Below are 281548 nucleotides of genomic sequence, written 5' to 3'. Positions count from 1 at the left end.
GAACTACTAGTTTTCAAAGGATAACATCTTTTCAGCAGAAGTCGCTTTTCTTCAAAGGAAAAAATGCCTTTTGCTTTGTGAACTTTCATTTTTATATATACACATATAACAAACATTTATTTTACACCCACCATGTCTGTGGCATGATGTGTGTGTGTAGAAAGGTCAAATGAAAACAACTGCCCTCAGAGTGTTGGAAGAGATGCTGTCTGAAGGTGGCTGCTCCCAACCACTCTGCAGTTTGAAGGGGGATTGTAACATGCCCTATGGAAGCAGGCAGCAAGGGCTGTTCTCCCACTGGGCAGTGCTGCAGCAGGAGCAGACACTATGCCAGCATCTGACACAGGAATGGAAGTTGTGAGAATGATCTGGCAGCAAGGAGACTGCAGATAAGATGATAAGATCAGCTGCAAGCTCAGGCAGATAATGAGAAAGACACAGACGGCCTGGAATGGCCTGGATATCCACTGTAATGATCCCAGTCCCATCTTTCCCTCCACATGTTCCTTGGAACAACTCCCTCTTATCCTAGGGAAAGCTGCATCTTTTCACAAAGTGCCTTCTTCTGTGTGCTAGGACAATGGAAATGGATCACAGCTCTTGCTGGAATTAGTCCTAAGGTGGGAACTCAGCCATTCTGGAGCACAGATGGGGTCAGGTCAGGTTTTCCCCTACAAACAGGAGAAGCCATGTGGTTTTCGTATAATTTGGAACGTTTTCTTACAGAATGAAGATTGATTAGATGCCTGGAGTTCCCCAGAAACAATGTTGATAGTGTTAGCAGCCTGCACACCACAAGAACCCATTCATAAAAAAAAAATCCTCATTTTTAAATTTATTTTTTTTAACTTTATGTTCTTGGAAAAAGAAGCTTATTGAGTAACTATCAGAGTTCCTCTTTCATCACCTTGTCATAAATCCCATAGGCTCTGAATTCCTTTAACAATCTCTCAGTTAAATTGTGACCTGCCTATTCTAATAAATAAACCTTTTTTTCCTTCTCCCCCCAAAAAGCTGGAAACATCCAAGGAGTTGCTCCCCCTTGCCCTTGCCCTGAGTTCTACTAATTGAGACATCAAAGCAGATGGAAAATCAAGGTTGTGCCTGTACAATCCCTGGGCATTAACCTTTCTCTTTAGACCATTTTCAAACAGGGCAATTAACTTCTGCCAACACAGATCTCCCTCTGAAGTTTCAGCCATACATTCTTCTATCACTGTTTATGAGAAGGATGAAACAGCTGCTGCCTTTCACCCTGAGGTGGCTTTTTCTTGGTGAAGTGTTCCTGGGTGTATTTTGTGCAAACTGACATCCCAACCCAGTTCCAAACCAAAGCCATGCTGCCACTATAAGGTGTGGAGGCTTTTTTATCATCTTCACAAACGCACTGACAGGTAAATTTGATACTGCAAACTGTCAAGGTTGCAGATGGTATTGCTGTAAAAGGTAAATTAAAGAAAAAACTGTCTAAAATTCATAGACCATGAGAGTGCACTTAAAAAATCATCCCTGGGAAGATAGGAAGAAGTGTCACCTTAACTCCATTGGATTAGGGCTTTGCTCTCTTATGGAGCCCTGAAGATAATTTAAACATTTCAAAGAAACACAGGAACATCTGCACGAGGACTGTTCTGTGCCCTGCATTTTTCCCATCCTAAACTAAATCAGAAAGCTCCACTATGGAGCAATGTCTAATTCACACTGTGCCCCACGGATGTAAACATTTCACTGACATCCTGAGAAAAGATAATGCCAGGCCTTCCAAGGGCCCCCAAGGATCTGCAGCATTTTTGTAGCTGGTTGGATAGGGTAATATATGTGTACCCATGTTATATGGAGCAAACAGGATGCATAAATGAATGTTGCCCTCGGGCAAGAACAAATCAGGTGGTGCTTGTTTTCTCCCTAATTTGCTGGCATCGTTGTTCTGCTGGTAAGCAACCCCAGCAAAGCCCCCTGGCACATTTTCACTCATATTTAGTTCAGGCCTCTGAACACTTAACATTCAGAAGAGAGACTGAAATGGGACCAGGCTTCAATGAAAAGCTGGCCCCTAACATACACACACACATGTAAGTCCTCTATGCAGTGAACACATGATTGTGCTTAGGACAATATGCTGCTCCCAAAAAGGGTTTGCAGGTTTCCTTGTAGAGGGGGTGGTGGCAAAGTGCCAGCAACAGAGACGGCTCATAAGCCCTATTTCTCTACAGTTTCTGCCTCTCCCTGTCAGACAGGACAGTCCCATTAAGCCAGATGCAAAATACAGCCTTAGAAAAACTGAATGTATCATGTCCCTGGGTGTCCCAGAGTACCCGGATTAAACAGTGTAGATTCAGGGAATATCAATGGTACAGGGCAGAAATATGCATCTTCCCCTCTTGAGGTGCTGAATTACTTCACATCCTTGGGCAATGCAGAGTGGAGGTGTGACATTCTGCCAGCCCAGAATGCGTCCCTGATGTCCTTCAGCAGGGGTAATTCACTGTAAGCCACAGGACATCTAAGCACATCCTCATTCAGCCAAGCATTTTTGCTGTGTGCTTCAGTTCTTCAGTGACTCGTGGGGAATGAGTGCATGATGCTCCCTGCAATGTGTGACCACACAAGCATCTGGAACCTGGCTCCTGCTTTTACAATTAGCCTGTTTGTCCAGTGGATGATTAGCAGTGACCCCCACTTTGGGCAGGAGTCCCCCAAAACCACGCTCTGTCAGGACCCCGATTCCACTGTAGGTGGAATGTGAGCCAACCACATGCCAGGGGGTTGGCTCACATTCCACCTACAGTGACCCCCACCCACTGCTGACATCCAGCAAATTTTGCAGGGTATCCAAATCCTGGAGAAATAGCCTGGCCACCATACTCAGCTTGGGAGGCACAGATGAACACTAGAGCTTCTCTCCAAAGCTTCCTGGCAGGCTCTGACTTGAAGGAGACAGAGGAAAAGAAGAAATTTGAAAACACCCTTTCCCCTTTCAGAGCAGTGAGCTGGAAATCAGTCTGCCTGCCAGCTCTTGCGGTGTAGTTGCCAGGCAGTAGTACTGCTCTGCAGGCCAGGATCAACAAACTACACATTTGTATTCTCACCAGGGCCAGCATTATTACTGCCACAACTTAACACCCTTAAACAGAGACTGCCGCAGCTGTGAGAGCTGTCTTGAGAATCAGGAGAATCACAGCGACCAGTTGATGAAGGACCCACAGAAAAGAGTGGTGGCTATAAACCTCAAGGAGAGGGCAAACTCCTTCCTGTTGTGGACAGAAAACAAAGTATCTGATACCCAGATGGACAGAAGAAGGATGTAGGAAGGAAGTGGACCAACTAGCTGAAGATGGAGCACTTTGGATGGACTTCCTGGTGGTTTGACCACAGCCACCAACATTGCTCCAGCAGGATGCTGTCACTAGCACTGTGGGAATTAGAACTGACATCCACCACAGTCTGTTGGCACCAGCAAGCCCACTGCCACCTGACCAAGGGCCTCTAACTTTCTCCATCTCTCTCTCTCAAGTGGCCACTCACAACCTCAGCTAGTGACCTCTTACTTGTGTTCAGCCAAGGGTTCATCAGCCAGCAAGCAGTACCAGACAAAAGGAAACTCTTGTGGTGGTAGAAATAAAATTGAGATGCTGGAAAAATTTTGCTTTTTCCACACAGATCTGACTCAGGTCATTGTAGAGAGCTGGAGTGAGCTCCAGGTGAAAGGGTTTAGACATGGTAATTACAGCATGAGATTCCCTGTCAGTATTTCAAAGTGATCCCTTCATGGTGCTTAGCATTGGTCAGGGTGAATGGGAGGATAGAGATTAATTGTTACTAAGGGTTTTCTTCTCACTCTGGATTCCTGTGAACGTCTCATATCATGGACAAGAGACAAACAAGGAAAAGTGTAAATTCTGTGCTTTGACCAATTTTTCTTCCCTTCTAGCACAGCCCCTTTTGCTGGCCCTCAAAACTACTGCTGCAGACAAACTGCACCATGGAGTGACCTCTCAATTTCCTGGGACTGAGGATGACAATCGTACATATTCCAGGAACTATTACTGCTGCAAATCTTCTTGAAGAGAAAACCAGATCATCCCTTGAGACAACACCTTCCATCTAAACCTTCCAGGGTTGATGCTTCACAGGAAAATTCTCCATCAAGAGACCTTAACTCTGAGCTTGTGGAACACCATCTTCTCTCTTGTTTATTTCAACAAACAGCTAAAGATTCTCTGGCCAGAGAGGAGACCAAATCACCTCATCACCTCTCTGACAAGCTCATACCAATGTACCGTCATGGTGACTGAAAAGCTGTGGATGGCTCCAAATCAGGATTTATTTTTAGGTTTCCAGACTGTGCATGCTTTTGCCAAAAAAGCCTGGTCCAAAGTTTATTCAAGTCCATGATAAAAATGTCTAATGGCGTGAATGACCTTTGGATCAGCTCCAAACACTGTGCACTGATATTAGCACTGGGGCTGGCTGGGGATTCCCTTTGGGAAGGCTGCCCAGTAAAGAGGCAGTTTTCACAAAATTGAAATTTTCAAGGAGAAAAACATCCTGATTATGAACCTTCTTTCCTTTCACAATAAAGAAATAAAAATACACTTTCTCTTTTTTTTTTTTTTCAATTAAGAAAAACCAAGAAGAAGTATTTTCTTCAGGGCCAGTTGGAACAAAATCAGAAACTGTGTTTTGGTTTGAATGTGTTCAATAAACCATTAAAACCTCATTTTCCTATAAGTACACAGTCTCACTTGGCTGTGGTTTACATGTCTCATCTTTCCTGCAGGCTGTTTCCTCGAGGATTCCATCTGCCATGATGCAGAGACTCTTAAGGTTGGTGAGACATGACAGCAGCTACACATTGTTCCCTGAAAAATACAGGTATTAAGTTACTGCATGAGAGCTGCTAGAAGGAAATACAATTCAAGGCTGATGTTCAGCATTGAGTGGAGTTAACACAAAGCTTTTAGGGTTAATAGAACAAACTAAAGCAAAACACATCAATTTTGCATACCAAAACTTTTGATCAAAAAATGTCAGGGCAAAACTTATTTCCCTCTGCAAAGCAAGATGTTTTGAAATTTTATTCCATGAAAAATTTGGAAACACTGGTGTTTCTTGACAGCCAGAGGGAAAAAACAAAGGTTTCAAGGGAGCAAATCTCTCTTTCACAGCACTGCAGTTAATAAGAAAGCAAGAAAGGTGAGGAAGGAAGGAAGCTGTGAGAAGCTTACTGCTCTGTAGCTCAAAAGTCCTGCAGAAATGAGCACCAAACATCCATGCTCCCTAAGCAACTGTACGCCTTCCAGGATCCCTTCACAGTATAACATGCAATGCACCAAGGAGGAGAGATTAAACAATCCCCAGCTGATGAGAGAGAGTTTTGAGTAGCCATTTTCCTGGATGCCTCAGCTCACCAGGGCAAGAACACATCTCTAGGGCTTTGTAGACTCTCTCAGATCTAACCTGAGCTTCACTGCACCACTGCCTTAGCTGGAGTTGTTCATGGTTCAAGTAAGGGAGGCCAGAATTCATTCCTGTCTCACTTGCCACCCAGCTGACAGGTGGTGTGAAAGTGAAGTGGCATGTGGAGAGAGCACAGGGAAAATCACCTTTTGATTTCATTGAAGGTGGTCCTCAAACCAGGTCATGCCTGAGAGAACTGGCAGGGAAAATAAGGAGAGGCTGGGCTGCAGCTGTCTGTGTTGGGGCAGTCTCCAGTTCAGAAGAATATTTGCCTTTCTCTTGCTGCCAATTTTAGAGCCTTTATAAATACCACACCTAAATAAAATGGAATAAAATAAATGATCCTCTTCAAGCACCCCACGCCCTTTAATCACCCTCCCTAAGAATGTCCAAAGGCTGCAGGGATGCATGAGGGCAGGAATTATTGTTAAAAATAACCAGTCTAGGGAGGAAAGCAATTTATGCTGGGTCTGGAGCAAGGATGAGGTTCCATTTCCTTCTGAGAATCAAGTGAACAATGTCAACCCAGAGCCTGCTGTGCAGTCATCAGTGACTTCCACAGCACAACTTGGAACCTGCAGCAGCACACACAGCCAGGACATGGGGTGGGGCAGCAGCCAAGCTGTTCCCTGTCATTTTTCCAGTGACAATATTTCATAAGCATCCCAACCTCGCTGGTGAAACTGTCCCTTGATGTGCAGGGTTTTGTTTTGTCATGAAGCACAAAACTTAATTTTCTGATTATTTGGCAGGATGCCTTTGGTCTGTGAATGCTCCCGGGCCCCAGCACAGATTGAGAGCTATTCCCTGGGGTCTTATGATCACAGACAGATATTGGCCAATTCCCAAAAGGTCCAGATATTTAGCCGCCTTTTCTGAACAAGGCTTGAGCAGAGATGAAATGCAAGACTAAAGATGCAGCACTAATTAGCTCTGAACCAAGTGTAGTTCAAAACACAGCTCTTAAAGAAGATAATGACACTCACCTTTGAACAGGACCATGCGATCTATAAATGTCAGGTCTGGAATATACACTACAGTGTGGTATTTATAGAGCCTTTTTACTATTGCTATTATTATTGTTATTATTTTCCTTTTTACCTGGGGACTGAATGTTTGGGGACTGTGGCAGGAGAGGTCTGTACATCTGGAAAGCGTCAGATTTAACGCCCAAAGTCATCAGCCCAGGTCAGCTAAAAGTACATGTTTGCTTCCAGCAGCAGCTGTGCAAACTCCTGTTGCCTTGGTTGTGCAGGGCTTATGTAAAGATTCCTCAAAGACAGTGCCCTCTTTGTGAGCCCATAGCTCTGCTGATCCCTGGCAATTCCAACCCCAGTTTCAAAAAGAAATGGGCCTAAAATGGCACTCCCACCGCAAACAGATGTATTTCAGCCTCTGTCTAAGGCAGCATTCATTTCATCATGAAGAGGAAAACATCATAATTTAGGGTCACACGTCTCCTGGCTGTCAGTCAGGCACTGCCAGCTATTTTTACAGCATCCCAGGGTGTTGTGGCAGTCTAGAGAACAAGTGACACACCTTTCCAAAGGCTGTTCAGAACGATACCATTCGATGAGAAACTCTGAGCTCCAACAGCTTTGGGTTTGCCTGATTTTTTTTCCCCTTGAACAGACTTGAAATAAAATCTCTCTGTGTGTATTGCACATTGATTTTCTTTGCTTCCCATTGCTTCATGGACTAGCTCTGCACACTGCAAAATCCACAGTGCAGGTTCAGCGTTAGAACTTTTTTCATGGTGCTGTGGCATGTGGGTGGAGCAGATGTACCATGAGAATGAACTCTCTCACAGCAGTGGCCAACAGCTGAACAAAACTATACCTACTGTAAGAGAAGCCAAATTTCACTCATTGACTTCTGGAGCTGCCACTTGCTTCTGTTTTACATTGAGATTGAAACTGGCCAATTTTTTTAACCTAATAAACAAAACTGTAATTAAAAACAATCCAGTAAAACTACCGGGCACTGAAAGAGGCACAGAGAGCATAGCGAAAACAGTTCCAAGCATCCCTGCCTTATAGCCAAATATTGTATCTGCAATGCAAACAAAACACCTCCATATTTACAGTTTGGTGGGAGTTTTGATCAGCTTTAGGGCTCAGACCACTGCTAATTAAAGTCACCAAAAGTCTTCACATTTAATGAGTTCTGAGACAAGATTGGAACATACAGCATTCTACCAAGAATTCAAAGTGGAAAAAACCCCAACTGTGGTAAAACTCTTACTTTGGTATTTCAGAAAGTTGAATGCCTGAAGGGACTATGCTGCTCTTACTGTGCAGTTTCAGCCTCCATGGATAAAAAGCCCTGCTGAGCTCTCCTGACAGTGCCAGAGTTCCTCACGCGGAAAAGTCCGCTGGCAGGTTTCATTATGATAATTGTGCGACAGTTAATAGGACACCGTGGAGAAAGTGGGCAAGAAAACACAAGGGAGCAAAATTCAGATGATCAATCATCCTTTTCCCTGACACTGTCTTTACGTGGGTTGTTTTCACCGGGAATATACACCTAATAATTGCCCAGATTCCTTGTTTTTTCAACATCATTTCTATGGCAAATGCCATTAGTTACTGTACCGTGGTGATTTAAAGCTGAAAACGTACTGTGACCGGAGTCAAAAGACAGATTAACTTATCTGCTTTAACAAGGAGTTGCTTGAAGTCTTAGAGGAAACACTGTATGAACTTACATTTCATAAAGCCAGTAATTGCTTTTCCTGTTACTTTTCTATGAGAGAAATACAAAAGGAAATGGGAGCTGGGTGCATAATGGGAACTGGGTTGCAGTGCTTTAAGTCTGCAGGCCATCAATTCAAGGTAATTTAGCTGATGACTCCAGTGGTCTCAGCCCAGCTGTCAGGGGACAGGTGACCACACTTGGCCATCCACCAATGCTGAAACCTTGATGGCAATTCAGTGAATGCACAGAGCTTTGACTGCCCAAGGCTGAATCCTGTGCTGGGGGAGTTTGGCTCAGCCCCATCTGCTGAGCAGCTGGATACAGCATGGGCAGACACTGACGAGAGGTATGCAGGTCAGTCTCTCTGAGCACCACACAGAGGTCACACTTTCTCTGCCTCTGATCTCAGAAATCTGAGTGAATCCTCTGGGTGGATTCCCAGTGATACATGTTTACTCCTAGATAGCCCCAGAGGAGGGTTGTATGTGAGTGATCTGCTATGAGCCTGCTGATGAGGATAAACAAGTGGGAAACTTTTCAGCAAACGACCTCCAACAACAAATTTACTGACTTACAGCACCTATGGACTGATATCCTTCAGAAAGGCTCCATTCTCAGCTCCCACTCTTTCACTAGGAGAGATGCCCAGGTTAGTTTTCAGGGCAATATTAGCTTAGATGTGGGAACCACAGACTTTTAACTTGAAAAGTTAGGACAGTGAGTTCTGACTTTTCCCCCACCATTTGTGGACTTTCAGCAGCAATGCAGCTCCTCTACAGTGAATTTAAGCTGACTAGAATTGCTTTTCTTGGTTTCCTTCCACAAGTGACAGGTTGACAGCTACTGCTCTTGGAAGAAGACGGCCTTCCAATCCTCAGGTCACCATATGGTGCCAAATAATTTCTTTCATGTCATACCTGATTTAGAGCAGGAGGAAATAGAACTAAGAGACCATCTCCCCCATTGTCCATCACATATCACTGCGTCATGCCCTGTTTTCAACGTGCCCCATCTCAACAGGCAATTTGAGAGCTGTGGTTGTCCTTCCAAGCTTTATAAATGTGCTAAATGGAGTGGATAGTTGGAGAAGAAATGTGCCGTTGACTGTTAGACATTACAGGAGGGAATAATGTGTCATAAATCAAAGAGACACAGCACTATCACAACAGGCTAGCCAAGAATATGAACTATAAGAGTTCTTATAATGACACCTATTTGTTGAGTCAAGAATTTCATCTCTAAGCTATTCAGTGAGGCTTTACATCTCTGCCCTGGTCCTGTGTTCTATTACAAGAAAAATCTGAAAAAAAATCTGTGTTTTATTTTCTTGGGGAGAGTTATCCTCTGTTATCCATGCTTCTTCCATTTAAAAAAAATCTGGTAATTTTAAACTGTGAAATACTTGCTTTTTCACAGAGTTTTAAATTCTTCAGAATACCTTTTGGTGTGCTCTTGTTTTTCTTTAACCATGCTTAGAACAGAAACATCCTTCCCACTGTGATATTTTCCCTTGCTTTCACAAGAGCAAGCAGGCTAGAAAAGCAGAAGTAGGAAGCACAGTGTATGTCTAAAAATCAGGGAGAGTAAACAAACCAGCAGAGAGCCACCTCGTTCCCACTCTAAATAGAAGACTCTGTGAAGGAAACACATTAGATGACTTACCAGACTGTATTCCTCCACTTCGTGTTTCTTCTCCTGCTCCCCCTGCATCTTCTGCAGGCTTCCACTGTGGGTCAATGTCCACAGCAGGGAAGGCAAGAACTACACAGTCTGCCTCCTTTCTTCCTAGCACAGCACTTGGTCCAAATGAACAAAACAAGACTTCATTTGGATCCAAAAGAAATCACCTGCCCTCCAGGTGGGGTGTTAATCCAGCCCTGCATTCCCTTTTTGGCAACAGACTTCACAGTACCCTCACAGCCTTTAACACCAAGAGGTGCAAGTACAGTTAATCTCTGAATATTTTACTTGCACCATAAAACAAGGCACCAATCTTATTCCCATTCTGCAGTTGGACCCAGAGGCATGGTGGACTTGAGCCAAGAGGGGTCTGGAACATCCTGCCACTGCCTCCTGAACAGGCAGCCCATTTGGCTTCCACTAGCACCGGGCAAAGCCCTAGTCCTTCATTTTTGATGCCTTATTCTAATCCTGCCACAGTCCCTCCACACGCCAGCTTGGTGCTAGAACAGGCCTGCTGGGGTTGCAGAGCATTCCCTGCAAGCGGGCAGAAGGGCCATGTAAAAATCAAATCCACATGACTGTAGTTACAGGCAACCAAAGAGAGGGTTGCTCTTCCAAGAAAAACTTTTCCATGTAAAAGAATTCTTAATCTCCCCTTTGACTGTCATTGTTGAAATGATGGCTTCACAGGCTTGAAATTTAAGACCCTATCGGCGTCTTTTCTGTTTGCTGTGATTTATGAATGGTTTCGCTGTTGATTATCCTCCAAGATTACAGCACAGCAGCCCTGACAGACAAGCAGAGGAAATTTCACAGGATAACAGGCAGCTCCTTCTCCAGGGCAGTAAGGCAGGGTGCTCTGTTTTGATTCAAGTATGTAACAATATCAGTGAATGCTGACTGGACACCACAGGCAATTGAATACTCATCATGTGGCACCCTACTCAAAGGCAAGCAGGGTCAGCAGAAGTCTTGATAATTTTTCTGTGCTTCAGAGCCTTTGCTCATTCTGTAATACATCAGTTCGGGGTTTTTGTCTGGATTGTGGCACAAACGACACACTGCAGTCAAATGGGAGAAGGCAACATTTTCATACAGCCCTGTGCATGTTCTTCAAAGACCATCCTTCTTTCCTGCAGTCACAAAGTCTACTGCCTTGTCTGGGAGATATACCGTCTTTGTTCAAGTCCAGGCTATTCAAAGGAAATTTGCTTCCTTTGATTTATTGCCAAGAACAGGCACTCCTGACCCCAGAGAAGGAGATTTTTGTGCTTTTCATTCCGATTTCCTGCCAGACAGTTTGTTCCAAGTCACTGCTAGGAGGGCTGTTTGTCTGGTGAGGGTAGCAGGGCCAGAGCAGGTGCAGCCATCACTTGAGGGGGCTGTGGCCTTCACTGGAGCAGACAGCCAAGACTTGGGAGTCGAGGTTGAAAAAATTTCTGATGTAGGGGCTGCCTAAAAATAAATGAGTAGACCTCTCAGGAGGTGATTTTATCTCTTGATAAATGGCCTCTCCTTTTCAGGCAGAAAGGTTCCTTTGATTTGAACTCTGCCATACTGCCCTGCAAAATTAATCATTATTGGCATGTGGTTTCCAGGTCCAGCACTGTAGATGTGCTTCCTGCTCTTTGTATCACATCTGGACCTGTGCAGTGAGCAGTGGTTTGCCGCCCTCGAGCTTTGAATCATTTTGGACTGAGGTGAACAGCTTTGCAATGTGCCAGGCAAGTGTGGTCTGGGCCTGATGTACCTGGGTCCTGCTCTGTGGTCATATTCCCTTCAGTGATGCTGCTTGCTTTGGTGCCTCCCAACACTATTGTCAGGAACACATGGCAGAGAGGGAAGGCTGTGCTTCTTTGGAGGGAACCAGAGAGCACAGTTACATCCAACCATGGCCTGAGCCATTTTTACTGGGACTAGTTACACTGTGGGTGTTCTGAAGGATCGGGTTCGACACTGAACCAGAATGGACATTCCTAGCATTCTTCCCATTTTGCCACCCAGCCTGCTTCAGAAAAAGTCCTGATGTAGGTGTTTGTATCCTGTCTCTTTCTTCCCTCACTGTATTTGTCTTTCAAGCCTGGCAGCAGTGGAAGGAAACTTAGCACGTGATGCTGACACTCTGCCATGTCTGTGGGACGGCAGATTCCTAAAGTACTCAAATCTAGCTAAGAGAATAGCTAGGAAAACAGAAGGCAGAAGAATCATAAAAACATGGAGAGGCCTGAATCCCAGTGGATTTGAGGAAGGATACCAGCTTTTATCCAGAAGCAGGGCTGCTCACATGAGGAAGGCTGTCTGGGTTCTTACCCCCACTGTCCACACAGTCCCTCTCTTATGACCTCCCATGTGTTTCAGAAGTGGGCCTATTATTTTGCATTTTATAACAAATAGATCAATGGGGGAAAAAAAGTTGGAGACGCTCTGAGAAATGTGTGCTTCAAAAAGCCCTCTAATTGGTATTGTCAGGACTGCACCTCTGCCTAAGAGTGAATATTAACAGATTCAGTCCTGCTGGAACATTCCCTAGTTTTCTGCTACTTGACTCCCTACTCCTTATTTACACTTGTTTTACACTCAAATTCCTGGCTAGGCAGGGTTTTTCCTTGGGCATTAGTGCTGGCAGTGGAGGCCACTGTCCCCCAGCCCATGCCTTCACACACTGCTACCCTTGTACCACTGTGCTTGCACCTGTTTGTCTCTACTCAGCTGCTTCAGAAAACTCCCCTCCAGACTTTTCCTTCCTCCGTGTTCCACCATACACACAAGGGCCCAGTTTCCCTTTTCCCAAGCCAAGACACAGGAATGTACCAGTCCCTAGTGATTCCTTCCAGCAAATTAAGAAGTGCTGAACTAAGGAGGGTTTCAGTAAAGCAACATGGCCTCAAGTGAAAAATTTGTTGTTTTTCTCCTTCGATAGGGCACTGTGCAATATTTACATCCTGTTTCACCAGGCCTAATTCTACTACACCATATATACACCTGTGTCTGCACACTGTATCCTTCACTGAGTTTCCATTCAGGCTGATTTTCACTGGCCAAGAGAAGGATACTGTGACTCCAGGAGGATTCTGACCAAAGTCTGAGTAATTTCCATCACAACCATCAGGACAGGAGCATTTCTTACCATCTGCCTGCCCTGTGCTTTACACAAGGGAGCTCCAACTTGGGTGAGCAACCCAATAATAACTTTAAACATATTAATAATCATAATCATAACAACAATAATACCACCATGGCACACATATGTGCAGCAGAACAACAACAACAACAGCTATAAAAACAATACCAACATAATACCTGCCCTGCAGAACTAGCAGCAGTTTTGCCCATCGTAAATGAAGTCAACATCCCTACCAGTGCTTGGGGATGCTCTGCAGTGCTGAGTGCTTCAGCTGCTTTGAGCTCAGCAACACCTGAACCATGAACAACCTGAGCTGAACATGTTGTACTGAAATCTACCTTTAAAAACATACGTTATTTAGCTCCAGGAAAGATTGGATAGCAGTTCCTCAAAACAAGAATCAGAAAAACGAGTCTCCCCTCGACTGCTCCCCAAAATAAAATAAGGCTTTCTAGGACTAAATGACAGTGCACTCACCCCTGCCCAGTGTCTCTTTGTCCTGTTCCTTTTTCCTTCGAGGAGGAAAGCAGCTCTGAAGACACTCCTCCTTGCACACACAGTCTTGAGCCAGTTCAGGCGAGGGGCAGGCGAACTGGGCTGCAGGGGTACTGCTGGGCTGAATGCCTGACTTCACAGTGTTAACTGGCCAGAGAATCCTATTACATGATAGGTAGCAAGCCAGGGACTAATTTATGGAAATTTTGACCTTCAGTCCCCTTTGACATTTTCAGATCAGCCGTAGCCTGTGTGAGACATGAGAGCCCTTATAGTAAGGGGCTCTAAATCAGCCTGTGCAGCTGCTGGAGCCGACGAGCGGGTCAGAGGTAAGAATTCACTGAGGTTCGTGTGTGGGCTGCTCGGTGCCTGTTTGACATTTACAAATCAGTGACATTCCTCTGCACAGCTCAGTGCATACAAATCGCTTCAGTCACTCTGAGGAGGGCCCCTCATTTCAGTCAAAGGTGGGTCTGGGCATCCTTGGCCTTTCCTTTTGACTTGAGCAAGAACACATCTAAACAAAACCAGCTTTACCACCCTCCAGTGGGATCTGCTCCCTCAGGAGGATGCAGTAGGGGCACTTTTAGGTTCAACCCAACCTCTAGGTGCTTTGTGCCATCTTCATAGTTTGGGTGTGAAGCCTTTTTCACTAGGTACCAGACCCCCCACATTTTCATTAGTTGCCACAACAAACATAGTGTTTGTCCATTTTGTAGCACAAACAGACACAGTCTCATTCCACTGGGTGCTGGGCCAATAACTCGGACCAAGAGAAGGCCTGTTAGGTTTCAACAGTTTTCCATGGAAACCTATTTGCCATGAATAAAGCTCCACCAGGCTGAGCCACATATGAGTGGGCTTGCCCCAGATTTCTCAGTCTAGACTCTATGTAGAGAGAAAACATGATGAGAAAAACACAATCAAGGCTGTGGACAAGGTAACATTAGCCTCAGTCGGTTATTGTGCAACAAATGACCATATTGGCTTCAGCCAGCCTGACCTGTTTAACCCCTGCTGCTCCTCTGAATCCCGAGGGTTAATATGGATTCTCTATTCTTCTCCATCCTGGCAGTGCCTCTGGCACACGCTGCTCCTGCTGGCTAGAAGCTGTGCTGGGATTTAGGATGCCCTTCCATGGGGTTTATGGTGGCTTTGACCACACGATGGCTGGGACAGGGAGGCTGGTTGCTTGGTTGCGGGGCAGAATCTGTGGAGCCAAAGAAAGAGGCGTGAGGGAGCAAGAGGCGTGAGGGCTGCTGTGAGGGGATATGGCAGGTTATTCACCTTGCTAGCCAAGACTGCCATGGTGACCTGCTGCCTTGGTGAAGCTGCTCTTTGCCACCTCAAAGTGAAGAGGGGTGATAGCTCTCAAAGAACCTCTTCCCTCATGCCCACAAGCCACACTACTAAGGAGAAACGCCGATTTGGAGGTGCGGTGGTGCAAGAAGGATGAAAATCAGAACTGAGGGGGAAAGCAGATATGAGGGAAAAATTGTTCAGCAAGGAGGGAATGAGCGGACAGAAGCTGTGGCCCTGTGATGGTGTGGTGTACCTGGTGAGGCCCCTTTCCCAGCCTTGGAGCGTGCAGAGATCGAAGAGGGACAAAAATCAGAACGGAAGGGAAAATGGGACACAACTGAGAGAAAACTCGGAGAGCAGTGAGGGAATGAGCGGAGGGCAGCCGCAGCCCATGGGGAGGTGTGTGGAGAGAGCGCCTTCCCGCCGGCCGGGCGCGAGGCTCGTCCCGTCCCCTCATGAAGGAGAGGAAGAGCGGGCGGCGCCCAACGCGCTCCGTGCCTGGGAAGCGCCCGAGAACGCGCGGCCGGGACAGAGCTGGGGGGCCGGGGGAAGGGGAGGGCGCTCCCCGGCTCCCTCCCACCCTCTCCGGATAAATGAGACGCCGGGAGGCGGCGGGCGGCGCAGCCTGTGGACGAGCGCGGCGCATCCCTGTCCCGTCCCCATCCCGTCCCCCGCCGCGCCCAGCGCTCCCTGCCGGCGGGGCTGCCCCGGGCACTGCCGCGCGTACTCGGCCGCGTCCCCGCGGGGCTGGGCGGGGGGATCGGGCTTCGCTTCCCTTCCCTTCCCCGGGAACGCCTGAGGGCGGGGGCGGCCGGGCGGGCAGGGCCAGGGCCGGTGGAGGGGAGGCGGCCGGGACACCCCGGTCTGGCTGATGCTGGCGCTGCCCCGCGCAGCACAGGGTTCCGGCAGGCTGGTAGCGGCGGTCGGGACTCAGGAGGGGCCCCCCGGGCTCCCTTCCCCTTCCCTCCCTCCGCGGCGGGCGGCGCAGGAGGATTTTCTCCCGCCGCGGCCCCCTCGCTGTCCCCCAGACATGGTAGGTCACCTCCAGCTGCAAGGGATGGACGAGAGCCTGAAGGAGAAGAGCCGGGAAGGCTTGCTGGACAGCCCGGACTCGGGGCTGCCCCCCAGCCCCAGTCCCCCCTTCTACTCCCTGTCGCCCGGTGAGGGCCGAGCAGGGGGCAGCGGCGGTGCGGACCCCCCGGCCCCGGGCCACCGGCGAGAGGCCAAGGACGGCAAAGTGGTAAGAGCCAAAGCCGGGCACCGGGCTCTGTCCCCTCCGGGCCCCGCGGGGGAAAGGCTGGTTTGGCTGGGCGAACTCTAATAACGGTGTGGCAGTGAAACCCAAGTCTGAACCAGGCTCCCCTGCCCACCTTCGGAACAGAAAAGCGTAGCTGCTTCTCAGTGACACTGCTCTGCCTGGTAGGTACAGGTTGGAGCTGCATCCATCCGGACCGGGGCGCCTGGCTCCCAGCCATCAGTACGCCCTGGCATCCCACATCTGGTTTGTGAGGAGCGCGGAGCCACGTTTGCCGGAGCCCTGGCTGAGAGAACGACAAAAGTGCCCGTTAGCTGGGGCAGGGTAGGGATGTGTGTCCGGGGAATTAGTGAGGGACAGGGTCTGGAGAGGGCTGTGTGCCGCTGCCCTTTGCTTTTGGGGGCTTTTGGCATGAGCCTGCGTGAAAGGTTTGTCCGGTGGCGGCCGAGCAGAGCCAGGGGTAGTGGTTTGTAAGTTCAGACAGCTGGCAGAGCAGTGCAGGTTTCGGTCAGCCTGTTGCAGTGCCAGTGAAGCGGCTGAATGTGGAGTAGGATTTGGGTAGATTTATTATGACTATTATTATGTTTTATTTGTTTATTTCTATCCCTGAGCTATAAAACCTGTTTTTAAAACACAGCGTTCAGAGCATAGGCAATGGTGGTGGAGGTTTTTAAAGGATGATGAAAGTTCTTCCCCAGGGCTCTTTAAAATTTTTTTAAACATGTATAAAAGATGTTTGTAGGTGTATTCAGCGTGGTTAATTGGCTTTTATATGGAATGAAAACTGCAGCACAGATCTTTCCATGAGACAAATTTATCTACCTATGGTTTAGTGACAATTCAAGGACTTCTTTTCCCACAGAGATATTTTGCAGTGACTCCTCACACCCTCGTGCACTTTATCAAGTTCTAAGGCAGTTTGACCATATCACTGAAAACTGCCTTTTACTCCTGAACATGCCAAAACCTTCCCCATGAACAGTGACTCCTCACAGTGGAGAGGGTGTGAGGTGTTATTATGGAAAGTCAAATCTCAAACCTGCTAATGGCATGGTTCCTAATATGGAGCGTTACCTGCAGATGCCTGGGCGTGTGTGCCATCTCGATGGGACTGTTTATGTACAAAATTACCCACACACCTCTGATTTGGCAGGATCAGGCTGTTGCTACGTGTCTGTAAAATAAAATGTGGGAGGTAGGTGAGTGAAGGCTGCTGGACCAGAAAACAGCAGGGGTGGAGGTGTCTGCAAAACGCTGTAATGGGGATGTGACAGTCTCCATTCCAGCAATATGACAGTTGGCCACCACTCCACCCAAGAGAGCCCTTAGATATTGAAGAAGAAAGAACATGAGAAAATTTATTTCAGTTCATGGGCTGTTAGGATTGAGAGTTTCAGTGCGTGACTCCTGCAGGGAAAAAAGTTATTCCTGTGATCTGTATAAGGTAAAATAAAGTTTTCCAATTATTTTGATCATGAATGAACATTTTAGACACTTCAGAAAAGCTCACACTGTAGATGTTTCCAAATTTTGTATCACTTTGCAAGGGTAGCCTTGGGCTCTTGCTTAGAGAACGGGTTCGACACATTGGGGGTGTTTCCATGCTTTTAGCAGGTACAGAAGGTTGCAGGGATCCAAATTCTGAAAACCAGGTGGACTGTATTATTTGGAGTGGTGCTGAGCTCTGCTCTTTAACTCTGTTTGGTCCACTGCAAAATAGTGGAGTAAATAGGAATTTTCACTCTATTTGACTACAAAGCATTTCACTTCCTCTCATTTCCACCATGCAAATACTGTACTTGCAGCTGTTATTAAAGCAGGAAAAATATGGAGACCATTGCTTGCTTCATGCTTCTAAATTGCAGTGTCTAATTAGCTTTAATTTTGCCGTTTAACAAGGGCTTGCAGATCTACGAGCAGTTATGCAATCCATGAATGTGCTTCTGTTTAAGTCTACTCCTCTGCTGTTCATCAAAGCATGCAGAATTGGCAAATCAATAATTGCAGCTATTTGCACACCAAGAAATGCTTTTTTTAAATCGCCTGTTATATTAGTGTTTGTTTTGCTTATAAACGTGACCGAGCTGGGAACACAGCCTGCACTCTTTGTGTTGGAATCCTATAAAACCATATATAAGCTCAATCACCAACAGCCAAACTTCTAGTACGTACAGTTACAATAAATCGCTGTCAGGTGAAGGAAACAACATTCCAGATCTGTGTGAAGTATTTCATACTATTCTTTGCTGCAGATCTATCAAACCACCAGCCTGAACCCAGTTGTGTTCTTTTGCAGTCAGCTATTTTGCTCCAACTTCACAAATCTGTTACAGAGTTTTTCTGCTTTGGGACATCCGTTCTCATGCAGACTAAAAGGAGGTTGCATGCCTTTATCGAAGACTTTCTTGTGTGTAAAATCTGTGCTCTCTCTGCTCTGTGTTATTAACTGTGACTCTGAAAAAGTAAACTCTCTGCTCTTTAATAAGCACAACTTTGTTTCAAAGACAATGCACCATTTATTCACATTTAACCAGCCAATTTGGGAACAGCTTTGGGATCCAAGAAAATATGAAAGGCAATTTAGGGCCAGAGTCATAAATACCACAAGTTCAACACCATTTAGGGGCCTTTTTTTTTTTTGTATTTTACTTGTAGTGCAGGAGAAGTTGGCTTTTATTTCTTCAAATAAAGTCCTTGTAGGGAATTTGTCAAGTGTTTTGTGCTTAAGTGCAAATATCCTAAGGAAAATAGAAGGTGACTTTTACCTAGTTCTGCCTTTTAAATCTGAAACATTATTAAATTGATTCTTATGACTTGGGTTACTGAATTCTCTAGGCTGTGCCTGTAAAGCTGGGCCAAAAGGAACAGAAGTACAACAAAATAAATCCCTAATAACATGCACAAAGAAGCAGTTGCTGAAAGCATAGGCAACAAAATAACATGAAAGTACCCATATCTGCTTAGAGTTTTCCCTGTTGTTCTTGCCATGGGATTTAGATTTAGGCTAGAAGAACTGCTTTTGGACTGTGCTGAAATAAGTGTTTTGCATTCATCACACAACTCCTAAAGGATATCAGGGGACATCAGGATCACATTCATCTGCAGAGCTATCAATTGTACTTTTTTTGAAGCAGCAGATTTTATGTTCCTTCCCAACAGTGAAAGGAACTTTTGCTGCTGCAAGTGAGTTCCTTTTTCTTTCAAAGACTTAAGTATTTGTGCATTCAACCTGCCTCACTGAGCACTGACTTCTGTGGGATTATAGCCCAGTAAATCAGCTGTAGGGATGTAGGGAATTTCTACTTACATTCAGGAGCAAGAGTGATTCAGAATCTCTTGTGTGGTGGGAGAAGATTCCAGCTTCATCTCAAGTATGAAGGAGACCTTACCCCTTGGCACAGCCTTCACAGACAGCAGCAGGGTCCCAGCAATGCGGTCCAAGTCAGCGTGTGTGCTAACCCTGTTGGATTAATGGCTCATATTAAAAAAAACCAAAAACCCCTGACCATCTCTTCCTGAAATGCAGCATTTTGAAGACCCCTTGGTCACAGAGCCAGCATCTCATCCTGCACTGAAAGTGCTCCAGCGACGGGGCAGTGTCTTGTAGGGACTGAGTGGGGAATGTGGCCATCAAAGGCTTTCCACATGTAACCTCCAGACCTGCCAACACCCACAGTGAAAGCACACGTGAGAAGGAGGCCCAGCACCCTGACCTGAGCCAGCTTGCAGCCCGCACACGAGGCAGGGGACATGACTCTCCAAGGCTGTGTAGGTCCCAGCAGCTCTGGGAAAGCCCCAGGCTGGTGTGGGGATCGAGGCACCCATCTGGCACCACAGCAGGGTTTGCCTCAGGGCTTGTTGGCAGCCTGGCATCCTGACCCACTTCTGAGCCACTCCCATGGGGGTGGGTCCTGCAGGAATTCCCCTGGCAGGGGTTGGTGGTGGCTTCAGTTCCACGCCTGTGTCCTCTTCTGGCAAAGGTTCATCCCACCTGGCTGTTCCCTGTCCCTCAGCCCCATACAGTTCTAGATATGCACCCACTCCTCTTCCTCCTTGGTGAAGGACAGGGAATGGCTCTGGGCCTCACTTGATGTGCCTCACCTGATCTGACAGATGTCCCTTTTGGGCAGATCAGGGAAGCAGGCATCAGGGTCTCCTCATCTGCTCTGAAAAGTGTGGCTCTGATGAAAGACATTGAGGGTGATGTCTTCTAGCTGTTGAATTTCCATTGTGTCCCAGTGTAACCCTGTGGACAATAAGCAAAGCAGTACACATTTCCCACTTGAAATAAAAGAGGGAGATAAGCAGGAAGGATGTAATTCTTTGAAATAATAAAGCCCTGCTTTCTACCTGAGGTTTGCATTTACTGTTATCACCTCCCAATATAATCTCATCCGGCTTCAGTATAAATTACTCGTAATGTGCAATACGTGTAGATATTGGGAAAATAAATGGTCTGTTAAACAAATATTGCTTATCTTCTAGAGCGGAGAATGTAGATGTGTGTCAAATAACTCAGCCAGATCTTTCATTATAGCTGTAAATAACAGCTGAGTAAAGTGACATTTTCATGGACCTGACATGTTACCATAGTGGGAAAATATGGTGAGAGATTTGCTTATGCCCTAGCTAAGTTAGGAGCTGGGAATTTGGGAAGCTGTATCCTGTTTGTAGCCCTGACACTTGGAGAGCTGTTTCCCCTTACAGTCCCTAGAGATCTAATGCCACATCTTAGTGCCTTCCATATAATGACCATAGCAAAAGGAGTCAGTCAGTTCTGGTTCTTTGTGCTCTCTGGGGAAAGCTTTTGGGGGTTTATTTATTTCAAGTCACGTTAATTTCCTTTCCTCTTCCTTGCTTTGCTGCCTGGAATTTGGAAGCTAAAGAACAGTCAATGCTGTCATTGAGCTGTAGATTGAATTCCGTTCAGCAACCAATTTTATCTGTGTTTATCTATCTGCTACTTGCAAAAAGCAGAGTTTAGCTGCCCAGGCCGTTACATGCCTGAAAGGCATCAGAGTTAAGGCAGAGGGAAAAATGCAGCCAAACAAGAAAGCTCTTCAACTTTTTAATAATGCTGTAACTCTTTGCTGGTTGAAACAAATTATGTACTGGAAAATAAATAAAAATAATAGCACATTTACTGCTTAATTTTCACCTTGGATCTGTTTTGTACACATGGGAGTCACTTTTTTAATCTCTCCAATATCTTTCATTTTTTCTTCTCAACCTTTCTTGCCTATCAGACTCCTGTCCCTGCATAAATATGACAGGGCTGTGGTGGCTTTTGTGGAGCTGCATTTGGTAAGTACCAGCATAACTCCAGTTACTGGGGACAGATGAATCAGGTCCTCACTGCAGCCTTCCAGCAAAGCAACCCTTGGATAGACAGGCCTTGACTGTGGATCGCTTGTGGACAGCCTGGTCTAAAGTGATGTGGTCTTCACCTATTCACCATCAGTGACCTCCAGGAGTGTGCAGCAAGCTCTGCTTCCTGCCAGCCTATCCATAGTGCAGAGTAATACAGAAACCCACCTTATTTGTGGAGTGTCTGGTGATCACCAAGAGATTCCTAGAAATGAGCCAGGGAAGATGATTTTCTCAAGGGAGCTCAGCAGTCCAATGGTCCTCTTCTTTCAACCATTCCTTTGCAGAAGGAAAAAGAAATGAGTCACTATTTTTTTGACAGGCAGAACATTTTTGTTTTGTTTTTGTTCCTTAAAGCAGGTTGGAAGGAGTTGGTGTCAAGCTCTTGCCAAAAGCCAGCTTTTGACATGTGCCAAGCATATAATATTTAAGCCCCAAAGACAAGCCTTTTGGAAAGCTTACGTTCCCTGTTCCTTGCTTCCCAGGTCCAGGTGACTTGCAGGAGCCGACATTTCAGGTCGTCACTGGAGGGAAAACAAAATGTCACCTGAAGTGCCTTTCAGTGGCTGCCATGTGAAACCTGTGGTTGCTGTTTAGTGACCCCTTCATGCCATGCATTATCAATTGCTGTTTGGTGAGCAGCCTGCAGGGTCTTGCAGATCTCTATCTTTAGGCAGTGCTTTGTAAGTTATTTACACCTTCCACGTGCAGACTCCCAGGTTACTTCAAGGTTTCTGACCTGCAGCAGCTCACGGTGCAACTCAAAGAGAGGTATGAGTCTGTAATGGTCTCGACAGGCAGTAGAAATCCTGGCATTGGCCTGCCAATGTCCACAGTTGTTCCAGTTTTCTAAATTAGCCAAACCTGCCAGTCTGAAGTTGGTGCTCATCTACAGCGAATGAAATATCTTTTTTTCCACCCTTCCCTGCTCAGAGCAAGGTTAACTGTAATCCCCAATGGAAATAGTCTCATCACCACTCCATCCAGAACTAACCTGGAGAACACTTAATCCTTCTCTCACCAAGTTCAGTGGCAACTTTTTGACTCTGATTGATGTCAGTCATGCATGCCAGCGCCCCCGTTTCTCTGTGCACACTGCTATTGTTTCTGCAGAGTGTTCGTGTTTCCTGTTCCCTGCTGTGGGACTTGTGCTTTCCACAGACGGCGATTGCCGCCGTGCCCACGCTCTGACCGAGCAGCACCCCCGGCACTCAGCGGGCTGCAAGGCTGTTCCCATGCACACGCTGGGGGCCAGATGCCCCAGCAATGTTCCTGCTAAGCCACAGGAAGGGCTTTGTCTCCTGCATCCTGGGGATGTTCAGAGCACACTTAGTGTCAGCATTTGTTAGCACGAAGTGTGAAGGCTCGTTTGCCTGGAAGCACTTCTTTGAGACTGCTTCTTTAAAGGAGGGACATGTATCCCCAGCCTCGTTTCCTTCACCAGTTCAAGCAATCTGCATTACTCTGCAGGTGAACCCCCAAAGGGCAGCCTGCCTGCTGTTCACGAAGCTCATGAGCCATGTGCAAATGGTGTTTGACTCCTGCATCCAAATGAACCTCTTCTTATGTACAAAATATCTTTAGAAAGAGCTCTGGCCATGTGCAGACTGTTGCAAGCTGGATATCTGCACCCTTGTGAACTGAGGCTTGTCTGATGTAAACAATTCACATTTCAGAAGCAAAGAGCTTTATTTACGACCAGAAAGGCTGCCCTTGCCCTCCCCTGTCAAGAGTGTTGAAAGCAATTCAGGAATGAACTTTGCCTTTTGGCCAGTGTTTGGTAGGGAGGGTGAACATATATATATATTTTTTTCTTTTTTCCCCCCATACCTATGCAAATACTGTTCTATTTTGACAATGGAACAGAAATAAATCAAAAAGAGGGGTTGGCCATTTTACTTTATAGTATAACTTTACACAGTAGTAAAGTGCATGGATATTTCAGTGTGAAAAGAAGAAACAGCTTTGTGGCTTTGGGACACAGAATTGAAGGGCTTGGCAAATTCAGATGGAGCAGGGACATTTTTTGCCTTAGCCTGAGGCAGAAAGCCCAAACCAGTAGAGAAAAGCAGACCTCAGCTAGTGGGAGCTGATGCTGTTGAGTGGACTCGGCAGAGCTTGGCAGTTAACACCAACTTGAGGGACAATCTGGGGAGTGTTTGGGGGGCTGTATGTTGTACAGGGCAGGGCACAGGCTGCAGAAACTCTCCAGCAGTGCTGCCAGTAGAACCAGGTCACAGCTCCAGTGATCCTCCTGTGCCACCACACCAGATGATGCTGGGGGAGGTGGAACAGAGTTATGGGAAGAGCAAGACAACACAAGAGCTGTATCCTCTGCTACTGTCAGTGCATTCTGTGAGTCTTGAGATAATCTTACTGAGTTACATGGATGAAATACGGCTGTGATTTTTGCACGTATGGCCTCTATGTGGTGGAAAGGGGAAAAACTCTGTGTTCAGCCATCTACAGACCCTGCACAGAGGCTGCCAGCCATCTCCTTTAAAGAGATCATGTGTCCCTGTGTGTCATAAATATCTGCTGACAGAAAAGTAGTGGCAGAGACTGAAACCTGCAGTGACATTTTTCCAGGAGGGCAGGATTAGGCTTAATTAGCTGCTGGGTTTGGTCCAGGCACCAGACACAGGATCCCTATACGTGGGAACTGGCGTTTCGGAGCACTCCAGTATAGAGAAGTGGGATTACTCATTTCTGTGGTGGGCAGAGGAGCCTAGGCTGGGCTGTGACAATTTGTCAGAGTAAGTAACTTGAGGGTGCAATTAGTCTTAAAAATCCAGTTTTTGGTGTCATGGATTGGAGCCACTCCATTCATTAAAAAGTCCTGGCTTGAAAAAGGCTTCCTGCATAGCAGAGGCCACAAGGTGCCCCAGTGTCTCACCCCACCCTCAGTTTTATGGTTCACAAGAATGTCCTTTGGAGCACAAGAGCCATTTTTGGCACAGAGACTTCAGGAACAGCAAGTCTGTCACTTCCTCTGCTGGATTGTTGCAAGGGATACATGACTTTATGTACATATTTGTATGTAAATCTATAAATATATATATATGTCTCACCTAAGTAGACCTACCTCCTAAGTCAGCGGCCTTTGGCCATATCTCTCTTAGGTCAGACATGGAGCACTTCTCCATGCTGACACATATTGGGTGGTTTTGAGACTTGTTAATTCCTAATGGCAATATCAGGGCTAAAGAAAACTCAAACCCAATTGCAATTCCTATGAGAAACAAGAAAGGAAGAAGGAAAGGCAGGGCTAAATTTCAACAAACAGATACTGCAGCACGGAGTGGCAGAGATGTGGGCACAGTCACGTACCTGGGAGGTGTGCTGGGGCAGAGGGAGGTGTTGGTAAGTGAGGACAGTCCAGGTGTTGTGTTAGGCTGCTCAGCTGCCAGCCACAGCATGTTATGAACTGTGCCAACTCTATCTGTTGTGTCCAAACACTAGCTGTGCTCTCCTTCCCTGCAGATGCCTTACCTGCTCCTGAACCCGTCCATGTCAGAGATCAGGCCTCGAATGTACCCTGTGTTTTTTGGAGAAAGCATTGAGGTCAGCCCCGAGCCCGTGCAGGAAATCAGGTACAGATGGGATTGGGTGGGTAGATGGGGATTTCTGTCTTTTTTCTGGTGCTTCTGCCAAATATTTAAATGTGTTTACAAATGGCAGTCATGGTTATTTTGATGGAAAGGGAAGGACAGGTGGGAGGGTAATTTCTGAATTAAAGACACTGACAGCAGCAGAGGGAGAGGGGAGGAGGCAAGAACTGGAGGGAGGCTTTAACATAAGGCAGCTTTCTTTCCAAGGCCAGCTCAAATCCAAGGCTATGAGAGAAAACCATTACCATCTGTGGGCTAGATGGCCTCCACTAAGTAATGTGATGGTCTTCATACTGTTCCCAGATGACTTGTATCTTCAGAGGAAGCAACACCCTTATAATTGGCACCTGTTTTTGTTAGCTCTTGCAGCAGAGAAACCAGCATCAGAGCAGCTTGATGAGCTAAATGAGCTCCTCCTTGCGAGGAGATGGTCCCTCAAGCCAGTGATGGAGATGTTCTGCCCTCCTGTGGGGCTGGTGCTGCTGCTGATAGATACATGTTGGTCTTTGCTCTTCTTTTGCTCTTTTGCTGGTGTGAAATACACCCTGCAAACAGCATGGAGCAGTTATAGGTTGGGGCAGGGACAGTGGGAGGACTGTAAGCCCAATTCCTACCCCCTCAACCAATGCAAATGTCTCTCTGGAAATGCACCCCAGTAAATCTCTGCTGGCTGAGGAACTGCCAGCAGGCATGTTTTTATGGTGATTACATCGGAGTCTTGTTTTATGTGTGCTGAATGACTTGCTTACACCCTGGCTGTACAAAATACATTACAGCAGCTCAGATTACACGCGGTGCACAATCAGTCAGCCCCCCTCTGGGTGGAGGTAATGACAAGCACACACCCAGCTTTTAATCTTTTTTACGTGGAGCTGCACATTCCTTGGCTGCTGATTGCTGGAGGAACGTTTGGGGAACAGGGAAAAGCAGTGGAAGTCCTGCTGTTCCCCATGGCTAGGGATTTTAGGAAAAGCCCCTTTTGTGGCTTGGTGTCCGCAAATCCTTCTTCTGGATGGCTAAAGAAAAACAGCAGGGCAGTGTCATCCTACCTTTTGTGGTTCTTCATCTGTTGGCAGTTCAGGTGGCCAATTCCTCTGAGACCAGTGGCTTGAGTGTTGGGCAGCCATAGCCCGCAATATCCCTTTGCTTTACCTGCTCTTTCAGCATTACTTGGATTTTCTGTAGGCTGCAACAAGCAACCTCACCCCTCCCAGCACTCAAATTTTAGTTGGTTTGGGCATTTTTGTGCAATGATGGCAAGGCAATATAACAAAAAAAGAGGAACAGCCTTGACAGCTCAGCAAGTCAGGGTGTTTGTTTGCCTCCAGTGTAGCTCTCAGGGCTGAGCTGAGGCCCCAGTGGGACCCATGGAGAAAACCAGAGGAAGAAGAGTGTTGCCTGGAGCCTGTGCAACAAGGTGGTTTCTGCCCTGGTATGACCATGGTCCCCTGTGCACAAACACAGCAGAAATGCTGAGATGGATTCACAGCAAGGTGGGGTTCCAACAAGATTCCCCAGCAGGACAGAGTCCTCCTGCCTTTGGGTTGTAAAGTTGGCGTCTACCCCAGTGTCTGTGCAGTAAGAGGTGATAAATGCTACCAGCTTCAAAGGGTTAGAGAAGTGTCCTGCCCATCTTACCTCCTTTGCTGCCTGGGCTGTGCTCCTGATACCTTGCTGTCCTCTGTAGGTGCAATTCTGAGGTGAAGTACGACTCAGAGAAGCACTATCGGGATGACATCTTCTACGGCCCCATCCCCACCGTCACCACCTACAGCGAGACAATCATCGCTGCTCCCAATTGCACCTGGCGGAACTACAAGTCCCAGCTGATCTTCGAGCCCCGCCAGAAGCCGGTGAGGTTTCAGAGCACGACCATCATTTTTCCCAAGCGTGCCAAGAACATTTACCGGACCACCCTCAACTACAGCTTGGGTTGTGCCAAGCGCTGGTTTGCTTCCAGCGTGCAGCTGGAACTCTGCGAGGAAACCAACGCGTGCGTCATGTACAGCGAGACCCTCTGATCCGCCCCGCCGCTGGCAACCGCGCGACCCCCGGGAGGCCACAGCCTTCGCTGGGTCCCTGGCTGGGCCTTCCTTGATGGCAACTGAATATTAATGGCTGGAGAACCACCTCGTCTTGGGCAAGGCTGAACTGGCTGGGAGGAGGCTTGCAGGGCACAGGATGGTTTTGATCAGTGAGAGGCTGGCTTGTATTTTGCGACGTTCCTGACATTCATGATCTGGATTTTGTTTTTGTCTTTTTTTTTTTTTACCCTGAGCATATCTATTTTTGGCTTGTGTTTAGATGAAATCAAGATGACAAAGGACCCTGTTACTCATAGCAGAGTGATGCCTTATGAGCTCTGTAGGTCTTGTCTAGCACATAGGTGAGAGTCACTGCAAGCTTCAGAGCTATTTTGGTCTCTGCAAAAGGAAGACCAACTGCAGAGTCAGCGTCTGGTCAGCCCAGCACACACCAGGCCAGATCTCTTTTAGAGCTGAAATGCAGAGGAGGTGGTTATTTGTATCAGTACATCACAGCTTGCCCCAGCAGCTCATCTGAGTGAGAGATGCCATATTACAGCACTGCAGTCACCCCACTTCCTGGGAGGAGTGGGGACTGTCACCCCAAGAAAAAGAGGATTTAAACAGGTCCTCCCAGCTCTTGCCAGCAGCTGGATGTTTGTATACTGTAGCAAGGCACAGCACAACCAGGAGATGGGAGGAAGGCCTGCCCTGATGCACAGACACATCTTCTGTGAGCCCAGCCGGGAGTAAGCAGGGGAAATTGAGGAAACTGAACAGCTGAAAGGCTAGTTTCTAAAAGTGACCGAGTGATTTAGGAGCCCAGTGCCCTTTTATCAAAAGTATTGTCAGACCAAGTGTGTCATGCTGTTCACTGCCTCTAACACCCAGTTTAAGGGATCTGTATGCACTTGCAGCCCTTCTGAGTTTCAGGGTGTGGCTGTATTGCAGAGAGGAGCGTAGGGCAGGAAGATGCTCTGTGGCTTCAAAGAAGCCAGGGCAGGGTTAACTCACCCTCTCAATAGTTTCCGTACTTGTGGCATGGGCAGCTTTGCTGAATGTGGAGAAGCAGCCAAACTTTCTCAGTGTAGAGCTTGAAGGATTGAAGAGCCCAAATCCATCCAGGTTTTCCTTAATCAGCCAGGCTGTAGCACTAAAAACAGGTACTTCAAAAACAGCTTAGCTGTCTCCGCAAAAGGACCAAGAAACAATGAGCAGGAGTCAGTGGAGCCCTCCTAAGGTAAACCATTCCCCACTCATGAATCCCATCTCCTGGTATATTTTCATTTTGGTATATTGCTGAAAATCTGCAAGAGCTTGGATTCCCACAAACATAAAACTTTTGAAAATAGCATGGAATTGTCTCCAAAAATCTTACCAAGAATTCTTGCATGCTGCTCAGACTTAGAAATAACCACATAGCTCCGGAAATTAATTTCCAGCTTTCTCTCTTCTAAACTTTCCATTTTGCTCCTGACTTGCTGTGAATGTTATGGAGTTATTTCAGAACTCAACTGAGCAGCCAAGTCAGAAAGCCTATTAACAATGTCAACAAGACGTAGCTGATTGCCCAGAACAGTTGACGCACAAACCCACAGAGATTTAAAAAATAAAAAAAATCTGAAAAACTTGAAAAAATAATAAAATTAGTGACTTACAAAGATACTTTTTCCATCAGTTTCAAAAAGCAATTGGTAAATGTGACCAGAACTGTGACCTTTATGAAACAGAGATCTCTTGTTTAAAATGTAGCACAGTTTTTCCACCAGAGGTAAATATAAAGTCTTTATATACAAACTTAAATCCTGACAGCTGAAGCATCATTAGTGCTGAAAGATGTGTGTTATAGCAGTGCTGAACTTTGCCTCTCTACTGGGAATTAGGACTTGGTAGGGAGAAGCCTCTCAAAGGATTTCCAAGGCTTCCACCTACTGTTGAATTCTTTACAGCAACACAAACAAGGATTATATTTGTTATTGGTCAGATTTTGCTGTCACTGTCTGTCACCGTCAAAGCCTGGAAAAGCAGCATCTGCCTCCAAAGGGATTATTTTGCCTGAAGCAACCCATCTCCCCAGGGTTCCAGCAAACAGGAGTGCCGTGGAGCTGGTTTAGCCAGCAGGGAGTTGGTGCTTGGATGAATGTGTTCCCAGTGCAGTCAGGTTGGTGATGTGCTTAATTGCAAGTTCATCTTGAGGTCTGTCCTGTTGGCCAAGTGCTGCTGAATGAGAGCTCATAGAGCTTTGGGAGCAGGGGAAATACCCTCTGTCTTCCTGGGGACACGTGAAGGCTCTGGAGGTCTCACTGTGTGCATCCCTCAGAGTCTGTGCAAAGGGGGGCACTTTTCCAAGCTGGTAATCCTGGTCCAAAAGCAAGGCCAGTACTCACACCCAGAATATCCCTGCATGATGACAGATTGGACTGCAGGCACCTCTGCTGAGCAGGGAGACAGCCTGACCTCAGAGCTGAGGGGATGCCAGAGCCTCCCTGTTGTGACCACACATGAGGCTTTGCTCCTTTTAAGTAGCTGGATTATTTTTCTGCTTCAAGCATAAAGCTGCAGTTCTTGCTCACACTGGTCTTTGAGCAGGACAAGTTTTCCCCAGAAAAATCCCTTTCATCATGACTGGCTGCAGGCTTCTGCCCACTCTGTCCACTGCTAGTTCTGTTTCCTAAATATTGGCTGCAACAGTAAAAAAAAAAAGAATTCAAGGAAAGCCAGAAACACTAGCGTGCAAATACAAATCCAGCAGAGAGACTGAACCTCAACCTGGACTTTTACCACACAGGAACAGAGGCTGCTGAGGCAAAGTCTCACAGGTGGATGTGACCCACGGGAGGGTGCAGCAGAGGGCTGCATCCTTGGCACTGGAGGGTCCCACACACCCAGCCCAGGCCTCTTTGAAGCTTCATGCTTTGTTTTCTCTGCAAATACACTAGAAGTGACCTAACTTGCTCCTGCTCCTTTGAGTTTAAGCAGCTTTTCTGGTCTTGCATGTTAGGGGAAAGAAAAAAAGATAGGGAGCAGCTTGGGTTTCTAGGCTGCTGAACACATTTTGAGCTGTGTAGCCATGGTGGCTATGGTGGGACTATCACCCTGGACTGCATCCAAACTGAGACATTGCCAAGTGCCTGAGATCTGGAAAAAATGTTGAAAAATCCCTTCTTATATGGTATCTCCCATGGGCCCATCACAAGCTGCTTTTCTTCTCAGCAAAAGCTGGCATTGGAAAGGGACTTTGTTTTTCTTGAGGTCAAGGAAACCACAGAGGGTCAAGTCTTCATCCTTTTGTGGGCACAGATCCCAACCTGCCTGCCCACCCTGCCTGCCCACCCTGCTGCTCCCATCCCTGTGGCTGGGTTAGGCAGTGGTAGAAAAGCCAAAGTTCATCTTACTCATGACTGGGAAAAGTGATGACTTTTTCTGTTTTGCCTAAGCACCAGAAACTGAATTGTGTTTTTGTGTTGCCAATGAAGAATCACTCTGGGCAGCCAAGAAGTGCCTTGTGCCATACCTGTAGTATGTTTGTACATCCAACAGGAATGGTGGGGAGTCTCTCTCCCCTTCAGCCCCTTCATTCCTGTGATTCTTTTGTCCCTGAATGCAACAGGGCATGCTCATTGCTGGTCTGCCTGCATTGCTGTCATTGCATTTGGGGCCAAAAAGATGAAACCAAATATTGAACTTTCAGAAGCTGCGGAATATGTTGCACAAACCGCAGAGAACAAGTTTGACCAAAAGTTTACTGCTTGTCTTTATTTTTTTCCTTTTTCTATTTTTTTCTTCCTAAGCCAGCTCTAATTTTCTCAATGTGAAATACAGACATATTTGCACCCTGGGTGCACACTTTCTGGGACTGATGAAATGGTGTTTGGGTGTTGATAGCAGTGTTTGAGTGAGCTGCTGGTCAGAGAAGTGAATGCTATTTACTATTTATGTTGAGTGTGTCTTTGAAAAAAATGGGAAAGGTCACCAGAAAGCTAATGAGCAAAAAAGACTTTGTAGAGCAAATGGAAGACTAAAGACTGTGTGAGTTTGATCTAGAGGTGAGTGGTTCTGTGTGTGAACGCTGTGAGCTAGGGTGTTTAGCCATTGTAGTTTTAATCTGCCTCTTTTCCTGTAGGAAGAGGCATCTTTGCCTTTTTTAGAGCTGAAACAAAATCATATCAATCCTCTGTCACAGTCATTCAGTCCTGCTGAAGTCTGTGAGCATCAGCATTCCCCAGGCTCATGAGGTACTTTCTGTGTGTATCAATCAAACATGCACAGAGCTGTGCCTCTGTGGAGACGGGGGAGTGCTTTATAGGGGATGATGGATCTTCTTGTGGGATATTCAGATTTTTATTGCCAGATAAAGTCAGATCCCTGAGGATCACCTGATCACTCACAAACTGATCTGCTCTGAACATCTCCCCTAAAGCTCTATAACCATTGGATTTTATAAGTCTTGGGAGGCAGTAATTCTTTTTCAGATACTGTAATGGCCATCAAAATGAGCAAAGTATCCTACCATGTGAATCGTGACCTGAGGATGGAGTTGAAAGGTGTCTGAAGGTTAGAGAAGGAAGAAGAGAACTTATAAGTGGTGGAAATGCATAAGGATGTGTCATATTTTTATTTTTATAAGTCTGATTCTCTAAGTGCTTGTAAAGTACTTTACTGTTGTATATGTGGTGATGCAGTAGCTCACAATATCCTTTTATTTTTGTATATTCCTTCCTCCACCATAATCCCTTTCTGTTCAACTCATAGAGAGTAATTTAAGACAAAATTTATATATCATAATAAAATGTTCAAACCCTCATGGTGATATATGCAGAGTTTCCTTCCCTTCCTTATTCCTTTATTTGGTGCCTAATGTCCCTTTCCCGTCTGGAGGGAGCATTTCTGGTGCATTCACCCTTATTTGTGGATTTCAGCCCTGTGCCCAGGGAAAGCTGAAAAGCTGAGGAAGAACTCACAGAGGCAATTTTACCTTTCAGGATTTCCCTGGCTGGCAGTTTGATGATTTCTTCACTCTAAATTACACTCTTCTGCTTCACCTTGTTCTACCCAGCTACGAAGCCTTACTGTTCAATCTAGACAATTCCTCTCCCAGCTTTTCCATGGCCTTCAAGGGCAGGAAGAACCAACCCAATGCTTCTTTCACATGCAGGGATCCACATCCTAGTGCAGTATTGGGATTGTCCTATGTCCTGGCTTCCCAAATCACAACGGTGGATGAGCTGCACCAGGGCTAAAACCCTGCCTGGCCATGAAGTGCATTTTAAAGCCATTGGTATAAATGCCTCAGGCTCACCAGCCAGCCATTAGCAGAGCACTCCTTTGTCTTCCAAGACCCAAGATGTCTGCAGGGAGAATTTGACACTAATCCTTATGGAAAAATCGTTGGATTTATAGGGATGAAGTCAATAGGCTTGGATGAAAACAGCTGTAAAACTCCAAGGAATGGAAAGGAGAAGCAAAGCCATGTTATGCAAGAAGCTTGCTTCAGCTGCAGGGTAAGTGCCCGTGTCCTCATCCCAAGCTTTTTGACACAAATCATGGCTGAACTGCTCCTAGGATGAAGGATGGGAGACAAGCTCATGCCTGAGAACCTGAGGAAACACAACAGCATGGAGAAGGCAGGGGCTGTGCAGGCTGGGTGAGTGCACTGGCTGACACCCAAATGCCAGATGAAGGACATGTGCATCCACTCCTGCTATTTAAATAAAACCATAAAATGTGAGTGCTGTCCAATGAAGATTCCTGAGGTGGCAGCTAAATCCTCAGCAGCAAAAGCAGTATTAGATGCAGGATATGTGTTTTGGCAAGTGTGCTCAGATGAGCTAACCCCTAAGCTAGTGGCTTTTACTGTGCTAGTTGGATGTTGTAAATTTAAGCAGATGATGCTTGGTATAAGGGTTGCTCCTGGGATATTTCAGAGAGTAATTGCACATATCTCTGAGGGATTACAAGGTGCTGAAGTTATAATGGATGGACTTTGAATTTAAACTAGATGCCTTTAGGAACAGAAGGAAGGGTTTAGGCTGGTTTTACAGACAGCAAGAATGCTGAGTATAGAATGCCAGAAGCCTCACCTAAAAGAATTTGCTGATTATGGGCAGCTACAAATTAAATAATAATAAAACCCCACATGCTGGGATCCCTATTCCACTCAACAAAACGGAGCTGTAAGGAAACAATAGATGCCTTCATCAGATTTTACTCCACAGCTATTTACAGTCAACAAACAATGGCAAGATTTGCCAGAGAAACAGCCTTACCTGATCCTGGAGCAGTAAAAACATCCCCCTGCTGCCAAACCATCAGCTTCAAACTACCATGTGCAAGACCTTGGCTAGGTCTCTGCTCTCCATCAGCAAATGGCAATGTCACAGCCTGGACCTGCAGAAGTCACTTTGGAAGTTCTAGGCAATGACAAGCAGCTGGAGGTCATATTGTCCTCAAAGATGTAATGAATTTGTTGCAATGCAAAGGAATCACCAGCAGCATGCCTGGAGTGACAGCTACCTACAGCAACTCTGTCTCTTCTAGCACAGGACACTGAACTGTCAATCCATTTCTGTGGATGGAATGGGAGACTGTCACAGCAGATAAATCTGTCCCCTGAGCAGCTGACCCCGTGGCTTCACAACTATCTCCCCCAGGAGCCATTCCAGGATGGCTGAACCCACCTGGGATGCTTTAGGTGCAGCTCTGTGACCTCGTGTCCTGTGTTGCATGTTCACTGCCTCAGGGGGCACCTTGGCTTCAGCAGCTGAGCCCCCAGGGTGGCTGCTTGGTCTGGTGGCAAGATGGTGACTTCCCAGGCTGGCACTGGCAGCTGCCCTCAGTGGTGTCTGCCCAGCCATGCTGAGCTGTGGATCTCGTGCTAAATTCCATCCCATTGTTTGCAGGAGAGATTCCCACCACAGATACAGCCCCTGCAAATACTCCATAGCCTGGCAGGAAAGGGGCTTGGCCATGCAGGTTAGCCACCACACTGCCCATCCCCTGCTCTCCTGCCTCTTTCTAAATCCCCTGGTCTGGTGGCACTGGAGAGGAGCAAGGACCTGCCCCAGGACTGCCAAAGCACTGAGTCTCCTCCTGGCAACAAGCCCAGCCACAGCAGGGAAATTAATGCAGGAATGGCTTGTTCTCAAGTAGGGTAGAGGGTCCTGGAATTGGTTTTTTGGGGTGTAAGGAGGGAGTTTTATGAGCTCTATTTTCTGCTTCTAATAATGATATTGGATCTAAACAGTTCCACGCCTTGGAGTCCAAGACAGATGGGGAGTTCACATCTACAAGGATGAAAATGCTCATCGTGCCAAGCCTTTGATTCTCGTCGTATCCTTCCTACCCTACAAACAGGCGGACAGCACATTTCTAGCATAAAAATATCCTCCTCTCCAGCTAACCACCTCCAGATTCCTTTCCTGAGCCTGGTGGTTAGACATTTCTATATACATAAACATTCAGATCATCTCCCCGAGGTTCTTCCTGTCTCACAAGCAAATCCTGAGACCAGTGGCTATTTGCAGCTCCTTGAAATACAAACGGGATCAAGGCTCCTTCCAAGTTGACTGCTGTGGTTGGGGCTCTCCATGCACCTCCCCAGGGCTCCTGGCTGCACCCTCCCATCGCAGGACACAGAGCTGCCCATCACCTCCTTCTCTGGAGAGCAAACTGCTCCAAACACCCTGTGCGTGGCTGCTGCTGACAGTGCCAAGGGGCTGTGTAGACCAGGAAACATTTTGGGCTGGGATGCAGCATGGGAGTGCCTGAGTTTATGCACACTTGCAGAAGGAGGGTGCAAAACCACGCCAACACCCACACAAAGCAGTGGAGGAATGAACAACAGACTCACACACGTGTGCAAACTGCATTCTCTTTGATGGAGGGTTGTAGAAACATTACCTTCCCCTGGGGCTTCGCAGTGAAAGAACCTGATTATTCATGAACCAGCCAGAATCATCAATCCCTCATTTATCATTTTCAACATAAATAACAAGGGCAAGAGAGGAACACACCAGCAATAAACTAGTTATAGATGTAGTGTTGAAATCTGCCCGTATCCTTTAAATATGCCCCACTCACTGATAACAAACAGGGATCCAGCCGACTCCTCGCCTGATTCCTGAGCGTTGGATTACAAAGGACACAAGCCAACACTCAGCTTTATGCGAGTGAAAGTCCATTTGGCGCTTGCGTGGGCGGCCAGCTAGGAAATGGCAGCAAATTTAAAAAAACCCACATTTGTCTTGCTGACAAATGCCTCCAGGAAATAAAAGCCTTTGTATTCTTCTTTGACCTCTTCCACTCACAGATGGGTTTTGCTGTGCTTCCGACAGTGATTTTTATTTAGCGCCTGCACTTCCCAGATATTCATTTTATCTGCTGACGAGCACAGCTTGGAGAAGCCACGATGCACATCACATTATGGGCATGTTGTGGCCAAGTAGGATGGCCTTGGAGGGGCAGAGCTGGGATTTTAACTGCAGGTCCAGCTGCTAATGAGGCATTATGGGGTGGCAGCAACTCTTGGGGCATCCCTGGCTGTTTGAGCACCAGCTTTACCCTGAGATATACATTGACCCAGAGGAGAGAGCGCCCAGAGCCATGCAGGTCCCTCACTAGCACCTGGGAGAGGGGCTGAGCATCCTTCCAGCTCCAGTTCTGAGCCTGTTTTCCAAGCGGAGTGAAGGTGGAGTGGAGCAGGGAATGGTGCAGCAGCCATTGAGGCTCAGGGTGCTTTGCTCAGCACAGCTCTGCTCTGCCTCTGGCTCTGCCCTGAGCTCTGCAGACTGGGCCCTTCCTGAGTCCTCTGGGACTCATGAGTGTTCTGGCAGCACCAGCCCTGTGTGTGAGCCCAGCAAGGGCTGAGGCCCACCGTTCATGAGCCACGTGTTCCAAAAGCCTCCAGGCTTGGCACTGGCCACAGGGACCCTTTGGAGCCTAGCTCTGTTAATGGGCAGCCCAGCTCAGCACTTTCTGGGAAAGCTTCCTTTGCCCTCCCCCTGCCGCTCACTTCACTCCTCCAAGGGTCTCTCCTCTATATGCACTCTGAAAGAAAGTGGGGAGGGAAATCTCAGTATGTTTAAACACTGCCTAATGGTGAAAAATAACATCTGGAGAACAGCCTTGCCCCTCACACAAAGTCCTCCACCTCCACATCTCCCAACAGGGAACCATTCCAGAAGGAACCCATCAGCTCAACTTTGGGACCAACTCTCCCTGCTTGGGGACAGCAGCCACTGACCAGGGGACCTGGAGAAGTGTGTGGCTGGCTAAAGCCCCACTCACTGCTGGGAGGTTTTAGAGAGTAAGGGAAAAGGCTGCTCAGCAGCCTCAGCTCAGCAAGGGGTGATCTCTTGGCCATGCCTGTGCCTCCCATGCTGCCCCATTTCCCCCGTTCCCCCAGGAAACAGGGGCACAGGAGAAACCTGCTTCATTCCAGCCTGTTTCCACAGACGTTCTTCCAGCCAACATTAACACACTCTGCTTTACTTCCCAGCACGGCCTGGGGCAGAAAGCAACATCTGAACCTAATAAAAAAGGCTGCCCTCGCCCTCAAAGAGACCCAAGAGCAACCTCTCCTATTTGGTTTCCAACCTCTGCTATTTGGTTTCTCCTTCACCAGTGGATGGAGGAGGCAGATCCAGCTCAGGGGTGCTGGCTGGCCTGAAGGGGAGCAGGATGTTCTGGCAGCCCATGTAGACTGGTAGCTTAAAAATGAGTCCCCTGGGGTGGAGTCAGATGGGTTTCAGTGCTAAGGAGCCAGTTGTGATTTCTCACTGTAGTATAGAGCTGGGGTATAAGGACTTGTTCTTCCCTTGAACAAAATGGTGCTCTTTTTCAGTTCCAAAAACATGAAAGCTGGAGATGGCTCTAAGCCAGGGCCCAGGATTAACATCCACATGGGGGAAAGCTCTGCTTTGGTCCAACTGGAATGCAGATCCAGAGCTGGCACCCATCTTCAGGCACACACCAACTGGGTTCCTCGCATCTGACCTCTGGCAGCTGCTTTGCTTTCTGGAAAGGGCTCAGGGCGAAACAGCAGCAGAAAATACTCCTGGGTCTTGGGCAGAGCTGAATCAGGATTTCACAGCTGAAGTCCGGACTTTTGCAAACAAACACCCAAGTCAGTGGAATCCAAACCTCTTCAGAATCCCTGTCTCACTGGAGCTGATTTGGGGCCTGTCAGGCCACACCTGCTGACAGCTGTGCTGAGCAGTTCGAGGACAGTGTTGAATTAGGATGGAGCAACCTCCTGTAAGGTGCTGCTCTGCTTTTTGCTCTTCATTAAACCTTCCCTTCCTCCTGTGCCATTGGAGGCAGGAGAGGAATCCCCAGGAATTCCTGGCTCTGCCCCTCTCCCGCAGGCACATTTTCCACAAATACTGACCTGCAGCCTTATGGAACAACTGCCCATGGCTGAGACCTCAGACTTCAACTTCCCCAGGGTTCCTGCTGGCTCCATGGGTTTCCTTAGCATCTGCCTGGGGGTGCTGGGGCTGCCATGGCAATTAATAATGACTAACCTAGATGCCCCATCCTTAGCATGGCCAGTGTGGTCTGTGTCTCCAATGCCCTGACCTTACCTCAGCAAATGCTGCAACAGTTTTCTCCAAGCTGAACATGCATCTAGTCATCAAAGAGATTGCAAATGACTAATAAATATGAAAAGAAGTCAGGGAGCAGCAAAAATTTCTGGACCAAGATCAATCTTTACTGACAACTGCTGCTTTTCCTAAGCAAAAGTACCCTGCAGAGTTTAAAACAGCATCCGACTTCAAAGCAGAGAGCTCTCCAGATGGAGCTTACCACCCCTGCAACACCCTGTGCTTCGTCAGGTTCCATCCATTTACAGAGGGACAGTCAGATTGTTTCCAAAGAGGGGAAACACTCTGGCCTCTTCAAACCCAGGGACTCGGGCGATGTGTGACCCACACACTCCCCACGATGCTAGTGGTGAAACTGATCTCTGGGCTGGCCTCCTGAGCACCCAGGCAGTCCTTTCTGCCTGTTCTCCTTTTACAAGGGCCAACAAGAGGAAAGCCTCACCTGTCAGCTGTGTCTGCAGCTGAGATGAATGCAGTGCCTCCTTGGTGGGATCCAGACTGCCTTCCACACGGGAAAGCAGGATCCAGAAAGTGCTGTGTTTGCAGCACAAGGATTTCACCTTTCAACCTAGATTTCCAGTCTGGGGCATGCAGGCAGATGCTGTGCATTTCACAGGGGTGGCTTTGGTCACCCTGGTGCCACCACAGGAAGGGACCTGCAGCCCTGCAGGGTGTGGCAATGTCCCATGGGCAGGTGGCTGCCAAGGCTTCACCTCCCCAAGCCCCCCTGCATCCCTGCTAGTGGATTTCTCCACAGCTGGAGAACTGTGTGTCCATGGATTTCATTTCAGTAGTACTTCTGCAAAGCTGGCTGGTTGGTTGGTTTGTTTGTTTGTTTGTGCTGCAGGCCTCCAGCCCCTCTGAGCAATTGCCCTTCCATAAAGCCAACACCAATCTCGGATCACTCCAGATACAACTGCTCCAACCTCCCGTCAGTGGCCAGTGATTTATTACACTCTGCTGCCTGGAGTCCTGACAAATACTTTTTCATAATTTGCAGGAGGCCAAAAAATGAGAGGATAAATAAACCTGACAATTAATTCAGCTCTTACTCACACACACACACTCATTCTTGAGTGTCTTATGAACTCAATTCTTCCCAGATGGCACAGAAGCTAGGCAGAGCTCAGCCAGCCTGGACACCTCTGCCCCACACCCTTCAGGGTCCCAGTGCTGATAAGAGCCAGGCATCCCACCAAAAGCTGCTCTATTTTCCTTCCAAGTTACTCGCCAGCCTACCCTGTCTCATCTCCTGCCAAGATCAGCTCTTTAGCCCTCTGCACCATTATCACAGAGCATATATAATTTCACGGCAAATCACAAGAACTGATGAATGACTATTTGGATTGCAATTGTCAGGGGAGTGTAAAATGCTTCCTGCCCTACGGAGCCCAGGAATAGTTACCAGCTCTTGTGGCCAAAGGCTCAGCTGGGGAGCCATTGCTCTGCTGGGGCTGCTGTGTGAGGGCTGTGGGCTACCATCATGGGAGGGCACAGGGCTGGGTGCTACCAGCACAGGGGTATGGGATTCTGGTGTGATTTGTACCCTTTTTGAAAAAAAATCTTGCCCAGCTCCTTGCTGGGTACCCCAGCTGCATCCCACTGCCCTTCATCACCCACAGGGCACCTGCAGCCTCAGGTGCACCCAGTGCAGTGTCCTGGGGTGCACAACAAGGACAGCCTCCACCTCGTGCCCTTTTCTCCCTGCTCCTGTAACTCACCCTGGCCTAGCTAAAAAAAAAAAACCCAAACCAACAAAACTTCTTAATTCTTTCCAAAAGCAAAAAGTACTCTGTAATCCTCACTAAACACCGATTCATCAACAGTATGCACCTTCTCACTCTCTGTCCAGGGCAAAGGCATCAGGGACATCTTTTATCTTCCCTTTCCCCTCAAAAACTCCTATCTGCCACCCAAAATACGTGTGAGTCTGGACTGCTGACATATTTTTATTGCTGGTTTTCAAAGCCATCTGCTTTTGTCCCATTCCATTTTCATCTCTTTATGTAAGAGCTTTGTGAGTAGACCTAAAGTTTTCCATCATTAAATTCTAAGTGTTGGCCTTGAATTTAGAGTTTTCCCACCTTCTGTTTCTTCAGTATCAGTGTGAATTATTGACCAGGGAGAAGGCTGTCAGCCCTTGTCAGCATTTAAACCCTGATGTGAGAGGTTGAACAGCCCAGCTCCTGTTTGTACTGGTTATTAACTTACTCTAATTGCCTTCAGAGTGGCAAAAGCCTTTCCATCAAGGTTTTTCAACAAAATCACTGGTCTCAAGAGATCTTTAGGCAGATTTTTAAGAGCCAGCAGTATCTGCCTAGTGCATCGCCATGGCAGCTGGTTCTGGAGAAGCTCATGGAGACTGGAGGAGGCAGATTTGGTCAGTGTGGGTAAATTCCTGGAGGGATTTCAGAAGCTGTCTCAGCAATCCAGATGATCTTGGGTGATCCCTCAGCAGCATGGAGAAAGAAACCTTTTGGATATCCCCTGGGCAGATAAACCAGTCAGGCAGTGCTGGCAGAAGGCAGCTGAAATTCTCATTGCTGTGCTCAAGAAAACACTTGTGTAAAATCCATTTTTGAGCCCCAGGAAAGGCAGCAGAAGGCCCCCAAATCAGCTAATAGCCATTCAATAGACTAAATTCCATACAGGCATCAATTAGTCCTCATGCACAGCCACCCCCCTGGGCTCAGTGACCCCCACTTGTCACTCCACATCTCACACACACCAGCCAGCAGTGTGAAGAGCTCCCCAGCCCATGGCATCAGTGTGGGAGGAGGACTTGGGTACTGCCAGCCAAAGTCAACCACAACCCCTGGGACAGGTGTTGGAGGTAAAGCAATTTAGACCCACAAATCTATACCAAGGCTTCTGTTTCACTTCTTAATTAGCCTTGTTAGCCACCCGAAAAATATCCTACAGCCCTGGGTCAATGAGACAAAGGTCTAGGGGTGCTCACTGTGCCATCAGGACACATGGAAAAACACTTGCTGCCACCACCCCTTTGTCCCCTCATTCCGTTTGACCTTGGTCACCCCATCAATGCCAGCACAGGGGTCCCTTAACCCCCCACCCCTTGCCTGCAGCCACCTCAGCTGCTCTGGGAGCAGCTCACCCTGCCCAGGCTCACACACCCCACAGGCAGGAGCTACTTTCTGCTGCCAAATAAGTTTTGGGTTGAGTTGGTTTGTTTGCTTTTTTATTATTTAACCAGCATGGCAGTGGTCACCCACTGTGCCCCCACTGCTCGCTGTGAGCACGCCGAGCACAGAAATAGTGAACAAACTCGTCACCTTTAGCAGAAGAACCCCTCCCCTCTGGAGCAAGCTGTGGAATTATTTACACCTGGTGCTCTCTGTACAGCCCCAGCTGTTGAACATCTCCCTCCACAGCAGCTGTGCACAGGCTGGGTACACACAAATATTTCACCCCCAGTACAGTTCAAGCAATAAATTGTCCAGTGATTTGTTTGCGTTTGTACAAGTTACAGAGTTGGTGAACACGAAGTTTAAACTTGGGGTTTTGGAATAGTTTAATGGGAGTTTGTCCTGGATTGCACAACTGCAGCTGACAGCATGAGGAGGTGCCATCAGACTTTGCTGTGAGATTTTGGGGTGCTTGGGGTATCTCAGTGGGGAGAACAGGGCCAGAGCGGGAAGCACCACAACCTATAGGTGCAGCAGCTCCTCCTTTCCCAAAACCACACACCCCTGAGTCCATGTCTGAGGAGGTGAAGAGCAGAGCCATCCCTCTGTAGCCTCATGGTCTGGGGGGATACCCACCAAACCACCCTGGGCCTCCTGCCTACACTGCCAGCTCATTGATTTGACACCAATTAATTAACCCATGGCAGGAGGATGCTCCTTTGCTCCTGCACCTCAGCAAGGGGGCTCTGAGATCCCCAGTGGGAGCTGCTGCTGCTCCCTGTGCTCCTTCCATCCCTGTCCCTGCTGTTGCCAGGAGGGTCTGGGTGGGGATGGTGTGTGTGGGGAGACCCAGCAATGGAGACAAGAAGAGAGAGTGCCAAAAGCAAGCAGTGCTGTAGCCAGCTGTGGGGCTGAGCTCTCCACAAGGGGGGTTCCCCAAGGGTGGGATCCCACTGCAGCAAAACCCACCTGTCCTGGCTTCAGCTGGCCTCATGCATGCCTGGGCTGTTCCCCCAGGCTGGGGCAGGCAAGATGGGGACATGTGGCATAGCCAGGGCCTGCACAGAGCTGGGAACATCAGCAATGTTGTCATGTTCCCCTGTTCAGAAACAATCCCAGAGCACCCCACTGAGCAGGGCTGTGAGGCTGCAGCATCTCGGTGCCACCAATATCTCCCCAGCACCTTCACGTCCTCCCAGCCCAAAGCACTGTCCCCTCCTGCACACACTGCCCTGCCCAGCAGCTGGTGGGTGACATCTGCCCCACCATCCCTCCAGCAGCACTGAGCCATAACCCTGCAAGTGCTGAAACCACCTCACCAATACCTTACAACTCTTCTGCCATGCTCACGGAAAAGCTTTGGGTGTTGCTGAGCTTTGGGCTCCTGGCCAGCCCTGGGACAGCCTTGCACACACGGGAAACAGTGGAACTGGGAGGACAAGAGGAACATGGCTTCAGGGTGGGCACTGAGGGGTGGGACAGGCTCTTCTCTCTCCATGCCATGCTGCTGGTGAATGCTGCCCTGCACCTCCTGGCTGGAGCCCCTGGCCTTTCCTGATGTCCCAACATGGGGCTGCAGGGTTGGCATGGACTGCCCATGTGCTGAGGGACCCAAATGCCACCCCAGTACCTCCATCCCTGGTGTGCTGCAGTACCCCTGGTGAGATCAGCTGTGGCAAAGCCCCAAAGGCAGCAGCAGCTCCATCCCCCTTCTCTTGCCCCTCTGGCTGTTTCTCAGCCCTCGCTGGGTCACTGGCAGGGTCTGTGATGCTGCTCTGCCAGCTCTGCTGCCACCTTCCACCGGCACCCGGCGCCTTCCTCGACATCTGCAGACACCAAGCAGCACACAGTATTGCTACTGTGCCAAGTGGGAACTTTATTCTTTGTTGTGGTTGGGGTTATTTTTTATATTTTTTCCGAATCAGTTAAGGAGGCGGCTTTGAAGATGGGTCAGATTTGGATAATTCTTTTTTTTCCCAGTAAAATCTGCAACATTTTAATAGCGTTTTGCTCAGACATCAGCTCTGTGAGTTTGTACAGCTCAGAGCCACGGAGACACCAGCAGCAAAAACCTGGGAACGGAAAGACTTTCCACATCGCTTGTGCATTGTCTCGGATTTTTTTTTCTTAAAAAAAAAAAAAAAAAAGCACAACAAAAAAGACAACAAACATTGATGAACATTTAAAAACCTGTACATTGTAAAAAAACAAAACAAAAAAAAAAACCCAACAGAAAAAAAAAATAAACCAAACCCCAAACAAACAACAAACACCATCATTCTCTTGCTTTGAAATCAGAATCAACCTGGGAACGTTGCAGGGGGAAAAGAAAGATCCATGGGGAAGGTGACGGTGCCGGCTGAGCCCGCAGGGCTGCTGAAGGCTGCGGGGCTGGGGCTCCTCTAGCGTATAGAATGCAAAGCATTTAATACATTTTTTTTTTTTTTTTGCCATTTGTTTTCCCCCCAGAGCAAGAAAGCAGAAGTGAATGAAAAAAAGTCTAATATTTTGTTCTTTAACCATGTAACTGCAGATATGAGCCAACATCATGGAATGAAAAAAATAATGCAAAGTAGAGCATTCGTGTGTATCACAAAAATACAATAAAAACTTTTTTTTAACTTTTTTTTCCTTTTTTTTTTTTTAAAGTTTCCTGTGAACTCCCTGCCACGCTGGCCTCCTGCCCACTCTGCCCCTGCCCTGGCCAGCTCGGAGGGCTCTGGAGAATCAACGTCTACAACCAGCAAAGGTGTGTGTAACGGGGGGCCCTGCAACCATGGCAAGATTTTGTTTGGTTTTTTTTTTTTAAACTAAGTACATACATTCTCCTGACTCCCAGATAACTTTGATGGATCATTGTTACCTTTGTTTTTTTAAACCCTTCCATACAATGGACAAATGCATCAAAGCCTGCATGTAAGAACAGAACCTCTTTTACAGCATGTAATACTGTGTTTTGTTTAAGTCCTTCCTTGCGTAAAATATTGACATAGTTCACTGAAGGTATCAAAAATATACCCTGTAGACCAATACAATTTACAATTGCCTTTTCTCACCATTCAGAAAACAATGCACTTAAAGCAACCGAGCCCCTTGGTGGGCAGCGCGTGAGCCAGCCCGGGGACGTCCCTGCCCGCTCCGAGTGACCCGGCATTGCTTCCATCCACGGGACCAGGATTTTTTGTGGGGTTCTTTTTTAAGAAACAGCTCTTCACTCCCTCCCCTGCCCGCTCTTCCCAGCCACATTCGAAGCGTGTCGTCGCGGGGCTGATACGTCTTGTTGACACGGGAACGCCGGGCAGCCAGTCCTCGGATCAGCCAGGGAACCAACCCGGGGCATTCTGTCCCGTTCCACTTCTCAACCATTTGGGTTTTTTTTCATCTTTTCTTTAACCCGCTCAAGGTTTTGCGATTCTGAGGCACATCCCCATGGCCGGGTCCGGGGGAGCATCCCACCGCCCGCTGCCAACTCCGCAGGAGCATCCTGCAGCCCTCGCTCGATGCCGCGGGAAGGAGCCAGCAGAGCGTCCGAGCGTCCGGCCCCGGGATGGCCACATGGATGGCCACAGTCCCTCTCGAGCGCGGGGGTCACTGTCCAGCACGGCTGCCAAGATCGAAGATGGATTCCTTGGGTTTTGTCTCGTTAAGGCTTTTTTCTTTTCTTTACCAGACCGAAGAGGATGCAGAAATTTCCAGATGTTGAGAAAGAAAAAAAAAAATAACCCGAACAAAATTTTAAAAAAGCCAAACCCATCATCCCCCCCAAAACTGGGTGGTTGGGAGGGAAGGGGAAAAAAAAAAGGAAAAGGGAAAAATGAAATAGCTCTGCTCCTGCATCTTCGCTCGTGAGAGCCGGCGGGGCCGAGGCGGTGGGCACTCGCCCCGGGCGAACCGCTCGCTCCCCGCGCCCCGGGTTTGGTCGCCGTCTCCCTGCCCCTGGCTCCTCTCATTCACTGTCCGAAAGGGTTTCGTACTGGGAGCAGAGCAGGGGCTTGGGCTCCTCGTCCCAGGCGTGGTGCTGGCTGCCGGGGGTGCCCTGCGGCAGCGGGGCGGTGGGGGCTGCCGTCACCACCCCGCTGGGGAGCCGCATGGTGAGCGGGTTGTAGGGGAACGGCGTCGAACCTGCGCGGAGGAGGAAGCAGAGAGTCAGCACCGGGGGGGTGGCCGTTCCCCTGTTCCCCCTGCGAGGGTGGCACGGCCACTTGGGCACCTGTCCCCTCGAGCCCTACCTGCGGACGACGGCCTGTCCTCCCAGACGCGGTTGGTGAGGGGAGTCCTGCGGTTGCAGTCGCCCTCCGAGTGCACCGAGGAGACGGAGGGCGGCCGCTCGCCCGAGGACAGACCCGGCGCCGGGGACTTGGCCTTGCGGCTGTTGGGTCTGGCAGCGATCTTTGGCTTCCCCCCTCCTCCTGCAAAGAGAAGCACCCGCTCGTCACCCGGCTCTAGTGACAGGAGGCAGGGGGTCGGGCAGGGGGTGCAGGTTGCCAGCGCTTCCCTTTGAGGAGCTTTGCACAAACGGCTGGTGGCAGGAGAAAAGCTCACCGCAGGCTGATGGCAGCACGGCGGGGAATGGCGATGGGGCAGGCGGGCACAGTGGCTGCAGGAGGTTTCTACCCCTCCTGGGCTGCTCTGCTTTGCGGGTTGATGCCACCAACTGTCCCGTGGAGGGACCTGGGGCAGGAGCAGCTGTGTGGCTTTGGCCATTTCTCTGCAGGATCTGTTCCTGAGCTGGCCCATGGCTCAGCCCACAAATGTGGCTCATGGAATGGAGCTCCGTGTGCTGCCCCACATGTGCAGGCAGTTGGCAGGGACCCCCCAGGAGCTGTGTGGGTGCTGGAGCCCTCAGCACATTCCCCATTCCCATGGTCTACATGGCCAGGATGATCTTCCATCCCTCCTTACAGCAGAATCCCTGGGGATGTTTAGCCAGGTTTAAAAGGTTTGAAGCCAAAAGGGCCTCTGTCAGGCAGGTGACCCCAGATAAACCAGGAGGAGTTCTCCAGAGGGGAGGGATAGATAGGCTCTGCATCCCACCCTGCCTGTCCAGGCAGCCTCCACCGTGCATGGGGAGGCACAGCTGGAAGAAGCTGCTGGTTTCATGCAGGCGCCAGAAAAGCTTTTCTGCAAAAAGCTTTAGAGTGCCTGGTGTTAGGTGACCCAGAGGGGTGTGAGCTGACCTGGAGGAAGGTGCATGTGTGCACCCAGGATCTGCTCCTGAGCTGGGGGCTCAGTGCCTGCACCCCGAGGCTGATCCCTGGCTCTGTGCAAGGCACTCGCACGAGGCACTCTGCCCTTGGCAGGCATGTGGGGGACAAATGTTCCCCCCATTCATCCATCCATCCCTGGTCCCCCTCCTCCCTCCCTAACTGGGGATCTGCACTGCCATCCTCTCATCTCTGCACGAGTCTCCCTAAAGCTGAGCAGGCCCCAGCAGGGCCCACAGGGCAGCTCAGCCCCAGCTCTCCTCTCCTGTCATCCCCCATGTATCACTTTTAGCTCCCTCAGGATCTCCTTCTTACTCTAGGTGCTCCCAGATCCCATCGAACCTGCCACCCCATCCCAGGTTGGATTCTGCCCTGACATCCCCAGAGACTGGAGTGGGGAGGGAAATGCCACCCTGTCCTGTGTCCTCCACACCAGCCCTTCTCAGCACCTTCTCCTGTTTGGGAGCAGCGATCCCACCTGGGGTTTACAGACAGTTGGGGCTGGCTATTTAAGTTTATGCCTTTGATTTTTTGGGTGGGGGAGTTTTCCACCCCCATAAACCTTTCCATTGTGTAAAAAAAATATATAGGAAAAGGAGATATTAAAAACCAACAAACAGGGAAAGGAGCACGTCAGTGTTTTAGAGAAAGCAACAGCACCTTTGGAGACTATTAAATTAACATCAAACAGGATTAATCAGCAGATCCACAAAGCTCAAAGCTGGGGCAGGGAGGGAGGGGAGAAAAGAAAACCAAAATGAACAAAATGGGGAGGGGAGGAATAAATACTCCCGTAAATGGGGAAATCAAAAGGCTGAGAATTAATAACACAGAGAGAGTGAAGGTGGAGAGGGCTGCAGACCTGGCAAGGAGCGCACGTCCTCGTTTCGTCCATCAGCAGGAGTTATGGGCATAGCAGCGGGCAGGCTTGCACTGGCATTCAGAGAGTTAAAAGCATTGGCACTGAGAGGTGAGCGCTCTTCCCACTGCTCGTCATATTTACCCATTAGGGCTTTCCTAATTATTGCCTCCAACCCCATGTTGGTACTGGAATTCTCTTGGACCGACTGGCTCCTACAACTGATTAGCCCTGGGAGATACGGGAGAGGGAGGAGAAAGGGGATGGGAAATGGGGGGGGAGCCAAATGAGAAGAAAGATGGGGGGGACGGGGAAAGGGGGAGAAAGGAGACAAGGGAGAAGGGAAGAAACAAACAGTCAGCACATTCTCGCAAAGCAACAAACTTTGTCATCTTGTTCTTTAAAGCGCTGCGATGCACCCGTCCTCCTCCTCCTCCTCCTCCTCCTCCCGCTCCATCCCGCCCAGGGGCTCGGCGGTGGGACGGATGGGACTCACTCGGGGATCTGGGTTTTGGGAGGGTCCCCCGGGGCCAGGGGCTTGGGGACAAGGGTTTGTTGCTGAGCCGCAGGGAGCATCTCCAAGGAGCAGGGGCTGTGCTCCCAACCCAGCCAGGCTCAGCATGGGGGCAGGAGGAGAGTCATTTGGATGTGGGGTCTATAGGCACACATAGCAGAAGTTAGTGTGCCAGGAATTTGGAAGCCAGGGCAGTTTCCCATAAAGGAAATCAGGGGAGGAAGAAGGAATACCCCACAAAAACACTTGATGAGAAAGAGGTGCCTGGATTTGGCCCTGGGGTGAGAGGATGCAGGCAGCCCCCAGGGCTGCCTATGTGGGGAGAGGGGAGCATCCTGTCGTCCCTCCTTGCGCTCTCTGCAAGCCCCCTGCCCCCTGCCCAGCCCCCCTTTTCCCCCAGGCCAGGTTCCCGTGGGGACCAGAGCCCCCGTGGCTGCGGGACAGGATGCAGAGGCGAAGTGTCCGCGTGGTGTGAGTCTCAAGCCATGCAGTTATGGAGCAGCACCGCACAGGGACCAGAGGCTCAGCCACGCCACCGCCATTCCCGGGGTGGCAGTTACAGGGAACAAGCAAGGGCAAAATACAGACACAAAACTGCCAGGCCCCCCAGCTGACCCCATCCTGGGGTATGTGCTCTGGGATCGCTGCCCCTCTGCTTGGAAAGGGACAGATCCCAGGTTCTCGTAAACCTGGTTTGAACACCTGTCTTGCTGTAAAAACAGGCCGCGTCTTTGCTGGTCCCCTCTAGCTAAACCTGACCCTCAAATCCTGTCTGCCAGGGTCCCTCAGGTCCCACCTGGCTGCCCCTGCTCATCCCAGCAGCTGATGCCAGCTCACTCCTTCTCCCAAACTCATTTCCACTGGTGACCACTCCTAAACCACTGTCCCTCCCGCCACACCAAGCTCCTGCCCACAGCACCTCCTGCCCTTGGTGGAGGAAAGCTGCTGTTCTCCTACTTTAACAACTTGAAGGCATTCCTGCTGTAGGAGAGCATTAATCCGTAATCAATTAAGTACCAATTAGTATTCCTCAGCGGGGATTCACTCCATTCATTTGTGAGCCCACCCGGACATGTCGCAATAGCATGACAGCCTTCCTGCTGTTGTGCCCCCTCAGGCTGGTTGTGGGCCTGAGCACCCCTCCAGCTCCCAGGAAACACCTCCTCCTGCCCCTGCACCCCTCCAGCTCCCAGCAAACACCTCCTCCTGCCCCTGCATCCCTACAGCTCCTTTCTGCTCCTCAGCATCACCGCTTTGCCCAACACAAGGGTGCTGCTCTTGCCCCAGAGTTTGCTTTTCAACAGGCTCCTGCATCCTGCCCAGCCTGCAGTGACACAGACCCCACTGCCCACCCCTTGCCACTGACCTCCCACCCACCCACAGGTGACCACAAGGTCCCACCAAGAGCAGGGTGGTCTTTCCAGGAGTGAGGTCCACCTTGCTAAGATGGTTTAACCCTCTGAAGGCACCAGATGGCCAATCCTTGCTTGACCTTTAACCCCTCCTCAAATTCTGCCAGGCTTTCCAAGGAACTACACTGTCCTCTCTCCAACCCAACAGCAGGGAGTTGTGTGTCCTGAGGCTTCTGCCTCCCAGCAAATGTTCTACTTGGTCTTAGGGGAAAACAAAAAGAGGAGATGCTTCAATCTACCAAGCCTTCTGCTCTCCATGGCTGTAAGCCCTATGGGGAACGAGGTACAGGTATGTGGGGAGTTACCTGCTCCGGTAATCGCTGGCATGTTGAAAATCTCTGTCCCAGGCTGCCCAACATCTGGAGAAAAACAAAGAAGCTCTTCAGTACAGAGAGCAGGTGAGTGGTAAGGGAGGATCTGCCATGGCAGCCATGACAAGATTCCCATCTCTCTCACAGCACTCCCCACAGCAGCCTAGCTCCCCCAGCAAGCACCTTCACCAGGTGAGAAAGGGCAAAAAAGGCAAGCCCAGAAAGCCAGGGCAAGGTCTTTGTGCTCAGTGCTGGCCTCCCTCTCCTCCTCCCTCCTGCTCTAGGGATTACAAGCTCCATGAAGCCAAACCCTCTCTCCTGCCAATGGGATTTTCAAAGGCTCAATGCCCCTTATCCATGGAGCAGGTCTGGGCAATGGAGAGGGCGAGGAGGAGGAGAAGAAATGTTAAATCAATATTTTCCCTCTTAGCTGAGCTGTTTGACTTGGATATTGCTTTCCTTAGAATAACAGAAATTCTCATCAAATAAGAGGTGTATCAAATTTCTATATATTTTTTCTTGATAAGGGAAAGTGTGGAAGGTCACGGGGTTCAGCCACAATGTCCCCAAAGGGGCATAACAATACTGTTGGCTCATGGTAACATCATCCAGGAGACGAGACAGCTCGGTCCCTCTTATCCGATGCAGCTGTTGTAAGATGGATTCAAATTGAATTAGTATTGACTGTATAATGCTGGGCTAAATTAAATTATGATCCTATCTACTCTATTAGCGGTTAATGAATGAACGGGCTGAATTTCTAATCTGAGCCAGCCTGGTTAGTTTTACAGAGCTGCACCAATATTGATGTAGGGCTTAAAGTAAGGCTGGGGGGAGATGCATCTCAAGGAGGAAGGATTCAGCTTGGCTGGCCAGTCATTAAAATATCAATTGCTCTTAAGTCTCCTCCATGCTCAGCTCATTATTTCCTTCCTACTGAGGTTATCTGGTGCAGGGGGATTGACAGCCTCAGAGCACAGAGACTGGGGTGGGAAATCTCCCACTGCCTCCACAGAGGCACACAGTCACTGCTGGCACCATTACAGCTCATCCTAGCAAACATTTGGACCTTGTACTTCATAGAATCACAGGTTTGCTCGTCCTCCAGTTTTTTCCTCCCGATGCCCTGCATTTGCCTCCCCACAGGTTCTTACTGTACTCCGTCTCGTTTTTGTTGGTTGTGCTGAGCTTCTTGATGATCTCCTGTTTCTTGGACTTCACCATGGCAGAGTTGCTCTCGGTCAGCTTGCTGAAGAAAGCTGGACGCTGAGTGTTGTTTCCTGGGGACTTGGACCCCATCCTGCAGAGCAAAACACCATTGGAAACCTCTGCAATGTCCACTGCACAAAATCCTTCCTAAAGAGCCTCTTCCCTCAGTGTAACTGCTCAGGATCAGCCTGGGAGCTCCAGCATCACCAACCTCTCTCCCCATCCCAACCATAAACGTACCCTGTGGCATTGAAAAGCACCCTGGGATGGGACACTGCTTTTGGCAGCAAGGAAAGCAGCCATGTGTGGGGACATCCCCCTCCCCAGGTGCCCCAGTGCCAGCTCCCAGGCTGTACCTCTGGTCCATGGGCTCTCCCTCGCGGAACAGGACGGGGTACGGGGCGCTCTTGGCGTGTTCCGCTTCTCCCACGCCGTCTGGTGGAGACACCGGCTCGATACAGCTGTCCGGCCCTCCGGCCGCCGCCTTGCCCTGCTCTGGGGACCTGGGCAGCAACAGGGAGATGTCATCAGGTCACTGGGACAGGCCTGTCACTGCGCAGCAGCTCGGGCTTAGGAGTGGGACAAGGACTGCTGGTGCTTTTCAGCATGGACTGGAGGGGGAGCGTGGTTTGGGTAGGCAGAGCTGAGCCCTGGGCTCGATCCCCTGACAGTGGGAGAGCTGAGCCACCCCAAACACAGCAGCCCAGGGGGACCTCTGGGTGGCAGGGACACATGGATCCCTGTGGAGGGCTGTGACATTGACCTTTTGGGGATGCTGCTTTTGATTCTCAGTATTTGTGAACACGGCAGAAGCAGAACCACCACCTCCCATCCTTCTTGTCAGGGCCACACAGGAGCTGGGTTGCTGCAGGAGGGGGCCTGGAGCTGGGGCAGCTTGGAGAGGACCAATACTGGCCCCTGATGCCTGCCCGTGGCCAGACTCCTCACAGCGAGTTCTGGGAATTTACGTCTTTATTCTTTCTGTGGTTTCTCTTTTTCCCCCAGTTTTTTTATCACTGGGTGGTCAGGACTGGGCTCTTTTCCTTCATGTTATAAAGCCAATTCTAGGACCAGGCAGAACTGGGAAGAGTAATCCTATTTACTGACAAGGAACCACCAGTTTGGAAGCACCACCCATTCCTGGATACATTTGGGTGGGTGTTTGGGTGGGAAGACAGACCCATTTTTTAATTCCATGCAACAGCAATCAGACCTGCCTTGTAGCAGCATGGGGATTTGAAAGTGACTTTAACACAAATACAGGTGGTGCCCGAAATGAACAATTACAGTTGTCGGGGCTCATGTGTCTAATAAACTGTGAAAGATGAAGATAAAATTAACTCTGAACCAACGAAAAACATGTTGCTTCAGGTTTTTTGGAATCATCTGTGGTCAGGGACTGAGAACAGTGACAGGACAAGAGCCAACAGACACACACAAAACACATGGAATTCCATCCCAACACATGAACACCCTTTTTTTCCTGTGAGTGAGCTGAAATGCTGTGACAGGTTGGCCAGAAAGGTGATGTCTCCATCACTGGAGATACTCAGAACCCAACTGGCCATGAGCCAGGACAAACTGCTCAAGAGGACAGTGCTGGGCTGGATGATCTTGAGAGATCCCTTCCCACCCAAATAACCCTGTGACACCAGATCGGGAAGGGAATTAAGCATGGACTCTAAGGGGGTCTAAAGGGCCCAAGCCCCCCTGTGCCAGCTCGGGTTGGACTCTGAGCTCACCGTTTGCCCCCCTCGTTCTGCGGGGAGATGCGTGAGGCTGCCGAGTGCTCCTGCTGCTGCAGGTAAGCCTCGCTGGGGGTGCGGCGCAGGTCCAGCACGGGGCACGCCGCCCCGGGGAACGAATACACCGGGGCCTGGATGTGGGAGTTGAGCTGCTGCGGGTGGTGGCGCGTGTAGTCCTGCGTGATGACCTCCTGGAGGAGAAACCCCAGTCAGAAATGGAGCTGGTTTGCACCTTTGCTTTGCTGGGCCCAACTAAGAGGGTGAGTAGGAGGGATATGGGCTGGTTTGTCCCTGTGGATGGAATTTGTGCCTCCTGCCCCCAACAGCTCTTGCAGTGGGCTTCTTGGGGACACAAACAGCCAGGCTGAACACCCCCTGCTTTTCAGCCCCCAGCTAGAGGAGCTGAGGTCTTCAACATCACTCCCAGCCCATCCCCACCAGACATGTTTCACTGAGCTCTTCCCTCCTCCCTAGAGCCCCGGCAGGAAGGTGAAGGAGGTGAAAATGAGGTTAGTTAGTTACGCTGATGTGCTGGGCTAGCGTGACCACGCGCTGGTTCATGCCCTTGATGCTCTGGCTGGACTGCAGTGGCTGGCACTGGGGGCCGTCAGGCTGCCGCAGGTGCTGCAGGTGGGTGGCTTCAGGAGCTGAGGCCTTCAGCGAGCCTGGGGGGCACCAAGAAGAGAGGGGGAATGAGATGACATCTGTGTCCCCTGCCTTGAATGCCATCCCAGCACCGGAGCACAGCCAGCCTGGGCTCTCCCCCTGTTCTCACCTTGCTGCTTCTGCCTCAGGTCATGCTCCCCATGCCCCTTCTCTGTGTCCTGCAGCAGCTTGGCTCCTTTCTCATGGGACAGGCTGGGTGAGCTCACGGGACTCACTGCTTCCATCCGCTCAGGGCTGTAGCCTCCGTGAAAGCCTGAGGAAATGGAAGGGAGTTAAAACCAGGAGCTCACTTAGCTTTTCCCTGGCACTGCTGCATCATTGCTTGTCCATAACTAATCCCAGTGCTTTTGTGTCTTACACAAGATTCCTGTTAGGTGGCTCTTGTGGTCTAATCTGGAAACAGCTGCTGAGCACGGCTGGGCTGAGTGATCTCAGGACAGCCATGTCCACAGTGCCCACCTTGGGCAGCATCCAGCACTAGGACCCTGAGTGAGGTCACCCTGAGCACAGGGATCCCGATCCAAGCTGAGACACACAAAGCCCTCTGAGACCCTGCAGCTCATGAGCAGGGAGGTGCTTGTCTGATGGCCAGCAGGCTTGTCACACTCACAATCTCAGTTCTCTGCTTCGCTTGTTTGATTTATTACCCACAACTGTTCCTTACAGACTGCCTGGGAATTTCTAAGGATGGGGAAATTGAAATTAGCAAATGGCTTTTGTCTGTAAAAAGCAATACCAGGAACTGGACAACATTTGCAAAACAGAACTTGGCAATGGGAAAAACTAAAAGAGGGTGGAAGAACGGAAGATCCTTAAAACACACAAAATTAAAAAGGTCTGGAATAACACAACCAGGAAGCAGAGAGACAAGCACACTTGGGGAGCTGATGGAGTCAGTAGCCAAAATGTGCAACTAAAATTAGGAAATAATGAAATAAAAAGGGTGTCAGGCCACAGCTCTCTCACCTCTGCCCTCCAACTTCTTACCATTGCTAGCAGAGCTGTTACTCAGCGAGTCTCTTTCTCGCTGCCCCTTATCATGACACATTTGGCGCATGATAGTCACATCTATCAAGTTGGCTGCTGTCGTGGTGCTCTTACCGAGTGCTCGGAGCTCCTGTTCCTGCATGGCAAACCGTTTACTCTGACTCTTTTCTCTACTGTGCTGCTCAGAGCCTGAGGCTGCGTGCTGCTGGTCCAGAGGGTGGTGGTGCTGCTGGCTTTTCCCCTGTCCTCTGCCGTAGTGATGAGAAGAACCAGAGGCAGGCAAAGGTCTCGATTCCATGGCTTTAATGGGCGAAGGCGACTGTTCGAGGTTGGCCCCACTGGGCAGCTTTGAGGTGTAGACGTTGTTGTCAGTCTGGGCTCGTTCTGTCTTGGCTTCCCTCACCCTCGAGGCCTCTTTCTGCAGGACGGCCGGGTCCAGCGGGGCTGCGTAGCCGTCGGCCGCGCTGAGCGAGGAGCGCAGGGTGGAGGCCGAGGGGAAGGCGGCAGAGCGGATCGGTGACGTGGTAGTGGTGGAGGAGGATCTGGAAGGAAATGAAGACAAGGCCAAGATGAGAGAAGCACATGGAGAAAGGGAATGCTGTTACACCAGAGCCTCAGCATCCAGCTTTGCCTGGCTGAGCTCTTTCCATGTAGGGACAGTGAGGAGGGCTGGGATGGAGCCTCCACCACAGTAACTGGCCACAGGGTAGTGGGCCTGAATGCATTGACTGGAGAACATAAAACCCATGGACAGGTCCTAGAGACCTTAATAACTCCACCACCAGGCAATCTTCAGCAAGAGGAGCAATACCTGTATTTGGGCACAGACATGCTCCTGCTTTTTTTCCTGGTAGCAGGAAAAGCCATGAGGAAAAGCAAAAGAATTGGGGCACCAAAATCTGCCTTGCCCCATCACAACTTCCCTCTCCTGTTCCCATTGGGACTGAAGGGAAAATAAATTTCCTTCCTTCCTCTCCGAGGTGCTCATTAATTAAAGTGCTGGTGCACTTCAGGCAAGCATTGGAAACCACGGTGGGGAGAGCATACCGTAGGACGGAAGGGGTGGGGGTCTCCGAGGAGATGATCTTCATGCTCGTGTTGTGGAGCACGCTGGGGCGCTGCTGGATGGTCTCGTGGGTGCGGGGTGACACGGGAGAGTGCTGGTGGCTGTGAGAGTGGGAGGACGAACGGCTGCTGGACTGCTCTGTACCTGGGGAGGGCACAAGGAAGGGCTTCTTTAGCTCTTTGTCCAATAATTCTAGCTCCAGCCAGCACTGGCCCCAAGGTGTGGTGCTGGACTCGTCCCCAGCCTACCTGGTCTCCAGATGGGCGCGTGCTCCACCGTGGTGGAGGCTAGGATGGATTTTTCACGCTCCCTCTCTCGTTCCCGCTCCCGTTCCCGTTCAGACACCGATGATCCTGACTGTTTGGTCATGTGCGTGGGCCCTCCTGAAACCCAAGCAAAAGGCAGTGAGAGGGCTGCAGACACAGCAATTCCCCCTGGGAATGCTGCCTGCTCTTCACATCGCTGTGTCTGCAGAGCAGATAAGGAATGGCTCCATCCAAGGTCACCTGGAGCAGGACAGACGAGGGCAACCAGTGAGACAAAACCCAGACAAATCATGGAATAGCTGTCCTGGCGCCATCTCCAGGGTATGACCTTCCACAGAGCTGTGTGCTTTGGGGAAGAAGGGGGAAAAGCAAAAAAGCCCTCAACAAGCAGGAAGAGAGTGAGTCAGTTGACTGGTCCCTGAGACAGAATTAATTTGCAGTCTCTCCATCTGCCCAGGCATGCTGAGCCCATGGCCTTGGATTGGTTATGGGCATCCTGCTCAACAATTTTCCCATTGGGAAAGCAACCTGCAGCATTACCTGGGGAGAGCGGGGAGCTGCTGTGGCGGCTGCCAAAGGTCTGGGGGGGTCCAGGGATGTAGGTGATGCGGTCCATGGTGGTGGCAGAGGTGCCAGGGGTAGGGGGCACGAGGACGGGCAGGTGTGGCACTTGGGACAGGTCGATGATGCCTGGAGAGAGAAGCAAGAGCACTGTCAGGATAACGCTGAGCTGCTGCAGCTTGGCCACGCTGGAGCTGGCAGTGCCAGCCTGACCCAGCCTCCTTCTCCCAAACTGCTCCCAAACCCCTGGACAGCATGCTGGGAGGACCTGCTGCATAGTTGAGGGCGAGGGAGGGCTCTCGGGGTGACAGCCCGCGCAGCATGTCCGCCCGCTGCGCCATGGCCGTGGCTGCGGCGTTGTGGTGCATCTGCTGCGACGTGATGTAGTCGTTGATGATGGTCTGGCGGTTCTCCATGGCGGCCGTGTCCGGGTAGCCCCGGATGAGGTACGGGGGGTACAGGTGTGGGTACGTGGGGCTCGGAGCCAGGTGCCTTGGCAGGTAGTAAGCAGCAGCTGGGAGAGAAAAGGAGGCAGATGTGAAGCCCCAGAGACCTCAGGCTTTTGGAGCATGAGAAGGCAAATAACAGACTGTGCCTTCACCAAAGGTACCTGCTTCCAGTTGGATTCCCCTGGGGATGGCAGCGGGGTCGAAAGGCAGCGGGATGTGTCCTCGGTACAGATCGACGCCACTCACGCCGCGGAGCAGGTGCTCGTATGGGGAGATGGGGTGGTGGTGGTCGGGCACGGGGGCGTGAGGAGACTTGGAGTTGGTGAGCTCTCTCGATGTGGGGGTGATCTTCCTGTCCTGGGACACTGGCTTCCCAGCAGTGATGCTCCCTGCAGAGAGCAGAGGGAAATGAGTCAGAGACTGAGTGCTGAGGCCAAGCCATGTCCCCAGTGGATGCCTGCAGCCAAGCATGTCCCACAGGGACAACTGGAGGTACCCTGAACTCGAGGGACCTTTCCCTCCTCCCTGCACTGCCATGCCCTGTTACACCACCAAGGCTGAGGCAGGCCAAGTCCCAGTCATGCCCTGGGAGAGAGGCCTTTCCCAAATCATCCCTCCACCCCAGTGCATCCATGCTGGGCAATCTGTGCATTCACCCTGGCCTGCACAGGGTGGTGCAGCCTTGTTGCCATGCTCTTCAGCACAAGGAGGTCACTGCTGGTGTTAGTGAGAAGTGTGAAAATCTCCCACCCAGTGTCCCAAGCACTGCTTTCCTGCCCACCTATGGAAAAAAGCGTGCTGTGGGCCACTGCTGGGACAGGGAAGACACCTTAAAAACACCACTGGCTTCACCAGCCACAGCCCAAGTCTCCCTTTGGTTACCCTGGTGCAGGTGAGGTGCCCTCACTTCAACAGTGTGAGCACCCCCAGGATGGACACTAAGCCCCAGCTGTCCCTGGCAGCCACCCCAGTGCTGTGAGTCAGCCGTGGGCGTGGGGTGCTGAGAAGAACAGGTTCAACAGGCACCTGCTGGGAACCACTCAGGCAGGTGGGGTCAGCAGCCACCTCTCGCACACCTCACCCGCTCCGTTGTTAGAAATCCTACCATCAAATAAAAGGTTTGCCAAGTACCTTCGTGCTGCCGTGGTGTGGACTCCCGCGTGGAGACTGGAGACCCTCTGTGCAAGTGGCTGCTGAACGCTGTGCTGTGCCCTGCCTGGTGGTCCTCATAGCCCAGGGCACTTTGGTGGGGCTTGCCTGGCTCAGGTACAATCACAGGAGCCCCTCTGGCGATGGAGCCACCCGAGTTTGTCACAGGGCTTGGCCTGTTTTTCAGGCTCTCTTCGTAAGCTCTCTCCAGATTCCTCGGGTCTTGGATGACATCCAGAGAATGCACAGAGTGAAAAGTCCTGCCGGGACTGCCAATGATGGACCTCACATCATGCTTTTTGGTACTCGAGGAGGAAGAGCCGCTGTCATACTTCATTGGGGTGCCCTGGGGACAGGAGGCAGAGGGGACATCAAAGGGATGTAGAACAGAAGGAGCCCAGTGACTGCATCCCACCGAGTTTCAACCCAACTCAGGATGCCTCATGCAGTGGGTCAATACACAGAGTTTCCTTGCTCAAACAGCCAACAGCCATGGGCAAAGCAGAGATAACCACTCGGCACAGGGCAGGGCGGAGGGCCCATCTTGCATGCCTTGTTGTGCTCCAACAAGATGATGATGAGTCACTGCTGAAGGCTGGCTGTGCCCATCACGCCTCTCTCCTACACACACTGGGAAATGGGATAGGACTGCAAGGTGCCATGGGAACCCTGCAAATATTTGGAGACCAACAGGAGATAGCATGCCATGTTTCATCCTAACTACTGGCCCTGCTGGGTTGCCACTTGCCCATGAAGGGAGGAGACCAAGTTTATGAGCATCCAGAGTCACAAGTGCTGAGAGCACCAAGTTGACTCTGTCCTTGAAAAAGAGGCAAATGCGTCCCCTTTTGTTGACACATGTAGATGGACCACTGCTTCTTAACATGCCAAGGGCTCCATGGGCTTTGTATTTATCTGCTGGGAAGGATTATAGGCCAGTTTGGATTGGAAGGGATCCCTTCAAAGGATGGGACAAGACAACCTCTACCCAAGCAGAGTGTCAGTTCTTACCAGTGATGCAACCCAAAGCTGTCTCTGCTCTCCCTTTACCTTGGGAATGGCTCCCAGGATCTGTACAAGGACAGGAGTCTGAGCAGGACTGATCTCATCCACTGCTCACTCCATACTCACCTGTGTTATGGAACCTTCCTTCAGAGGTCTCGTCAGAGAGATGTCTGGTGTTCGCCTCAGCTCCTCCCGGGGAATCTCATGGATTGATCTTCCTGCTTCTTTCACCGTGGCTACCAGGTCTTCATGGGCTGATTTCATTTTCAGAGGAGTAAGGCCCTCGTGAGATCTGACCTTGTAGGCATCAGATAAGTCCCTTGGTGGAGTGTTTTCCCTCTTGAGCTGTTTGGCTTCTCTTCTGAGGTAGTCCTCATGGGCCTCCACATAGGACCGAGGTATTCCTGCAACCCCCAAGCAGAAAATGGATGCAGAGAGTGATTCCCCAGACAGACAGACAATGGACTCCCATTCCCTGGGGGGATGCTCACTTCAAGGGCGTCTCCAGTTAACACATGTAACTCGAGGACTGGTACCCAAGTGAGCCCACAGAGCAGCTATACTGCTAATGCAGCTGGTCCACCTCACATCTACCAGCACTGTCTGGACCCATTTCACACTAAGTTCATCCTGCTTCATGCAAATCACTGATGATTTTGTTCCTGACTTTAGGCTGGATTTAGGTTGGTAGAAGCTGAGCAAGACTAAAAATCTCTCTGAGCACAAAGCAGAGCCTGCAAAGATCTGCAGCTGGACCTTGATCCTTGATGTGACCATCTTTACTTCCTCCCGTCCTACCCCAACAATGAGAACAAGGAGCCTATCACAGATGTGAGATGCTTCCCCCTATCACCTCTGTCCATGCCCATCTTGTGCTTTCAGGCTTTACCTTGTGTAATTGAGCCCCGCATGTGATGCTGCTCCTTTAGGTTATGGGGACTGTGTCGGTCTGGAGGGATTGCTCGACCCATGAGACCTAGAACAGATGCAAGAGGGAAAGTTGGGCTGTGACACAGCAATTAATTTACAATGAATACATCACAGTGTGACCAGGGACACCTGGGGCAACAAGGAAAAACACCAACAATGTCTAAATTATTAATTTTTCCCTTTTTTAAAAAAATGTGCTTCTGTTTTTTGTATTCCTGAAGCTGGTCTGTCAGGACAGGCACTCAAGGCAAATGGGCCAATCTACATTCCTTGTTTTCCCATGCTAGTCAGATGCTGTCCTGTTGAGATACCAGCCAAGCACTGCCAGAACACAGGCACAGGAAGATGCATCATGTAGACAGGAGACAAGATGAGGTCTCCACGGGTCACTAACATAACACAGGTGAAAGGTTTCATCCAGACCCACCTTCAATGCTGGTAGATAAGCTATCACGTGCTGATAAGCCCCGGCTGATCCTCCCCTCCATCATATCGTAGGTCCTCTTAGTTCCTGTGGTCTCATGGGAAGCTCCCGAGCTTCTGCTGTCTTCTTTGGGACACTGAGAAGCAGCAACTCCACCTGGGGGAAGGACACACCGAGAGACACCACCATGAGCATGGAGAGTCAGCAGGGGCCAAGAGAGGGTGTTTACTGCTGTTTGTGTGTGTTGCTGAGGGGTCAGATCCCATCCCAGCATCAGCCACCACTACGCAGTGCCAGAAACATGCACGGGATCAGCTTCCAGGAAATTCAGCTGCTGTTTTCTCCCCTCCCTGCCTGCCTCAGACTCCAGATCTGTGCCTCCTGCTTGGGCAGGAGCATCCACCCTGTCATGTCCCATTCCCTCCCTCCCTGGTGGGGTCATCCTGTGGGCAGCAGGACAGCCTGGAGCCGGTGGGAGCAGCTGTGGTTCCATTGAACTTGGCCTTTTGGGTCTGGGGAGCTTTGTTTTTTTCCCCTGTTTGTTTTGATTTCTGCTAGACACCTACTGTTTGGGATCTTGGCCAGCCTTAACATTTGCCGAGACACTCCCTGGGTGAGAAAATCAGGGAAAAGGGAGGAGAAACAAAGATGAGAAGGATTCCTTTGAAACAGCACTGAGCACACATAGGAGCTGGGAGAGATGGTGCAAAGTCCCATGCAGGACTGATGGAGAAAGCACTAAAGGGAGGAGAGACCACTGACTACCCCCTGATCCAAACCTGGAGCAGGTTCCCTGCAAACAGGCAGTGGACATCTGCCCTGAGCTACAGCCCTGCTGCCAGCACAGCCCTGCCTCTGCCAGGCACCATCACACCCACCCTGGGCCATGGGCACCCAGCATGCGCAGCGAGCTGTGAATTCAGCAGCTTCTGATCCAGCTGAACGCCTCGGGTTTATGCCATGAGCTCCAAACAGGATGCCAGCTAGGAGATGAAATGCCTCTGCCCATCATCCCAAGCCAGGCTGCCCTTGCCAAGGATCACCAGTGCCCCGATCCTCCTCTTCGTGGGCAGAGAAGGTGGTTGTACAATTAGAGAAAGCAGGGAAGTTAAAAACATTCATTCTATTGTGGACAATCAGGAACAAAACTCCTCCTCGGCAAAACCAGTAATTAATAAAATGGGATTATTACAACTTCACACCCACTGTTGGTTTCCGCAATCAGCACCCACTCAATCCACAAAGTGTTTGGGGCTGTGTGTGGGGAAACAAGAGGGGGTCCGTGCCTGAGCCTTTGCTTCATCTCCATTTGACAGGAGAAATCCGGGGGTGACATTCAGAATCCGCCAAGCACCACGCGGGCGATGTGCCTGCACCCTGTCATCACAGCACATCTGCTGCCACCAGCCCTCCTGCAGGAGGGGACGTGCTCCCAGGCACCCTTTGTACCACCGGGAAGCAGGGGGAGGGCGTGAGGGAGAAGAGAGACTAAACAGAAAGAAAACCATTCCAAACCCACGTCCCTCGCCTTGCAGCAGCCATCAGCAATCATATGCAGGATGAGAATAACCAATCTAGCACAATTCAGCTCACACATGCTACAGGATCTCGTCTCATTACAGCTCTTTTATTTTAAGCACCCTCATGACACTAAAGAATTTGCAATTTTTTTTCTGCTTGCCAAAATTCATAATCACCAACAGTTTCAGTTTTCTTATTTAATTTTTTTTTTTAACTCCTCTGCTCCTGGGCTGCTCAGCCTCGCGAGGCTGTATGGGGGGAAGGACAGAGGCAGGGCTGGAGAGGCTGCAGCAGCTTGTGGATCACTTGGGATGTGCTAAATGCTATCAAGCATGTAAAAGGCTGCTGGGGAGAGGAAGGAATTAATTCCTCATCCGTGTCCATGGGGGGTAGCATGAGATGTGACGGACACAGGCTGCAGCCAAGGAAACTCGGGCTGCCACAAATAACAAGGAAGAGTTTGGTCTGCAGCTCTCCTTCATGGCATGGAGCAGAATCCCAGCTCCCTCACTGCTGGGAGCCCTCCCCATCTCTCCCTGATGGTGCCATTTTTGAGATCAGCCTCGTTTGACCCCCAGCCCAGGCAGAGGTGATTAAAATAGCTTCTTGCACAAACAAGTCCTGAAACACTTCCTGCGTCCTGCCTGGTCCAAGCCTTGCCAACTGTCCCAAAGGGCATCCAGACACAAGTCATCCACGGTGACACTTCTTATCTGGGCTAGAGTTGACAGTGGGCCCGGGGGGACATGCTATGAGCCAGCTTCCATGTGGCAGGCGAGAGGCACAGCACAGAGCCCTATCTTGAAAGGGCCCTGTGATCCCAGGATGCACACAAAGGTGACATCAGCTGGAGCCTGAGAGTTGTCCCCACGGCCTGACCTGAACAGAGGTGCCCAACTCAGCACACCGTGAAAGGCAAGGAAAGTTGTTTCCAGCCTCACTGGAGAGGAACATCTGCTTATCTCCAACGGGAGGCACTGGGACACGCAGAGCAGCTTTGATGGCCAGTGCTGTGATGGGCTGAGCAGGCGCAGAGGAGGCAGGAGCAGCTGGTGACCACCTGCTGGTACCACTAAGGCAGTGAGACACCGCCGGCGTTTACCGAGGAAAGGCGTTCCTGTGCTGTGGGGGTGCAGCAGCAGCCAACACATCCCTAGACAGGCTCCTTGTGGCATGCAGGAATGGCTTCACCACCTCCAACAGCTCTAGCAAAGCTCACCAGATACTGAGGATGGCTCCAGGATTCCTGCAGGGCAGCCCTATGCTGGAAAAGCCTCACAGTGCCCAAGTCAATGCAGGTGAGAATCTGATGTACAAATAAACCTTTATGCCAAATGGCCTGACTTGCCTCCATCTTGCAGGTCCACCTTGGCCCAAGAATTTGGGGATGCTCTCATGTTTTCAATCAGCACAGGATACTAGGGAAGACGGTAATACCTTCCCATCTGGTCCTCTCCTCTTCCCTGTTTCCCAAAGCCAGCCAAAAGCATTGCAACCCTGCCTGCCAGCAAACTGTCTCTAAGGCAAGATAACCACATGGGACACAGGACACCAGGGTGGGAAGAGAGAAACACTGCAAGCAAAGACATGAGGCTGGCCCGTTGTACTTTGTCAGCCTTTCCTCAAATAGCTCCCAAGTCCCAGCCACAGTGGCACAAACCCCTGGCATCTGCCCTAAAAAGGCAGAGGATTAGGACTTACCCTCGTAGGACAGCACGTGGCCTTTCTTCCCTTCATAGATGACATGTCCTTTGGGCACGGCATCCTCCCTCGCCTTCTCTGCTCTGCTGGGGCTGTCTTCTCCGATTATCCTGGTAATGGTTCCTTTGTACAGCACTTCTGCCGGGGTGCCCTTGGAAAGCCACCAAGATCCATATTTAACAGTGTCACAACCAATTAAGCAAGCGCCGCGCAGGGACAGGCTGTTCCTCGCGGGAAGCTGAGCGCAGGGAGCACAGCCGGCCTCCGCTTCCTGGCGCAGCCAACAGCGAGGGACTCGCGGCTTAATTATTGATGAGAATGATAACGAGGAGCGGTAAAAAGGTACGTGATCTGTGTGAGGCTGCTGGGAAGATGCCTGGGATGAGGCAGTTCAGCAGTTCTCATCCTGCGTGTTTTGGAGTAAGCTACCTGGCCTGCTCCCCCTCCCCAGGTTTGGGGAACAGGGCTGTTGCTCTCCTGGGGACACCTTAGTGACAGCAGGCACTGCTCCAGTGTTAGCTTTTTCCCTGCAGCCTATTTCCCCAGCTTGGCACAGGAGCCACGGAGATGTCCTGCCCACCCAGGCACATCTGCTGGCAGCAGCATGACCTTCAGCAAGCTGCCTGCGTGCAGGAGCTGGCGGCTGGCAGCGCGCCCAGGCGAGATGGCAGGCGACAACGAAACCGGTCCCGGAGCAGGTCGGGGAGCAGAGCCTGCCTTAGCTCTCCAACAGGAACAGCATCGGGCTCCCCACACAAATCATGTGAACTGAAACCTCTCCTCCACCACAGGCACACACAGACACAGCTCACAGCACCTGCCCCCCGAATCCCCTTCAAGGCACAAAGAACTGGATGTTCCTGAAGAGTTGTTGGTGATTAACACCCTTCTGCCATTGTGACCTGTCGATGCCAACTGGGAACAGTCACCACGGGGTGACAGTCCCCCTTCTCCACCTCTGGGATGGCACAGTGATGCTGGCAGAGTGACAGTCCTGACTGACACCTGTCTACTCTGCTCATTTAACCCCAGCAAGCCCGGGGTCTGATGCCTGGGGGAAGCCTCGGGGACATGATGCCCCCATCAGCTTTGCTGCTACTCCCAGGTTGTACCATTCTTTCCCCAACCCTGCTGGGGATGCCCCTGCTCTTTACCAAGCCCTCAGAGTACCAGCTGTCCCCAACACCCAGGACATGCCAGCACCTGGGTTCAGTGCTCTGGTCATTCACCCTTGCAGTAGACCCAGGCACTGCTAATGGCTCTCCCAGCCCCAGGTAAGTCACCTCCCTTCCACAGACGTGCTCCAAGGGGATGTGAAAGCAAGCGATGACAGATGGCTTCAGAGCAGAGAGCATATATTCAAGATCTGCTTCCTGTGAACTGGATGACTAATCTGAGATCAAGTATCAGCTCTGGTACCAGGAGCTGCTGCCAGAACAGGGGGCTCCTTCTCTCCAGCAGGAGCAGAGGGATGCAGGCTGCTGGGCCAGCAGGAGAGCCAGGCAATGCCCTGGGTCCAGGCTTGGGACCTTAATCCCAAGCCAAACAAAGAGATCTGGATGGATTCATTAGCTGGCTGGATTCACTAGCTGGATGTAAAACTATGTCTCAACAAACTCTGCCTGTCTTCTGAACTGGCACATGGTGCTCAAGGTCCTTCACTTCCACCCATTGCTGCCCATAGCTGCTGCAGGAGCATCTGAGCGGATGGAGCTCTGATGGGTTATTTTCAGTCCCTGAGCACCCACTCCTGGCAGTTGTTGGACACAGGGCACCAGGCAAGCTAAGCCTTTGCTCTGGGCCAGGATTCGGGATCAGGTCCCCAGTGCCAAAGCAAACGTAGCCATCCTCCTTGAAGAAGGCAGGCAAAAACTGGAGCCTGAGTGTCTTTAAATACCTGAATGATGGCCAGATAAAATCCCCACGAGAAACAGATATTTTTTTTTAATGCTCTCTGCTCTGTTACCAGATGAGCAATAACTCACACTGCAAGAAACTATCGCCCGCTTGCCAGCTGCTCTTCTGAAGATGGATGGTGGAGATTAAGGCCAAAGTATCTTCCTGCTGAAGAGCCTTTGGGCAGGACCCCCAGCACAGCACACTCAGCCCTGGCAGAAGCCCTCACTACCTTAGGTGCCCTTCACAGCCTCCTCCCTCCTCCACCTGGCCTGGGCCCTTCACCTATAACTCTTTTGCTCAGCTCCACTTCCTTGCCCTGGCAAGATGATTTTCCCAAAGTCATTTACAGCTGCTTTTGCCTCTGTTCTTGATAAGTACAAAAAGCAAAGCAGGGTTTAAACGTGTTAAAGGCTGCATTGCTGTTTGTTGGGCTCTGCTCTTCTGCAGTCTCCACTCATGCCATCCTGAGTGGAGGCTGTTTGCAGACCCCTCTGAGGGGCTCCATGGGGTGGGAGCATCACAGAGCTGCTCCACAGGCCTGTGCTGCACAGCCAGAGAATCCCACAAACCCCCAGTGCCTGTGTCCAGCACCACAACCTGCAGCTGCCAGCAGCCAGGAAGCAAAACTCGTGGGAGACAAGGGACTTACATGTGTGATGGACCCTCGGTAGGTGATGGGTGACTCTGGAGGGGGTCTGGACGTGGGTGTTCCTTTGGTGATGCTTCCTCCCGAGGCAGAGCTGAGGGAAGTACCTGTAGGACACACAGCCTGTGAGCTGGGGCTGGATTTGCACAAAACCTATGCAGGATTTGACCCAGTCCCTAGCAAGCTGGGGTACTGGGGGGGATACACTCCAAGAGATGTTGCTGTTCAATCCCATGCCTTGCAGAACTGGAGGTAAAAGATAAATATTTTGAGGCTATCAGCTCCCTGCTGTCTTTGTGGAGGGGCTGGGCAGATTTATGAGCCTGGGAGAAAGCACAGCCTGGCTCAGCTTCTCCTGATGTGATCAGAGCAGATCTGTGGTGAGATAGAGCTCAGGGTGGCTTCAGTTCATTCACACAGATCTGTCCTGGGCTGGAGCCAGCCCACCACACTCAGGCTCCTGACTGCCTCGCTGGGGGGTTCATAAACCAGAGTTTGCGCTAAAAAGTGACACCTTTACATTTATTTTCTTCTGCCTGGCTAATGGGAAAGAAACCCGTGAGGGCTGTATTTAACCAAAATGGGGCCCTTGTCCAGCTGCAGCAGCAACAGAGAAGAGCATGAAAATACCAATTAATGTAATTTAAACAGGTCTTGCTTTGTTCTTAAGCAACAGATTTTCAGGTGCCCCTTTAACACAAAACCTTCACCAGAATCAATGCCTGAGGCTGTGACTTGGGGTGCAGAGAAAAGGGACAAAGAGACCCCTTTGGCTGGGCACAGCTTCAGAAATCAAACCTGAGATCACTGGGCAGCTGCAGCCAGTGTGACATTCACCAGGCTTGGCAGTGCCAGCATCCCTCCCTTCCCACAGCTGGGGCACGTGCCTCCCACTCCAGGTCCTCACCCCGCAGGATGGAGCCCTCCTGGGATGGCTGCAGAACCAGACTTTCTGGCTGGCTGGCCTGGCTTCTAGGAGAAAGTTGTTCCTGCTTTACTCCAGGAAAAGGCACTGGAAAACATTAACCATGTATCAGTACAGGTGCAGGACGTGGGGCCACAGCCATGAGGTGGCACCTTCTCGGCACCTTTCCCATTCCCAGCTGTTTGGGATGGACTTCCCCAGGGTGGTGACTACTCAAATGCCATTGAGAAAAGCCAGATCTTTTGCCCTGGCAAAGGCACTGCCCCACACCAGGACTGGAGCTGACACTGAAAACCCTGTGCTGGTTTACAGCAGGACCTACACACAGTGGGAAACAGAGCTCATATCCCTCCTCCCCAGGCTTGATCCCTCACCCATTCCCTCCTGCTGTTAAGAAAAGCTTCCAAATCTGCAGACTAAACACTTTCTTTTTTCACTTCAGGCCATTTACTCTTTATCCTACCAGCCTGGGGAGCAACAATATATTTCCTTCCTTCGATCACAGTATTAGCTGGAGGGTATTTATAGGCTGGGAAACGTCCCTGACCGAGTTGTTGCTTTCCTATACTGCACAAATTTAGCTCCCTGTGTCTCTGCTCTCCTGATGGACTAATCCTTTCATCCTCTTAGTAGTTCTCTCTGTGCTCCCTTGCTGTGTCCTGTGCTGCTGGCAAGCTCTCTCCCTGCTGCTCTCTGAGCATGTGAGAAACAACTCGCCTCTCAATTCCTTACCCAGTTTCTTGGGATCCATGGTTAGTGGCAGGCCCATGGTGATGGAACCGATGGGGACCTTGGTGTGCTCGGGGCTGTAGGGTGTGTGGAGCTGGATGGGCATTCCCTGTGGGGCAAGAGGAGAGGTCAAGAGCAACCTGTGAGTTACCTGTGAGGTGTCTCCACCTCTCACACCCATCAATACCCTACCTGGGAAATGGATCCGACGGATCTCTCCAGCACGGAGGGGTGCTTGGTGGAGGAGATGAGGGGAGGAGGGTTGGAGATGCTGGCTAGTCTCTGCAGCCCTGAGCGAGAGCTCTCATGCAGGTTTAGTGGGATGGGGTGTCCTGTGAGGAAAACACAAATGTTAGTGAGACCCAGGGCAGGCAGAGCAGCTGCAGCCATCAGAGAGCAAAGGGGCACGGGAGAGAGCAGGGGCTGGACACAGTGACCTGGTCAGCTGTGAGCCTGCACCAGGCTCCAAGTCACATGGTCATTTTGGAAAGGACTGGAATAGTTTAAATTACTGCCTTGTCCCCTCTGCAGCCAGAGGATGAGCTGCACCCAATCCATCTGCCCTCCAGCCAGAGAAGACAGCACAGCGAGGGATAAAACCCACCTGACTTTGCACCAACACTGCTCTGTGACAAACCACATCCCTAAACCAGCCCCAGCCAGAGGTGGGAGACACAGCTGACCACCCTAGGACATTTAAATAGCCCAACCTGTGATACAGGCTGCAAGCACAGCCCCTGTGCTCAGTCCCAGGTCAGGCAGAGGAGGTACATGCCATGCAGCCAGTGGGTTTTACTTGCCTGGTGGGTTATACTGGAACAAGTGGGGCTCCGCCTGGGGAGAAGTTTTGATCACATCCCGGGGGTAGGACAGGACAGGGGGCCAGCAGGAGGCAGCCATTGACTCTGCGCTCAGCTTCTGAGCCTCTGCGATGGCTGAGAAATGCACGGACTTTTCTGCAAGGGACACACAAAGAAACCGTGTGGTCAGTGGCCAACATGGGTGAGAGGTCCCTGTGAGCATGGCAGGGAAGCCAGAGCCAGCTCCAAGCACAGGAAATGGCTTCAGTTCAGTCTGACCTGGCCATGAGGTGAGGGCTGAACTCCCCAAACCAAACTAACAGGAAAAAGCTCAGTGTGACTGTCTGGATTTGACAGCATTTATTTCACTCAGATGTTTAAAGTGTGGTTCTGTGTTGGTGGCTCTGCTGGTGCTCACTGTCAGCAGGGAGCTCTGTGGACCTGGTGCCATCCCACCTCACCCAGGAGAGATGGCATTTGGCATGCAGCCGGGTGCAGAGTCCAGCTCCCTGCCAGGGCTTGGCCACAAGTGAATTGTTCCTGGGCAGCTCCTGCCTGTGCACAGAGCTCCACATCATCCCAGCATGGCAGGGCTGGACGATTAATGATGCTGTGCCAACTCCAGCTCTGAGGGTAAAGCCAAGAAGCAGCAATTTCTGGTGCATGGGGGACATCCAGAGGGCACAAGCTCGCTGGTGACTACACTGTGGGGTGCAGCTGGGCAGAGAGTGCCTGCAGAGCCCCAGGCCACTGCCAGGACCACTGCCATGCCAGCACAGCAGGGACAGGCTCAGCCCCACATCACATGGAGATGTGAAAGCTCAGCCGCTCTCAAAGGATGGCTCCTGGCTGGAAATCATTTGTAGGCTGTGGGAAGGGGTGAGAAATAACAGCATCAGTTTGTCAGACAGCGAGGGAATAACACACTGATGTTCTCTGAACACCTGGGACAAGCACGCTGCATGAGACTGTCAAAGGCAAACGAAAATGGAGATTGGCTCTGTGGAACAACCAAATCAGGGAAATGAGGGAAGCTCACTGGTCCTCTGTGAGGTACAGGGGCTGAGGGCAGGAAAGCTTCCTGAAATTACCTGGTTCAGGGCATCCTGGAAACCAGGCTGGATCCATTGTGGCTATAAAAAAGGCTGATGGGAGCCCAAGAAGAGCTTAATGATGGAGGAGCTGTGCTGGGAATACCTGAACCCTGCCATGTGCTGAAAGATGCTGAGGAAAAGAGAGGCTTCATCTGCACCAGCTCTATGCCAAGTGCATCCTCATGCTTGGCTAAGCAGATGGATGAGACAGCCTTTTCTGGATGGATTAGAGGCAGGTTTGGTAGGATTTGCTTGTAATCAATAAACACTTCATTTTGCACTGCCCTTCTTCCCCAGATCCACCTGTGTAACATTCGCATTGACCAGAAATTAGAAACTGGGCAGTAAACAATAGCAATCACAAATGAACCCAGCCTTTAACCATCAATTTTTGATAAAAATAGATGCCTGAATCCTGCTAAGCCTAATAATAGGGCAAGTAGATTATCAGAGGCCCAATTTAATGAGGCTTTACTGCATTATCGTTATTAATGCTCAGTGTACTCAGAAGCTGGGAGATTATTCTTGTCTGCTTCGGTGAGAGAAGAAATCCATTCTGGGCACACAGAAGTGTGCAGGCACTCACACCTCTGCAGCCTAGTGGAGCCAGACCCTGGCTGGGGCCTCTTCTCTCCCCACGTGGGATCCCAAAGAGGATCCCTTCATCCTGCCAATAGAGGAGAATCCAGGCACATCCTCCACTCTGATGATCCCTGGCATTTCCACACTCCTCAATCATCTCCCTTTCAGCTCGGCCCCATTCAGCTCTGCTTGTGTGGGGGCAATCAGTGCTGGGATGTCCCAGCTGAAGATGCTCCCTGACGCCAAGGCACTGTCAGCCAAGGCTGTGTGCACCCTGGATGGCTCTCGGAGAGCCTCATCCTCCTCCCCTCCCCGTGGGAGCTGTCCCCTCCCCTGCGAGCCTCTCCAGCCTGTGAAATGTGGCCAGTTCCTAATTGCCCCTGCATTAGAGGGTGGCTATAACTCAGCCAGCTTTTGATAAAATAGCACTTACACGGGGAAGAGAGAGTTCCTATTACCGTTTATCAAGTCCCTGGAATGGGAGCGAAGGAGTCAGAGTTTATATGATCCGTCATCCAAATTAATGCTCTTGGCTCCCCATCGCCTACAAAGGCCAAATGAAACACAACTAAATCAACACAAAACATACCGCTGGCGCTCCAACCGCCCAGCGATAACCAGAGATATGCCCGACGGCAACTCGGCAACGGGGAAAGGGATCCGTCTGCCTGTCGGTGAGATCCAGGCAGGGCTGCCTGCCTCTGCCCAGCCTGTGATTAGCAGCTCCTCTTGGAAGGCAGGGAAGGGAAGGCAGTGCTCAGGAAGGTATGGCTGGCTGGCCACCCTCCAAGCCGATAGAGCCCCAGCCAGCGGCTGCGAGGCAGCCAACGCCTCGGCCAGGATGCGTGCAAGACTTGGCTTTGAAGCGGCTCCAGAGCGGTGTGAAGGATGTTGATCTCCGGAGCCGTTGTAGGAGTTCAAGCTCTCTTATCGAGCTGGGGAGGAACAGGAGTACCTGCTCTGGTGGAGTCAGCCCCTTGCTGAGAGGTGGCACAGGGCTGCTCCCCAGAGCAGCTCTGCAGGCTGTGCTGGACTCTGCCTTTTAATTCCAAGCCATGTGGCAGCATGATGTCTGCAGGCTGGATGCTTGCCACTTCACTGGGATGCCTCGGAGAGCAGGGGAGGGAAGGGATCCACACAGATTTGCCAGGACTATCTGGCTATCTCCCTTCTAACCCCTGACCCACAGCCAGGATGTGTTCCAAGAGGCAAAGACAGCACTGGGACGGTGCCTGAGTCCATACTTGTACTGAAATCAGGGCTTTGGGGGAGTTGATTTCTCCCCTCGAGGTGACTCATCACAAACCTGCTGGTTTTCAAAAGGGAAATGCATTCCCATCATGACCAGAGCAGACCAGCCTATGTCTCCCTGGGATCCACATGTATTCCAGACCCACTGTGGCACCAAGCACAGATGCAGAGCCACACAGGACTTGGAGAGCACACAGCTGGAGCCCAAGACCTGCTGAGACATTCGCAGGGATATAGGGATGCATAATTAGTTTCATTAACATGAAAGATTCAGAGCTTTACAGAAGAGAGAATAAAGTGCTTCACATCATTAGTGCTTTGCAGAGAACAAAGCAACAAAAGATCCACCTGGATAACAGATCCTTGTATTTGATAACGGTGCCAGTGGGTTGCAGAGTGGCATGGTTGACTCCAACCCCTAAACCCTGCTTTGCATCTTACACACACTGATCTGCCTCATCTCCTCATCCTCCTGTGGCCAGGAGGAAGCTGGAGCTGCAGCTCTGGGACACGGGTGATGCAGAGCTCTGGGCTGGAATGCTGGCCATGGCACCCAGCTCACAAGGAAGCTGAGCAGTGCAGCATCAGATCTGCACAGGATTACGGCACAGGAGATCAAACCTGATTACCTGCCACAGCAGGGGGAAGAGCCAGAGGGAAACTGTTCCACCTGGGCAAACAGGAGCACAGCAGGATAAGATCATCTGGAAATGGGACTTCACGGGTGGCAACAGCACGACTTAGGGGAAACTCCCTTTCTTTCAAGGTGAGCAGTCACCTTCCTTGCTTATATGCAAAACATCATGAAGGTGTGATGCACACATGGTGCTATTTACTGTTTGAAAAAGCTGTGGCCAAGTGCCAGCAACCAACTCTTCTTGCAAGCACATCCTTCTGTCCAGAGGGACATGACAGCTTGAGGAATAACTACCTGGGCCTGGACACTGGAGAGCAGGCTGCTACAGTCCTGGCTGCCGGAGGATGAACTAGTGCAGTGATTTTCCAGCAAAGATCACAGCCCAAGTTCAGTGCCTCCTCGGTACAGTCCTATCCACCCTCCTCTTCCATGCACAAGCAAGTGAATTTTGCAGCTGCACCCATTCCTGTGCAGGATCCAGCACTGGTGGACATTGTACCCACCCAAGCCCAACTTCCCTGCTCCTGACTGTGCCACTGGTGACAGCATCTCATCTTCCTTAACAACTGAGCCACAGGCTGGCTATGGGGGGAGGGACACAGACCTTGAACTGGAACAGACTCTAACACTCAGATTAAAAACACATTTAGAGGATGGTCTCATCAGGACTTCCCGTCTCTCCTTAACCTTGATCCCCAGGTGCTCAAGCTAATAATGTTTCAGATGCTCTACGGTGGGAACCTCTGAATTGCTCATTAGGCAGCCAAACCACATCAGAGCTATTCCGGGGAGAAAGCACTGGGATTCTTTACAGGAACCTTTGGACTCCAAGTCACAGTATTAGCATTGATTTTAAATGAAATAATGGTCCCTGCTGTGCATTAAAAGCATTCTTTATAGAAAGCCAGCAAGGTAGAAAAGAGCCATTGTACCCAGAGCCTTGGCATGCCTCCAGGCCCCTCTGCTCTCTGGTGAATGGCAGGCACTAATAAAGGCAATCTTCACCTCCTTGGCGCTCCACAGTGCCCGGTGTTTGCTGTGGGCTCAATGAGACATGATGTACTGTCTAATGAACATGGGAAATTAGCCATGCCTCTCTCGTCCTGCCTCAAGATGCTATTAAAGAGCTTTCAGGGGTCGAAACAAGCTTTCACCTAAGAGGGGGAAAGCTGCTGGCTGCGCACAGCTGCACAGCCCGGGCGGATAAACACGCAGCGACACGCACACAGCCCTACCTTCCTTGTCACCAACAGCGGGGCTCCGGCTCTTCCCCCTGGGACTGCTGCTGGGCTGCTGCTGCTCCTTCTCAGCCTGCTGCTGCTGGGATTGGGAGAGCTTGCTCGGGGCCATGTCCTCGCGGGCAGACTCGTGGGCTTTTGTGATCTGCTGCTGGTACAGAGCCAAGGCGTGGGGAGGCACCTGAGGCTTCGTGCTTCCACTCTGCAGTATCCCCTCTGAGAAACCTTCGGAAATCTGCAAAGTGGTAAGAATTGACACTCATCAGGTGCTGCTGACATCCATAATGATCTTGAAGACATCAGGAGTTGTGAGAAGCCTCTGCCCCACACTATCACAGCAAGCCTTACCAGAGACCAAACAGGGCTTCAAAGCTCACTAGCCACAGAGGATTAAAAAAGCCCTCGACAAAGAGTATCAGCTCTGTGCTGGTGATACTAGAGGAAAGAGTCAGACTTGTTCAAAACCTCTGATCTGTAGTTATGTACTTGTAGCTTTTGCCAGAAGTTACATTAGTGCAGCCACATCTTAAGTGGCAATATGGGAAACTGGAAGAGCATCAGGAATGGGTGCTCCCTGAGCATGGAAAACCCAAAGCAGGGATTTCCTCCCTGCCCACCCTGTGTCACTGCTCCTCCGGTGCTGACCCTGGAGATAACAGGATGCTTCTTCTCACAGCCCAACCCACTGAACCAGTACTTTCAATACATGGCTACCAGGTAGCCAAAAAGGGGGACCCAATAAAACTTCTGGGTGAGGAAGGTGATATCCTTCAGCACGAGATGAAATGCAGGGCTGGGAAGGTGCACTCTCTCTTTTTAAAGCAATGGGAGGCAAGCAGTCATGTGGCAATGAGAAGCTTTTTCTGTCCAGACCTCCCACGATTTTCTGATAAAAGAACTCAAGAGACATCCAAACGCTGCTGGCAGAGTTGCTCCAGCAGCTGGGAACATGCTCTACACAAGGGAGCACCTTGGCTGGCTGGGGCTCACACCGCCCAGGCACAGCTCCCTGTGGACCAGAGGCCATCCCCAGGGATGAGCACATCCTTGCAACCCTGACGCACACCACAGAGCCCAGTGGGAGAACATGCACGAGGTACAGGCTGTGCTCCCAGCCCTCCCCAGTGGGTACTCACAATGGGAGGGATGGCAGCAGCTCTCTGCTTCAGCTGTTTCAGGTCCAGTGGCTTCTGCGGCGAGGAGTTGAGCCTGGTGTCACTGGGGGTGTTGAGCAGGCTGGGCCGGGGGGACAGCAACCTGGAACCAAAACATGCACGTCAGCCATGCCCAGGCTCTATGGCCCACAGCTCCCCCACATCCTGCACCCCTGTTTTGTGCTGCCAAACCTAGAGGACATCCTCTGCATCAGACAGGAGTGTGCTGGATCGCTGCTCACTGCTGGCAATCTGGGCTCAGAGACAACCCCCACGGGACTACGTGCTCATACAAGACCCTTATGTCTGGCTCAAGAGGCTCTTGAGCCCACTTTCCCTCATCCCTGCGCTATTTCTAGCAAACCTGCTGTTGTCTGGAATAAACCTGAAGGAGAACAGACTCCAGAGCTGGGCATTATGGAGAAAGGTGACCAGTTCAGGTTTCATCTGGACATCATGCTATCCCCTCCAGAGCTCACATGAAGTACTTGTCTGGCGCTGGGGATCAGCCTCACACTCTTCTTCAAGGACTGTCTTTTATCAAGGTGCTAAAGCCAGGGCAAGCCACCACGTGCAGGCAACTGGGGCACTTGGGTCACTTGAAAGATGAGAGGCTGGATTTGGATGGGATTTGGTACTCAGCAGCTGTGCAGCCCTGCACCCTCACCACTTGCTCTTCCCCTTGGCAGTTCGGGCTGCCTGGTAGACACTCAGCCAGCCGTGCAGAGCCCCTGTGCATGGTGGGCATCCCACAGTGCCACCACAATGGGGTGGGATGGAGGTGTGCAAAGCCCATGGGTCAGACCCTCCGTGTGTCCAGCTCCTGAGCTTATGCTGAGATCCCAGGAACAATGTCTGTCCGGGCCATCTCTGCCTTCTCTCCCTCCTGACTCCAATTTGTTGAAGCTGGTTCATAGTTTTCAAGCTTTACAGCTTGATTTGTTTACTTTAGCTGTTATTTCAGTGCTCTCTTCAGCCTATAAATTTCAAGGTCATTCCATGCTCACCCTTGGATGAATAAACAAGCGTGGCGGGGCCATGTGTGGGGGATAAACTCATGGTGCTGGGACTGCCCCAGCCCCAGCTCTGCACAGTGCCTGGCATCACAGGGGAAGGGGATCCACCTCCACACTGGGACCACGGTTAGGCATCCAGGGGAGACCAACCAAGGGGAAGCAAATTTGAACTGCTCCTCAAATAATCCCAGTGATGTCTGCCTGTGGAGCCACATAGGTGTTGTGAAGCCACACTCCTGGAAGGGTGCAATGCTCCAAAGTCTGCTGAGACACAGGGCTGGGGACAAGGACACCCAGCACTTGTTCCCGAGACCTTCACGACAGGCTGAGCTATGGAACTGCAACCCCAGCAGCTGCTTCGTGCACTCATTGGTGTTTGAAGAGGTACATTTAAGCACTCTTAAAGTCCCTTTAAGCACCCTCAAGATCTTCAGGTTTCCTGAAGCCCTCCAGGATCCTGATGCTTCGGAAGCCAAATACAGTATTAAATTCATCAATATGCAAATTGCCTAATTTATTACGTCCCTCCCAGCAGATCTTGCGCCAGACAATGGGATGTCTGTTGGGTGCTTTGCTCTGGAAATCACCATATGAACAACTCTCGGCATCTCTTATCCACCTGCTGCCAACCCAGTGCCTCCCCAACCCAACCACCAGTGCCTTAAGATGGCTGATGGCATTGGGAAGGATGGGAAAACAGAGCAGGAAGGGGTCAGCAGCCTCACAGCTGAGCCTCAGCAGTGTGGAAACGTCCCCTCCCAGGCACAAAGCTTTGGTACCAGGACACCTCATTTCCCATACTATTTCTCCTGCCACCGACAGGGATGGGGACTAGTTTTACTTCCAGATGATCCAACATACTGACACAGGGCCCAGCCAAACATGACTCCAACATGGTGCTGGCCTGGCATAGTCCCTGCACCTATGGCTGAGCCAGCAATGGGACGTGCAGGACAGGGATGGTCGGTGCAGGTGTCTCCTGTCCGTGCTGCAGGTCTGCAGTGGCAGCTGTGCATGGCCTCCCTCACATGTCCCCATCTGGCGTGACCTCCTGCTGAACCACATCCTGGCTGTGCTTGCAGCAGCCCTCCTGCAGCACTCGCTGCATGGAACCACAGACAACCAGCTGCCTCCTTCAGCTTGGATGAGTTAAGGCTGCGCCTCCTCAATCCTGGACATGTCTTTGCTAGTGTGAACTGCAGGAGGACCAAAAAAAGGCTGCCCCTACTCTGAACTCCTTCCTTTCTCACCATGGGGACACCCCAGCCACCCTCTGTCCCCTTCTGGGAGATGCCGGGGACAGCTTGATGCTTTCACAAGCGCAGGGAAGAGCTCCCACGCCCCGCTGGTGCTGGGTGGGTGGGCGAGCATCGGGTGATGCGGTGACGGGGCGGCTCACGCGGCAGCCTGGTCCTGCTCAGCGCGAGTCACGCTGCGGCAGCGCGGCTGCAGGAACGCCTGCGGGCCAGCAGCCCTCGGCCCACGGGGAAGGCAAGGGAGCAAAGCTATGGCCGGGAAGGGCACCGACTCCCCAGTGGGAACACGGCGGTGCCAAAGGCTCTGAGCCAGCTGAGGATCAACCCTGTGGGTGCTCCTGGGTTTGGAAGCACTCGGTGCCAGCGTCAGCTGCAGCCTTCCCATGCCAGCAGGCTCTGCTATCGCCCGCGCCTCATCACCACACCGGATAAGAGGAGTGGCCCGGGAGCTGCGGGACGCCTGTTTAATGTTTAATATTCCTGGAAGCTGGTAACTGTTTGACAAGAGAGATAGGAGCTGACTCAGCGAGGAGCCGGGATGGAAAAGTCGTTCCCAAGACGACTTGCTCCTTTGCTGCTGGGAAGTCAGTACAAGCCACTGCTTTCGGTTGGGTTAATGTTAAACTGGAGGAGGACAGCCCTGCTGGCCTCACTCTCCCTTACTGGGAGGTTTTCTCCTGTCTGGGAAGGAGGGGAGGATGGGGAGGGGTGGTGCTGGACTCTGGCCATTGCTGGAGAGAAGCACCAGAGCCAAGAGGCCTCAGCCCTGCCATGGGACCAGGGCCAGCAGCACCCGCACCACCCCTTGGCATGGCCAGCACTGCTTCCAGCTGCTCAGCAGAGAGAGGGGCTGCACCCAGAGGATGCTCCCACACCAGCAGCACTCATCCACTGGCTCCTTAATCAATCACAGCGGAAGCACAGAGGCCGTTTGGAGTGGTGGGATGCACAACAGCTCCCTCCAACTTCATCCTACCGCTTTGCTTGGTTGTTTTTTCAATAACCCCATCCACAATGCTGCATAGAGCCTGCCCAGCCTGGCAGCACCCACCTTGCTGCCAAACTGCTCCCTGTGAGCACACAGAAGGGATGTGGTTTGCATGACACTGGATGCAGGATGCTGGATGTGGGATGCTGTGCCAGGTTGTACACAGGAGTTCTGCTTGGCCCAGGAGCCACCAGAAAACTCAGTGCTACAAAGATGTGCGCGTTCATATGTATTCTTTAAAACCAGAAAACCCTCTCTTCATTTGTGATGCTCTTGGGTGGGGAGGGCTCAGTGGGAAAAGCTGGGAGGGGAGCAGGATGTTTCTCCATGGAGAAGGCCAGTGTTTCTCCTCCCTGTCCCAAGAGCCATTCATGAACGGTCGGAGGTGTGCTTGGCTGCCAGGCTTAGGGGTGGGTGGGGGGCTCAAGACTGCAGTAGCTCACGTGAAGATGCACTGGCATGATCCCAGAAAAGCTCACATAGACCACATTATTCTCCTGCCTTTATAGCCAGGATGTAAAATTTGCCCCTACAGATCCGAGCAACATCTCTGCCAAAGGAGCAACTCGCCCCCTCTCTGCAGTGGGAACACATCCCTGACGTGACTTTTCTCCTGCCAGTGCCAACTCAGACAGAAACCATTCCCAACCCCAGATGCTGGCAAACCAGCACAACTCCACCGTCCCTGAGGGCACATCCCGCTCCATTGCGTCACCCAGATGGGCAGCTGCCACCAGCAGATGCAGTGGCTCTGCACCCAACATCTGCCCACGGCCATGTCCCAGAAGCACCCGTACGTTGGGACATCACACTCTCTATTGTGCCACAGCCCCTTTGGATGCAATAGCCAAAGGGCTGGGGGCACATGGGGACACAGCCGGGAAGTCCCTTTGCCTGCAGGAGCGCCTGAGCAGTGATATTCCCAAGGAGGAGCTCACAAAGACACCCAAGGCCACTGTGACACACAATGGAAAAGCTCATCTGGCCCTTGGGTCATGCCCTTGCCGCCCTCTCTCCTCGCTCCTACCTGCTCTTGTCCACAGCATCCTGCTCATCCATCTCGTCCGCGCTGCAGGTCGCGCTGGAGTCGCTGTCAGGGTTCACCCCGGGGCCTTTACTGCCCTTATGGCTCTCCTTCTTCTCGGCCTTGGGCGTCCCCTCCGTCCCCGCTGTCCCCGCGCTGCTGATGCTGCTTTCCACCTTCTTGTCATTCCCCTTGTCCTTCTCCTGGCTCTCTTCGCTCTCCTCCTTCTTCACCTCGCTCTTGCAGGGCTCCTCGCTCACCTTCTCCTCCGGCTCCTCCGTTTTCACCACGTCCACCACCAGGTCCTCCGGCACCTTCTCCTCGGTGCTGGGTGGCTCGGCAGCTGTCTCCGGCGGGGGGCTGGCAGCAGGAGCAGGGTTGGCAGGGGGAGCAGAGGGAGCCTCGGGGGGTGTTGGAGCTTCTTCCCACTTGACTGCCGGTTCTGTGCCGGCGTCACCTCCCGGCCCGGGTGGTGCCTTGGCCCCGTTTTCGCCTCCTTCTTTGGCTTCGGGCCTTGGCGAGGGAATGCTCTCGGTGTCGGAGCTGTTATTTACTGCAGCTGAGAAATGGGAAGAAATAAAAATAAGGATCAGCCTGAGATTCTTGCTTCCCATATCGCTGCCTCCACCCCCTCCCTTGGGAAGAGAACGCCCTCGTTCCTCTGAGGGGGAGATGATCCCGGGGCTGGGAGAACTGTGCTGGGATCCCCAGATCCAGAGCCTACTAAGCAAAGGGCTGTTCTGGGGGCCTCTCTGCTTGCCCAGCACGGCTGTTAACCCCCACCCAAACACAAAACCACACGCCCAAAAGCCTGGAGACTGAGTGACTGGGAAGTTGGATTTTAAGGGAAAACCCTGGCTGCTGGCTGGATTTGCAGGATAAGATCTGCTCCCTTCTCGCCCTCTCACCCATGCATGGCACATGATCAGCTCTGCTGCCCCAGACCAGGCACCTCGTTGGCACCCTGCTCGCTGACTTACGTCGCCTGTGTCCCTGGCTCTGCCACCCCTGGGGCAGCTGGGATCATCCCAAAACACTACACGTGTTTGTTGTTATTTAAGCCACCAGTGGCAGAGGAAAGGAGGTCAGGGTCAGCGAAAGCAAAGCGCTGGCAGTGCTGCAGGACAGGTTAATTATTACATGGGAAGGATCATTCCCAGATCTGCCACCAGCGGCTTGATGTGAGCTGGAAGCACAAGCGTCTGTGCACCGCTCCGAGTCAGGTGCTGCCAAGAGATTGTTTCTACAGCTGGGGAGAGGATCCCTCCCTCCAAGCCTCTGCCGGACAAACATGGCCAGGGCCAGAAACACCAGGAGATTTCCACAGTCCCATCCCAGCATGTCCCCACCGGGCAGGGCTCTCACACTCATGCCCCAAAGGCATCCTCACACGCATTCCTTGACTTGCCTCTCTCCAGAGCAGCACAGCCAGCTTTCAAACGCTGGTGAGATGAGTGCCACAGAGGGACTGTGTGCTAAGCTGTATTATCAGAGCACATCCATCTTTCCTCAGAGCAAAATTGTGCCACACTCATCAGGAATCTCAGCCTTCTCCAATCTCACATGCAAACATGAAATGAGGTGTCCCATCACCCACCCAGGACAAGGTTCACAGTGTGTTTGGCAACACTTTTCCCGACTGCCACTTGATGCTACCCTGAATGCCGTGCTGAGATATCCAATGAGCTTGGCTCATCCCAAGCTCAGCCAAGCTCTAGACTCCCTTGCATTCCCTCCAGATGTTGAATCCATAGTCTACACCATAAATCCCACACCAAGCCTTTCCCCCTGACCCTGGATTGGCCACATTGCCCCTGCAACTCCATGGTATTGTCTGAGCATCCCCAAATGTCACCCTGGAGCCAGCAGTCATCTCCTGCATAACACCACCCTAGCACTTCCATGCCCATTACATTTCACCCCCGTGCTCACACTTTTCCACAGCTCTGTAGGACACCCCAGCAGCAGAACAAGAGCCGATGCTTGGAGAGTAAGGCTCGGAAGCATGTCAAGAGATCCGTCTCTAATCTCAAAATCATGTTGTTTCCTCTCAGGCACTCTTACAAAGAGCAATAACTACCTTTTACTTTGCTCCTGTGAGTCACGTATCACCTCGCACAAAGATTTACCTGGAATCTGCCTTGTAATGAGTCACTCACAAGGACGATTTGAAAAGATTTCCCATTTCAAGTCCCATTAGCCTGGGTGCTAAGGCCAGGAACCAGTGTGGTGCCATAGCGCTGGTTAAGTTATTAAATTACTTTGACAGAAGTCAAATGGGCTATTGTTGGAAAATTGTGCCCATTTTCTCTAAACTCCAAACTGCCGCGCTTTTGAAGCGATAAATAGCTGAAAATTGTCACTTTCAAGTTGTTTCCTTTCTTTGGTATGGCTGGGAAGGAGGAAAACACTGCCTTAAAAGGGAAAGGAGGAGGAAAAGCCCCACCAAGATGCATCAGCCTTGGCAAAAACGGCTTCCCCTGCCTTTTTGCCCCCTATTCCCTAGGCTCTGGGAACTTCACTGCCCAGGACAGCAGCAATGCCCTGATGGGAAGGGTGCACACAGACCTTGGTGGGTTATCTCTCCTTGAGCCCATGATAAGCTCTGTGAGAACCCACAGTGGTGGCTGCCCAAGAGCACACAGGGACCCTCCTTTGGAGGAAAACACCAAGAAATGTGATTTACAAGGAGCCCTGGGAAGCTATGTGCTCTTGGAGAGCACGCTGATGGAAATCAGAAACCAAAAGGCTCCCAAAAATAGCCATCAGACAGACACGGGAGGAGGGCAGTGATCCAGGGCACTCCTTGCAAGCGTGAAATCCAGAGGCATCCAAAATGCCACGAGTGCCTTGTGCTGTGAGACACTGTCACCTCGGTGTGACTTTGGGGTGACAGACCCCTTGTGAGTGCTGGCATTTGCAGCCCCGGAGAGGCCGTGCGAGGTGCCTCTGCCGCCATCGGGCAGCAAAGCCAGCAGAGCTGAGCACGTTCCCCTGCCACAGCCCTCATCTGCCTCACCTTCCGCCTCCTCTGCCATCTCCTCCTCGTTGCCACTTGTCCCAGACACCTCCATCTCCTCGTCCTCAGCTGCGGGAGGGAAGGCGGCTTCTTCGTTCTGAACAGCGGCGCCTTTTTTCTTCTTCCTCTTGGCGTTCCTTTCTTTCTCCTAAGGAAAAAGAAGAAAGGAAGAGGATGGTGAGAGGCAAAGCCCATGGCAAGTTACAGGGAAGTAGAGAGCACTGGTCTTGCCCAAAGGGTGAAGAGGGGTGCTCACACTGCCAGGGACCCCCTGCCCTGGGTAAACTCTCTGAGCACCAGTCTTGGGGACCAGACTCGCCTGTTGGAAGCCTGGCAGTGTGGTGTCAGCTGGCCAAAAACTTTTGACCGCTGTGCAACGGCCAGCCTGGCTCCACATGGAGCTCCAGCCTCAGCCAGCAGCGAGTCCTTCAGGGGAAGAATGGCACAGATACATGGACAAGGGACAAGCATGCAGAGGTCACCAGTGCAGGGCGGGCAAGAGCCTGGTGGTCACATGTCTGCTCACAACACACGTGTGACGCGCCAGTCCTGAGCATTTCCAGGCTCTACCTCCAGCTACACAAACACGTGTGGCCGCGACTTGACGCTCATCTGCAGATAACGAAGCTGATGCCCCAGATACAGCCCAGCCAACATTTTCATGCACCAGCTTTCATGTCCCCTTTGGCAGGTGCTGCCAAAGAACTTTGACTCCCATGCCAGGGCAGCTGTCACTGATGGACAGTGGGCACGCTCTGTGCAGCACAGCATCCCAAAGGTGACTGCCCGGTGTCCTGGCTTGCCCTGAGACAGCCCTGGCCTCCCTTGCTGGAGCACGTGCCACAGCCACGAGGGTGTGGACAGCTGCTCCCTCCCGCAGACCTAAAGGAAAAGTCTCGGCTTTGCTATTGTTTCCTGCTCTTGTTGCTTGAGTAAATATTACCAGTAGGAACAGGCTCATCATCTCCGGCTCTCCCTGCAAACCCCACATGAGTGACGTGTGTAGGACGTTTATTTACATGGATGAAAAGATAAAGCCGTGGTGGAAACGTTAACTTTGCTGCTGGATCTCTGTGCTGGGAAGAGCTGGTCCCCTCTTCCCCCACCCCCAACTTTTCAATCCTTTAGAAAACTTCCAGATAAAACAAACAAATACAACTGCTTTTTGCTTGGAAACGCTGCTTGCTCAAAATCTATTTTTATCAAACTGGGCAGGAGAGAGGGAAAAAAGGCACTTGAGAATGGGCCCTGTGCAGGCGTGGAGAGGCAGTGGGAACAATGCCAGGCTCCGTGGTTGCCTTGCCCCATGCTGGCCCTGTCGGTGATGCCCTGGTGCTGCCAGTGTTTGCGCCTCTGCCACGGCAGCGATTCAGCACCGCACGTTTCTGTGTGAAGCAGCAGTTCCCCATCACGCTAATGCAGTGACAAAGCGCCGACGTTACTATGGCAAAGACTTCTCTGCCTCTTACTCACGGGTCCGTGACTCAGCCGCGGGCAGGAGCAGGCTCTTCACTGGGAATTAGCTGGGAACCAGCCTCTGCCTCAGCACCCTACTTGGCCAGAGCCCGGGGCTGGCAGCTGCTGGCAGAGCAGAGCAGTGAGCAGCCCCAGGGACACTGTGTGTCCCTCTCCTGGCAGACCTCACTGCTGGTATTTAGGGAAAATTATGTGGAATACAGGCAGCAGATCCTGGCTGCATCTAGAGACATGTTCAAGGCCACCACTGTCTCTTATCACACCTACAGCTCCAGATTCCTTGTGCAATCTCGCTGCCAGCACCGTGCCCAGGAAGGGTTCTCTACTTGCCACCAGCTATTTTTTCAGAAGTATCCACAGCTCGGTGCCACTCAGGTGTTCTGACTTGCCAAAACCACCGAGGAGATATGCTGTGCACAGCAAGGACACAGAATCCTGCACGAGGGGTCACTCCATGCCTCCTCGTCCAAAATGTTTTTCTGGGCCATCCTGACAAACTCGGCCTCTCCCTGATGCACTCACCACCTGATGTGGCAGCAACAACACAAACAGCTCCCAAACCCTACTACAAACAGCTCCCAAACCCTCCTACTACGGAGCCACCCTGATGGGAACCTCCCATCAGCCTCAGCCTGTCCTAATAGCAGGACCAAGGCAAGTCAGACACATTCATTCCCCAGAAGCAGAGGCCACCTGACTGCACTCCTGAAGCAGTTCTGCTGTGCACAGCCAGCATCATCCAAAAAAGCAAGGAATTACAGAAATATTGCTCAAAGGAGGTCCACAGGACTTGGTCTCCAAGCAGGACCAGCCCCAGCCCTGGGGATAACTGGCCCCTCTTCCCTGTACAAGCCAAAACAAGCCCCAGCAGTCAGCAGACCAAAGGGACAATCACATTGCAGACTGATCCCAGTGAAGACAGTGCCTAATCTCCAGCCACTAAGAGAAGGAGCAGCTCCGAGGACACCATGTATCCCAATGCCCTGCTTTCCTTAAATGCCAAGATTAGTGAGTGCAGTGTGCAGAAGGTCAAGGCTAAGTGACGCTGATGCCTGGGACACATCCGAGCGGCGCAGCAGCGAAACCAAGCCAAAACACACAGCAAGGCAGATAAAGTGAAGCCTCAAGGTGGCCTGACCCGGCCCCAGCAGTAACAGGCTGCCTCTCCCAGGGTGTAGCCGGGTCTGCTTCCCATCCCACAGCAGTCACTGCCACTGGCACAGCCCCACAGCTCCTCAGAGCCACCTGCACACTGCTGAAACACAGTGTCACACCTACCTGGAAGAGGAGGCTACAATGTTAATGAGCCCCATTTGGGAAATGAATGAGATCTGCTAATTAAGTTTACTCTCATTTAGCACGAGGAGGAAAAGCAGAGCCGCTGCATTTCCCTGCACATGATCAGCAATAGCTGGTGGTGGTGAGGTCAGGGAATAATATGCAGATGTCATGGCAAAACTAAGCGATGCCATGCTGCTCCACCACGTGCTTCCTCCGCAGAGGTCATGGCTGATACTGGGTATAGGATGAGATTTGGAGGCTTGGTTTGCTTGGGAATATATTTAGGAGTCAGGAAGGAAGGTCTATGGCAATTTAATCTCAGTTGTTCTTTTATTTTATTCAGCTTTCTGGCATCTGCTGTTGCCACAAAACAATAGAGTACAATAAATAACAGCTGAATGTTCATTGTTCTTCTCCACGACCGAATCCCACAGCCTCCAATGCACGAAAAATAAAATGATGATGCTGATATAAACTGCAAGTGAGAGTGAGCAATTAGACTGGAGAAGTCTAGCGGCTGCCTTGGAGGGACGGATGCAGGGAAAAATGTAGTTCTGCAGAAAAACACTTCCGTGATATAATTTCTGCAACATTAGGGAGCAGAGTAAATTAATACACACCGGCTCCACTGCCAGCAAAGCTGTATGATCTTATTTCAGATTCTCCCCAGTAATGAACAATGATATCTTTCTAATGTAACTTTTTATATTCAGAGGGCTTGATGCACATTTCACGGAATATTTCATTCCAGCCTTTATATGGGTCTGGGGGTCTTTTATATAGTTTGTTTGCTTTGTTTCTAAAAACAATTCGGTGAAACATGGGAACACAGGAGTGTCTCTGTGCATAGAGAATTAATAAAAAAGAATCGCCGATGTCTTCTCTTTCTCTCATTCCTATAGACTGACTAGGATATTAAATTCCTGGGTGAGTCATTGAATGTTTTCCTGTCTTTCTTTTTACTCTTGCTGTAATAGCTTGCTTGGAAAGATTCCTGCATTGAACATTGTCCTTTGCATTTTCAAAGCACCCCTTGGGGGTTTAGCCATGTGAATTCTATTAGCCAGAAACTGGGAACCCCAGGATACTCTACAAATGAAATAATTATAATCTTTAGTGGCTCTTAGCAGTCCAAGCTATCTCCAGAACACCAAACAAGCCCCACTGCATTCACACCCTGCACCACATGGCAGGAAAGAAACAGCATTAGCTCCTTCTGAAGGGGAAACTGAGGCACGGAAAGATGTGCGCATCTGCTCGCGGCGCTGAAGACAACCTGTTTCAGTGCCAGCATTTCCTCACATTATTCTAAATCCCTGATTTTCTCTGGGGGAAACCAAAGCAGTATACTGCAGGTAACTGCAGGATCTGCAAGGCACAGACCGTGCCGTCCAGCCAGGCTCTCTGCTCGCTGGGGTGGAACAGCACAGTCTCACCAAAGTATTTGCACAGCCACTTGAATTTGCATCCTGGCCAACACACCACAGCCCCGCTCCTCCTCCTGCTGCTTATCTCCTGGGGTACCAGCCATGCTCCAGACACCCAGGCATCTCCCACGCAGCGGCTCTGCCTCATCCCGACCTCCCAGAGACAGACGGGTGGACAACCCTTTCCCGTGCCACTCCGCAGTCCCCATAGCTTTAACCCAAGATGATAAAGGCCCTCTTGGCTGTGGGAAGCATGCAAGCACTTGCTAGGAAATATCCACAGTGCCCAACGCAGGCTGGGACAGGGCTCTCACCATTTTCAGTTTGTGCTGCTGTAGGATCTCGTCCAGGTTCTGCCTCTTCTTGTAGTTGAAGTAGAAGTTTTTGCACTGCGACACAGTCTTGGAGCCAACCATCCTGGCAATGGCCGACCAGTTCCGCCCATGCTCAAGGAGACCTGTGGTTGAAAGAGGGAGAGAAGAGAAAGGTTTAACACCAGATGAGCTTGCACAAGGGCAGCACTATCCACGCAGGATGGGAAATCTCTTCTGTGCAAGCCAAACTTCACAGGAACAATATGGTCACTAGCACCTGTCTGAATGGCTTCTAGGCAAGGGGATGACCTATGAGAGCCTGTTTTACTTTCCAAATGGAAAAAAGGCACTATGCTGACTGTCTCTGGAATAAAATATATCCCACAGCCATGTCTTGGCCAGCCACTGGGCAGTCACGAGGACGAGCTGTGCTCCCTTTCCTTGGGATAGCTGCAGCAGGTGTTGGCATGCCCAAGAGAACTTGGGACAGCTGCTCTCAGTCCCTACCACGAAGCAAAGGCACTTCCCACCTTCCAGTGCCCCAATGATGATTTCAAGAGGGGTGGCAAGGCAGTTCAGGGGATTGGAGCACACAGCCCTGTCAGGGAAGGTGTGGGAAGCCTGGGCAGGTAAGCAGCAGCCCAGCAGGGAAGCCCAGGTGATGTCCCTGGCTGAGAAGAGACGTGCCAGGGGATTAGTGCTGATCACAGGCTCATGAGCAAAAGCAGCTTCCCAGGTCAGGCATCATGCCAAGGGCTGGCAATCCTGGCCAGATGGTGCCACCCGAGCATGGGGCTCCTGCCAGCACTGGGGCAAACCCAGCAGGGTGGAGGAAGATGAGGAGGAGGAAGGAGACAGTCAGCACTCCATGTCCTTGCTGTCTCTGCAGGGGTATCTAGGCACCCCTGGTCCTGCAGACAGAGGTAAGAGTTACAGCCACAGCCCAGGGATGGCTGCAGTGGCACCCTGGTTCCTCCACCCCAGGTTGTTGGAGGTGACCTGCAAAAGGATCATCCAGGCTTTCTGGGAAGTAACACCTCGCTGCCTGCAATTATTCCTGGTGTATGGCTGGTCCTTCATGCAATGTCTCATGGCGCTGGAGCTGCCACCAGCCTGTGGGACACTGCTGGCCCAGCTTGTTCTTGACTGCCCATGTGATGCCAGCATCAGGCCAACAGCTCCCTAGCCCTTCCCTGCACCTTGTGAGGGCACAGGATGCAGGCTGTAAGCCCAGGGGCACTGTAATGCCACAGAAAGGTAACTTCAAGATGAAAACCAGCAGGGAATGAACCTAACAACATCTTTCTCATTTGCTGGGATATTTTCTGCCCAGAAGCCACCAACCACAGAGCCCTGTGTGGCTGGGAGTAGGCACTGACCATACCCAAGCCCCTCCCTGGCTGCTCTGACACCACGGGGCTTGGGACCATGCTGAGTCCCAAGTGGGGCTCCTGGCATGGCTCTGTTTGTGCCTGGGAACACGGCAGCTGTGCCCCAGCCCTGCTGCCAGCCTCCTGCCAAGCTGCTGCCATGTGTCAGCCCGGCCCTGAAGTGCCAGCCCAACCCCTGCTTCAGCCCAACAGCAAACCCCGCGGGAAGGGCTGATCTCAGCACAGCCACACGCAGCAGAGCCCGAGGGATGCACCTCCAGCCAAGATCTGTTCTGTGAGTCCGTGCAAGGGGAGGGCACAGCGTGGGGGCTGAGGGCATGGCTGCATGGAATAGATGGCACCAGGCACCCCCAGAGGGACGAAATCCCCCTTCCTGCTTCCCAGGAGAAAACCAGCAGCACCCAGCACAGCAGGAGTTAACATCCAGCTGGTGCCTGTATCCTGCCCGTCCCAGCACCAGGCTTATCAAATTGCATGTATGAGGCATCACAAGCAGTGAGCACCAGAAAGGCCCTGGCAAGCCGAGAAACAAGTTTCAGCTTTAACTCTGCAACTCCCAGCCTTGCTCAGCCAAACCCACGACCTCTGTCACCCTGCTGGCGGGCTGGGACTTCTTAAAAAAATAATAGATTAAAAAAATCACATCTGGCCACCAATCATGAGGCAACGAGTGGGGCAGGAATCCTCCCCCTGCCGTTGCTGAATGCCGCAGGGGAAAACAGGACAGTCCCCAGTGTCACAACCCATCCCCTCTGACACAACCCACTGCTGCCGTCCAAAGCAAACAAGCAGCTCTGTCCCTCTGCTCGTCACTGCACTGGTGGCCCAGCACCAAGTGTGACAGCCGGGGCCAAGGCTGACTGTGTGCCCCAGGCAAAGCTGAAACGAAGACACTGGCAGCGGCGTGGATGTGCCATGAGCATGGGCGCTTTGGCGGGAAAGACGCCAGGAAGCAGGACCTGGCATGGCAGAGCTGGGGCTGGGGGATGATGGATGTAAGTGTGAGCGGTCCCCAGCGTGGTGTGACCTTTACCAGCCACAGGCACTGCCAGCTCCTGGCTGTCCTTCCCCCTGGCCAGGCTGGCTGTGCCCCTGCCCGCCCGGACACTGCTGAAGGAGCCTGCAGCTGACCGGGCAGGTGGCTGTGACCGTGCTGGGCTCGGCAGGGGGAGGAGGAGGCTGCCTGCAGCCCCTGCCCGCGGGACCGGCAGGGAGCCCCGCCACTCTTTACGCGAAACCAGAGCAGAGCAGCAACACCTGCTTCCCACGCTGTAGTTATCTGCACACACGGGAGGGACCAGCCGAGACACCCGCGGACGTGCCGGTAAGCTCCCGGCTCGCCAGGCACCCCATCTCCACGAGCTCCTTCAGCAGAGCCACCCCCAGAGCCTGTCCCCCCTGCCCTGCACTCCCCGGCACTCCAGCCCGCCTCGGCAGCACGCGGCCCTTCGTTCCGCATCGCAACTGAAACTGTGACTAACCGAGTTATCAGATCCTCAGGAAGGCTGAGCTCCTCGGCTCGGGGCGGGGGCTCCGGACGCAGGGTCTGCCGCAGGCACGCAGCCACACACAACCTTGAGGTTAACCCCATCCTTCGGACCCCAACACCCGACTTACGTGCTCCGGCGGGCAGGGAGCACACCTGGGGTGTGCAGCGGGTGGGCTGGGAAGGACGCGGCTGTCAGGGCACTTCTTCAAAGCCCCCCCGGGCACGGCAGCCCGCGGCAAAGCGCTGCGAGTGCTCCGCTCACACCCTCCCCACGCATTTCGCTTTCGCTCCCTCGCAGCAGCCGGAGACAGAGAAGAAAGCAAAGCCGGTTCCTTAAATCCTGGGGGCGAGAGGATTTCAGAGCCATGGGCGGCCGGGAGCGGCGAGCAAGCGGGCACCGAGGCTGGAAACCAGGTCACAGGCGGCAGACTCCTGACCCCGATGGCAGAAGTTGGTGGGAACACATGCTCCGGCCCCAGCGCTCTTCCCTTTGGAGCAAACAGCGTTCTCCGCTCTCCTCCTGCTCGCTCGCCGGAGCGTTCCAGCCGGCTGCAGCCGCGGTTGTTAAGGTGGATGGAAGCGCCGCCAGTATTTTCTCCCCTACCTCATCTCCTTGCTCAGCAGCTCGGGGCTATGGGGAGACTGTGCAGTTTCAGGAGATGCCCGATGTTGCCAAGAAATAATAATAATTAAAAAAAAAAAAAAAAAAAGGCAGGAGAAAAGCGAAGGGGCGGGAGCACGGCAGTTCCGCTCCTGCCAGCCCGGGGACGGGGAGCCGGTGCCGTCGGTATGTGGCGGAGCAGCGAGCAAGCTCTAATCTGTTCCTCTGGCTGACCCGGGGCTCGTTGCATCTGAATGTGACCTCTAGACAGAGCATTAATAACGAACGTGGCGCTGACCCAAGCTGACAAGGGGTGCGGCGCTTGGCACCCGCTCCCGCCCTCCCTCGCTCACTTTCTGTCTCCCTCGCTCTCGGCTGAATGTCAGCGGCAGGGGGAGGGATCCAGGAAAACAAAGCTTGGCTAATAGTTTTCTCCGCTCTCAAGTGAATCAAAGGCGCTTTTCTTTGGGGACGTGCGCGCCGGCGAGCCCAGTGCCGCACCGACAGGGTGCCGCGGCGCCCCAGGACACCTCGGCCCTGCAGCTGCTGCCCTGGCACAGGAGGGATGGCGAGAGGTTTGGCACCAGCCTCGCCATGGGCGGACCGGGGCCTCTGCTCCCGAACAGCAAGTGGAGGCTGGAAGGAAGAGGAGCTCGGAGAGCGGGGTACTGAGCTCAGCATCTCGGGGAACAGAGAAGAAACCCGGAGGGGCAGCGCGGCGGGCGAGGGCTATCGGATCGCAGCCCCTCGGCGCTCTGCAGCTGGGGGTTCTTACCAGAGACATTCCAAAGCTCTCTGGCGCGGCCGCCCAGCTCCACCCTGGGCTTGGTGAGGGCGGAGAGAGCCCGTAAAAGGGTCCCTTAATGGGAACTCGCATGGATTAACAGATCGAGGTTAAAGGGGAAGAACTAAGTGATACCATTCCCTACGCCCGACATTACCTGGTACGATCCTTCAGTACCTCTTGCGCCCACACACCCCCTTGGGAGCGGGGATGGAGACAGTTCTGTCTATGGCACAGCCAAAATGTGCCGCAATCCTATTCCGGAGAAAGACCAGCCCTGTGGAGTCAGCGACACCACCCAAGGCATCCCGAAAGCGTGGTCTGCATCGCTTTCCCGCACTAACCTCGGGGTGGTTTGCAGAGGCACAGAGAAGGTGAGTAACTTCTCTAGGGCCACGGATCAGTGGGTGGCAGAGCCAGGTGCATGCCAGCTCCTGGTGCTGTGCCAAGGGAAGCAGTGGGGATGGTGCGTGGGGGGTGAGCCCACATCCCCGCGGGCTCTGGGGTGCTGCCGGAGGGACCATGGCGCAGGCAGCTGGCTCGGTGTGCTCTCGCTATCGCGGTGGGCGATGCCCTTCCTTCCTTCCTTGGTGAGTGATGCCCTTCCTTCCCTCAGGTGATGCTGGCACCAGCCTGCTGTGCTCTCCGTGGACCTCTCTTTTGGTGACTGGGCACAAGCACCCCTCTGATGTGACCCACGGCTACAAGGGAGACTGCAGCTGAACTCCCCAACACCTTTCACACACACCATGCCACTTCTCTGGAGGGAGGCAGCATCACCAAACAAGGTGTGGGTACCTGACCAGCAAGGAGTTGGGCCTCCTGACCAGCTCAGCTCTAGTGCAGTGTCTCCTCCCTGCTGGCCCTGGCTGGGGACCCTCAGCTCCCAGGTCTCCCCTTCGAAACAGATGGTTCCTGGACCACTGCATCCACCTGCTGCAAAACCTGACTGAGCCCTGTGCTCTGATCACAGACTTCCCTGGCTTTACTACTCCTACTGCAGCCTTTCTTTTTTGCTGTGTCCTGTCCTTTGACAGCAGGGGAGAGGAAGTTGCCCTCAGGATGCCTGCTCCTGGGAATGTGCCATCCCCTCTGGTCCAGCATGTCAGTGAGTACACATAGATCAGCCACTGCTGGCAGGCCCAGCTCTCTTCCTTCACCTGGTTCAGATACTATTCCCGCTCCCTTATTGTTGAAAAAATAATACTCAAAATTAAAATGTAGGCAGCAAATTATAGTAATTACCCAGCAGTTCCTCCTGACAGGCCTTTTGTATTCCATTCACTGACACTCACTAAGCAAATCCTTGCAGTTCGCTCCTACACACTCGAGAAACATTCAGCCAACAGTGGCAGAAAGTGCAGCTCTGGGGGCACGGTGGGCACTGGGACCATGGGCACAGTGCCAGGGGTAACACCTTGGCTGAAGGGCAGCCAAGCCCCAGCCTGGGACAGCAGGGATGGGACTGCAGTCAGCCACAGCCTCACTCCAGGGCAAGTGTGGCTAATTTACGCCTTGGACACAGTTGTGCCCTCATGGCACCAATCTGCCCCATCCCAGTAATTTCCAGCATGTCACTTTGTACGGACTTCATGACAAACACCAGGCACATCTGGCACTCTGGCTGTAGACACTGGGATAGCCAGGTTGGGCTCTCCTTGCTCTGAGCTTCCCTTGCATCCAGCCTGAATAGAGGACACCTGAGTGGGAGACCCCAAGGTACATCCCACCCCAAGGCCAGCCAGAAGGACAACGTGCAGTGATGTCCATGGGCTGCAAACCAGTTTCTCCAGCCCACTTTTACTGCTATCAGCAGGTTTTTACAGTTGTAAATATTTGTGACGAGAGAAGGGAAGGCTCCAACACGAGCACAGGGGAGACGAAAGGAGGAAGATATGGAGCTGCTGGCTCCCCAGCATCACCCAGCCAGCCCCTGCATTCCAAAGGTGATGTAAGGTGTCTGATTTTATTTTAGTTTCATGAACAGAATGGGACTGGAGAAAAAATGGTTCAGGTCAGTCCAAAACTCAGATGAATTGTTGGCAGCACTGAAAATACACATTCGAAAGAGTGCTTTCGGTATCCAAGGGAATATTTTGTATCTACCCAAAAGGAACTACACGGAAGTCTTCACGGGTTATTTAACTCTCTGTCATCAGTATTTTACATTCGTGCCCAGCCCTCCTCTGTCTCATCACACTGACTCTATCCTGTGGCCTCTCTGTGTCCTCAGCACAGGAAAAGGCATAAAGAGCCCCAGGTTGGCTGTGCCCTGAGGACAGGGAGCACAAAGTCTGGGCAAGGCACGGGAGGACCTCAGCCAGAACCTGCCACTTCCACCTGCCTCTTTTCAAAGAACAAAACCACTTGTTAGACACCGGGGGAAAACCCCGAGCTGGGCGAGAACAGATACCAGACTTTAAAGACTAACAAAGGTCATGTCGAAACCTCCCGGTTCATCGAGTTCAGCTCCAGCGCTATCGCGGCTGCTCTGCAGCAGCGGCGCTGCTGGTGACGCTTGGTGGAGGGGCTGGGGGACAATAAACCCACCCACTGCCCCAGGCTGGTGCTCACCCGCTGCTCGCAAACTCCCTTCCAGCCTACCTTGAACTCCTGCCTGTGTGGGCTCATCCAGCAGGTCCCCCAAAGGCAGGAACTGCCTAAACATTGCCTTTTAAGGAGCAGCCCCATCCCGGTGCCGAGTGCCTCTGCACCCTGCATGGCAGCAAAGCAGTGGGTGCTGCCTGGTTCCCGGCTTGGGAAGGGAAGGGGGAAATCCTCGAGCAACTCCAGTTGAATCAAAACCTCCCGCTGTAAGGATCACAGCCACGGCGCAAGGAGATAATATCAGAAAAACACATTCCCCCATCGTTATACCAATCTCTGCACATTTTGACAGACTACTGAATCGAAGTTTATTGCATAATGAAAGTGTCATTAAGCAAGAACTTTCCTCTTGCTGGGTTTTTGTTCCCCTATTTAAGTTTAGTAACACGGTACTCCCCTTCACTGTCTCCCCTGGCAGACACAATCCTGCCTTCTCCTGACTGGAAACTCCCTGTGCAGCTCTGTGACTGTGGAGGAGAGCAGGCGACTCTGGTGTCTCCCTGTCCCAGGGCTGTTTTCTCTCACTTCCCTGAACACAAACGACATGGAGTTTCATGCCACACGCAAGAAACCCAGGGGTGGACAGCAAGGCTGGGCTGATCTCCTGGTTGGCAAGTGCTAGGAGCAGAGGTCACCGTACCTATCTGCCGAAGTACCCCAGGGTGGTAGGGCTGACTTTCCCTGGCACTCACATCTTGTTCAATTCCCTAAACCATCTACCTACAGGCTCTGACTGGTGCCAGTACAGAGCAGGGTGGCTTGGGTGGCTGAGTCCTTATGGTGAGGAGGACGGTGCCTGTGTCTCTGAACCCAGCCTGAGAAGGCCATCACCCCTCTGCCCCTGCCCTGCTGTACTGGCAGCAGGCTCTGCCACCACCTCCTCCAGCCTCTGAGGCTACCTCCGGAGTTTCACAGTTGCTGTGAGTCGGAAACCCCCACCACGCAGGTCCCTGGAAATGCCAGACAGAGCCAGTTCAAAGCATTAAAGCGGCTGCTTCCTGGCAGAGGGGACTTTGGCTTTTCTGCAGAAGTCTGGTGTTGCAATCTCAGTTTCCCAGGTTGTAACGAAGGGAGAAACAATCAGCCATTGGGCTTTGCACCAGCAAATCTCCCTGCCTCCTCCTGGCCCCTGGGCTGGAATAGTGCTGCATGCTCCCACGCTTCATCCTTCCTTCACACAGGCTTTGGCAGCTGGTGTTAAGACTCCTTAAGTGCACCTCCAGAATCCAGCATGAAACAACAAGAGGCACTTTTTATCAACCAGATGCTGATCTCCAAAACAAAGCAGTGCTCGGAAAAGATCCCTCCAACGACCCTCCCCTGCCAGCATCTGCTCGCCCCATTACCTGGCCCCAGGCCAGTTTGCTTGATTAAAGTCTATCTATTAAGTTTTGTGACTACAGAGAGCCCCGTTCAGCAACACTCAGGATTGGCACTGCATTGTAAAGAGGGCTGGAACAGCTTAAAGGCGAGCGAGCCAAACACTTTGGGATATTCACAGGCAAAGTAATCCAAGTCCACAGCTCCCATCGGCACCTGGGCAGCCGGCACTCCAGAACATGTAATCACCATCCCAGCAGCAGGTGCATTTTCCAAGCTGAGCCGAACCTGCTAACACGCCTATTTGCCTTTGCCATCCCGGAACGGCACTCATTTCCATTTTAATTTCCCATTTACAATCCTCTCTGGGCCAGGAGAGTCGGCAGCAACGCAAGCGGGATGCACGGGCTGGGGATGTGAGCTCGACAGCCCATCAACAGGACGTGACTTTGGCAAAAAATTAAAGCAGTGAAAGAGCTGGCGCAGGAGCGGCACGAGGAGGGGAAGTGGCAAGAAGGGCTGTGCTACACTCAGCACTTTTTAAAAACGGTCTCAGCAAAGGCTCTGAATCAGCTCCAGGATGTAAAGTCACCCCACGCTGCCCGCAGCCTTGGCTCTCGAGAGCTCCCCAACACGTGCCTGTGGAGTGTTGGGGTTCACTGTCCCCTCCCTAAATCCCAGAGCTGTGAACACAGGCAAACACCCTCTGTGTGCCTGGAACAGATCACACCAAAGCCCTAAAGCTCCAAAGAGTGGGGTGAAACTACATCCCATGCTACAGGCACCAGCAGCTCCAACACTGCAATAGACAAAGCATCTTCCCCATTTCCTACAGCCAACTCCTGCCTCATGGGACATGCGAGGCTCCAGCCACAGCCCAGATATCCCTGGTGTTGCCACAGTTCCTGGGGCCAGAGAAGCTGAGCACGCTCCCTGCACCACCACCTGCTTTCCCCACATCCTCCTTGAGGCTTGCTGGGAACAAACCAACAGCAGGACAGGCAGGATCTGGCCCTGCAGCTCAGAACTCACCACACTGCACTGATTCCAGCAGTCAGGTGCTGTCCATCCCCAACTGCTGGGTTAGCTCCAGCACAGCCAGTAAGAAAATGAGTGTCTCACCTTTTTTAGCCGTCTCCATCTCCTCTTCAGTCCAGCGAGAGCTTTCATTCATTTCCAGGGAAGCTGGGAAGGAAGAAGGAAAGAGAGCAGTCAGCTGTGAGCAGGACCCAGCAAGCCCAGCGAGCTCAGAGGAGATGTTCCAACACCCAAACCCTGTCCCATGCCCTGTTCCCTGGACGCATGACAAAACCCCGTGCAGTGCAGAGGTGCCTCTGCAAGAAAGGCTGTCATGGTGCGAGCTTGTGAGGCTTTTCCACACCACAGTACCCCATGCACAACATCCCCTCGGGATGCACCTCAGTGATTCCAAACCTCCACCTCGGGCCTGGAAGCAAAGCCAGATGGCTTGAGGGTGGCAGCAGACTCCCTGGTGATTTGGTGCCACGCACCCTGGCCCAACAACAGGTACCTAAGATGGAGCCGGCTGTGGCTGTGTGCTTTGGAGGAGGCAGACGCAGGGTGGGACCGTCAGAGACGGAGAAACAGCGTCACCTCAGTGGTGACTTTGGCCGACTGCATCTGTCAAGGGTGTTGGCCGTGAGTGACCGCGGGTTCCCTCTGTGCCATCACTGGGCTCTTGGACAACACCTCCGGGCCACTTCCAGCAACAGGGGGGCTTGTCTGGAGCAGTGCCCATTGAAGGGGATGTGCTGCTCCGGCCAGGAGAGGCTGACAGGGGTGTCAGCATCTGATGCTACCCCTCTCCCCCACTCCAAGCAGGTGCTGGGGACATCGAGGTCCTGCATAAAACCTTCACTATGCACCAGTCCTGCTGGCAGCCTGGCACAGAGCAAACCCTACAATAACAAACCGGGGTGTGAGTCAGAGACAAAAAACAACTCGGTAAGGAAACAGATTTCCGGCTCAGGCTGCCAAGGGGTTATTACTCTAAACAACAGGCAAAGCATTATTTCAACAGTGATGAGAGATGTTTTGACAGTGTCCTTTCAAAATGGAAAACAGGCTGATAGGTTTGGGATAAAGAATACAGGCGAGGAGAGAAGGAAGGATCTTCCAAGAAGCTCTACACGAAGCTGAGACCCTGTGGGAGGACAGCATTGGCTCTGATGCCCACAGCATTGGGCAGAGGAATCTCCTTCAAGCTGGCTGAGCACGACTGCAGGTGTCACCTCCCGGAAGACAGCGCAGGTCACTGCCTCCCCCAGAACCCCTGGGACAGCAGCCAAGAGGGAGGGAAATCGATACCTCACCACTTCCCCCTGGCTGCAGGCAGAGCCAGGGCCACAACGCTCATTTACGTAAAAGAGAGTGTCCCCAACGCTGTGCAGGCCCTTGGCTCAGCTGGTGATGGCTGTTATTGTATGGTAAAGAAATGTCCCAGAAACGGCCCGTTTGGTTTGATTAATGGCATCGACTGAGGTTGTGCAGTTATGAAACAGATGCCTATGGGGAGCTCCAGCACGCTGCAGTTAAACCACAATACGGTTTTGTGTTGTTTTTTAATGTTCAATTGGTATTTAAAATGCAATAACTTTCTTAGCCAACCTAAATTAAAGCGCTATTGGAGAGACATAAAGTGAAATCAATTGCTCAGATATGTCACTGGAATTGATCCATTCCTTTTTCCCAATTTAACATGGTCTAAAGGCTTTCCTCTGCGTTCGCAGTGAAGTTTATCAAGGACTCTGAGATACGAGGATAAAAAAATCCCATCTGAGTTACTGGCATTATCTGCTGCTTCTCTGCAGCACTGCTGAACAAGTTGGAGGGAGAGAGCAGGGCTCCGTTGTGCTGGGGACTATTTATATCGCCTGTATGAAAACAGAGCGCTCGCAATCAAGGCTTCAGCCAGTTGTCAGCAGAGAACAGGGAGGCGAAACACCTCCGCGTGATTTATAGCACATGGAACAGCACAAGCAAGAAACTGCAGAGCAAGGAAACCGAGAGGAGTCACCCTGCTTTTATTTTTACCTGCCTTAGGTAGCGCAGCAATAATTTTGTGCTTTGACAGAGTAGAAAATATAGGAAAATCAGCCAAATTCCTCGATGCATTGGTTTCTGTAAATCAATACATGAGCCCACTGCCTGGGGTGGCAACTACTGATGCTGCAGATGCCAAGGCAGATGTGTCCAATGTGGGGCTGTGGATGCTGCCATGAATTCCCATCTAGCCTGAGGCCACCATGGTAGCATGGCATGGCTATTGCTGACTACTGCATGTGGCAGTGGGCTGGTGCAGTGCCTGGATGCCACGGCACAGGCAGTACCCTTTGCTGCATCAGGCCTGGATGGAAATGGACCAGCCCAATGCCCAAGGCCAAGGAAGAGCAGATCTCACAGGCTGCAGCTGCTCAGGCGCCACATATTTTTGAAAACAGAGCAGGTAGGAGAAGTGGCAGAGACCCAGGTAAGCCTGGGAGGGCAGAGCAGGGTCCTGTGCAGAGGTCGAGGGGACTCGGAAGCCTGAGCAGCCACAAAAGAAACCAACTCTGGGTGCAGGAGGGACACAAGCCTTGCAAAGCACTGCTAAAGCTGATGGCGTCCCTTTTTTGTCTGTTGCAACACTTTCCCTCAGAGACCATGAAACACACTAACACTCAGCCAGGGGAGGCCAGGCTTGCAAATGCCCCCACTTATCCTTGTGAACCACGCTGAGTAATTCATGCGATAGAGAGCAACATCACTGCTACTCCCCAGAAAGAAGATTTCACAAAGAGAACCCCTCTTACTGCGAGCAGGGAGCAGAGCAGGGTGATGTCCCATCCCAGCTCAATGGACACCCCAAAAGCCCAGCCCAGGGCAGGGTCCCCCTGTCCCCTGCCACCTACCCAGCTCGGCGCTCTGCTGTGGCGTGGCTGCCTCCTCGTTGTTGGCTTCGTTGGCCATGGAGCGGGTGATGCGGCCCTTGCGCCGGCCCTGGCTGTTGGCGGTTTTGCGACCCTTGGAGGTGACAGTTTCTTTCTCATCATTGTCTTCTCCAGATGTGTCGTCATTCTTGTCCCTGCAAAAACAGGGGGAGAAGAGAAAAACGTTGTTTGGTTGGTCTGATTTTCAGGTCAAGCAATTATTGCTCTGCATGTGTTTGGGGATTTATTTTTTCTTTTTGGTTGTTTTTTTAGGGGGGCAGGTCTGCAGTTTTTTTGCAGACGCAGGCTCTTTTCCTGGCTGGAATTGGCAGTAGGGTGATTTGTGGTGGGGTTTTCTTTCTGCAGCTGGCTGCAGCTCCACCACCAAGTGCACGCAGAGACCTGACGGAGACAGGTTTAATACCAGACCATTCAAATTCATCCCTGCCTCCTCCTCATTTATCTTCCTGAAAGGGACCTGCTGGTAAATGTCTTTGCAGCCTAGATATAATGAAGCCAGATGTTCTTTTAAACCAAGTATTAAGCCCATTACAGATAGCGAGCGGTCTGCGTGCCAACCTTTCCCTGCCACGGCACTGATGCTCGGCGTGAGGGAGGCAGGGCTGGCTGGAGCTCTTCATCTGGGAGCACTCACGTTGACATCAATAACACTAAAGGTGAAGTGCCGCGCTCCGCTGCGCCCGGATTGCTCCTCCAGCTCCCAGAGGCTCTCGTAACAACAAAACAAGCTGGAGGATCACAGAGGCTTTGCAGATTGATTGGGCTGATATAAAAAAATCCCATATTGAATTGCTTTCCCAGTTTGGGGATAGCAGGGAAGAGGAATGAGGAGGAGGATCTGCCTTTCCTTCCCTGCAGAGGAGGTGAGGTGGGCACACACAGTCCTACACAGGGTCAGGCAGCCCTGGACTATGCTGCATCCCCACTACTGCAGCCCCAGCCCAAAGCTCTCACTGGAGCCAGGCAGGGAGGGTCGTCCTTACTTTGTCAGTTCTTCTTTGTCATTTTCTGTTTCCTGCTTGTCTTCCTCCTTCTCTCCCTCCTTCTCTTTTTCTTTCTCTTTTTCATCTTTCTCTTCTTGGCTGCTCCGGGGCATTTGCTGCTGCTGCAAAACAAAGGACGTCCAATGAACCAAGCCCTCGGCGCTGAGGCAGACACAGGGCAGCACCTGGGCCAACCCAAACAACTGCTGTGAAACAATGCTGGGGGCAAGTGGCCAAGAGGAAAGAGCTGCAGGCACAGGGTGCAGGCAGGGCACTGGTGGAGGCCAGAGGGGCCAAAAGCTTTCCAAGGAGATCAGAGGTAGTTCAGGATTAGGCATTGCAGCTGCACTCTGGCTCCTATTCCAGGCAGTGGGACAGCCTCAGCTGCCCCTGGGATCAGGCAACAAGCAAGGATCTGATGTGGGGGTAAGGCAGAGAAGTGAGAACTACCCTCCTGTTCTGGCTTAGCCACCTGGGTGGTGATTTGCAGCCAGTGGATGCATTTTGCTGAAGCGTGAAGGAGACAGGGCACCAGTGACACCCCGAGGCTCGGCAGTACCAACACTTCTGATCTTTTTCCCAAGCATCTGACACAGCCCATGGGGAATGTTTGTAGCTCTGTATCTCTGAGTAGGAAGGTGCCCAGCTCCTTGCCCACTCCGTGCCACGAGCCCAACCACCCCAATGCTGCTGCTACTGCTCAGACCGAAGGCATCATGGTACCCCAGGGAGGGACACAGTGATTATTATAGTTCTGGATTTTGTTTCAACAGCTGCAGGAAGGAGGTTGCTGGGAAGGCCTGGTTCCCCTGACCTCCCTTCCCTCTGGCGACCAGCAAACGAGAGGCATTGCACAGAGAAGTAGAAATTAGAGACGGAAATGATTTATTAAACCATCCTGCTCCTGGCTAATGGAAGGCTGCTTGCTTCAGGAAACCCACCCGGGCTCACCCAGCCCCTGCCCAGCCTGCAGGGCTTCCACCACCTCTTGGGAAAGGGTTTGGTGATGTAATGGTGGGGGAAACTGCCTTAAAATGGATTTATGAGCAGAAAGTGGCTGGTCTGGCCGGCATGCAGCCATACAGCAACTACAGATGAGGTGTCCTCACATCCCTGGAGCCAGTGGAACTGGCCTGTCCCCAGTCTGCAGGACTGGGAGGCTGCTTCAAATATGAGCATCCCACAGCAGCAGTGCTGGGTGTGAGTGGAGCTCTCTGCCCCCACGGGCTGGTACCAAAATCAGAAGTGTGGAGCTGTCAAATGAAGCAATTTAACAAGAAAACTGCTGATTCTTTCAGGCCCTGGTTCAACACAAGTCCTTGAAACCCAAGCACAGCCATCACTGAAACCCCACAGACTTTCAGTTCCTCCTTGAACAGGAGGAGGCAGCTGTGCCATCAGAATCCTGGCATGGTTGGCCAGCCCCTGGAACACCTCTGCACACATGCAGAACACAACTGTAATGCATCAGCTCACACTCCTGTTGCTCTGGGAATTGCTCAGTGGGATGCAAGGCTGGGAAGTCCCAGGGGAGAGGGAGTCAGGGAACAGTTGGGATGAGCTCTCAGTTGCTTACGATTTTCCAAAGTCCACAGATCCCTAACGCTTGGGGAACAGGCTGTATAATGCAGCAAGTGGCCAAGGGAAGTGTGGCCTTGGAGGCTCACATTGCAACACAGATGCTTCCCTGCAGAGGCATCTATGAAGCTTTGGCACGATGAGGATGGGCAAACCCCACTGGCCTGGCCTCAGCCGGCCAACTGAATATCCCTCTCCTCCTGAACGTTTTAAGCCCAGCCTGGTCGGACATCAAATTAAGGTCTCTCCCAGTGGAGAGGCACATCTCGATCCAAGGATGCCCTCTAGTGATTGCCCTGCTCCGGCCACAGCCCAGTGCCCGATGCCTGGAGCGAGAGCCAGGTGGGATAAGCACCCAGCATCCAGCAGGACACACAGGACAGGTTTCACCTGTCAGCCAGGTGAAATACATAAAATGGGTAGCATCATCACCACCAGGCCATGGTGGGAAAACTGACTCAGCTCCACCCAAGGCTGCACTCATGTCTTCATCTGAGGAAAGGCTCCCAGCCAAATGCTGATCTGAACCCTGGCAAGCCCACAGTGATGGCTTATCTCCTGTACTAGAGCTTGGCTGCATAGCAGGGCACCCGCCAACACCCCAGGAAATGCCCCTGCTCATGAATTCTCCCTTACATCCCACCTGGGGGTACATGCTGGGCACTGAGCACCCAGCCCTGGGTGGGGAACAGACACCCCAGGGTCCTGAATGAAGCCATTTCAGAGCTCAGCTACAAATGGCACACACAGATGGGACCATGCCCTGGTGATCGACCATGGCAGCTGCCCCAGCCCATCCACACTGTGTACCCTACCCCAAACCTTGGACAGGCACTGGAACCAGACCATGGCATGGCACAATGGAGGGAAGGCACCGCCGGGAACCCGCAAGCCGGCCGGTCCCCTCCCGGCGCGCTGCCCCCGCGGTGTGTGGGGAGGCTATTCTTAGTGCTGGACACGGACCAGCTCTGGATGATTCAAGGGACGGGACGCCATCCCAAAGCGTGACGGGCCAGGAAATGCTTCCCCAATTACCAGCTGATGTTTCCTTCTGATTCACACCGCCCCGGCTAGAGGTGGACTGGCAGGTGGGTCAACCCTTAGCGGGCATGCCAAAGGCCAGCACCAAAACTGCTCAGCTCCCGGCAAGCTTAAAACCTCTCTCCACCTACATCCCTGCCGTGCTGGGGATGAGGCACTCCACGTCCCAGAGGTAAACCAGGTACGTGCTCCCCACCTTGCACAAGAGGGCCAAGGGACGTGCCCGAGGCCAGGGAAGATGCCTGTGGCAGAGGGCAGGGCTGTCCCTCCCTCCCAGGTCACAGGCTCTAACCCTGGACCGCCCTTCCTCCTCCTCAGCATCGCTGCTGCTTGTTTTTGCTGCCGACGCATCCTGTTTATTTAAAAAGGCCCCAGGACAAAATCGGACGCGGGACGCGCGAGCAAGAGGCCGACTCTGCCCCGGGTCCAGGGGGACAGGCAGCCTCCTCCGCTGCGGCCCGAGCAGCTCCGTAATTACAAACACCTGCTCACCTCTGCCCCAAAGTCCCTCTGGCCCCGGAGCAGCTGGAGAGGCGCAGAGCGCTGCCAGCTCTCCCGGGAACACGGCGTTCCCGAGGCCGGGGCTCACCGCAGGCACACATGCTCCCGCAGCAGCGCCCGGCTCCCGGCACGGCTCGCCCAGCCCGGCCAGCTTCACCGGGCACGGCACCGGGACGGCAGCGACAATACGGCTTCGTCTCCAGGCGCACTTTGGGGGACGCTTCCAGGTAGGACCCGGACACGGCGACGCTGACCCTGCTGAGAACGGACCAACTTGCTGCGCGTCCTGACAGCGGGACTTGCCGGGAGAAAGCCCTGGCGAGGAAGAGGTGCAGCTCCTCCCACTCTGTTTACTTCCTCTGCCGAGGCACTGCCTGCCTCTGGAAGCAGGACGGGAGGGCAGGAGGAGGTGGGGAAGCGGCTCCCCACCTTTGCCCTCCCCAGCCCCGCCGGAGACGCCTGAGCCTGTGGCAGGGAGACGGTGAAAGCAGCCGGAAAGCCCTTGGCAGCCGGCAGCGCGCCCCTCGCCTCCGAAGCGCCCCGCTCGCACGCTCCCCGGGAGCTGCGGACCCTCATCTCCCCCAAATCACTCACCTCCCCGCTCCCCGGCTCCCGCGAGCGGCCGGTCCCCGACAGCCCCATCGCCAGCTCCCGGCCCCTGCTCACCGCCCAGCCATCCGGGCGCGCTGTGCCTTACGTTCTCCGGCTCTGAAGGCTTCCTGACGATTTGCATAGTTAAGCCGTAAACTAACCACAACATTCCTCTTATGATTTTGCAATCTGCTGGAATAACGTGGTCGCTCTAAGTCGAGCGATGAATCATCATCTATAAACCACAGCTCTCGTCACCGGGGCTCTCAGTGCTGGCTGCTGCCTGCGTGATTAATCCGCCAGGATGCCAAGCTTAACCTACAGTGCAGGGCTATTTATTTTCCAAACTTGCGAGCCTCCAGAAAATGACGGCTGCTGCCTTCCCTGTCCCCTTTGTGGCGAGATGTGCCAGGCTGTGGCAGGGGACCAGGAAAAGGGGACCTCCCTCATTGCCCACAGGACATCCCAGCGTTAACCACTGGACCGTGCACCTTGCAACTGAGGAATCCACACCCTCCCCTGGTCCCCCCTCACTCCTTGTGCCACAGTACTCTCAAAACATGCACCAAAACACCACTTTTGCCAGCAGGGATGAGCTCATCGCTGGCAGCCCAGCTCCTGCATCAGAATTACCAGCTCCTGCCACCACAACTACACCACTTGCTGCTGGATATGCTAGTGGGGAACCAGGTTATGGTGGTGACACTGTGAGAGAGCCTGTCCCCGAGCCCAAGGGCCACTGGGAATGGCATCTCCTATCTCCCACACCAGGTTTCAAGGCCAGATTTGGCAGCACAGGGGATGCTGTGTGGCTGTGTGAACAGTAGATGCATCACCTCCCCTGCCATCATTACAGTGCCCTGGACTCTTACAGGACATGAACACGCCATGGAAACCACTGGCTCCTGTTTGTTCCTTAAATCAGGAAGGAGCAAGCCTGTACACCCTGGTGCAGAGGGAGCTGTGCATGCCAGGCTGAGCTGCAAGACACATGCTTTTGGTGCCACTCAAGCTCATTCCCAGCTACTGCAGGCAGCGAGCTCTGGGTTTTTGTTTGAAGGCGGCTTTGCACCCTCGCCACAGTCTCGCTGCGGCAGCGCAGGGACATGTGCCAACCCTCTCCCCAGCATGTCACACCAAAGTCTGTCTTGACAGGGACTTTGGAGGGAGCTGCATCCCACCAGTGTGAACCCCATACCCTCTGGGAGCACCCACTCGGCTGTGCCGCCTCTCCCACGTGCAGGGCACCAGCTCTTCACTTCTCCAGCGTGTGACTTCAGATCAATGGCATTTATGATGTTCTCCGGGGCACTCAGCTGCGGAGCAGGCTCAGGCCGAGGTCATTGCACGCAATCAGGGAGTTGCAAATTAAAACCAGCTCGAGATAAGCTGAAGACAAAAGGCCAACGCTATGCTGGCCAGGAATGCCTGGGCTTTGCTTTGCTGCCTCTCCAGGAGCCCCAGCACAGCTGCCATGGCCATGGGCACCCAGAGGTGCCTGCTGGCATCACCCTGAACATCCCACAGGGTCCAGAACTGGCACCATGGGGCAGGATGCTCCATGCTCTGTGCAGAACAGCCAGCAGGACTTGGCACTTTGCTCTCACCCCCTCTCCCCAGCCCCAAAGATTCTGTGCAGGGCATCTTTGCCAGGAACAGGGATGGCACCACGCAGCTGTAGCTCAAGAGCATCTTCTCTCTACCACCTACATCCATCTTTCCACCTGCTTTCAAGCTCTTCCTCTGGCAGGTCACACCAGAGAGAGCCAGGGCAGGGACTTGGCCCCAGAGCACCAACCTCCCCTTTGGCCACCATGCTGCCCAGGCACCCGAAGTGCCCATGGAACTTCCTTCTTCGCCAATGCTGCAGCAGAGGCAGAAGCACCCACCTCTGAGGTTTGATATTGCACAGCCACTACCAACACTGCTCCCCACATGTCCCTACCATCCCTGGAGGCAGACTGGATACAGAGCACAGGGAGGATGGCTCAGAAATACATATGTGTGTCATGTAACTGACTCCCAGGGCCTGGAGCCTCTGCTCCAATGCTCTGGAATGCCTCAGGACTCGCTGCCACCCACCGCCATGCAGCCTGGCTTCTCACGACCGCGCGCGGCACCCTCCACTCATGGGAGAAACCACAAAGCAAAACAAGCTGCTGCCAAAACAACAAGGGGAGGAAGAGGAATGTCTGCCGGCAACTCGGCTTTGATTGCTTGTGTCCCAGGGCTGGGTTTGATGCTGTTGGCTGTGGAAGCAAGTCATAAAAATCAAAGGGCCAGGCTCAGATTTCATAAGGATGATAGTGAGCATGGGGATCACTTGGTCCAGCCCAAACTGTGACAGCTCTGAGCTGAGCTGCTCCTCCACCAGCAAACAACCAACTCTGCAGCACACAGTCATCACATGGCAGCGATGGAGAACACTGAGGCTGTGCCCAGCGTCCCAGGAGACGTGGACAGGCCCTGTGCCCACTCACCAGCACAGCTCCCGGGCACCACAGGCCACAAAACACAGCCAGTGCCAGCAGCAAGGTGCTGGCAGCTGCAAGCAGACTGCCCTGCCATGCCATGGGAAGCCCTGTGCCATCTCCCAGGCTGAGGGTCCTGGGGGCATGCAGCATGTCAGGGGTGAGGAGAGGGGCTGGCTGTAGGACTGGAGTGATGCTGGACCCTGCATGGCTTGCCAGACCACAGGACAAGCATGCCTGGGTGCACTGACCCGAGTGTGGGCTCATCTCGGGCAGCACTGGGAGCCTGCTGGGCACAGGAACTGTTCAGGCAGGACACTGTGTGGCTCAGCCCAGCACAGCTGCCTTCCCACTGCTCGCTCTGTGGTATCAGTGAAGCACTGAAGTGATTTTTACAGGACCCTGCTCTTCCTTGAACCACTGAGGGCTTTTCCATAAGAGGAAATGTTTCTTTTCTGGGTCGCTGCTGAGTTTTTTAAAAAGTGATTTGATTGCTTGCGAAGGGAAAAATGACCCGAGGGGAAGAGAGCGTAACGTTTGGAAGCAGTGGAGATGAGCCCCCGCTCTGTCCCAGGCAGGGAACACGTGTTTTCTCTTCCCTGTGGTTTGCTTTACCCTGCTCCCCCCTGCTCAGAGCCCCCCGGCCACACGCTGACCCCTCTCCAAGCCCTGCCAACAGAGGAAGGTGCCAGGTCAGCAGTTTGTGGGATGCAGAGCAGCATCCACACACGCCACGAACAACCAGGGGCTAAGCAAGCCCTGTATCCTTGTGGAAGCAGATTTCTGGGATTTTCAGCTGTGCCTGCTTTAGAAAGCAACTTAGCAATGACGTGACCTATTTCCCATCCATTCCTAGTCAAACTTGGATCACAACAACAGATGAAACAACTCATCCCAAAATCCAATTGCTTCTATGTCCTGCAACGAAGATGCTGCAGGTCCCTTGCTGGGATCAGCAGTGCCCAGCCTGGATCCCAAACCCTGTTCAGAGGAGTACTCACGTGGGCAGTGGCGTGGTGGAGCACTCTCTGCAAGGATACATCGACCTGCTGCTGGAGAAACACGAGTCCGAACTTGGGGGCCAACTGGAATGGGGGGCTCACCTCACTGAAGTGATTGGTTAGTTATTGCTACCTGCAGATTCAATCAAGCAGCATGGAAGAGCCTGGCTGTGAGGGCCAAAGGGTCCACCAGCAAGTGGTCCATCAGCAGCCTGTGCCACTGCTACCTCAGAGGACAGTGGCTGCGTGTCCCTGCCTGCTAGTGCCTGTCCCTGGTCTGAGCCCACAGGTCTCCCTGCTGTCCCTGCATTGTCAGCAGCCCACAGGACCACATGGGGACCTGGGGACCAAGCAGCCATCCTCCTGTGGCAACGCATCCTCTGATTCTTTTCCCAAATATGGCCATGTCGTTCTCATTTAATCACCCCCAAAACTGCAGCTGGGATTGCAGGAATGCAAGTTTCCATTGTGTTTGCCCAACTGTGCTGCCTGGAGGGGTGGCAGGGCTGCAGGAAAGCTGCTGCACCCTTGTGATGGGAGGAACAGGCACGATGGACCTTATGGGCACACCTGGGGGACCAGTGGGAGTCCAGACTGAAATAACAGGTGCCAAGGGAGGGTTATAGAATTGATCTCAGCTCAGCATCACTGTCTCACACCTCACCCACCTCCTGCACAGACATCCCGACATAAAGCTCACTGGTGACTGCAGGCTTAAAGAGTGACAGCCTGCACTGAGCACCTAAGGGACAAACACTCTGTGAGATGTTTCCTCCTGTGAGGCTGCACTTGAGCAGGACCAGGACCAGGGTCTAAACCAAGTTCAACTTCTCATCAGTCCTACAGCCTCAGCCTGATTTCCTGGGCCATCAGCAGCCCTGTCACACTGCAGATTTGCCCAGAAAATGAGCCAAATTAAAGACTTTTATATCCCAGCAATGACATCCCAGTGGCAAAAGATGAACCCATGCCCCAATACTGACATCCCTGGCATCATTCTCAACCAGGCAAACTCCATCACAGACTGCCCCTGCTCATCTGTAGATAATTTCAGAGCTGTTTTAGATACAGCACTTCAGTCAGCACAGCTTTAAATGCCTGCAGAATAATTTCTTGGTATTTGTGGCACAAAGTTTACTGGCCACATCCAGAGCTGTGTCTGTATGATGCGCTGCATGATTAAACAAGGACTTTGTGACAAGTATTTCCCTGAGTCTGGAAGAGAAGTTGTCAAACCCTTTGTCACTAACGAGGAGCTGCTCCCCACACTGATGAAGATCAAATGCTTCCCAGAAACAAGTATCATTGCTCTCATTAGCTGCTGTGGTTACCCGAGTGGGGGCACTTGCACAATCTGCAGTCAGAACAGTTTGTTGAGCTCTGGATCTGATCCTTGGGGAGCGAGGGGAGGCACTGGCACAGCAAGGCTGGAGTGTGGTGGGAGATCTGCTCCTGGGGTGCAGGAGTGCAGGGATCCCTGGAGTTGTGGGCAGGCATACCTGGAATCCCAAACCCTGCCAGCCCCTGCCAGTGTGACAGAATGCTGGTGGCCAGGGAAACCTGTTTGGCCAGGTTTTTCTTGATGCTCTAGGACCCATGAGATACCAAGCCTGGCCAGATCCTGCTGGGATGGTGCTTCTGCCAAAAAAGTAAGCGGGCTGTTTATAAAAGTCTGGGCTGGGGCTGTTTATCCACGTTGGTGAGGGGAATGGTTTGTGTTTGGGGAGGGCGGGACAGCCGGCGGGACGGATAATTCGATTTGGGTTTTGGCAGGGGACAGGGAAGAGGGTGGGCCTGGGAAAGGCTGTGGGGCCTGGCGGGGACGGCGCTGGCTGCCCGGCCAGGTCACCCCGTGTGTCCCACCCTGCCGGCACGGCTCTGGCACCACTCTAGGCGGAGGAAGGGGGGTCTGGGCGGCTCCAGTCCCCCGGAGCGAGTCCTCGAAAGTGTCAGCGCTAACACACAGCCCTTTGGCCAGGGAATACGTGAGCACTGTCTGACAGCAGTCCGAGGGGGCTGGCGTGACGCTGCGTCCGGCGGCTGTGTCCCTCCACCATGACTTCATCCCCTTGAGTCATCCCAGGGCGGGCAGCAGCTCCTCCAGCCGCCCATCATCCCACTGCCGACAGACTGACCCATCATCCCACTGCCGACAGACTGACCCATCATCCATAGCTTTGCCTGCTGGGATGGCCCCCCACCTGCCCATCCCAGCAGTGCGTGGGAGACAATGGCTTTTTTCCCCAAAGAATTTGCTGGCAGAAAGCGTATCTGGCACACTGTGGCTGCTCCACCACTACAAGGGCAATGTTACTCCAAAATCAATGCAAATTTACTCTGGAATAAAAACCTCACACTCCAAATGGAATAATTATGTTGAAGTAGAGTCACTTTCCTTCCAGCCTGGTTTCAGCCCAACACTTGTGCTCCCACAGCCCAGCAAAACAGCTTCCCAAAGAATGAAGCACATGGTACTTCAATTTTGGTGCCCCTGCTATAGAATTCAGGGGGTTCACAGAGAGACACTGAAATATCCTGAAGACTGACTGCCACAGACCTCAAGTTGTATGGACACATCCACACGAGGGTCTGTCATTGCAAGCTCATGCAAATTTATGCTTATTACTGTACACTGACTATTGGATCAGACTGCTTTACCATGGCACAAATTCTTTTTTTCAGTGAGAAATGACAATGAGGAAGCTATTTCTCTTCTCATCAATTCCCCCCTCGCAGGGTTACATTGCCTTTTCAAACACAAACACAGATGATTATTTTAGAAAGATCTTAATCTCAGGAGCCCCAGTATTATGCATCATGGCCCATTGGATGTGGGTACCTTCCACTGAGCAGAGCTGTGGAAGGCAGCGTGCCGGGAGCATCCTGCCTCGGAGTGGGTGGCTGCTCCATTTTCTGACAAACTGGAAGTGGAATCATGTGAAGCCCCTGCTCTTGGCAGCAGATTTTCAGCAGTAAGTAGCAGCTTTATGAGGAATATCCTTTGCCAGGGGACCATCAGCCAGGGAGCAGTGGGATTCTTATTTTTTAATGGACTTTTAATAAGTAGGCCACAAAGATAGTCTTGACACAGAGTAGCTTTTTTCTCTGTGTAATTATCTCCCTTCCCTCTCAAGCTCCTGCAGCCTCCACAAGCAAATAAGAGGACCAACCTCTCCGTGAGAAAAGGAGCAAGAAACCAGCACAGGGCCACTTGAAATACTCTTTGTAGCAGCTCTCATCCGCTCCTCTCCTCTGATACAAAAGCCAACCTCTCCTCCCCTGCTCTAAATTAATTAAATCTCAGCTTTTGGTGTTGCACTACTTGAACCCTTAGCAGCAGGAAAATATGTGCTTGGAGCATGGGCAGTGCTGGGAACAGGATGCCATCCATGCCTCCCAATGCTGCAGGAAGGATTGTGTCTCCTCCCTGCACATTGCCCATCCCTGTGCTGTCCCACTGTGTCTGAGGTCCTTCATCCTGTCACCGTCTCTAGTTGGTGACACTAGGCAGGTGATGGCAGAGCTGCCAGTGCCAGGTCAGCCTAATGCTCCTCAGTCACAGTCCCCACTCCTCACAAGGCCACATGGAAAACAGGATAAGGGACCTGTACAGGGTTCCAAATAATCCAGGACCCTGTGGGAACAAGCATGGAACAAGCAAGGTGCTGGCTGAGCCTCTGGGACATGTTACTCCCAAATGAGCATGCAGCACGGGCAGAATTTGAGATGCTCCTGAGAGCACTAAGTAAGCAAAATGCCCCCAGGAGCATCCCTCCATCCCAGCCCTCCAGGTTTGCCAGTATCTGACCTCTCCCATGATGGGCTGTGCAGTCCCACACTGACCCAGACTGGAAGCAGATCCCATCAGCACCACACCCAGGGGAGACCCTGGCTCCGTGAAGAGGTGCAAGAGAGATGCTTCACTGCTCCCACCAGCTTCTGGCAGGATTTTTAACAACATATTTGTCCCTTTATTACCTTAAAATGCCACCCTAAAACGAATCTCTCTCCAGCAGAGCCTTCCTCTGCAGCACAGACCCAGCCCCTCAGCAGCATGCCCTTCCCCAGCCTGCAGGCAGGCTCTTCCAGTATTCCCCTCATGCAATCTCATGGGAAATAGATGCAAATACTAGAGGTATCACAGCACAGAGTGTGAGTTTCAAACCTCCCCAAGATCTCTGTGGGAGAGCTGCTCCAGGCTGAATGCAGCAGCTGCTGTTCTGCACCTCTCTCCTCCTGTGAATCATGCAGCCAGTCCTTGGCACTAAAAGCTTGTCTGAACATCCCACCTTCCACCTGAGCATCCAACAGTAATGGAAAATATTCACTGTGTCGCTTCCTCCCAGACCCAGGGGGGCTCTTCTTTCAAAATCAATGATGTTCTGGCTAAGGTCTGCTCCAGGGAGGGTGCAAATCCTTCCCTTTGGTGCGATTCCTACTTGAAAAAACACTCCAGCTTTTTCCTACATTTGATGAAGCAAGTCCCTGCTTCTAAAGGCTGGCACTGAAAGAGGCTCCAAAGGGCAGCACACATCTCCACTGCTCAGGCTGGTTCATGTGGAAAGCATCGTGGGAAATTCTGCAGCTAGCGATGCTTTGGATAATTTTAAAACCCAAAACACAAACAGTCCCTGCTGGGTGCAGGATGGGCAGGTCTGCGGCTGCTGGGGTAGGTAGGCAGATACAGAGCAAAGCCTCTCACTCTCCACACTTGCTCAATTTAACATTGAAACCAGAATGAGCTGTGCTAAATGTCTCCACCGCTAACAAGAAACAAATGTGGCCTCATGTTCTAGTTGCTGTGATCTAACAAAACAGACCATGGTAAACACTATAAAAATGTACTGGAGGGAACCACCCTGTGTTTGCTGGGAGAGGGACTGGATAATCTAATAGGGCTTTATCCATCTCTAATGTCTCTGAAAAAAAGAAGGGAAAATTGGGCCCCGTCCATGACATTCGTCATGTGCTAGCTATTCTGATGTCTTAATGCTGCAGAAATCAAATTGGAGTGAGGCTACCTATCTGCTTCCCAATCAGGATCTAGGCCCAAGTGCTGCTTTTTATGGCCATGCAGCGTGAAGATCTGCTGATGTCAGTGGTGTCACGGGCCAGGCCAGTTTTTCCATCCTTATCCCCACATTATCTGGGGAGATTGTCCCTTTGTGGCCACCTCACTCTCCTCATGACGTGAACAATCACTCACTTCATGGACCTGGGGATCCACCAGCAGGACTTGCCTCTGGCTGAAAGCATTTGTGGGGATAAAGCACCTGCCCAAAAGGTTAGCACTTTTCTGTGCTCCTGGGTTATCATGGTATCAGCAGCAACAATGCAAAGGTCATGTCTAGATTTGCATCTTGGCCATGGTAATGGTTGACTCAGTCACCTAACCCCAGGCACCTCGTGGTGCAAAGGGTTAAGGGTCTCTGCTAGCTTCAGTGCCAGATCTGCCAGCTCCACAGGAGACCCGATGGGGATCTTGGACATTCTTTGGCACTTCAAATGGATTGATATGCATCTGCTCAGGTGTCACCAGAAGTCACTCCCACCCAAGTCATTTTCCTCCCACAGCTTTGCCTATAGGAAGAGCCTTGGGGAGGCTCTGCAAAGCAGGAGCCCCACCCAGCTCGCAGGAGCCCTGTCACAATTGGCACCTCAGCTGCCATCTCCAGAGGGAAGAGAGACACAGATCCCACTTGGTTCTTGCCCAGAGCCCAGGCTGCATGGGCAACCCCATGCTACTGCCACACAGCCAGCTTTTCCACAGTCACTCCATCCCCTTTTTTAAGCATCTTGGATTTGTTTGCTTTTTTTAAAGACACTGTGATCTTGGCGTGGGGATGGACAAACACCAACTGCCACTAAACAGCTGAAAAGCTACACAGAGCACAACCACAGCCCCATCACAGCCTGCAAGCACGATCTCTATGTGGGGAGGGGGAAAGAGCAGCATTTGGGGGGCTCAGAGAAAAGTAATGCAGCTCCTTGCTTAGCCTGAAGGACGACACTTCCACGCGCTCCTCCAGCTCTTACCTGGCTCTTCCCGCGCCGCCGGTAATTCCTTCTCACGAGGTTCTTGTAATTCTCATTCTTCTTGGTCAGGTAGTAATAGAGGACGCAGTCAGCCACCGTCTGCAATGACACAGGAAAGTCAGGCAATGGAAGGTCCTGTCCTCCTGTTGGGGCACAGGCTTCAGGAGCAGTGGTCAGAACTGGTCATCACCAGATCTCCTGCTGCTCCTGAAGTCCTGCAGCCCAACAGCTTCCCCACACCTTGCTCCCTAAGGTTTCCAGAGGAGCTGGAACAGGGGGGCAATGCACGGTGTCCTAGTAAAAAGGCTTAGCTCTTCCAAAGGAGAGCCCAGGCAGTTCTGCAGGTGTGCAGAGACAGAAATGGGGTGCTGAGCAGAGATCACCCCGTGTTGGAAGCAAAGCAGGGGGAAGGGCTGACCCCAGATGACCGTGGCAACCGGAGGCAGAAGAGGGAGCTGCCTGTCACCCTCTGTTGCAGCTCCAGGAGGCACAACCTGCCACGCGACTGTCAGCTGGTGTTACTTCCAGCTGCTAAGCTCGCTGGCTCGAGTGTGCACGACTTTGTTGTGGACAAATTGAGATCCCAGCGCTCAGAAGCTGCCATCCCAACTCCAGTGGTTGGCTCCACAAGCACCATCACAGACTGGACACGTTAGGAAAACAAGGAGCCACAGCCAGGACCTATCCTGTTCCTGAACAGCAATAAGTGTGCCATGCTGGGAGAAGTCTCTTTGCTGAACAGGATGGGAATCTGAACACTGGCCTTGGGCTACACCTGCACATACAGGATCAGTGGCTTCATGAAGAGAAATTATCCCACAGACCCATCATGCTGCAAGTCCTGAAGAGCTTGGGCAGCTGTGTGTGCCCGAGGGTGCCCGGGGGCTGTGCTCACCCCATCCCTCTGCAAGGAGTGGAACCATTTGCAAAAACAGATTGCAACTTTTAAAGTGTTAATTGGATCTCTTTCTAATCTAGCTCTGATTATACACACACACGCGAACACAAAAACTTACAGTCATCTGTTCCAAGGGCTAAGATCACTATTTTTTTATAATGCAATTTTAAAATCTATTAATTCATTACATTGAGCCATAGTTTGCAACTCTTTCCAACAGGATAATGGATGTGTTCTGTATCATAATTACAGCCTGATTTACAAACGAGTACAAATAAAATTAGAAGACATTTTACAGCTTGGAACACAGACTGGATTGTGAGCATCATCCAAGTCCCACCACTTTCGGCTTTATTGAGCGTGAAAGGCTGAGGAGCCTGGAATCTTAGAGTAGCAGCAGCAGCATGAGGTGCCTGCTGGCCTTCCTTGCTGCTTTGGACAGCCTTATTTACGAGGAATCAGAGAATAATTTAGGCTGGAAGTGACCTTTGCAGGCCACCCCCTGAGAGCAGAGTGGTTCCCCCAGAGGGAGTGGACACTGCGTAGATGAAACTCTGCATGAGGTGGGCAGAGGATGCAAATAACTAAAAGGATCAGAGAAGCAGGAGCTTTCAAATGTTTCTTGTTAAAGAGAGCATCTGAGTGATGGACATAGCTGTCTTTGCAGGCTGGATCTGTACAGGATCTGCCCATATGGCCTGTCCCATGGATGGTACGTGGCCTTGCTCAGAATGGGACCAGAGACTCACTCCTCCCTTCAGGTCTTTTTCTTAAACCTTTCTTCCATCAGCCCACTTAACAGCGAAAACAAAAATTCCAAGCAGCACAACACAGAGGTCTGGGAAAGGTCAGGCAGTTCCTGTGAGCAATTATTCCTAAACACCAAGGGTGCTTCCGGGACATGCACCCCAACTGCTGGATAAAATGGGACTTAGTCCACCCTCAAGAACCTCTCTCTCCCTGAGCAAAGAGACCCCTGTGCTTTGTGCTGGGCAGCTGGGTGCCCACCCTGTGTGTGACAGCCTGGCTGGTGCAAAATGCCTCCGGGAGATGCTGGGAAGCAGCTCCCCAGGCAGATCACGGGGTGGGCTGCGCCGCCCACGCGCCAGGCTGGCTGCATTCACACCTCTCGCGGCTCTGAGCTCCCTGTCTCCCCGCAGCTGACTCAATCCCTCATCTCTGCAGGGAGCCAGGAGGCGTCTGGACCATGCCTGGGGCTTGGAGCCACCACCACCACCCACAGGTGCCCAGCATCTGCTAGCAGCTCCAGCACCATGAGCCAAGTGATGGAGGAGAGGCAGCATGGTTCAGGCTGCAGCCAGGCAGGGAGGCTTACCTTCCTGTCCAGAAAGGATGCGATCAGGCCGAAGTTCTTCGGATGCTGCATGAACCTGCAGAGTGAAAGGGAGAGGGTTAGTGTGGGTGCTGGCTCTGACCCCCTCACAGCTGGGCTGCCATGCCCTGCGCACCCAGAGCAGCAAGTCCAGCTCCCAGAGGGACTTTGGGCTTTGAGAAAATATTTGTCTGCTGCTCAGCTTCCCAGAAAGACAGGAACTTTAAATTTAGCCCAGTGTGAGCTTCGAAGTGCAAATGTTCATCACGGGGTGGGAGAGGGAAGGAGGGCTGGCAGTGCCTGACAGCTGCCCATCACCCTGCTCAATCCCATGGCCACTCAAGCCTGTGCCAACAGGACAGGACAGGGCAGCTGCACACCTGGCCAAGGCCTCAGGATGTGGCAAGGAAAGGGCGAGAAATTGCCATCACACCCCACACCATGGCTGTGGGTGGCCCTGGCGCTGAGTAGGACCCCAAGCCCTGCTGGGCTGTTGGGAGCAGCTGCAAAGGACAGGAAGGGAAACCCAAACCCCGGGAGGAAGCACAGAGCTGCCACATTGCTGAGTTGCTCAACAGATCCCCAGAGGCACACAAGGAACACTGCCTCATGCCCAGCAAGTGGAGGAGCTGTCAGCAGGCTCATCTCTGGCTCTGGCAGCCTGGGAGGGTACACTGCCCGCTCAGGGGAAGCTGTCCCCAGCAGCTGAGATGTCTCTCCCAGCAAAACCCTGTGCCTAGCTGGTGTGGAAGTACTGAGGGCCAGAAAATCCTTGGCAGGAGGGGCTGCTGCTGGCAGCACAGTTAACTAGTGCACTGCCAAAGCACAGGGAGCCCACTGAGCAGTGACTCTGTGCCAGGAGAGGTGGCCACCAGCATGGGCTCTGCCCTGGGGAGCTGAGCAGCCAGGGCAAGCCACGTACAGCACGTGCACCTCTGCCAGCTCCCAGGAGCTGACAGCTCTGTGTCCTGGGGAAATGGATCAGAGGCAAAAGGTGGGAGAGCTGTGTGGGTGTAATGTGGCAGGATATGGTGAAGAGCTCTGTGTCTCCAGCCCTGCCAGTGATTCCCCTGGGGCAACTGGCTGAGCTCTCTCCTGCTTTTGCTGCTCTCTACCTGTGCCAAACTCAGAGTCAAGGCACTGAGCTGAACTCACTGAACTCCGGCCGTGGCAGAAGGACATGGGTGTTGTCACCCACATATTGGTGCCATTCTTGATGCAGGACCCTCATACGGTTTGGGTGGCACTGCAAGATCCCTGTCACCATAACTGGTCACCAGAACAATAAAAGAAACCAGAAATGCCTGGGGGGGGGGGAAGGAAAAAAGCAAAGCAGACAAGCTGCTCAGACAACCCAGGATGAGGGCACAGAGCCAGAACTGGCTCCTCACTCTGCACAAAGCACAAACCAAGGGCTGACCACAGGATGGGGTTTTCAAGGCCGTGTTATCAGGGATGCTAACACACTGTCAGTGGTAATGCAGATAACAATCCACTCTTTTTCATGGGCCAGGCCATCTCCCCATAACGAGAGATGGTTGCTGCACCCTCACACCGCCCAGCACAACACAGCCTCAATGCCTGAGCAGCACCCTGCTCCTTCACCAGTAAACCACAGCTTCCCTGGGAGTAGGCCAGCTATGGGGTCTCAACAGAGACCTGAAATCCTGCCCAGAAGCAAATCAAATCAGGTTCTTCCTCGTGGTTATGTTCTGACAGCTAAAATAGTTCAGACCTTGTCAGCCTTGCAGTGCCTGCCTGTTTACTCCAAGAGCTCTTGCCAACAGGGCTGAACAAAAGGTTGAACCAGGTTTTCCTGGTCTCAGGAGGAGGCCAGCTCTAGGTCACGATCACGGATGACACAACTCTGGTTCACCTGAAAAACCCAGGCCAGCAGCTGTGGCACAGCAGGCGGCTTGGCTACCAGCACACCAGGATGGGGGAGAGCTGGGGCAGGACTCCCTACACCCTCCTTTCAGCTCCTGAGTACCAATCTCTCAAAATGAGCTTTGTGGGAGCCCTGAAACCCTGCTGTATTTATGCCTTGAGCTCCACAGTGATGACACAGAATCCACCGAGCACTGCAGGATGCACACACTGGGTGTGGATTCTTCCAGCCCCATTAGCCAGGCACAGCCCTGCCATTAAAGACCAAGTAATTAGCCTTTGCGTCATTTGTGGCAAGCCTCGCTGTTTGGAGTGGCACATTTTTAAGGCTAATTAGCAATGAGGATTCTCCTCTATCAAAGGTTTGGAGCCTGTTTGCTTGTTTTGTTCTTTTTCGGTACATCTTGGCAATTAATTATTTCAGCTGCAAACAGGAGTAGTCACGAGCAGGGAGAGGAGGAGGGATCCTGGACAGAGAGAGGCTTTCAGGCATGCTGGTAATCCATGGAGCCATCTCCTCATTGTCCAGAGGCCAAACTAAGTGGTGATGCTGCTGCTCAGGACAAGGTGGCCCTGGTGCATCCATGTACCTCAGGTCTACAGCAGGGACCACCAGTAGAGCTCATCTGTTGGAAGCTGAACTCCAGCTCTGTTTTTACAGACACTTGCAGCACTCTGGGGGCACCAAGGATACTCCAGTTCTCCATGCAAACACACCTGGGTCCCTGCTGGGCTTTGGGATACAGGGGAGTCTGGATGAGACCAAGCTGAGCACCCACATCCTGTCTGACAGCACAGTGGTATCCAGAGAAGGGATCAGCAACTTCCCAGGTATCTCACTTGATAGAGCAAAGCTGTTCTCAAGCACTGCTTGCAAACAGGAGAAAGCACCACAGCCAGAGCCTGCACGTGTCTGATGTGGGAATGCAGCCATGGAAACAGCAGCCGGTGGCAAATCCTGCAGACAGCAGGACGCAGCACTGAGGGACAGGCACCAGCTGGAAGCTGCAGCCTGAGGGGGTCTACATAAGGGGCTTGGATGTTGACAGCCCCAAAAATCCCCCTGGACAAACAGTGCCCAAAGGACAGCATGTAAACCCAGAAAGGCGATGTGTATGGAGTGTTGGGTTTCACTGGCATTATCTTTAAACTGGCTGATACCACAGGGAATGGAAAAGCAGAAGAACTTCCATTCTCACCCTGCCACGAGCAGCAGCTTTCCACAGCCCAGCACAGAGGCAGGAACACCCCAACCATACAGCAAGGCCTGACGTTTCTGTGCAGGAGCATCACCCTGTGCTCAGGCTCAAGGTAATACAGCAACTATGGATGTGCCCATGGGGGACAAGACAAGCCCTTGGGAAATCCATGCCTCAGTGTGCTGGGGCTCCAGCTGAAACCCTGCACAGATCCTGCCCCAAAGCCCGCACAGAGAGAGGTGTGTGGGCTGCACTCACTTTTCCCGGAAGGTCTCCTTCTCCTGCTCGCTCCACATGTTCATCACCTGCCGGTCCTTGTAGACCTTCATGGGGTCATCCATGAGGCCGTTCATGTTGATGAATTTAATGCGCTGCTGGTCAGCATCGTAGAGCATGGGCGGGATGACGGCGAGCTGGCGCATCTGCTTCTCCAGGTTCTTTGGGGAAAGCAGAGAGAACAGTTGGTCAGCACCACGGGCCCGCGGGGACTGCAGGGGACAGATGTTCGAGAGGAAAAGGACAGGCGGAGGAACAGGAGAATTCAAAAGCAAGCACTAGACAGCTTTATTGCCAGAGTAATTGTAAATTAAACGCTGAAAGAGGCTATCGCTGTCAGCCAGGAAACAATTAATCTTTCATTTTGGGATAAAAGGCTTCAGGATCCTGTGTGGAAATGTCTGACTTAAGCAAAACAGCTCCTGGGCCTGATGAGAAACAAGTCAAAGCACAGGGAATGCTGTCCCCTTCCCAGCCATCAAACCCACAAGACACATGAGGGTTCAGCCCCCCACCCAAATTGTGAGGGAAGTGGGTCAGCCAGCTTTGCAAAACTTCCTGAAAGGGTGGGCAGAGGGAGACACCACGTTTCCATTCCCCAAGAAACCTAAATTGTTCCAGGAGGTTTCAAATGTCACCCTAACGGGGCTGTCATTCCTTACTGCAACACCTTGGGACATCATCTGATGCCTTTACTCCATCCTATGGAGCACAAAGTTCATCCAAAGTCCCAGCTGCACACCAGGACAGGACAGACTGGGCACACTGGTTTCCTCAAGTGTTTGCAACAGAGAGGCCAATGTGGTGTCTCATTTGTGCTGTCTTCTGCTAAAATGCTGGGCCTGTCCCTTGGCTGAGCTGCTGGTGATCCCCTGGCACAGGTCCACCCTGTGGAGATGAAGGGATGCTCTGGCCACCCCCTTTCAATTGCACCATCACTGAGTCCTCCCTGTCACCTGGATGTCACTGCTCAGACAAACTCCAACCCTTGACCCAGGAAGGCCAGGTCTCAAGTGCTGCTGTTTTAATTTACAGCTAGATGGTGGTTCCTGGGAGAGCAGTAATAGCCCACCCTTCCAAGAAGCTGCTGACCCAGCCTGCCAAGAGTTGCTCTGCTTCCCTGCTGCACCTGATCAGACCCAACTTCCTCCTCCTAAAATACAGCTCTGTGCAGACATGGACATTTCAACACATGTCATCACCTTCCTCATCCTCTCTAGTGTACCTCCCATTTAGAAACCAGCTGCTCCAGATGCCTCCTCATGGTGGGAGGTCAGGGACAGCTCACAGCTGAAGCATCAACCTGGGTAACTGCAGACTGCCCCTGGTGACAGGAGAAGTCCCTGTGCAGAACAGGCAGGCAGCTGGTGGGAGCACTGCCCTCAGCTGAGGGCACAGGGCTTCTCGGGGTGCCCAGTGCTGCCACTACACCCCACTAGTCACACCCCTCTCCTCTCCAGCACTGTGCTGGGGTGGAGAGCTGGCCCTGCTGCCAGAGATGCTCCCCAGCTCTCACCTCCCTGCTCCTTCCAACCCTGTGGAAAAGCTGGAAGCTCTTAAGGTGTCCTCTGAGACAAGCAAAGCAGTAATCTGGGGCTCAGCAGGCGGCTGTTGGGGTGGAGTTTAGCAGCACACTGTGCAGGAGGATGGAGGAGATCAGCTAACACTCCACTTGGCCAGGACCTCTGCAGAGCTGTGAAATCTCCCTTTGCTTCCAAGATCCATGTCCTCTACACTGTCACCTTAACAGGCTAAGAGCAAAGTGCTTGGGATCCCGAAGAGGGATCAGCTGTGACTTGCAGGCAGCAAACATCCCAGCTATTGCTGGGCAATGGCTGCTCTCCCCTCCCAAACATGATCCATTCACTGCAGCTTGTCTCCGTGCCAAGAGAGTGGAACCCTTGTGAAACCAGATCCAAACGAAGCCGAGGTCACGGGGATGTTTCAAGATGAATGGAGCACTCCCAGAAGATGTGGGCCAACTGGCTCATGTACAAACCATTCATTCCATAGGATTCCCCTGTGTCAAGCCACACAGCCCATTCAAAACAAAATGAAACAGAAAAACCCCTCCACCCAGCAGTCTGGGCGCTGGCTCCCTTCCCTTCCCATCTTCACTTCCACTATAAACCACAGCCAGGAGGTGTTTGTGGGGTGCTACCCAGGAAGAGCAGCATGCTGGGGTTTCAGGTCCCTAAGAGACAGCCAAATGCTGATAAACCCAACCTGCTGGCCACCAGCTCCATGTTTTGCTCTGGCAGAACCATTGCACAGCTCCATTACATTTCTCACATGGCTGGGAAGATGCTGATGCATATCAAATAAACCTCCTACTCTGGATCCTGTCCAGAAAGTGGGTTAGGCATCATGGCAACCTCCTTGGCCTCAGCATGACATAAAGTTAGTGAGATTTGGCATAGGATTTCACTGTGTGACCTGGCAGTCCTGTCCTGTCTTCCTCAGAGAAGACAGAGCGAGGGGTGAAGAGGAGGAAAGAAGAGAAGCTGCTCTCACCTCTTGTTCCGAGAGCCCGTCGATGATTTCCGACACCTCGTGCTCACTGCGGGCAGCTGACATGGAGAGCCCGCCACTGCCCCTCTGTCCTACCCTGCTGGGAAAGGGCAGTGACACACTCAGGCACTGATGCTCCATTTCATAAGCAGCAAACCACATTCAATACCATTTTGACCTCCATAACAGCCACATCCCAACATTCCCCCCTACCACAGTGTGGGAATGGCACCTGTGTTTAAGGCTCGCTGGTCGAGAGCCTCAAACCACCTTCCTTACCTGTGCCAACCTCCTGGATTGCTAGAACACAAGGACATTTCATGGCCAACCACACTCTCCCCCACATTTTCTCCTGTTCATCCCACCACAGCAATGGCACAAAGGTGCGGGTGTTAGCACCAAACCATTAGCACTGTGCCACCACAGCTGGTTTGCAAACACTGTGGGAAGTTTCAAATCAAGCACATCCATTGACATCTTTCCCTTCCAGTAACAGACACACGTCTCAAGGAATTACAACATTTCTTATTAAGCAGGTAAAAAATTAGAACATTTCTCAGTACCATTTCTCCCTTTCTCTTTAAGACAAAATAAAGCCATAAGTTAGGAAGTTTGGACCCACCCAATTGTTAGTGGGGCACAAGGATGGGATGCTGGCAGAAGGGTTTAGGTTTTGTGCGTATCAGGTGACCCCAGGCAAGATGCCAGGGCTGAAATGGGAAGGACAGGGAGTTTGCTGCAAAATGGGTGGAGTTCATGAAACTGTGTCTCCTCCTGGCAGAAAACAACATGACCTCAATTGCACTTCCAACGAGGAGAGGAAAACGGACAGGGAGAGACAGCAGACATCCCTTTCAGCAAGACATTTTGCTCCCTTCACATTGTCTGTGGTCATTCCAATAACCTCTGCAGATGTTTCTACTCCCTGCCCCTGCTCCCATCATGTATTAAATCATCAACATGACCAAATGCACCTGCAAGTCTTGTACATCTCAATTTGGGCACACCAGCAAGGCAGGAATTAGTGCTGTCCCAGCCAGCTGGCCGGCACAAGGGAGCTACCCCTGGCTCCGATGTGGCCAGCTGGGAGATCAGCAGGAGAGGTGAGACAGACAGTCACATTCCTGACATTTTTCCTCCTTTTGGCTCTGTGCTGAGCCACCCTGGGGAAAAAGCAGCAAGACTCATGTCTGCTGGCTTCTGCCTTGGACGAGAGAGGGAGAAAAGGGACAGAGAGCCATCCCAGCCCGCTCCTCCCACAAACAAATCCCACGCCCATTCCCGAAGAAAAAAGAAAGGCTGTCTGATACCAGCTCAGCCCCTTCCTACCGCTTCTCCTCTAACCTCTGCATGCGCTCTTGCAGTTCACGCTGCTTCCGGATCTCCGGGAATTGCTTCTCATAGTATTCCCGCACTTTGCTCTCCTTGGCACGGCGCCGGGGGTTATTTTCAATGCGCTCCACTTTTTTTTCCCAGGCCTCCATCAGCTGGTCATAGCGCTGGCAAAACTTCTGTTCCTGAAAGGGCAGAGGGAGAGAGCTCAGAGACGTGCCTGGGAAGGGCAACTCCTCCAGGCCTGGCCCTCGATGGCTGCTCAGGCTGAGCATGAGTCATGTTGCTTAAAGAAATACAATTTATTAGGACATGGACATGCTCCAGGGCCTGAGACCAACCCAAGAGTGAATTCTCAAAACAGGCCATCAGGTACCCTCAGGCTCTTCCCTTCCAGACCCAACATGTTTGCTGGAACCAGGACTCTTGCTCAGCGTGGCTTTGCCTACCCCTCACATCTGCTTGAGCATCCTCTGGCCCACTGGGTGCAATGGTAACATTGAATTATGATTTAAAACACAAATAAGTCTCCTCCCATTACTCCCCTAATGTCTTCTCCCTTCTCCAGCCACACTCTTGCTGGAGAACACCCATGGACAGGGAAGGTCCATGCTGGGAAGATGCCAGTCTGGTCCTGACAGTGGCAGCAGTGATGGTGCCCAGCCCCAGCTGAGAGTAGCTGGGTGACCAGAGGGGTTTTAAGGTTTCACTTTGAGTCAGACAAGTGCCTTCCAAGCCTCAAATCAGGAAGTGAAAGCAGATGTTGCTCTAATGGCAAACCCCAGGTCACTCCTAACCCTGCTTTCCAGAATGGGTAGCTCTGCACCAGCACACTCAGCACTCCACTGGCACTGCAGCACAGACACAGGGAATCCAGATTTCAAAGAAATAAAGTCATCTCTTGCCACCACCGCCCTATGACCGTAAGTCTGAGGCTGCAGGATTTCCCAGATGCACTTTCTTCTCGTCCTGTTTGCCCTTGGCCACAATGAAAAATTGTGAGAAGTCAAAAAACCCCAAGCCAATGGAAACACACAGCAACCCACAGCCAGTGTCACACCAATCCTGGCACGTGGGTTTTGTTCAGCCATCCTGGACCTGGCAATAATCCAAGAACAGCAACACATCTTTGATCTCCATGGCCTTTTGAAGGCACCTCAACAATAATGTGAGGCAGACAAAGCACCTCAAGCCCTAGAGCTGAGCCAGATTAACACTCTCCCCTGCAAATAAATCAATTCCCCCTTGCATGCCTGGAGCCAGAGACTGTCCTGCCCTGCAAGGATGCACAGGAGGTGCTTTGGTTTCATCAGGAGCTGAAGGAAGTTACCACAACATAAAACGAGGAACAAGAACAGAAATTAAAAGTCCCTAGAAGCCCACATGGAGAATCTCACACTTTGGGCGAGGAGCTACAGGTAACACCAACAGCCTGCGGCAGCTTGGCAAAATCACAGCTGCTGCGTTTTCACCTCTCCCAAAGCAATGCCATCAGCCCCCTGAAAACGAGAGCTCCCACCCTGCCAGCAGATCTGCTACATCCTCCTGCTTTCGGAGCATCACATTTGGGAAAAAGCTAAAAATACCCCATGAAGTTTATGAAGCCTCAGCACCAGGAGGCAGCCGGTGCCCGGTGCTGCCAGCCTGCGGCACGGCTGGGGGAGAGCCCAGCACGAGGGCTCGGTCTGGTGAGAAGCCTGGAGGCTTTGAAGGGTTTGTCATTCCCTTCCCCATTGTGGGAATGAGCCAGTGCTGGGTGCCACATTGCCACCGCCCCAGCAGAGCCACCTGGCACAGCCCTGGCTGCTTCAGAGCCAGCAGGGAGGCTCTTTTTCCTCCTTTTCTTCCACTCCTTGGAGCAACTTGACAAAAGCTTTATCCAGAATTCCTCTTTTAAGGAACTGGCATTTGCAGATGGAAAAAGCAACATCAACGTCATGCTGCTGATTCCCCAGCAGCTCACACCCTGGCAGCAGAACAGCAGTACCAAAGCTTGCCCCTCACACAGCTCTGCCCTCCAGAGCACAGCTTCATCATGGGCTGCTGAGCACTTCCTTAATGCCCCTTCTCACCACACAAACTTCAAACCCCACTGCAGCAGGGCTGGGCTGCAGCATCCCCATCCAATGCTTTTTGCTCCAGCTGGGACACGCACTCCCTGCCATCTCCTGCATCCTTCAAAAGCCAAGATTACAGACACCTCTCAGCACTGTGAACTCCTCAGATCTTCACAGCTCCACTGCCAGGAGAAGCTCCTGGTCAGGCACTTCAGGAACAGAAGCATCTATTCCTTCTCCAGGCTCCCTCTGAGCAGCCCCAAGCAAGTGTGTCCATTCCTGAGCAGCCATCTGTGCTGGCTTTTAGCATCAGTGTCCCCTCTGCTCCCCTTCCCGGCTGGGCTCAGCAGCCCATCAGCCTCTCAATCACACCAGTAAGTGACAGCGAGCCAAATCGGACCTGACATGCATATCTAAAAATGGATGAATAGTAATGCCGCCGTAGCAGCTGAAGGCAGTTTGGAGGCTGTGCCAAGCCCGAGCCCTCCTGCAGCCCACGCTCTCGCAGCTCCAGGGAACGGAGCAGCTCTTTGGAGGGGAGGAGAAGAGTGAAGGTGACAGGAGGAACCAGTCCAATTCCTATGCAAGCCCTGTGGTTTTCTTCCCTTGGCTGATGGAGACAAACCTCTCACACCCAGAACGGCTCCGTTCACCATCCCCTCTCCGCATCATCACCCCGATGGCAATTAAATGTCTTCTGCTGTGTTGACCTCGGTGGAGACAGGAGGAAGCCCTGCAGATCCTCTGGGATGAGGCTCTTGGGGCTGAACCCTGCGGCGACCGAGCTCTGACCCTGCTCCAGCCAGCCCCGGGCAGCAACAATACCCCAGAAAGTAAGAGAGCCAGAAAGAAACGCTGGCACGTAGATGGGCTTTGCTAAAAATAGGGTCTGCTACAAAATAGGCAGAAAAATAGCTAAGCATACCCATTTTGCAAACAGAATCAGCAAATGTATTCACTTTGCAAATTCAGCAACCGTATGTTGCCTATTTTGTAGAATAGGCAAAATGCTTCCCTAAACTGAAAAATCCCCTTTCAAGGACACTGAATAAACTGGCTGGCAGAAATTCACCTATTTTGCATGACAGGCGACTTTACTGCAAGTCGTATTTTAGGAACTGTGCTCTTGCAGCCTAATTAAACCTTTTCCCCCAGCTCCTTGATATTCACACAGAGCAACTCACTCTAGGTTTAGCACAGTAACCAGCCATTTCCACCAGAAAGCAGTTCCCGGGCACTTCCCTCCTGTTTCCAACAAAACCACATGATGCTTTGCAATGCCTTTTTTGAGGAAGGGAATATTGACCCACTTTCCACCATGCAGAAGCCCTCAGCTCCAGCAGGGGAGGTGCCCAGAGCAGCACCCGACTGCCATGCCACATCCTGGTGGAGGTGGAAGACCTGTAGCCTTCTTCCTTGCCCTGGAAGAAGCTTTATCATGGACAAGTCTACATTAATATGTATTTGGACACAAATGGGAGACACAACCATTCCTCTTGAACGCAAGATCTGTGGCTTTTGGAATACTGGTAGAAAACAGGAGCAAAAGACAAAGCGTGAGAAGAAAAGGAACATGTCTTTATACAATATAATAAGAAAATAATGTGATATCTGGCTCAGAAATGTCTGTATTGGAAGCTACTTTTAAAGGTGCAGCCTTCAAACCATTTCCCAGGCTTGTTTTTTTTAATTTTTCCAGCAATTCCTCCCAGTTTTGGCACTTCTGTCCAAAACCAGCCCCAAAGACACTGAAAAAACCTGCACCACTGCCAATGCAAGACACTAACACTGGCTCCTGAGCCTGCCCCAGAACAGAGACACCGAGTCAGGAAATATTTTTACAGTATTTACATCTTCCTCACAGAATGTGAAGCCCTATGAGCTGAATCACCCATCACTGAAAGACTGCAAAATCCACCTTCCTGGTGGGAGCCATTGGCTGTTCTGGCATTTCCTCCTCTGGGCTGGCTTTGCCTTCCAGCTCCTGCCAGGAACGACTGCAACTATCAGCGCCAAAAATGTACAAATTCTGTGAAACCCACTTGAACTTTCTCCTCTGTTTAGTGGGGACTTTGCAACAAACACCTCTGAAGCCTCATAATCACCCCTGCCTTGCCTCTTACCCAACCAAGACCTGTCTCCTTAAAGGTCACTGAAATTCTCTCGCAGGCAACGCTGCCTAGAAACAAACTGGCGCAAAGCTTGGATTTTGTTTTAAACCACAAATTCCTAGAACATTGCTCTGTGGTCAGCTGGAAGGAGTGAGAGCAGCCTCCAGACCATTTATCGGAAGCAGAGTCAGCTTGTTTCACACCTCTCTTAGGGTTCAATTACTCACAAAATAGACATTTATGCTGTGAATAGGCTTTCTGAGATCAATGATGGGCTCTGCTGTGATTAAGCCAGCCCCACGTGTTTGCTCTGTGGGAGGCACTTGCCCAGGGAGGTGCTGCCTGCAGCAGGTTGGGGACCTCTCCTTCACATGTTATTTTAAGCAGGAGAGATTCCACAGTAATACAACAGGCAAAGCGCAGAGTACCAGCACCTCTCTGCTGGAAATCATCCTTTTCTTTCTCACATAATAAATTACGCTGTTTTATACATATAAAATAAGGTCTAAGGGAATCACTTACCCACTGTTTGCGCGCATGATTTCTCCTCTTAAAGTACAAAATTAACTTTTTCCGCATTGCCTGGTTTCTGTAAAGAGAGGAAAAAAATTATGAGATCTGATTAACGAGGCGGCTAAAATACACAGCCTGGCTTTCCCCACTCCCAAAGGAGTGTGCAGCACAATTTTCACCTTAACTTGGAATTGCATCAACTTCAGAACAGCAAATGCTCTTATCTGGGACCTCGAGCCACCTTAGAGAAAGACCAACAAACCCTCTGAGACGAGAACTTCACCCACATCTGCTGGTAAACCAGGACTAAAGTTGAGAACTAAATTAATTAAGTCCCACTGCAAACCTTCCCCATGTTCTGAGCACCACATGTGGGCAGATGCTCAGCTCTGCATCTACCAATGGGTCAGGTTGTTCCTTCATTAATTTCTCATGTTGATCTGCAAAACCCCAGTGGGTTCCCGAGAGCTGGGGGGCTCAGGCCAAGCTCTGCATGGCACAGGGTGGCATCCCCTGAGCAGAGACCACCCTGGGCACCCCAGGTCAGCAGTGATGGGGATGTTGGCACACATATGCTCACCCCTGGGGTCTGAGGCCCTGATAAGGAGGCAGGATCACAGCAGGGCTTGCAGCACTTATCTCCTGACCTCTTGCTTCCTTGGAGCTGTGCCTAGCAAAGCTGCAAACAACCAGCCAGGAGAGTTCAGCCACTTGCAGAATTAGGACCTCAAGGGAGAATCCAGCCACCACAACCCCAACCACCCCAGCGTCTGCCCAGACATCCCCCCCTTTCTTCTTCTTTCTACTTTCTAAAGGCAGCGTGAAATAACTGCTCAAAGAGAAGCAGAGCAGGAGCTGAAAAGGCTGCAGGAGCTCCCAGAGCCACATGAGCCCCAGAGCTGAGCTCCTGTGGTTGTTCCTGTTGCTAATATTCACAGCAATAAAATCTCTAGGTAAAAGGTAGAGACCAGGGGCAAAGGAGTTTCCTTAAGTCTTTTATCCCGATTAAAGGCAGAGCTGCAGTGTGTAATTACTGATCAGGAGCTTAGCAGTCTCATGTAGGCATGTTCTGTGGGATTTAGCTGAATGAAGAGACACCCTTGCTGCTTCCTCATTCCCCTCCTGCGTGGCTAGCAGGGGGGGGAAAAACCACCTTCCTCTCCTTGCAAATCCCTCAGCGTAACTAGCAGTGAATGGGATTGTTTGGGAAGGGGAAGAGGGGCCAGCTCACTTAGACAGAGAACTGGGGACAGCCCTGGCTACGTTTAGGAATGGAGAACATTGCAGAAAACATCAACAGTTTTCCCTTTTTAAACTCTCTTCTTGCTACACCACTCAACCATGCACCAGCACTCACAGCAACAACAGTGATCCCACAGCAAGTGGTGCCCTGGGAGCCACAGGTCCCTCCAGCACTGTTTGCCAGCCCCAGCTCCTCCCTTGCTCCTGCATCCCTTCACATCACTCATGGTGAGCTCTTCTCAGTGGCCCCAATACCCTGTGGTGCCTCAGTGGGCAGCAAACCCTCCTGCAGGGACCTCGTCAGACACATTTCTTTCCAAGGCTTCAGCTCTGCGTGAGCAAGCTCCGTGGGGTCACTGCGCTCAACACAAACATCCCTGTTGGTTGTTTGTTTATTCCAATTCTAATGGAAACTCTAACACAAGGAAACCCTCAGGGTGATGCTAATGACGAGTGTGTGTGGGATGGTCCCCAACAAGGGGTCACGGATTGTCCCTTGGGGCCAGCCCAGCTAAATCAGCCCCTGCCCTCCCCAATGTCAGCCTGGGTGTCACCCAGGAGCAACGCAGGGCTCTGACACACTGCTGCTGGATCTGCTGCACAAGTTCTTGGAAAACAGGAGAGTAAATGAAGGAAATTAGCAGCTCTTACGCAGCGGATGGGTTGCCTTGAGTTGTGCATCATGGCTGACCTTGAAAGTGCAAATACAGGCAAAGGCTTAATGGCTCTGCAGCTGCAAAAATCAGGAATGCCTTGAAAGTCAGTGTATGTTTACCACCACCAAGGCTGAAGTAATCAAAGAGTGAAAGGATTAAAACAACAACAAACCCCCTCATGCCCTGAATGTTTTTGCCACTTTATCTTTTTTGTTTTGTTTTGTTTTTGCATAAGGTCAACCTTTCAAAGGTTAATACAATCTTGGTAAATATAAATAGGCTTCACAGTTTATCTTGCTACATGTACCGCTGTTACTTAGAAACCGTTCGAAGCGAGGTTAATTCGGGCCACATGTCTCCCAAGCACACGCTGTGCTCCCTGGGCAAATCACAGAGCTGAGCACAACCGCTGAGCACAGGCGGGGAAGGTGAGGGTTGTCTGCTGAGAATAGAGCATGGAAATAACCACCGTGGAGTGGCACATGGCAAAGGCTGCCCGTGCAAGGTGCCAGCCCTCCTCCCTTCTCCTCCTCCCCAGCATGAGTCCTGAGGTTTTCTGGGGCGCAAGAAAAGCTCGGGGATGGAGATCTGAACCGCACAGGGGTGAAGGAATCAGGCAACTCCCAGGCACGAGGAATGGGCGCTGCTTAGATAAAGCAACAGTGACTCTTGTGGGCAGTTTAAAGTATTGCTGGGCTGGCATGTCACACCATGCTGGGTGGGGAGGACATGTGAGCTCCCTGCCCTGTCCTCGGTAGTGTCTCTAAGGATGGGGCAGGCTGGGACAGACACAGTACCCCCCAGCTTCTGGCGAGCTGGTGGTTGGAGGCTGCCAGATAGAACATCTCCATTCTTGTGGTCAACGACTCATCTACGGGATGGAGCCCATCTCCATTCCTGACTTCCCTGTGGCCCTGAGCCCCAGAGCTCCCTGGTGTACCCATGGATAAGGACCTTCCTTCTGGTGGGTCCTCAGCTTTACAGAGCATCTCCCACCACCAGCTACCATTTCCCATGTGCCTGCCTCAGTTCAGCCTCAGTGCCTCCCTCTGAGGGCAGCTCCTCCACGATAAGGACATGACATGCAGTTACATTCTCTGGGACAAAGGCTATTCCAGGCCTTTGGTCACCAGAGGAGCTTCTCTTGCACTTTCTCTGCTCCTCTGCAGAGAGATCAGCCAGTGTGTGTCACACATCACAGCCTTCTCCAGAGAGACACTGACTGAGTGAGCTTCTGCAGGCACCAGGCATGGAGTTGCCTCCAGGAAGCAGGATTCAAACACTGTCTATAATTTTGAGTGTGAGTCTGCAAGAGCTTTTTATCCTTGCATAACTCATCCTCTTCTCCCCCCTTTCCCTGCCCGGTGAGCCCCACATAGGAGCACAGCTCTCGGAGTCAGTCTCCAAACCACCCAGTGAAACCCATCTCCCACTCGGAGCAAAGCAAAGCAAACCCCGTGGGAGCAGCTGCTTCCACCTTCACTGGCTTGGCCCAAGGTTGCTTTTGTTTTATGGCTTTCACAATGGAGCCAGTCAAGGAGAGAACCTGTAACTCTGACTTTTGAGTCACTTGGCCCAGGTCCACATGAATGGCTTGGCTCCGGTCCTTCCGGAGGCTGCGATATTGAAGGATGTGTGTGCATGCATGCGTGTCGCTGCTGCTGTGTACCCACGTGTGGGCACTGCCAAAACCCTGGGATAAAGCTCCCAAAGGATACAAAGAGCTGATGCACTGTGGCACACCTGGCCAAGCCTGGGGAGACCTTCAGCCGGTGCAAGATGAGATGAAAGGAAGTCTGCTATTTGAGCAAAACTAATCAGGGGTATTTAATTACACAGGAACGTCTTTCATCAGCCAGAGCAAACAAAGTAGGGACCAAACTGCAAAGAGCGATGGGAAGGAGGCAGCGAGCAGCTGGCAAAGCCATTGTACAGCAAGATGGATCACACAGGCAAGGGTAGGAAACCCAGGAAGCTCCTGGCAACTCCAGCAAAACTAAGCACAGGGAGATCAGAGATCTGCAAACCAGGAGACCTGAGGAGTACAGCAAGAACGCTCCAAGGTGAAACCATCCTAGAGGCAACGGAGACCAAAACAGTTCTGTCCTCCCCTCTGCTGTGCCTGCTCCTGTGCATGGCTGGTGCCAGGATCCCAAGCTGCTGCTCAGGGTAGGCACTGATTCCCTCCAGCCACAGGAATCCTGCAGTGAGGGCAGGGAGCAGCTCACCCTGCTCACGGGTCACTGCACTCATTCCCTTGCCTGCTCTGAAACGGCTGGAGCACATAGCTCCAGCTGCTAACACACTGTAACCTACTGACCCCAAGGCAGGGCACGCTTCTGGAAAGCCAGCTGTTCAGAGCAGTTCCTTGCAATATTTAGAAACATTTTCTGGGGAAGAAAAGCAAAGCAGATCTTTAGCTTTTTACCCCAGAGCCCTTAGGCACAGAGATGGACTAAACCCCCACCACCATCAGTGACTCTGAGAGTGAATGAAGCAGCAGAGGTTCAAAACTCTGGATGTACAGTCAGGCAGGCTGTTCATGCCCAGAAACACCTCTGCCTTGCCCTGAAGCCCAAGTGCTGCAAGACAGTCCCCCCAGAACTGGCTTTTTACTGGCAAGAGGAAGAAGCAGAAGGTAGCAGTGTGTGTCTCCATCATTTAGTAATTCATCACTAGGTAATCTGCTGCCTTGGTGCATGCCAATAGAGAATAAAAGAGATGAGAAACCTTGAATGGGATGAGCAGGGAGCTGCTAGGTGAATTTCTAATGAGGAAAATGTCTACAAGCACTAATAAAAAGACCTGAAAGAGAATGCATTAGTAATGACAGGGTTTGAAAGAACATTTGTGTTACATGTCAGGCTTCAACTATGAATTTAGAGGCAATCCAGTGCTACTAAATCCCCTAAACAGCAAGTAATGAAAAGATGACTTAAATTTCCCAATGTGACAAGTGATTTTGAAAGCCACAGTTGTGAGATTTTCAGAAGAAAGCTGTTCTGCTCTTTTGGGGGGGCTTTTAGAAAACAAAAAGAGATTCGGAAGCCCTGAAATCTCTCTGAAAATCCTGACTTCAGCTTTTGATTCTACAGAGGCAAATTTCCTGCCCTCTCCCCAAGAAGCTCTCAGCTGCAGACTCCAACCCAGATGTGGAAATATTAACAGTGTACTCAGCTCTGCTGCTGCTGGATCTAGACACGTGAGAAAACCCAAATCACACCAAGCTCTCCATTTGTTTTAACTGTACATTCAGAGCCTGGTTCTCCAACACCTCCCTAAGCATCTTGAGGGGATGAAGCCTGGTTTCACCCCAACATTCCTGAATTTCAGTGTAAAGCAAGGAGATGCTCTTGAAGGGGAGGTTTAAAGCAAACCCAGAGAACAGCACCTTGTGTACACTTACCCTGAGCTATTCACTTTGCTTTTTGTCTGCTTTTTCAAGGCTTAGGAAAGCCTCACATTTTGCTTTCAAATACAAATCTCACAGAATATGATTGCAAGATGACTTCTTCGGGAAAGGGGGGAGGAGAGTCCTGCTGGCTGTTTTTCATGGCTGACCGAGCAGGAATCTCCCGCCACACAGACGAAGGCCCCCTTGGAGAATATCTCTTCAGACAGACAGCAGGTAATTGATCCTGCTCATGTGAACAACATCTTGTCATTTTTCAAACACTTGGAGGAAAGAAGGTTAATATCTCTGGAGCCAGAGTCTGGGGAATAAGCAGCCTCTGCTGTGGCAGGGTGGGAAGGGCAGCTCTCATCCTTGTACAACCAGCTGGCAAAGCACTGAAATAAAAACCTTGACTAGAGGCACTGGTGCTTCACTGATGCGCCAGTACGTGTCTTCTGCATTTGTTGTATTTCATCAAAATGTAGAAAAAGGGTCTTTGTAGCCTCCTGAACCGATGCAGAATCGCTTGAGTGGTCTGCAGTTGTGTTTAGGGCTGTGATGCATCTTGAAGGAACTTCTCACTTGGTTGCAAAGCCAAAAAATTCTCGCCTTGAAAAACAGCAAGGGCCAAGCCAGCCACAGGGGCAAAGCTCACCCCATCCCTGTGAAACGAGGGCACTAAATGCCACCTTGGCCTCTTCTTTCTCGATGAGTGGCAGAGCCCTTCTCTCCAACAAAGCAGATATTTCAAAGAGAAAGGACACGGTCCCATCAAAGGTAGGTCAAGTCTTTGGAACAAACCACTCAAGGGTGCCTTGGATCCCGCGGCAGATGTAGCATACAAAATTAACCATGTTTGCTCGAAGCCTGCACTCACAGGTGAACCAAAGGGACCGTGCAGACGAGTAACAGAGCACAGCCAGGCAGCTAAATAGGACTTAAAAGCTTTTGAAGCTGCAAACAGTGGAATGAACTGGGGCATGAAATTAATTTTAACTGTACTGAATAGGAGACAGGCCATAAAACTCCATGAAAATAAGAGACCGGTAACATTTTAGTAAGAGTAGAAATTCTCCCGGTAACTCCCCAGTCAGCTCTATTAGCATACGTGACTCATCCCAACTGAAAAGCAAAGCAAACAAGAAGGGAGGATTAAATGAGTGTTGCAAGGCAGAGTATAGCTGTGGAGAAATCGAGGAATCCTGGCTTTCTGATATTCAAATGCCTTCTCACTGACTCTTGCAAACCTTCAACTGAGAAAAAATATTCACACTAGGAAATGTCTGAAAAAAAAAAACGCTATCAAAGGTATTTGTGACAGTAACAGCCTGGCCATCTTGTGCCCAGGTATGAGGCTCCAAACCAGCTGCACATGGGAGTAGTTTCCATTTGGCACAACTCAGCCAGGATGCCGTGAGGATTTGTGGACAGAATCACAACCCAGATGATTTTCCAGCAATCTGCCAAAAGGCTTTTTCATCATGGCTAAATCTGCATAGGGTGAAGCTGTTCTGGAGAATCTGCATCCAATTACACCTTGGCAAAATATAACCTGTGGTGTCCTGGCAGCTGTCCTGGTGCTCTAATGCATCTGGCTGGTGTTTCCCTGCACCCTGAGGATTTACTCCATCTTCCATGGAAACAGCCACCTTCAGGCTATAGAGCAGAAGCTGCTCTTCTGGAGCAGAAAGGCACAAACATATTAAGAACACGGAAAAGGCAAAAAAAAAAATCTTCAAATTCAGCTTATGGAAAAGTTGTAGATCAGATGTGAACATCTCAGCATAACTTGGTCAAAACACAGAATACCTTTTGCTCTTGCTCAAAGGACCCTGAATTATTTGCTTGGAAGAATCACCAAAATCTTGATTTCCTATCTGTCCCCCAGGCATCAAAACGTCCTTTAATGTGCAGCAGGGACACAGACATGGGAGAAAAGACACACCAATTTCTCTGCATGTCCACCAACAAGTAGCAAAGTGCAGACCAGACCCAAGGACCTCCAAAACAGACCCACAGCCAAAAGCAGCCAACATCTGCAGCCCAGATCACTCAGGGGCCTTTCGCTGACCTAGATCTGTAACTGTGCTGGGCTGGCACCAATAACCAGCTGAAGGCAGCTAATTGCCAGGTTTCTGGAAGGAGGAGATGGAGGCTTTTCATTAAAATGTGTGGTTTCCTTCCCGTATTTTTTCAGCATTAATCACAGTGAACATTAACCCCAAGCCTGCCTGTTCTAACCTCTGCTTGGTCCGTCACTGCCACCGCCACAGCCACATGGGGACTGTCACTGTCTGGGGTGGGGATAACCCTGCAGACACCTACAGAGGCAGGGATGGAGGAGAACACCTGCTCTGATGGCTGGTTTGATGGATCTTCACCTCTTAGCAACAGTTTTACTCCTGACCTGCGCAGTCAGCTCCCTCCTGTTTGCGCCCGTCTTTCAGGCAGCAACCCAGGACAGGAAATAGTTTAAATCACAGGAAAATGTGATCACAAACCCACAAATATTGGCAGGGGAATGGAGAGTGGGTGAAGCATCTGAATCTACTTTTAACTCGTTCTTTTAAGGACAACACTAGCGATCAGCTTGAAATTGCCACCTTCAGCACCAGCACTGGGATGGCTGTGGGGCCTTCAAGGCAAGAGAAGGTCCCCAAGAGCTGGTGACTTCCACACACCATCAGAGCCAGGGCTGAGACACAACCAGCAATGCAGAGAGCACGTCCTTGGGCCACCACCTGCTGCCACACAGGATGGTTTATCAATCACAAGCCCCCCTGAAGTGACAGGGACCCCCTGAGCCCCGTGGGAACCGAGGGTCTGGGGGTGACACTGGGTTTGGATGTTTGCAGAGAGTGCATTGCTGGGATGGCACAGGAAGCTTTGGGTGGAGCAGGAATGGAGCAGGGCCTGGCAGCAAGCAGTGGGGTCACGTCACCAAACCCTCCTCCCCACAGCCCTTGGGGACAGAGAGCCCCTAAACACTGCCACCTCCTACCATGCTCCCCTAGAGCAAAGGTACGGGAACTCATCCCTTTTAAACCCCCGGGATCAATTAACATACCGCTGAAAAGCAAGAGATTATTAACTTTTGTTAATAGATTATTAAAGATGATTATCACCAGCTGACCGAGCTGGTACCAAAATAGACACGCTGCAGGCAGCTCAGAGCAATCATCAGTTCATTCAAGGCAGATAAAAAGTTTCAGATCTGGTTTGACTATTTAAATTTCCAACAATAATCACAATTATCGCTATTCTCATTATCTGTTATATTTCTTCTATGTTCAGGAAGTCACTGTGGTTATTAAACACATGCTGATGATTAAATCATGTATTGAGGTGATAAGTCAAATTAGATGATTGCTAAGTCTCAGTAAGTATCTTTGAAATAACCAGTTGTTATTAGACATTCAAGAGGTCCTTCATGAAAATCTAATTGTAATTGCAACTTTTCATTTTACCTCATCTTTCTTGCATGCAAACACACACACACACACACACACACACACTGGCAGCTGATTTGGGTGGGGATCAGAAATCAGTACGGGTGAAACACAGAAGAAAGCACTCAAGGTAAGTGTTCTCTGGAAAAACATCAAGGGACCAGCCAGGACCCACATCCACCCCGAAAAAATCAAACAGCACCTTCAGCATACACCTTAAACTACAGCTCCCGACTGCTGGGCTCCTGGAGCTGCTCCTGGAACTGGTTTGTGCTTCAGGCACCCAGAGCAGCTCTAATAGGATGCTCACAATTCCTCGGCAGCTTTAATCGGGTTCTGGGAGCAAGCTGGCACCCCTCCTGCTCCAGCCTATTGCCCAACGTGACATTTAAAATAGCTTTATTGCCACATACTTACATTTTAATGTTTTCATGGTACTGCCTGGTGTCTGAAGGCTGGTTGTATAACGGCTGAAATAAAGAAGAAAAATGAAGGCATAAATGGTACGGCCTGACATTTAGAAACTTAAACCCATCAGGAGCGTGGTGGCCTCGCAGTGGATCCCCAGCCAGGCGCTGTCCCCGTGTCCCCAGCCCTGCTCCCGGCCGTACTGGAGGCTGCTGGCTCCCGGCAGTGCCGCTCGAGTCCCGGTGCATCCCGGCTCAGCCCGTGGGAGGGCAGGCAGCGCTCAGCTCAGCGAGCTGCCTCCCGACAAGCAATTGGCGACGGCGTCCAGATAAACACGGCACGGCGAGTACGTGGCTGTTATTCACCGATTAAAAAACGCACTGCGCCTCGGAACATATGACACGGGGGAGGCGAGGGGAAAGCGGGGCTTGGGGAGCGGGGAGAGACAGTCTGTGAGCTGCAAGTTGTTATGTCTACGCGGCAAAAGCCTGCCTGAGCCCTGCCAGGGAGCTGAGCGCAGGCAACTGAAGCAGGACAAGTGTTTGCCCTCCGGGTTGCCAGCATTGCCGAGGGTGGGTTGGCACTCACGCTTGTCACCACAGTCCCCCAGCACCCCTGAGTACAGCGAGGCTCATCTGTCCCTCAGGAGGGGCGACTGGGCTCCTGCAGACAAGTGTTTTCCCCAGGGTTGCTCTGCCCCCAACACTGTCAGTGGGGATATGGCAGGGATCTCCATGGGGAGTCGGGAGAATTGGATCCATTCCTAGTCACTGCCCCTGCTACCTCTCCCTTCCCAGGGATTTACCCTTGGGAACCTGGAGGGTCCCACCTCTGGAAGGAAGAGATGCCACAGAGACCAGGCTCAGTCCCACCCATTGTAAGTAACAGCTCAGCACACACTCCAGCGGCTACCACCAGTTGTGTCCATATCTGCAGGCTGACAGGGTGCTCAGGATGAAGCCCTTCAACACTTCAGCTGCTGTGAACATGTCCAAGACTGGGATAACCAGAAATTTGCCATGGCCCAACCACCACAAGCAACTGAGCACCTAATGAGCACAGCTCAGGTGTGACCACAGAAACGTCACCAAGTACTCAAGCAATTCATCCACAAAGCTTCCCCAAACCAACTGTGAGCATCTAACATCTGTGGCCAAACACGGGCAGAGGGACGTGATTGCCTAGTGCTGGCTGTAGGATATCCTGACCATGGATCCACACACCAGCTCATCCTTCTGTGGTCATTAGGGCTGAGCCTGTGCTCTGGGTCTATCCAATTTTATCACAGATTAAACAGAGGAAAAGAGCAAAACATCTGCTGAACATCTGCTCAACCAGGTGAGCAGCACTGGAGGCAACAGGACCTGTACACAGAGATGGGTCCTTTTCCCCTCCAGTTTCACTGAGGTGTTACTCCCACCTCCTCTGTAGTATCTCCCTATCACCATCACAGGTGCTTGGCACAAAAGCTTGTTTTTCCACACAGCCTGTCTCTACTGCTCTGTAAAACACAAACACTGCCTCCCCGCTCTGCTGCCACACACCAGGACAGCCACATCAATCCACACACAACGGAGGCTGTGTGTAGCTCTCCCTACCCCACACAGCCAGCCCATCACCACTGCACCAGCAGGTCATCAGCTTCTCTTTCCAGCTGCCCTTGGACATGTCCCTCATCGCTGTGAAAGCACACGTAATCCCCAGGCGGAAGGGGCACACAGAGGCATGTAATCCCCAGGCACAGGGAGATGAACCATCGTGTTCCAGGAGGGATGCAGGGCTGACAGCAGCGTCCAGGTGTCTGTTACCTGGTGAGGGGGGGATTGATGGCTGTGAGCCTGCCAGGAGGCACCTGCCAGAGACAACTGGCCACCCTCTGCCAGCAGAGCCAGGCCAGATGAGAGGGATGAGCAGGTTTTGTGAAGAAGACATTCTCAGTGGTATCCCTTCCCCAGGAGTGTTTCTATCATGAATCCTCTCAGATCTGCTGGTTTGACTCCAGGCTCGGAGCTGGCTGTGCACTTCATGCTTGGAAAGCTCAGAGGAACACAGACATCCGTCTCATCACGTAGCTCGAGAGCGGCAGGTCTGCACCCCAGAGAGAAGAAATAGAGCTGCAGCTCCAGAGCATCACAGCCACAGTCACCCTGCAAAGGCTCAACTGGAACAACCTCTGGGAGGCCTTGACCAGCGACCATCTCTTGGAAGAGGACTGCAGGATCTGGAAATACTGAGAAATAAATGTCTCTCTTCCCTCTTTATTTGTAAAAATCAAAGCAAAGAAGCTCACATGTGGCAGGTCACAGAGACCTTCCTCCTGGGAGAGGCAGTGAAATTAGTATTTTGTTTTGGACCAGGATTAGAAAATGCTCACATGCACACAGACATCACAGATGCCCTGATGCCAACCAGCTCACCAAAAGCTAATGATTCCTCTCCACTACAACCTATCTATGATATGAACACTTAGAGTCTTAGCTAGCAAACCTAAGTGTTAGCAGACAAGCACTGAACACATCACTTTATAAGAAATGCTCAAACAGACAGAAATAAGAAATTCTGGCACCCAAATCCAAGATCCACATGATATCAGCATCTCAGATTTCTACCTGCACAATAGCCTCAGCACCCTAACTTGGCCCATGCAGTGGAGGAAGCCAGGAGATAAGTTCTACTTACCTACACAGAACTTATAGATTAAACACTTAAAGAAACTTTATTCTCATCAGGACAGGGACTGAAAAACAGCATCTTCCCTCAGAGCCATCCACAACTCCAAATTCCACCTCTCCCAGTAAGTAAGCAGAAGTAAAGCTCACAGGTTAGATAGGTAAGGTGATGTTCAAAACACCCCCAGTGTTTCTCCAGGGTTAGGAATATGTAATGCATTTCTCTGGGGGATTTTAGACATTTTAGAAAAACATAATTGTAATGCAAAGCTATTATTGGAAAAGCCCTGGATTTACTGAAAGCTCTTTAGAAATAAAACGGAATGAAAGGTCTCAACTGCTTTCTGGACACTGTGAGGTTCAGACTATGCATCTCAGAAACATTTCTCCCTGGGGAAAACTTGGGGACATTTTTAAAATGGTACCACTACACTGCAGAGATGAAATGAGCAGAGTCCTGGTTTACTGAGTCACAACCTCCTCCAGACCCAGAGCAGAGCACCAGCTTCCCAGGACCTGAACTGGATCCCTGCTTCCTGGGAATCCCTGAGCCTCCTGCTCCAAACTGCCAGCAGCACCCAGTGCTGGTGCCATGAGTGACCAATTTTCACTACAACCTCTAACCTCGCCCCAGGAGCCCAGGCACACTGCCCACAGCTGAGCCAATGTGCATCCAGCACCATCACTGCTCCAAAGGCACCAACCAGAGCTCTCTGAGCAACCAGAACAGGACATCTGAGCAGAGCTGACACTAACACACAACCCTGTTGGTCACAGCCCTCACTGTGTGGTGTCAACACCCAGAGACAAAGCATCAACAAAGTGAAAAAAGGAAAAAAAAGAGGGAAAAAAACCAAACAGGGGAGTAGGAAGGAAAGGAAACGCAACGTCTTTCAGATGAGGAAGCAGCAACCCTGGCACTGCCAATCTTCAGAGCAGAAAGAGCAAAGGGTTTGTTTGACCCTGGTGACTCAGAGGAGTAATAATGAGTGTTACCTCCCCAACAAGGAAGTGGGCTCTGTCACGTGTGACCTCTCCCTTATGCACAGGGGAAGACAGCAATTAGCACCACCTCCACAAGGCAAGTGCAAATTACAGCTGTCGAAGCCTGTGAGCTGCCTGCTCCCATCTCATGCAGACGGCTCCCTCCACTGCATCCCACGGCTGCTGCAAAGCAGGAGATTGTGTCAGACTGGCTCTGATCCTTCCAGCAGCATCACTGCCAAAGCACCTTTTCCAGGTACCCTTCTCCAGGACTCAGCCCCCAGGGGGTTGTTTCCAGCTGCCCCTCCAGCAATCACTCCTTTGACTTACAGATGGATTTTTCCAGATGACGGAGCAGCCCAAAATTGACAATTTGTTCTAAGCTGTTTTCTCAGCTTCCCTGCGCATGAGGGAGACTGAAATAGGAAGTGTGCAAGTCCTGATACCTGCAGGTTGTCGCAGCTGCAGTGGGGCTGTGCTCACAGAGCACCCTCCAGCACCCTCCTCCATTTTCAGTGGGTGGGACAGAGGAGAATCCAACACCCATCCCTCCACACAGCTCCTCAAGGCTGGCTGACCAGGCAGCCACCATGTCTGCCACCAGCAGATGAAGCCATCATCACCTCAAGTGGAGGCAGACTGTGCCAGAGCCCCCTCCACCCTCCAGCTCCACTGCAGCGTGTGAGGAAGGAGCCAAAGGGTTAAGCCTCTCCGAGGAGGGCTCTGTGTATGTGTCTGCCTGCGTTTCAGTACTCATCTCAGTCACTTTGCTTCCTGCCCTGGTGCTGTGCCAGCAAGAGGTCTGGGCCAGCAGCACACTTCCTTCTGACAGACACACACACACACAGAGGGTGCAGCGATCCTCACCACCCAGGAACCTCTCCAAACCTGGCCCAGCTCCCGCTCCCCACAGCCAGAAGTAACACTCACCAGCTCCACCTCGGGACCCAGTCCTTCCAGGATCCGGTGGGCAGCCTCCGCCTTCTTCTGCAGGGAGGAAAAGGGAGAGGAAGGAGAAAAGTTATTTGTGCCATCGGTTACAAGTCGCGGCTCTCTGCTCCAGCTCTCCCCTCTGCTTAAACCACTCCTCAGACCTCCACAGAGCAGTCACAAATCCCATCCCTGCCTGAAAGTGGGTGGAAAGGCTCAGCTCAGCCTCTGGACCTGCAGGAAAAACCCGTGGGCGAAGGGCTCCGGCACTCGGGTTATCATGACTTTAATGCATCCGAGCTCTGCCCAGGAAGTGACCCAAATTCCTGACCCCTCTGGGTGCCAGGCAGGGGGATCGTGGCTGTTACCTCTGCGTGGCTGCCCTGCGAGGAGGAGGGCGGGCAAACCGGCACACACGCAGAGATGCCCTTTCTAGGATTCATCGCTTCACGAGCATGTGATCATTAGAGCTGCCCTTGGCTCCTCGTCGTGCTCTCACTTCCCTCCCCTCCCTGCCGCAGAGGAGCCCTTCCTCGTCCCCTCCCACCCCTGGCTAGGGTACCTAGTGTTTATTAAAGGCAAAAAAACCACCCAGGAACACGTGTCAGGGGCTGTGCAGTGCTTACTAATTAAACAGGCCTGAAAAAAAGACATGGGTTGGCTGTAGCAGGAGTCTAAATAAAAGATGACATTTTCAGTAAACAGCACTTCCTCGCAAAGCCAGGCTGTTCAGGGGGGTTACTGACAGTCCGATAAATCCAGATCGCTGCACGCTGCCGACACCGCGGGCTGAGCTGCTAAAGCCAAATACCTGACAGCGATGGGGATGAGGAGATGGATTTTCAGAGGTTCAGATAAAATAGGTAGTTTTAGCTATTTTGGGGTAAGGGAGAGAGAAAATCCCCAGCTGCCTAAAATAAGGAGTTGAGCCCCAGGCCTGGGGAGCAGGGGTGGGCTGGGGTGTGGGCTCCTGGCAGAATTAGTGGGGCTTGGCAAACCCTGGGCAAAGTTCCCCCAGGGCAGGGAAGGGATTTCAGCTCCAGGGGTCTGGCTCACGTATCTCTCCAGCACCAGGCACCTCTCTGAGATGGCTCAGGGCAGGATGAGTTTCCCAAGGACTCAGTAGAGGGATGTCTCACCAAAGGCTGGCACACAAGCCCTGCTGCTTGCCCCTGCATCCACCCCCACGGAGGGTTTCCAAAAGTTTCATCTATCCCCCTACGCTCGCAGGTCCTCAAAAGCACTGCTGGCAGCTCTAGGTGTGCAGGCTCCTCACTGGGGCCTTGTGCACCCACACAGTCTGATCTGCCAGCAAGCACTCTGACTGAGTCACCCTGAGCAGCTCCTGCAGTCACCCTGCCCATGGTGGGGCTCAGGGCCCTGAAAAACTGCCCCAGCCAAATAGTCAGCATCAGTTTACCTAAATTTTTTTTATGCATTCCTGGGACAAAAAGCAACAAACCAATTAATTGCAGTCAGCATAATTATGGGTAGAAGGTTGCAACCTCACTCAAGGCAGACAGTCTCACCATGTGCCTGTTCTGGGCACCAGTGCTGGTGGAAGATGCTCTGGCAGCAGGGATGGCACAGCAAGGGATCAGTGATGCTGCAGGCCCGTGTGTACAATGAGATTAACTTCGAGAAAAAGCTGAGTATGTTCAGCTGCTGCATTTGCCATGTTTAGACAACTTAATGAGACGAGCCAGAGGCAAACCACCATAGGCAGAACATGTGGCGAATCAAGAAGAATGACATAATTTGTCTTGCATTAACCAACTGCAATATACACGTCTCCAGAACGAAAGATCAGGAGCAGAAGCTATTCCGAGCACGTCATATCTTCGTACGTACACAAAGAAATGCCTCTATCTTGAAAGCTGCCCAATTAACACTTGACACCCACTGTAATTGCTGATGCTCCTTGCTGCCTTTATCAGATCATAGCAGAACCATAATGAGCTGTCTGAAAGGCCTGGCAGACCGAGGTGAGAGCTGGCGGCAGGATTGGGAAGAACATAAAACACCCAGCAGAACGTTCCCACCACACTAGGGCTCATCTGTAAGGACAGACACACACAGGGAGATGTGCTCCTGCCTGGGGACCCAGCAAGCCAGAAGCCTGACTGGAGAATTGAGGCAAACCTCAAACTGTTCAGGTACAAAGGCAGCCCCCCCGGCCCTCCTGCAGCAGTGGGACATTTGCTGAAGACTATCAATAGTTCTGATAAATCTTTTCCCTTCCAAAGGCACAGCCACCTAGGACTTGGTTCCAATACTGATTTTCAGAAGTATGTTTAGTGATGGACCCTGCAGAAGAAAACCACAGGGTTCATCCTACACCTCCTGAATGACCCCACCATACCTGCATTTCTGTTATTTAGCAAAAGAAATGTATCAAGGCAGGGATTGAGACAGATGAAGATCCTCACCAGTTGTACAGTCTCACTGCAGCTCCACAGCAAGCAGGCAAAGACCCCTTTTGTTGATCTGGTACAGAATCCTGAAACATTGCTCCAGCACTGGTGCAGTGGTGCTCATGGAGGTACCTCCAAGTGCATTTTTAGAGGGATCAAGGTGCCTCAAGAAGAATGTCTGAACCACAAACACTCTAACTTTGGGGCCCACAGATGTGTCAGGCAGCAACATTTGCCCCTACAGAATGTCTCTCCCCCTGGGCAGGGGCACAGGCAGGGGCACAGGCAGGCAGATCATGCTCTTACCCAGGCTCATGCTCCTCCAAGGGGCCTGGAGCTAAAGAGATCTTCGGCAACAGCAAAAACCTCCCTGCAGACTACAAAAATCTTCGTTCTCGCCTGAAGAGCGTTTGGCTTCCAAAGCAAACTCCAGCCCCTTGCTTTTCCTTTGAAGAAACTTAAAATAGGCTTGGGAGGGGAAAGCAGGCAGGAGAGCAACTTTCCGGCCATGTGAGCTCCCGTGGGGATGACGAGCCAACCCCACGAGGCAGCAGAGCAACCAAAACCAGAGAAGGGAGAGTCTGGGATTTTGCGTGGGCTCTTCTTAAAGCGAAGTTTAAAAATGGAAGAGAAGGAAACACAGGAGTTATTTTGAGAAAGCGGATCTGAAATTAGGAGGCGGCACTTTCTTGGACTGGCTCCAGCCATGGTTCCATGCAGCACAAAGCTGCTGCAGCTGAACTGTGCTCCCAGGGTTATTTATAGCATCCCGTAGGCAGCAGTGCTGGGGAATGGGAGGGTTTTTATTTGGGACAAGGCATGTCCTGCACAGAGATATGCAAAGCCCTTCCAGAGACAGGAGACTGTGCTGGAAAAAGTTCCCATCCTGGCACCACAACATCCGCGGGACAGGAGGGGCTGTGGGAGCAGCGTGGCAAAGAGGCAGGCTGGAGTGGGATTTTCTTTAAAACAAAATTCAGAAGAAGTGTGGCTGAAGTCAGCAGAAATCATGGAAACCCTCAGGCAAGACACCTCTCTGCATGCTGCACAAAGTAAGCAGTACAGCCAAAATGTGCTGGGACCAAACCACGACCTGGCAATGCCCGTTCCATAGGGAAAGATTTTCACTCCTACAACCACAAGTATTATTTTTTTCTCTCCTTTAAACCTCAGCATGCTCTCTCCTTGAACCCAAAAGCCCTGAGCACCAGGGAAGGTTGGTCAGCCTCAATGGCACGAGCCCAGCCCCTCTCACCTGGCCAGGGGCTGATGTTCTCCAGAGGTGCCCATGGGATGCAGCAGCCCTGCATGCTGCCCCACCTCCCTGAGATCAGCTGGAGCCATCTCCCCACCTCAGAGTGACAGCAGTGACAGAGCCCCATCCCCAAGGCTTGGGCCAGCACATGATGCAGTGGGGGTTACAAATGACTCATCACAATTAGCCAGAAAACAGAGGAAACTGGTGACGGTGTGGGCCGGGTGTTCACACCAGTCCCCACATACCCCAGAGTGTGACAGGACAACTCATTTCAGTTATTTGCTGTTCTCTGGCTTTGGCTAATCACTGCCAGACAGTTTCAGTCCTTGGCTTGCTCATACCCCATCCATGGCCATGGGGGAACCCCTGGACACAGCTGGGTTTCCACTTGCACACTCATCCCGCTCTGTTGGCTGCAAGGCTATTCTGTCCCTCAAAGGCACACAGAGGCTGAAGGGATGTACCAGCAAGGCTTTGCCACTGCAAACCATGGCTGAACATTCCACCACTGCAAAACTGTCAGAAGTGTTGGCATTGCACAGAAAACTTCCAGAAATCCATGTTCTAGCACTGCAGCAGTTACAGGAATGCTCCAGTCACCCAATGCAAGGAGCCAGAGCTGTGTTTCAGGGTCTGCATTCCTCCCTCCAGCAGATCTGGGATCTCTGCAATTCTCATCACTACTTCTAAGACCTGAAAACGCAGGACCTTATCTGGTCTGGGTTAATCACAGACAAATCTTCTAAGTCAATATATTTACTGGGAACTCCAGATCCTGAAGCAGACACCAGGACCATTAAAAAGCCAAAACAAATGAAAAATTCCTTAAAATCCAAGAAAATAATTAAAATATTCTCAATGACTCCAGGGTAATTGTTTAAATTTTATCTTTTTGGAAATCTTGCTATCATGCAGAAAATGTCAATAGCATCTGAATTCTGGCCTTTCCAGTTTCCCTCTGGACTATCCAAAAGCCCATTTTGCATCACCAAGCCCAGATGAGGCAGAATAAAAGTTATTAGAAACAAAAGCAAAACAAACAAGGCCCTTTCATCAGCCAAATACGAAACGCCCCCATGCCAACTACCACGTAAACTAGAATTTGAAAAAAGCCCTGTAGATTAAATGCTCAAAAGCACTTTCACTGATAAGGTCTTATTTACTGTGCCAGCTCCATGCTGACGAGGCAGGCCTGATTCTTCCCTTTCTCATGTAGATCAGGAGTTCATAGAAAATCAGAGTTCTACAGACATCAAATCCCTGTAGGATCTGAGTCACTCTCAGTGTCTGTGAGTAGTTAACGGCAAGATTATACTTTGCAATGCTAAAAGCCTTCATTTATTTATTCTCTTATTTATGGATGGGGCATTAATGCTTTATGAAGGTATTTGAGGGTAAACGGATAGCTGGGAACACGCTCTGCACAGACACAACAGCAGCAGGGGGTGGAAAAAGTTCCAAACAATCCTTTGAATTCCAATTTTACAGCATAATGCCAGATTTATAGATAGATAGCTGTGCCCTTTTGAAGGAACAAGCATCAAGACAGAAAACGAATTAAAATTTAATCTTATTGATTTCCACCAGCTCAATCTCAAGAGCAAGACAGACGCTGCTGCTGCTGCTTCCACTGCCTGCACTGCATCAAACCCAGTTTTTCAGAGGGCTGACAGCAGAGCAGGGATGGGCTTGGTGGCTGCTGGCACCCACAGGGGTGACGTGGGGGACTGGTCCCAGCCCTGGCCACGCTGTGGTGGGTCACAGCATGAGGTGTCCCCTCCCTGGCACGGCGAAGTCACGCCATGTCCTGACGCGACCTCTGCCTGTGCGATAAATGAGCGCAATGTTTCAGAGGAAGCTGACGTGTGCTCGTTTGCAGGGACACGAGGATGGGAGCTGCTTTCTGTCTGCTGCTCTCCAGTGCACGGCAGGTCCTCAGGAGCCTCCAGCCACCCACAGAGGGCTCACAGAGGGCTGGAGATGGGCACCTGTGGGCTCCACATCGCCACAACGGTCAGGGAGATGCCACAGGCGCCTCTGCGTGCATATGGGGACTTTGGGCACACAGGTGACTTGGAGGAGAATTCACCCAGCCAAGCCATAGTGGGCTGCTGGATAGCAGCTTCCTCTGGGACACAGTGCCACTCAGCCAGCCCTGTATGCCAGGAAAGGCACAGAGCATTGCTGCTCTCCACCCTGTGCTTAGCAAGGCACTTGGAAATTTCCGTTTAAAGCACAAAAACATCTTCAAGCCCAGGTATGTGCAATCGATTTCAAGGGAAGGCAGATGCAAGGAATCCCGTGAACGGCCCAGTGGAATACAGCTACAGCTAAAAATACACACAGATGATCTGTCCTGGTTATGGGGATTTGAGGTGGAAGAAAGCTAAATTCTGTTGATACAATAACACATCCCAGAGGTGCAAATTAAAGCCCTCAAGGAGGCTGTGTCACACAGCCACCACCTCTGAGGCGCCAGACCCAGCAGAGATCAGCTTTCCTCTGCAGGGGAGACACTAAAATCGCTCACAGGGTTTAATTTAGGAGATCCCCAATGCCTCCATCACTGTCAGCCTCTGGAGCAACCAAGGCATCCATCCCAGCCTGATTTCTCCAGGTAGCTCTGTGTCACCCTGCAGAAGAGACCCCGAGCACCCTGCAGCCAAATTGGGCCCCTCAGCTTCCCACAGCACTTTTCAAATGCTCTTGGCAATTTCAGCCCCCATAACTGTTTCCAACCATCATTTTGTTTCTTCAAGGACTGAACACACTTTTGAAAACAGGACTCAAATGCTTCTGACAATGCTGCCCACTGGCTGTTCTCAGGTTAGTCCATGGACAGTACTAAAAACATTAACTCCCATTCTCATAAATCCTTTCAGAAATGGTGCAGTTGGCACTCACAGTTGAAATTTTGGCTCGGATACACAAATGTGTGTTTTTCTGTGTTAACAGGCAAAGATTTCCCAAAAAGTACATTTTTGAGTGCAACTTCACAACTCATCTTTGGAGACATGATAAAAAGGCTCTGGTCAGCACACAGCAGGGGAGGAGGCACCTGGATCTTGAATATCAACTGCTCCTCTACAGTCCAAGTCCCCAAAAAGCTGCCCAAGTGCAACCACAGCCTCATAGTCCAGGATTTGACTGCAGTCAAGAGCAGCTTCTCTCCACTCTTTCCCAGCAGAATCTGTACAGTCACCTTTTTTCTCTGGAAATCAATTACATGTCCAGCAGAGTGTAGCAAGAAGGGATTACAGGTCACATTTTCCATAATTATCCTCTCTGACACCGAGGAACTTTTCAAATCACACACGTTAAGTAGGTCACAAGAGGGAACAGCAACGTGATGGGCATTTAGCATCAGCAAACCTGAATTTGGAGAAAATCGGATACAGTCCAGCGCCGCCCTCATCCCAACCCCTCATCCATACGCAGCGCAGTGGTGAGAAAAATATATAGACTTCCCTGATGAACCATAAGCTAAAATTAGAAACCATTCACGCCTGCAAAGCCACAGCTATCGCCAAAAGGAAAGTAGGTCACAGAATGGCTGGCTAACTTGATTTTCCGGCGTTTCTAGCTGCTCTGTCCTCACGTAACCTCTCGTCTCCCATGGACCGTTTTTGGTCTCTCCTTTGTTCAGGGTACAAGTGCTGGCAGTGTGTGGCTCCGGCACGGCCTGGCAGGAGCGGTGGGAACGGGCAAGGCAGCACTGAGTGCTCGGTGAAGCACAGAGCTGTGGTTCACGAAACACTAAGCCAGAGCCAGGCAGAAGCCCCTCCACGAAGCTGCCGCCTCCCACCTGCTCTGCGATTGGCACAAGGGCTGGCTTTCTGCCCCTTCCACAACATTGCTCTTTAAAGATCATTTCAGGCTTTGCCAGCACTTCTGGGGTGCTTTCCTTTCTCGCCTCCTCCTGAGGCCTGAATATCCTCCTTTTATTTGCATTTCTTACCGTGCACTGCCTCCCTCAAGCAAGCCACAAGCCAAGTGATGCGAGTAAATCCGGCTTTCCTTCCCTTTGTGCATGGGCTGGAGCCCTGGCTCAGCCATTACCGACGCTTTTCCCACAACTAGACCTCAAGGCATCAACTTCACTGCTTTTCCACGGCACAGAAGAAGCAGAAAGCCTTAAAATTTGGCTCAGTGACCTTCCCCACTCTAGATCAATACAGTTCTATCTGGCTGGAAGCCCTTTGTTCCTACTAGCTCACCTTGGCATTAAGTGTAAAGCTGCAGGTCAGCACAGGAGTGTCTGGGGTTCTCCCACATTCACAGACAGCTGGATTCACCTGGAGGATCTGCTGCCATCAAACCCACCCTATACCTGACCATCAGCCTTTTCCACCACAATCTCAACCAATGCTAGTCCCAAGTCCCTTCCTCTTCCAGCTTTCCTTCTGCTGGCTCCAAAGGAAGAGCAGTCATCACTAAAATGCATCCCAGTAATGTTCAGTATGTGAGAAGCTGAAAGCTGAGCCCGTGAATATTCTTTAGAAGGGCAATTACATTCTGATTCCCACCCTGTTACTGCAGCCTCGACAAAGACAACCCTCAGCACTCCCTTCCCCTTGCAGCCCCCAGCTCAGCCTCTCCCTGCTGTGGTTCTGGAAAGAGTTCTTCCATCCCCCAGCCTCACCCATCACAGCTGGCACTGATTCTGTCAACTCTCTGCTGCCCACAGATAGATCCTGTCTTCTCCAAAGGAGGAACCTCCCTGCAGCCTGCTCTGGTTTCTATCAAGCCAAAGGGAAGGTTGGTTGGAGTCTCCAGCCCACAGGCAGGCTTGCTCACACGCTACCCACAAGGGGACTTTACAAGAACAGGGAAGAATCATCATTTGCCCATCCCTGGGATAATTCAGACATGAACACGGAACCAGATTTGAAATTATACAAACATTTGGTGTCCAAGGTGACCTTTGCTTGCTGATCACCCTGGAATGAGTGCATCTATCACAAAGGTTAATAGTGAAACTCCTGGCACCGAGCTGGCTGAGGATTAGCCTAATGCTGGCAAAGGGATGCCACCAGCTCTGAGCACTGTGTGTGACAGTGTCCCAGGTGTTACAGCTGTGGACTTGCAAGGAGAAATGTAGAACTCCACGCTTGACCTCCACAATCTCTGCCATCACCCATGGGAAAAGGGCTTGGAGAGCAGGGAATAGGAATAAAAATGTTTGAGAGTTCATTTTTTTGAGTCTCCCCCCTTGCACAGGAAGCACAAACCATCTAGCCCAATCCCCCAGAGAGGGCACTTGGTGGTGAGAATGGCTTTGAGGAACACTCAGCACCTGTCCCCAAAGCCCAGTGTCCCCAAAGCCATCACCAGCTGGCACTTGCTAATGCTTCAAACACGACCTCAGCCTTCACCCACTCACACAACAGACTGTGCCAGCGCTGGGTTTCCTACTGCTCAGGGAGAGAAGCAGATGGAAAAAGGAGAACCAGGAAAATTGCACTGCCTGGGAGAGCAGGGTAGGCGATTTTTTTTTCTTTTTAGGAGTCAGGCACCTGGATTTCTGCAGCTCCCAGTGAAATCGCAGGCCTCGCAATTCAAAATAATTAGCGACTGGTAGTTTTCCTTTTATGCAAAATCATCCTTTTTATCCAACACCTAAATGAAAATGAATGTGCTTGATTATCTACCAAAGGGCCCAATTTCTGAGCATCGCTCCGATGCACACAGCAAAATTCATCTCTCCTCGGGCTGCTATTACAGGCAGTGGCTGATAAATGAGCGGTCAGGCAGAGATCCAGAGCCAGGGATGCCAGCCTGACCTTTGTTAATGCTATTTACAGCATCAAATATCCACAAATCCAGCCATGGCTGCATCCACATCCTTTCTGCTCCAGCCTGGGGGGCTCAGAGCAGCCAGGAGAGCTTGTAGCTGGCCTACCAGTATTAGAGCACCACGGATGTCACCCTCCATCCACACAGCCCACCCACCACACCAAAGCCCACCCTTTGAGGCAGCTTTCAACCAGGTTCACTCCTGGGGGAGAGGATGAAGCAAACTATTTAACAGAGAGGAGTCTGAAGCATCTCTTGAACACTTCATCTCTAAGGCTGATCACAGGAAACCCCCCAGGCAGGTTCTTCAGAAGACATTAGTGCTCATCCCCAAGGCAGAGCAAAGTACTCATGGCTCAGTTCTCTGTGGTCACCATCCTGACAGGGCTCCATCTATCCCACTCCCACAGCCTCCACCCCAGAGGTAACACCCAGGAAAATCCCCCACCTGGTCCTCCCAACCTGCCCATCCCTGGCCAGGTGACACAGCACGATCACACGTTTGCACTTCCATTATTTCCAGACTCACCCTGTTCTCGTCGTAGATGATCTGCACCAAGCTGCGATGTTTGGACTCGATAGGAGGGGGAGAGATGGGTTTTTCAGGCTCTGGTGGTTTGGCTGCTTCTTCCTCCAACTGTTGCTGTGGAAGGAGAGGGGGGAGGAGGAGGGTGAGTCACAGCAAGAAACGCAGCCGTCCCTGTCCACACGAGACTCTCTGTGGTGCCGTGACCGAGGTAGAAAGCACCATGGTAGGAGACTTCCTGCGAGACACGGGCAGGCTGGGGCTGGGGAGGGACGGGGAGAGGGAGGAGAGCTCACAGCAGCCCTGCCACGCAAGCGCAGCGCTGGCCTGCCCCAGGCACCGGTCCTGTGCTCGTGGGTCGGTGTGTTTTAGGCATGGAGGATGAGGACCTGCCTCAAAGAAGCCTCCTGGAATTGGCCTGAGGCTAGAAGTAATGATTTTACTGGGAACACGAAAATGAAACCACAGCTCCAGCCCGGCTCTCTGCTGCTACCTGCCTCCGGAGCTGCTGCTGCCTGCAGGGAGGGGTGGAGGAGCCAGGGGTGACCAGCAAGGGTGCTCTCCACCTTCAGCTTCACCTCCTGATGGAATGGTTACAGGACATGCCTTGGGATGACTGCTCTCAATTAAATGACTCTTGCACCAGCCGCCCCTGCACTTTGGAATATCACCGCGGTCAGCAGGTAAACCTGAAGTTCCACCTGCACCTCGTCTTTCCCAACACTGCGAGGCAGGAGGAGACATCCCAGCCCTTCCTGCACGTTTGAGGAACTGCTCAGCTGAAAGAGGAAATCACAGATTCCTCCAGACTCCTCCTGGGGCCAGCCTGTGAGCAGGGAGAGCGCAGCCGTGCTCGGCAGCTGCGGGGCAGCACAGGCACAGGAGAGGGAGCGGCTGTCAAAAAACGCTAAGGATTTTTTCCCTGCTTGGCTCTGAATCTCCAAATCTTTGTACTTTTTTTCCTGCAGCTAAAGCATCCCCTGTTGAAGCATGAGGAAAATCGAGTGAGTCTTGTACTAGGAAACAAATGCACCTGGGACTTGGCTTGCACCAGAGGTGAGCACAAGGCTGATTTCCCAGAGACAGTGGTGGCTGGTGACCTGAGGAGAAGGTGGGCTGCCTTTCCTCCTACACATCATCTCAGCTCCTGCTGATGACACTTTTAGCACATCAGGGCAGTAGGATGCAGCCCAAGAAAGCACTTAAGCACCCAGACAGGTCTAATGGCTTGGCTGAGAAAACTCACACTCCTAAAATCGTGTTTCAGTGGATGAAACACCCCATGCTGTGGACTCCACCTCCCCACAGGTGGATACCTCTCCCCATAGAGGGAAAAGCAGAAGTATAGGGAGCACTGAGATAGAGCCAAAAAACCTCAGATACACCTTCTCCTGGGGAAAATACTTGTGTTTAAAAAAAAAAGTCAAAGCATCCGAAACTTGGCTATCTTGTTCTGGAAAGCCACAAAAATTCTGCCAAGTGGTTGGGTGTGTAGCAAGGGATTTCAGACAAGAGGGTTTGATGGCCTATCAGGAAACGAAAGTTTGCCGCTAAGTGGAGGCTCATTATAAACAGCTCATTAGAAGAAAAAATACAAATCTAATTATAGCTGAAATACAGTAGAGAATTAAACCCTACCCGCTGTGGCGTAGCACTGTATGGCTGTTAAAGGGACAGATTCCTGGGTAAGGATGTGAGGAGGGGCTGGAGGCAGCACACCTGACTGCAGCCTGCCACAGCTACTCCTGGGAGCCGTGGGAAATGGCAAAGCAAAATAGGTCAGGGTTCCCAGACAGGGACAAAATGGATTTCTTAAAGGTCTGCCACAAAAGGCAGGCTGGTACTGTGACCTTTACAGGGAGAAAAGCAGGATGAGAGATGAGTCTTGACGGCTCCACACTCCCTCCCTCCTTCCAGCAGTGCCTGCCCAAGACCTTCTTCCTCTCCCCAAATGGAAGACAGGGCAGCAGTGTTGAAGGGATGCAAGATGCCATCATTAGCCACAGTCCTGCCTCCCACAGCACCCACAGGCCAACCCATTTCCAAGTGGAAGAGGTCCCCACTCCAGGAAAAAGACCCTTTGGATGGACCACATGCTACAGAGGGACCACTGCAGGCTGCAGCACTGGTGGAAGGTGGGTGATATTTCAGGAAGATCCCATCCCTGCACATTCCAGCTGCTGGAGACACCTGCCTGATGCAGCCAAGGGTGTCACACATCCAACCAGCTGCCAGCTCCTGGTTATTGGGATGCTTCACCCTCCCAGGGACAGGAGAGGCTTCCAGCCACAGGGCATCTCTGAAAACCACTTTCAAAGCGACAAGGGGAGAACACAGGAAACTCAGCCTGATGGAAAGGGAAGCCCTGGAGCTCTTCCACCCGGCCAGCTCCACCTCCATCACCAGGTGGGAGTGTTGTACTCCCGGAGAGCCCTTCGCTGAGCTCAGCGCCCAAGGAGGCTCAGGCGCCGCTGCGGAGAACAGCCCAGCAGTTTATTTCTCCTTCAGATCCCCGGTACTGCTGCCAGGAATAAATGCATAAGGATTATCCTTCCCTGTCAGGAAGAGGGGGAGAGAGGACTCGGCGAGAGATTTAAGCGCATATGGCGCATGAGCGGGGGATGGCTGACGGAGGTGGCCTCCTGCCAGGGGTGTGCAGGGTTTGGGGAAGGTTTCTCAGCTTGCTGAAGACGTTTGCTTCTTGCAAAGTCCAGGCAGAGCCTTCCCTGCCATTTTTGGAACAACCAGAAAGAGAGAGATGGTGGATTGTGGTTGGTTGGGATTTTTTTTTTTTGCACTGCCTTTCGGTATAAATGTATTTAATTACCCTGAGAAGGCCTCCCAAAGACAGAGGGGAAAAGCATTAGGATATTCCAGCTGCATACAATTTCTCCCCTGCTCCACTGACGTTCCTGCAGGAGCAGGATCTGTTCCAGGCTCATTGCTTTCCCTCACTTGTCCTCCTGCTCTGACAGCTCGGATGCACAGATGCACAAAACGTTCCCAGAGCATCTCAGACAGGATCCCCTGCTCCAAAATCACTTCTTCCCAGATGTGCTAGCTCTGCTGGAATGGGATGGGGAAGGCTCCAGACAGAGGGGGAAGGAGGCCATATGGGGGGGTCAGTTTTGCCATCATGTGCCAAAAAAGAAAAAGAAAATAAATTAAAGGAGGGGAGGGGCACTTTTAATGCCAACAGCCACTTTCACCTTCTTCCCCATTTACCAGAGCATTTTTGTGGGCAGGAAGAATAATAAAATTTGTTCATAGGGAAGAAATAAAGCAACTGAGCAGCCAACGATAAAAACCCAATTTCCTTACGGAAGGACAGCTTGATTTTAATGGCAAGGAGCATATGCTGCTCCTGTCAGCATCAGCAGCAGCTCCCCAGCATCCCTGAAAAGTCAGGCGGAGTTGTCAGAGTTGTCAGTCCTCCCAGCTGCCATGAGAGGGACCTTCCCTGCCATGCCAGGCACACATCCCACTCAGGAAGCCCTTCTCCAGAGTTGGAAATTACCTCTTTCCTCAAATGTGAGTAAAAAACATGGACCAGCAGCCAGACTGCCAGGTGGTACAGGACACCAGCATTTCAGCTGAGCTCCCTAGGAGGGAGAGGGGAAGGGCTACCTTCACCCAGCTCCCACCAAAACCATCAAGAGGAACCTCTGTGGTGTCCACAGCTCCAGCTGTTCCTCTGGGTGCCATGAGCTGGCACACAGAGCTGCTGCCTGCACCCCCAGCACAGCTGCTGCTGCCCACTCCTGGCTTCCTCTCCCTAAGCACTCAGATACCTCTGCAGATAGAAAGTGACACATGCCAGGAAAGGGTCCTTCACATTAATTAAACCATATTGTTTGAAAACAAAATGAGAATATTCCTCCTTTGCCTTGCAGGACAGAAAGGAACTGTGTTTGGTTTATGAAAATATAGATCTGACTGGGAAGGTCAAGTGCATGCTCATTCTCCAGGAGCTTCAACAAGCAGCCCAAGCAGAGGTTTAGCTCCATTCCCAAATTCGTACTGCAGCTACAGCCCCTTGGGAAAGGACATTCCTCTCAGGCAGTTTGGGATTAGCAGCCATCAGGGAGTTCAGAAACTCACCCCAAGCAAAGGAAATAAAACGACCAGAAGAAAGAGGCAAAGAAGTGATTTGCTTTAAGAAGTGAAAGCCCTTAAGTCTGTGGGTTTTTTCACAGACATCCCTGAAGGTTTTGTCATATTAATCTCTTAATGGGTTTATGGTAATTGTGTACAGGCCAACACAGAGTGGGTCATCCTTCCAATAAGGAGTGCTCCTGTGCAGGGTAAAGCTGCAACCAGGAAGATCAGACTCAAATCCCTGCTCAGGCACAGCCCTGACTGGAGCTGGACCAGATGCTGCTCACGGCTGTAGAGCTGGAAAGCCCCAGAGAAACAGGACTGGAGGAACTGGAAGGGCCATTTGGTCATTGCAGCAATGTTTTAAACAGCCCAGTACTGAATATTGGCAGCAACAACAGCACTGGGGATACACAATTACTGGAAACAAAAAAGAAAAGACCTTGTGCTACACTGTGCTGGACAGATGACTCGAACAACCCAAGCTGTGCTTCCAGCTCTGCCACTGACCACTTGCACATCCACTGCCAAGTCACCAAGGACACATTTTTCTCCCTTTCAGGTTCTCTGATATGCAGAGCCTAAAAGCTGGGTTTCCAAAGCTCCCTCCCTCAGCTTGCAACTAGCAGCTCCAGCCTGCCAGCAGAGCAGACACCACCAGTGTCACGACAGGAACAGGGACACAGATGACCCTGGTGCACTGCCATTGTCACTTCCCCTCTGTGGCTGGGCATGGGCAAAGGCAGGGCCTGTGGCAGCATGCAGAAGCAAGGAGACATGTTCCCCTCCAGACCACAGCCTCTTACCTGCTTCTTCTTCAGCTTGGAGATCTGCTGCTCCACCATGGTGATCTCGCGGTCCACGCGGTCCATGTTCTGGATGAGCTCCTCCTTGGAGAGCCGGGCGGGCAGCAGGTCCAGCTCGGCGTCAGGGTGAGCAGGGCTCACGGGCGACACGGGCTCCAGTTTGCCAGGCAGGCCACGCTCCTGGGAAGCACAGAACAACCACATCATCTCTCTCCCAGGAGACTCTGGATCCTTCTCTCATCCTCCCACAGCTCCCTGGCCTGTTCCCAGCCTTCTGAGATACACAAAACCCTGGAAAAAACCTGCTAGACTAGGGAGTACCAGCTGTCAGATCACATCACCACAGTGCTCCACAACCTCCAGCATCTTCTCCAGAGAGAACCAGGTTACTCTCCCAGGGACATGAGAACAGCTCTTCCTCCTGACAAAGCCTCAGAGGCTCCACCACCTTGAGTGCTACTCGTGTTCTTACAGGATCAATAAACCCATCCATATTCAGGAGCTCCCAGCAGCACTGTTCCTTCACAGGGCTCAAGGCTACATCTTCTCTTCAAAAATGAGACACCACAGTCATGTCCTCCTTGGACTCAGCTGCAGAGACAAGAGCAGCATTAACCATGCTGAAGGAGAAGGGGCTATGAGGAAGGCCCTGGGAAGAAAGAGAGCTCCCAGCTCCTTCATGGAGGTCTTCCTCCATCTCTTTCTAAACTCTAGGGTTACTCTGAGTGTTGGATGTTGAATTTATTCATCCAAATATGGAGAGAAAGGGGATAGGTGAGTCAAGATAAAAATAGACTGAACTGACATTTTTCAAATTCCAGGTGAAGAGGCTCTTAGCTCAACAAGACCCTTCAAGTCAGAGACTAGAAAGATCAACAAACATCTGTGGCCATGACAGGGAGCAGCTCTAACAACCCAGGGCTGAGGGAAAACACATCAAAACATTCAGCTTTGTCCTCAGCAATACAACTTTGCTAGCTGGTATCCCAGGAGCATCCTGCAGCCACACTGCCTCACCTGCACACCACCCCTCCCCTCTCCAGTTCCCAGCAAAGGAGCCCATTCTCTGCCAACATGAGCTGCAGGGCTGAGCTGCCCACCACGGCTGAACACACCTGGGATGAAGCAGCTGTTTAACAGCCACACAGATGGGGATCACAGCACACCACCAGCCTACCCTGACCCAGGACACTCCTCTCTGGCAGCCACCCAACACCTTAATTAAAAGTTTATCCATTCGTTTGCTCAGTGAGTGGATGGATTTCTTTTCCTGGAGGGGAGAAGAGGAGAGGTGGCTCCGTTTGTAACCCTAAACCTCTGCCAGGCTGGGCAGCCAGCACATGGCAGCTGCTGCAGAGGGGAGGGAGGGGAGGGATGGGGGGGAGGCAAACAGGGAAGAAATTCACACAGCTTTGCTACCTTCATTACAGCAGCCCTGTATAAAGCCAACGTTTTTCTGCACCAATTGGTGCTGAACATCCTCCCACCCACACTGACACAGCCACCAGTGACCAGAAAAGCTAAGCTGGTTGTATCCAGCATCCATTCAGAAGAGAAACTAGAAGATCATGAAAGCTTTCTGGAGAATCGTGAAGAGAAGATCCCATTTTGTTTTACTTCCCCAGCATTAGACAACAAAAGTGGTCAGTCTGCTGCGGTGGGAAGGCTTTGTGTCCTCCACAGCTGGGGTTTTTTTTTGTGGTTTTGTTTTTTTCAAGTCAAGAGGAGCAGGACAACCACAAGAAGCAAAAAATAAATAAGGTGCTCATGAAATCTTGTTCAGATTAAGGCACAGGAAGGGGAAGTGGCAGTGGCTTGTAGGTGGGTAGGTTTTTCTAAAGGAAAGGAAGCTACCTGCCAAAAATGCAGAAGAGAAAGGCTCCTCTCTGTGCACATGAAATAAATTATACTTTCACGTGTCTGCCAATATGCAAAATAGGGCATTTTTAAGCTTCTACTTGGCACAAAACCCCTTGGAAAGCTGGTTTCTGATACATTTTTGTCTTCTACCTTGCAGAATCTGAAGCAAAAGAGCAGCAAAGCTGAGTAAGGGAAATAGCTGCAAGTCACAGCACAAACATCCTCATCAGGTATTAGGAGATGATTACAGCAATAGAGAGAGGCAATGTCCTTGGACCTCACATACTGGACACTGTCATTTCATAAGGAGCTCTCTAAATCAACAAAATGAAAAGTAGCAAAAAGAAGGAAAAACCAAAACCAAAGGGAAAAAAAAAAAAAAAGAAGAATCTTGTCAGTGCAGTGGTGACATCCAAAAAGCAGAGCTCATGGATTTATGCAAGGCATAAAGAAGCCCTTCTAAATCACAAAAATGGGTTTAAAAGAGGTTTGCAATCACCAGAGTCCATTTAGAGAACAGGACAGACCCAAAAGATCAGAGATATTTCAACTAGTGCTCTGCTTCCTACAGCTCTCAAGAAACCCCCAAAATATATTCCCCTGCTCTAGACAGTGTGATACCCTGAACAAGTGCAGTGTGAAACGTGAAATTCTTCTTATTAACGTGAAGTCACAGACTTCCAAACCAGCAAGAGCTAGGAGAGCTGGAATAAATCTGCTGGAGGGAAGAAAACAATTACTGCATTACTCAAGTTGATATTTTCTCAGTAATTATACTGTTTCCATGTGATTTGTTTTTACACACGGTTAACAGCTACTGCAGCTCCTGTTTATCCCTGGCCTTGTTTTGTGATTTATCTGATAACAAGGGTGGGTGTGCAGGGGGCAGAGGCTGCACAAACCTCCCCGCAGCAAGAGGAGGTGCTGGCACTGAAGAAAACAATTATCACTGAGGAGGCTGTCAAAGAGCAAGGCCAGGCTTTGGGTGGGTTTCTTCTACATGCTTAGGAATAAAAATTCCCAGTATAGATAATGGAACAAGCCTGCTATTCGCTATTAAGCAGTGAGTTTAAAAACATGCAAAAAAGAGAGGAAGGAAAAGGATAACCCAGCTGCCTGTTGATTCATTGAAAAGTAAGTCTCCAGGTAAGTTTGATGTCCCTGCCTTCAGACACACCAACACCCAGTCCACAAGCAAAAATTACACTGGGAGCACCAAGGACACACTAGAACCTGCACCAGCCCATCTCCACCTATTTATTTTGCATGACTGACCCAGCTGGTGATACTCCCAGAGAAGTCATGCGAGTTGGTGGGATGGAAAAGGGAGTCTGTGCCATGCTTAGCTCAGCACCTACAGCTGGATGCAGCCCAGCCTCCCTGAAGGGTCATTTTTCTCTGCTGCTTCTCAGCCTCAGGAGACAGCAGATCAGTAGCTCTGCTCCACCTGCATCTAAATCTCACTGCAAAGTGCATTTTGACCTTGCTGATCCCTTGGCTGCATCAGCTGCCCTTCCAAAACTCCACAGCGAAGCTTCCAAACCTCCACACCCCATCAGTGTGTCCCGAGCAAACAGAGCTTCTTGCTTGGAATGACCCTCAGGGTCTCCAGCACAGAGCAGTGTTTGCCCTACATATCATCTTTGGTAAGCCTGGATCTCTCTGTCTTGCTAATCCAGATCATTAGTGATGCTCCCCCAAGCCCAGGACAGAGATTTAGGGATGCCAACATCATCTCTTCCACAGTCTGTTCACTTTCTAATTATCAGCCAGCAGCAGCATTTCCTGCTGGAGCACCAGGAGGGATTAAGAGGTGTTATCTTCAACTCCTGCCCACTCGCACATCTCTATCCTCATGGGCTGGAGAAGATTGCCAAAGCAGGCAGGATAGGCTGGAGCCACTCAACCTCTGCTCAAATTAATTCCCAAAAAACCTCACATGAACTGGTGATCAGGGGATCTTCTCGTGGGGATGCCTCCACCACCTGAGGCTCTCACAGCAGCACTGAGCCAGTGAACATTCCAGCAGTCTGCCAGCCAACACCCCTCCCAAACCCCCATCCATGTGGGGCTGTGCAGCTCATCCTCCCTGCCCAGGAGCCCAGGGATGAGCAGCATCACACTCTGAGCAGACACTGAGCCCCCAGGGCTTCCCACACTCCCTGGGAGGAGAACTGAGCAGGAAAGCCAACACCCCACTCCTCCATCCATCAGGTGTTTAAGTAAAAACATGCACATAAAACTCCTAAATGAGCCAAATACAGACTAAAGGAATTAATTTTTTTAATTAGAAAAGTGTCCAACACATTCTGACGTATCTTAAGCCCCAGCATGACAGCACTGACAGAGGGAAAACGTTATGGAGCTGAAAATTAATGTCTCGTTTCCCTAGAGAGATTCATGAGTACAAAAAGTCAGGGAGTCCGAGCAGTGAAAAGTACATCGAGTTACTGCAATTCTTTTGTTCACGGCCATCTGCTGTGCTAACGGCTCTTTCTGCAGCCTAGCCCTTCAAAGGATGTTTTAATTCTTAAATACTGCTGAGCTCTCGCTGGGCTGCCGAAGAGGGATGGAGATGTGTGTGTGCTCTGGGGAGGACCTGCGGTGCTGCTCACCAGCCAGGAGCACAGGGCTGTTCCCCTGCAAGGCCAAGTATTCCCGAGGGATGCCAGGTGTGGGACCAAAGCATCATCATCCACCTCCTTCCTCCATCCCCACGCTCCATGGCATGTGCAAAACAGGGATCACTTTCACTGGATGCAGCCCAGTCCGTGCTCTCATGGGAATTCATAAAGCTGGAGACCAAGGAGCTGTCTGAAGACAAAGCCAGTTTTTTTTGTAATTTATTTTTTTAAAATAAATCTGACTTTACGAGAAGGCCCACGAAATTCCTTTCCTCCGTAATCCAGCTGAATTCCATGCAGACAGAGCAGGAAACATCCCAACAATTTCTAAGCTTGCACGAAAGTAGGTCAAAAAACTTCCCCAATGTTTCAACAGCTTGAAGCAATTTAATTGCAAAACCAGGACCAAATGCTGACCCCTCCCTCCCAGCCCCCCCAGCAGATTTACGAGGGTGGTAAAACCTCGCCAAGCAGAGCCTCAGTTAAATGCAGTAACCAAAGCCTTGTATCTGGTCTCGCAAAACTTGCTTGTGCTCAAAAGAGCCATTCCGTGGTGTTACAGTGAACAGATGCTGCCTCTGGATCTCAGCACTGCAGAATTCCACACCAGCACCAGCAAACACGGCTTACGGACTCAGGCAGCCTAAAATAACGGGTCAGATCAGGAAAATCTTACTCAGGCAAACTCCCACCGACGCCGAAGGCATTACCCCGACAAATGGATGCTGTGCCTTTCATTCCCTTCCTGCGTTTCCCCATTAGTGGATAATAATTGCATTGAATGCGAATGTTCCCTACTGACTTAGAGGAGTGATGAATTCTCACCTACCCATCTACTCATTACAACGAGGAGCTAATTGCTCCACCTCTCATTAAGAATCCCACAACACTGCTTATTCTGCATCCCTGGATTTTCAGTTGACCTTAAGTTTGTTCAAACAGTAACTGTCTGGATTGAAATTTTCCATGCTGAATATCGGCTTCAGGCACTTTTAGTCTTTTTTGTTGTTTTTTTTCCTAAACAGTGAATTTCAGCCAAAACAACTCTGTCACTTCCAAGAACAAGTTTACAGGAAAATATGCCTTTCTGCAACATTCAAAAAGATTCTGGGAACTTTTTCTTTGAGCATCTTCAGTACAGTTGATACATCTGGTAAGACTCTCTGCCAGCGATTTGCCTTTTGTTAACACTGCAAAAGTGTCCAAGTCAAAGGAAAAAAAAATATATATTAATAAAAATCTCATCTTGGTGCTTGCCCTAGGGGAATAACTTGGAACTGAGCAGGCAAGCAGAGTGGGGTCCTGGTTCTGGGAAGCTCCAGGAAAGGTATTTCACTCTGCCTGTACTTCTGCAAAGGGAAGGAAAGGGCTGAGCTGGAAGGACCATCCTGGCATGTGTGGAGCATTCCAGGCCAACAGCAAGTGCCCCAAAGAGCTGTGAATAAATGCATGGCTTGGATGGCAGGTAAAGCCTGAGACCACCCACCAGATGATAAGGATGGAGTAATGCAGCCAGTGAGCTGCTTGGCACAAGACAGCCTGTGCCAGGCACTGAACAGCAAAGACAGGGTTCTGCTGCTTCCAGCAGACAAGGGGAGGACAAGCTGAGGTTGTCAGAGCAGCCCATGGAGCAGCAAGCTCTTCCACTCCTCCATCTGCAGCTTTAATGCTTTCAATAATTTGTTCACCCAGCAGCCACCAGTGCTGACACTGCACACACGAGTGTGTGTTTGAAGCCTCTTAAAAAGAACCAAACTGCGAAAAACGCCTCTGATTATATGAAGAGCCAAGGCAGGGAGGGAAATTTTTAATTGCCCAATTTGGCACTCAGCCAGGCATTGGGGTCACCCCCGGCTGCAGAACCACGTTTTAAAGGTAATGGAGAGCTCATGGCAGAGCTCCTCCTTGCTGGGGCTCAAACCTCCCTCGCATTCCTTGGGGCCAGCTGACTTCGGCAGCTTTCACAGGAACCTCTGAATCATCACCAGGGCCTGTTTTTGCGTTTCTACCTGTGCCTGCTGCTCAGGGAGCTTCTTTAGGGAGGCTGGGAAGGTGCCCTGCCTGGGGATGCAGGCACAATCCCCAAACCTCCTGCAGCAGCCTAGGAAACACCTTGTCACCTAACTCAACAAACCTCAGGGGAATGGAACACTCACTCCATGCCTTTCAAAACTTCCAAGCCTCCCAATTTTTTTTTTTTCTTCTTTTTTGCAATACCACCCATCCTCTATCAATTACCACATGGAGTAAAGCAAGTTACAAGTCTTTCCAGCACATCAACCAGGCAGGGATGAAGCATCAAGGGTCATGTTAATCCCAGCAGGTAGGTTCCCTCTGACAGAGGATGCAGGAATAGTCCCTGACAAATCCCAGCTGCCCCCCATGCAGGTAGAAACCCTTCCAGCCCTACATGCCATGTGAAAAGCACACTCGAGTTTTGTAAAGAAAGGCTTCTGCAGAAAAAAATCCCTTTTTATCCCAGTGCAATACTCCAGTAAACAGCACAAATGCCATTGCACTGGTGGAGCAGTGCCTACATCCACTCCCATCATCCTGCAGAAGTGGGAGCCGAGCATTACATCCGCTTACATCTGCTCTCCACTGAGCATCCCGTCAAAAATACAACATTTCATGCCAACTGGAAAAGCTACGTCAGCCAAAAAGCAGGCGGGCAACCAGTCAGCGGGACTGCAGCCATTGCAGTGTCACTGCTGGAAACACAGGGCCAGATCCTGAGCCAGGCTCAGCACCAGCACAGCACTGTCCTGGGGTGCTGGGATACCAGAGCCCCTGCTTGGGTGGCCAAAAGGGCAGCACAGAGCTCCTCAGCATGGACATGCCAGCAAACCTCCTCCTGTGCTTGCAGAGTGACTGACAGGGTGCTCCCAGGTGGGTGTCAGCTCAGCTCGGGCTGTGCCCCTGGAAGGTCCAGCTCATTCCCTGGGTGATGCCAGGTGCATCCTCCAGCACATGGACAAACACGGGGGAGGGATGATCCACCACGGCAGCTTCTCTAAACCTCACTGATTTAAAAATAAAAAATTGAGGGGAAATGAAAAGACAAAAGCCCTTCTCAGCCTGGTGTTATCAAGCAGAGGAAATGAGACTTCTAAAGCTCCCATTCAGAGAGGAGTGGGGGAGAGAAATCCCACTCCAGACGCACTTGAACGAACAGCTTTTGAAATGGAAATGTTGCTCTTCAGAAACATTTAAATTTTCTCCTATTGCCAGGGAGGAGGCAGGAGGCCGAGGAGGAGCAGGGACTCCTGAGCCACACACATCCCAGCGGGATACACACAGGGCAGCACTCGGCGGCCCTGTGAAGCAGGGATTTGTCTGGGAGTTAATCAGGATGGCACACAACATCAATATTGGGAAGTTGGCTTGAAGGGGAATCAAATTGAGAGGGGAGGAAAGGGAATGATTGAAGACGGCTCTATTTAACCACTACAGCCGCAAGTGAGATACACTTAAAGGCAGCTCACACTCCCTCCCCTCCCACCCTTCCTCCCTCTCTCACAGCCATTACCCAAAATTATTTTCCCCAGATCCTGGAGATTGAGCTGCCTACTGAGGAGGAGATTGACTGATGGAGAAAGGAAATGCAGACAAGATCTAAGATGGCTTGAGCAGTGGCTGAGGTGCATTGTGAGACAATCCAGACCTCTTCTTGCATGCAAGAGCCATTGCACCAAGCCAAGGTTACCAACAACTACCCTGAGACTCCCAGCACATCAAGCACAGGATGATGAGTCCCAGCAGTAAACCTCTGTTCTCTCTCAGCAGCTCCTCTTCCAACTGTGTCAGCTCACAAAACTGCAGTAACTGCTCCTAGAGGAACCCACTGAGCTCTGCTTGCCAGCTGCATGTCACCACCTGCTCTCTCCAAAGTCTTCAGGGTCACCTAACCTATAGGTTCCTCCTGGCTGTGCTCTCAGGTATATGAAGCAGGACATCAAACATCTCTCAGCTGTAAAAACCACGAGGGACACAGTGGGGACAACACCTCTGCCTGCCCCTACACCACCTGAGGAATCCACCAGCAGCCCCACAGGCTGTGCAGAGCACATCCACTGACCCCAAACACCCCACAAGCAGCAGTGCTCTGGCAGCACCTCGGGACACGCAGAGGAGGGGATGTGGGACAAAAGCCCAGCTCCTGGCCCTGGTTTCCATCTCGGTGCCATGGCAGAGGCAGCACAGCACAGACACCAGCAGGCAGGATCCGTGCTGACAGGGAGCACGGGTGGTGCACAGCAGCCGTCAGCTGCACCATCCATCAGAGGCAGCCGCCGGCTGCGCTCAATGCTTTATTGTTCTAATAATTGTGCAGACACGTGGAAGGGGCTGCCTCGACATTCGCCGCTTGTTTGAGTAGCCATTTCCTTCCCTGCTCCGCCTGGTTTTCCATCGGGAGGCCACATCCTGGGGGGCAGTGCTGGCCATTCCCAGCGCCCTCCCCATACCAGCGGGGCAGGAAGGTGGGAGCAAACAGCATCCCTCACCATCAGGAAACACAGGCTGGTCCAGATCCCAGCTGGCAGCCAAGCCCTCCACCTCAACAAGTCCAGGAAAACACGCAGAATAAACCTTTCAGGAGAGTTTTGGGTTTATGTAGAGAATTTTTTTGCCATAATAAGCCTCCCCCCATTCAGCAGGTAGAGATGGTTGCAGGGTGCAGTGACTGCCAAGGTCTCTCAATCATGTCACACCTTCAGCATCACTCAGCTCTGTGATCAGAGCAAAACTGACCATGGAAAGACCAAATACCAACAAGAGCAAGAGACAGAGCAGCTCCCAAAGGCTCAAATCAGAAACACCATTTCTAACTGTGAATGGCTGTGGGAGTTGCTCAAACCACAAACCTCTGCCCAGTCTGTTCCTGCAAAAAACCATGAAGCACCTCTGTTTCCCCAAACCAGGGTATTACAGGAAAACCTGAACATCTCAGCTCCCATAGCAAGAATAAGCCCACAGTGAATTTGTTATTATCTGTTAGCAAAGAAGCAGCTTCCCACCAAGGCTGGAATTTCCATCTTGGTTTGGCAGGCACAGGGCTGTGAAATGATTACTGTGTTTACTTTTCCTTTGCTAACTATAAAATCCCATTCCACTGCCCTGCCAAGAATGACTGAAGCTAATAAAATTCAGGCATTTGGAAGAAAGCAATAATAAACCTCCCTTTTGGGGCCTTTATGATGAAATTTCCCCACTCCAATCAGCGATTATGCTGCATTCATGAACACTAGTGATGTCTCCAAGTGCGCCCAGATTGACTCAAATCAATATTTAGCTTTGCTTGAGACTGGGAATCTTTTTCCTTGTGGCAGCTGAAGGCAGAATCACTGAAGAAGGCTAGAAGAAGCCTTTGAAAAAACATCTTACAAGAATAGGAGGCAGCATATATAAAAATATATATGTATATGTAGAAAATATTAAAGTAGATTTTTCAATTACTTAAAAACCCATAACAAGTATACACACATGAATGCATGAATTTACAAATCTCTCTCCAAATATACTGGAAGCCTTTCATATAATGCACTGTATATATTTATATACACATACCTGGCTATTCTTTGGGAGTTTTTAGTGTTTGAAAGCCCACAATGTTCCTGTGTTTACATCTGCCACTCTGTCTGCTGCTGAGGCAGAAACACATTAGCTGCTGGGGGCAATCTGTTCTACATCATACTTTAGATGGCTGGCATGAGATAAAATAACACAGACCTGAAAAACAGCCTGAAATAAAAGCCTGTGCTTGGTTTGGTCACGTAACCACGTGGGACAGCTTGATCTGCACTAGGCAATGGTTTGTTTTTAAGCAGCCACAGGAAAGAGAGCATCCAAAGTGGAGATCAGAAGGCAGAAATGATCACTGCTGCTCCTCAGGGAACAGCTCAGGAGGAGAGAAATCAGACCTGCTGGGGCAGTGACCAGAGCAGGCTGCTCAAAGCCAAGCCTAGGAAGTGTTACCATGCAGGCAGAGGAGCAGATGCGGTGCCACAGCAGCAGAGAAATCTGCTGTGGGCATGTGCTGCAGCAGGATGCCATGGGCTCTGCAGCCCTGGAGAACCCCTCAGGATGCAGCAGAGGACTGGAAAACCCCACAGCCACTGCCCATCTCCTCCTCGGCACTGCCAGAGGACAGTGTGTCACCTCTTCCTCTCAGGAAAGGGTACCGGGTGCAGGATTAAGGCTGGATGAAGGTGAGGAGAACCTGGGCAGAAAATGCTCTGTCAGAGCACTGAGACAAAGACTAACTAGACAGGCTGCTCTGCAAGCAGAGGGTTCATGTCATTTCATCCCACACTGCTGCTCCCCCACTAATTTCTCCTTTTGCTCCCCCAAACCTGGGGTAGGACAGAGCACATTCCTCCCGTCCTGAGCCAGCTCTGCCACTGGGTAAAAGCCCATTTCCAAGGGCAGAGGGAACAGGCTCCACTGTGCTCTCGCTCCTTATCCTCCTGGAAAAAGGTGCCAAGAATTAGAATTACATTTTTCGAGAGCAGCAGAACAAGCCAAGGGCCTGTCAGCTTGTCCTAAAACAACCCCTCTCCGCTTGCTGAGCGCGCAGCCAGCATTCCTGACACACACCAGCGTCCATCGCCCCCCGGCCCCCCCAGGCAGCACAGGGCTGTGGAGCCAAAAAACCCTCTGAATGTTCTCTGCCTCAAACACAGCCAAAGAATTTTTCTGTTTAAAAAGCAAGTTTAGGTCCAAAAAGAAAGGAGGTTTTCAGCGAGTGATTTGAACTAGGCCCTTTGGCACTCGACAGCTCCTCTCTTGTTATCGATGCTGAGGGTGTTGTTAAGAGATGAGGCTCCACGAAGCACGAACGTGAAGTCACAGAGCTTTAGCAAGGGCTGTTGCCATGTTCAGTATGTTATTACAGCTCCATCACCACAGGCACAAAGAGCAGCAACTTGTCTCTGTCAAATCCATTGCTGAAATCACTCCCCCACTCCATCCCCTCCAGCAGCAGCAGGCAAACACCACTGATTGCTGTTGCATCTCCTCCAGAGCTTCCACCCCACGCTGGGAAGGAAGGTATTAGCATGAAATACCCTCCTCCTCAAAACACAGCACCCAGAATCAATCTGATGGGTGTCACAACTCACTGGCTTTTGTTGTGTGAGTCAAGGCCATTGATGGGCTGCATTTCCTAACCATGGAAAAGTACAGCGCCAAAAACGTGCTTGGTGCCATACGTCCATGGAAAAGTGACCCAAGTTGGTCCCAGGAAGTCCCTTAGGTAGGAATGGCATGCAGGGATGCTGAACAAAGATCCCTGAGGCTGCAGGGGTGAAAGAAAATAACCAGGACGTTCTTCTTGGTACCAGGATGGAATTCTTCCCTGGACACTTACTCCAGGTGTGGGGTTCCTTTTTAACACAAATGAACACAACTGGTTGAGCACAGGCAAAAGTGGTGGCTGGAACAGCTCTCCTCACCCGACACCACCCTCATGCTCTGGAGCAATGCACTGCAGACCAGTAGCAGTTCCTGCCATACCAACACTGTAAGTCCCACTTGAGGACTGACAAAGTGACAAACTAGCCCACCTCTCTCCTGCATTTCCAGGACAAACAGGGCACATCAGAATTCTTGCTAGGAGATAAGAGATACACAGAACATGTACAAACACTCCACAGATGGAGAAGAAAAGTCTCCACGAACCCACACAGCACACCCAGCTCAGCACACTGCCTACTGCAAGCACTAAGAGCCAGCAATATTTCTTCCAATTAAGGGGTGAGGCACACAAAGTCAAGGGACTTTCTTTCCCTCCAGCAGATCAGGTGAGCTGTTGCACTGCGCGAGCCTTGTAATATTGACTGAGTGGAACAGAAAAGTCCAATTATGTAAATGATGAAGCAGGTTCCCGAGAAGCAGTCAGCCTTATCACACCGTCCTTCGCCACCGCTGTGGCTTGAAAGGCAATTTAAAAGGTTGTTTTGGATGTCGATCACCACAAATGAGCTGGAGAAGTGTGAAACAACCTGTGCTTGAGGCACTGTCAGTTCTCCTGTTGGTTTTCCAGCTCCACTGCCTTGGCCCTGCTGTCTGTGCCTTGGAGACCACTGCAGGCTGGAGCAGACAGGGCAGGGGAGAGCCATGCTGCCAGCAGCTCAGGGAAGGGTCAAGGGTTTTTACATCCTGCCTCTGGAACGCTTCTGCAGCCCAGGAGGGCTTTTCCTGCCATATCCAAGTCTCTCAGACCATAGTTCAGTTCTTTGGCCACAGGAACTTCAGCTGAGAAATGGAATAAAACCAGTTGTCTTGCAATCATGGTGCTCCTTCCTTTTACCCCTCAGCCCAGGGCCAGCTGGAGGAGCCAAACATCTCACAAGGACTATGCAACGCCCAAAATCATCTGTTTTTCAAATGAAACCAGCACGAGTCCATGCATGGAACAGAGATTCCAGATACTCCTCAGGCTGTTCCCTTGGCTTCCCATCCCATGCTGCTGCATGGCATGGGCTGCTGACAAGCCCTTGCAGCCACCCTGGCACAGTGGGCAAGGGGATGGACTGCCAGGCATGCCAGGAGAGCCACTCTGCTTGCACACCATATGCTCCCAAAGGTGTGTGTTCATGTGCAGCTGAGAAGGGGTTGACACACCCACACTCATCCCATCCTCCCATGATTTGGAAATTATCTTCAGAGCAGGGAGGAAAGCAGTGGGGGGAGAGGATGAAATCCAGCCAGAAGTGTTTGTGCTGTGGCAACGTGAACAATGCAAATATTTCAGCTTTTAAATATGTTTGGAATGACAGAGAATGCCAACATGTCCCTCATCTTCCCAGAAATAGCTTTGAATCACTGCTGCCCTAACGTAAATTCCCCACCCCACCGAATCATTTTTTGCAACCACATTTTTATCAGGCACAAGTCGACAGTGTGAGCAAGCACACGGCAGATGGGTGGGTGTCAAACACATCACAGGAGGATCCTCCTGACTCGACAAGCCCAGCTTGACTGGAGCTGCTGGACTCGACAACCCCACACCACTTGTTCCTCATGGGTGCCCAACTCCCCTGGCTCAGCTTCACAGGGAGAGCCCAGCTGCAAGGAGAGTTAACAAGAACTGCTGTTCCCCGCAGGGGAAGGAGGACAAAAGCAGGAAAGACGTAGGTGTGTTCGTACCCACTAAAATTGTTTCATTTCACTGCTCAGATCTGAGGTTAGAGCTACTTCCACAGAAGTTTGCTCCTCCAAGAAGCAGTGGGGAGAGCATGCAGTGTGTGCAGGCTTTGCACGGAGCACCCCACAGCCCTCAGGACATGAGGTTCTTTTCATGGCAGCATGTTTGAGGAATTTTATTTCCTACAGGGTTGGTCAAGCCAGGCACTGGCACAAGTCTCTGCATCTCACTTGGGTTTTGGATAACTGGGATGGAGCAACAGGGCTGGCAGCATTGTTGTGTCCCCTGTCCATCGGTGCCACCACAGCTCCAAGGATCCCTCTGCCTGGGTGTCCCCACAGGGTTTGCTGGCAGCCAGCCCTTCCCCACCAGATGTTGGCACAGCCACAGCTGGCCAAGGAAGCATCTCCCTCTCTCACAGCAGAGATGCATGGCTGGGGAAACCCAGTTGTCACTGGGTTCCCGCTTGCAGACATTCCCCAAAAGCCCATGAAACAAGCTCAGAGCTCTTTTGCCCAAGTGAACAAAAACAACCTCCAGCAGGGAAGGGAGAGCCCAGTGTGATCCCAGCTGCAAATTCTGAGGCTAAGGGAGGACACACGTCCAGGGAAGGCCGGTGCTCACAGCTTGTTCCATTCTCCAGCTCCTCTGCACTATTGTTCCACAGCAATAAATCCCGGGGAGGCACTGGAATTCTGGGCTGGTTTTTTCAAGAGGGAGCCTGGGGTGCCGGAACTGAGATGCTGCCTTGCTGTGCCTGCTAATTCCCTGGGCGACCACCGTGCTCAGTGCCATGCTGAGCCCTCCACTCCCACGCATCCCATCGCAGCACCACAGCTCTCCCAGCTCAAAGCACTGCTGAGTGTCCTCCCCCTCTGCTCCCTTCCCCCAGCCCTGGATTACTCAATTAGAGATTATGCGTTTGCCAGTTACCTCCAAGCCAACTGGGGCCTCTGCCAAGGTCAACACAAGTTCCAGCCAGTTTCATTAATAACTGCGAGACCAACCCACTGGAAACTCTGAGAGGTTAATCCCAGCAACAGATCAATGTTCCCATAACAAAGCCACGGAGCAGAAATGCAGCTGGTGATTTAGCAGGCAGCCCAGCTATCTGTGCTGGGAGCTGTGGCACTGCCCCTCCACCCTGTACCAGGGCAAACCCTGCTGCTGCTGACCCAATCCCATGCCTGTTCCCTGGTGCACTGGGCAAGGCATGGAGCAGCTACCAGGGAGCAGCACTGCCAAGGCACCAGCCAGGGCAGCGAGGAGGAAGCAGAGCTCCCAAAAAGCCTTTCTGCTGTCCTCAGTGCCCTGCCAGCCTGCAGCCAGGGCAGGAGTTAGCAGGCTAGCCAAGAGCCTTTTCCATCCCACAGCCTGTCTTCCAGGAGTTCATTGTAAATTGGGCTCTGGAACGGGCAGCCAGTGTGAAATTTGGCATGTACACTGCTGGCTTCAATGCATCATTAAAAAGGCATTTCAAATGTGTTAATTCCTCCTTTTTCAATTAATTGCTTTTAAAGCTACGTTGATATGCATCAAAGCAAAATACCCTTTGCCCTAATTTCTGCTTTGCCATACCTATTTCCTGACCTTGGTGCTGTCTTTTCCAAGACTAACCCCCCCGCCACTTTTCTCATTCCATTTTTCAGTCTGTAACACAACAAAAATATCCATGCAGAAAGGGAAGAAATTAAAACCTTTGCACAATGTAAAGTAGAGTCCAAGTCCTAACAACACATGGCTTCTTAATTGCCTTTTTCCATCCACAGCTGTTAATTATTTTACAAAAGAGGGAAATGGCATTGTCCCTTGTGCAGATGAGGAAATCTGAGATCGAGAAAGGGGAAGAGACTTACCCAGTGACCAGCAGCCTGCCAGGGCAGATGGCAGCAAGGTTCAGGTTTCCTAAGCCTCCACCCAGCCCCATTCCCGTGGGATTACATGGCTCCCTGTAAGTGAATTCCTCTCAGAGCAATAGGCCACTCATAAGTGCAGCCAGCCAGCCCTTGCAAGGGGACTAAATGCAGATCACAACTGACTCACATCCTAGAGGAAGGAGCAGCAAACCTCGCACATGGTGGAAGAGCAGTCTTAAAAATGGGGAGAAGAACAAGTGAAAGCATAACAGGACTAAGAAGAGATGGAAGGGGAGAGGCAGGATGAGGCTCCAGCTCTGGAGAGGGGAGAGCAGGCACTGACTGACCAGATGAGCCATGCTCACTGCAGGATCACAGGCAGCACCAGCTGTGCATGTGTGTGCAGGGAAGGGATCGTGCACATCATCCCTGGCCTGCTCTGGGGCCATCTGCTGTACTTCTGGCTGCTGTTATGTGATGGAGGTCCCTGACTTCATTGGAAAGAAAGCAGAAGCCACCGAGGGTCCTCAGAAACAGCTCCTGCATCTCAGCCAAGAACACACCTGGCAAAGCCACACATAGCAGCTTTTCCAGTGAATCCCACAGCCAGGCTTGCAGTGACTGAAAAAACAGCCCTGCTTTAGTTGTTCTGGTTATTATCAGCCAGCTCAAGGGAGCACTTTCCTGGGGGGAAAGCATCAGCCACAGCTGGCACAGAGGGCATGAGGAGGTTTCATTTCTCCCCAGCACACTGAGCTCACCAGAGCCCTCCAGGCCCCATCCAGCAGCAGGAGCCCAGGACCACACCACTGAAGCAACGTGACAACATGCAACAGCAGGGAAAAAGATGCTGAAGTGGGGTAAAGCAGGCAAGAAAACTATCTTCTGCCCTCTGGCTTGAAAAGAAACACCAGTGTTTGAAGACATGAGCATTGTGAGGTTCAAAAGGAAAGGTAACATCTTTTACTTGTCCAAGTAAGATTTAGCTGAAAGCTGCTGCTTTTGAAAGGCTAACTGCCCAAAAGTGTGTCTGCTTTCTCCAGTGAGAATGCACTGATCCAAGAGCTTCTCCTTATAAACTAAGCCTTGCTTGGAGTGATACTGAACAGGGTCTGAGAGGACCTGTTCTCCTCCTGTTTGGGAGAGGTAGATGAGAAAAGACATGAGAAATCCACTTCTCTTTGTGGGGAAAAGACTCTGAAGCCTGTTACCAGCAGTTGTCCCATCAATTGCTCCATCTGTGTTCAGAGCATAGATTATGGCTCAAAACAAAGGCCTTGGAAACGTGCTGACTTCTCTCACCTGGGCTGAAGGCTGGTAAATCCAGTTATCAATGGTTATCAGGGATGTGCTAAACTCATACCCCATCACAGACCTGATTCTCCATCTCAGCTCAATGGCTGCTCTGAAACCAGGAGAGATCAAGATGTATCCACTGCCCGAGAGCAACATTACACTTACATCCCCTGGGACAGTCAGGCTGGCGCCCAGAGAGTGTAACCAAACCCCTACCCTTTTTATTGAGAGCTTTGTGGAGCTTTTGCTGTGCAAAAATGAGCTCTATCTGCAAAATCACCATGAAAACCAGTCCTGGTGCTATTACACCGGTGAGTAAATCGAGCTCCTCCCCACGCAGTGACTGCAACAAGGAGGAATGGGGTAACGGGTAAGTGGACAACTCCTGGGACACTCTGTCTAAACAGCCAGCAGTGTGTTTAGCAATACTGGACCCACGTGGTGCATCTCACCCCGAGAGCTCACCCGGCTGGCAAAGCTGCCCTAGATAAAATATCGAGCGACTTCGTCACACACTGAGTCAGCAGCGCAGCCAGAACAGCAAATATCTCCCTCCAGCTCTGGTCACTGGGACAAATGTCCTGCCACCACGTGTGTGCCCCTCCTGCAGGACACACATCTCAGCACAGAGCCTCTCAGGAAGGTCTTCATCATCTGTCCTAAGTGGTGAGCTCAGAGCCCAATGCCAAACTCAACTGTGGCTGGCTTAGCGTGGGTGCAAGAAGAGGTTCTAGCTGTGCCCACAGCCCGGATCTGCAGTGTCCAGAGCTGTGCCCAAAGGGCAGCCTCAGCTCTTTGCATTTCCCCTGCAGCCACACCGAGAGCAGCTCCTCCAACACACTGAGGCTTAGAGCAATGCACATATTGGCTTCAGAAGCTTCTCCACGACCTTAAAGCCCACCAGCAGTTTATAGACTAGTTTGAGGAAAACTGCTCAGGACAAATGCCAAAAGACTGCTATTAGCCCAATTTCCCAAGCTGCAAAGGCAGATCTACCCTGTGTCCCAGAGTTGCCTTCTGCTCCTAGCCACTTCAACAGTCTTGCAGTGAGCTCCATCAAACCCATTCTGGAAGCAGCTCCTGCTAGTTTAGAGCAACTAATCCCAGCTTCACTCAGGCTCTCACCAGTCCCAGACACCACATTTTCTTCCTTCCAGACTCCAATATTACAAATGGCTCCACTAAAAGCGTAATCATGTCTTGCTGTATTGTATCTCAGCTCCCTCTCTTTCATTAACAAATGTTTTAAGCCCCATAAAATGCACGTAATTCTTGGAAATGTGTCACAGACCAAGAAGCAAATGCAGCCCCTAAACTGATGAACTAATTCCTCAAGAGCAGCTCTGCCTATTAGAAACAAATAGCTGAGACAACACACAGTTTTCTGGTGAGAGCCAGAACAGAACTGCTGGTGGGAATAATGTGAAGACAAAAGAGTCTTCCTGGTTTCCTTGTATCTTTGGAGAGGTATATTTTTTGTTTCATAGACAACAGTGCATTTTCCCCATCAGCCACCCAACCAACATCCCTGAGGACGTCCTGTGCTTCAGAGCCTTCAGGCATCTGAACTACTCCAGAGTTAAATATTCTTCTCAAACCATCCCCATCACCCTGGGTACAGATGCAACTTCCCTTTCATTTCACTGAGGGCTCAGGCAATTCCCAAGTCCAGACTGTGGCTGCATCAACCCTCAGCTCCCAGCACATTTATCCAGCAAGACTTTCCTGCCAACCAGGAGCATGTCCAAACTCGAGGTAAAATCAAATACAGTTTATCCCAAGAGAAGATAAAAGTAAATCCAAATAGGCACACAAGCAAGAGATTTCCCTTTGCAACATTTATTCCATGTGCAGAGGGGACAATTTTAAGTAAACGATTTGCTTTGTTAAATGAGACTGGGACAAGGGAGGCTTTCCTGGGGAAGATTATATTAAAGAACCACCAGAAACCGATTCCAGCCCTTCAAACACCAGTATTAAATAAAGAGATGTGATAAATGAGAAGCGTCAAGTAAAAATCAAATCAAGGCAGAGTATCCAGAAAAGCCAGACATGACCATCCTTAATTCAGCCTACAGGAGCTTCCAAATTGTTCTGGTGCATCTAATAGGCCACTAAAAAAAGCCCATGACTATAGCAGTTATGGGGAAAGCTGATATGATGCTGTTCCCCTAAAAGTGGACACCCCAGCTCAGGGAAAACCATCCAGTACCACCAAGCACTGCTTGATGCAGTGGGAATCACCATCTACACTGAACTCAGAGCCTCAAAGGCAGATGTACACAAGCCCAAAATCCAGACCCCACACCCATCTGGCAGCACAGGGCATCAGCCCCTTACCTTTGAGAGATCCTCAGTGCCTCCCTGCTGGCTCTGGTTCAGGAGGGGCGAGTGCCTCAGCAGAGGGTCCTGCAGCAGCTCCAGACGTGGCCTCTTGCTTTCAATGAAGTCCAAGTCGGATGGCTTGGTCAGGTCAGAGAGATAGGAATGCCCCTCGGTTCTCAGGTGCAGCTCCTGAGATCTGGGGACAAAGGGAAAGGAGCCTTTAGAGAAGAAACTACCTCTGCTCTCCCCTGCTCCACGACTGCAAACCACTCAAGGAGGACAGGGCTCAACATCTGCCTATTTTCCAGAAGGATCCAGGTGGCCCTGCAGTCAGACAGCTCAGCTCTCTGCAGACCTACATGCAGCCCCATAGCTCGGCTGCTGGGCATGGAGCATCTCCGTGGTGCATCCTCCAAGCCCAAGGGGCCACCCTGCTGTCCCCTCCTCAGCATCACCGTGTCACCTGGAAAGCCCCACTGCCATCTCCTGTCCCACCCCACACAGGGGGAGGCTGTCCCTACAACAGGACAAAGTGAACAAGGCTGAAGGTCTGAGCCTCTCCTGTCATGCCACTTGGGTTGGGCTGGTCAGAAAAAGGCAAAGCTTGGAAAATCCTCAAATCTGCCCCATAAATCCTCCCCTACCTCCAAGACCAGGCAGAGCCCCCTTCTGCCACATTTGGCTTATTTAATCAAAGCTACCTACACCAATGTTTATATTTAGCATCTTCTATAGGAACACCAAAGATTATATGTTGGGGAAAAAAATGCCTACTCCTCCGTGGCTAGACAGTAGGGATTTCTTTTCCCAGGATGGGGGAGGAAAGAAACCAGCCTCATGTAGTTGCACATCTCTGACACAGACCTGGCAGGCTGTAAAGGCACATTATCCAGTGATAGCAACTGCACTGACGAGTCACATCAAGCTCAAACATCTTTTACCTGTTAAATATGATGCAGTTGGTAATACCTGGAGAGTGGGCTTGGTTTTGTTTTTTTTAAACAAATGTTGAACTTTTTTTGTAGCTCAGTTTTCCTTAGCAGGATTCTCTTGTGGGAATTGTAAAGGGATCCTACAAAAATACATTAAACCTTTTACTATGCCCTAGGATCAGCTTTGCTGCAGCAGCTCCAAGGGTGTGTTTTTAACACTTCAGGCAGAAGTGTCTCTAAAAAAATAAAAATAAAGCGAAGCACAGGAGATTCAAAGCTTGTGACAGAACAGTTCTTTTCCTTTTCCCCTTAAACAAAATTGTTGCTATTCTCCTGAGCTAGTGGTAAAGTGTCCTCCCCAATCACCAAACACTAAGAAACTTAACAGCCTTTGGAGCTGCTTGAAGAGGAGGGAGAAAGGTTTTGTCAAGAGCAAGCATAGAAAACAAGGGAGTCTTATGCACTGTTTGCCCCCCACTCACAAACTGCAACTGCTGACATTAAACATCTCAGAGAAGATGGCAAAAAGGGAAGGATCCAGAGTGCCCTGAAGCCAGCAGCTATAATGGCTCTGGATCACATCCAGACAGAGGATCTTCTAGAAATCCACCCTCTCGGGAGCACCACCCTGAGCACTGCCCTATGCCCTCCCCTGCAGCAGCATGGCCAACATTCCCAGTTCCAGGCAATCAAGATAAAACTGGGGGGTTATTTTTTAATTTCAATGTCAACAGCAGGCACAGAGCACGTGCATGCCAAGCTCTGCTGCTGTGGGTTTGGCATTGGGATCAGATAGCAGTCTTGCTGCTGACACACAGAAACAGAATCTGGCTCATCCTCCTCCTCCTCCCCAGCAAAAAGGGTTCAGGAGGATGGGGAGGAGAGTGGGGAGGCTCCAGCACTGCCCTTGGTGCTCCAACGTCCAAGACACAATGCACAGCTCACACAGCAAACCCTTCAGAGATGAACAGCCCTGAAATCTGGCACTGAAGCACAGCTCGCTTCACCTGCAAACACTTTCATGCTGAATGATCCTCAACTTTTCTCAGCAAGCCCAGAAATCTCTCCTGGCACCTCTCAGGTTTCCTGCTGGCTGGTCCCAGCCCTTCACACAATCCCTGCCTGCCCACAGCTGCATACCAGCGTTTCAGGCTCTGCTGTAAAACCCAGGAACAATAAGCAACTGTTAAGCTGGGCAGGTGCTAAAATATTCCAACACCCAAGGCTCTGCTGTACTGAGGCAATTAAAAATCAGATGTATTTATTTTCGCTTCTTCCCTTTTCTAAAGGCCACATTACCAAGAAGCTGCTAATTGACACAGGATGGCTCCAAGACCTCTGCAGTTGTCAGGAACCAGACACAACTGCTCCACTCAGAAAAAAACCCGTGGATTCTGAAGATAAGAGCACCACTCAGCTTTACAAAGGCAGTTACTCACAGCAAGGCAGGGGCCACGCCAGGGAAAGCAGCTGCAATGTTATAAGGTGCTATTTTATTTCCATTTCCACATCCACTGGAACAGCTATTAACTTTATCCACTGGAATTTCCAGCCGCTCCCGAGATTACTTTGCCCAACACAACCCGCTCAGCCTGTCCTGGCTGCAAACACAAATGCTTTTGCTTGAAGCCTTCACACCTTTCACTCTTCCCATCCACACCTGCAGCAAGCTCTTTACAACAGACTTTATACAGATGACGTTGCTGTCAGCACAAAAATGACTCTGCCTGGAAAACCCTCCCATTACACTGAGGTTGGGGTTTGCTGCATTTTCCAAATAGTTCCCACCCCGCTGGTTTATTCCAGAGATTCCTACTTGGCTGAAGGGAAAGAGTGTTTTTAATTGCCTGTGAGTTGTGCATAATTAAATGGAGCAAAGCAAATGCCAGCGTTAATTACAAAGTGGGGCAGGTTAGCCTTCACCTGAGTCCTTCACCACAAACACTGAACTACTGCAGAGAAGCAGAGCAGCCTGAGATGTGCTGACACACAAGGCTGGGTGCCCAGGGTTTGCCCAACTTCCAGCCACCCCCACAGAGCCCTGCTTGGGGCAGGCCCAGCTCCAGAAGACCAAGATAACCCAAGATGAGACCTTTGGTTTATTACTAATTGCACCCTCCCAGTGCAGAACTGTGTTACTCATTCACCGGGGCCAATTCCTCAGCAGACTCACAGAGGGTGTAAGAAAGGTATGAGCAGATAAAATCCTACAGCAAAGTGGGGGACAAACAGCTCACTCCAGCAAGTGTGGATGACCAGGACCTAGGAAGAAAACATTCTCTGCTACATTATGCCTACACCAGAGCCAGCTAAGCACCAGATGGGCTGAAAACAGGAGTTGTCCAGTAGCTGGATATCAAGTAATCATAGAATCCTTAAGGTTGGAAAAGACCTCTAAAATCATTGAGTTCAGTCATTAGACTGACAACTGGGGAAAGAAGATCAAATGAGATATCCTGAGCTGCCCTGGGGACTTTTATGAGCAGTTGTGATGACATCTTACTTTTACTTTCCTGAAGCCAAACCTCTGGGAAATGGGCAAGTATAAACTTTTGAGAAGGCCAGAGACTCTCCCTCCCCACTATCCCAATGTCTGGCTCCTCAGAGCAGCACAATCCTTCCCTGGTCTTCAAACCTTCCCGTTTCTCCATCAGCTGAGCAACAGAAGGTGGCTGCAGGAAGAACAATGGCTATTCTGCAACATCCAGCAAACCCAGCTTGACTTCCCACAGCCTCCTGCACCAAGAGCTCAAAATATCAGCAGTGATTCCAAGCCAGCTCCCACCAACTTCCCTGCAAAAGCACACTTAAGAGTTGCTCCCATCTGCAAATACTGTTCCCAATACCATAGGGCCAAACAACATAACCAGGCTGGGAAAGTGATTCTCACTGTCTCCTAGAAGCAGAACCAAGACAAATGATGGCCTTGCTGAGGCTGTTTATTTCCTCCAGCTGAGATAGCTTGGTGGGAAATTGTCTCCAAAAACAAGTTCTAAAAGGAGTATCCAAAAAGAATATCCAACCCCCACAGGTACAGACAGACAATAAACTGCTTTTGAGAGAGAGTAATATAGAAAATCATTCGTGTTGAAGTGAATTATTTATAGCCAATGCTAAGATTTGTCAGAGGTTTCAACAATCCCTTTACATCTAATGAGAGCCAGAGTGTGAGACTGGGCAAATTGGGACCTGCTAAAGAGAGAAATTGGAGGGTTTGTAGGAGCAAACCTGCCACCAGGCACCTAGAAAAACATGTCCAGGGCCAGCTGATATATTCCCTTTGTCATGTAGGTGGAGAGGGAGATAAACCATTGTGACTTGACAGGAAGAGCTGCGTGTCTGGACGGCAAGACAGAGCTCCCACGCCTTCAGCAAAGTCTGCCAGCAGCAGGACTGAGTCTTCCCAAGCCAAAGGTGGGGACAGCCTTGAGCAGGGTGCTTAGCTCACCATGTGGCCCAGCTGAAGGACTCCCAGGTCCCACACAAGGGCGGGGAGCAGGGTCTCGGCTGCCCTGCACAACCCCACAGCCACCTTCTTCCAAGCCAATTGCAATTTAGATAAGAGCAGATGCTTTATTTAAAGCTTGCATGTTGAAGATCCCCATACACAGAGCCTGAATAATTCATGGACAGGACCAGCAGAAGCTTTAACACAACGGCACTGCCTCACTCAAGAGGAATAGAAGAAATATTTGTCTCTCTCCACAATCTCCCCTACATGCTTTCTTCTCCAGGCATCCAAAAGTGGAGCCTTGCCGGAAAAGCCCTCTTAGCAGTCCTGGGTGGCTGGAACTAAGAGGGGACACTGCTGAACCAATGGCTTCAGAGACATCCCATACCCTTGGTCATCCTCCATGTCCATCCATGGACACGCCAGGCAGCCCAGACCAGAGTTTGTGAGACAAATCTTGTCCTCAAGTGCCTACACACCAGCATCTGCCCTCTCCAGATGTTGTTTTCCTACGTTCAGTTGTGGGGAGAAAAAAAACCACAGCTCCTGGTACATCATTTCCAGGGTGAAAGACACAAATATATGATTTTGGGGATTTCAGCCGCACAGCCGCTCACTCCTGAGAAAAGGATCACCTTTAAAAATGGAAACTTAATTAAAAACCATAAATAAAATCGAATTGGTCGCACTGTTACCTTGGGAGCAGCTGGTGCCATTTGGCCCAGCACAGATGAAGACCGAGAGCTGTGCGTGATTTCCAGGGCCACACAGCTTCCCACTGCTCCCTGGGCTCCTCGGCCAGCAGGATTAATCCCATCCAAGAGGCACAGTGATCTGCTCTCGTGCCACACTGCACATGGCTATCTCAGATGGCTGCAGAAACACAGCAGCTGCTTAATGGATCCTAAATGTCATCCTGCAGACCAACACTGAGCAAATTCTTCAGACTCCTTATGAATTCTCCTTAGCCACTCTGCTAAGCAGAATGGCTCTGAAAGAGGAGCATGGTCTCCTGAACTGGGAAAATCTTCTATGAAAATAGTGACTCATCCTATTCTGGATAAAGGGGGAATATACTGTTTTAACACACATACCACTTATTTACAGCCACATTTTCTGCCAGAGAAGCAGAGAGAAGTATCCACCCCAGCATTCCTGCATTAATATGGAACCTTGCTCTAAAATCCTAACACATATGGAAAGTAAGAAAAATCCAGTTCCTCGGTTTTTCAGACCCCTCACCCACTGGCACCTGCCATTTAACACTCAACCCAGTTTTTCTCACTTCTTTTGAGGACCAAAATATATATAGAGGAGGAAAAAAAGCCCTAATCCTTGTCACCTTGCCAGGACATTCCACTGCAAATATTCATGGTACGACTTGTACCAACAGCAGATCCTGAAATACTTCTCTTCACTCCTGCAGACCAGTTGGCACAGCCAACTGAACAAGCTAAGGGGAAGTCTGTGGATCCTTCCAAGAAAAAGCCTGCTACCAAAAAAACCATCACGGAAAGCAGCACATCCCTGCAAAGACAGGCAGAGCCAATTTTCCCTATAGCAAGAGATTCAGAGTGGTTCAGGTTTTCCTTCCTTCTTCCAAGCCAGAATTGCTGTACAGGGAGTTCAAGTCTTTGCCCAACCACCACAGGGGTGATGATGACTCTCGATTCTGATGTACATAGAGGAGGGCAGTCTGCAACTTCCCAACAAGCTTCTTGCTCAGCAAGTCCCAAAATGCAGGACCATCTCAGCATTTCATTCCTTCCAGCAAATTACTACTCAACACCTTTTTGCCAACAACATTTGATTCATGCTTAACACATTGTGCCCATGGTGAAATGCTTCACCTCTTGCTCCCTTTCCACTGAGTCACAACTAACAGCCAAGCTGGTGGCTACAGCAAAACTGCAGCCACAAGTAACTGAAAAGCTGTACAGCTGGAGGAAGATCATCCAAGCAAGCCCAAACTTGTGATTTCTGTGGAATTTCGAGCATCCAGAGGGTTAAACCTCCAACACGTGCAAAGACAGCCTGCAGAGGCTTTAGAGATCTGTCCAAAGTGAACGTAAAGCCAAAATAGGGGACAACCCCCCAAAACCAGCACAGAGAGTAAAGTGAATCCCTGCAGTTTCCAGGATAGGAAGGCAAACAGCAGCCACCAACCAAGCAGGTGGGCTCAGAGGAATTGGGACCGAGAGTGGCAAGAGGGCTGAACGACTCTGCAGCTGTAGGCAGTGCTCTGGACAAGTGCAAGGCACAGTGATGGCAGGGCAGGGATGTCCATCTGGGAATGCACACAGGGCTCCATCTCCAGCGCTGTCAGCCTGCCACATCCCACTGGCACCAGACTTGCAAGCTGATATCCTGAAGGAGCAGAGTGATCCTGGAAGCTCATCAGCCACCACAACCAAGAGCAGACAGGCTGCTTCCTCTGAACTCCCGAAGCAACGGGGGATTGGAAGGGTTCCCCTCTGCTGACACTTGCTTCAAGGGGAGGGTTGGCACGTGGCCACCACCACAGAGTGCCAGGTGGGCTGTCAGGCAGGGAACCACAGCGAGGGTCTTCCTTTCAGACACAGCACACCCCTGTGCTTCCTTCTACTCACCCCCTGTGCCGTGCTGTGGATGTTGTTTGCCTTGGTCTCCCTCCTCCCAGCCCTTCATGCTGAGAGCCAGCTGCCTCTGCTTGAAACCATCAATCCCAGCCCAGGAACAAAGCCAAGGAGCTCAGCCTGCCAAGGGGACTCAGCTGCAGAGATGGCTGCCACTGCCACCCTCCCTCATCCAGGCTCTGCTCTGCACCAGGGAGAGTCACAGCTATTTTTTGGGGAGGGCACCAGTGACCAACTCAACCTGCTCCAGGAGCTCTGGGGTCTTGGCCCTGGAAGCCTCAGGTGAGCAACCACCACCCAAAGGGTTTCTCCTTCAGCACAGCAGGCACTGTGTTACAGCAGCTCCTCCAACCACAAAGGTGAACTAGCAAAGCCCCCAGAGGGTGGATTTTTAAGTGCAGGGCTTAAAGATGCAGAGAAATAGCAGTTGGCTTTGCGAAACAGACTAACACCTCCCCAGCGCCAATGGCATCCAATTTGAATTGCCTCAATAACTAATTACTTGGATTGAAAATTTCTTTACGATTTCTTCAAAGACACCCCCCCTCTGCATCCCCAGATGCCCCCAAAAATTTTCAAGGAGTCTATGTCCCAGCATTCTGGCATAAAACATCAATTGAACTGAAGTAGCATTTTTAGCTTTACTACATAGTATAATTTTTGCAAAAGTACAATTTTTTTTTATTTTAATGGGAAAAGGGATGAAACTTAAGTTGAGTCTATTAAAAGTGTTTCTTTTCATAGCATGCCAAAACATCACCATTCAGGTTGAAAGTGAGGTACCACGATAAGCATGTGAATGTGAAACATCCACTGACAACTTTGATTAGTATTTAGCCACATTCATGTGATTCTTGACACAAAATTAATTTTGGGAACTTTGAAACATTTGTAAGCCAAAGGGAGATGCCTGGGTGACCACAGCAGATCAGGCATGTGGTACAGCAGACACCAAGGTTTGCAGTTGGGCTTTTTAGTGATACAGAAGAACCAGGATACTTTTTTTTTTTTAAAATGGCATATTACTGGAGAGCAGAACTGCTTCTCCATTTTGCAAACCATCAGTAGTGTGAAAAACAAAACCAGGCAGGAGCATGTTGCTGGGTCCTCTTTACCCATCTCCCCCAAATTTAGCTAAATCTGACCCAATTCCAACTTAACCTTGTTACTCTGTGCTAAGAAATCAAACCACTGCGAAATCAAAGTGAGCCAAGGCAGCTCAACATGCTGCAATAAATTATGGGTTATCAAAATTGACAAGACCCTCTGTACGTGCTGGTACCACAGGCATAACCCAGAAGGGCAAGTCCAGATGCAAAATGAACTTTGGAAGCCACCTTTTGCCACCAAATTCTATGGGTTTGTTTTTGCTGAGCACCAAGCTGAACCAAACCTACCAGAAAAAGAGGATCCTGTCTGTAATTATTACACATCCAGCACCCTGAGTTCTTACTCCTCTCCCCTAACAAAAATTATTTTAGAGAAACAGATTCATCTCTGAGTATGCACTGGTTTTGTTCTTAGCCTAAGGTACAAGCATTAAAAAAATGTTTAGCATAAATTTACTGTATCAAGGCTCTTATTTCACTTCCAGGCCAAGTTTTTTCCCAAACCACTAAACATCAAATGCAGAAGAGAAACTGTGAGAGAGAGCAGCGTTTTGCATTGAAACAGAGAGTGAGAGTGATGTCCTTCAAACAAATCAGCTCCTGTGGTTAAAGCACGCACAGCATTCCCAGCCACAGCACTTGCCTGACTTGCACCTAAAAACACTGCCAGCCTCCCATGAGGCTATGACAGGAAACAGGGACACAGGGCGAGGCAGGAGGGGAGCAGATAGGAAAAAAGCAGCTTGGAGAAAGTTGTAAGGGGAATGCAGAAAGAGAAACAAAAACAATGAAAGCAGGAGGAAGAGCAGCAGCAGAGGAAGCGGAGATGGGGGAGGAAATGAGCTCTTCTCACTCCTCCCTGCAGCCTCGGGAGCCACAGACCAAACTTGACCACACAGCTTCATTTCCTATGCTGAAGAAGCCAACACAACCAGTTCACAGAGCTGAGGGGGTGGGGTTTTTTGTTGTTTGTTGTTTTTAAGGACTTCTTTAAAATGAATGACAGTCAAAGGTAAGCAACCAGAAGGCAAAGGTGCCACTTGCATTAGCGCAAGGAAGCTGAACTGGTGCTGAGGCTGAGCATGGTCAGCACCAGACACAGCCCTGCTCAAAATCCTGCAAAGTTTTGTGGCCAATACCTTTCATTGCCTGGCTGGAACTCGGAGAGCAGGGATGGCCTCCGCCGCTGCGGCTGCATGATAGACCCTGGCGGGAGGTGGGAAGCGAAATCCCTGGAATGATGCTGGTACTCCAACAGCGCCACGTCCTGCGGGAACAAACACAAAACAGCTCGTCAGGCTGGTGGGAAACTTTCAAGCAACTCAGAAAACCCCATGTAGACATTGCTCCTCTGAAGCACTGGGTCATAAAGCTCAGTGCTTTGCCCTCTCCAGAAGGTTCCCAGTAATTCCCAGACCCACAGTGCATTGGAATGGTAGCTCAGCCACTTGTTCAATCTGCTTCCAGCCCTTTCCTGGGGCTGTGGGCAGGGCTGGCTCCTGGGAAAGGACCCCAGCAAGCCCAACACAGCCACTGAGCACCCACACAGGGATTTTTGGCATCCAAGCAGTCCTGATGACAATTGGGAATCCAAGAGCAAGAACAGGTAAAAACAAAATTAAGTCACAGGATACTTTCAGCTTCAATAATCCACATAGCAGCGTGGAGAAAGGAAAAAAAAAAAGTAGGGAAAAAAGACAGAAGAAAAATCACAAATGTTATCTTGAAAATGTCCCTTTAAACACAGCTCTCCTGGGCTGAGCTCAAGGGGTTTGAAAGGACAGTTCGCTACTTATTATGTGTACGTCCCTTTTGTTCCTTGACCCTTGGAGAGTACAGTACAGTATGTTCCTGATTTTAATTAAATAAGAAGCCCTCCTGCTCTGTGCCACAGACTGATTCCAGCAGCAGTATTTTAGGCAGCCACATTCAACTGCTATTTTTTATTTGTAGATAGATACTTGACCGGCAGACTAATCATCTAATTAACTAAGACCTTCAGCAATGGCATAGAAAGCCCTGTCACAGAATAACCCTGCTAACACTGACACACATTTACCTTAGAAGAACCAGTTCCACCTGGGAGTCTATTTTTGAACAGTTCTCAACTGGAACAAGAAAGCTTTAATTTCCTCAAAAAGAAAAAAGAAATTTCAGGGTCTACCAAGGAAGAATATCAATAAATAAGACACCACATGCATGCAGCTGATGTGGGCAAGGGGGTCTCAGCCCCAACAGCTGTAACAGGAATTATTTGATCCAATGTAGAGAAGATCAACATGAGTAGACGGGAGTATCAAGGCCCAACACCTTTGACCATCGGAGAGTAAAATGAGTTTTTCTGGAAAGTCAAGAAGAAAATCAGAGATTGCAAACACTTGGCCTGGGGGAGCCAAGGAAAGCAGATTCCCTGCCTCACATCCAACCACTCTTGCTCAAAAGCTGAAAAGGCCAAATATCAATGGGAGGAGGAAGGGGAATTGTGGTGTCCTATGGCCACCACTTCTCCTTGTGCCTAGAAAGCTGTGCCATGTTTTGGAATCAAGTTTATTTCTCCCTACGATCAGGCAATAGCGTGGTGCTGGATGCCATGGGGGGCTGCAGCACAGAACATGCCATCAGTCCAACCACAGATGGGGCAAACACAGACATCTGAAAGGAGAGAGCCCATCAACTCTTACAGCCCCAGCCAAAGCAGAATCCCTGCCTATGACAAGCTTCCCCACGTTCGCACTTGTCCTAGTTTTAAATTAAAAATAAATATTTAAATGGAAGAACGATGCAGCTCCTGACATCCACCTACAAAACAAACACATCGTGTCTGGGAAGAAACACCAACAGGCCCAAAAGCAGGACCATCACCTTCTGTGGGTGTATAAACAAGAATTACTCGTCTGGGAGGCTCAAAGGCTGTGCCCTTGAGAGAAAAAAAAGGCTCTTGCATGTCCCAAGAACCATCCGTTTTTCCTTTTCCCCCTGCCCACACTCAGCTGAGCTTTTGCCTCCTCTAACCTGTCAGAAAATGGCTGGTGGAGCTCAAAACCTGGTGGCATGGCCTGAAGTGACTCTGACCTGCTCTGCTCTGCTGCTACTGAAGCACTGGGCTTTGCAACAAAACAAAACCTAAATATTAGCAAGGGGGATTAAAACTGACAAATTTCTGTGCCCTGTGATGAACTGCTAAGAGGCACTGTGGAAGCCCTGGCAGGACGTAGGTGGATTAATTGCTCAGAAAGTTACTCCAGTACATTGCACTGGGAACTGTGACTGTGCTTTTCAAATGCAAACACCAGACAGGTTTAAGAGTTGCCTTCAAACTGCCTGGTGGACTTGGCAATACTGGGCTAATGTTTGGATTAGATGATTCTATAGGTATTTTTTCTCAAATTTCTAGCACCTGGAAACTCTAAGACACCTGAAAACAAGCTCATGGAAACTCTAAGACACCTGAAACAGAACAACACAAGAAGCCTGCAGCCCCAAACTACAGTGTTCCTTTTCCTCTCCATTGTTTTGCTGGGTTTTACTCATTTCCATTTTTTGCTCATTCTCTCCCTCTGCAAACCTTCCTTCCACCCCACAAATCTGCTGATTTGTCAGAGCACCCTCTCCAGAGCTTTCAAACCTCCAGCTGTCTCCAGTAAGGACCTCCTTCCTTCTACACCAACTTTCCCATTATTCCTTGTGGTTCAGGTGCTCCCACAAGGATGTACCTTGGGAAGCTTTGCAAATTTCATGAATTCAGTAAATGTCATGACAGAAATCAAGGAAGCAGAATGACCATGGATAAACAGGAGCTCTGGCACATCAACAGATCTGGGGGAGGAGGCCAGACAGACACCCAGAGTGCCACAGCACCATAAGCCACCCAGGCAAATCTTTAGATAAATGAAATGCTGAAGACCTAAAAGTGGCCTTATTAAAACACACTTCTTCACGCAGCAGACTGAAGATGTACTTAGGCTCAGCCTAAGGGACTGAAAGTATCATTTGCTGCCAACCAGGAAGGTTGGACACATCCATGCTGCCCCTGCCTGCAGTGCTGGGAGGGAGAGCCAGGAAAAGCACCCTGAGTCTCAAGGCTTCTGTGTTATCACTTCTGTGTTATCACTCGATTTAGGAGTGCCAAGAACACCATTTCCATCCCCTTCCTGGTAAATGCTCTGACCCCAAATAACCTGAGTCCAACCAGGCTCATTTAGATTTGCTAATCAAACTGTTTAAAGCCAGGTTCCTGAACACAATATTACAGAAAAGTTCCTGGCGACACACAGAGAAAGCCCAATGGAAGGAAAAAAGAAGATGCTTCCTCCCCACACCCCTTTTAAAATTATTGTAAAGCTTTCAGCCTGCTGCCTTACCTACCATAAAGTCTCCAGCACACTCTTCAGTGTTGTCTCCGACCTCAGGATAACCCCCACACTAAGAGAACAACTGCAGGCAGCTGCACAGCCCTCCTGCCTCTCTCGCTTTCTGTTTTGGACACGTGCACTTCTGGTGTGCTTCATTTCTCCTTCCCCTGCCTGCAGCTGCTGGGTCCTGGCTGCCTGATCTCCAAGCAGGAGGAAGAAAGGGAGGTCTGAGAGTGATGCTGGAAGTATCCCTGGGCACTGACCCGCAGCACACGGCGCCAGACAATGCTACACCATGGCCAACAGCACCTCTGACCCTGAGCTGCCAGCTCCAGCCCCAAGCACATCCACACAGACAAGGCATCTACAGACTGCTCCATCCAGATGGCCTGCCCACGGCTCCAAGAATTAGCCTCTGAGGAGAAGACCTCAGAGATAGGAGGCCTGCAGAAAGGAAACCTGGAGCTGGTCTTGCAACAGAAAGGCGAACTGCTCCTCCTCTTTTCCTCCCACCAGCAGAAAAACAAGTACAAACACCCAGTGCTTCTGGCTTCCTTGGGAAACAGCTCAGGAGCAAACCCATGGAGACCCAGAGCGCAGCCAGATGAGAACCTGCAGCACAGCTCGAGCGGCCCAAAGCGTGAGATCCTCGTCGCTTACCACGTCCTCTACCGAGAAAGCAACCGGGAGCTCCCCGCCGAGTTTCGGTGTAAGATGGCTTTGCTTAAAAACCACCGGTGCTTGTTTTTTGCTGCAAGGAGGAGCAGCCTGGGGTCAGCCACCACATCCGCCAGCTGAGGCAGCTCCCCGGCGGAGAGCGGCACTGGCACCGCAGCCACCTCGAATCACGGCATCAGCGCGGGCAGCGCTGCACCTGCGGAGCTCCCGGCACAGCAGAGCTCACCCAGTGACAAGCCACTGCCCCACACTGTCCTCGTCACCTTCTGGAGGCAGACAAACAGGCCAGGGCACTGCACATGCTCCTCGAGGTGCAAATACCAGCTCCTCACCACCTCCACCAAGGATTAGGGCTGCTCATTACAAGCTCACCCAGCGTTGTACTGCAAATAATTTTTATTTTCTAACAATGTGCTGTTTCTGCTGAAACACTCAATGAGGACAATTAATAATGGTGCGGTACAAATAGTGGAAAAAAGAAAAAAAACAAACAATGCCAAAACATCCCTATTTATTTCACTTCTCATGAACTGTCCCTTATCTAATCTCACAAAGGATGCCTGGTCTGCCCCTGCCGCTCGTGAGCGGCTCGCGTGCCGTTCTGGAACTGTTAACCACAGGGGAAGTGATGGGTGACAGCAGAGGGCTGGTGCCCCTCAGACCATGGCACTGGTGGCACACAGGGCCATAGCAGGACACCTCACAGCTGCTGCTCTGGCATGTCCCATGTGGCCCACAGCAGCCCAACGTGGCGTCCAAAACATGACCAACACAGCTTTGGACTGCAAAGCCACCCCATCCCCCTGGGGAGCATATGGCTTGTTGAGCTTCCTGCACCCCCAGAACTACACAACCAGCATGGAGAAGCATATCCAAACCTAGAAAATTCCAGGACCTCAGACCATCCAGCAATCAATTTGTGGGGTGGGCAAAGCAGCATGGCCACCACTTCAGTGGCTTTGTCAGAGACAGGGGATGTCCCCCAACCCTGCTCTGCACACCCTCAATTTTGGAAAAAGAAGTTGCCTAACATCTCTTTCTGCCAGCAGTGAGTGTGACCTATTTTAGCAATAAAAGGAAAAGTTCTCTGGTGCCTGGATACCCCTTAGCGCTGGCAGCACAGCATTTGCTCATCAGACCGAGAAATGCACTTTTTAGCATTCGCCTGAAGAAAATCATTTTTCCCAAACTGAATTCTCAAAGGTAAGAGGAAGGGGAAAGGTTTGGGAGGAACCAGTGTGGTTGCAGAGCTGGCACTGCATGAGGTCCAGACACAGCTTGGGCTGCAAGGGGACCAGTGTGGCACACAGCCCACCATGCTCAGCCTCCCCAGCCCAGAGGAATCATCCTCTGCTGCTGAAAACCTCCTCTGAAGTGCAAAGGAGGTGATTATTGAGCCAAACAGGTTGTCCACAAGCACAATGCTGTCTGCCCAACTTCCTCCCCAAAACCCTGGGAGGAGTTCACTGCAGATTTAAGAAAAAAATATCAACAACAGAAACCAAACAATAACTTCTCCACAATCAGCTCCCTTGTTGAAGATAAGGTCAGTAATAAAAACCTGGCTGAATACATGCATTTTTATCTTTGCCTACGGGGATGCAACATGTGCTGAAAAGACAAATGCCCTTATTGTTCTGAGACAGTCTCGTTGCCATCCATCTCTCAGAAGCTGCTGACTTGGCCTTTTGTTTTAGGAGGTGACCACACTGCGCGTGGCCCCTTGTTGGAAGGCATTGATTCCTCTGCCATCCCTGCACTGAGGCCATGGCTGCTGCCAGCACCGATAGCGTCTCTACCAGCTGCACTGCATCCTCATCAATGCCTTCTCCCCACCTCTCCAGCAAACCAGGGTTGTCAGCAGTGCTTAGCTGTCCCCTCTGAATATGCCATTCATGGAGGAGTCACGTCTCGGTGAGGACAGCTCTCAGCTGTTGTGGCTTCCCGGTCATCTGACCAGTGCTGGAGCCAGCCGCCAGCCCTCTCCCCAGCAGCCAGAGGTGCCCACAGAGCAGCAGCACATCCACTACAGTGCTGCTTTTCAGCCTCTCTCCATCACAAGACTTTTGTCCCAGTCGCATCCAGGCGCCTTTGAGTCGGGAACGACCAGTCTGCCCTTCCTCCAGCCCCCACGGCTGGTGCTGTGCTTCCTGAAGCTGTGAACGCTCATTCAGGATGAGCAGCAGTTCTCTTCACACAACAAACACGAACCTTCCACCTTAAAAGCACCAGGTCGTTTAGCTCATCATCACCTCTTCTCTGCAGCATAGTCCCCCACCATCTACCACCACACCTGCTCCCATACAACAACCTATCTGCAGGTCAACGCAGGACCCTTTCAGCTTTCCATGTCCCCTACTCTCTCCTACTCTTCCTTACACCTCCTCCATAGCAAATCCTTCACTTCCTCAGTATTTTGAACAAATGCTGTGACAATGACAACCAGCTAAAGCCCCCAGTCCTGCAGAAGGTGCCTCCAAGGGCTGGTGGGGCTGTGCAATCAGAGTATGGTCTGAAGCACAGGAAAGGGCTCCAAAAGTGGCTTCAGTGGGTCTCCACCTTTGCCAAACCACATAAGTAGTGAAAGTTCTTTCTTCCCCTGTGGATTTACAATCTTGAGATCAACCAAAGGCAAAGCATCACCTTCTGCACCAAACCATGTCCAAAAAGCAGATTAGGGAGCAACCACAGAAGTTTACCGTAGCTTGAAGTAAAAGAAGTGTTTTGGATAAAGGCTGTATCCTAGGGAAAACAAGATTTAAATACAAACTGCTGTAAGCCAACTCCTCCTTCCTGGCAATGGGAAGGAGACCCTAGGGCAGGGAATTAGGTGCCCTGTTTCTCCACCTCCCTGCTCTCCCAGTCCCACAGCAGAAAGCCAATTTTCCCAAATCCACCGCTGAGCCGCTCAGAGTTAATGCAATCTGTCACTGGAAAGGTACTCAAGACAGATCGCGCTGAGTTCTCGTGACAGACCTCATCAGAGTCGGTATTTCCACGGTATGTCTTTTATTTTCAAGTCATTCCCTAAAACATTAGCTGGAGCCCAGCAGGCAGAATTCAGGACGCTCCTCGCTCAGCTGGTAGCTCTCCTGTGTGCTCAGGGGTGGTGCACCATAAACTCTTCCATTCTGCTCGTTCCTGGAGCTCTGACACACACTGGCATTTTGCTCCCAGGAGACAAAAGTGTGAATAACTACTCCAAGGAAAACCAACACAGCAGCAGCAACGCACAACACAGTGCCCCTCTGCAAGCTTACCTGGTGCCACTGTGCCACACTGATCATGTCACCGCGGAGAGGAGCGAGCTCCTGCCATCCCCAGAGCTGCACCTTCCACGGCAGGACACTGGATTGAACTTGCCCTGCTCAAACTGGTGGGAGGAGGAGTCTGGGCAGGGAAGGCACTCGATTCCCCCCAGGCCACATTTTGGCTTGGACACCAAATCAACACGCAAGTTTGCACCAACCTCTTGTCTCTGGTTCACGCAGACAAGGAAGTTATTTATCATGGGCCAAAGCAAACGAGCAGTCGGGCTGGGATGCTCCTGCACAAGGGCTGCTTTGCAAATGGGGAGCTTAATGAAGGAACTACTGAGCTGCTCCCAGGCAGGAGAGGTGGCATGGGAAAAACACAATAGTCTCAGAGCTGGAGTAGAGGAACTGAGGAGGGCTTAAGCTCACCTTTCCATCCCAGATAAAGCTGTCTGCTGGGAATGGGGGCAAACAGCAGGCAGAAAACAAAATAAGCCTCTTGTTTAGTAGGGAGGGAAAAGTGCTCACGAAGGGAATTCAAGTGATGATGGAGCACCAATTTCATATGTACACACCCCAATCCTACCAACCCCCAATCCTATTTAGTATCTCTAGTATGTAAAACATTTAAAGCACCCCAAAAGCAGAAGCTGTTTCATCACAGAAGCTGCTGCTTGAGAACACCTTGTGTGCCCCAACCCCCAGCACCTCCTGCTCCTGACACCACCCTCCTGGAAAGCCCAGCCAACATCCAACACCACTCAATTCCTACTCTGAAATGTCAGGGCACTAACAGGAGCAGGAAGGCTGGTAAGGAGGTCATAGCAACAACCTGGATTCATGCAGGAGGAAAAGAGGGGAACCCTTCTGTTCCCAGGGAATATTGATCACGAAGAGGCTTTAAAAAGAAAGGGAGACGTGCACTACGCAGGAAAATTGATCTGTTTACAGAAAATATCTACAGGTTGCCTGAAAATGAATATCCTTCATGCAAAAGTTTCCTTTGAGAGAGCATGAACTTTGGACACATTAGAAGGTTAAGAGCGTAAGTAATGTGTTTTTTCACCTTTAGCTAAAGGTCATGGAGCATTCAAACAATTCCTCTGTTTCCAAGCTGAACATGACAGAAGTCAACTGTGCACCCCAACATTACAGCTAATGAATATGGAAAACAGAAATGTTTTCCCTGCACTTTGGCCAAGAACCACTCCATGCCCTTCAAAAGAAACTGCTGATTATTGGAGATTTTAGTTTTACCTCAAGAAAGTCAAACAAACCAGAACCTTTTCACCAAGTTTCCTTCTTCCCATTAAAAGCATGTTGACTTATCAAAGCTTTCTGCAAGTCATTGTCTACTAAGACAGAATTAAACCCAGGGTCATTATAAAATTTTGCACCACTTTCACATCCAGCCTTCGCAACAGCTCTTGGGACCAGATACCTCTGAGTGAGGAGGAAGAGGAAGAAGACACCTGAGTATGGTTGGGGACCTGCTTACCCTGTGGAAGAGCCCATTTACTGTGTCACCCTTTGGAGACAGCTCAGTCTGGGTCAGACCCACAGGTTCACAGCCCTGCCCAAAGCTGGCAACCAAGAGTGAAACCAGAGAACAAACATCCTCACTCAACCGGTACTGGATCTTCTCTGCCAGCTCCAAACTCAGCAGTAACTTGTGGAACATGCTGCTGGGAGGAGGTGCCCATATGTACAAAGCATATTTCTGTTTGTTTACTTGAAATACAGTTTTTTCCCCCATTTTATATGATATTCCCCTGGGTTTTATGTGATGGGAAAAGAAAATCCCCCAGCCTGCTTCCACCGCCTCCTGCCCCTTCACAACATCCCCTCTCACTTGCCTCATCTGTGAAATCAAACAGCTGCAATCCTTTAAATCACTTTTCATAAAGTGTCTCCAAGCCTAAAATAATGTCACGGCTCATTTCTGAGCTCAGCATTCCTGCCGCGCCGCATTTCCCTGGGTGCGACCGTCACAGTTGGGCTGTGATTATTTATTTATATTATAATAGCATTTGCAGCCCTGCTGTGCTCAGCCCTGCACACGCGCCCAGGAGGTGACCCAGGGCGTTTCCACCGCCAGGATAAGGATCCCTGAGCTGACAAATTCCCAGTTCTCAGGAAAGGACGTCTTGGAACGCAACAAACCAGAACCAAAATTTAATTAGATGCAAGACACGTTAGTGTTGGGTTGGTCTTGGCCTCTCTTGGTTTCTTCCAAACAAGCTCTCACTGTGCAAACACACCCCATGACAAAACTGACCTGGCCAAGACATGCAAGCAAATACCGCTGACTTTTAATATTAAACAGCACAGCAACTTCAAAGGAACTGGGCTCTCCTCTCCCAAGCAATCCCACCAGAGATCAGCTCCAGCCCCAGAACCATGGCCAGGCTCCAGCTCACGGCGCCACCGAGCAGGAGACACGTGTTTGTGAACAGCTGAGAGCGGCGGGGCAGATCATGCAGGGACACGCTTCCAGAAACACTCTGCCTACCCTCCCAGCAGAGGCAAGGTGCGTCCCTTGGTGTGGGGCTGGCATGCTTCTGCCCAGAGGAGCCTTCAGGCTTTCCATCCAAAATAATCTCAGCTCGGACCTCTCCTGCATCCAGACACCCAAAAGGTATCGCATAACTGCGGGTGATTACATGCGGCTGTAAAAATAGCTTCTAAAAGCAAATGCCAGCAACTTCTTCCAATGTTAACACGACAGAATAAAACCAGTGTTCACTGCAGGCTGCAGAAATCCCCAGCTCCAGCCCACGGCAAACTGCCCTCTCTGCTCATCCTGCTGCTGCAGCACTAAGGGGAAGCAGTTGGGATTTTGCAGGAGACAAGGGCTCAGCACCCCAAGGACGGGAGCCTTTAACACTCTTAAAATCAGTCTCCACACTGCAGATTGAGGTTCCTTTGGTTTGCTTTTAAACCACAGTCTTGCAACAACTGCGGATCGTGCTCACCTGGTCACATCCTCCTCCTGCTCGGGTTTCTCATAAAAAGAGAACTGGGATTTTCTCTTTGAGACAAACGCTCTTGGTTCTGCTCCAGCCCCCAAACAAACACGCTCGCACTGATGGAAGCAAAGCTCCCATAAATCGAACCAGGTCAGCGTGTCTCATACCCAGGATGAAAAGCTTCTTTGTGCAGCAGCACGCAGGCCCCGAGCGATGTAGATGAGCCAGCAAACGCAGCCAAGAGCTCGTCCCGCGCCCTCCTTAACGTTTCTATTTCAAAGCCTTTCCTATCTCCAGCTCTGCTCCCTGTGCCACTCTGCTGAAGCCAGGCAAAGAGGGCAAATGAGGGAATTTCAGCCCTTCACTGACACTTCATGGGTTTCCAGGCTCTCAAGTTGAGCACTAACATCAGCACAGACTGAATTTGGTTGGTCAGTAGCTGGCACTGTCAAATGTAACCCCCAGACAAGGTCTCCTTGCTGGCTGGTGTTACAGGGACCTTCCTGGCTCTGGCCACCTCCCTGTGACCCACCAAGAAGCAGCTCCAAAGACCCTTGGAAGTGTGAGCCATACTCCAGCACCTAATAAGATTCCTTTAAGCAGCCTGAGCTGACTAAAGCTGTTCCACTAAGAAGAGTTTCTTCCGTTAAGGGCTTAAACTGAAAACATTCACCCACCCAGGATGAGCAAACGCAGACATGAGATGGCACAAAAAGGAGAGGCACGATCCAGGTGAATTAACCTCTGCAAGTTCTGGTACATTCAACCAGGCACAGCAAAAAAAAAAAGATCATCTCCAGCTTATGCCTTGATCCAAGAAGAGAAAAGACTACAGGTTAAGACTAAGAGAGGGAAAAGGGGGGGAAGGATAAAATGGAAAGCTCAGCAGCTCAGTTATATTCTTGCTCCCCAGGAGTGCTGGATAGAGAGAGGCAGATCTCCTAACAAAGGGCAGGAGGAAGGCTCACTCTCAGCAGTTTGCCTGGGAACCAGGAGAGCTCTCCTGTGGGTGTGAGGAGCAAGGACTGGGCTTGCTGGGACGCAGAGGAGGATGGCCCTCCCCTTGTGATTCAGTGCCAGGGAAAGGCCAAGCCAAACAGGGCTGGAGGCCATGTGCTCCTGCTTCAGAGGAATGGTCAAACCTTCCCCTTTGCTCCCAGGCTGGACACTGCACCCAACCAAGGCTGCTCTTGCAGGAGGACAAACAGACACAGGTGCTCAGAAATGATGAGCCAGAGCCCACGAACACTGCCACGGCAAGTGCTTGGAAAAGGCTGGAAAGGGAGAGAAAAACTGAAAGCACCATATGGAGAAACAAAAGAGGATCCCGTGAGAGAGGAACAATGAAATCCTGCACCACAGGCACGGAAACGGTCTGATTTCTCTGTAACAGCCACATCTGAGCCCGGCACAGCTGAAGCACTGCCCCAGCACTGCGCACACCCACGTGGCTCCCACCCCACGAGTGGGTAGGGAAGGAAAGGCTCGGCCTTACCGCGTGTGGTCGGGCAATCTGCACCGGGTAGGACATGGCGTGCGGGGGGTAGCGCGGCTCGGCCGAGCGCCAGCTCTGCGTCACGGGCTGCGTGGAGCCTGACATGGCGAGCGAGCAGGAGCTGCTTCCAAATCACCAGCAAAGGATTAGGAGAGCCGAGAGCTCCTCTTCATCGTGTGTGTGCTTCCCACGGCGCGCAAGAGCTGGAAGGAAATGGGAAAGCAGCAGGTTAAAATTCAGTCAACTGCAGTCCTGTGAGACAGCCCAACATCACCAAAACCTCCCTGCCCTTTCAATTCCCCGGCAGCTCCATTTTCCGTTTGGCAAACCCCACTGCCAGATTTTTTTCTGTAGATTACTCCTATCACAGGAAGTTCAAATGTAAGATTTTTCCAAATTTATCCCACCCAATTTCCCTGGAAAGCCTTCACTCAGCACCACCGGGACCAGGAAGCCAAATTACCAGCAATTTTTATTTGCATCCTGTTGATCATTAAGTGTCTTGGAGATGGGTGTTTCTTTGCAGGGTGACTCAGTTTCCAAAAACACAGTCTAGAGTTTTGGCATTTCAACACCAGGTCCAAAAAGGCACAAGATCTCTCTCCAGCCCATCCCTTTCGACATCCACACTCCCACATGTCAGTGCTCTGCTTTCCAAGCTGTGGCCACTTCTGCAGCCCTCTGAGGTAAGCCATGACCTAATGGCAGGAGGGACACCAGGCACTGCCCTTGCCTGCAGCTGTGTCCATCCATGAAGCTACACTAAAACCCAGGACTAAAGCATGTCACACACCTCCAGTGCCACCTGGATCAGCCTTTCTGATAGGGATCAAGAGCCAGAGAATACACAACAGCCCCAAGGGTATTTTCACAAGCACCCCTGTCACCCACACGTTCACTCCTGTACCACCTGTTGCAATTCCTTTAGCAGCTGCAACAAAATCAGGAAAACCAACAAAATAGCCTAATGGGGAGATTTACAAGTTACTGATTTTTATAGATACTTTACTTCACGTTGTTTGCTTGGTGATAATTTTAAACCTCCTGTTTTTTCTCTGGACTACAATGAGAAAGTAACAAAGGTCTGAATGCTGCCCTTCATCACTGTCAGTGTGAGGTGCAGTAATTATTATTCTCATACTAGCAGTTGGCTATAGAAAGCATAAATTCCCACTGCTGCCTGCCTGGGTCAGGGGATGTTACCAGGACTGATGCCAAGCAGGGAGAGCCCCAAGCTCCCTGGCATCCATTCTCCATCCCCTTCAATGCTCTGCATGTTTGCACTCCTCCTCCTCAGTGCAGGTACATGTTATGTACAGATTTGTGCAAGGTTTTTGGCAGTATCAAAATCTTCCATCAGCACACCAGGAACAGCAAAGGACATTTCCAGTGCCACAAGCTCCAGCAGCCTCTCCCCACACTTGTGGTCTCTGTGCATGGAGAGCACAGCCAGCCCCAGCCAACGCAATTTCAACTGAAACAGCAGTTGGCGTGCATCAAAACCAAAAAGGGGGTGGGAAAGCGGGGGAAAAAAAAGAAAAAAGAAAGAGGAAGCTTTTATTTTTCTATTTCTTTTCTCTCCTGTGAGGCCACAGATGAGCCCATGCTGATAAACCCCTTGCTATCTGCTGCAGGCAGGCACAGGGTCGCCTCACTGGTTTGCCAGCATCGATGCAGCCTCAGAGCCAGAAATAAACCAAACCAAGGCAACGGTCCCTGGCAGGCAGGCACGACAAGTGGCCAGTGGAAAGCAGCCCAGGGAGGCCCTCTCACACAGAGGTCAAATTTTACAATAATCATCTTTCCAGCAAATCCCCATGCGGCCTAAGAATGACAGACACACAAAGACATTGCCATGCTCCTGATGAGGGTCAGGTGAGTCCTCTGGAAAAAGGTGTTTTGCCAAGTGACAAATAGAAAAAGACATGGCAAGGTCTACCTCTCAAGGCAGGGTGCAAAGGGATAATCAGGTCCTTCCTGCTTTCAGCTCACTCCCTACACTAGATCTGGGATTCCCCCCAGTGCTGGACCCACATATCCCTGCTGAGCCCCAGGGCACCTTACCTGCCACACCAGGGAAGCATCAGTGGTCTGGGAGCAGCCTGACCCTCATCCCAGATGAGACAGCCTCCCCATGCAGGAGCTTGGCGTGCTCAGTGCAATCCAGGCAGGCAGGAAAGCCCCTGTGCACACGGGGGAATTCAGAGGCACCCAGAACACGTGTAGTTATACTTCCACTATGACTGTCCCACTTCCCCTCGCGCTTCCGACTGGATGGGATTTTAATCCCCGATTCCCACCCTAAACTGGGGGCTGTGCCAGGAGCATGTGGTGCAACACCAGCTGTGCTCACCCTCCAGGGACACAGCAGCACCCTCCCAGCTCTCCTGCAGCCCATGTGCTTCTCTAGGGGCAAACCCTCCCTGCAGCTGCCAAGGATGTGTGCATGAGGCTCTCAAGGGCTCCAAAAGCCCAGCAGGATCTGCAGGAATTTAAGGTACTTTCCTAATAACAGATTCAAACTCGGACATCTTGGCTTACGGCCACCTGCAAGTTAATTAGCATGTATAAATACACACACACACACACACACACACACACACACTCTCTCCAAGTTGGAGGGCCCAGAGCCCCTGGCAGCTTTGAGCAAGCCAAGGCTTCCTGGAAGCACAGCAGGTAGACCTGACCATGCTGAGGCAGCTGTCTACAGTAAAAGAAATGGGATGATCTTTTTTTTTTTTTAACTCTTCAGATCAGCAGTTCAGCTTAAAACACAGCACCAGGTGCAAAGCCACATGGTATCAAGCTCTAAAGCAGTTTAAAAGCTTTTTTGCCTCGGTCTGTGCAACTTTAAAAAAAAAAAGTTAACTGTCTATGAGAGAGATACAGACACAGGATGAAAATACAAGGGCCAACAAAACCATCCTGCACCAAGGCCCAGTGTCTGTGAGCCGTGTCCTGCATTAATCACAAGCTAGCAGGAACACAAAGGGATTTTTCCTTAACAAGGGCAGCAAACCATCTCTGCCTCTATCGAGGCTTCTTGTTAGAAGCCCTGGGAAGACAAAAGTAAAAATCACATGGTCCTTGCAAACAGGCAAAAAGCACTGTCCATGCATTTCCACATCTGCAAACAGCAGGTCACCAGCAAGATCTCAGCACAAGCCCAAGCTCTGGATGTTCCTAGCACAGTAGGACTGTGGGCTGGAGCCAAACAAGGTCACCAAAGCACTGAGGCAGCTCCACAGATGCCTCAGATCCCATTTTTACACTCTGTGCACCCAGCCCAGCACCACTCTGGAGAGGAGGGTACGTGACCAGCAGGAAAATGGCTATGGGTGCTCCCAGTGGGGAGTAAAGTGGGAGCACATCTTGCTAGGGATGCAGTGGTGCCCTTCACAGCTGGGTGCACCTGGGGCACTGCTAGGCCACCTATTCCCAGCAAGAGACACTCGTCCACAACCCTTTATTAATTATTTTTAAGAGTGGAACACTAACAATAGGAACAGATTAATGGAAATAAGAGAGAGAGTGCAGGGAGGCTCTTTAAATCTTCACATTCAAACTGTTTGGTTCTTACTTTCTCAACTGATTTTGATGAAGAACAGACATTGTCTCACAGGAAAGGTATTTCCCCCCCAGTTGGAGTCTCCATCTGAGACTGTTTTACCCACAGATGTGTTACTAGGTACCAGGAGATTTACAATCTCTGATTAGGAACAGGAGAAAGCTGGAGGTTATCACCAAAACCAGAATCAGGGCTACAACATGAACCTGAGGACAAGATGAGTGCATATAGAACCTCCTGTAGCTGTTTATTTCCACTTGTTGAAAGACTCACAGGATTCTGCCCCACTGCTGAAGCCTCCAAAACTCCCCCATCCTCCCCTTGCCACCCCCCTGCTCTCCTGCTTCTCCTCTTCACGTGTCTAAAATGGTTTCCCCATCACCTGTTCTCCCAATTCACACCACAAAAGCACTCTTGTTGCTCTTCAAAGTTAAAGCCAACCTTCCCACTCGGTTCTGGAGTCCTCAGGGAGAGCAGGATTCCCAGGCGAGGTCCTTGGCTTCACTGGCACAACACAAATGTGGGCCAATTGCTGTAATTACCCTGTGCCTTAGTTCATCTATCTAAAAGGTGAGAACAACAAGGCACTCCCTGCTCACAGAAAATACCGGTTCATCTGTTCTCAGAGGAGTTTTCAAGATCCCAATGAAAACACATGGCTCAAGTTCAAAATACACCTTTTTTTTTTTTTTTTTTTTAAGCAAGGACATGCTGAAATAAGATTAACAGAATATTTTGTTTCTTAAGTCCAGAGTAATGTTACTCAACTTGTGGTCTACAGCGCATGGATGGTCTACAGAAGACGTTAAGAGGCAGCCCACAAAATTACTACAAAATGCCTTATTGAAAGCAAAAAACTAGTACCACCACACCATGTAGACAAGGCAAATAAGAAAAATGCTGTTGGCACTCACCAGTGCATTTAACTGAAGAGTATTGACAACAAAGCTCATGTTTAATTACATTAAATGATGCAGTTTTTGGAAAAAACAACAAAGTCATCTTTAATCACATGCTAAATACATGACAATTTTCCTCCTCAGACAAGAAATAAAAAGGTATATATCCTCCAGTCAACTTGTGTATTTTGAAATAAAAGTTAAGGAGACCTTTGTTAATGATGCTTAATTAAGACTGAGCTCTAACATCCACCTCCAAGAGTCCATCCAACCATGATGCCTAAAAATCCCCAGCAGCCAGTTGTGTGTGGCACAGAAGAGCACAATTCCTCATCGACTGCTGCCCCACTGATGTGCAGCTCTAGATCAAAACCAGACCTGCAAAGCAGCTAAGAGATTTACTCACTCTCTCTTTAAAGGACTAGTGGAAGCAGAAATAATTAAGATGCGATGAAAATGGGAAGAGAGACGTTCCTAAGAAATGCACCACAACGTAACGTTAATGGATTTGTCTAATCAATATGTGCATGAAATATTCTTGGAAGACAGTTGACATTATACACAAATATTTGTATGTACTGTATCTATGAAGTCCTTTCAAGAGGAAAGCAGGCTGTCTGCCATAAATTTAGGGCTCTATTCAGAACGACAAAGATGACAACGTCAGTGTCTGCAGCCTGGGAATCCACAGTTCAATCACAGCAGAGCAAAGAGGTTTTACATTAACATTGCAGCACGGGGTCAACAGGAAAGTTCAGGCACATCCTGAGCTCTGTGGCATGAAGGAGAGGTTATTTCAACCCCAGGGATCAAGGCTTGTACCTGCATGTGATCCTAAAACACTTCCCTTGCTTTGGAGGAGTACAGAAGTCAAGCTGGACTGGCAGCACCCTGCACATGATGGTCACACCCTGAGGTTCCTCAGCTGCCCCTCCAACAGCAGTACCCAAAACAGCTCTTGTCCCATTTCCCAGCTCACCCACTGGCAGAGCTCTCCGCCCTCTTTTGTCCAGATGACTTCTGAACTAGATTTTTTCCTTGCCTGACCAACGGTGCAGATGCACAAGCAATTACAGCAGCAGATCTGGGGGAAGAAAGAGCCTTACAGCACCATGACAGAGTTGCTCAGAGCAGGGTGTTGGCCCTGCAAGAAGGTACAACCAGTCCCTAAGGCCATGGAGGGGATGACAGAAGCTCAGGAGCTGAAGTCTCTCATCCTGGTTTGCTGTCTCATAGCTGCAATCAGGCTGCATCAGCTCTCCCAACCACGGCAAGGCTCCGCACAGAACCGGTTCCAACCCCTGATGAAAGATGACTTCTCTCTCCTGCTCCTATCACTGCCCAAAGCCGCAAAGCAGGATTTGCCACTTTGTATTTCTCCTTTTCTATCTTTCCAAGCTATTTTGGGCATGGGACCCATGTTTAGCTCTGCCCCAAGATAACCTTTGCCACCATTTGTGTACAGATCTTGGCACCATAGCAGCACGGAGCAAGGTCAGAGCGTTGGATTTTGCCAGCCCAATTCCCTGCTGTTCTTCAAAAAGCAGGTCTGCCAGCCCAGCTGCTCCCAGCAGTGGCACAGCACCAGCCTGATGCTTCTGGAAAGGACATGCTGACTGTGCACTCCAGTTCCTGTCCCTGACAGCCCTCGCTCAGACCCCAACCCACAGCAGGAGAATCTGATTCCCCGAGAGCCGATGAGACATCTGCACAGCCATCCCAGCACTGCTCCTTGTCAGGGGAGCACTTGCAGGGGATTTCACACGCTTTAAATACGCCTCAGCCCTCAGCAAAGGGGCTGCCAGTGACCTTGTGATGGTTCCCAGAGGGACATGTATGTGCTTAAATGAACAAGACTGACCCATTTCTCTCCGCAGGAGCACTCGGCTGTCACTCCCCAGCTGCAGGGACATTGTCTTATTAAAACTCACAAGCCACACACCAAGTGCCAGCCTGGCCACGGCTCCAGCCTCAGGTCAGCATCAACACAGCCAGGCTGAGCCTCTGCTTTTCAAATCCACTCACAACATGCTTCTTTTCCCTTAGTCTCCCTACTCCCACTGTTGGACTCCCCCCTTCTACTCAATTTTAAAAACATAAGCACCTCCTGATCTTGCAGCTGAGATGGCAAACCACGCAGACAACCCATGGCTCTCTGAACAGCGAGCCTGTCAGCAGGGACGTGATGGCAGAGCTGCTCCTGTTACACAACAGCATCTCTGCTCCCGTGCCAGAGCACCCAGAGCCCTGCAAAGCCACTGCCATGCTGCTCTGCCGGGAAGCAGGGACAGCCAGGGGAAGCAGGGACAGCCAGCACCACAGGGCCACACGCAACCCACAGCTACTGACTGGCAGCTGCAGCCTCAATGCCCAAAAGGGACACTTCAAGTAATTAAAGATAGTGACAAGGAACAGTGAAACAGAAACCCACACTAAGAAAAAAAGGGGGAGGTGGGATTTGGATCCATGCACAGGCCATTCATGGAACAAAGGAGTTATTTTAAGGCTGGGCTGGAAATAGAAAACAAATTAGACCATGCAAGGCCTTTGTTGAAGATGATCTGCAAAGACAAATGGAAACGCCTGGAGAGGAAATTAAAAAAAACCAAACATGAACCACCCGGGCACTGGGACTGCAAAGGGAAACAGGGCAGGGGACTGGAGAAGGAAAGGAAAGGAGTGACAGACAGATGCCAGAGCACAGATTAGGCAGCCAAAAAGGAGACAGATAAGAGAACCAGTGCAGGACAGCAAAAGCAGACTAACAGAACTGACTGGTAAAACCCTAAGGATGGAAAAACTGCTGAAAATGCCCCATTTTGTGGTGGAAGCCCATCCCAAAGTTCCAGATACAGAAATGCAGGAGCTGAAACTACAAAACACGTGCTGGGACAAGATGGGCTGTGCAGAGGAACAAACCAAACCCTCCTCCTCTTCTGCCCAACCCCCAGTCTGGCAGCCTGGCATGCTGCAATGTTCACCCTGTGCTGCCACATCCACCTGGGATGGGATCCAGGCAATTTTAACCACGGTGAAAGAGCAAACAGCCTGTTCCAGGGCAAAGCTCCTTCTCTCCCCACTGCCAGACCCCATTTCTCCTCGGTCTCTTCCCTGCTCACACTACACAACATCTTTCCCACTTCAGCTACCCGCCTCTTACATTAAACATGGACTTAAATGCTGTAACTGTTATGCAGTTCTAATCTCAGTTGAATAAACACACACCAGCAACTTGAAATCAAAAAACCCCACGCAATTCCCTGCCAACAGTGATACTGCAACCATGTGGCTATTTCAGCCACGCTCCCAAGTGCATTAAACAGCACATTAACAACCCTCACTGTAACAACACATCACTGCTGCGTCCACTTGCTGCTCCCAGGAGCGAACCCAAAGCCCAGGCTGCCCAGACAAACAAGGCTTTAAAATGCAAGGCAGATTACAAAGCACCTGCGAGATTTATTTATATATTTTGCACAGAACACGCTGCTCATTTGATTTTCAAACCCTTCAGTTCACGTTGCTAAAGAGACAGGTCCTCTGATGTCTTGGGCACGTTCATGAAAGCAAGGGGAGTCATCTCCTCCAGATCCTTTTGTTGAACAAATTACTCAGCTCAGGAGTGACATTTTCAGTTATTTACATCCTGAATAAAGAAGGGAAATTCATTTTCTGGATTTCCTAAGATAAGTTCTTTGAGGAAGATTGTACTGCTAAACATTTTCTCCTTTCGCACGTTCCCAATTTTCAAAGGCGACAAAACATCTTTGCCTTCTAAATTATTCCTTTTCTTTCATGATCCTCTAATGATTCAGGAGTCTAAACTTCACACGAGGATCTTTGAAGAGCACCAACTGCCAGCATAAAAGCTGAACTATTCTGACAAACTGCACAATTTAATGCCTCCCTAGGAAGACACGTGCAAAGGAACAGAATTACCCTAGGGAACCGAAACGAAGCCTGCAAATAAATTAAATGACCTGTAAACCAAGGTACTCAAAAATATATGAGATGCTATGCAGCTGTGCCATAAAATATCACTAAAGGAGGGAGCCATTTGGGAGCAGAGCTGTTTTAAACTAACCCATTTCACTCCAGGTTTTCACTGCAGTTGCTACACGTATCCAACACATCCCTGCACCCCAGACTCCTGATGGGAACTGAAGTAATGCTACCTCAGTCACTTGTGATGGTCTGTCAAACACCAGCTCTGAACCCTCCCCCGGGCCTTCCTCCTAACATCCTCCAGGTAATTACTAGCAGATAGAGTCGATTTTCAGCCCAGGTTAATAACTGAATTCCAGCTATTTGTTCCTGCACGTTGCTGCTGCTTTCATGTCTCCCCAGGAACAGCGATGAGAAGTTCTGGCTCGCTGGTGGCCCAGCAAAAGGAGCTGCTCATTAGTTCCCAGCACATCAGTTGGACAGACAGGTCTAAGCGCCAGGAGCCATTAATTGGGTATGTTCTGCTTTCCTTGTCTAGGTAATTAATAGCTTCTAGACAGAAAGTCAAAGTCTCTCTAGAGGCACCAAAAAATTCCAGTATTTGCATACAATGAGGACAATCTGCAGTGAGGGAAGGGGAGCAGAACATCACCTCCACCTCCTCCTCCATCCCCTTGTCAAATATCCCGTGCATAAACCACAACCCACTGCAGCAAACCTGTTCTGAATCCACACAGGAGTCTTACCCTGAAAAGGAGGAAAAGCTTGCACAGCTCCAGCTCCCTCCAGCTTCACTCCCAGGCAAACGGCACTTTGCAGGAGCCAGGCTTTGGGTTATGTTTCTACAGACAGGCTTACAAAACAGATGGGGATTCCTGATGTGTTTAATAACTGAACTCGTGCAAGTGGGCAAACGGGATTTCAGTGCTTCCCTGCCAAGCTCAGTCCTGCTGACAACAAGCTGTCCAAAGCTGTCAGTCACTCCCCAGCAGACCAGGAGTCCTGCCTTGCACTTCTCAAACTGCAGCCTGGTTGGACCCTTCGTCATTTGCCTCTCGTGGGCTCGAGCAAGGGTTTTCAGCCTGTCATTTACAGATTTCTGGAAGCATGTGGACTAGTTTGCAGGAGTACTTGAAGGTGACTGTAATTCATGCTACACAGATGAGACATCTTGAAGGATCTGCTCTTGCAGGGAGAAGCAATGAGCATTGCAGGGATAAGGTCAGGAGACCCTGGTCTCCCTGCCCTGTCACATGGGAGGGAAGGGAGACTTTTGCCCTGTTTGCTGGCAAAATGCCCAGTCCCTGGGCTATCAGTCCATCCTGTTTAGCAACTGCTGAACTCAAAGCTATTTAGTAATAATAATTAATAATGACTTTTAAAAGAACCCTCAGCTGCCAATGTCAAGCTATTCCTGAGATGAATCACTGACCCGGTTTGCTGCTGTCACTGTGCAGGCACAAGCAGGTAGCTCCTGTCCCCCTCCACCTGTCCTGGGGCTGAGGTTTCAAATGGCTCCTCACCCTCCAACCGTGTAACAGAAATGAAGAAAACCACGAGGGGAACGTGTGACACAAAGCAATCCTCATCTGGGCAGCACATCACCGAGGCACTGAACTCAGACCAAGCCAGTCTGGATAACAGCACTGGGAATGCCAGCAGAGGAAAGAGGAGAGCCACAGTCCCAAGGTCAAATACTGCTTCTGTGGAGCTGTAGAAACAAATTATGGCATAATAATCTTTCCAGAGTCCATCTGGGAGGTACTTAAGGATGCTTCCCAGTACCTTCATGCCCTGAGCTAATAACCTTGAGGAAGGCCTTAGATTTAAACTAAGATGAACACTCATTATGCACAGCAAGAAAAGACAGGGCATCCAAAATTGTCTCTGCTGAGGCAATGAGTTTCCCATGGTATTAAGTTGAAAGAGGGCAGCTTACACAGGGATAACTAAGACGATTATTGTCCCCAAATCTCCATGACTCCTGCTTGGGCAGTTGAGCTGCTCGTGAAACAACTGCCTTTAACAGCCCTGGTACTTTAGTGGGAGGAGCCCCTGATGGTGGATTTCACTGCAAAGAGCTGTGGTGCCTGTGAGAGCTCTGTCCCACAGCACACAGCCCTTCCTGCTGCTCCTACAAAGCCCCCAAGCCCACCCAGGCAACATGAATCCAACCAAGCCATCCCTGCCTGCTCTTCACACTGCTGCCAACCACAGACTCTGCCCTCCCAGAGAACCTTACTGTGGGAAAGGCACTGCAAAACACACTCTCCCAGGGAAAAGACAGCACAGGAGTGAAGAGTTCAGGAAATAAAATATAAAAAAAGAAGCCAAATGCTTTTTAAATAGTGAAGAGGCAATCACAGAGGTGCAGGTGTAAAACAGGCACATCAGGAGTTACTGCTCTGCACAGAGTGTGTGCTCCTGGGGCTCTCTCACATGGGAAAGTCCTTATTTGTTCATCTTTGGAGCTGCAGTTCCAGAAGAATTCACACCAGTGGGTACTGTTTACAGCTCGGTAGGCACACACATGCCACTTCAAACTGAAAAAACAGCAAGTTTCTGTATTTGGGATAATTCTCCAGTTTTTAAGTTGTACAGGAATTTTTATGGATGCATATAACACACACACACACACACACCCCACGAAGCTCTGTTGCGTACTTTACCCAGGAAATTCAGTCTGCTTTAATACAAAACACTTGACCACAATTTCAACTGATGGAAGAACTGTCTGCCCTTCAAATGGAGCAATATCATCCTCCCAACAGTTGGGAAATAGCAGGTTTCCCACACAATCACTGCCAGACTCTCCCAGCAGCAGCTCCACACAGCTCAGGGGTGCTGAGATGACCCAGGTGGAAGTTGTTGACTGACTTAGGCAGGCAGGATAGGGAGCTCCTCAGTCCTCCTCCCACAACTCTGGTTTAAGGGGTGTGGAATGACTTAATTATGCCCCTCAAGGCAGGAAGAAGTCACTTGTCTTTAAATACTCAAACTTTTATTGAGTTAACAAGTTTTAACAAGGTCAAGGCTTGAACAGTAAACTGTTACCCAAAGGGGAATTCACTGTTTCCCCTCTTGCAATTCATTAGTGTCCCCCACAGTTTATTTCTCATCCTGGGGTTAAAGTGATAAACTTTACAGACAGAAAAATCAAGGAAAGAAAATATTTGAGCAGTTAGGGTAAATAAACCTTAATTTTCTTCATCCTATCACAATGTTCCAGAGAAGGACCTGGCACTCCATGCAACACACATTCCCTTGGAGGAGGCCACAGGCAGGATGGCAGACATGTCACCCTCATCTGTCACCTCCTGCCCAGCACTGGGGGAAGCTCTGGGAAACCCTCTCTGTTCAAATCACTGTGGTCTCTGCACTGCAAACAGCTGCACAACAGCTGGCTGGGAAGTGAACAATGGGCTCAGGCCACTGGAGCCAACCCCTTCTCCCTGTGTTTCCTATGGTGTGGTTGGTTGCCAGTGAGTAGGAAATCTCCAGAAACAAACACACAAATCTTGCAGACAGATGCTAGAGGTAAAGAAATGAATTCTGGACTCTTCAACAATATGGAAAGAAATATTAATTGCAGCCTTCCCCAAAACAACCTCCCTGCTCCCCCAGCCTAGAAAAGGCTTCCCATTCTTGTTTTTACATCAGCCACCCACAGGGCAGGACCATTCCCATGTCCCCATGTGCTCATTTACATCATCAGCCTTGCCATGCTATTTCCAAGTCCTACAAGCTCAGACTGCCAAGGGAAAGCACAGCATTACCATTCAAACATACAGTCACCAAGATCATTCAACCATGTGAGCAGAAAGTCACCTACTAGGCAGGAATGGGGACTGATGGAAAGTCAGCCCTTACCAAATTTTACCTACTTCCTTCAGCCCCATGAGAAGTGCAGAGCATTAGGGATGTACATCACTCAATCTGCACTTGAGAGGTTCTCCTCATTGTCCACTTGAGGATCCCCAGCAGCAGTTACTGGGGACCTGAGCAGAAGTGCCATCAACTGGACATAAAGCAGTTTTAATTTCTCTGAGCAGGAGTTTGTACTGGTTTGCCTGAATTTGCTTTTAAATCAGGTCTGCTTAAACTGGAGCTGGTTTCCTGCTGCAATTCAGATATCCCATTACACAGCTCATCCCAGCTGCCAGCTCTGTACAGCTCAAGCAAATGGAAAGTTGAGCAGTTCATGGAAAAAAAATCCTTTTATACACGCACAAAGAAGTCAGATTAAAAAAAAAAAAAAATCCTCTATAATCTTGTGTATGGAATTTACCTCCAGGTTCTAGTACTTGGTTAAATATAGGTAAGGACAGGTTGGATGGGGGGTTTATTTCCATGCCTTAAACCCACAAGAAAAATCTGTAACACAGTACTTAATACTTCAACACATGAAAGGCCTAAAATATAGTTTCTGTCAACTAATTGGCATTACAGGTCCACAGCCTATTTTGTTATCTAGATGCTAATGGAGCTACAATACATCAGGTCCCATTTTAGAAGTTACAAATAGTTTATAAAGGCTTAATCAATCATTAAATAGGTGTTTGAATAAATGGGTAAATCAATCACTGTAAGCCCTAAGTAAGCTATTGGACTTTGCAATAATCTGTAATATCTCCAGCTGAGATTCCCACACCTACATATACAACCCCAACACGTTACAGACCTGAAGAACAGAACCTGCTATCTATCATTTCTTAACTATTGGTACATAGGCTTTAATATAAATATAGAACCATAGATTGCCACATTCCATGTAGGTGATGTTAAAAATACAGATGAAACATTGCAGAGAACTAAAAAGTAGTCCTTTGGGATGGCACTGGAGAATATTTAATAAAGGCAAAAGCTGCAGGCTAATTTCCCCTGGGAGTTCCCATTTAGAGCCTGTCACGGTGAGAATCCATCACAGACAGCACTGATTCACCCACATCAGAGAGAAAAAAAACCTCTTCCTTCCCCACTGCCAGTCACCAGGATATCACCTTTGGTAAATGAAGGAGCACCTTTTCCAGAGTGCTGCCAACACTCCTGAGCTGCTGGTGACCCTCATCTGCTCACTCTGCAGGCTGCAGACCTGAGTGTGACCACCCAACTCCAGGGGCTGTGAACATCCCACCACAGGTGAGTGTCCAGGGAGCAGAGAGGACATCCCTCTGCTCAGATGCTTGCTCAGCTTGGAAAAAAATGCTTAGCAGCCTGAGGCTGTATCCAGTGCCAGTCACTCCCAGCTTGGAGCAACTGGGACCTCAGGAACTGCACAATCCAGGTCTGATCCACAAACCTGAGTTTCTCCACAAAGAGATGATGATGCTTGGCAGCAGCAATTCCCATCCTAGCTCTTTGGCTTCACACACGAGCAGTCTGTGCTCCCTCCTCCAACAAGGAGTTCTGAAGCAGGCAGGTGAGGCAGAATGAGATTCACATCTTTAGATGGAGCTCATGACACTAAGATATTTAATAGAGCATTTCTCAGGGAGCAGAGGGGGGAAAAAAAAATGCTAACAAGTGCCCTCCCACCATCCTCCCCAGCATGGAGAGACCAAATGTCTTGCCTGAGCTCAACCTGAGGCTGCTACGTGCCTGGGAGGGCTGGGAGGAGAGAGGGCCAGCTGAGCAGGAAGGGAAATATCTCTTCAACTCCAGCAAGACAAGATCCCTGCCAAGAAATGCACTGCCAGTTCCTCGTTGGCTTTACTGAGAAAAGTTAAAAACAATAGCACTGAGGCACACAGCTGGAGCAGATGTTTTTCATTCTTCACTGCTCACAAGCAGCAGCTTTTCCTCCCCTCCTGCTCACCCACCTACCCTCTCTGCTGGTGTCCAGGGGTGGGAGTGTGATGGAGAAGGATGGAGCAGAGCTCTTCCCCAGTGCAGAGCCATCCCTCAGAGCTCCACCCCAGCCTCTCTCATGAACCATCCTGAGGAGGGTTGAGATCAAGCTCTTCTGTTTGATCCTTCTGTCATTCATGCCAGGTAACCTTTGTAAATTCTGTCAGTAATCCCAAAGAGCAAACCAGGCTGCAAGAGATGCAGTTTAACATGCAGACTGATACATTAAAGTCACTCACACCCTGCAGCACCACTGTTCTCTTTGGCACACCAACCCAAAGGTTAGTTATCAGCAGGTATTCAAATTTCAAAGTAAAGCAGTTAAACTTTAAACCATTTAAAGCCTGTATCACACCCATGTGTGCTAAGTAGAGAAGGGAAAGGCATCCTGTCCAACGGTTTAAAAAGATTTCAGGTCACTGTCCCTTATGCAATGAGAGCTACTCAGCGGGATAAGATCAGCCATTAAGCAGGATTACAAATTTATCTTCCCTCGGTAGTGTGATCTTTTACTAATAATCGTATCATGAAAAATATAGAAAATGTTTTAAGAATTGCTGTTTGAGTCACCAGCAAGGCACAAAATGCTCTCAGGGCAAAAGGCAAAATCTTGTCTTTTAGCTGCAAGGGTGACGCAAAGCCCTGAGGTGACTACAGAGGCAAAAAACAAAACACCACAGCTTTAGTGTGAACAGCAGCACTAGAAAACTCTGGCAGTGCTAAGATCCTGCAAATCAAACCAGTGGGGCTCAGCTGGGAGGGAAGATGTGAAGCATTACCAGCCAACTCACCCCAAGAAGCGGGGATTTGATGCACTTTGCTTCCAATGGTATCTTTCTGTAACTTGCATCTGGGCAGTGCCTTCCTGCCCCAGGACAGTAAAAATAAATAGAGACACAATCTAAGACATGCAATCCCTTGAGAGAATCAATGCAGTTTTTACAGTCTCACTCCCACACTCCCAGCCCCAGTCACACACTGCCTTCACTCGGCACAGAGCAGAGGCAGCTCCAGGAACAGAGCTAGCCAACAACAGCCCTACACCTCCCAGGGTGGGCACATCCCACTTTCCCATCACCATTTGCACTGACACTTCAATCTCATCCCACTAATCACTGCACCAGGGAACAGGGGACTACTCCAGAAATGACATCATTGGCAGATTTGATTACAGTGCTGATTACATCATCACCCACAAGAGATTATGCAGCTTTCCAAATGGCACCAGCAGCTTCTAAATAGCTTAGGTGGAGGAAGCCACCAAGGACATATATATTTCAGAAGTCTCAGGCTGTAAGTTTAATGGAAGAACTTTCAACACTATCTTCTGGAAATATCTGTGCATGGACAAAGTATTTTCACATGCTGTTGCTAATGTCAGTGAGCCAGGACAAGCCTAGGAGAATATTTTGGTTCCTGGAAAAGTCACACACACCAAGTGAAGGACTCTGCATGAGTGGAACCAAGAAGAACGTCAGCAACAGGCAACCCCGGATTTGCCAAGTGCACGATAAGGAATGTGTGCACTGAACTATCTCTCTCTGGGGTGGGAAAAATACTTCTAAAAGCCTATTTAAATGACTTTCAACAGAAGATAACGAAGTTTAATAACAGGAACTCAAATGAGAACCAAGCACCCGCTGCAGAATCTGGCACTGTGCATCCAGGAGCGTGAGAAGGACAGTGTTTTGCTGTCCCCATGCCACACACCAGTGCTAGCTCTGTCACGGGGTGCTGCTGCTTGCTCAGCCTTCCCTCCTCTGCGTGGACTATTTGCAGCAACAGCATTAAAGCAACCATCAAGCAGATGCTCAAAAAATGCAGAATGACGTTCAAATGACATCTATCCATAAATCAGCCCAAACCACAAACATCTGAAGAAGATTTTCACTTAATCCAATTTACTGTAATCTCTCTCTTTAGTTAAAATGACAGAAATGTCAAAATGGGACTTTACTCCTCTGTCAAAGCATCTCATGGTGAAAAAGGAAAATAAGCAGGCTCTCGCACGCAGCACCACTTATTAGGTTAGAAATGTCAAAACTGTACTTTGATTCTCACTATTAGCAGTCACATCCACATGCTGTGCCCTTCTGTTTCGCTTCACTTCCCCCAAAAGTGAGCATAGAGCATATGCTCCATGCCAAGCATCACCCAGACAAAATCACAGGTTTCCCATTTTTGTTCCTGATGACCCTTTTTGCTCATCCCTGTCTGAGTGCACGCTGACCCTCCCAGGGCCTCTCAGATCACACACAAACAGCCTTATTTACCATCAAAGCTCTCAGGAGGACTGTGTTCTTCTACTTTCAAAAAATGAAACAATGATCCAAGCCTGCTCAACAGACCAACCTCAAAATCGCTTTCCCCCATCTCTCCACACTAATTAGCAAATGGGGTAATTACTCTCTGCCTAGCAGTTAAGCATACATATTTCCCTGCGTGTCCACATACATATTTCCCTGTGTGAGAGTGTGTATCGCCTTCCCCAATGGTCACAAAAATTAAGCCATTATCCAAGAGTCCAGGAAAGTGAAAGAAAAATACCTACTGTCAGGAGTGGGGTCTTCATGCATTATTTAACAAGAACTCTGTTGGCAAAACTGGTGTTGTTTTTATATAAAAGCTAATAGAAATTGTACCTCCAGGTGTCAAAACACTGATGGTAATTCCTGCTGCCTCAGACATCTTGATGTTTCAATTTTAGCAGTATGAGGAGCCTGCAGGGAATCCAAGAGGGTAAAGTGCTTGTACTCAAAGAGAAGCAGAGAGAAGGAGAGCCTTTTTATTTCTTTATAAAGGGCTCAGGGGAACAGTTCTACTCACTGGAATTATCAGATCTGGTTCCCCTGCTCCTTCCCTTCCTTGAAAGAGGAAAGAGCAAGATAGGCTAACAAGGAGTGATTGTATTGTGTCGACAGGGGAAGAAAAAAAAAATCCATGAGCTGCTAAGGAGAAAAGACAAAGGATTGGTGAACAGAAGATATCGCTGGGGTGCAGCAGCACAAGAGCAGCTGGAAGTAACAGGATGCTTCAATGATCTCCAGGGAACAGACAAGCTGCAATGGAAGAGCAATTTTCATATAGGTTGGGTTTTATTAGGTTTGTGACTAAAAGCACAGAGACATGTTGGACCCCTCCCAAAGTTCCCTCCCTCACTAACTTCCAACTGCACTTCTTCAGCTCATCACACCTCCAAAGAGCTGTGAAACAATAAGAGACTGACACATCAAGAGTCCTCTCCCTGACCACCCCAGAAGGTACAGCAAACTCCAGCCAAAATCAGAGCCACAGCAAAGGCACCAGGCAGTAAATAAGCTCTGATATTAGTTATGTTAATCATTAATTAATTATGGCACCTAGGAAATAGTGGTTTCAGGCCAATGCTGCACCTAAGACAATGCAGGCCACTGTCCCCAGGCACCCCAACAGAGGTCTCCAAATCCACCCTCCTGCTCTGCAGTGTGTAGGAAACCCCCGAGGATCACCTCCTGGTCTGGGCACTCCTGTTTCCGTATCACTTCCACCATGGGATGGCGGCGGGGGAGACAGACAAGAAGAAAACAATAGCTCAGGAATCCACACACAGCTCAGCATGGAGTTCAAGGGAAAAGAAAAACAACTTCTCCAGGCAGCCACTCAGCCAGGGACACAAAGGTCTTGGAGAGATCCTTCTTTGGGTCATGAACTTTCGCAACCCCATTGCAAAAACAGCTCTGAGGAAATTCCCGAGGAAAAGTAAATGGACACAAGAGCAAGCTCAGACAAGGAATGCCAGGACTGCTGCTGATCCCATTCCACCAAAGCAGATGCCCAGTCTCCTTCCACCTGGCAGTGCACCAAAAAGCACAACCACCCCATGGACCTGAATGCAAAGTGCCCCAGGTCCTGCCGTGCCTGGTGCACAGAGCACAGCAGGGACAGGGAAGGGACCAGGGCACTCCCCTCCCACACAGATTTCCATCCTATAAGGTTTTCCCAGAGATCTGTACCAGGCTCCCTCCCCACTGTGTCTGCCCAGGTATCACTTACGGCTCACTACCATTTCAGGGATGGGCAGTCATCACTCCCACCCGCTCCGAGAGAGTCATTTGTTGTCTTCTTGCTCCTCCAGCCATGTCTCACAGTGCGTGGTATAAACTTTAAGAGGCAATGACCTCATCGGAGCTGGGAAGAGGGAGGCGGGGAAATTGGCTACTTGCCACCTTCTCATTTTTCACATAAGAAAAATAATTTATGAGTGAAAGCCCATTTTATTCATCTGAAAAATAATAAAAAAATATTCTACTAAAAGCAGCAGGACTGCCTCGGAGTGCATCACTTGTACAGCAGCTCCTGGTGCAGCACCTCCCTGGGGTGATGCAGAGCAGGACCTCCAGCACTCCCAGTCCCCCCTGTTCTGTGGCACAGACTCCAAGCACCCCCAGACACCCCACTGCTACTCCACCAACCACACAGAACACATCAGGCTACGGTGCAGGCATCCCTCTCGTCTCCGTTAAGGCGCAGGGAGGGACTTCCAGCTCTCTCTAATTTGTAACTCCTCCAAAAGGGCAATTAAGCAGCCAAACCGAAGCTGCGACTGGGATTTCAGCTCAGTTCTCTGGGATGAGGCCATCAGACAGGGCTCTGCAGTGAGCAGTAACTCCAAGGCATGTCATTAATTTTGCCCAGACATGTATCACACCCCATTTCAGAACGCACACGGAGCATGTGTGCGGTGCTCTGCAGACGCAGGATACACGGATCCTGCATACTCACACATTTTATATACTCGTATTACTTATGTTATAGATTCACACATACATTACTCATAGCTCTTAAGAACAGAACATACAGTTCATCTTGGCATGAATCCCGGAGAAAGGAAAAAAAAAAACCAAAAAACCCTGCAGTAACAAATTCAACTTGCATTGAATCCAACAGCATCTGTGGTAGGAGTTTGAGCAGTATTGTGGATCATTAAACGATTGAATTATTTTGTGTAACACACCCATGCGTCTCTGGTAACACAAGGCAAACCTGCTGTTTCAAGGGACATTTCCCCACTCAAAGCATGTCACCACTCTCCCAAGTTTTTGCCCACAACTGCAGGAAACTGTGGAAAAAGCAGTTTATTTGTGCAGTGTGCATTCAACAAGCTGTTGTGTACATCAGCTCCACTGAGGCACCCCTGTGTTTCAAGACAGGCCCAAACATTCACATGGGACTGCAGCTGTCCCTAAGAAGTGCAGTGTCTGAGTCACAAGTGATGCACAACACTGGAGTCCACTCTCAGGAGCACTCTGGCACAGCAGTAGGGATATTTCATCTGAATACAACACACAACAGTGACAAGAAGGCAGATTAGCATGGACTGAGAAGGTAACTCCTTAGTAGAACTGCAATGAAAGAAAACTTAAAAAAAAATCACAGCACACTGCAGCTTCTATACACCTTTGTAACCTCCACAGAAAGTTTGCAGCATATCAAAGCATTCTTCTTCATATCCCCTCCAAAAATGGGCTTTGTTCACTCTTTGGAGCTTTTCACCCAGTGTTAAAGAGATTTAAAAAGTCACGATCACACGACAAGGAGCATCACAGCTCAGCCCAGCTCTGACACTGCCCCAGCACAGCATCCCTGTCCCTGCTGCAGCTTTCCAGCCCAGCAAAACCCCCATCCCACCACCTCTCCTGGAATCCCCACGGCAACAGAAGTATATTCCCCAAAATTACAGGACCACGATCCTCAGAACCAGCACAACCATCCGTTCTCAAAGTTCTGCAGCAGAGTTCACCAGCAACAACTCCCTGTATTCGACAGCAGCACCAAAACAGCAGCTGCAAACTCCCACTGGCCTGACCGAAGTCAAAACACGCTGCACGCTGCTTTTCAGGCAAACCCAAATTACAGCATCATCTGCTGACTGCTCCCAGGATGAACAAACCCACGTTAATTACAGGCTAAACTTCGCGATTCACCTCTCCAAAGCACGAAACATCAGCAAAACCGCTTTGATCCCACTGACAAATCCCCTCTCCAGCCGGCGGAGCAACGCGTGAGACCGAGATGTCCGGGGAAAAAAAATTCCAAACTTTTTCTCTCCTTTTTCCTTGTTGCTACCCTCCCCCTAAAATTACATGCTCCCCGCCAAGGAGGGCTGGAGGGATAAAAATCACCTAAGAAAGCAGCAGGGGCTCCCAAAACCTCTCACTTCACCTCCACCGACAAGCAGCCGGGCAGCCGCAGGGGTGTGTGCTCAGCCTCCAGCATTAAACACTGTTTCTGTGTCGCCGGGCCAAGTCCCAGTTTCTCAAAGCAACTTCTTTCTGCTGTGGCCTAGTTTAGTTCTCCACACAAAACGCCACCAAAACAAAAGCCGCTCAGCCGGCCGGGGGAGGGAAGTGGGGGGTACTTACCTAGCAGCATCCCCACATCACCTCCTGCATCTTTAGCAGTCACCCTCTTAACTTCAAAATAAATAAATAAAGCGAGGCCACACAGCCTTAAAACCAATCTGGAAATGAAATGGAAAGCCTGTAATTATTTCTCAATGCTCCTGCCAGTCTCAGCCTATAAACACAGTGGATTACATAAGTCCACCCCTCCTGTTTTGAAGCCAAAAGTATGAGCTTTTCCTCCAGCTCTGGCAGCAAGTAATAATTCCTCGTCGGCATGGCAACGCTGGCTGGCTTCCAGCAGACAATGGGCGAGTTGAAATACTGCTACGGCCTTTTTATAGCTTAGCTCTGAAAAACCTCTAAAATATTAGCTATCTGATGGCTAACCCAACTTGACAACCTCTCCTCCTTTAACCGTTTCCTTCCTGCAGCGCCAACAGGCATTGCCCAGATGAACAGCCCAGGGTCACTGGGTGGTGGAGCAGGGGATGCTCCTCTTCCCAGGGACAGCATGCAGGAACTTTCCCATCTACTGGATTTGTTGATTTGTCACAGGCACAGCATCTGCAGTAAGTGCCACAACCCCATCTGGGCTTTCCCGGGTTTATTTCAGTCTGTTACTCAGCAGGTACATTTGCTCTGCTCGCTGGCTCCAGCAAGCTGCGTGCGAGGTTCTCCTCCAGCTTGCATGGCCTGGGAGAAAACAGACCACAAAATAACACTTTGTGCATGTGATTCTGTCACTGCCCTCCCGGGCGAGCTGTGAGCAGGCTGCTGGGGCTCCTGGTGCGATATGCAGAGCTGCAGGGAAGCAAGATGCTTTAAAAATCCTCTCTCGTCAAGTGCTGCGAGAATTCATGTGTCCTTTTGGGATACCATTGCAGGGATGTCCTGGAGAACCAACTGCACTCAAGATGCCCTGTGTCCCTGGGGCAGTGTAGGGCAAGCTGCACATACAGTCTAGGCTTATTCTGAAGCTGAACGAGTTAAAAGCATTAACTCATCCCGGCAAGACTGAGAAACAGCAACAAAACTCAAACAGAAGAGGAAAAGACACTCAAGGCATCGTTAATGTCAGCGGTGTAGGAAGACTGATGAAGTTAAGGAGCCTTGTGATTGAGTTCCAACCAAATCCCACTGAAATGAGCAGCATTCCCAATCCCAGCAGCTCCCAAGATCATGCAAGGTTAATATTTACCCTGACTACACACAGTCTGTCCAGGACAACCCCACTATCTCCACACCCCGGCTCATACCCTGGCCACGTGAAGGCCAGCAGGTCCCAGTGGCATTTACAGCTCTGAGCAGGAGCTCAGTGAGTGCCACAGCCATGTGCTGGCTCCCTGCAGCCCGGAGAAAACCTCACCCCAAGGGCTGGGAGATCCTCTACAATTTGTTGAATCTTGCAAGTTAGCAAATAAGCAAAGAAAACAATAGAAATTAAAGAGAAAACTGAAAAACAGCAGAGCCAAGGCCACCACAAACTCACAGCTCCATTCTCAGTGCTCTCAAAACAGCGTTGCCAGTGCTCACAATCCAGCTCCATGTCTGGCAACAATTCTGGGAAACCTGAAGGCTGTTGCTCTGCACTGGTGGCTCCATGGCCAGCCCTCTGCACACAGCAGCCCACTGCCCCCGTGATCTCCAGAAAAAGCTCAAATGCACGACCCCTGGGAGTCTTTAACACTCAACACCAGAAGGCAAACAAAAAAAGAACATTTCTTTCTAAATCTCATTAAGTTGCAGAGCATGATTATGATTTTCTAATGTGCAAAGGTGATAACACTGCTTGGAGCTCTAGTTCAATTAATTATTTTATGGGAATAAACATACCAGGAGAGACTAAATGCAAACCATAAAAGCTCCTTGGTGCATGTCAGGCTCACAGCTGCTCAGCCTTTGCTACAAGGCTACAATTCCTAATGCCACAGAAGAGCCTAATTCCCACAGTTAAAAAAAAGTCAAGCAATCATCTTAGCACAAACCAGGATGCAGCACACCCTGGCAGATGCTGGTTCCTATACCAAAGTGTTCAGATGGCCAAAAGCTGCAGCTGTTGCTGCTGATAATTGAAAAGCATAATTGACATTGTGCTACCAGAGCCAGGCAGAGCCACACACAGGGGGAAAAAAACAGAACTGTGATGGAGCATCTACCTGAATCCTGTGAGAATGGGCTGAAGTTAAGAGATGCCCACCTTAAATCTCTTAATGTTGTTTTTTCAAATGAGAACTCAGAGTGACATGACTGAACACTTGTGTTTCCTAGGTGAGAATAATAGCTTAGTGTGTTTTGAATGGTGAATTTTCTGGGTTCCACCCCAATAACTTACAGGCAAACAAGCCACAGAGACCTGAAAGCTAAGAACTTCCATAGGGATGGGATTTAGCCCTGCCTGGCTGAATGCCACAGACACAGCTCTGTCTCATACTCCTCTATTCCAGTGACACCTCAGTGTGTCTCAGGATACATTCCTGAGCAGATTGTATTTGATCCCAGGCTCCTGTCCCTTGCCCATAACCTCCATCCTAATTTCCTATTAACAAGATGACATCTAAGAACACGACTACGAACAGAACTGCCTGAAAAAACAGAAAGAAACAACCTAGGGAACACCAAAGCTGATATTTCCTCCTATGTGTGACACACCATGTGCACACACCTGCAAAGACAGCACCTTAAGGTGGGCATCAGGAGTCACAAGAAAGAGAATATAGTAAAGTCAGGGCTGAAACATCTGGAGAAACCTATTACCCTTACACAGACCAACCTCTGTTCTCTGGGTAAGGAACACCCATCCCCACCATGACCCCAGACACATGGATGGATGATGTAAGATGGGGAACAACAACTACAAAACCCTGCTCAAACTTTAAAATGGCATCACCCTACAGACGCTCTTTCAGCTTAAACCCTTAATTAAACAGACTGTTCTTTACAGTGCTGGAGCCACTCCAACTCCCATTGTTAAATTTAAAATAAAACCCCACAACCCCACAGCATCTGTAAGGCATTAATACATTCAATACTGACTTCTTTATTCAGCTTTAAGACATCCTTTAATAATTTTTCCTCTCAAACCCCAAATCTAAGGATTTAAAGGAAATAACCACCAGCACCCCTTACAGAATGAGTTTTCTAAATGAACCTTCTGCAATAATATCCTTGACCTTTAACAGGCTGCATGGCCAGGGTCTGCTCAGTGCTGGGTGTCAGGATGGAGCAGACTCTGCAGCTTGGCAGCCAGCTCCAAATACAATCCATTCATGCACAGGGACAAAACAAGAAGGCAGATTTGACCACAGAAAATCACTGTGAGCACAAGAAAAATACATTAGAAAATCAATGTTGATCACTGCTAATAAAGCTGGAAACACAAGCCAGAAGCTTGTTGTTATAACCTCTGTAATTTCAAGGTGGGTCTTCACTTCTCCTGCTCTCCCTGGAGAAGGAGCCACTTGCAGTCATTTATAGCTCCTGTACCACCACTCGTGGTTCCCACACCCTGGAGAGCACATGCTCAGCCATGGCAAGAAATCTAGACATGATGACTTTACTGACACGACCAGGAGAAGAACTTGGGCTGAATGCCAGCCTCTGGAAATCATGGGGAGCTTCTATTCACCCGTTCAGTACAGGGAGAGCAGGATTGCAAACCAAAATATCACCTGTTAGCAACATCTGAAAACATGCTGGCAGGCCATGACAAACATCCATGTTTCCATAAAGCTCCTGTAACTTTAACACTGCTGGTATTCCTCCTGTAAGCAGTTTCACAGCCTCTGATATGTTCTGAGGTGTCAGGTGGAAGACTGGATGACCTAAAGATCAGCAAATGTGCCCAACGTGCACCTTGGCTCCACGAGCAGCCTGTACCAGAGCAGGGACTGATTCCCAGCAGCAAACAGCCACCTTACACACTTACAGAGTCAACTGCACAGGCACTTTGATCTCTGTGCAGGTGATAACATCTCACCTGGGCTGCATTCTCGGGCACTCCTGCCTTCCTGCTCACAGCAGCTCTGCTGTGCCAAAAACATGAAAAGGGCAACAAGGTTTGCAGAAAATCCCAGTAAGTTATCTCCAGTAGTTCCCACAGTTAATTAAACTGCTCAATCACGCATGCTTTAAAGTCCATGAAATTGAAAAAAAAAAAAAAATCCCCAAAAGAAATACAAAAGCTGGACAATTGGTGGAAGCAGGTTTGTTTGACCAACTCTCCTCCACCTGCCAAGCAATTCTGTGGCCTCCAAAAAAAACACACCCATCCCAGGTACAATTACACCCTGGGCACACCTGCCTGTACCAGCAGAGCCTGCAGCAGAGAAAAAGCTTTGCAAGGGCCAAGCTGCGTCCTTGGGAACAAGCTCTGACATCAGAAAATTCTGTTAACACAGGCAAAACAAGGAAGCATGTGGCACAGATGTAGGAACCAAAGAATGTTGGATGAGGAACACAAAGGAGGGAGGAGGTGGAAAAAGACGACTCATTGAAGGATCTGTACAAAAGCTGACATTGCTAGGCAGTGCCTCTCCAACTGGATCAAGAAGTTCAGTAGTAGAGTGTATCCCATAAACAGCAGAGAAGGGAAAAAAAAAAAACCCAACAAATCAGAGTAGGGAAATGGCTCCTGACATCTTTTAGAGAAACAAAGTAGAAGGGAGTAAAAACCAAATCAAGAATGGGATCCCAAGCCATGCAATACTCCAGTAAGAGTCTTCTCTGTTTCTGTGAGTTCTGGACCACATCCTTGCCAAAGGCACTGCCTAGGCAATTAAAAAAAAAATAAAAGCACCAAAAACTAGACCTCTGAAAGGTATAACAATACAGCATGCAGAGCCCTGAGGATCTTCCCAACATTTGGGAAAAGGCTGCAGACATGTAAAAGGCCACATAGACCAACAGACCCTGCAAGCAAAGCAAGAACATGGTTGAGATACTCAACAGCTAAATTACAAAACAGAGCAAATCCCTGAAAGAGCAAAACAACCAGCTAGCTCAGACTGGATGTGGAACCAGGAGAGGCAAGATCAGTGGAAACACAAATCACTCTTGTGCAAGCCATGAGGTCAGGTAGAAATTGGAGGAGAAGTGTTCAGCCACCAACCAGCAGTAGTCACAGGGACTTTGAAACACAGCTGGAACCTACATAAAGTGTGCAGCTTGATTTTTAATTCCCAAAAGGCTAAATTCATAGCCATCCAACCACCACACCAGTCCTCTTCCAGAGGGTTTAACACTTGCTGATTCTCAGTTTGAAACAGAAATATCCTGTCAAGGAAAAAAAAGTCCAAACAAAAAAAAAAAAAATCCTAAACAATGGGGCTGTACCCAGGCCACACAGCTCAGCTGCTTCCCAAACACACAGCACTGTTATGTGTTTATTCTCAGCTGGAGCTTCCCCCCCACATCCACCTCCTCCCTCCTTTCACTTACAAACTGATATGCCATTTAAGATCTCCTATCTGCTGGCTCTGCCCACTGCATCCTCAGCATTTAAAATAAGCTGTGACAAACGCTGGGCAAACCCAGGCACTAGGAACACTGCAGAGCTGAGTGGCTGAGGGGTATTGCAGACTAGTCATATGCTTCAATATTTTGTCCCCAAGAACTCGGCCAATCTATTTAGCAATGGAGCAGAACTCTAATAATAGCCACAAGGATACACAGGAGATAAATGTACACAAGACAAAAATAAACCCCAGCCTTGTTATAATTTTAATACAGAAGCTAAACTGGGAAACTATAAATGGAGACCATTTCCACAGTTGAGTCAAGATGAAAATTTAACTCCCAACAGCCCAAGAGTGAACACAGACATTCAGCACTGGATGGGGATTTTCAGGAAGTTGGATGAGCATTAATTCTAAAGTAAGTTTTTCATTATTTCAAGCTACACCAAAAAAACCCAACACTTGAAAGAAGCAGACTTTAAACAACTGTGCATGTTCTCAGTCATCAAGTCACTGTGGGGCCACCATCCATCTCAAAAAGTCACTCTCAGCTCTCTGGAAGTGGTGTAGCTCTACAGCAGCTCCTTTTAATCTGTCAGTGATCTCGAAGTTCTAATACACTCACATACATCTATAAACTCCCACATACATTTTTCCTTTATGAGTTTTAGCCTGTCTTCACTCTACATGGTTAACCACGCTCCCCCACAGCCCTGCCTTCTCTTTAGAAAACAACCTCTGGTGTTTATGAGATTAACTGTTTCCCCATGGAAATTATCTGAGGGATAACTCTTCCCTTCCCACAGGAATACCCAGAGGAACCTCAAAGATTTCACAACCTTAAGCAAGCCCTGTGTCATCATGAGTTCTACTTTTGCATACACAATCATCTTCTTCAACCACATTCAAACCCATCCTCTGCTCATGGCTTCAAAGCTCATTGAAAGGTCTGTCTGAGGACTTATGACTGCTGATGACAGCAGAATCCTTCTCCAGGTGACTCCCAGACTGCAAGGAAGTCCATATTGGCAGTGAAGTAAGATTGGACCAGGCTAAATTTCACTGCATGTTTATCTCTGCTCAAATCATCCTACTAAAAAGGAGAAAACAGTCATGTTCCAGATGGGAGAGACTTTTTATAGCAAGCCATGGATATCTGGCACGCTTTCCTGAAGGTCTTTCATCATGCACACAAGGTATAATGCTATCTAGTAATCTGAGGAAACATCCATGGGATTTTCAACCTCCTCTAGAAATTGAGATTCAACAGGAAACCACAAATACACCAGGCAATTAATTTTTCTTTACCAAATGTTTCCAGTCATGTCACAATTTTAACAGTAAGCAAACTATTTGGGTTCTTTCCAGTTCTTGTGCAACAATGTTCCTCATTTTTCATATTATTTTTTAAAGAAACTGGCTGAGATTTTTTTAAGAGAAGAGTTTTAAAACAAGTTAGGCAGTCAGTGTGACTAGATCATACTCTCCCTGCTAAACACTTACACCACCACCCCCCGCAAAGTTTCTGTACCACATAGCAGAGGTTTTGTACAAACAAAGTAAAGACTTTTCCCAGCTAAAAATACTGCAAGCAACCTAAGAAATAAGAACAGAACAACATATCTACCGACACAGGCAATGCTGAGCTATCTGAACCACATAAATAAAAGTCTCATTCAAACATTCCCCCACTCCCCTCCCAACACCATTCCAGGAGAACAAAGAAACATTAAGTCTTACTTTCCTGGTGTATATTTGATCAGACCTTCTGTTAACACAATATGACAACAGCAATGAAGGGAAGAATATCACAGCTAAACAACCGTCTACCATTCCCCTTCCTTCTGCCGAGTCCGTGCTGACGCAAGGATGGAGCAGCTGCTGTCTGTTTTTAAACAGCTCCATATTTCATAAGAAGCTGCTGATTTCTGAAAGGACAGAAAACCCAGCCAATGGCTTACAAAATAAGAACCAAATTAAAGCAATTCAGGACACACTATTTAAACATCATGTCCATTTGCTCAGCCTCCCTCCAGCGTACCACCGCAGCTGAAATTCCTAAAACACGTCTGTCCTCTGTCTCAGCCTACTCCATTATCACCACAAGCACAACTTTTAAGCATTCATCTAACACAGAGCAGAAGACAATGGAAAATCCCTCCCACAGCTCAAGATAAAACAAATGCTTGAAATATGGGAGAAAACAAACTTGTGTCCAGCTTGATGCAATCACAGAAACTACTTCACCAGATTAACATAACCCTCCCTAAGTTGTGTGTTCTGCTGCTGTGGGATGTTGTATTAACAATGAACAGACATCTGGGATGGAAAGACTCTCCTTGAAGGACACAGCCACATGTCTCAAACTTTCAAAAACTTACCCAAAAATATATACAGCTATTGATATTAATTTATTTTAATCAGGGATGTGTCAGGTATCTGGGAAGCCACTCATCACCACTGAAATTCCACACTTGGGTCTTCTTAAAAATCTACATCGTAGCATACAGGTCACCGCGTATTAGGACCTCAAAAGAAAGAAAGCTTAAAGCTTTTCTGACTTTGCAGCTCACACTCTGGCTGTTAAAAGCAATGGGTTATACCAGGCAAGCCCCTCCCGAGGGGCTCCAGATGCCTGCTGTCTCCTTTCTAGTTAATAGCTGCTGTAAGAATACTGCTTTTTTGGCTGTTTGTGTCATGTTGATTAGCTTAGATAAGGGTTTGGGGAAGGAGCAAGGAGAAGAGAGCATGTAGGGGGAGAAGGATTTAAAGAAGGGGAAAAAAAAAAAAAAAAAGGCTTTCATCTGCTCTAATAATTAGCAGGTCATGCTGAAAATGATCAGCATCCCTTTAACGCAACTGTGCGTGAAATGTGCAGAGCCCTGCTCAGGTCACTGCACCCATGCAAATCACTGCGTTAGATCAGTCACTACACCCTGTGGTTTACTAAACTTCTCTGGCTTCACAAGGACTCTAGCCAAGATCCTTCCACCTCCACACTCCCACGTGGGAGATGGGGGCGTTGCAAGGGTATCCTGTCTTGCTGCTCTGTCACAGGGCTGGTGGGCATGGAGGTGCCAAGAACAATCAAGGACTAATTAAAGGTTTTCAAAGGACCTCCAGAGTCTCTGATGAAGCAGCACAGGGGAAGCACTGCAAAGCATTTGCCATTCCTGGAGAAAAAGCAGTTGCATGATCCTTCTGTTCATCACCTGGAGGTTTTCCCAGTGAAACCATCAACAAGAAAGAATCAGACTGCCCTGAGCGTGACAAAAATCTCCTGTAATTCATCACCGTAGCTGCTGTCCCAGGCGTGTCTGCAGAGTGTGTGTTGATCCATGCAGAACAGCCTCCCTGCCCAAAACACACTGCCAGCTGTGGGTCCCCAGGAGCACAGCCCTTGCTTGGCTGCTACATTGAAGACACCATCTGGGACTTAGCACACAAATCTTGGTGCAAAAGGAGCAGCAGGGCAGGGGGGAATTCAAAAAGCAGCAACAGAGCTCTGATCATTTGGGCTCTCTCTCCTCCCACCCACTCTCGCCTTCAGAAAAGTCAGCAGCCATCTCCCAGAGGGGCAGGACCAGTTAGTTCTGCTGGAGCAGAGGCCCTTTGATAGACCTGCCCTTCTCAAAAGGAGGTGAAAAGATGATAATGGCAATGACAATTCTTCCTCTGATGTACTCACATCCTTCTATTAAGGACACATTACCTCAAAGGTCAGTAATTGCCAGCCAGAGCCAGCTCTGCCTTGACAACCCATCTTCAAAATCAGAGTGCCTGCCCATGCCCAGGACAGGGAGAGACTGCCCTCACCGTGTTGTCTGGAGAGAGGAGAATTCCCGTTGGTTGCTGTGATGGCTGCATCTTAAGTGTCTTTAATTTCAGCAGCTTTCCCTCACTTCAGAATAGTTCTTCTGCCTCAGCTTAATGTTTATCTCCAAACTGACACACACCTTCAAAGCACTGCTGTTTAAAAGAAGCCCAGAAGGATGGAAATGAAGAGTTTATTTTCAAACAAGGAAAGGGGGTAAAGCATTGTGCCCACTTACCAGATGTGCCATCCTGCTTTATGGAAACAGGAGCAACTCACCAGGCACCACAGGGATGGGAAGGACAGGGGAGATCTCTACAAGGAGATCAGTGGGGCACAGTGACCAAGGAAACAGCACAAAGGCTGCTCAAGGAGCAAATCAGAAACCCTTTGTAGGAATGTAAAAAAACCATCATTTAAGCGACTGTTATCACCCAAACTCCCTCCACACATCTCAGCAAAACAGAAAACAGAAACACTGCAATGGTCACAAGAGCATCAGGGAGGAGCCAAAGCAAACTGAAGTGTAAAACGCATCCCTTTGTGGTACCAACATTCACCTGGGAAAGAGGAAGCTTTGTCCAAGAGGGCAGTGTGGAGTTCCTCAATGACAAACCTACAGCAATTATTAGAAAGGCATCACCCATACATAATTTTGAATTTAATTTAATTAGGCACCCTGCTAACTTCATTACTTATTTAACTGGACTGCTCATTCAATTTACATTACTACTGTTTCAGATAACTGCTCTGGGCCCCACGTGGTGGGAAACACACAAGAGGACACATTTGGGAATGCTGTAGCCCCAATCCCATGCTCCCCTGGCGCTCAGCATTTCTCCTGGGACAAAGGCATTGACCATGCCTTAGGTTTTATTTTTCTACCTGCATGCAGAGAAGTGCAGAAGAGCTCAAAGAGTTAAAAAAACAGACAAAAAATTTCCAAATAAAACCCCCAGATTTATCGTTTTTAATGCTTGTGTACACCAGTCAAAGCAACAGCCTCCTACGCAGTTGCCAGATTCTTCTTTTTCACCTAAGAAATATAGAAAAATCATACTCCATGGGGCTTGGGGGAATATATATCAGAGCACTTCACTCACCACCCAAGAGCACCTTTATAAAACCATCATCTCCAGAACACGACACGTCAGGTCAGGACAGAAATCAAGAAAGGTCTCACGCAAGCAACTGCTGCTGCCACACTGCTGGGCTGGGGAGGTCAGCAGCCTGGAGCCAAACCTTTCACACCAGATCAGAGCCAGGGATGGAGGATCTGGCTCCCCAAAGCCTCGCTGGTCAGTGTGTGCATCCTCCTTCCTGCTGCTTCAGACAGTCACATCCCTCCTTGTCTGGCAGCTCTGTCTGCCCTCGCCAGCTGCTCAGACACAGCAGCATTTTCATTTTCCCAGGCAACTTCAGGAGTCTCCTCGGAGGACTGAGGCCAAAGTCTCAATTCCCTGCCTGATCACAAGGGATGCAGCAGCATGGCTGTGAAATGGAAAAGAGAAAACAGCACCTCGAGCAGATTCCTGAAACAGCCTGAAGTATGTAGGAAGATGCCTCGGCCTCAGAATGCAAGGTCTGTCTCAGAAAAGTCATATACATATAAAAAGATCCCTGACTGACAGGAGTAAGAGAGTGTGACATGGTGCAGACACCAGCCTCAAATTAGGTAATCCTCTGCTGTGTTTGGATTGGGTTTTCTTTTTTTTTTTTTTTAATTCCTTCAGCTCAACATTTCTTCTTTAAATCAAACTGCTCTGAGAATTCTGACCGTCCATTTAAAAAAAAGTGAACAAAACGCTGGAGAGCAGCACAAAGCCAGGAACCCCCCAGGACATCCTTCCATCCCCTTGTGCAACAGCCCTGTGAGCAGGGAGGTGCTGCTCACCACAGTGCACATGAGCTGCCTGCATGGCCTGGAATGGACGTCATTGCCTTGGGCAGTGTCTTCAAGAGTCTTGTGACATCCATTTTTCACTCTCCAAATCAACTCCAGACACAAAAATAATTTAAGAGCTCAGGAGTTCAGTGTAATTTGCTCCAATCAATGCACAAGGCCAGTATGAAGCATAAGAAACTTAGAAAAACACTATTCTGATCAGGCCAACCCCCACTTGGCATTTTAGAAACTGCTACATCAGTTGAAAAGATACAGACCCACTGGTAGCGGTTTTTATATTGTGATGTTAGCTGGTAAACAGAGGGACTGAAATAATCTCTACAAAGATCAATTCTTACATGAAACCAACACAGAGTCAACAGTAGTAATACCTCAGTCACTACAAAGCCTTCAAGGAGAACCAGCATCAGAAGAAGTGATGACTTTCCCAACTATCTCCCATAAAAATAAGACTGTCTAGATTACAACCCCCTGTGATCTCATGTTCAAGATGCTCAAAATGAAACCTCCCTCCAAGGAAAAGAAAATATAACATTCGGTTTCATTAGCATGCAAGTGCAACAAGGACCATTTGCCTGTTCCTTTTGAAAATAAAGTTGCAAAATGTTTTGCACAGCATTAGGGAAAATGCAAGCACTACAGTTCCTATCAATGATGGAGTCTCACAGCAAAGCCATCTCTGCTGGCCTGTCCTTGGGGAGAATGGTGACAGAGGCAAATTGTTACTTCAGAAGGACCAGCCTTTACTGTCTGGCCAAGGACAAGGCTGAAGGGGCAACACCAGCATTATTCCAGCCTTCACAAGGTGAAGGGATCACACAGACTCCACTGAAACAACAGGATCTTGGCAATTCTCATTTCCTACGGCAAACAGTTCTCAGGGGTCTCCTCCAATCTCCTCCAGCAGGAAGAGAGGAACTTCTAACACCTAATCGCTGACATTTAAGAATGTGAAGCTCCAGCCATCAAGTTGACACTGCAGCAGGGAATGCAGCTAACAGGTATACAGTTGCAGGCTCCCAGAGTGTGGATTTCAATTTACAGTTTCAAAAAGCAGAGACAAAACTAACCTACAAAACCAATCAGCTTTATCTGGGCTATTTATCCACACATACCATGTGGCCACACCATAATGTGAACACCTGTGTGCATTACGCATTTCTCCTCCGCTAGCAGTGTCCAAGACATGCTCACATCTGGAATCCTTTATGTTTTAAATGCTACTTCTGCCTTCTCCTCAGTGCCAAAAAGCCCTGAAGAAGCAGCACATGCATGGGAGAGGAAAGGAGCAGCAGAATAGCCAGTAAGGTACCAAAACACTTCAGGTACCAACATGATGAATGCAGTAAGCAATGTGAGGAGCAGATATCACCAGAGTGCCTGTAGGCAGAGATGCTGTGGATCAGAAGAAGGTCACACTATATGAAAGTTGCTGTTCTGCAGCTAACAATAAAAAGCCAAGTCACACTACTCGTAAGTAAACCCAGTGTTTGTTATTTCTGTTTCTTTGTGTGCTATGTAGAGCTCTAAAGCCAAGCAGGAATATTTCCTGCCAAGCTCATGTCATTCACGTATAAGTCACCAACCTAGGCTTGCACTTGGACTTTTCTATGACACTGGAGTCACAATGAGTTTCACAGGCAGCCCCTGAGGCACGCAGCATTCCACAACACAAAGCACCAAAAAGTGACATATGAATCCTCTCCAAGGCTGCCCCAGTTTGGCTGCTGCCATCAAGGTCCTTTTAAAGCAAGAACTTCGTAATGCATCTCTCTCGCTGCTCTGGGAGACAGCATTAAAACACAAAGCCACACAGTGCTGATGCTAATGTTTCCATCTGCTTACAGCCTGCTTTTTTTTAAGGACAAAATAAAACCAAGCGTGTTGTGATCATCCTGTGCACAGACACTTGGGTGCCTCAATCCTTTAAAGCATCTCCAGAGATTTTCAAAGTGCCCCAGGGACACACATGTAAACATTTAAAGGGAGATGCATGTCAAGAGGTCCAGCAGCAGATCTGTAAGAGATGTTTGGCCTAAGAAGCTCAAGACAGGGGGCCATGGAAAAGCCCTCTGCCTTCAATCACATGTGGGCTGACCCTCCCAACAGGCTTGCTCACACAGCCTGCCCCTTGCCTTTGCTCCAGTTACCCCAGCAAAGACTGGAGTTACCCCAGCTAGCCTTTCGCTCTTTGCTTTCAATGTCCAGCCTTCAAAGAAACCTGACCCAAAGTCCAGCGAGGTTAATGGACAGGCACACGTTGACGTCAGTGAGGTCCCTGGATAAGGTCACGGCAGTGTTTGCCTTTATCTTGGAATTGGCACTGCCTGGAAGCCAAGGAACAAAGTTAAGACTGATCAGAGGTTTCCTGTCTTCACCTTTCTGCACATACCCCTTGCAGGGCTCAGGCAAGAGGGCACTGGTATTAGAAAGCTTTTCCAACTATCCGCGTGGATTTCTCCACATCAAGCAATCAACACGGCCAGACCTAGAATTCAAACACTGGAATCAAGACAACAGGTTGTGGGAAAAACTGCACACAAAATGTTGATGCGCATTTCACGAGCCAAAGTGCCAAAATCAAGTCTCTAAAACTTTTTAGACTTGGGTTCCTCAGAGGTTCAAGGGTTACTCCCAGCACTGTCTACCAGTAACAGCAGACATGACCTCATGTGAACACAGCACATAACACTGGGACTGACAGTCCCAAATATTTGCCTTGTAAGGCCAGAGATTTGCAGGGCAGTGACATTATCTACTTTCAGAGTTTAATTCTACTCAAGGCGATTTTTGGGCTGCACTCCAGAGACATTTACCTCCTGTGCCAGCCTACCCTGCCGCAGACACCAGGAATCCGGTTATTCATCAGTCCCTTAGCTGGGGGAAAAAAAAATACATCATTACTAAAGTCTGCTCTTTGATAGAGACTCCCTGAAGATCCTCACGTGACAAGAGACAGGAGCTCAGAGACAAGCACTCCTGTGCTCCCACGCCAGAACACCTGTTTATTTGGATGCCAAATTCCGATGGCTAAAAAAAAAAAAAAAAAGTGTGAGTGAAGCCATCTTTCTCTGTTGCTTCTTTTGAAGATGATGGATGCATCTGGTTGGAAAGCTGAGCAGCACACAAACAGGCCTTTCTAACACCCCCACAGCCCACAAGCAAGACACGCAAAGCAGTTACTAACAAAGATCAAGTCCTCGTAAGACCTGAAATATGAACGGATCATACAGAACAGCATTTCTGAGTATTTGTGTTCTAAAGCTACTTTTCTACAGCAGCCAAAAAACCCAGAGAGACTAAGGCAGTCCCAGGCAGGACGTGCAGGCTCAGAGCAAATGTTCACACTAACAGGGAAAGAACAGTGAGCCACCCTGCTCCCCTGTAAACAAACACAAGTAGCTCAGCACAGAGGCTGGGGCTCCTCAGCCCTGCACAACCTGCCCCAGGCTGTGGGCATGGAAGGGGATGATGGTTTATGGGTGTCAGCACAGCCTGCACCTGTGTTTTCAGAGCCTTTACACAACACAGGCAGCACAGCCAAGGCAGTCCAGGGGCACCCACCAGCAGCTTGGATGTTAGTCAGTCAGAAGCTTCAGGCATTTCTCAGAAGGAGGTGCCTTGCTAAGAGCAGCAATCCTGGCCACTCCAGGAGTCTTAACCAGAGTTTTTAACAAGCCACTGCATCAGCAAAGGTCCATGACTGCCATAAGATGAGGACAACATGTGGCATCAATCACTGAAAATCTACTGTAGCACTGACAAAGACAGGAGGTGCATGCTTTTCAACCAGCCCTTAGTCTACCTGTAACACCCCAAAATAATGGTGTAGTCATTCTAAGACCCTACTGAAAGCCAGCAGTTCCCAGAGCAGAGCCTGAGGAACAAAAGCATGTTACCAAGCCACAGAACTGCACTTTACAGTGTTCACAGCATCACACCAACTGAGCTTTTACCGACAGAGGCTGCCAAGCTCTGCCCACACTGGTGCTGTATGCTTTCACAGCAGTGGAGGCGTCCCTCAGCAAAGCCCATCATGGCCAAACCAAGAGAAGGTCACCAAGGGGAGGGCGGGAGCTCTGCAGAAAATGTACGGCATTGTTGAGAAAGCAGCAGGAATGTGGCACAAAGGTAACTGCTGCAGCCTAGGGCCGCCAGATGAAAGCAGGATCAATACTCCACTATGTTGTTTAACCCGTTTATTGGGGGGGAGGTGGAGATAAATGAGTATTTGAGTTGCCAGAGGGTACACTTTCACCCCAATCTGAGTCAGCCAGAGCCGAGTTCCTGCCCAGCAACACCATTGCAGCCAAGTGATTTCAGCCTTACAGTTCACTTAACCACAGAATACAAAGAGCCAGTAACCCAGCAGTCGATAATGGAATAAACTATAGGTCAGTGACCAGGAGAAAACACACCATTTAAAATTATTCCAATATTGACAGGCACAGGAAACAGCCCTGTATATTTATTTATTTGTTTTAACCAGCCTATCTGCTCAGAGGCAGTGCTGAGCCAGCTGCTAAAATTACAAGGTTAGATTCTCAAAGTCTGTGGGTGAACTGCATGATGCCAGCACACACTTACAGCCTTCAAAGCACAGCACTGGCAAGCAGGGCTGAGTGTGCATGTGATCAGCCCTAGCACAGCGTGCATGCACTTGCTTATCAGAACATCAGCAGGCGAGGGTTAGGGGGTACCTGAGCACGCAGCACAGCTCTGCCAAGCTGCCTTTGAAAGCCTGGCCTAGAGCCAAAAGGGAGAGCACAAACTGACTCAAAACACTCAGCCAGGAGCCCAGCCAGGCTCATTTATAGCTCCATTTCCTCTCAAGGCTGCTTTTCCCCTGGAAAACGCTGCAATGGCAATTTGCACCTTAGGATTAAAGATCACTGCAGCTCTCCAGCAACTGACAGCACCCAGAAAAGCCCCTTTCCCCTCCCTAGTCTAAGGAGCATTTCTTCCACTGCAAGAACAAAGCAAGGAGGAGGTGACACCAACTACTGCACAGGTACCAAGCAGGGAATATTTCAGCTGAAGTTCCCATGGTACCACAAATCAACCCTATTTCTTCAAAATGGAACATGACAATGTGAGTTTGGCAGGGCAGCTCAGACGAGCAGTAGGCATTGCTCCTGGCCAACTCTTGGCTCCACTGACTAAAGCAAGACCAGCTGCACCATGTGCACCAAGCAGAGCTTTGAACCTGCGAGACCAAAGAATCATTCAGTATGACCCAATGCTTACACCCCACAAGTAAGATTCAATTACAATTAAATTTGAACATGTTCAGACACAGAGCATCAATTCCAAATCCTCCTATTTGCAGAGCTGGCTGCTGCAGTCCTCTGGCCAACCTCCTGACACTGAACATGATCCAGAGGGCTCTTCATCCACGCTGGCAACATCACACCTTGCACTAACCAACCTGCTTGGGCTGAGACAGGCAGTGCCAGCAGCGTGGCACTGAAGCATCATTTCTCAACAGCAGCAAAGGAAATGCAAAGCCAAGACTGATGACTTTTCCAGGAGAGTACCAAGGAAATAAATTATGCTGTTTTCAAAATCCGTTTTTCCTCAAAAATACTTGCTTACCAGAGGGGAAAGACTTCAAGGCTGAATTTAGTGCTCAGGAAAAAGACTGGATTAAGAGCCCCGGAGACCACTTGCTCTGTTTTTTCTCCAGCAGAACTGAAATAGAGCAGTGAATCCCAGCCAGGCAGATCTCCTGAGCATCACTGAGGGGCAAGTGACCAACCAGGAAGAGCCACAATGGAGTTCAGCTTCCCATCCCAGCCACTCCTTGGCATCTTTCTCACCACTGCTAACAAGGCCACTGGGATTCCCACCAGCAGGAGAAGCACCTGCCTGTTTACAACTGGATTCCTGCCACTGCCTGGCTGCACATGTGTCACCCCATGCCATGACACAGCCCTGGCTGCCCACTGCCAGCCTGCCCAGACCTGAGCCTGGCAGATCCCACAGCCACCCACTTCCCTCCAGAGCAGGGTGAGAAAGCACAGCCTTTGTTCAGTGTCTGCTCTTTCCTTTCATTTGCTTGAGAAATAACCAGCAGGTAAACAACACCCAGCAATCTGTTTACCAACACAGAAAACCCCCACCTTTCATCTTTTATTTCTTTACTTCTTTTTTTGGTTATTGTTGGTTTTTTGTTTTAATTCCAGTAAGCAACAAAGCCTAAACCCAGCTCAATAAAGCACTGCAGAGCCTGGCTCAGCTCACTTTGGTTACAGACAGATCAATAGCTTTCTTATATCTCTCTGCTCTGCTTGGGAGGGAAAAGGGGCCACTTCTTTCCCAGCCAAGACATCTGCACAAGGCATCTATGTGCTGTGAGCCAGGACCCTCACGGGGAGGGCTGAAAAGAGATGAAAGAGTGCTTTGGCACAGCAGAGCTGTCTCCTCTCACCCTCATCTCTGCTGGCACTGCCAGGGCGTTTTATGTGGGAAAGTTTTCAAGGCCAGTTTGGCCTCCCAACCACCATCAGCTCTGCGCTGGTTAGTTATTCACAGTGGGTGGGGTGGGAGGAGGGGGGAAAGTCCCTTGGAGCAGAGGTTCAGACACTGTAGGTAGGACTGCACAGGCCTCCTGTGCTGCCCAGGCAGCTGCTGACAGAACTGATTATTCTACACATCCATAAGCTTTAAAAATGAGCTCCAGAGGCACTGAGGAAGAAGCATACAGGAAAGCCCTGCAGTCAGAAATGCCCGTGTTCTTTGGGGAAGAGAGTGACATCCTAAAAAGCACCTGCACAGACATCCCTGGGCTGGGGAGCTTTGGCTTTTCCAAGGGTGAGCCTGGACCAGCCTTTCACCTCCATCCATGAGCCATCCCTGGGCTGCCACCATGCTGGTCCAGGAAAACCCAGCTCCACACAGCATGCTCAATCCTGCAGAAGGGAGCTGACTTCAGAAGATCACTCACCAGCTACCCCAGCAGTAAACCATAAACCCCACAACTTTAAAATAACAGTTCACATAAACCCATATTCCAAACATGAACAAAGCTCTGTCAATTGCATTAGGCTCTGCCTGGTTATCCATCATGTTTACAAGACATGTGAATGCTTTCTGAAGAGCAGATGCTTTTCAAGTTTAATAATTCAGCCGTTCAGGATTGAGCACTGAAAGACCCTGCACGCGAAGAAATAAATGCACGCACAACAGAAGCCTTTGCTGATTTTCAACCTTTTTCCTTTAAACACAATCTACCAAGAATGCCAGCAACGCTTGCTTCTCAAGAAATGACTGACAAAGAGGATGTCTAGTAGATGGAAAGCATTTGAAGAAGGAAAAACAAAAACAAGATGACCCTCAAACATATTCTTGCGGGACAACTTCTGAAAACCACATGAATAAGTAATACAGGCTTCCCTTGAAACAGCAACAGCACAAGCTTCAATGGACGACGTCACCAGGACTTGATCTCTGCTGCAGATCAAATGCCACACAGCAGGAAACAGCTGACACACAGCTCAGCCCAATTATATACAGTGCCCTTTGCATACAAGGCTTCCTCTTTAATGCATCTTCAGCTCTGCTCTCTTTGCTGGCAAGCAGCCCCTCGTGCCCCTTGAAGGAAAGAGGCAAAGCTGGATTTGTGCACTCTGCCATCCAGCCCAAGGGAACACAGAGCTGGCATGTCTCAGGGTGTCTAACCTACGCTCTCCCTGCACGGATGTTCAGCAGCATAAGCACAAAGTGGAAAGCCACAAAACACCCCACGGCTAATCTCAGCTCTGATAACATCTTCCTGGAACATGTCACTTAAGGTCTCTAAACCTCAATTTCTCTATCTGCAAAAAAAAAAAAAAAGAACAGCAAAAAAACTTTGGCAGTGCAAGGGCTAAATGGAAAACACCATAAAAAAGATTTTCCAGGTGTGCCCTGCACTCTTTGTACTCACTGTTATCAGGGCCAGACTATGAATTGTTCAGCGACTGAACTATTTGCATTATCAGGTGAAAACAGTGCAGTCTGTTACTAACGCTCAGAGCATGGTATTTTCTCCACACCCATCTCATCATCTCAGTCATTTACACCATGACTAGTTCTTTTACATGTACTCACACATAACCACCTAAGTTTGGCATTTACCGCATTATCACTACAGAGAAATTACTGCAGGGGACAAATTAATTACCTATGCAAAGCAGGCTGAGAACAGTCAGCAACATACTGTACCACTGAAATGCTAGACAAAGCCTCAAACAGAACTTCCCTCGTGTGGAGGATTATAGGCTCTACCCACAAAGGACTCAAGTGTCTTGCCTTATCTTTTTTCCATTTAAAAGGAAACAGACTTTCCTGAAAACCTGATAGAAACATGCCTTTACAGAACAAATGCAAATGGATTAACGCACTTATCAGCAGTAGGCTTGAGGGGAGGCAAAGACATACTTCTTTTGCTGCCTAGATATTCTAAGATACTTTTAATTAAATTATAAAACATCATTAGCTAATTAAATATTCTGGTCCATCATTACATATCCCTATACCTCCTGCTGCCTTGCAGAACCCCATGGTCTATGAATCACTGAACTGGTCAAGTTGGAAAGGATCACAGTGAGTCTGCTGGTCCAACCTCCCTGTTCAAGCAGGGTGATTCTGAAACACAGAGGACAACATTGCATGCAGACAGTTCTTGAATACCTCCCATGAAAGACTCCACAGCCCCTCTGGGCAATCTGTTCCAGCAAGTGGTCACTCACACAGTAAAGTAGTTCTTTCTCATGTTCAGGTGGAACTTCCTGTGCATCAGTTTCTGCCTGTTGCCTGTTCTGCTGGTTGGCACCACCAAAAGAGAATCCACACAAGCATTTCAAAGACATGGGCACTATAAAGGAAGTTGTAAAAGAAAATCTCACTGTTCTTGCTTCCTCCACAGGCATCTGTGCCCACTCATACCTGATTCAGAGACACAGAGATACCCTTAGGTGGGGAACTCAGCTATGTTAGCAGCCTTATTAGATTAATTTTGTACACAACCCTGGGCAGCACAAATATGTGAGCTCAAAGGGTAAGAGCTCGACCACACTTCTCTCCTGCTCCCAAGGAGATGAGCAAACAGAGCAACCTCCCATCACAGGCAGCATCTGACCCCCAAGGGAAGCAGAGCTCCCCAGGTCACACAAGCCCACAAGCGTCTGCACAGGCATAAAGTCTCACAAACTGTTTAGCTTTGAATGCCTTGTCCTGGCTGAGAGGTTTAACAAGTATATTCCAAAACATTGCCTTGTCAAGTTCTGGATCGTCAGCGTTAAATCCTTGAGCAACCAAGTAAGAAATGAACCTGCAGACAGAGAAACACGTCTCTGTGTTCTTCCCCTGCCTCACCCTCTCCTTCAGCCAGTGCATGTTTGCTTTTGCTTCTAAACTTCACTTCTCTGTGCAAACAGTCTGCTATGAGAGTATTTGCTCAAACCACAACTTTCCTGCATTTTTTGTCCAGCTCTAGGGCCTGATCATCAGGTATTTCCAGCTCAGAAATCCAGGCTATGAACAACTTCAGCCCTGCAGAAGTGATGCATCAGAAGCAGAGGCACTTTTGCACACAGTTATCAGAGGACAGGAGCAGATGACAGGGACGCTGCAGAGGACCTCAGGGTGTCAGAGCCATGGGGCAGCCCAGGCCTTTCCACCAGGAACAAAGATGCCCAAAGCACTGTATCTTTGAAGCCATGCTTTAAAAACATCAAGCAGCTGCAAATCCACAGCACAGCCTTCTCACTGCTCTCCTGTCTGCCTCTTTACTCCCAAAGAGACTGCCCTTGGTCATGCTTTGTAGACTGGCCAGCTCTGAAACTCAGCCTGCTTAAAATCAGCTTTTATACCATCATCTGTGCTCTACATCAGAGCTTCACACTCATCACCAGTCCACGTTCCCCGGATTCATGTGCCCAACCTATGGAGATGTAGTAATTTTCCCTTTTCCAAAGGCCTCTGACACCCACATCTTCAAGTATTTGCTGCAGCTCTGCTCAACACCGTTCCCTAAAGAGCCTGTAGCATGTCCAGTACACTGAGCAGCTTTGACCTGGAACAGCACCAAGCACAAAGGGTCCTCAGCAGGCTCTGTACGCAACAATAACACAACAAGGACTGCTCCAGTCCAACAGAAACCCAGGGGACACAAACAGTTGAGCAGGATTTGGTGGATGGAGGTTATTAGTGCATTACAAATAGAACAGAAATTCAGGAAGCAGTTATCTCCAGAAAAGAAAGATTCATTTCCTTATGATGCTTGCAAATCACACTGCTAACTTCAGATCGGAAGAGCTGGTGCTCAGCAGAATGAAATTAAGCATGTTGGATCACACAGGACACCCGAGTGGATAATAGCAGAAAATTAATGGAAGCATATGTGCCTCAGGCAGAGGACTGGAAGGCCAGCAAGAGAGCTGTGCTCAACTAAACTTCACCATGATAAATGAAAGCCAGAAAACATACTGCAAATGCAGAAATATGGTGATTAGCTCTACACCGGAGGTTCAATGTCTTAAACATTAATTTGCTTTCTCCAAGAGCATCACTCCCAGCCAACATAAGCACATGTACAGTTCTCCTTCAGAGACAAAAGGGTACAGGGAAAAACAACCACAAACTTTTGGAAATCACTGGCCTCACACAAGGATTTTATTCCTGGATCATCTCCAAAGAAAACCTTCCAAAACAACAAATGAAATGGGACTGCAGAGACAAAGCAATCTGCCACTTAACTCCTGACTGTCAACAGTCTGGTACTTGGGCAGGCTGGTGACCCTCTGGCGCTGGAGAGCTCACCTTCCCTCAGCAAGTCAGAATCCTGACAGCTCTTCCCACCTCAGCACCATCAGAGGGGGGCTCAAGGGAAAGGACAAGGCACTAACACAGGGCACTGACTCAGGCCACCATTCCATGAATGTTGAAGGAAGTCTGTGCCCTTGTACCACATACCTGACTGTTCCCACCGCCCCTGCCATGCCGCCTTCTCTCCTCCACCAGAGCATCAAGTACTTTGCTTGCACATTTGCAGCAATCTGTTGTTTTCACTGATGCCAATTCCCTCCTTGCAAACCTAAATCTTGGAGTCTCCCTATGACTTGCCTTCACAAGAATGCTAATTAGGTCTTTACTACCCCCAGGCTTTCTGAGAGAACACAAGCATCTGCCATGTGCACTCCCACTCCAGCTATGTTTTCCCACTCCAAATCAACAAAACAAGTGTGTTACTCGGTCAGTGACATGCAGAGGACACAGCCAGATTTGCGAGAAACCTGGGAAAGGAGCTGCATCACCCACCACATTCCCTCTCCAACAGCACGAGGAACATCCATTCTCCTACAGGAGACCCTTGTGAGAGGCTGCAGTGCCTGGCTCTGTGTGCTGAGCCCTTGCTCCAATGGTGCTGGGCTCCCTCAGCACTTCCCAAGGAACAGGCTGCTACCATACCTCTGCCCACACACAGGCTTTCCAACCTACACCATTCCCTTCCCATGACACCCTGGTATTTTTAGTAGGTGCACAGAGTGAAAGGCAATCTGCTCCCATCAGCTGGTCACACTCATTAGATCCACTCAGAACTGTCCTTCTCCAGACGGCCCACGCCCGGGAACACTTGGGTTTTCCAGCCAAAGAACCTATGCAAGGACAGCTGCCAAGCCCTCCTGTGGTAACAGCTTATTTCTCCTGTTCATGTTGGCTCTTCACTCCTTCCCAAAAGCGGGGCATTTCCCAGGGCCAGGCTGCCCCCAGCTCTCACATACAAATGAACAGCTACACAATAACATGAGGAGGGAACTGCTGCAAGATCTGTCTTCTGCACAGCTCCTGATGACAGACGTACCCTGCAAATGCTAAGCCCTGCAGGTCTCACCTTCTGGCTCGAGTACAAGAGAATGCAACACTCCCTGCCAGACGAAGGGAAGGTGTAATTTTGAGGAGCAAAACTATCCTCACACTGAAGGGCCTTTGATGCAGGAACAAGCACCCGAACACACTGAAACATACAACCAGGCGTGTCAATGTGAATTAGGAAGACACCACAGGTCTCCCAGTTTCCAAACAGGTAAACCATTTTGATCCTTCTTCTCAGCTTCCCAATTCAGAAGATGGCTCACAGCCACCACTGCCCACCTCCAAAGGGGCTGGACATTCTCCACAGCTAATCTGTATTGTACTTGGAAAGTAAGGAGCTGAAAGATAAGGGAATATACACAAAGAATGTGGCACAAGTGGCTTTGGGGGAAACATTCTTTAAATGCAGCGTTTTACAAGGAGGATAAATCCTAGACCATGTGGCGACAACTGAGCTGCACGCAGCTGCTGAGCCAGCTATCTCTTTCTAGGGGCAAGACTAGTTCCCTGCATAAACGGTTCTTTAAACTTTATAATGCCAACTGCATGAATAGGACTTTTATGGATTCCTACAGTGACGCACAAAGACATCCTCAACATTTCAGAGCTGATCAGCAAGCCCACACGCTAGCTGCCTTCACCAGATAGCTCAGACCCCATCCCAAGAGCAAACCTCTTCCAGGAAGCCTGTCTGAACAGGGATGTCCTGCTGTCTCCAGGAAGTTAGGACTGCTGGCAGAGTTTGGTTAAAGACCAAACAGATCAGATTCTGCAGCTTCAGTTCCCAGAGGCCACACCAGACCCAGCTCCACTACCATCCTCCTCAGACCGCTGCACAGGGTTTCTTTGTCCACACAGTTGTGCCTTCGAAGAGAAGCACAAAGGAAACTGAGATGAGCGTGTAATCAATAGGCCTCACCCTCGATGCTCTCCTGCTGTTGCTGCCATTTTTCAAAGGAACTTTTCCTTCCTCCCTCCCCTCGTGCATCATCTCCCCTGGCACCCGAAGTGACAGCTGTGGCCACACTAAGCCAGCTCTGGCAAACAGCTCTGTGGAGCCAACCCTGCTGTGCTTCAGGACAGCAACATGCCAGAGCTGGGACCTCTCTGTGAGCTGCTTCTGCTGCTCTGCTGCAGCTGCCTCAAAGGCACTCTCCCACCCCAATGGACACAATCCAGAGGCATGGCCATGGGAGAGGCTGCAACCCCAGGCACACCACCATGTGTACTCCCTCCTGCTGAGAAGAGACACACTGCTTCAAGGCATAGAGGGAAACAGCCCTGCTCCTCTTACAGCAGCCAGAGCACCGAAACCACCCTGAAATGGATTTCTGTGGCTATCCTAGGAATGCCTCCCCCTCGGTTTACAGTACAAGAGGTTTACAGCCTGCTTCTCTTAAAACTCCCTGACGCAGCCCAATCCCACAGTATGTCAGTGAGCAGCTGGCACTAACTCTGCTGTTTCCAGCTGTGCTGCTTCTGCAGAGCAAGACAGGGAAGCCTGTGGTCTTCGCAGGACACGTGGGAGGCTCAATACTCAAAGAGCATCAGAGGCAGGCCCACTACAGGGAAGCAGGGAAGAGCTGGATCTCTGTGAAGGCTGAACAATCCCATCTGTCCTGCTGAAATTCCTCAAGGGATGGACAAGAAGAGCACAACGACAGAGATAAAAGGTATGTTCTCAAATGTGCCAGTGTGGCTGCAAGACAGAGAACAGTCTGTACTGTGCTTTCAGGAAATCCTCTCCCTTTTCCATATTCATACGGATCCAAAAACTCCTACATGACATCTCCTCAAGCTCAATGCAAGCTATTACAGAACTCTGGAAACACAGACAAAACCTTGAAGACACTCTCACAGCACATTTAACGAGGCTGATGGTTTATCCACCTGACTTTAATCTCCCCCGCTTGTCTTCAGCAGCTCTCAGTAACACACAGAGACCTTCTGGGACTTTTTCCATGTGCAGAAAAAGCGCCTTTCACTGCAAGACCAGGCTCTCCGGGCTGAAATTCAACCACTAAGGCACGGAAATACATAAGACAGCAAAAGAAACAGCCAACATCAGGCACATATCACCCAATTTTGTACAGGACAACCAACTGAGCTTGACCACATTCACAGGGAAATCCTATAACCATGGCAAGGCAGCTCCCCACATCACCCCACTGACACTGTGAGCTCTCTCCAGTCTCGCTGGCAACGAGCACGACTCCCAGCCGCCAGGCTGCTGCACAGAAACCTGGCAGGATATGTGGGAAATGAAGAAAATCAATACTGGTTGGGTTGTTTGCAAATCTGTTTCTACCCTCACCTTCCCGGTCTCACAGAGGACAACTCATTAGGTGTCTGGAGAGCTGCCAAAAGCAGATGGGACTGAGCAAGCGATGCTGCAGTCACGCAGGAGAGATGCCTCACTGCTTGGGCCCCACGGAGCAGATAACCACAGCCTCTCCACCCCTTTCAGCAGCCCCCTCCTCGAGATGGCAGGTGAAAGTGGTGCAGGCAGGAGATAAAAAGGGTAAATATAATTCAGCCCCATGTGCACCTGTCCTCCAGACAAAGGCTGCTCCCGGAAGCCAGGCTGTGCCTCTCAGCGCACAAAGACGGGTCTAAATCTGTCTGTAATAGAGCTTTTCAGGCTGACTGAACAGTAATGTTCACAAGCTGCTCCCCTCAAGGGAATACTGTATCCTCCTCACTGCATTACCCCAATCAGAAAGATCAGTGAGCAGCTCAAAGGCAAAGGTGGAAGAGGCACTGCTGATGTGATTCCATTTAGAATCTATCAGAATATTTTATTCCTCCCTTTGAAAGCGACAGATTAGGTATTTCCACTTCTCTTTGAAGTCTGGCAGAACAATTCACACCAGTGGACCAAACACCCCTCACTCCTCATTCCTCTTGCTGTGCCAGGTACTGCAGATGGGAGAAAAGCCTCTCTGAAAGCCCCCCAGAGTCACCCGAGGCAAAGCTACCTCTGCAATCAAAGGCCAAACTCCCAGCCAACGGGTAGCGATTTCTCTTCATCACAGCTAGCTTTATTTCCATTCCAGCTTCTTCATTTTCAGAAAGTCTCCTGGAAAATTAAGTGTGGTACACCTCTACTCCAAAAATCTTTCCTTGGCAAGTACTGGCTTCCCACTTTCTGGCAGACACTGAAATTAAATGCAGCCTCGCTGTTTATTTCCTTCTTGCTGTGGATATGCACATCCTTGCTGAGCTCTGGAAGCAATTTTTTAGTTGGGAAAAAAATAAAGATTCCAAGCTCTTACATAAACAATGGCTGGTGACAAGAGGAAAGGCAAGGGTTGGAAAATTTCTCACATTTTATTAAAGCATCTCTCAGTGCAGCAGATCAGACAAAAAGAACAAACCCAAACAAACAGATTGAAACAGCTGAATATTAAAATGGTACTGGAGGGACCAGCTGCAGCATCTTTCCACGGCCAGGACCAGAGCCTCTGCCAGACAACTATGTTGAGAGACAAACAAGTATGGACTTTGGTGTTTCACGGTACAGAAAAAAGCTTTCTAGCAAGGTGCTCAGCACAGACCCATAATAGAAAAGCAGAGCCCAAGGCTGTTGTACTTGTCAAACACAGCTCTGCTGGTCTGAAGTCTCAGTACTAGAAGGAAAAGAAGAAGAAAAAAAAACAAAAAAAGAAAACAAACTTCCTGCACAAAAAGGGAAAATAAGCAACTTTAGTCAGTGCTTCCTCCAGCCTGAAGCACAAATTGATAGGATCACGCTGATCTAATCCAGAGGGCATTCCCCTGCAGATTATAACAGTCTCAAAGTAGGTCATGCTTGGGCTTGAGCTTCCCAGCAAGCCCGATTCTGACATATTTCCAGAGTGCGTGTAGGTGCATGTGTGTTTTTCCCTCTCCCTGTAGCAGCTCGCCGTGCAACACTCATAACCAGAAACCCAAATTAGACTGGAGTGAAGTTTAAGGGCTGGATCTCTGCTTGGAACAGCAAGAAATGGAGCTATGCAGGCCAGTGACCCTCCTCTCCACACTCTGGCCAGAGCTGCCAGCTGTTAATGGCCAAGGGCATTCCTCTTGCCTGGGGTTTCCAGGGGATTAGGGCTGAAATACCAACGAACCCACACAATGTCTGTAAAGGGGGAAGCAAGCATGGATGTTAACAGAACCAGCACCATGCTGGCCAGGAGCTGAGCAGGGCTGCTCAAACCAGACCTGAAGCAAGGCACACTGAGATTCTGGTTTCTACACAGTGTCCCATTCCTCCCTCACAGTTCCCTTCCACTCCAGCATCAGCATAAGGAGCTCATGGGGACACAGCTGCCACTTCTCCCTGCTTGGGATATTACACAAGGCTGCTTCTCCAAGCTGTAGCTGACTCCAGGCTCACCCTCCACCCAGCCAACCTGCTGCACACTTCACGGTGGAACAAACAAAACCCAGAGACCTTGACAAACCTGCATTTTACTCAACTACAATAAGAACTCCTCCATTTCTCCACTCGAGCACCTCTTTACCTCTCCCCTTATCTTCAACACCAGAACCACATACAATGCATCACAACCAATCTTTGCAATCAGATCCCTACAAAACAAGGGATATAAGCACAGCAATGCTTTTGATTTGTCAGGACACAAGCACATCCCTTGCTGTCCCTTCATCACCCTAGAACAGCTACAAAACAAAACACCCACCCATACCAAATTGCTTTTACACTCATGCACTCAGAGCCTTTCCCATAACTTTAATTTCAGATCCTCCCAGCTGTCACAGCATTTGCCTCATCCTCCAAGGACTACAAACAGGCTTTCTTCAGGGTCCTGGACTGTTTATGTGCAGAGCGAGGGAGAGAATTGCATTTGCTGAGGCTATGAATGATTTATCATCGCGCTGAATGCGAGAGGAGCAGGGTCCCAGGGCTCGCTGCATGACCAGAATCTCACAGGCAGGCTGCATCTGCAGAGATGTTTGTGTGCACTCTTCAAATCATCATTAACCAACAGGACCCTCAAGAGGAGCATTTATTTCCATGGGATTGTAAGGGAGATGGCTGCTGAGAAAACAGCTGGGCAGGATTTAGCCCCATTATATCTGTCTATCTTGTTCTGCTCTCCCGCCCCTCCACCTCTCAGTTTAGTTGGGTACAAAAATAGAAATAATAATGAAAATTTAAAAAAAATAAAAGAGAGGGAAGTGCAGTACATAGCACAGGCCAACTGTGGGTCACAGCTCTGGTCAGTGGAAGCACATGCAGCTGCACAGGGCAGGTTTTATGTTTCCAAATACCTCCCCCCCCGGGGTTTTAAGTACTCATCCCATTCTCCACATGATTTGCGCAGCGCTGTAAATGCAGGTGTTATAAATAAACAAAAATATGCCCATGCTGGCACGCAGCTTTCAGCTAGTAAAATGGGCATCAAGGATTCTTAATGAAATGGTTTTGCAATTCCCAGCAGTTCTGCATTCTCTAGAGACAGGGTGATTAAACAAATACACAGAGCAGGAGCCCAGCCTTGACTCCATCTATGGGAGTTTTGTCACAGACTGAAATGAGGCAGGAATGTCATCCCATGGATCTCCCCCAGACAGCTACCCAGGCTGTAACTTAATATTATGCCTCTTGTTACGTTTGTGATACCAAGAGGCAACCATATTTAATACAGTACTCTGTGTCTCAGGATGGAGCCAAGCATCAATCACTCAGCTTCTCTTCCCTTGTAGGATTACACAGGCCAACCCCATGGCTAGGAAACATTTATAAAGTCTTTTTTTAGTTCTAGATACTGCAGACTTTTTTATAGTTACTATATTCCCCTATTTTCTGAGTACTGTATTTCCATGCACGTAATCCTCACCTCAAACCCACTCATTAAAAAAAAGTACAGCTTCCTTGAAAAATAGTCCTCAGATTACCCACAATTCACCTCATCTCCCTCCCAACAGCTAAGAATGCCATCAGTTACCCCAGCAAAGGCTCCCTGCAACCAGGGAGAAAACTGGAATGAGGAAGAGGGAGGAGCAGGCAGGGGGTGGGTAGCCCTGTAGTAAACCTCCCCTATTTACTACACCCCCTGCACTGCATTTGAATCATTTCCTCCTTCTTCCCCAGGCAACCCATGGATCAGATGCATGAAAGTACAGCAATTACCCTCTTCAATTACCCTAAAGACTCAACAAGAATAAATTGTTTGCAATGGAGAACCCTCTTGCCTTCTCCCCCCTCAAAGCCAAACCCTTGCTCCATCATCTACAGCCAACCTATGAAATCTGTATGCTCTGCAGACCGAGACCATTGCTAAGCAGTCAGCTTTAATTTCCTTGGAGTCCTCCAAACACAGCACCGTGGCTCAGACACAGTTATCCACCACTGCCTTTGGAGGCTCCATTTCCCCTCTCCCCAGCTCACAGCCCATATATCACCAAACACAAGCAGGAAGAGAAGGAAGCAGGGAAACTTCTCTGCAAAACCATCTCTTCATTTCGGGTATCTTGGATGTGGTGCAGCACCAATCTGGGAAAGAAATCCTCACTCCCCACAGCCTATTGAGCTTCCCAGGGCTGTTTGGAGAAACAGCACTAGACATCAGCTGACACTAGCAATTACATCCAAATAGCAGATACAAGGTCTGTTATCGATCTGTTCCTAGAGGGAAGGACAAGCTATCCAGTAAAAAGGGGTGTCACGTTATTAAATTCTGAAAGGATAATAACCCAACACAGAGGGCACAGCTGTTACTGGTACACTTCAGGCTTCGTTTCCAAGCCTGACACGGAGCAAAGATCATCAGAGCGCTTCAGTGTTCAGAGAAAGGCCTAGAAATTAGAGGAATAAATTAACATATCCATATCCAAATTACTGGGCTAAGAGGGCTGCAAGTTCCGCTGGCAGGAACTGACCTGGTGCTGCAGGTTACTCCCAGCAGCTGCTGAAACCTCCTCTCAGCCAGTGCCACAATGCTCAAACACTTCAACCTCTCCAAGCTCTGCAGCTTTGCCCCAGAGCAGGAGGTTTAACAGCCCAAACACTTGCAATAGCTCATGGAAAAGGTGCAAGGGAGGTTGTCTCCTGCAGTAACCTGAGCCCAACATCCTGGTGAGGAACAGCGACTCACAGCTCTGTGGAAAAGCCCAGATCAATTTTGCTGTGGAAAAGAAAACATGGCTCAAGGTAAGCGAGCAAGCCACAGCCTTTCAATATCAGCAACTCAAAAGAATGGGAGAGTTTAACCAAGCTGCTGCTGGGAAAAAAAAAAAAAAATCCATGAAGAGTTATCGATTTTTATGAGCTTGGAGTCAAGAGATCCATAAATTATTCACAAGGCAACAGAGATGGCAGATTTCTTGGACATTTCAGCACTGCACTGCACAGAAATACGAGCTCAGATAATTTGGCCAGACTGTCCCACAATTGAGCCTTTATAAGCAGCAACAGAGATCTCCAAAAGGGGCCTCTGGACATGTGACAGGCCACTGCCCCACTAACAGCTTACAGGACATGCCAGGGGCTACAGGCAGAGCTGGACAGACAGAACCACAACAGAAAGTAGTTTCAGAGCATACTTTGGGGATTTTCCACCCCACTGCAGACAGCAGGTCTCCGTGTCTGCATTAACAAAATTAGAAACATAACACCACGAATTAGAAATGAAATGCGCCCACATCACTGCCCAAACAGACTTGGCCAAGGAATCAAAGTGCTCCAAATCATCCCAAAAGGCACTTGGAAATCAAGGTGTGAAGAGCACTACAGACACCAGTATTTATCTCAGATGTAAGTTTGGGCAGGAAACTGTCAAGATCTGTGTGAGGTAGTCCCAGCTTCATCACAAGCCTCAGGTGCAGCCTCTGGCAACTCATCTCTCCAGGCCCCTCTGTAAAATGGAAGGCAACAGTTTTCCTCCTGTTGCAAGGGAAATGCATTGATGCCCCAAGATGCAAGAGTATCAATCTCCCTGTGCTTGCACAAGAAGAGCTGGAGGTTTTAAAAAGTGGTGGAAGGGAAGCCAGACCTTTATCTTTACCCTTTCCAAATCCAGAGACTTGGATGCTGCCCATAACAGCACCTAAGCCCAAGGCAGTGGTGCAGCTCTAGACACCCAAATCCTCAAGTGTGAGCCAATTTTGGGCTTCCAGCAGAAACCCTGCATGCTCTGTGGCAAACCCAGCAAGATCCTGGAGACACACTGATGGGAAGGCTTTCGTGCTGAGCCGTCTCACACTAATGACCCCACAGCAGGATCTGGCAGGCAAAGGCAGCCCCCAGATTTAGCCAGCGCCACTTGAGTTTCAGATGGTGCAGAACAGCACATTGATCCATTTATCGTCTGAAGGTTGCCATGGAGACCACAAGTCATTCCCCACCATCGCCACCCCCCCGCAGACACCGCCACTGCTTTTCAATTGATAGCTGGGCACTGGGGAAGCATTTGCAGCACCGTGGAAATTAAATCCACACCAGAGGAGCAGGGGATTCAGAGCTGACACAGCCAAGGGACCTCAGCTTGAGGCAGTCTATCCTGCTCTTCCCCACTGAGTATGTCCAAGCAACCACAAGCTCCAAGCCTAAGTATTACGGGAAATTAACAATAATAAAGTGGGATTTTAATGTCACCCCATGGGTTCCCCTCTGACAGTTCTCACAAGGTAGCAGGGAGGAAAGACTTATACCTCTGTAAGTGCATGTGCCAAAACAGGCTTTGGAGTATCCCAGAGGGAAACTCCACCAGGGCAAAGCACCAGTGAGTTCTCATCTCCCCAGACAGGGTAAAATCCAGGAGGACAGCAGTTTTCTGCTTTCCATACAGCACATCCACTCATGAAGGATCACAGCCGATGCTTCACTGAAGGGAGCAGAGCATCAAACAACTTGTGCACACAACAAGCAGCAGGACAAAGAGTGGGTGGGTCAAACAGCCAAACAGATTCAGGCAACTGAACCTGAGATCATCTCCAGCCCTCTGGTGCTGGGAAAAAAAATCATCACTTCTTGATCTGTAGAAGATACGTGAGCTACCAACTCTGGGGGCAGTAGAGCAGGGCTAGAGTTCCTTGAGCACATCCTGTAATCCCACCCTTCAGATATACGTTCCCCAACCTCTCAGCCAGGAAACAGAGAAAATACTTGACTGACCTTTGGCACAAATGTCCCAATGAGGTGCACAACACTGCCTTCCCACATCTACCCAGTCCAGACTCTGGCACCACAAAGCATTCAGGTGCTGTTCAGCACTATCATTTACTAGAACCAGATAGTATCACATTTCCTTCCTCCCAACCCATGTAGGATGAAAAAGCACCACCAAGATAAGCTGAGAAAATTTTTTTCAAATCTTAGCACTCAGGGTTTGGCTTTTAACTCCACACACAGCCACTCAAGCAAGTCACCTGCTTAGTCAAAAGAGCTGATCCCATGTAATTCTCTCACATTTTAACAAAGAGCCGCTGTGCAAATGCTGCACTTCTTAACAGCTCATTCCGTGCACGCACAGATGTGAAAACTTGGTGCTGGCTTTACCCCGTGCTCCAGAACTGGATCACCACAAGCACCTTTCAGGAGGCCAAAGGACATGACCTTTGTGCCACGCACAGAGGAAGAGCTGGTGTCAGCAGCCCCTCCCAGCACGGTGGGTTGCTGCCAGAAGAGCCCAGCAGAACCCACCCCAGGCACTGAAGCATGAGGACACAGGGCAGGTGGCAGAGAGAGCACAGAAAGGCAGCTGCAGGCTGAGAGCCTTCAGGGAAACTCAAGAAGCGTGGTGTAAATACTGTATGCGCCTGGAGCCAGAAAGCTCAGCGAGGGCTGTGTGTGGCATTTCCTGAAGGTTACCTCTAATAAGTGCTGTCAGCTTGCCAGCCTTCGACTGTCTGCTGAGCCCTTCTGTGGGAAGCACGGCGCGGCCCAGACCTCTGTGGCATTGTCACAATCTGTGACAGCAAGATCTCAAAAAATAAAATTCCTCCCACGCAGCACAGGCAAAGCAGGTGTAGGACACCAGGGCAAGCAAACCCACAGTAACGTGGCAGGATAGAAAGGCTCCTGTTCCTCCCAACGCCTGTTTGCTGAGCATTGTGGATTTCCCCCTGCAGAGGGGAGGCAGCAGACGCTGCCAGAGGGAGCCAGTGCTGTGCTGAGGGCAGGTGAGCAGGTGGCCTGGCCTGTCCTGCTCTGCAGCCCTGCTGGGCACACAGCTGCTCAGCCCAGCCCACACAGGCATGGCCAACAGGGTCGGTGGGAGGTGAGATCAGAGCCGTGATGCTCAGGCCACTCTCCTCCAGCAGCAGCAGTTGGGGTGCTGCAGCAGCTCCCTCGCCCATGCAGAGACTTGGGCACTGCATCCCCCCTGAGCCAGAGTGACCAGTCAGCAGAGCCACAGCACACCAGCACACATTGGATTTATTTGCCACCAAATCCCTCCTGGCCCTCCCCACTCATTTGCTTTTTCCAATGGGAACAGAAAGGGCATCTTCATCTATTCCGAGGCCTTTTCCGATTCCCAGAGTCAAGTTTACTCACAACTTTTAAGCCTTTGCAGCCCCGTGCTCACAGCCCACTGGTGAAGTGGATCTGCTCTCTGCTGTTCTTCAAATCACCTGCTGAGCTCAGTGTAATGCAGGAGTTTGCAAGCAAGCTGTGAGTGGCACCAGTCTCTCCAGCAAGGAGAGACACCAAGCTTTCCAGCAAAAGCAGAAGATGCCCACAGCTCTTCTTACTAAGCCTCTGCTGCTCTCCACCTCCACTCCTTTTCTTTTTTTCCCAGAGAACAGCTCCAAACACAGCACTGGAAATAAATGCCAGTGGTAAGCAGACAGTACACACCAGATAAACACTGCAGTTGTGAGCAGGGAAGAACTCAGGAGATCTGTCACTCCAGTTTCCAGAAGAGAAAAAAAAAAAGCCACAGTTCAAGGCCTCTTCGGTTACGTAAACTTCATTTCCATGTCTTTTATCACTGATAAGATAAGCCATTGCTCAAGTTCAAGTTCTGTATCAAGTAAACCATGATAATCCTCTTAGGAATTCCCCATGCCCCAGCTTGAACAGACCTGCAGAAAAGAGCTTAAGGGGTTGCCTTCAGCTTAAAAAAAGAAACACAAGCACACAGCCACAGACTTATTTATAACATAGGCAAATTTGGGGCCTAGTATAGAACACTGAAGGCTTATACAGCTCTGTCTGAATAAGGGATCTACTTCTGCCCTAGTTCATAAATGCTACAAGCTACTACTTGGTCATGCATCACTCAGCTGAGCACCAGCCTGGAGACAACAGCCCTTCCAAGGAGGATTTCTTGTAGTGGTAAGAATCCAGAGGGTCAGACCCCCAAAAGAAATAAAACTGATTCACAACCAGTCACACACACTTTGTCCTGCATTTTTTTTTTCAGGCAGCTGTATTTTTTTTTGTTTGTCTACTACAGCACAGGGTAATTTTATATCCTTTAATGCCGGTAGCAGAGAATCATAGTGATTTTAAATAATTATTGCCCTGCTTCGGGTATAAGATTTTAAAGTCACTAAGACCACCTCCTCCTGTACTTCACTGTCAGAACATCCAGATGTGAAACATCACTGTCTATATTTCTTAAGAGGGTGATTTGATCCAATCTAGCAACTAACTGTATTTACTAACCACTTAAATATGCACTCGCATGCCCTGCACTGTAACACAAAAGGCCATTTCATAAATTTCTGATTGCAAGACAGATGACAGCAATAAGCAGGCACACAAACTCTTGCCCTCCTCTCTGCTGCTCATCATCAGGACACAAATTACCTAGGCCAGCAATTTTATCACAGCATCTTCCAGGGAACCAACTTAGCCTGAAGGCAATGAAGGCCAACATTTGAAGCTTAATACTTCACAGAGCTGCATCTGGCCACCCCCAGTGCAGCTCAGCAACGTGCAACCACACACTGGAAGGGGACAGCATTAAGCCCTTCTAAGCCAGTGGCTGCCAGAAGATCAAGGCACAAGGCAGTGGGTAACATTTGAAATCGGTGCTTAAAATGCAAATTTTCTTCAGGTCTATCTACTTCCTCAGCCAGCCCAACGGGCTCTGGCACCCGTACTGTTTCTTACTCATTTCCAGCCACCAAGACTTTCATCCCTCTGATAGCTTCTCTCCATTAGGGTCTTTTTCACAGAGCTCTGAGTATTTTATGATACTTGAACTAAAAGATGAAGCATATCAAACAAAACACATCTCTCTCCTTCCCACCAGCAACTTCAAGATCCTCTAGCACTGACTGACAACCCACAATATTGTGGGAAAGGCTGTTTTCAGATCAGCTGCTGGAAAAGCTCTTCCAAGGTAGCAGCTGAATTCAAGTCACACACCAATTAGCTCAGGGGGATTTGTATGTTTTTCTTTCAGGAAACCTATTTGAAAACAAAACAAAGAAAAAAAAATTGTTTAAGTCTCATTAAAATATCTCAAACTGTATCACAAACATGCCACATTTTCTACTGAAGAAAACAGGAGCAGCTTTAACTAGTTTCACCCCATCAGATGGAGTTTAGTCCTTTAAACCCTCGTGCTGTGTTCCCACACAAGATAATGCAGAGGTCCAGAGCAGCTACAGACCTGCTCAGCATCACACAGCAAGTAAACCTCTGTGCCAAACCGCCTGGCTCTGTCCTGTATCTTTCCCACAAGATGAGGTTTTCCACACTGCTCTCCTTAGGTTTTCGCCTCTCACCTCAAGGCCACATGCAGATGACCGTGCTTTTTCTGAAGCCAGTGCCAATGAGGCCACTGCATTCGTTATCCAGCAGGATAATGACAGAGTGCAATTCAGTCAACAGCAAATCCTCCCCAGGGAGATGCCCTCTGACCTTCCCTGAGCTGGGGGATGAACGCAGACAGCCAGATCTCAGACAGGCGGCAGAGCTGAGTGAATAATTCCTAATGAATCCTTTCATCTCTTCTTTTGTTTTGGGGAAGGGAGGGGGTGGGTGAAAGGAAATAGTTTGGTACTATCCACCAGCAGAAAATTATTTTCTAGAGCTACCCCAAATCACTGTCATCTGAACGACATTTTTCATGGCTTCCACACAGTATATGAGCACAGAGCACAGGCAGAGAAGCCCCTCCTGCAGAGAGCCAGTCTGGGAGAGGGGAGCAACAGCCAAACACACAGAAAGAGCAGGGATTCTCCTAGAAACCTTGCTCAAAATCACCCTTAGGCAGGCAATTGAGAGTTAATCTAAGATATCCACTCAAACCACATTTTTGCCAACAAAATTCAGTTCCACTGACACATCAGCAAACGCATGAAGGACCAGAAAGTTCATGAAATAAGGACCACAGAAAGTCAGGATCTTACCTCTCTTCATATGTCAGTCAGCCCTCACTATCAATTTTCTCTCATTTTCCAAGCCACAAGCTGCAAGGATAACAAGGATGTGATAAAAGCAGATTTATTTTTTCCCCAACAAAAAGAAGCAATTCTCATTTCTTCAGTGTGAATTCAGCTGTAGAATTCAGTTTAGCAGCATCTCCTGAACGCTCCATGTCATCCAGAGGTATTACAGTAAATAAGGGTGGAAAAACAACTCACGACTCTGAGATCTCAGAGCTGCTTCACAAGCTTTCAGTCATCCATAGAGCACCCTGGCCCTTGGGCACTAGTTCCCATCAGTTTTAGCCACGCAGTTTTTATCCCTGTCTCTCAACTGGCCTGAAACCAGCCATGTCTGAAGCAGTCACTTCCAGCTGCACCAGCATTTACAGGGATTTACCCTCAGCAAGTCCCACCTCATCAGATTGTGGGTTTTACTGGGAATAGAAATTCCACGGAAGGACCATGGTCTTAGGATGCTGCCGGCCCCATTCCCAGACTAATGAACTGACATGAACCTACACACTTAAACAGAGCTTGGCTTGTGTATTTATATAGATGCCAAATCCCAGGGATATCAATGACAATCTCTTCCCCAGTAAAACCTGATTACAGCGCTGGACTCTCTAAAGCCCCCCTGCCACCTCCCTCATCACCCTGCACATCACGGGGAGCAGCCAGCAAACCCCTCCAGGTGCCCAGCACAGCAGGGGCTGCAATGCCAATCATTAAGCACATCTTCAAAGGAAGAAAAACAAGAGTTCTGGTCAATGACTGACCAGTGTTACAGCTCAGGCTACTCTCATGTGCTCTTCTCACAGCACATTTGTTTGCTGGGCTGCCCAAGAGGTTTCCAAGGGTCAAACACGAGGTCATCAGCTTTGCTGAAAAATATAAAAAGCTGGAACTGCAAGTAAGGAAGGTCCCAGTACTTACAATTAAGGCTACAAAGACATGAAAATGCAAATCCTTTAAGTTTAAATATACCAGAGGCAGCATCAAAAAGGAGGGGGGAAAAAAAAGGGATCTTATGGTTTTTGAAGATCAGACCTTCACAATATTTAGTAATCCACGTAAAATTCTGAACAGCCTCAAGGACCAAGAGTGGCTGTGGAAAGCAAAACCTTGCTTTCAGGCTATTTTGAGAAGCACTCACAAGGTTTATCCCAGAAACTGCTTTCTGCCTACTCAGATTTCTCAACCGAGCCGATCACATGGTGTTTCGATGGACTGCTGGAGACACTTGAGAATAGCAGAGCTGCCTGCTGCTATCTGCCTGGCACAGGGTGGTTTTTAATTGAGGCTGAACTCTTAAGTCCCTGCTGCAGTCTGCAGCTCCAATCACTGAAATAATAATTAAACCCAGGAGAAACAGTGCAAAGCAGCAATGCCTTGAACTAGTACATTAAGATGAGGAAACCTGAAGATGTGCACAGACATCTCCGGGATGTGCTGTTTTGTTTCAAGCCTGAGGATTTCACAGATTTTTAAACAGGAAGTCAGGGTGGCAGAGATCCTGCAGTATGGAAACGAGAGAGGCAGGAAAGTATCCACTTTCACCTCACCCAGCCCAAGGAAGAAATCAGAGCAAGTTTTTTTGATCTGAGTTTGGGACTTTCCTACCATGGGAATCTGAGAGATTATCAAGAGAGGGGAATACAGAGCAAGAGAAGCACCCAAGACACCATATCGATTTGAGCCATCCTCCCCAACTCAAACTGACCTGAGAAAGAAATGCGTTTAAAAAACCACCCTGAGAAAGTCTGTGCTGGCTGCAGAGGTCCAGGGAGATCAGACAACACAAGTTCTGCTCTGAAATCTGAGGGGATAGAGTCAGCCTGGAAACGACTCTCCATTAGGTTAATTAGTCAAGTTTGATGTATCCAAGTCGGTTACCATGGCCACAGGAACTGAAGAGCAATGCTTTCCACAGCTTTCCCTGGGTAGGACTGGGGCAGGGGAGCTCATCCAGCCCCTCCAGGCCCCCCAGCAGGGCAGGGAGGAACCTGCTGCCCCGGGGACACGCTGGGCTCTGTGCCAACCCCCTCACCCTGGGCTGCTGCTCACAAACGCTTATTGCAATTTCTCCCTGTCCATGCACCAGAAGGCTGCTAAAAATAGCACCAGAGCTCAACCAGGTTAATGACACATCAAGAAGATGCATTTGCATGTAGAAATAAACAGAATGCAGGCGAGAGCTGCCCTCCACTTGGCTTTTGGTTGGTTGGTTTTGAGTGGGGAGAAAAACCAAGAAGCTGCTCTGTTTTCTCTAAAAAATTCAAAGCCCATCTGTCAAAGGAGTGACAGGAAGCTGTCCATCTCTCCAAACACCATGCCAAATAACGCTGAAGCTTGTCTGTCAATTTCTGTGCCTGGGAAGAGACCACAGCATATTACAAACAAGCAAATATTTTAAGTGTCATTAGCTACATTATGATCAACATCATGTCAGTTGCTTACAACTCTACTCTGCAGCACACTCTCACCCATGCACTAGCACACATGAGTAAAATCTACTGCCACTTCAGGAACAGCAGCAGATTTAGAAAAGAGTGGGAGAGAAAAAGCAATTTGCAATTCAGCAAAGCTCCTGTGGCAGAGCGGTTTTAAACTCCCTCGGGAAAAGGACCCTCCTCTCACTCTCTGCTCATCAGGTGCCTCACTGAGCCAGGACTGATGTGTGCAGAAGCTAGCACAGAGGATGGCATCTGCCCAACTTTCCTCCTCATCAGTTCTCCCTGGAAAGGCACAGCCACAGCACAGACTGCTTGAGTCTCCCGGGGCGCACAAGCAAGCCTCAAGGAACAAAGGTGGTGCAGCAGGCAGCAAGCACAAAGCAGCAGCGATGTGAAAAGCCCAAACCCTGCAGAGGAGGAACATTCCCAACCACCATTCTGAACCAAGCACTTCATTATGGGAACAAATGCCACAGACTTTCCCAGACTATGGCAGAATGACTGAAGTGCTACAAACTGCCTGAGCATGACTGAAAGCTGAAACTGCTGCTGCAGGAATGCCAACAGAACCCTACCTGAGGGTCTCTATCACCTGATGCAAAACTAGTTGGTTTGTCCCCTGATTAAGAGAGACACGTCACATGCCAGCAAACAGGTCTATGCATAATTTTGGGGGGAATATCTCCCCCTTAGAAGGGAATTTCAGGCCTGTGAAATTTACTCCTGCAAAAGAAAGGCTTGAAACACAACCAAGTCGTGTAAACTACAGCCATCATTCCCTGATTTTGGGCTGTCTGTCCCCTGGTTCCACATCTGTCCTTGCAGCACCCATGCTTCCAACAAAGCAGTGTTGACTTAAACAAAAGCACAACTGCTTGGTGAAGACATTCATTCAACTACTCAGGTCAAAAATAACAGGAGAGAGAAGCACTGTGACAGGAACACGCTGAGAGGCACTGAGGTGGCAAACTCCTTCAACCACCACTACCACCGAAGTCCCCTGATCTCAGAAATACAGCTGTAGAAGTCAGCTAGATGTTGTGGAAAAGGGAGCAGAAATCACCGTTGTTTGACAGCCCCAATCTCAGCAAAAACTACAATTCAGGTCCACCTCAGTAGGTTAATGTTCAGCTGTCAGCTTCCCCCTTCCCCCTTCTTCTGAACATGCCTTAAATAGTTGCTTGATACATATTCTGCTGTTACAATTCCCAAAAAACTGGGAGATGGCCATGTGACAGGAGCACAGAACATGGAGAAGACCCATTTGCTTCTGTAACTAATTGTTCTGCCTCCTCAACACACACCAAATGGACTTGGCAAGGCTGCAAGGCGAAGCTGCTGTATTTATTTACACATTTTTTTCTGCTGGTTAAGAGGCTTTGTAAAACAGATTGCAAATGGCCAAGACAGCACATGCACCTTTATCAAGTTTTGCATAAACTGGAATGAGTGAAGAACAGCAGGGATAGCAGCATTCCTGGCTGTGTCCTTTACACTAGATATTTTAGCCTCAGTTATCTAAGAATTAATTGGCAAAATACTCAAGAAGTTCACAAAGGTAAGTGTGAACACTCACTTATTTCTGGCTGCAGCCTTCTTACCCTAGGGATCAGCCTCTAAAACAAAAATAAGGACACTGATCAGAAGGCAGGGGTGTGCCTGGAGCAGCAATCGGGTAACTCAAGGCTGAGGAGTCGTGCACAGACATGTTCTTCCCGGAACAGCCATGGGCCTGACTCTGCACCCATCTTCCAACTCAGCCAAAGGTTCAAGGTGTTTCCGCATAAAACAAGGAACTAGAGCGAGGCAAACACAATAATACATTGTGTGGGGACTGAAACCTCCTGCTGAGAAGAAATCCACAGACATTTAAAAAGCACAACTGAACAAAATGGGGGAAAAAAAAAAAAAAAAAAGACACAGATGGAGCTTCAAGCTCTTGTCTCATTGAAACACCAAAACTCACACCGCCTTTGGCAGGGGAAACAGGAGCAACCAGGGTGCTTGTGTCTGCCTCTGCAGAATGACTCCTCCACCTCCGGGCAAAGCAAATTCCCCATTTCTCAGCCTCCTCTGCTGCTGGCAGAGTTTAAGGACATTCACAGAAGTGCGTTAGATTTCACGAGCACTGGTCTCAGTGGAGAAGATGCAAACCTCAGCTCTCCACAGTGAGAGAGTTAAAATAAAAACACAACCCTTAAGGTACATGCTGACTTCTCTCTTTACTTCTGTTTCATAATGCTGGAGAAAACCCAAAACCCTGCAGTGTTTCTCACTCCAACACCACACAGCCCTCAGGAATGCTGCTGGCAGCTGGCTGGGTTCTGGACCAAAACCACAGCAGCTCTTTATGTGCATCTCTAATCATGGCATCTCAAGACACGCAGACATCAAAAATAAAAATAAAAACAACCATTTTTTAGCAGCCACCCTTGTCAAGATATCAAAATAAAGCCTAGACTAAAACCTACAAATGAAGAAAAAAAAATAGGAAGAAGAAAAAAGGGCTGGCTGACACCTCCTATACATGCTGTCAGCAGGATCATTTGCTCCAAAAATAAGGATGCTCAACACATCTTCACTGATGACATGACAATTGCTTCACAGTCCCAACACCGGAGTTGCATAAAACCCTCTGAACACCCATTGCCTTGCAGCTCAGTAAAAAATAAGCACTCATACTCACTCAGAGCAAGCAGCAGACACCATGTGCCGCTCCTCAGAAAGATTTTCAGCTCCTTGTTTCCACTCAAGCATCCACTCAGGCTGCAGAGAAGCCTTTTACCCCTCCACCCGTTGCCAGTCACGCTCAGCAGCTCCAGCCACAAGCGTGCTGCTGAGCTGCCTGCCCAGGTGCCTGTGCCCACAGCATGCAAAAATATCTCAACTGTAGCTCTGGATCCCAAACAACTCGGCAGAGCACAGAAAGAGAGTGCTACTGTCTCCAGGTCCCCCCCAGACAGCAGCAACCAACCTCCTGCAGAGCCTGGATATGCTCAGGCTGCCTCACCAGCACCTCCCGAATATGTGACATTTAAGACTAGAAAGCCTTTTAAATAAGAATTCTGAAGGTTTTTTCCACCGTCAGTTCAGAGAGTTTTCCCAAAACACTGAACACACAGATTCCTGTAATGTAGACTTTGCTGCGTTTTATTTCTTTGACAGTTTTTAATCACCTCTGGTCTAGCATTTGGAAATTATTATTCACACACACAACAGGAACAAGGCTGCAGGGAAACATGAATTTCACTGGCCTGCCTGGTTTTGTCTGTGGACACCACCTCACATATTACCAAATCAAAACAAGCCGGCCAACTTGAGCGTGAGGGGGAAATGAAAGGGCAGACTGGTGACCTAGAAATGAAGCTGACACTCTGGCATGAGCTTGAAACTCTGCAGCAAAGCAGAAAAAAAAAAGAAAGTTGTAGCTGCTTTCAAGATGGAGCTTGAAAAGTTTATTAATGGAACTGAATTATATGATGTGGTACCCACAGAAAAATAAGGAGTTGATCGAGGAAGTCTTTCCAACAGGAAATAGTCATCCCCTTTGCAAAACACATGAAACTCTTGTGCCAAAGAAGAGGGGGCACAGTTATCTAAGGTCCAGATGTAGGAAAAACACCCCCACCAAACGACTGGAGAAACTGCCCGAGCACACAGCTCTGGTAGCAACTGCTGCCCTGTTACACAACCAAGATTTACACACCACATGGTATCACAAATTGCATGATGGTTATGGCATGGGATTGAAGAGCCAGTAGACAAAGCTTTAGGCCTTCAAGCAGTGGATCAGGAACGCTAAGAGCCACAGTCTCAGCACTGATCCAACGCAAACTCACCCTGCCAGGTGTAATTGGCTCACAGAGGGTGTGAACAAGTTACCTTTGTTCCAGCAAGTTTCAGGCTTGAGCCAGTAATGTCCGTATCACCAGCATAAACCGATACAGGATCCGCACAGCCCTCTGGCAAGGCTGGCAGGAGAAGCACCACGAGCCAATATCCAGCCCAGACTCTGCGTGCACCATCAGGTAATCCTGTGTAAATCACTGGGGACTCACAGCCTTCCAAAACCAGCTCCTTGCAACAGGAGCCCAGAGAGATCACGCGGCCTCAGCAGTAAACACTTCTGCTCCAAGAGCCAGGTGTTGCCACTGATAAACCACCAGGGTTTCTGCAGCACTGCAGGTAAGTGTTGGGAAGCTTGCAGAGGCCAAAGACTGAGCTATTTATGAAATGATCAAGTACCATGCAGCTGAGATCTGGTCCTATAAAAATCTAGCCGCTGGAATAATTTTATAAGGTTTTAAAATATTTCCAGAAGAAAGCCAACTTTCCATTGTTTGCCACAGCTTGTGAGAAGCCCACACATCCCGCAGTGTAGAGGAAAAGACACCCTCCACCCTCTCCAGCCAGCACTGCACGGCTGGAGGCACAGGCAGATTTTCAGAAAGCCTGACTTTGCCATCCTACTCACCAATTCAATTCTCCCACCGCATCCCATCGACATCCAAGCACAGGGTTCAGTCCTTCGCCACACTGTGTTGCAATAATCAGGCCCCAGCTCTTTACACAACCACCTAAGCCTCCAGACCTTGCAATTAAACACTCCCTGAGGAGGATGAAACCTGCCCACCTGGGAGACAGCAAGTCCTGAGGGACTGAACACAGACGATGGGATGATCTGCACCAGGAACCTTCCCAAATCCTGTCATCCTCCACCCACGGGCTGACACATTTCTTTCCTTCTGCCTTCTTCAACACAGAGACAAGGAAGAGCACATTGCTAAGTATTCTCTTGCCCTAACATGCACAGGACAAACCCAAATTGTGTTGCTTAGGAAGCTGGTAGGCAACATTCAGGTACCAGCACAGAGCCTGCAGAAAACAGGGTTTAGAAGACACAGAAGTCCCAAAAACTCCATGGTAGATGGTCACGCCACTGGAGTATTTATTCAGTTTACAGCCTGAGCAGGCAGGGAGAAGCACACCCAGCTGGAAGAGTTAACTTCCCACATATTCGGGTCAAAACTGCACTTCTGGGCACCGCCACTCTGTCCAGTGTTACACCAGGGAAACAATGCTAAATAAAGATTACGTGGAGTGGTATTATGTAAATAATTCTCTTCCACAATGAAAGGATAAACCTAGACTGCTTGGTTAGTTATTAACCCAGGAGCCAGCGCCGCAGAGAGGAAATCCTGCCGGCTCTGCCTCCCTCCCTGGACACACGCACCACCCAGCCAGAGAGGCACAGCCAGGCCTGCAGCCTCCGGAGACAATACCCACACCATCCCCAGCCTCCCTGCATGCTGCCACTCTCTATCAGAGCACTTCCCACAAGAGGAAGCTGTTTGGACCCCACTGCATTGTCTCCTCCCAGGGCAACCCTGCTCCCAGCCTCATCACTGCTGCCAAGGCTGAGCTTGGCCCCCTTCCTCCTCATCATCTTCCTCCCACCACTGGTCCAGGACACAAAGGGTTCCCTGCACGTTGATGGGAACACACTCCTCAACACATCCCTCCTGCTGGAGGATTCCCTTCCCCTCACAGGCTGAGCCCACTGGAGTCTGTCTTTGCCTGCACATCTCCTGCCCAGAATAACTTATTCGACCTTTCTGCCTCCATTTCTCCCTGTAACCTTCCTCCTGCCGTGGCCTCATGTCTGAATGCTTTATGTTTGTCGTACAATTTTAAATCTGTCAGCAATTCATCCATCTGCCACCTCCTGGGTTTTTAATGCCGCAAAACATTCTGGGATACAGCCTTGCATAAACCTCTTGGTGGAAAATTAAGCTGTACTTCGTTCAGAAACCAAACTGGCTTTGAGATCATTTCTTTCCAAGGTGCTGGGCTATTTCAAAGACTGGCTTCTTCCCTACAGCGAGCAGAAAAGCCATGATGCTATCCGGTCTAAAATAAACATTATGGGAGCGGCGATAAGGGGAAATATTTCAGCTGACTAAGAGCAATGTGGGTTCAAATCCAAGCGTAAGCTGATATTGCTTGTAATTTGTTCCCGAGCCAAAAACACAGACTGGAGTGAAAAAATGGAAGGCATTAAACAACAAGCAGCGTACTCAGCGACTCTGAAAAACTTCAGCATTTCCATTTATGTTATTATTTTTTTAAATAACCTTCAGTTTCACGGATCATAAAGTTAATTTGGAGTAACTTCCCTTCTCTGTAACTAGACAGAACTGCTATCCTTTACATTCATTAATGTTTGCTCAGTGCTCCGCAGCAATAAAGAGAGCACTAACCATTATCAGCATCCTCCATGCACCCAGCAGGCACATAACCATGCCAACTGCTGTGCTCTCCCCGCGGCCCAGATCCCCTTCAGCCCTGGCACTGTGGGAACAATCACAGTCACGGCCACCCACCTCCAACGCTTTTCCTCCAGTGCCATCACCTCTGTCCTGCAGGCAGGGCTCCTCTCTGGCCCTCTCCAAGCCAGATTTGGATCAGCAGCCAAGCACACACTGTTGGCAGCAGGGTCTGCAGCGATCAGTGCCTCTTCTCGCCATCCCAACCTCACCCAGGTCACATTTCTCAGCTTCCCATCATGAAGACGGCAGGGGAGCTGCTACCATGCGAGCACTGCCTGCTCACCAGAAAGACCCCCTCCTGGAGCACCCTGCTTGCCTTTAATAAGGAACAGCCCACACCCCTGAGGGACTCCAGCTGCCGAGGCAGGCTGGCAGGAACGGAGAACTGGTAGCCTTGAGAAGGGAAGTGACAAGCAGGGTAGGCAGCAGGACTGGGGGTGCAACCCAGATTTCTCAATTCCCAGTATAGTCCCGCTGCTGCCTCATGCTCAGGTCAGGGATCACTTCCCAAAACTGACAAATCACTCATTTCCTTCTGCTCTTCTGCCCTCCTTCCCTTCCTATCAGATCCATCCCTCCTCTCTGACCAAGCTCTTACAGGCATTTTCTTGCCCTCTGTTCTAGAGCTCCAGCTCCCTCTTCAATCCTTTTTTAGGAAGCATCTCTGCTCTAGCTTTGCTCATTAAATGATACACATTTCCATTTTCTACTGCAGTGCAAAGATCTATCCCTTGACATTACAGGGCAAATCAGAGACCTCGACACCTGTGTGCCAGCACAAGCCCAGCCATAAATAGCAATTCTCCACTGCTTTCCTATGTCGATACACAGCAAGGGCCCTTCAAAGCTGAACAGGAGCCTGTGCCACAGCAGCCTAGATGAGAATCCATGACCTCATGATGCCCAAATCCTTAAGCAGCTGCAAAAGCCTCAGTCACTAATCAGAGAGGCGACCGAGTGCTGCTATACCTCATTTCCAGCTCCATTAGAGCTGACCCTACTCTCCGTTGAAAACTCTCAGTGAAGAAATCGAGCCACAGTTCACACAAATGCAACTGCACAGAAATAACGGTGCTCTTAAGAACACACTGCCCTGGATTTCCATCCTCACGTACCCCTGCAGCTAGCCCGTGGTGTGCATTTGGGGAGCACTGCTCACAGGCACAAAACCCAGGGGGGAACCAGCACTTTGCCACTGGGAGTAACAAGCCCTCACACTGAACAAGCAAAGCACTCATGGAGAAAAGACTCCTCTTCAACAGCTCTCCAGCAGACTTGCTCTGACACATTGAACTTCATATAACCCCACTGGCCTCAGCTTTCTGATTTGTGAAGTGATCTGGTCAGAATGAGACATTGGGTTAGAGATGGGGAGTACTGCACCCCAAAGGTCCTCTCCAACCCATTTCCCTTCACAACTGTGCAAATCAGCCACTCAAAACCCACCTCTGAAAATGTACCGATTTAATCCTGCTTTTGTACCTACTCATCTAGAAACTGGTAAGATCGTAACTTTCCTCCTCCCCACAGGGCCATGAAGATGACAGTATCTCAGGCACATAAATTATAGCTGGCTTCAAACAGGTTCCTCCCAAGAAAACCAGACTGCAAACAGGACTGTATTTCAGCAGAGACCACTAAAAACCAGAACCAGCAGTGGGAGGAACACTGGGAGCCATCAAGGGGACAAATAATTCACAGCCATGTCACAAAAGATGAAGATATCTCCTATGACCCAATTCCAGCTAGTGCAGTCCAGAGCTGCCGTGGAGATGAGACAAGTAGCTCTCAACACGTGCAGCTATCAGCACAGCTGCATGCACACCATCACTGCCAATCATAACAAAACTGCCTCTACCAGACTGGATCTCCTAATTACAAGATGTGAACTTGGCCTGAACCAAACCCTCGTTGGATTTAGCACAGGATGGCTCCAGGGACTGTACAACCTCCACTGGAGGCAGCTTGGTTCACATCCAACCACAGCCATCAGCAAGTGAAAGGTATTGCCAAGCAGCAGCTGGTTGGTGGCTTGCATGAAACAAGTTTATGGTTTCAGTGCAGATCCTGTCGCAAAAAAAATGCCAGTCACCTCCCTGGAGCTCAAAGGTGTGAAGGCAGAAGCACCCACCCACTTCTCCAGGGCTGGAGATGCTGACGTGGGAGGCGTTCCCATGCGGCCCCGCAGAGCCAGCCCTGACCTCCGCAGGGGTTTCAGAACCAGGTATGTTTTGCAACTTGGCAGAAACACACAGCTAAGTAACAGAAACCACCACCCACATGAAGCCAGAAGAACAAAGTACCAGTGTTTTCCTGCCCCAGACATGTGCGTGCCCCATCTCCTCTCTCACACCAAAAATAGCTTCTACTTTTTCCCTTTTGGCAACAACAAACCGAGGTTTGAGTGCATTTGCTTTCAATAAACTAAACACGTTTTGCAAGAGTCTCTCTCACACTGAAACTCGCTCAACTAAAGTTATAAAATATTTGTCACACTCAAAAACTTCCCTCCCACGGCATCGTGGGACTCAACCCCAACACACTCTGCGAGCCTTGCTCACTGTAATTTGTCACCCAAGGCACAGGTCCTGCACAGAGCTGGCAGACCCAGAGGCTGGAGCTAAATCCCAAAGTCACCCCACGAGTCAGCAGTGAAACTCAGAGAATTAAGTGCGATTTCATTAAAACCATCCAGGAATGCACAGCTTTACTAGAGCCCTTCAGCAGTTTTGTCACCACTTCCAGAAGAGAGGGAAATGCTCACCCAGTCATCTCAACTCACGTTGGTTCTTCTTGTGAGTCAGTAATAGTATCAAATCTTTATCAGTAAAGCACACGGCAAACTTACACTTGCTGGTGTAAAAACTCTATGCTAAATGGAAAATGGAAATGGAAAAACTCTCACCCCATACAGCCAAGGAATACCAGTGGAACAATATCACATCCACCAAACTCTGATTAAAAACGCCAGATTCAGCAAAACCCTGACATTTTCAGGTATCCGAGCCCCAACCTTTGCTTCGTGTGAATACTGAGGAAGAGGTCGCCGAAAGAGTTCAAACCATAAATGCCTGTGAACCAACGGGTTAGGAAACACCCACTGCACAGATCACCTCCAGCAGCACTGTCCTCTCCGGCGCATTCTTGAGCTGACCCAAAACACAAAGTTCAGGGAGCAGACGCAGCCTCCAGCGCAGGCAGCAGTGCCTGCAGGCATGCTGGGCTCGCACAGGGTTCAAAGCGCTGCGAGGAGGGATGGGTTTGTTGGGTCAACACGGCCCCGCGCCCCAGGCAGCCCCAGCCCGAGTCCTGCAGGTTTTGCTGCTTCAGTGGTGTTGGCAGCAGCCCACATGGCAGGCAGCTGCCTGCACCCACTGCAGCCTACTCTTTGTGCATTGTCAGGGCAGGGAGCAGGAGGAAGGGCCGAGGGAGAAGAGGGAACAGGAAATTATAGGAATCGACAGAAAAAAAGCAATCACTCCAGAGACCGCAGCTGGGGTTCAGAGAAACGTGCACTTGTTGCCTGCAGACACCGGCTGAGTTACCCCCGTAAATATTTACACAGTGAACAGCACACCGCCGAGAAGGCAGCCCTGCAGCTCTCGCTGTGCCCGCAGCCGGCCGTGGCCCCGGCAGGCAGTGACACGGCTCGGGGCACAGGGCTGCTCTGCCAGCCGCTCCGGTGACCCTCGGCTGCTCATTCATCGCCCCGGGCTGCCGGGCAGCGCGAACCCACCGGCTCCCAACGCGCGGGGGGCAACAGCCGGAAAACACAGCGGGATTGAGAGAAACGGAGGAAAAAAAGAGGAAGGGGAGTAAAAAAAGGCCCTTGGGTGCCCGCAGCCCGCAGAGGGGTGTCCCCGCCAGTTTGCCAAGTGCGGGGCTCCCCCGCGCTCCCAAAGCCCGCCGCTCCCGGGCGGCGCGTTCCCTTGAGGCCAAAAACAGCAAAACCAACAAAAACCAAAAAAACAAAAAAAAAAAAGAAAGTTTCTCCCCGGCGAGCAGCTCCCGTGGCACATTTTCATTTTTACGTAACGCGGCCGCCTTTCCCCACCTGCGGGGAGCGGAGCGGAGCAGAGCGGAGCGGCCCCCCAGCGCTCCCCGCCCGCAGCCCGGCACCGGGGCTCCCCGGGGCTCCCCCCGCCCGACTCACCTAATCCCGCCGGCAGCTGCCGCCCCCCATCGCCGCCGCCGCTCCCGTCTCAGCGGCCGGCGGGGCAGCGCTGGGCGCGGGGACGCGGCCCCGCCATCTGCGCCGTGTTTATAAATCCAGAGCCATGGGGCTGCGAGCCGCGCCGTCCGTCCGTCCGTGGGGCCGGGCCGCCCCTCGCCGCAGCGCCGGCCCCGCAGCGCCCAGCCCTGCCCAGCCCTGCCCTGCCCAGCCCCGGCCGGCCCGCCCCGGCGCGGCGGGAGGCGGCGGTCGCTCGGTCGGTCGCTCGGTCCCTAAGGCCGCCCCACAGCCGGCCGGGCGGGGCGGGGCGAGGCGGGGCCGCGCCGCCCGCGCGCGTTAAAGGGGCCGCACCGCCCGCACCGCCCGGCGGGACCCGGCGGGACAGCCTCGCTCCGGGCTGCGGGGACACCGACCGTGTCCCTGCCACCCGCTTCATCTCCGGCACTACCGGTGCCATCGGCTGCGCCCGTGCCGCCGGTTTAGCAGTGCCACCAGCTGTCTCGGTGCTACCGGCTGCACCGGTGCCACCTGCACCGCCGGTGTTCCCGGCTGTACCGGTGCTGCGGGCGGCGTTGGTGCCCCTGGGTGTCACTGATCAGGGATTCTCACTTGCCATGTGAACTGGCCCGACAATCCCCTCATCCAGGTGCTATTTCAGACACTTGGTTGGAGCGGGTCGGGGGCCGCTTGGGTTTCTAAACCCTGCCAAGGGGCGAAGGTTCAGCCCCGGGAAATTGGTGTCCAGAGCATCGCACAGCAATAGTTGGGAAACTTCAGTTCCCCCGCAAAAGGAAGCAGGGGGTCTTTAGGAGAAAACCCCACGATGTACATTCCCAGCCCTGTGTTAGTGTCTGTGCTGCGATCCTGACTGCATCAAAAACCTCCCCAGAGTGGGATCTTTGCAGGAAAATCTGAACAATTTAACACAAGTCACTGCCAGATTTTAACTAATATCTTCCTTTTTCGTACTTTTTCTTCCCCTCCATGCTCGTGGGAGGCTGAAAAAGGTCATATCTCCTCAGCCACCACAGTTCCTGCCCCACTGCTGGGTGCCCTCTCCCCAGGAGAATCCACCCCCTCTCCCTGCCACGAGTGATGCATGACCCCAACAGCTGGAAAAGCATCTTGCAAACCTCCACTCCTCTCTCCCTGCTCCAGCAGCTGTAAAAACCTCCACGTCTCCCACCCCACTCCAGCAGGCAACACGGGCAGATGTAGGCATGCACGGATTCCCTGCCGCTCTGCCTCCCGCAGTGCACTTCTCTTTTCCTGCATCTCCACGAGTGGCATTTCCCTGGGAGCTGGAGAGCAGGATGGCAGGCAGCTCGTGGCATTCCTTGCCCCAATACGGCTGCAGGACAGAGCGACTTTCCCAGGCCTGAACTCAGTCTCCTTAAGTCACCCCACTCGACATGCAAGCACGGGCGCACGCCACAGTGTGAGCATAAACACCAGGAGCACAAGGCAAATTGCCTGAAATGAGCCTGACGCGTCAGAAAAAGCAGGAAAAGTTGCTCTCCTGTGCCTATGGCAGTGGTGTGTCTGCTGGCTCAGGGCAGCACCTTTGGTGCGGTTCAAGTCTTTGGTTTTTCTGCAGGCTGAGAGTCTGGTGAAGCAAAGGAGCAGATCAGATCTTGCTCTTGAAAAGATGTTTATCTTGGAAGATAAAGGATTGAATTTATCCCTGTTGCATTGTGGGGGTTTCTCTGCTCCAGCCATTTAGTATTTTCTAAACTTTTTTTTTTAAATATATCTGTGATATTTCACTTAATGAATGGAAGGCAAGTCCTGCACCACAGCACAAAGACTCAGGACATTAATTTTACAGGAGCCAGGAGCCAGGCTTTTATATCCCAATGACCTTAGAACAACATTAGAATCAAATGTATTTAAATAAACCCCTTAGGGTTGAACACACTTTCCAGCAACACTGAATATCCTGCCAGAGCACAGATGGATTTTTAGCCTGTTCTTGTGGTCCAGAAGGCCACAGTGCCAAAGGGAATCACCAGGCTGGTGTTGCAGTGGGAATATGGGCTTTTTGCAGTGGCATTGCTCTTATAACAGTGGGGATGATTTCCTTGTGCATTTCTCTGTCCTCTGGTAGCCTGGCTGTCAGTAACTAGCAGCTATGAGATGCCAGTGGTGTTTATAAAACCATTATGCAAAGCCACTACACCCAGTAAGCCCAAAATAATACTCAAATTACCCAATAATACCCAAAAATAATGGGTGCCCCGATGTTGTGGGGCTAAGTGACCATAAGTGTGGGTCAAGACCAAACAGTGAACCTGTCTGGTCAAATCATGTCTTCATCATCCTCAACAGCCCTCTAATGAGGAATGTGTGACTCTTGTTAACACAAGGGGCTGGACATGTTTGTATGGAGTTCCTGATCCCAGGAAAGCAACTCCCTTCCCTGTCTCAAAGCAAGAACAGTGAGCTTGGCTTTAAAATAGTGGCCTTACAAACATTAGGCAGAAATGCCGTGCTCTTTGCAACAGCATTCTGGCTTTTGGAGCCTTGAGGCCTCATGTTCCCAAGCTTTTTCCCTGACATCATGGAACCTGGAAGCTTCTGGCACTGGAGAAACCACAGATGAGATTGTGGCATCATCTCAGAACTCTGTGATCTGTGTCTTCATGCAAGCAAAGCCCATGATGAGCCTGTCTTGAGCACCCCAGAGCAGAGGGAGAGCTGGCCTGGTTGCTGTGCCTCAGCTGGACACGTAGGCACACATTAAACCCAGGAGACAGAGCCTGGCTGTCGCTGTAATCACAGTATATCTGCTGCAAGGCTGCAGATAGCTTACACAGATTTTCCTTAGCGTTTCACTTGGAAGCTGCCGTTGATAGCTATTCCATCAGATAAAATGGTAATGTGAGCCGTCCAGCAGCAAAGATGAGGATTTCAGCTCTCAGCGGAAAACTGGAGTCCTGCCTCAGATATTTGAGATGTTCTACATTCAACTTGCCCCATGCTCGGCACAAATGCAAGAAAACTGGGGGTATTTTCTTGCTTCGGTTGACCCAAACTCCTCCAGGAAAAGAAGTAAGATGCAAAACAGGAGCCACCCTCCCTTTGAAACCTCCCTCCCGCAGAAAGCTTCAGGGGAAAGTAATTACATCTAAAGCAACCTGCAGTCTTTAGCCTCAGCCAGCCTGTAATTGACTTTACCAGAGCATCAGCCCATTAGGACCAATGTGAGTGAAAACTGTGGCAGGGGTTTACCCTCCACAACAACTTGTGACCCACGGTACTGGCACAGGGACAAGGGGTCTTGGACCTCCTGGTCTGAGGGAGGGACTGGCGGGTATGGCAAAGGGTGGAGGCAGCAGGAGGTTTGCAACCCTACCCTGCATGATGCAACACAGCTCCTTCCAAAGCACCTTCCCACCGCCCTGGTGACCAACCTGCCTTTACTTGCTCCAGGCATGAGAGGAATTCAGTGGGACTCAGGCGGTATGAAGGGATGGAGTTCACCTTAGGGAAGTGGATCTGTCTCAGAAAAAAAATGCCACACTAAAGACCTCTGCGTGTTTCCCTGGAGAAGGGGGAAAGGCAAAAACCAAGGAGGCAGCTGGTGTCATGGGGTCTCACACCCACTCCTCACAGCCATGCTCCTGCCTTTTTCTGTGCTCACCTTCAAGCTGGCAATGATTTACAGAAACAAATTACGTGTTGTGAAATACCCCAAAGTCAGTAGCACTCAGCTACAGGCTGAGAGGGGAGATTGGTTTTAAATCCACCTAAAAGCAGCAAAGGCATTCTCCCCACCCACAGGTGCACTGTGACCCCAGCTGAGCTGCTGTAGTGTGAACTTCAAGCCAGGGGACAAAGCTGTTCCTATCAAAGCCAGGGATGGGGACACTGACAGGCACGACACAAGCTCAGTCCCACATGCATTTTGGCCTCCCAAATACACACCTCCAGCAGCTGGTTGCTGCCTCCCATGGCGCTGGGGCAGCTCACAGAATAACTAACTAGTCTTTACCACAGAAATAAATGGCCACAGCTTTATTAAATCAATATTAATTCATAATCTTTAACAGACAATTACAGTTATCTCACACACAAAACTACCCACCTCTTCAAATCTCTGATCTGACAGGGTTATAATTAGCTTATTACTGGCCATACATCTGCTAATAACTTTTCCCTCAGCCCTGTGAAGTGAATTAAGGAGCACTAATAAACCATGGCTGTTAATCCATTTATATGTCTTATGCTTTTGTCTAGGCACCGAATTTAAAGATACATAAAAAGGGGTTTTCTCCTTTCTTTCCTCCAAGGTCTGACCACCCTACAGCCCTTGGCTGCTGGGTGTAGACAAGGTGGTCTTGACAACCTGGTAGATGCCATTCTCACTGGGAGCAGGGTGCAACAGGAAACTTGGGAAAGCACTTTACAAGCTGAAAAACCTCAGAATATTTGAGAGCAGGAATAATTCCCCCAATGCTTTCTTATTCTCAGTGCCTGTGGCTGGCATGAAGCAGAGGAAGGTCCACTGGCAAGACTGTGAAACCTAAAAATACCCCATGGGAGGCAATAACAAGCAGGCAGGCAGGGAAGAGGGGCTGGCTTTGGGCAGCACTCCCAGCACTGCCCACTCTGCTCTGCACACCACAGAGAGTTGCCAGTGCAGGTCATTAGCAATAATGAAAGTGAGATCAGCCGCGGTTGGGGGTGCAGGGAAACGTTGATCTCAGATGATGGCCGCTAATAAGGGACAGCGGAGAGGCACCGTGTGATGTGGCGAGATAAAAGCAGATGGCTGGCTGCTGCTTCTAATTATAGGACCCTGCTAACGAAGAGGGTGCTGATTAGACTGACATTGTGCTGGGACATGCATTTCTAGAAGGATCTGGCACTAGGGCTCAGGGTTTGGGGTGGTGTGATGGGGATCCCCACTGCCTGCCAAGACTTGTCCCAAAACCTTCTTCTGCCCAGTCTCTGCCCCACCAACCATACCCCTAAGTGAAGTTTGCTCCCACATGGAAGCAGTCAGGTCAGGGGCTGGGGGATGTCAGTGCAGAGCCAGCAATGATGTCCCCATGTTCAGTGGCGGCTGGGAAATCCCTGAAACCCACCACCAGCCCAAGAGGCTCCAAGTTCCAAGCCCCTGAAGACGAAAGGAAGCTCCTTTTGAGTAAGAAATGTGGTTGAATTCACTCATGGGTGAATAATTTATGATGCTTACTGTAATGAGACATAAAAAACACATTCAGTTCTGGTTTCATCATATTTTTGGCTATGAGTAAAACAGTAGAAAATGATGAGGGCTTCCCACAGCAAAGCTGAACCCCTGAGACTGAAACTGGTAGCCAGGCCACTTCTAACCAGTGAGTTGATCTTATGCATATTTTTGGTCGTGTTGGCACTTTTTCTCCTCCATGGAAGAGATCTGAAGTGTATTTGTAATGACAGCTCTGTCTCTTTCACAGCTGAGCTCAGCTGGGGATGCAGGAGGCTCCCCGATGGCAGAGAGGAGGACACTCCCCAGCATGCCTGGCTTGGTGACAATGCTCTGACAGCCATCCACATGGGACAACCCCTTCCTGAGGGGCTCAGGTACCCCTGCACCAGTGCTCCAACCCCACAGCATCCCTCTGCACCTTTTCCCATGGTGGTTTTTGGGGAACTGAGGTGGCTCTGGAGCAGTAACTCCCATGAAAGGGGATAACTCGCTGGCACAGGATCCCAAAGGAAGATTCCCCATGCTTCCAGCCTCAGTCCCTGCAGGGTTAGCAGGGTTTTCTTCCCCAAAAATCTGAGCTGAAGTCAGAGCAGATCCAGATCCCCTTCTCACCCCCTCCAATGCCACCCTTGCAAAATTGCTTCCCTATTCTGAAAGTGCTGCAATATGTAAGAATTGGGAAATTTTGTTGGTGGAGATTTCTCATTTTGAGACATCTGGTATTTTTGGGGGCTGGGAAAAACATATTTCCCTCTTCTGTAATCACTTAAACTTCAGTGACTGCAGTGTGCATTGGGATAAAGAAGCACCTTTTAACAAAAGATATAGGATGTGCAGCCCAAGCAGGAGCCAGAAAAAATGAGGCAGAAATTTTGCCAGAGAGGATGTGGATGGAGAGGCTGGAGAGCAGCTAGATGAAATTTGGCAAACAAGGTGGCATAGGATGGGACCTGACACCCAGGTGCCCAAGGGGTGGCTGCTCCTGGCTGGGAGAGCTGCACTTGTTTAAATTAGAGCAGCTTTTCAGGAGGATCCTGGAACTGAGCTATGGGCATCTTCCCATAGACAAGGAGCCCAGCAAGCGCCTGCGAATTCCCTGCAGGATGACTGCAAGAATTTCAAGCCCTGCTTAGAGAGATGAAGCAGTTGCCAGGGCACCCAACCTTTTGACATCTTAATGAGCCAAGAGTTCAAAAGGATTTTTTTTCCTTTTTTTTTTTACCCTCCTCCCTTCTCAGAGAATTCAACTTTTCATCTCCCTCCTCCCAAGTACGAGACAGCCAAACAGGGGATGACAAATGAGCGTCTCGCTCCACCTGAGGAGTTCAAGCTGCAATCATCCAGCTCCTTGTAGCTCCAAAGAGCTGGGAAGTGCCAGCGCACGGGAGAGGAGATGTAATTAGGTGCGATTCAAGAACAGCTCATCAGCTATATTTAACAGACGGGACCAATCCTCGGAAGCAAAGCCCTGCAGAGGAGCCAGCCTGTGGCAGAGCTGTGCTCCCCCAGCCCTGGCTCTCTGGTGCAAGAGCTGTTTGTGTTTCTGCCTGAAACATTCTTTTTTTTTTTTAATTTTGTTATTTTAAGTTGTAGTGGTTGATTACCCTGTAAATATCTCATCGGCGCAGGACCTCCTACCCAGGATTTTTTTAACATGTAGATGTTCCCCTTCAGCAGGATTAAAGTTAGTTGGAGGGAGAAGAGCACAATAGCCCCTTTTATCCTAATCTTTCCGCCTGCAACAGATGGAGAGTCCTCCCTGAGTCCCAATGACGTGCCACGAAGGACACGGTAACAGAGGAGACACTGTGCCTTCTGCTGAGAGAGGGGAAAAGAGTGTGTGGGACACCGAGTGGGCTGGCAGCTCCCACCAGCTCTGCTCCTGCACAGAATCACAGTGTGGGCTGGGTTGGAAGGGACCTTAAAGGGACCTTAAAGTTCCAACCCCACCACCACAGGCAGGGATGTCGCTCTCTAAATCAAGCTGCTCAAAGCCCCATCCAACCTGGCCTTGAATCATCCCACTGGCCAGGGTTAAAACGAAGGAGCAGGAGATTTGGGAAGAACCATGAGAGCTGGCATGCTGGGCTGGGGGTGGGGGGCAAAGCTGCTGAGGGTCATGGTAACTCTGATTTGTCCTCAAACCACCATCTCTGCTCTCTGTCTCAACCAATGCCATGCTGGGAGCTGCTGCCCACAGGAAAGGAGCCCTCCTTCAGTGACTGCCAGACTCTGTCCCAAAATAACACCTGGAGATGAGCAACAGAGAAGTTCAGGAGCCAACCATGACTGGTCAAGGAGCCACGGAAGATTCTGAATCCATGTTTGCCTATGAAGGTCTCTTATGTACACAAACTGCATTAAAGTATCAGCTTAACTACAGAAATCACTGAACTAACTGTTGCAGCTCCGTGGAAGACCATTCACATTCTCCTTCTTAATGAGAGTCATCAAACAGATGGCAATTTTATGTGTCAGACTTTGGTGGTGCTTCCCAACCCTCACAGGCCAGAAGATGGGACCAGTGATGCTCAACAGCTGCAAGCAGCAAACTGTGTTGGTACACAGCAAAGCACCTCCATTCTCTAAAGCAACCCCCAAGTTCAAGGATGTGCTGATGAAAAGAGGCAAACTCCTCTGGCCTGTGGGGATGGGTGCTCCCCTCCAACAAGGCTGGAGCTGAAACAAGCGAGTCCATAGAGAGCAGGGCATGCTTCCCTCCTCAGGGAAGGATAAAAAAGCTATTATGGAGATGCAGACTCTGTTCAGGATCATGCTCGGCTCCTTGCGAGCAGAGGGTAAAGAGCTACTTATGCTGGAACATAAAAGCTGGGAGACAGCGGAGTGCTATAAATAGGGCATATAAACTTTCAACTGACAAGGCTCTGATTTTGTTATTGTAAAAAAAAATAAAAAAGAGATGGAGAAAAAGTGCCTAGGTGGAGCTGACAAAGAGGGAAATACATGCAGAGTACAGGTTTGTTCCCAGAAACGCGCTTATTATAAGTCAGATGTAGTTAGAGCTATTACTTTAGCTTCAAATGAATGGAAGGAGAATAAATCTGCCTTTGTGCAAGGCTGCCTGCAAATAGCATCTCCCTCTAGCAAACCTGCAATTGTGTTTGCATGAGACATTTGTTAGAATAAATGCAATTTAAAAAGAAAAACAGTTCACACCTACGGCTAGGGAAGGCTGGTGGTATGAATGGCAACCAGCAGAGGAGGAGGAAGAAGCACAACAGGCTTCAGCAGCAGGGGGCAAAGCCTGTGGCACTTCAAGGGGCTCATCTGGGATGCCTGGAAGGATGGAGATCCTGTGAACAGCTCACCCTCAGGCCCTGTCCCTATCATTATGTCTTTACACCAATCACCCCAAACTGCTGAGCTGGTTTCGACCATTTTCTCACTTTCTGTCCCCAAGAGATGGTGTGATTAAACACAGGTTTTCTAGGGAAGGGATGAGCCATGCTGAAGGTGGGCAGGAAGCATTTTCCCCTGCTGCAAGCAGCCACACCATCACAGCTGTGGGAGCAAACCCTGAGGTTGTCCTGCACTCGTGATGCTGGGACACCCCAGGGTGGCATCCCGGGAGAGTTTACCTTGGTGAGCCAACTGAAAAAGAAAAGCACTTCCTTGGAAGTTTTTGGCTTTGCATCTCCTATTCGCAAATAACTTTCCCAAGGTACTGAAAGTGCTTGCGGGTTATTTTTCTTCTATTTTCAACAAATAAAGTGTTTTTCCTCTCAGAGCACATCACCACCCTGCTCTGACCTCCATCCTATATGGCTGCAGCAGCTTTGAGGAGGGGACCTGCAGGGTTGGCACCTCTGGGGGCTGCTTGTCACATAATGATACCCACAGGCACATCCATGGCCACTTGGCAGCTTCCTCCAAATTGCAAGGGCAGGGATGGACTTTGGCTTTTGACAGGCAAATACAGCATCTTGCTTGGGTGATGGCCCAAAGAGGGGAGAAAACCCTCTGCAAAGTCCCCTCCTGCCTTCTGTTATTATTATTTTTAATATTATTCCCATTGAATTTATAGGAGTAACTGTCTGGGAAAATGACTTTACCTCTGGCTCCTTCATAAATTTTTAATAGGGCAGAAATAGAACCAAAAGGGATTAAAAAAAAAAAAAATATGCGTTAGCGTCAAACTCTGGCTCTATTCATAATTAATTATACTTTCAGGGGGAGGGGGAAAAAAAGAGGAAACATAATTACAAGCTTCTAGTGAGAACATTCATTATCATGCTAATGCAGAAATCAGCACTGCTGTGCCTGTGTGTGTGTGTGTGTGTGTGTGTGTGCTCGGTCTAATTACTCCGCAGTGATGTGTGTCACTCGCACTGTTACCTCGCTGCTGCATGGGATTGTAAAGTCAAAGTTAAAAATGAGGGGATGAGTCACAGCCTGGATTGATGGGGATTGGGAGCAGCCAGAGCTGGGGGAATGCTGGGGGGTTTGCTGGGTGTTTCTCAGCACTGGCTCCTGAAACATCCTGGCCAAGGTGTTCAAGAGTGAGTAACAGCCCAGCTTCTGATATTTTGGGCTGAAAAGCCATTACAGGAGCTTTAGGAGGCATTTAAAGTGTGAAGAGCAGTGCACACCAGGGGAGGGAAGAAGAAGCCAGGCTGAGGGAGGAAAGAGCCCAGGAAGAGGTGGAAGTGGAGAAAAACAAGGCAATAGTTCAGTGGCTGAGAACTGCACAGATTTGCCATGCTAAGGAGATTCCCACCTTACAAAGAGGTCCAGAACATTTTTCCCAGGAGAAGCATTTGGGCTCAGCTGGGCTACAAAACTACCCTGGGCAGGGTGGCCTGGCTGTTCCCAAGTGCCAGGGAGGAAAGGGAGACTGCCTATAAAAGAGGGGTCTCAATTTAACCCCAGAGCACTGATATTACCAGGAATAGGTGGTTTGGTATTTTTGCTTTTCTATCCTGTTCCATTAGGCACAACCAGTGCCAGTGCTGAGGCTGGCAGTGTGCCCCAGCACAGGACTTGAGCCCCCAGCTGTCCACAGCATCCTTGTGAAAATCTCCTGGAAACCAGAGGAAAATATCTTCCTCAGCATTCCAGACCTGAACCAAGGGACCAAGTGGTACCCTGTGGCATCAGGCATGGGGATGAGCTTGCTCTTGTAGGATGCTTGAAGCTCCAGTTGAAATCAAGGAGGAAAACCACAGGCTCGGATCCATGGCTTGAACATCACGTTCAGTCCCAGACATGTTTATAGACATGAGTTATCTAAATTATATTAAACCTAAGTTCGACATCTGCACAATATGAGCATTTCTGGGGAATAATTAAATGGATTTCCCATTATTTCTCGAGCTGCCAAGCGAATGTCCTACTTTCATAAGTCAGAGCACTGCATTTCCCCAGCAATAAATCCTCCAGCAGACTACAGGAACCAGAGCCTGGCAGGCAGAGTGGAGCCAAAGGGAAATGAGGCAGTGGTGGGACACCCAGCCCTCCTGGTTGTCTTAAAAACCTTGGAGCAAAAGAGCTCCACGGGCAGTGCCATGGTATGTTCTGCCTGCAGCAGCTGGATGGGGAGAGGGCAGCAATGGGCAGCTGGAAAGACCTGGGGCCAGGAGCAGACAGTGATCCAAAGAGGGATTAAAGAGGGGAAGAGGCAAAGCCAAGTGTTGGTGCAGTGCCACCTCTGATTCAGTAATCCTCTGCTCGGAGGAGAAGGATGGTGATAATTAAAGCAAGATTGCTGCTTCCCTTCCTCACATGGGAAAATCAGCTCTTGTAAGATATTGGAGGGAGAAAAGACAGAGCCAGGGATGAATGCTGTGGGATTCAGTGTGTCCCTGCCTGCCCCCAGCCCCCTGCAACACCTTGCTCCTGAAATGTCCTCCTATGCAGGATGGAAAACCCTCCTGAGCACTGCTGGGATCAGGGCTGGCTGCTGGGCATCACAGGTCCAATTTGCAGCGATGCTTCTGGAGAGCTGCCAAAAAGGGATAAAAAAAACTTGTGACACCTCTCTTGTGCCTCCATCCAGAGGACAGCAGGTGGGGAATTACTGTCCTAAAAAAGAATGGGTGCTCTGTCACTCTCAAGCACCTCAGAGTGTCCCCAGCAAAGGAGCATCCAACACCTTCAAAATGTACCAATTTTTCTTGGCATAAAAGCAGCTGCTGGCACACTGGGATGAGCACATTAAATTTAAGTGTGAAAGCATTAAAAAAACCTGAGAATTGTTTGCACAAAAAGCCACCGTTACGCAGGCGTGACAGAAGTTCCCCATCCAAAGAAGCTCCACGAGCAGCACCACGACCCTGCTGTTAGTGTGGATGTTGGGAGAAAGGGAAAGTTAATGCCTGGAGTCCCAAGGATAAGATCAGAGATATTTTTTTTTCCTCAAAGGTGGGCTTTGTACAACATCTGTGAGCCATTCCCTTTCCCATGTACTCGGGCAGCTGGGTGAGGGGCTGCTCTGGCCTCACTCGAGCTCCAGCTGTGCCTAATTCCAACATTCAGAGTTGCCTGCAAAGCTCCCCGACCCAAAACAGCCCTGGACAAATGGACCAAGGGGTGTTTTCAGCCAGTGACCAAGCTCAGAGCTATTTGGGAACCTGGAGCATAATTGCTCTGCAGAGTCTGCCAGCTGCTCTAAAAATATCCACCCCACCTCAGCACGCCGACACTCCCATTTTTATCCAGAAATGCATTTTGGAGGCGGAGGCTAAGAGGAGCACCGGGCGCTGTGGCCTTGAAAAGAGCAATTACAAGAGAAATAAAGGGGAAAAAGCACAATTTGGCCATGTCCATGGCATTGGGCAAGTGGTGGGGTGCTCAGGGTGGAGCGTGGGACTGCTTGCACAGTCACCTGATCCTGGGAATTGGGATCACAACAGCTCCAGTGTGTCCCCAACCTCTGCTCTGCCCCATTGGAAAATTTTCCCAAGCCATAAAATAGAACACAGGTTTTATGTAAGGGTCTAAAATGAGTTATCACACAAGAGAGAGACAAGCCTGCCATGCCCCCTCCCCGAAAGCCCTTCTCAATAAAAGGGCCTCACTGTTCTTCCAAATGATGAAATGATGTAACCGGAGCCAAATCCCTTGAAAGGAAACAGATGACCTCTTTTGCTGGGAACTGCTCCGGTCCCTCCATTAACTTGATCATCACCAGAGTGCTGCCCAAAGGAAAAGCAATAAGCCACGACAAGAGCATCCATGTCCCTGTCATAGGTGGGAGGAAGGCACTGCCCACCCTGGTCCCTGGTGAAGAACCTCATTAGGGCTAAGGGGGCTGGGGTCCTGCTGCCCACTGTCTGTTTTCCCCAGGCCTTTTACAGGTGATATTTGGGCTCTGCCAGTGCAGGGTGATGTCTAAGCCCTCGGCAGCCCTGGGTACTGGTAAGAGTCATGTTTTTATTCAGAAAGGTCACACCAAGAATTGCTCCTCTCAACCAAAATGCCGAATGCAGAATTTGGCATCTAAAGACCCATATTTTAAGCAGATGCAGCCCAGGCCACAGTTCAAGGGTTTTTTCTGTTTGTAACCAACCAATGGAAAAATAAAACAGGATTGTGTGTGCCTTTCATAAAGACGTTTTATGATGCAAGAAAGAAAGAAAGACAAAAGTCTCCCTGATGGAGTTTGGGAACAGCCATCCAGGGACAGCCCAGGTGTGCTGGAGAGCCTGCATTTGCAGAGCATCCCCATCCTCTGCCCTCCAGGCAAAGGCAGCAGGAGTTGTTAACTTTCCCAGTACTGAGAAAACTCTGCTACCAAGAAATGGTGTTGGGGGTAAACACACTGAAACAGTGGTGTTGGAAATAGATGATCTCTAAGGTCCCTTCTAAGCCAAATCCTTGTATGATAACTCCCAAAACACTGGCTGGTGATGTGTTTTTACAGGAGTGGTGGCTGTGGGTGCAAGGATGCCCTGCCCATGCTGTGGGCACAGCCAACATCTGTCCCAGCACAACCTCCCCGTGCCCAGGACAGGGCTTTGGGAAACACCACAGCCACCAGGGCATGGACAGCCCACTTTTGCAAACTCCTCCTTTCCCTTGTGGCACTTTCTCCATCTGTATTGAATAGCTGAGCTATGAATATTCAAAGAGACAAATGTGTTAAAAATCAGTGACATTTTCAGGATTGGCTCGCACTAGCCAGAGAACGTCATTCACAGTAATTACAAATAAAATCCACAGCCCTTCACAGATGACAACAAATCCAAATGGCCTTTTTGCAGAGTGAAAATATTAGCCTTAACACTTTTTTAAAAAAAAATATCTTCCAACCAGTTGCTGCTTTCACAGGCACCTCCGAGAGAGCTGATTTTGGGAAAGCTTCTCCTGTCGCAGTGGCGTTTGCTGCCTTGTACAGAAAGCAAATAGCACTTTTGTTTCCCCCTCCCTCTCATCTGAGAGTTTTCTTGGTAGGGATGAAACCACGAAACAGAAGGCTGCCTAAATGAAATTATTAACCCAGAGAAACCACTAAAGGAACTTGATTAATTTGCCAAGTAACAGAGCCCGGTTTGTTCTTTTAGGCAACACATCTTAAAGTAATTGAATCACCCCTTGAAAAAAAAAACAGTAGATGATTGAGCCCTGAGGTACACTCGTTCACTATCCTCAATAAATCTCTCTTTATGAAGGAGGTAGTATGCTTTTCTCATCAGAAACCTGTTAATTTTTTTCTCCTTTAAGTAATTGAATACAAAGTTCAAAATCTATCTGCAGCATCCTTCAAGAGAAAAAAAAAAAAATCAAAGGTTTATCTCGTGCTTCATCTCAGCAAGTTAATTATGCTCTCATAATTGAGTTAAACCAGTAGGTTATTAAAAATACCACAGGATAATTTTTTTTTTATTGGAGTATCACAAACCCCAAATCTTTAGCTGAACCAAGTATCCCAAGACCTGCACTGTGCCCTGCATGCTGCAGGAGGTGCTCCAGATGGACCATGACAACCTCATTCCGTCTAAGAAAATGGACTGAGCTTGTTTTCTTCTCCAAGCTGAACAACCCCTACTCTCCCAGCCTGTCCTCACAGGAGTTTCAGCATCTTTGTGGTCATGACTGAGACACCTTTGACTATTCCCCAAGAAACCTGCACTGAGCTTTGGTATGCCCTGGGATGGAGGAGGAGCCCCCAGTGCTCCACCACGATGCTCATGGTGCTTCCACGTCAAGTGTATTTCTAATCAGCATTTCACTTCAAATATTACCCATTCAACTAATTCTACTAATTCTAGGGAATTACAGAAATAATTGCTATTTTCCAATAGACACAGGACTGCCTCTCGAGACAGAAAAAAAAATAAGGAAAAAAATTCAATGAAGTACTGTTTAAGGAAAGTCAAAATAAGCTATTTCCATCTCCTCATTTGCAATTAACTTCAGAGCATAACACAGTGGGAGGTGGTTCATGGGAAAAGTACAACTTCATTGTAATCCTCCCTCCTTTTAAGTGGAGAGATCAGCAGAGATGGATGCACCCTGCCAGTCGCAGTCACCCCATCCCCTCTGAATGCAGATCCCACACCACAGCTCCCAGGAGACACCTTCCCAAAGCAGAGGGAAGAGAGGGATGCGAGGCTGGTAACAGCCTGGAAGAGAAAGCTTCTTCTCTGGGAAAAACAGGAGCTGGTGCCCGTTGGGTTGGAGTTGGCAGAGTGAGCACACAGTGGGGTTGCAGGATGGAGCTACTCTCCTCTTACTGGGCTGCCTGAAAGAAGGGCTGGTTGTTACCATAATCTAACTTTTTTTTTCTAACGAAAAAAAAAATTAAATCAAGATTTTTCTGTAGCAATGTCCTTCTCTTCATCCCCACCAGTGACACTAACTGCTGCAAGAAGAGGTGGCCTAGCAGTCATCCTTCTCTGGAGAGCACTGGGTACTCTGTAGAAGGGTCCCAAGCAGGACTTCTGCTCAGTGGGACACTTTGTCTCCACTCTGCCTTGCATCAGCCCTGCTTCACCTCAAAACACCTCTCTGTTTATGGGTGTTTCTGCCACATTCCCAAACAATCCAGACCAAGCAACGGTTTGGGGGCTCTTTTGAAAGAGCTGGTTCCCCTGCATTGTCTGGCAGGGCTGGGAGCTCTTCCCTGCTCTCCATGCAAATGTTCCCAGGAGGAAGAGGCTGAGACTCTGCCTGGGAACCTCCTGCCAATGTCTGCCCAGGGAATCCAGACTGTGAGGAGGGTGTCTGTCATGTGCCTCGTCTGACTTTTGGCTCGTGGGTTGATTGCAAACCAGCCAGTGAGCACAACACGCAGCAGAGGCTGGGGCTGTGAGCAGAGCCCAGCCCTGGATCCCAGTCCTGCTGCAATCAAGAGCAGAATCCTGCTGCTGCCACTGCAGGATCCATCCTCAGACTCCCCCTCCAGTGCCCAGTGACCTTTGCTGGAGGGGAGGGTGCTCTGTCCTCCAGCAAGCACTTCCCATCCTTTGCCCGACAACATTAAAAGCGCCACTGACGTGGCGGCCTGCTGATTGTGCATTAAATATTCACCTACATGATACTTCCTTTGAAGAATTCTCCTTTTAACTGTTCTATTTTCATCACTGTCCTCATCTCTCTGTAACGCTCCATCTTCTGCTTAAGTGTCATCTTCAGATTTTGTTCCCAATTAATATTTCTATGGCAACTGCATTTAATTTTGAAGTGGTAGCACTTGCTCTGCATAGGGACCAGAGCCTCCTCCTTGCCTCACAGCTCTGTGCCTGTGGTGGACGTTTATGCTGTTGTGTTTGGTTTCAAAAGCCATGGTCTCTGGAACATCTACACCCAGCCTCAGTGCCCCTGCTTTGCCCTCTGAATGCCAGTCTAGGCACAGCAGCAGGTTGTTCCAGACAAGACTGAGCTCAAGTTCATCCATCACTTTGTGGTCCCGTATCACCAAGGGCCTATATTTGCTACAGCACAGGGTAAAACACAGATATTTGGGGAACACTCAGCAGGATCAAGACACACACGGTGTACACAGGGGAGCAGCTGGGTCCCTAGGCAGGACAGGAACCACAGAAGTGGTTGGGAGTGCAGGAGGTGGCAGAAGGGATTGCTGTGTTTGGAAACTCAGCCTTCACCCCATGTCTAGCTCCAGATGATGACCAATGCTGGGTGGAGAGTTTTGCCCCAACACCCTGAGCTGTGAACTCAGGGATGGGGTGCAGACATGCCCCTGGTTCCTGCGGCCACCAGGCACTCCCAAAGTGATGGGGAAGGCACCCACTTGTGTCCATATGTGGGTTTCCTCCTCATTCAAAAGGTAGAGCCAATCCTTGAAGGTGGAAACAATCCATGCAGATGACCAGTAGCAGCAGGATGAGGCCATCCCCCCAGCTCAGTGCAAACAAGTGCACCACAGGACCCTCCCGTGGGCTCTGCACTGGTGAGAAGTTAAAAATGGGCACAGAGTGGTTAAAATAAGCCTGGGTTACGGCCTGGAATGAGAAATATTTGTGTGCTGCTTTCCCTGACATGGCTGCCTTTGGTCTGGCTGAAACCTTGCAGGCATCTCTGGAATGACAGAAATGCTGAATGTCCTGTTAACGGGGTTCTGCACCCGTCAGCACAGCCCGGCTGGTTTGTGCAGAGGAACCCGTCCTGAATAGCCCCGGAGGGGCTGGCAGCCTGACAGATGTAAAGCTGGGCTACTGCATGTACAACACAGGAGTTTGGGGATTAAGCTGCCTAAATCCACCTTCAAAATAATTTCATTCTGAGCCAACATCCCTGCTGCTGCTGATGCCCTCCTGGGCACTGCAAAAGCATCTCCTCTTCACGCATGGTGACAGTATGTGCACAGAGGTTCCTCTGTCACTTGCTTCCCCTTGCTGTGTTTTCCACAGCAGCTT

The 281548-nt window shown here is 50.2% G+C and overlaps 2 protein-coding genes and 1 long non-coding RNA gene across 16 annotated transcripts; 1 reads left to right on the top strand and 2 right to left on the bottom strand.

The window, feature by feature from the left end:
• The first annotated feature begins 15217 nt into the window (after positions 1 to 15217).
• RFLNA (refilin A) lies at positions 15218 to 31830 on the top strand. Its single transcript, XM_085075410.1, has 3 exons — positions 15218 to 16001; positions 24867 to 24976; positions 26682 to 31830. The coding sequence occupies exons 1-3, from the start codon at positions 15633 to 15635 to the stop codon at positions 27013 to 27015; spliced, it is 813 nt and encodes a 270-aa protein (XP_084931536.1). The 5' UTR covers positions 15218 to 15632; the 3' UTR covers positions 27016 to 31830.
• On the bottom strand, positions 16137 to 19573 carry LOC146430106 (uncharacterized). Its single transcript, XR_014855257.1, has 3 exons — positions 19324 to 19573; positions 17091 to 17190; positions 16137 to 16302 (listed from the first exon to the last, which is right to left on the bottom strand). It is a non-coding gene; the product is annotated as an uncharacterized LOC146430106 (long non-coding RNA).
• Positions 31831 to 42624: 10794 nt separating the features above from the next.
• NCOR2 (nuclear receptor corepressor 2) lies at positions 42625 to 264736 on the bottom strand. Of its 14 annotated transcripts, none has more exons than XM_085075391.1 (47): positions 264497 to 264736; positions 194559 to 194761; positions 182950 to 183077; positions 173719 to 173899; positions 154595 to 154774; positions 149694 to 149807; positions 139697 to 139753; positions 135123 to 135175; positions 125974 to 126040; positions 121281 to 121468; positions 119955 to 120051; positions 117423 to 117601; positions 114082 to 114136; positions 111848 to 111946; positions 98629 to 98747; positions 97607 to 97779; positions 94818 to 94880; positions 85504 to 85646; positions 81006 to 81153; positions 77990 to 78545; positions 73685 to 73805; positions 72546 to 72783; positions 67747 to 67902; positions 67139 to 67278; positions 66950 to 67055; positions 66200 to 66304; positions 65296 to 65399; positions 62748 to 62898; positions 59529 to 59681; positions 59061 to 59147; positions 58298 to 58575; positions 57149 to 57512; positions 56179 to 56406; positions 55837 to 56082; positions 55548 to 55697; positions 54990 to 55124; positions 54723 to 54885; positions 53790 to 54217; positions 52798 to 52941; positions 52545 to 52687; positions 52020 to 52213; positions 50634 to 50780; positions 50223 to 50368; positions 49063 to 49116; positions 46835 to 47062; positions 44998 to 45177; positions 42625 to 44890 (listed from the first exon to the last, which is right to left on the bottom strand). In XM_085075391.1, the coding sequence occupies exons 2-47, from the start codon at positions 194661 to 194663 to the stop codon at positions 44715 to 44717; spliced, it is 7470 nt and encodes a 2489-aa protein (XP_084931517.1). In that variant the 5' UTR covers positions 194664 to 194761; positions 264497 to 264736; the 3' UTR covers positions 42625 to 44714. The 14 variants fall into 14 exon arrangements, with proteins under 14 accessions (XP_084931517.1, XP_084931513.1, XP_084931522.1 ...); XM_085075387.1 differs by having other exon boundaries at positions 98629 to 98750; positions 264497 to 264735; XM_085075396.1 differs by having other exon boundaries at positions 46976 to 47062; positions 98629 to 98750; positions 264497 to 264735.
• Between the last annotated feature and the right edge of the window lie 16812 nt (positions 264737 to 281548).

This window comes from Lichenostomus cassidix, chromosome 15 (assembly GCF_008360975.1).
Source record: "Lichenostomus cassidix isolate B80296 chromosome 15, HeHo_3.0, whole genome shotgun sequence".
In the NCBI taxonomy this organism is placed as follows: Eukaryota; Metazoa; Chordata; class Aves; order Passeriformes; family Meliphagidae; genus Lichenostomus; species Lichenostomus cassidix.
The sequence above is the reverse complement of the archived record's forward strand: the minus strand, read 5'-3'. Positions and strand labels throughout refer to the sequence as shown.

Excerpts from the sequence above, each read along its gene's own strand:
- RFLNA (XM_085075410.1), top strand. The coding sequence starts at position 15,633 with ATGCTGGCGCTGCCCCGCGCAGCACAGGGTTCCGGCAGGCTGGTAGCG. Across the intron at positions 16,002-24,866 it reads AGGCCAAGGACGGCAAAGTG|ATGCCTTACCTGCTCCTGAA; the intron begins GTAAGAGCCAAA and ends CCTTCCCTGCAG. Across the intron at positions 24,977-26,681 it reads GAGCCCGTGCAGGAAATCAG|GTGCAATTCTGAGGTGAAGT; the intron begins GTACAGATGGGA and ends TGTCCTCTGTAG.
- NCOR2 (XM_085075387.1), bottom strand. The coding sequence starts at position 194,663 with ATGTCAGGCTCCACGCAGCCCGTGACGCAGAGCTGGCGCTCGGCCGAG. Across the intron at positions 149,808-154,594 it reads CCAAGCTGAAGAAGAAGCAG|CAACAGTTGGAGGAAGAAGC; the intron begins GTAAGAGGCTGT and ends CTCCTTCCACAG. Across the intron at positions 49,117-50,222 it reads CAAAAACGAGACGGAGTACA|ATGTTGGGCAGCCTGGGACA; the intron begins GTAAGAACCTGT and ends GTTTTTCTCCAG.